Source organism: Phaethon aethereus (genome assembly GCF_964289735.1).
Source record: "Phaethon aethereus genome assembly, chromosome: 5".
Taxonomy (NCBI): Eukaryota; Metazoa; Chordata; class Aves; order Phaethontiformes; family Phaethontidae; genus Phaethon; species Phaethon aethereus.
This window is the reverse complement of record NC_138579.1, coordinates 62,278,860-62,567,217: the sequence shown is the minus strand read 5'-3', so window position 1 is coordinate 62,567,217 and position 288,358 is coordinate 62,278,860. Positions and strand designations below refer to the sequence as shown.

Here is a 288,358-nt window from a genome sequence, read left to right as displayed (position 1 = left end):
TTTGGGAAGTAGGATATTTTGATTGCCATGCCATCTAATTCCTTCTTCTGCATTTCCCAATCCTTTGCTCTGCATGAAAATTTTATACAACCTGTGATGGCTGCTTTGTTGTTGTGAAGAAGGATTGGTAAAACTGTATTTGGATTCCAGTTAGGACACAGTCTTTGTACCTGAGCCCTTTGTCTAAGAGATATTCAGAAGTTGTTAATGTTTTAAGGTTTATAAAATGAGTTTATACATGGTTGATAATTCCATATAACGTGGTAAATGCACAGACCTTGCTTTTAACACAAAAAAAGGTAGAACTTGGTGGTAGCAAATGCATTAATTTTGTATGCTTTGTTTTCTACAATAAAACCAAGCCCCCTCTCTGAGCCACCCAGATCCGTCACATGGACATAAATAAACTTTTCAGTGTTGCATCTTACTTTCTCTCTGGTTAGTAAAATGTGTAGGGAGAAACCTCTTGCTCTTGTGTAACTTGAGAACAATCTCTAAACTCTCATGTTCTCCTCTGATGTAGACCAAAGTAATGTCTTACTGCTATTTACCTGTTGTTAGCTGTTCTCTAATACTCGGGATAGCTCATGCCAGTGTATGCAAAAGTGGTTATATGCCATATAGCCATGCTCTTTTATAATTCTGGAAGCATTCATCAGCCATCTCTCAGGCTATTGTCACTGTTACAAAAGATAAAGTGTTCCTGAGTAAACTCTGGACATGTTAGCTGTGTGTCAGAAGAGTGTCAAATGGCTAAGAGTGAATAAAATGCCTTTCACTGTTCATCTTTGGCCCTGCTTCAGAAATATGTCCACTTGATTGTAGATTTACCTATGTTACTAAAGTCTTGCTGATCTTTTATAACTGCATACTTAGTTTTTGAAGTGTTTGAAACTGTTGTTGCTGTGAAATAAAAACTGTCACCAGCTGTGAAGACTTAGTTATCTTTGTATTTCTGAGTACCGCTTAAGAATGGGATTTGGTTTCCTTTCTATGGTAGATCCTGAATCAGAGGAAGAGAGTGTCTCGACTTGAAGCTGAACTACTTCGAGGTTCTATGATGGCTGATCAAAGGGAGCCAAAACCTGAACTGTTCCTGAGTTTAGTTTGGCAAATGAAATCAAGTAGTTTTCGGAAAAGTTAAAGTTCAGTTACTCTGTTTTAAAGAGAGAAAGCAGACATAGAATCCCATCTCTGAGTGACAGATAAAATTTAACTTCAGAGTTCGCAAATGTTGAATGTTACTGGGTTTTGGCTGAATCCAATAACTCAGGAAGAATATTTATGAACTAATATCTTTGCATTTTTTTTCACATTTGATTTTTCCAATTTCCTAATTTCTTAGACTATCATGGTGATTAAATTATACACTACAATGAGTTTAAATAATGAGTTTAAATTGCAATAATTCACTGTTTGCATGTTTATACGGTAAGTTCTTTCTGAAACAATGTCTGTAATGTATAGTGTAAGGTATCAAGTAATGTAATCCTAATTATGAATGATATATGTCTAGCCATATAGTAATGACATGACCAGATAAAGAAAGAAAAGTTTAGAATTATAGCATGATTATTCATTGATGTACAGAGGCTTCAATAACTCTGGAAATGTACATATTAATAGTTTCCATTGTTCATACATGGACTAAATATTTTGATGCCAGAGGAATGAAATTCTTTTGACTTACTAAGTTGGGGGCAATTTTTGAGAGTTTCAATTATGAACCATATATAATGGTCCAAATTTGACCTGTGATTTCTGTAGAGGAAGGAAGATGTGGAGATCAGTCCTGTATAGCTGAAAATATACTTGGTACTAAAACTTAATGGATCAAGACATTTATAACAGTGTGTTTTCACATCTTTTTTTCATACAAATTTTTACCAAATTATTCCCTTCAGACTGCTATTTTCATGTCCCGTATATTTACATATACTCTTTCTCATATAATGTAAAACTCTGTGGAAAAAAATGATAATTTGTTTTTGAGAGAGAAAAACTGAAAGAAAGAAAAGGATGATAGAAAATATGTTTTTGTCTAAAGTATCAAGTTACAATCAAAGACATCAAAAGATTGTGCTTAGTGTTCCCCTTGGATGGACCTTGTAGTTTACACAGCTGCATGGTTCAACTATATCAATGGAGAAAGCCAAAGTGGGTCTCCATAGAGAAGGAAAATGTCTAGGTGAGATGCTAACTTGCTGCTTATTCCTATTAAAAATATCCATGCAGCTTACAGGTCAAACATCTGTCTTTTCTATAAACATTGGTGAAGGCTTCATCCTGATATTGTTCAACAGTCTTTCAGTTTTGATTAGAAACATCTTGTCAACTCACTTTCGTTTCTGTCCTGTGCTCTGAGAATGTCTCTGTGCTCTCCCTGTTCAGCGTATGCATCCTACCAGTGAAACCAAGGGTCTGACAGATTAAACTTGGTGACTGGTATTTTGTCTTCCCTGGTATTACTGTAAACTATATAATTTTTTTTCACCTGGCTGTTCACTTAGACATTGCCAGTTCTCCGTTTTAGTCATTTACCTTCCACTGACTTTAGGTGATGGAGGTTATAAATAAACTGTTCCTAGAAACACATTCCCAATTGCAAGTGTTTATCTTTTATCTTTATCATAGTTGTTTTGATGTCAGTTCATCTTTCTGCCACAACTTAGTAAGTCACCTTCATGAAGAACCAGTATTAGCTTTTTCTACAGTGCGTGAGCTACAGCAGTGCTGGAATCTGTGAAAGTGATTCTGCTTTTTATTCCTTTCTTCAATGTGGCACAGTGTCCTGACTTGGACTGCTTGTTGTAATGAGTGCTGTTCCTGGGGGAGGGAGGTTTGCTAGACTTTGGCTCTAAATTCTCCACGTCTTTTTATTTCAGGTCACTTTTCTTATAGCATCTTTGATTCTCAGTTGCATTAAAAATGAAACCTCACTCCATATACCTCATTATGGACACATAAATCCCTATTTCTCCTACATAATTGAATATTTTGCCCTCCTAGGACTATCTGTTTATTAATAGGCTGTACAACAAGAGCAGAACAGTACCTCATGGAAATACTGCAGCCAAAGAAAAATAATCAATTACGTTTTCTGTGGTGTGAAAGGCTGTTCATGGCATTCCTTTGAATAGGAAGGGAGGCAAAGTTGATTTACTAAAAAATACGTCACAAGTATGAGAGAATAGAACCAATCATTAAAATTAATTGCATCTATAGATCTGAGATACAGTGGTAGGCAAAGCTTTACAAACAGTTATTTGTCATTGTGCAGAGATACAAACATAAAAGACAAAGAGCAAGCAATAATGGTGAGTGATCTTTGCCTTGAGGCAAAGAAGAGCACCTGCATGTCCATCAACTGTTGACTTCTGGTGGGGTATATAAAATGCCAGGTGCTCAGAAAGAGCCCTGGGAATGGTTTTCTTCTCAGAAATAAAATGCTTCTTTCAGTTCCATAACCTGCAGTGACCATCCAAAAAGTACTGCCTGAAGAAGAGGGAGATGTGCAATTCTGACATGTTAATTAAGTGTTGGGCTAGGGTTAGTTTGAAGTATCTAAACAATAGGTGAAAGAATTGATACATAGGTGTTGGAGAGTAAGGTTAGCATATTAAATGTTAATGCACTTTAGCAAATTCCTGTATTCAAATGGCAAGTGTATTCTGTGGGAAAGGGTTTTTTTAACCACAATTTTATACCGTGGATATGGGGGGGAAATAGGTGCTTTTATTAAAATAGGTCTACAGTAATGGTCCCTTTGGGACAGATATTGTCTGCACATATTTGACAGCATTTTAATGCCTAGAACAGACAGAAAGAGTCTGGAGAAAAGGGGAAACAGTACAGTATGCATCTATCAAACAAAACAGTGTCCGAGGTACTTTCTAATGATAATCACAAATTGAAATGTATAATATGATCATGGAATCATAGAATAGTTTGGGTTGGAAGGGACCTCTAAAGGTCATCTAGTCCAACCCCTCTGCAATGAACAGGGACATCTTCAACTAGATAAGGTGGCTGAGAGCCCTCTCCAACCTGACCTTGAATATTTCCAGGACATCTACCACCTCTCTGGGCAACCTGTGCCAGTGTTTCACCACCCTTGCTGTGAAAAACTTCTTCCTTCTATCTAGTCTGAATCTACCCTCTTTTGTTTTAAAACCACTACCCCTTGTCCTATTGCAACAGGCCCTGCTAAGAAGTTTGTCCCCATTTTTCTTATAGGCCCCCTTTAAGTACTGGAAGGCTTCAATAAGGTGTCCCGGAGCCTTCCCTTCTCCAGGCTGAACAACCCCAACTCTCTCAGCCTGTCCTCACAGGAGAGGTGTTCCAGCCCTTGGATCATTTTTGCAGCCCTCCTCCAGAGTCGCTCCCACAGGTCCATGTCTTTCCTGTGCTGAGGGCTCCAGAGCTGGACGCAGGACTCCAGGTGGAGTCTCAGTACTGAGCGGAGTAGAGGAGCAGAATCCCCTCTCTCGACCTGCTGGCCACGCTGCTTTGGATGCATCCCAAGATACAGTAGGCCTTCTGGGCTGTGAGTGCACATTGCCGGCTCATGTCCAGCCTTTCATCCACCAGTACCCCCAAGTCCTTCTTGGCAGGGCTGCTCTCAATCCCTTCATTCCTCAGCCTGTATCAATACCGTGATATCCTTTGATGATCCATTCTTAGTGTTAGCTTTTGGTTTGAATACTTCTTGTGCACCGCTTTCTACATTTTGAGGAATAAAAAGAAGTTTGATTACTAATGGGTAGAAAATATTATGCTAGAATTAAAGAATGCTTAGTGTTTGGCAGTTGTGCTGGTTTTGGCTGGGATATTCCATGCCATATGATGTCATGCTCAGCATATAAACCAGGGGGAAAGATGTCCAGGTTGGGCTGCTGGGGCTTCGGTTGGTTAGTGGTGAGAAATTGTTCGTTGTTTTGCTTTCATTTACATCACTTGACTTTCTTGGGTTTTATTTCTCTCCCTTTTTGTTAGTCTCCTTTTCATTATAATTTCTTATTATTTTTATTATTATTGTTATATTTCATTTAACTTCAATTATTAAACTGTTCGTATCTCAGAATGTGCTGGTTTTGTCTGGGATAGAGTTAATTTTCTTCATCATAGCTAGTATGGGGCTGTTTTGGATTGGTGCAGAAAAGTGTTGATAATATAGAGATGTTTTTGTTATTGTTGAGCAGTGCTTACACAGAGTCAAGGTGTTTTCTGCTTCTCACCCCACCCTACCAGCGAGTAGGCTGGCAGTGCACAAGAAACTGGGAGGAGACGCAGCTGGGACAGCAGACCCCAGCTGACCAAAGGGATATTCCATATCATGTGACATCATGCTCAGCATAAAAAGCTGGGGGAAAAAGAAGGAAAGGGGGGACATTCAGAGTGATGGCATTTTGTCTTCACAAGTAACTGCTATGTGTGATGGAGCCCTGCTTTCCTGGAGACGGCTGAACACCTGCCTGCTTATGGGAAGCGGTGAACGAATTCCTTGTTTTGCTTTGCTTCTGTGCACGACTTTACCTATAAAACTGTTTTTATCTCAACCCATGAGTTTCCTCACTTTTACCCTTCTGATTCTCTCCCCCATCCCACTGTGGGGGAAGTAAGTTGAGCGGCTGTGTGGTGCTTGGTTGCCAGCTCGGTTAAAACACAACAGCAGTATAAATACTCTGAAATTGTTCTGTTAGAGGTGTCATTGTGTGAACTACAAAAAATAATTAGAGTGGATTTTCATGCCACATATCAATTTAATTCTCTCTTCTTGGACTGTAGCTGGAATTCTAGATAGGTATAACCAGTTGTTTTGAAACAATAATTATTTTGACTATTTTGGAATACTGAAAAACAAGATTTCAAGGGGAAAAAAAGAACTTTTAAATTTATGAGTTGCAAAACTTTTCCAGATCCACTGATGTGTCTTGGATGTTTCTGAAACAAATTCATAATAGAGAGGAATATTTGAGATAATGTATGTTGGAATTTACTAGTCGTATAGCAATGAGATCCAGAGAAGACAGACCAGACCCCTAAGGTGACTTAGGGTAAGTCTGGAAGACAAAACAGTTTTGGCTGCCTTGCTGTGTGATAACTCTGTCCTTATCATAGATGAGTTGCTAAGGAAACCTAAGAAAACTTGCTGATGATCTTTAAATGGTTCAGGCCATTAGAGCTCAGCCGGTAGTCCTGCTGTTTTTTATGTCAAGTGCATTTGGCTGCTTTTTTAAATAGAAAGTGTTTTTAAGGTAGATTTTAAGGTATTTATGGTTGGTGCGTTTTTTAACATGGTAATTTTCCAGGCATGTTACTCACAAATTGATACAAAGATAGATCAGGTTTTTGCTAAACAAAACATGACAGATTCTTTTACCAAGACTTTAAAAGAGCAAAGTCTTTAAAAAAATCACTGAAAGACATTCCTTTATATGACATAGTCATTTAAAAGAAAATGAGATGTTATTACTAATTTTTGTCACATTCTGTGACATTTCTAATTGCAAAAGTTTATGCTAAATATTTACAAGAAAATAGTTACAAACTACCTTAGTTTGTCTTGACTTTCTGTAATATTTTTGTAGGAGATTTAGACAATAACCAAATCCAGCTCTTCTCTGTTTCAGAGAAAATAAAGATTTCTCTTCTAAACAAAGCTAATAGTTGTGAGACATTATTTTCATAGTTGTAGACATCTAATCGTGGGCGAGGCATTGTGTTATGTGTTGTACAGACAGAACAGTCCTTGTTCCTAGAGACAGAGAAACTGAAAGCGAGTGGAAGAGAAATCCATCTAAGTAGAACTGATATCCATGGCCAAGTGGAAGGATTAGAGGAGAGCAGATGAGAATTCTTTCTGTGTGTTATACGGTAGAATAAAAAATGTGGGATAAGAAAGGGGACAGAAGCTGAGTGGAAGTGAAGGAAACAGTCAATACATTTAATCAATTCATGTCTGGAAGAAACATGCAAAATCCTTTGGAGGGTGATAAGTGGAGGGTGCATTTGAAGAGGCTGTTTTGGAAGAGAGCTCATGGCTGTGGGAGTCAATTTAAATTGGGAGAAGTGTAGCCGCTCAGCCAGAGTTACAACAGAAATAGAGGAGAGCAAATGTCTAAAGGGTGAAGCCAGCTGGGCAGCAGGAATCGGGACAAAGATGTTTTGCAGCATAACAGCAAAAACAGCAGATACTGTCAGGGAGAGACATTCAGTGGTTGATAGATAAGATACTGGGGGCAAAAGAATAAAAAGGGAAAAAAAGCAACATGTGAACTATGGAATGACACATAAACTCATCAGAAGAGTGGAGCAGGCAAAAGGTGGCTGAAAGATACAGTGAACAACCTCTGATGAGCAAAAGTCATGGAAAGTGACTTTGAGATGTGTAACAGTGAGAGGGAAGGAGCAGATAGGTCACACTTAAATATTCTTAGGAGCTGGTCAAAGTAGAAACAAGTCATCCAAAGTCAATTCAAAAGAGTGGTACAGTAAGAATAAGGCAAGCCTGATGCTCTGGTGGCATGAAAATGGCTGACATTTGGCAGAGGTGGAGATGCCAAACATTGATGAGTACAGGGTATGATAACCTGGGCTCAGGACTGCTCTGTCCAGGCTCTCCTGGCTTCCTGCTAGCTTGAAGTATGAGATTTACGAGCCACCACAGTCTTCCCATCCCATGGAAACTCCTGTACAGAGTAAGAATGATGGAGAGAGCCAAGTATGTAGCAGCTGACAGCAATATACAGGAAGAAGAAAGAATGAGAGCTACAGAACTTCAAAAAAAAAAAAAAAAAACCATAAAAAGGAGAAAAGGATGAGGAAGAAAGAACTGAAAATTACACCAGCTAATATGTAGAACTGCAGTCTGACCCTCAGGCATCCAGCAAGAGAATAAATTAAATGAGATAATAATGCATATCAATTAATGAACTTCATAATGGGGACTGAATTTATTTTAGAAATTGTTTTTAAAGTAGATGATCTGATCTGACACGTACAGCTTTGTTTATTCAGTTATTTTTAACAGCTATCATCTCAAAAACACAGGTGTGAATTCCTTTTCTAGCTCTTCTTTTTCTTTTTAGTTACAAAGCTGATTGCAAAGGCTTTTGAAAACTTGGCTTCCTCAACAAAGTGTTTCAAGTTCTCTGTAATAATTTTGAATACAAGATTGATTATTTTCCTGCAGTAAGACATTATATTGAATATAATTTAATTCTGATAGCTTACTGTATGGCTTGTTTGTGATTGTTTACATTTAAGCAATTTCTCCTTCTAAAAGTTCATACATAATAAAGTAGTTCTGATTTCTTTGGGCTTCTAAAGGTGGAAGTCAGCCTGATTGCAGGAATTGGGACAAAGATGCTTTGCAACCTAAAAGCAAAAGCAGCAGTTATTGCGGGGAAAAGACATTTGGTGGTTGAATGATTGAATTCAGTTGGGCAAAAGAGCACACATTTTATGGGGTATGAAGCAGAATTTTTAAAGAGTATTAACTTCTACCTTGCCATATGCCAACTTCCTAATTCAATTTGTATATCACATGAGCTATGCTGTTAGTAATCCATTCAGTGGGAAAATCAAGCTACTCTTGTAAAGTCTGGGAAATCTGGTAGTTTTCACCATCAGAAGGATTTTCTGGAAGCACCACTGAGTATTTCCAAATGTTGAAACAAATTCCAAACAAGAAAATCAAATCCAAGTGCTTTTAATTCATTCTCCTAAAGAATTTAAGGCTATATAATGTATACATGTGTATGAGCAGAGATCTTCGTTTCAATTTGGAATGATTAAAAAATCTCAGAGAAGGCTAGTGCATAAATCAGTAAATCACTGAAACATATGCCTAACATAAGCATGCATATTGTCCTTAAGGAGGTGGCATTTGGGGATGTAAGTACATGTTAAAACCTACTCCTGTATCTTTCCTTCTATTTTTTCTCTTTTTCTTTAATGTGAATCTGACACTGGTCTTATCACCCCAGACAAGGTTAGAACTCCACTATATGTAATTATATCCATATTTCTCAGAAGAGGAGGTGAGTGAAAGGGAAATAAAAATACTTTCCCGTGTTAACACAGGATACACATGCACTGCAGTGTGTATTGAATAAAAGCTGGACGAAAGCATCCCCCCAGGAAGATGGCAATGAAAATAATCAACAAATTCTCCCTTTTTGTCTTTTGTTTTTCCTTCAGTTTACCCCATTTTATTCATATGAGAGTCCTGGGGTAGTCCACAGAACTGTAGCAAAATGTTGTTAAAGTCTTAAATTTCCCAGATGGTTTCATTTGCAGTTCTAGTTAAAAATTAAAACAGTTGTTAGCCCAGAATTTTCAACTTAGAAAGCTCATCTAAAAAGGGAAGTGGAAAGTGAAAAGATGGGAACTCAAGTTCAATTACTTTGTAGATTTAGCCCAGAAAGACTCATTCAGTTTAAGAATAGCTTAGTAGCAGTTCCAAATGTATATCTTAATACATGAAGATATGAAAAGGCCAAAGAAAGAGATTCTTTTTCTTACTGAAATGTTGTTTTTATTTTCTAATAAAAAATTTGGGGAATAGGAATAAAAATATATGCGTTGCATCTCCAAACAATTTCATTGAGCTTGCACTTACCAGATGCAAATAACAATACTGTAACAGCTAAAGCAGTTTCTAAGAATCTAAGCAGATCTTAGAAGCTGTTGTGTTTAAACAGGATTCTTTTGATGGGCAGTCTAGTTCTGGAATGAATACTAAGTCTAGATTATTTTTTTTAAGGGGGTGGAGGTTTTTTGTTTGAGATGTTTTCCAGGTTTGTTTGGAATATGTCCACATCATGGTACTTGCCTTTAGTTTAACTTCTTGAATGATACTTCAAGTACAAACTGATTTGAAAAGATATTTATTATTGCTGAATATGTTACTTAGTATTAGAATGTTGTAGCCTTAGTGGTTTAAGGATATCAGGTAAGGTTTTGTGCACAGAGACAACATCTTTTGTTAGACCACTGTTGGAAAGAAGTGGATAAACCTTTCCCTCTATCCAACAAAACATGAACCCGCTTATTCGGCTTGTGTTCTGACTTCCTACAGACTTGGTTTATGAAAATATTAATCTGATATTGCATACAGGGAACAGGTGATTCCTTTTATGGTACAAGATCAGAATGTTCATCTTTGCTCCCCTTTGGTCTGGTTTCATCACAGGGATGAGTAGCCTGGTGGCACTCTATGAGTTTCAGAATTACACCAGCAGTGGCATGCCATGGGGCAGCTCTGGATCAGGAATGTGCAAAAGCATGGGAAGAGGGAGGCAGAGGCTAGCTTAGTGCTTTCTGCATTGTGTTGCACTGTCCGCCAAAGATATATGCTGTCTACTGTCGTCTTCCAGAGCATGTGTTGAAGGAAGTACTGAGGATTCCTCGCTTCTGAAATTTCATCAGACATTTAGGTACTGTTATTTCCATGGCCATGATATGACCTATGTGTGTGAAGCATATACTGAATTTGACTTGCATTCACAATTAATTCAAAATGAATGGCTGCCACACTTTTACCTGAAGCATAATGAGGATTTTTTTCAGAAGTAATTTTAGAATTTATTGTATTTTGTGTAAAGTGCTAAATACTTGATTGCAAGTTGTGTTCAAATGTCTGGAGTGGAAATTTTCTTGTTCAGAAGGTGTTGCTCTGTAGAATAAAAATGTGCAATGAATTCTGCTCATTTACTGGAGAGTTATTATCCACATAAAGGAAGTAAACTTTATCTGCACTCGATGCCATGGGTTCTAGAGGGGTGATGAACTGTGACATGAAGCTCTGAATAACTTTAAGCTTAACAGATGTGAAATTGCATGAAAACACATTTATTTATATATAAAAACATACAAGTCTTTGGATATGAATGAGCTACTTCTGCTACCAAAAGAAATTTCTACAATAAACATTAAAAAAAATAAGGTGGCACTCTCTAGAGACATTTATGAAGACATTGAAAGTGTTACCGTATTCATTGGGCTGGATTGTCTCACTTACTGGTTACCTGATTTACCTGGTAAGGATAATTGCTGCATTTTATGTAGGAAAATCATTGAGGTTCAATAACAGAGTGTCATTTCACTGGCCTTGATAACAACATTATGTAAATACACAGTAATGAGTTCACACCAGGAGAGAGAATTCAGTGAGGTTTTTTTTCCTTGATCATATGCATTGTCTAAATTTGAACTGCAGATTTGTCATTGGCTTGACATGTTTTTGATAAACAAGTATTGGGATTTAATAAGCAAATATGAAGGGTTTAATATCATAGGAGAAACAGCGTAAGAATATCAAAATTATTTTCGTGGACAGTGAAGTCTTTGCAGCTTTAAAGTTTAAAGTCTTACACAAAGAGTGTCTGTAGGTAGAATGATAATGCTTTTTGATGGTCTAACAGTTCCTCTTCCTCAGGGATACCTAGTAAAGGAATCTTTTAAATGTTTTGTATCAACCTTTTTTCATATCCCTTGTCAGTTTTAGATGGTTCTTTTCTGTTTAGTTAAATGAATTTCACTTTTGACATATACACCAAAGTGTAGTTCTACTCCATAAAAATGACACTGTTGGGTCCTATATTTACTTTACTTCAGCAACTAAATGTCAAATATATTTACTGTTGAAAGCATTACTTGATAGATCCCATATCTGTAAACTCAGACTAGATTGTAAGAGCTGTGTGGGTTTTGCTCTTTTTTGTCCCATTTCACTGATGCAGGAAAAGATCTGCAAGAAAAACTATACTGCTGGGCTTGCAGAAGTATAGCTGACCAGAACTCATTGAACAGGTGTTTTCGTGATGCCCAAGAAGGAAAATAAATTAATTTTCTTTCCCTTATCTGGAAGAACTGTAAGTGGGGGTTTGTCATTTAAGCTTAGGCGTGGCTGATGGTCTACAAGGATTGAATCTGTTCTGTAGTTTGTCATAGTCTGTGTTAGGAACCTTGTGAACATGTATTTCTTCAGCTGCAGAACTGTGTCCAGCCTGTCAGGATGTTACTGAGGCCAATTTGCTGTAGACAGAAATCAGCTATATCTCAAACTATGTGCTCTGAAGTATAATGCTACGGTGCATGTCTTCTAACTAGTCTTCCTTCCTGAAAGAAGATCTGGACCCTCTAGATCATCACTGTCCTGTGGACCCTGAAATTTGGGGCATGTAGATTTTAATTGTTGTCAAAGCACAAAAGATGCACGGAAAAGAAAGTGAAGAACAATCAGTGTGTACATGCAAAACCGTCCCTTCACTATCAGTGTCATTCAGAGAAGCCTTTGGGTTTTGGCCATTCCATTTGTGTGACTATTCCCTTCTCTCCTTTGTACCTCCCCAGCCTTGTCTTCGGGCTCTCATCTCTTCTAAAAACACCAGCCTCTCAAACAAGGGGAGGCCCAACTACACGTGTTAGGTGGCCTTCTTGTTTGGCTTCAAATCCACTGGGTATGATTTGCTGCTCGTATCACCAGCCTGCAGTCCAAATTGGGAACATTTGTTCCCAATGGTCCTGAACTGAAACAAATACACTTTCTCTGTGGTGAATCCATTTGGATAGATGGCTGCTAAGATTAGTGATTCTGGATCATTGTCATTCCTTTATCAGCCCAGAATATCCCAGTCTAATAGGGAGATCAAAAGGCAGAAGTTAAATGACAGTAAAAATTAAAACAAATGTTCAGAAAGCAAAATCTGGATGTATATTTAGTCCGCTTTAAAGGAATCTTTTAAAGGAAGTTAAAGCAGCTCAGATTTCTGTTCAGGCTGAATTCTGTGATTTTTACATGTGGTTGCACAAAATATAGCTTAAGTCATGTAGCCACAAATTCGCTGCTGTTGGTGCTTGTGCTGCCTTGGTTAAAGAATGAAACTAGTCACAATAATTAATTAGTCACCTTTGCAGAGATTATATGTTTGAAGAAATATTTCTAAGCATGCTACATCTGCTAATAATTAAAAAGCATGTAGAATGTTTTCCATAACAGTTATTATAATGTGTTATAATAAGAACAGATGTTTTTTAATGAACATACTGTGTTTTAATGTGTTTGAAAAACAAAGCCATGCAACATCTATTTGTACTTGAGTGTTTTTTTAAAAGGTTATGTTCATTGGGATTTTATAGCATACTTCCTACTAACATGGGTAAGTTTTGTTTGGGTGAGATGTACAATTTGGGGTTTCCCAAATTTTATTTCATTTCTTAGCAACAAAGCCATTTTTAAAAAAAAAATCTGCAGTCAAAGTGTTCTTGATCTTTTCTCTTCCTATGTTTTAAAAGTATGTGCCAACGCTGAAGGTATGCGAGGAATGAATCTGAGGGTATTGTTTAGTCTCTGTGTTTAGCTAGTAAGGTGCAACCTTGGGGGAAGGAACAAGATAACCACAAAAGGAATGCAACTAATGAACTTTGAGTGAACTGTCCTAATTAACATATAATTAACATATAATTGGCACAGTAGAAACCCACCCTTGGGTAGGGAAAGTCCCCTACCCGCAGAAGCCCCTTCCTCCCTGAGCATGCGCAGTAAAAAAGGAGGACACTGTGGAGACAAGGCTTGTGGGAACCAACGGGAATTAGAGTGACTGAGCCAACTTTCAAAAAGTACTGATAACCGTTGCTCAAAATGTATAAATATTTTCTGTGTGTTAACAGAGGTGTGCTAGCTTTGTGGACCCACAAACCAGCACCCAACTCTGCACAGATTAGGAATAAAAGCAAATATCTCGACTCTGTGTGTTTTTTGTCTCTGCACACAGGGTGAAAGAACCCATATTTGGGACAACATCAATATACAGGCAACTGCTGTCATGCCAATATCACTCTAAATAGTATATAATTGCAAATAAAATTAAAAGCAACAAGTCATCAAAAACTTAATTTTAGATTGTAACACTTCCCAAAGGGTGTGACATTTTAATGCCCTGGTCTTCATCAGACAGAATTATTTGATGATTTGTAAGATTAAATATTCCTTCAAATTCATCCACTTTGTTACAGATAATCTATCTAGAAAAAGATTAGATAAAAAAATGATGCTGACTTAAAATTTCAACTAAAAAAATCAGGTTGCCAGAGGAGAAGGTCACTGTTTTGAGTAAGGATTCCTGAAATGTAACATGAAAAGAACATTAGTGGTTTTGTTTCCTAGGAGTTGCAAATTTAAAAAAAAAAAAAAAAGCCAAACTCAAGTGTTCCAGCATATCTGAAACCTGGGAAGGTTTATCTGAAAGTATATTTGAAAACAGGAAAACAAAACTGCATGATGAAGTTCTAAAGCAGGATCTTAATCTAAGATGATTTATGTTACCTCTCTGACAACAGCTGTGTCCTGAGGCCCCTGACTGACCCCTGTGACCCTTCCTGAGGGCCTGACGAGCCCTGGGCTCTGCTCTGCCCTTGCTGTGTGCCTCCCGGAGATCATTAGGTACAGCTGGGAGCCTCCTCATCCAGCCTGCCCAGGCTCTGGGGGCTCTTCAGGGTGTCCTGAACATCCTCTGTCCTCCCCTGGACCCTCATGGGCAGCCTGAACCCCCCACCCACCCCCAAGTTTCCCATACCACATACCATTTCCAGTTTAGTGCCTCTGTATCTGCTGGAATATCCCCTGCAACACCTCCTCCTGAGCAAGCCCAGGGCTGTGAAACATGGGAGGACACACCTGGATGGGGGATGCCAGCTGGCACTAATAAGCCTTCATGGCCCTGATGAGCTTAACTTGGGTCCTCCCCACCCCCATGGACCCAGGAGCCCATTTCAGCTCAGCTTGCCATATTGAGTTGAGCTGGTCTTTGCTGTTCCCTAGGGAAATGAGTTTTGGTGTATGGTTAATGAACATGCAGAAATGGTAAGTGCTGGGATTTATTCTGTCTGATAAACTTCCTGATTTTAGTGCTCCTCAAATTAGGCTGGCTGTAGTAGAACTGATCCTGGTGTCTCCAAAATCCTGAGGTTGACAGATGTCTCTCTACAGACTCATGGAAGGGGTGCTGAAAGACAAGTTAAGCTTATCGGAAGCTGAACCTTAAAGAGTTAAAATCAGGCTGCTTAGGTGAAAATGTGTTTTCATCAAACATCCAGGACCATGGGTGTGTATCTGAGTTGTTTTCATTTGTGTTGGTTATTCAAGTAAAAAATTATAAATATGCACTGATCTCTGTGAGATCCCTTGTATAGTTCATAAATTAATATTTTCTATATTTATCCTTGCCTGGAGTGGATGGAAGGGGTGGAAAGCTTGTTTGGTAATTTTTGAAGCTCAGTGTATTTTCTGATCCCATATCCTCTTACCAAATATCCTGTGAGAACAATTTGCTGTATGGCCAGGTAACATAAGCTATTCAAACAGACCATTTGCTATAGAACAGGTTTTGATTGGTAACCTTGCCAGGGCCATACAGAATTTATATTTTCAAGTTCAGAAAGGCAACAAAACTTGTGTTCTATAGTAAAGAATTGCAGTTACATCCACCAAGAAAGTAGCAAGGAATTCTATCGTAGTATCCGTACAGTTATTTTCTTCCTCCTTCTTTGCTTGCGTTTTCTAGTCCTCTCTTTCAAATATGAAATCCTTCGCATACTTGCCAAAATTGTATTAAAAAATGTTGTATGCTAAATCTGATGGCAAATATACTTCAGAGAATAGTCACTAGCAAAGCTGGCACGTAATAGAGATCCTTGTGACCTTACTGCTTTGTGAAAAAAAGCTGTTTCACCTGGCCTAAGAATTGGTACACTGATGTCAGTGGATGAAGTGATTGTTTAATACTTACAGGTGAGACCTGTGGAATTAGCTGGAGGCCTTAGATTATTTCCCCCCAAACACTTAGGCCTAGCATAGGGTAGCAACTCCAAATAAGCTCATCTTTGGGCACATTTTACTGTCTTAGTGAAAAGTTCACATATAAATGGTGCTGGATCATTGTGTATATCTCTCTAAGGATATCTAGAGTGATATAACACCAGCTGCTGTAAAGGAAGACACCTACGGTATTTGGCAGCATATTGTCTAATTTCTGGCTCCGTGCTCTTTGAAAGGAATCCAAAAATCAGCATGTTTTTCGTGCAGCGGGTGGAAAGTGATAGGGGCCTTGAACAGAATGGGGAGGAAATGCGTCTCAATGGCAGGGGAAATACCTAGAGGTAGTCAGTATGAAACAAACTACCAAACACTAAATGCTTTATCTCTGTCTTGGAAATTATTTGATTGTTACATGAGGCTTGTACAAACTACAGAAAAGAAAGCTTATTTTTTGCGTTAGAAACGAATACTATTTGCCACAGAAGTGGAGGGTTCACCAAGGTCATCAAATAGAGGGGAGAGGACTTTTCAGAACAGACCATTCACTTCAAGAGTAGGACTTTAACTGCTTGTCATCAGCACAACTGCTACCCCATTTTTTTTCACCATTCAGTCTTGACTGATTGATGCTAATTGGAGTGAGGAAGGTGCTGCTGCAAACATTCAGAACAAGGCAGCAAAATCCTCATAGCAAAAGGTTTATGTTGGACATTTGAATCTCATACATGAAGATGCTGAGCTCTTCCAACATGGAGATCTGTTCGGAAAAGCCAGCATCTCCCGTGGTTTATGATCCTGGTCTTGACTTTTCTAGGTACTCTTTTCTCCTCTTGTTCATTATGAATTAAGAATTATTATACTGCTAAAAGCATGTAATAACATGTACAAGAAATATTCTGCAATGTGTCCAGTCAAAGTTTCCACAGAATCTTGAGCCTTTGAGATCTTGCAGCTTTGCATCTCAGTCTTCATTAATGTTTTTGCATGTAATTAAAGCAAAGAGGGGCATGCAAATGGAAATGTAGAGCAGGCTTTTACTGTGATTAGTTTCCCCCTGCCTTTATCTATGGAGTCCTTTCTCCCAGACTCAGTGTTGCTCACAGTAAGAGAGAAAAGTGATTTCTCTCCTATATGAGCTGTAAATTTCCTTCCAAATAAAAATTTTCTTAAAGATCCTATATGAATAACATCTCTTCCTTTAACACTTTAGCATCATTAACTGCTTCCTTATTGGCAATGTTTTGACTACATTTTGGGTTTGAACTTGATTCTGTAATGTTCAAGTATTCTGGTATATGTGGACACTTCCCACAATAGTACAGTTTTCCCTGTATTTAGTACTTAGAAATTGTAGAGATTTTTCCTTTAAAACTGAGCTTCCCACGCAGACTGTGATTATGACTACAGGGAACTATTCTTCAGTTTCTATACAGTTTTTGCTGTACATATCTTGTTGGATGGAGCCCTTGATAGAGCAGACTCTACATCAGCATCTTAAATAATCACTGTGTGCATAGTAAGCATTTGACTTTTGGATTCTGTGCTTGCTTTTGGATAGTCCATCCACACAAAGCCTTTTCTCAATCTGCTGTATGTAAGCAATCTGTTTTCTCTCTGGATTATTTGGAATATTTTAAAGTATCCCCTGGAAAACTTGTTTCCCCTCATAGTCAATACACGCAAACATTAAGGCTTTCTCTGTGATTTCTGACTGAGGGGATACATGGACACATGGCTTTGTTCCAAAATGTACGCTTGTTTAAATCAAAACAGGATCAGATTTAGAAGCAAGAGATTGGAAGAATGAGGTTGCCTATAACGGAAGGATGTGAAAGTAATAAAACTTTCATTATCTTTTTTCTTTCATGGCATTCTCTACACCTAATTTACTGTCAAGGTTTCTGAAATATAGAGATTAAACTATATATCTTATGTGAGGGATCATCTGGATTTTATAAAGTTGTCCAGAAATATTTAAATGTTGGTGTAACCGTTACGTGAAGGTTCCCCTGAAAACAGAAAGGGGCAGCAAGCATGTTTCTCTCTAACTCTTGTTCTTAAAACTAAATTAGCTCTAAGCAGAAACCCAACCTTTTTTCAAGTCAGTTAACTGTGATTTATAGCTAAGGTGTAGCTTTTCTAAAGCAACAATATTTATTTGTCACTTGGATTGTAGAAAGGTAAAATTTTTGCTGGATGAAGGCAATATCCTCTGAGTGCTTATTTCCAGGCATGTTTCTGTAGAGACAAGGCAGGCAAGACAGCTTTCTTCCCCTTTGCTACCCTAGGTTTCTTAAAAGTAGCTTTCTTCACGTGATTCATTAGTTTGTTTCTGAAAGTAGTAGGAGTTGTTTCATTCTAACCTTAGTCACTAGGATGTCCAGTGCTGTCTCCTAAATGTACTTCGATTACATGGAATTGTTCTGTTCAGTCCTGGTAGTTTGTTCACCCCCAGGTGGCACAAGGAAGTGCAAATATTTCATGTTTTTTTTGTTTGCTATCTATTAAGACTAATAACATTTGCCTCCTTACAGGAAAGAGAGAAACATGGGACATGTGCAGTAATCATAAACACATTAAAAGATATTTCCACATTAGAACACAGAAAGACTATGCCTCTAGATGCAATGTTGCTTTTTGTACTCTTATCGAATTGTTTATTCAGTGTTAAGAAGGCAAGTCTTGCTGTAATTTTGTAGGTTGTAATGCGAAAATAATTGCCATTAATGTAAAATTTTAATTCCTTCATACTGCAGCTCCTTTCCAGTAAAATTCACTGTATGTGATTTTTGTTATAGTATGACGTTAAGCTACAGTTTACATGCAGGAAAATGATGAAGAGAACAGGCATTATACCACACACAGTTTTAATGCCACAAAATGAATGACATATTTCTCACGGGGGTGAGGAGGGGAGAGGCCAGTTATTTTTTAAAGCACCAAACCCTGATCCCATTAAAACCACTGGGAGTCTTGCCATTGACTTAGTTCATTCCAAGATCTGGATTATGAACATTGGTATAACTATTCAACTATAGAACAATAGCAAAATCATTTTCAGAATTAAAAAAACCTCAGCAAACAAACAAACAATCTCTCATAAACCCTTCAGTAATAGCCTCCCACATTTATTCTATTTCTTAACAATATAAATATTTACCACTTCCCTCCCCGCCCCCCCCAGTGTCAGAGCTGAAAATATACATATTCAAAGGCTACCTTAAAAGATCAATGGTCTTGTAATTAAAGTTGGGTAGAAAACAGAACTACCCATCTCATCCTGCAACCAAAGTGTAGATATCTTTATATAGATAAAATACTGACTCATCTCCTAAATCAAGGAAAAGGTGGTATAAAGATTCTCTATAGTCTATACAGGTGAAGATCAAAGACTCTACCTAACAAAAGGACTTGAGCTTTGGGGGCAGGGGGAAGTAAACAAAAGAGCAGTTCTATAGGTAAAAAAAAAAAAACAAAACACAAATACTTGCTTGTGGTAACAATCATGTTTGCATACATGTTGTTACAGTGAATTACTGTTCCCAATGCAAATGTCTCTTGCAAAAATCACTTAATATCTCATTTCCCCCTCTGCTTTCATGCCTTTATTATTTTTCTCTTACCAATTTGCAGGAGAGCTAGCAGAGCTCTGCTACTTTGGAAGTAGAGGTTGATTGGTATCAGTTGAAAGAACTTCAAAAGCAAATAGTGAATTAATCAGATCTTGTATATCCCCTATACACTTTGGAAAAACAGTTACATTAATAGTTGTAAGAAAGAAAAGAAAAAAAAAAAAATCCATAAAAGTTTTGAAGGTCACTAGGATGTTTCCATTCTTCACTATAATGAAAAACTTAGGAATTCTTTGGGGTTTGTTTTAATGTAAAAATGCCCTGATGGATTTCTTCTAATTCAAGATAGACCTGATGCTGCTTTCTGCATATGTGTGGTATGAATTTATCAAATACAAAATATTTTATGTGAATCAAAATGTTTCAAAAAACATTTGTTTTTTGGTTTGTATAACTCTTAGGCTGGGAAACCTCTTTTGAACATTTCTATGGTTCCCAAGGTTTCTAAGACTTCTAGTTACTTGGGAAATTTAAGTCTTGGAAACTTCTAAACTTGAGCTTCCAGATTTTTTTCTTTTCAATTTTTCTAAGTAATGTTGTTGTTTACTTCAAAGTAAGCTTTCCTTCTTCTGAATTCACACCCCCCCCAACCTTCTGCGTTGTTATACATTTTTTTTTTTTTCCAGAATGTTAATTTTCTGGAGAACAGAAATGATGGCTTTCCAGGCAACATGGATACAGTGTCTCTGGTGTAATGTTATGTGTTCACTAATAATTATAGGCACTTGTAAAAAAATTTTTGATTTGTTGTTTTGGTTTGGGGTTTTTTTGATTGTTTGTTTTTAAATTTCGCCAAGTTTATCAAACTTATCACTTGCAGTTACAGTATTTTGTGTAGTGTTTTAAAGTGAAGAAAATAGCAACTGTTATTGCTATATTACTGCAAAGGCTTTCTCTGTTAAAACTGAAGATTTCATAAACATATGCTGGTTTGTGGGCAGTAAAAACTCGATAGAATCTTTCAATGAAAAGTAAATCTCAGCCCATTAAAAGAATGAGATTCTATTTTATGTAGTTCACCGAGCTTGATGATGAAATTGTTAGGGAAGGAAACAAACATTAATATTGAAACCTGTATTCATTTATTTGGAATAATTCAGCATAATAAAAGGTATATTTGCTGTAGAGTATGTGTAGATGGAATTTTGCTGTAGAATACATGTAAAAATGACTTGATTATAAAGAATTTAATTTTTTTGAAAGTTTGATAAAGATTATTTTCTAGTATTGGATTATGTTTGCAGTTGGCAGGTTGAAAACTGTTTATAGCTTTGTTTACAGGCGCAAGTATGCAGTTATACCACATATATGTGGAATATATGCGTGGAAACCCTTGATATTTATCCATTTTAAACAACACAGTGGTTTTGTTTTACCGTAAAATTCAGAAATGGTGATGAGTACTAAGATGACTACTTATGTCCTATTTGAGTTAAGATTTAATTTAGGGGTGTTTTCTTTATCATTCTGTTGTTGGTTTTTTGTTGTTAATCTTTGCTGATTATTCTTTTTGTACAAATATTAGCTAAATTGGAAACTCCAATTTAAGAGAAATATTTGAGGCACAATATGCATACTGGTTATAAAAATTATTGCAGAGAACTAAGGCAAAAAGAGCAAAATATGCCTGCTTTATCTGAAATCTCATGGCAGGTTAGTCAACAGATCAGTTTTAACATAAAATTACAGTGATCTTGTAAGTTGAATAATTCAGAAACAGATTTGGAAGGTTCTGATGTTGGCTGAAAAAGTGTGACTGTCAGTTAAGTTTAAAAACCTCTATTTAGATGACTAAAAAGAGCAAAACAGCAAAAAAGTTTGTTGTTTTTTATATTATTAAATTATTTTGGTTAAATTATATCATTTTTTCTTCATATGAATAGCTGAATAACTGGGTGGTTTGAGCTCAAATGCGTAAGAAAATTAATGTAAAAGGTAATTGTGATCTCAGAAAAATGAAAGTTGTGTTTTAAATGTGGGGGGTTTTGTGCATATGGGTTTATATTTCCATTCTGGGACAGCTTAGCAGTGCATCTAGCTCATCTACACATCCCACCTGTGATACAGTTAAATAATGTGTCTATTTAGCTACGTGTTCCTCACTTTCTGTTGAATCTTTTGCTTTATTGTTTAGCTGCCACAGCCTTCTGATTGTCAACCTCCTTCGTGCAGATTTTCAATTTTTGAAATGTGATTCAGGGGCTAAATTTGTACTTATTTTTGGACTAATTTTCCTTTCTGCCATGGTTTTATGCATGAATTTCATCAAATTGTTTTTTCATAGTTTCTTTCCTACAACTTCTTTTGATACTATTAAAGGGGTTTTGTGTGTTCTCTTGTGTATGTTACAATCGGTTGTTCTGTGGCTCTTGTTATAGTTCCTTCATTTAACCAGTTCTTCTATAACATTGAAGACCATGTCAGAACAGCCCTTCTTTCTGTGTATCTTTAATCGAGCACCACTTACATAATTTAAAATGCAAAGAAATTGTTTTTAGACTTCATGCATGGATATATTGCATGTTTCTGGTTTATATCATTGCAGTAACCACCACTATATTGAAATAGCCCACCTTCTTTCACTAGTCAATGTGCAATAGCTTTCTCCTGGTCAGGTGGTCAGTAATAACCTGACTTCTACATTTGCGTTCTTACAACTTTGGGGTTTGAAGTCTATAATCTAGAATAGCTTTCTTCCACTAGCAAGCCATAACAGTAGACGTATATTTAAGAGCTGCAATTGGAGGTTTTTTGGTGTCTTTTTCTTTTTTCCTCAGACCCTTAATTATTTGTATTGATGAACTACGTAGTGAAAATCAGAACATTAATGTCTTTTCTCTACGTAAACTCTGCTTTTCATTAAGCTTTATGGAAATTTAATACAACTTATGGACTTTCACATCAAAATTTTAATGTTGATGTTCATCACTTTCATTTTGCATACTGTACTTCAAATATCCAGAAAATATAAAGGCCAGAAATGGATTTCAAAAGGAAACAGAAAAGTCTGGTGGATCTATAAATGTTCACGTGCCATCAGAAACTGCTCTACAGTTAGCAGTATTTATTCTTATTTAGAATGATGACATCAACTTAGTTGGAGACAGTTTTTGGCAAAAAGAAAACCAAGCTATTTAGAAATGTAACAGAATAATCATTTTAAGAGATGGAAAATACCTGTATGTGCATCTCTTGTTAATAGTGGATTCTTTTTTTCCTACTACAGTGTTATAGCAATAGTACACAGCATGTGTTCATAACTTTTGTAAAACTCTTGGAAACCTAGAATTGCAAATAGTTTGTTTCTAAGATTCTTTATTATGTCCTCATTATTACCTGTTATTTTCTCCACTCAAGGTGTAAAACACTGCAGGATGTTCAGAACATTCTTTAGTAAAAGTCTAATACAATTTGTTACCATTGTTTCCCATTTCACTTTAAAAACCAAACAACAACAAACTCCTTACTTAGGTTCCATAGAACTTGCCATACTTCCTTCTATGCAACTGTGGAAGTTCGTTTTACGGACTGTGGTATCTGTGAAATTTTACAGGAGTTCGAGATGTGACTGGGCAAATCCATACAAGGAAAAATGGAAAGAAAATTCTGAGCCAGAATTTGTTTGGAGAATGTAATGCTGGAGTAGTACCAATATATCTGTCCCTTATTGTTCTGCTTTGAGGTACCCACTATTAAATACCGGGATGGGTGGGTCTCTGGCCTCACCCAGTATGGTTCTCTTATATTATTGATTCATCCTACAGCCTTTTCATTGCCATGCATCTAAAGAGGTACTGGTGAACCTGCAGGACTGCCTTGCTGCTCCCGCTGACTTGTTCTCCACATAGGTACATATTTTAATTGCTTATCACTTTCTCAAATACCAGTCATAGAATGGTTTGGATTGGAAGGGACCTTCAAAGATCATCTAGTCTAACGCTTCTGCCATGGGCAGGCACATCTTTCACTAGATCAGGTTGCTCAAACCCCCATCCTTCAGTTCTGTTAGTAAATACAGGCTTCATTCTCTGTTGCAATTTGTTTGTCTCAATGAGAAGGTACTAGATAAAAATTCAAAAGGAAAGAACTGTATTCTTTCTGCTCTGTAATGTTCTTCTGCATCATCTTATTTACCGCTAGCAAATCCCTTGAGTGGAGGCTGTGATTAGTCATAAGTAAATGTCAGCAGACCTTATGAACTCTATTAGTTGATTCAACTTTGAACCATTTCCCAGGTTTTTTTCAAGCCACTGTCATGTTTGGCTGAAAATTAGGAAAATTAGAAGGTCTTTTAAAAGATGCAGGACTGAAAAGACTAAAAGTTTCAAGATTATATTAATCCCACTGAGCTCTGTGCAGTTAAAACCACATTAATGGTGTACATTTGGATGTTAGTATATCGATCATTAAAAAGACATTCATACCGTAGTTTGCAGTGTATGCTATCTTATTGTTTGCTGTATTATTTTGGGGCAGTGCAGGATGTACCCTTTGAGCACACCTGCAGTGTGAACAGGGAGATAAACAAAGTGGCGTGGGACACAGGAAAAGTAATTTAAATCTTTAAACTTGAATTAGTAAGAATGACTTCAGGTTTTTGTGTTGTGTGGTTTTGTTTTTGTTTTTTTTTTTTAGCAGGTGCGGGAAAAAGATGTAGAATCTGAGGGTTTATAGACTGTGTGTCTTTGCAGGTGTGTTGGGGTTTTTTGCTTCTGAGTATTTAGACTTTGTGACTTCGGGGGCTTCCTCTAGGTTTACACCAATATTTGAAGAGAGCACTGAACTACTAGTAGAGCTGGTACATACATAGTGATGAAAGGTGGGGGATTGATCACACATTGTTACAGCAGTAAAGCTTTCACATTAAGAACTGTGCTGTCTTGTTGGAGTGTTATGATAACAAGGATATATATGAGCATTTGCTTTTGTAGAACAGTCTCCAATAGAAACTTTAAAGGAAAGAGCACTGAAATGCTATCAAAACTGGACAATTACCTTTTACAAACATTATCTTTTTCAATTCTTGACCACTAGAATAGAATAATAACCAGAGTCTTCCCCCAGTGCAGTAGGTGCTTGCTTTTGAGCAAAATGCCTTTTTCTGTCCTTTAAAATAGATCTTATTTCTGCGTCTTCCACACAAGCAAATACTGGAAGATGCATTTTTTCCCCTGGAAGACAACCTCTCAAATGGCTCAAGATCATTATTAGGGAAATGTCTTGCTGTCAAATTTTTGCTGGATATTTCACTTCCAGGCACAGACATTACTTTGTGAAGAATATATTTTAAAATCCTGTTATTTTTATTGTTGCTTCATTTTGTTTTTCATAATGGGAAAACTATGCTTTTTCACTTATGCTGGTTGACAGGCTGTTCTTAAAATTCTATAATTCTATAATCTTTCTTTTGCAAATTCCTCTTCCAGGTTGCATAACCCTTTGTTTCCACACCAGACTGTTATGTAGAAACATTCGTCAGAGTTGTTTAACATACTGTCTAGGGTATGTTAAAGTTCCACTTCTTATGGAATATGTGAAGTAAAACAAATGAGGGACACTAGCATTGTTTGTATGATTAAGTTTTAGTGCAAGCTAAAGCTATAAGCTATACTGGTCAACTGCAATTTTTTTTTTTATGACCAAGTGACTATAATTGAGGTTGTTTTTTTATTATCATCACTGACATAATAAGACTGAGTAAAGTTTTGCTCCTTTAAGGCTGATTAAAAAAAAAAAAAATCTCTCTGCTGTCACAGAAAACATGTATTTCTTGGAGTAAATTATCTGGAGGAACACATGGATAAAATGAGAATCAAATCACTCATCAGAACAAAGCAAGAGGCTTATCTTAAGATTTTTTTTGTTTGTTTTCTTTTTTTCCGCTTTCAATCAGAAAGACCTAGACATCTCTTGGGTCTTATTCTTGTCAAGATCCAAGGCCTTTTGTATAGAAAGTTTGAAGTAATGGTCTGAAGCGTTGTATGCTGTTTGTATGACTAGAACATTCAAACTAAATTAACCAATTAAAAATTTGTAAGGAACATGAAACTATCTGGTATACCTTGTATTTCTTCCTGTGTGGCTTGAGGCCAGCAAACTAGTCTTAACATGTAATAAAAGGTAAGACTTGCAGGATTTTTTGCACCAGATCATTCTTGTGATCCATTATGTCTGCAGATCAGAAATGTAGTAACATATCAAAAGAAATAAGGGTGTGCCAAGATTTTTCAAGGTAATTAATAGTTCTTTTTTAACAATGAAAGTCTTCTGCCAGTAGTCAAGCTAAGCAAGTAGCATGGACTCGGATAGTACATGAAGACATACTCAGGTTTGCTAGAATTCATAAAATCCTATAAGTGGACGAAGTAACTGACTGCTACTGCATACCAGTATGGCTTTAATTGTGGTACATCCTTATACACACATTTATATACTTGAACATTTTTGTTAACTTTAGGTAGTGTGAGAAAGATCATCTCTGGTCTTTTGAGTGAAAACCGGGAATTTCTTAGCAACATCGAGAGTAGAAAATGAAAGGCTGTATTTGAAAGTGGGGTGGAATAGGAGTAGGCAGGAAGCAGCTGACCTGCAGTAGATTGGGCCAGTGTTGGCAGCAGTTTAGGGCCTCTGGTTTTACCAGTCATGCAGAAGGTAGCGCCTTCAGCATATTCTTATCCGCTGATGATGCAGTGGCATACTTTCTCCCTGAACCAAATCAGTAGTTTTCTGCAGCATTTTCTCATTCATCTCGACCTGTATGATAAGTTGATGAAACCCAAGGACTGTAGTGGTAGGAGATTGAGGGCTGCAAACCACATGTGTAAATGGAGGAGTAACTCTTCTGTCTTTGCAATTAGGGTATTAGTTTCTTCTATAAGCAAAGTAGCTTGGGGACAGGAAACAACATGGTATCCATTAGGTATTTAAATCTTACATTTCCAGAGGCAGAAAACCAGTACTTGAGTGTCTCTCCCGCTCTCTTATTCCTCAATAGATAGGCTTTAAAAACAAGTTTATGTTGGCTGTGCTGATATAGAAAGACAGCTTGTCTCTTTGTTGCTTATTTGGCCAAGTAGGAAGACACAAGTAATACTTTCCCCAACTGTATGAAAATGTAAGACTATGTCCCTAATCATATACTTCTATATTGATGGAGAGGGCTAGAAAGAAGCAGCACCATCTACTGACTAAAACACATCATTACCAATCCAAATCCGACCTAGAAATTACAATGCAATCTATGTTCTAACCATGTGAATGTAACTTCCAGGCCTCCCTGGTTTATTAGCTAACTAAGTAACTATAATAGCAGCTTTGGTTATGGATTCTTATTATTTAATATATCTTCCTTTTTTCCTTTTTTTTTAATTTACCCTCTTTTGATTTGATACAGATTTAAAGGCTGGTCTTGTCAGCTCCCTGCCAATTCAGTTGATGATGAGGACTTTTAAACAGCTACTTGTTAATGTTATGTGTAGCTTCTGGGTTAGTGACATTTCCTGAGGGATAGGAAGCTGCGGTAGTATTTTACATAAATGAGGTGTTAGGCAGGGTGACAGGTAGAAACCTGAAGTTTCAGATCCTCAAAGGTATTTATGTGCCTAATGAATACGTTAGAAATATGAGTTAGATACCTTTGGGGAATTGCCTTGCTCAGGGGAAGTTCTCTTTGGCTTTAATGGAGGGCTTCAACAACAAGAACAGATTTGGCTAAGTGCTATCCGTTCCAAGACTGTTGTGATTAATCAATAAAGCTGAATTGTGTAATCGTTTGAGAACAGATTGCCTCCCATGGTAAGCTTTGTTCTTTTCTGTGTGCACATACACAAGTTGACTCTTGTTGAAACTTTTTTTAAGGATGCTTCTCTTTAAAGTGTCTTACAGTTGTAGAATTTGGTTCTCTAGCTCATTGCTACAAGATGTTTACTACAAGTCTTACTAAAGTCCTGTCGTGATAATTTGGAATTTTCCACTAATACTGGTAAAAATTTCCAGATCCAGGAAGGTAATAAGACTGATTTCCACCGACCCCCCCTCCCCCCAGGGCAAGACAAACAAACATCTCATCTAGAATACAGGCATAATATGTTTTAATGCAAGAGGTGACTGAAAAACATTTTGGCAAAAATACTTTTTGGTCTTGCTTGCAAATTATTTGGAACTTTTACCATCTATTACAGGTCTTCTGACCGTTTTTTTTTTTTTTTAAGGTCATCTTAGAAGACACAAAACACTGTGTTCTGTTTGGTGCTTAGTTTATAGCCTTTAGAAAGATAAAGGAGTTAATTATTTATGTTGTGGTTTGATGTGGCCCAAGAAGTTTTTCATAAGTCCCCCAAATGAATAATTTTTAGTCATAAACTGTCATTCTGGAAATTTTTTTAATCCAAATTTTTATCTGCCCCTTTAGAAATGTGTCATAACCATTAATTGGTATTTAAAAAAAAAAAAGCTGAAAATGGTGGCTAAACTATTTGAAAGATAGCTTATAAGTGGGAATTTGAAATCATGGGAATATCAGTTTTATTCTTGAATGTTAACATAATTTACTTTTTAAAATATTCCATTTCTAAATACTGTACTGAATTGTAATTCGGCATTCAATATTTTATGGACAGATTTATTGAAATTATTCCCATTGAGTTGCTTAATTATCTGATGTCTTAGCACATTGTACCCATGAAATCAGAGTGGGAGAAATTCCAAGTGCTGGTAACTGATTTCTGTTTGTTACATAACTAAAATATTTTTACATGCAGTGGTTTTCTTTCCCTTTTCTTTAATAGATAATTGTTTATCTCTGCTAAAAAGAAAGTTTGAGCCTCTGGAGACTGTCAGGTTCTGGCACACAGTTCTCTAGCTTGAAAAAAAGACTTTCCTTGGAAGCATTGGATTCCCCAAGCTGTATCATTAGTGGACTTCATGTCTTTCAACAGATTTGAGGCTGATAGAAGTACCCCAACTTTACAATATAGTTAACATCTTGCAAAAAGGATTCTCAAATTTTATTATGTCAAGTCCTAACTGATTAGCCTGGTGAGTCTCTCGAAGTAGTATTTCTATTTATTGGTCCATTCTAAATTTGAAAAAAGAAAAAAATTAAAAATAAAATCTAAAATCCGATGAAGATCAGATTAAATGAAGTCAGGTCAAATAATGGTAGATGTGGCTTTGAGGCTGAAGGAAAAAAAGTGGTAGCAAGTTGATATTTGTGATATGCCTAAATATCTTTGTGCTGTAATAGAAATATGCAAATAATCTCTCAGAAGCGTGTGTGTGCACGCCACTCTCTGGTAGTTGCTTAAATGTTGTTGTTTTCATTCTTCGATTCTCTGTTTCTATCCCAGTTCCTCAGTCCACAATGACAATTTTTCTAAGTCAGTCTTAAGGAAGTATGACATTTATTCCTGTCTTGAACGTCTGAACTGGAGTTTATGGGTTTCCAGTACTCTCTGGAGAAGCTTTAATTATCCCTGAAGAATTCTTAATGATGATGATCATCTCCCCACCCTAGGGCAGGCAGAAAGAACTGTTTTGGTGCATCTTAAACCTCTTAGAAACTGCAGGCACTAGCACTAATTGTTCATAAAATCTCTTCTGTAACACTTGCCTATAAGCACAGATGAAGTCTACCTGCTACATCCTACTCCGCAGATTATTAGTAAGGTTACATTGCATTAGGTGTCCATATTTATTGAGGTCTAGTTGCTAAAACTTTCAGTTTGAGTAATTTTTTTTTCATTAAATTTGTTTTGGAGGGTTGTAGGTTTGTTTTTTAAATGCAATTAGAATTAACATATATCTCTAAAGCTGTAAAATCCTCAGGGAATTAAATTTTCAAGCAATTAGAAATTATTTGTGTTCAATTTTTTGCAAGTTTAAATTTGAACTTGGCTTTTAATCTCAGAAGTCTAAACAAAACACAGCATTTGAATGTTTTTTGTGATCTAGAGCTGTACTTTATCTCAAGAGTAAGCTATTTGCAAACCCAAATACTGGAAGTTGAAATCCAAACATTTTCCTTGTTTTCTTTGCTCCTTATGCTTTCCTCTTAAAGTGCTAAATAGATTCAGACATTTCTCAAGCTGCAGCCTAGGCTTTGCTAAAAGCATTGGGAGATTTAACAAACTTTTCAACAGACCAGCCTCCAGCTTTTAGTATGCAAATAAGCTACTCAGTTCTTGAGTTTTCCTATTTTTATATAACTGTTCAGGAAAAGTTTCTTAATTGCCTCCTGAATAACTTCTCTGACTTTCGCAATTCTTAGTAAGGGCATTTATGTCCTAAACCAAGAGGCAATTTGTGCTGAACACCGAGTCCTAAAATCACTGTAAGAGTTTAGGTTCTTGTTCACTAACCAAAAGAAGAATAGTTAGAAGTAAAATATAATTAAAATAGTATTTGTCCCCTGTTATTTCACATGTACCTTGACAATCAAAATATAAATCATATGATTGATGACATAAAGAAATCTTGAACTCTGAGAGTTTTTTCCAAAAGTGGCATAACATTGAAGTAATCAGTCCAGTTAACTGGAGTTATTCTAACTTATTTAAATACCTGGCACCTTGTATGCTTCATTGAAACATGCATGGGAAACACTGTAGATTTAGGAAGAGTTAATTACTTTTTTCTGTTTAGATTGAGTTAAACCACTTGTTCTGCTACATTCTGTTTGATGTAACTAGTAGACTGTGGAACACAAATTTCCAATAACTGGAAGTGATTGTTCGGTAGAAGATTTACTACCCATAAGAAATTACATTATTCATAACAACATTAATCATTACTAGATATTATGGTAATACTTCCGTGAGTAAAAACTTGTAGAGGTGGGTGAGTCTTCCAATAGCAGACACAGTTCCTCATTTTAAAGTGAAACATGCAATATTGTTGAAAACATGTATTTTAATTTTAAAATCCCGCTATGTTTATTCTTTTCCTGACAGTTGGTCAAGTTCTATGGTTCAGTGTGGCAAAAGATTTATCTGAGCAAAACCTACAGAATTTAGTCTTTTTCCCAGTACTAGTGTGGAAACTCATTTCTCCAGCTTAAGGTATTTGTTTTTTGGCTCTGTGAACTGAGCTCTACTTCCTTAGGCTCAATTAAAGAATCCTCTTCCACCATGTCAAAAATTGTGGACAAGGACAATTCTTGGAATGGAGTCAGACTGGATTTATATCTAAGTATTTCAGACAGGTGCATGACAAGAAAAAAAATTAAAGATAGTGTTTTGGGAATATAACTTAGTGAGACAAATTTGATAAAATGTTGTGTTAGTGTATTTTATAGATGAAAGGACTCGGCATAGGTAAATACATATATATGATGTTGTTAGTTTTATTTCAAATACATGATATCTCAGTTAGTCTACCTGTCTTCTGCTTTTAAAAGTGCTTTTTTTATGTAATACTTGGTTGATATTTGGAGTCCTTGGGTCCACGATCCCAGTTTCTATTTAATGTACCTATGTATAAAGTAGAGACAGTATGTACTATTGGAAATCAATACAGCCTAGCATTACTCAACATTACAGCTTGTATTAATCTATTGATCTGGGTTTTACTTGAACACAGATATCTTACTATACTATTATCCATTTGCATTTTCAACAGTGCTCTGTCTCTGGTTTGCAGGAGTAGTTTCTTTTAAACACTAATCTAATTTCTAAAAATTGCTGTGAAATACTAGATTTGAATAACTGACACAGAACAGACTTTGTCATGACTTTCCCTGTCAACCAAAGCACATAAAATTTGGAATGAACACTGTAGAACTAGGCACAATTCTAAGTGCCACTGTGTCTTTTGCATTAAGACAACTTCAGAGGGAGAGCAAACAATGATAAGGGTTTAAAAAAAAAAAAAAATCTAATTTCACTACTGTCTCTGGAATAACTTTCATCAACTCCAGTAGGAGTAAGAGTGGGCTTTGAAGCCAGAGCAACCTTCGCTAAAGCCTGATCTGTATTCTGAAAACTGAATAACCATTGCTTTTTCTGCATTGCCTACCTGTGATTGAAAGTACAAATGCTAAAATGTTGTGCTGTGAAAGGAGTTAATCTTGTAGGTATTATGGCCTGAACAAAAACTAGGATTATTTAAAAGCCATGGTTAATTTTACAGACTGCAGGGTCAGATGAGCTAAAGAAGTGTTCTTTATTGCATCTCACTCTTTCTGTATTGGCTTCCTTCCATAATGTTATCTACTTAATACGTTTTATGTTCATAATCTGAATGAGCCAAGTAATGATCTCCTCTGCCACCTCACTCTGAGCACTGATATCCTTAAACACCATGCTGCTGCTGCTACCATTTCATTGAAGAGATTTCTGTGCTGGATGAATCAATGCAAAGGGATTCCTAGTTCTCCCTTTCATGATAAACAGAATCAGACCAAAGTAAAAATACTATGGTGATAATCTGGCAATTAATATTTTTGCCTTTGATTTAAATGTTCATGCATATAATTAATACTTGTTCTTGAAGTGGGTTATGATTGTCAAAGTATATTGGTGATCAGGGAAAAATAAATTATGTTGTTCTTATAACATTGTAAAGCTACAAATTCTGACATTGAGAATAAATGCAATTAAGAGTAACAATAAAAGTGCAAAAAGAATTATTACCGTTATAACACCTCATTTATTTAAAATTATAGGCACAATCTTTTGTGGAAATACTTTCTTCTGAGACAAGTATATAATAAAATTATCATAAAGTATTTCTAAACTACTGTATATAAATTAGCTATGTAATATTAACCCATCCTACTGTTAAAAGAACTGGAACACAAAGAAGTCCGTGACTTGTCTGTGCTTAAATGGATATCTTGGAAAAGACTAGTATTGGGTTCTGGATAGAGACTTAAAATGGCTTTATATAGACTAAATATACAGGCAGTATGGGAAGTCACTTGGCAAAATTAATAATTTACATAATATTGAACACCATCAGATTGAAGATTAGATCAAAAATTAATTCTGGTGCCTTGAAATTAAAGCACTGCCTCAAACAAATCTTTAGTTTCTCACAGTAAGCATGAGCTCCAACAGAGTGAGAGAAAATCCCATCACGATAGATGAAAACCTGATTTACCCGAGTAGACCTTTGAGTTGCAGAACTAAAATTTGATTCTCTGCCCAAAAAGAGATCATGGACTTAATTAAGCCTGTTATATCTTATTAGGAGACTCTCTGAAATGAGGTGAATTCTGGAGCTGAAACACAAGTTCTAAATGATGTTTTGATGTTTTATGAAACCTTTTTTTGGGGTGGGGGGGTGGTGTATGAAATTGATGGCAACTTTTCTAAAGTGACTAATTGACTGAGGCACTTGGGAGTCCAAAACTCAATGAAGACCAGGGGAGTTAGCAGTAATACAATCTTGATGCTCTGAACAGTGTTACTTTCAGGATCCTCCAACTTTGCCTGGACACACAATGTTGTAGGAGGATTTCTGAAAAAGTGGAAGGAACACAAAGCAAAATGCACAGATTTGGCATAAGTGTTTTTATATGGAGCACATCCTTATAACCAATATACAAGTATGAATTTTAAAAATAATTTGTATTATTGAGAAAACATCTTGGTGGAGATAATTTTTAACCACATTTGTACTCTTTTGTAAAACCAATGTGTAATAAAGATCCATAGGAATACAGAAATAACACATTGTGCTGTATTAGTCAACTGATGATGCCTGTAATCCCCTCTCCCAGACTGGACTGCTTTAACCATGGTAAGTTCCTGTATATGCACCATCCAGTCAGGAGGCTGTTGCCGCATGCACTTAACAGTGTTAAACAGAAACATATTTTGATGAAACTGAGGTGTTCCTAGTATCTAATAATTGTGCAAAGCTTGGGACATACAGGTTGCTTGAAAGGGAGACAAGTGCCAGCCTCTTTGATTAGGAGCTTTCCTGCATTAACTCCTAGAATTGTACTGTTTTAAGAATTTGTTGTGATATTAAGGTTGTTTATTATTCTGTGTTGTTTCTCATAACTAGATTCTTTAATAATGGAAACTTAAGCATCTGATAGGTGGGTGGCATCGACTGAGGGTTTTGGGATTCTGTGTATTTTTGGCATAAGTTATTTTGTAGATTTAGCACTGGTTTTGTATAGGAGCTTAAAGTGACAGAGCCCATAAATAATGTACAAAGCTGTGCATTACAACAGAAGGATAAAAAATTATGCCTCCAGTTAGTATGCATCATTCAAAGGAAACAATGAGCCGTCTGAAAATGTGCAATCATGAAATTGGAGATTGTCTCACAAAGGCATATGCATTATTTCTACTTATCTATCACTTAATGTACACCTTCCAAAGGATATACTTACATTATTTTCTGATGATAGAGGGTAGACTTTTTTTGAATTAGTAGATAAGACTCCTCTTAATCTCATGATAGTTACTATTTCCTCTTAGACTCAAGATGTTTAGGTCTAGTTCAGCTTTCTCTGGTTGGTCAGGCACTGCTTACTGCTGAAGAACTTGTCAGACCATTTAAGATCTGCCTTGATGCCTTTGTAACTCTCTCTTCCAGGTGCCATGATCATCATAACTCTCTAAGCTTTGACTAATGCCTTGTAATGCTTTTTATACTCTTCAACCATGTCTTACAAGAGTTACTATGTTTGAACAGACTAGTCACTGCTCACTGATTAGATGACAGACTTGGAAGCTCCTGCATTCAGCTAGCTGTGCAATGCTGCGCAATCACAGAATCACAGAATCACTAAGGTTGGAAAGGACCTTCAAGATCATCAAGTCCAACCATTAATCCAGTGCCACCATGTTCCCTAAACCATGTCCTGAAGCACCACATCCACATATTTTTTGAACATTTCCAGAGATGGTCACTCCACCACCTCCCTGGGCAGCCTGTTCCAATGCTTGACGACCCTCTCGGTGAAGAAATTTTTCCTAATATCCAATTTAAACCTCCCCTGGCGCAACTTGAGGCTGTTTCCTCTCGTCCTATCACTGGTTACTTGGGAGAAGAGACCAACACTCTCGTCGCCACAACCCCCTTTCAGGCAGTTGTAGAGAGCAATAAAGTCCCCCCTCAGCCTCCTCTTGTCCAGACTGAACAACCCCAGTTCCCTCAGCCGCTCCTCATAAGACTTGTGCTCCAGACCCCTCACCAGCTTCGTTGCCCTTCTCTGGACACGCTCCAGCACCTCAACATCCTTCTTGTAGCGAGGGGCCCGCAACTGAACACAGAATTCAAGGTGCGGCCTCACCAGTGCCAAGTACAGGGGCACAATCACTTCCCTACTCCTGCTGGCCACACCATTTCTGATACAGGCCAGGACGCTGTTGGCCTTCTTGGCCACCTGGGCACACTGCCGGCTCATGTTCAGCCGGCTGTCAACCAGCACCCCCAGGTCCCTTTCCACCGGGCAGCTCTCCAGCCACTCCTCCCCAAGCCTGTAGCTTTGCATGGGGTTGTTGTGGCCGAAGTGCATGGGACAATTAACCTGCTGTTTTGTTTTTTACCATCGTTACCTGAATATTTAGTTGCGTTTCAGTCTGTCACAAAGACAAGCCGAGAGACCTATTATTTTTGCAAACAAGAAAGGAGATGCCCTTTGGCTGAAGCGATGGACAGCTCTGAGCCCACATTTTAGTTTCCCAGGTTATCTCAGCTAGGCATAAAGCCTTAAAATGCTGAGGAAATCCCTTCTTAGCCTAGCTGCATACAGTACTTTTAGTCCATAGTTTAGTATAAATAGTTTTATTAGTGTCTCTTGCACATACCTTTTGGAACAAAAATGTCTCATCCTTTCCAAAATTCTGTTGACTTACTGTTTCTACAACATTGAATGTGGGTTTTCTTCCACATTCAGTATACATTGAACATTCAGTGTGCACTTCAAGTTCTCTTTGCCATAAGACTAGTTGTTTTAAGAACTAATTTATGTAATGTAGCATTTGCCTACCATTACAATCCGAAATAAAGCGTCATCCACATTTGGCAGAACATGTGTTTTGTGGGAGGGACAATGGCAAAGACTTAAAGAAATCTAAACACCTAAACAAGAAGTAAAACAAAGAAACACAATTCATTAATCAAAAACCACTTGGGGCACCAGTTAGTCTAATTCCCTTCTGCTTTAGACAATTGTGATCCCAGAGGAAGCTTTCCCTAGCAGCATTTCAAGGGAAAGCTACTATTTTCATTGAGGAAGTTCTCTCGAAAAGTATCCTTAATTAGGTCAGAACTGAATGAAATTTCTTTAACACAGACTACCAATGTCTTTTTACATTTTTATTAGCGTCAATCTGTTTATTACAATCAGTTACATAAAAATTAGAGAATGCTGTTAATATATAAGGAGTCATGATTTGGAGACTGGTCTCTTACTCCACCAGCTCTACCGAGTCATAGTTGTTTTCTGCCCTTTAGCTCTCATTTTTTCTGAAAGAAATTATTTCCCTTAGCTTTGGGAACAGTCAGTAGCAGAAGATATCTTTTGTAGCTCAAAGATATGCAATTCTGTAACAGTTGAAACACCAAGAATCTTTTTAAAACTGAAAATGGAAACTTCTACTGGGTTTATTGATTCCTAAGACCTATGTCTGCAGACCACTTGTATATATTATTCGAGTATAATTCTGTGTTTGCAAGTATAGGTGCTTATTATTTTGCAAATAAAAACTTTAAGTCTTCTTCCAGAAAGTGAGGAGTAACAAACATCCTGGAAACTTTAGCCAGAGCAACAGTAAGTCTGCCATTTAAAGGGGGAATGATGTTGTCTTATATCTGCTGTGTAAATGTTTTTGTAGATCATTCCTTAGCTTCCACTTCTCCACAAACCCAGGCTCCTAAATACAGTCTCTTAAAACGTCCCCAAGTACATTTTGCTTTATACAGATTCACTGCCTTTGTGGAGATGAGTTAAACTGATAACAGAGGTGTGTTGCTTTGCTTCCACTGCCAAACAAGCTTCATCGTCAAACAAACAAAAAACTTATGAAAAAGCCTTAAAATCAATCTTTAAGTTACAAGAATGGAATGAGATACCCTATATTCATATGAAGACATTTTGGCCATTATCTTAAGAATCATCTCTAGTTGCTCCACTTCCCACGCCTGGGACATATCTCAGACAGACATCTGGCACTCCTAAAGGGCACTTTTTTCTCCATGCTTTTCAGGTTAATTTATGGTTTTAATCTATCCTTCCTCTGAGGGGTGCAGCAGCTTTGACACCCCAATGACTTAAAAATTATCACACAGTAACTCTGACACAAGTGCTCACTCTTTTCTGAGAGACTTCTATCTCCATACTTCTAATCCTTGGAGCTGGATCTTGTATTCCTTTTGGCTCTTTCTGGAGCGAGCTGGATTTTGTTTACAACAGTGTCTTCCTTTATTTTGCATCTAGCTGACCCAAAAAGACTACCAGAAACACATAGATACTGCAAATGAGTCCTGGAACTAAATATTTAGGGCTATTATGTTTTTCTTTGTTTATTTTAATTGACTTGTCATTGGTTCCTCCTCTGTTCAATCTAAACTTCACTTTATTTGGCTTTGGCAAAGACTTCATAGATCAGTTATAAGTATGTTCCATCAAGCTCTTGATCTCTGTGTTACCAGCTTTCTTCAGAAATCACACGAGACTTTTAACAGTGAATCACATAGTAACGAGCTACTGCTTAGGGAACGTATTTGTCCAACTCCTAAGGTTTTTCTAGGGTATTTTCTGGTGGTTTTGAATTTTTAAATGGTTAATTTGCAACTGCAGTTATACCACCCTTTGTTAATTGCATGTTATGTGTTTGTAAAGTCATACAGCATGTGATCTGTCTTTAGGGGAAAAAAAGAAAACGAAACAAGAACATTCAAACTATTTCTAAGTGTTAAATTTATTGATCTGTTGGTAATTAAACAAACACATATTAGTGACCAGCTACTCTGATGTCCTGCACTTGCTGTAGTAATTGTAGATGTAGTTCCTTACAAAAGGAATGTAAAGTTCTATTGTATGTTTTCACAAAAGCATTAAGACTTTGTGGATGTAGAAGTGCATAATTTAGCATCTATGTCAGATTACACAAAGAAATCTTTGAAAAGTGAGATTAGAAAAAAATGCAACCAGGTCCTTAATTCCTTCAGGACATCCTACAGATGTATTTGCAGCTTTAGGCACTCAAATCTTATCCTGTTACCTTTCATAACCATGGTACTGGTGACAGTCTATGTAAGAATTTGTTTTCCTTTTTTTTTTTTTTTTTTGTTTTTAGGTTGTACCTCCTTAAGTGTCATTTGTAGTTGAGCTTTGAAAAGCTGTAACTCTTTTTAAATGGAATTTTAAAGGCATTTTTGAACCCCTGCTCACTTCTGGCCACAAACTCCAGGTATAGAGATGTGAGTTAGTTACTCTTATTTTACAGTTATTTATTTTTATTGACTGTTCCTCTAGAAATTGAAGTTCTGATTTTCTCTGATTCTGGAAAAATCTACTTGTATTTCTTTTTTCTTCTTTCTTTTTTTTCTCAGTATGTTTTAATGGTTGTAATTCAGCAGCCTATTTTCGAAGTGTTTCCTATGTGCCCTCATACGTTGCATAAATTAACTAAATTGCAAGGACTTGTATGTGATCAAAATTCTTGCAATCAGTACAGCAAAGGAATATTTTAAGAATTTTCCAGTCCAGGCTGTAATTTTATGTCTAATTTTCTTACAGAAAAGCATTTCTAACTGACCCATTTTGTCTCCAGCTGTCCCCCATAATACAAGATACCTAGCTTTACAAAATGCCTCATGAACAATGTCTTTGAAAGATTTTTCTAAATGATCCACAATCATTTTTAAAAAATGTCATCTATCATCAAATATTATTCAAATTTTCCTTGTGCACAATATATTTCTGCTTCAGTAGCATGTCATCTTTTTAAAGACAGCTTTCCTGCTACAGTGGGAGAATATGTAAGGTGCAGGTGGTGTTGTACTTTTAATTAAGGTAGAACAGACCCAATCAAACAAATCACAGGGTCCTTTTATCAGTCGTTTCACTTCCCAGTGAAGAAGCTCAAAGGAAGGTATTGAATTTGCACAGTAGGTATGGTTCTGACCCTTCATCTGAAATTTGAGGAAAGCAGAACTGAGTGTCTGGAAAGCTAAGTCAGAAAGCATTATGACTCCTAAAAGGCTCTCCCATAGGTCATCCTTTTGCAGGATGTAAGTTAGCTTTTGCTTCAGAGATTTTTCCAGATCTGTGTCTTTGTATTTTACTGGGGATTAGTAATGGATAGACTCCATATAGAGTGATGGTTGTCCTTTGAAATGTCCAGGTACTAAAAAAAAAGTTTAAAAATCTTCAAGTAAGAAGGTAGCTTATTTCATTAAAGGATTCTTTTTCTCTCCATTTCAATGAGATCAGTCTATGGCCTTTTTAAAAAAAAAAAAAAAAGTGTCCATAGTTGCAAGTTTAAATCACATTTGATGCCATTACCTTTGCGTACATATTTACAAAAATATCTTGCTATTTCTTTAGATTCAAATTTAAAATAATTTCTGAGGACAAGCTAAAAAATATTTTCTTTTCCAAATGCTGTATAGTTTTCAAAAGCTCTTGCCTCTCTGTCTAGAACTTTTATTCTTAAACCAGACTGTATGTATTTTTTTTCCTTATCAAACAGTAGAAGGCAATAATATCTCACTAAGCTGGTCGGGACTTAGTGACAAACCAGCAGAGGTAATTCTGTCCATGTCATTACATACCTTAATGCTTTTTTAAAAACCTGTTCAAAGTTTTATGGCCTATACAGTGTGTTCTTTCCTATGAAGCTTCATAGGATTGTTCCAGTGATTAAATTGGTCATAAAGAACACATTTGTCAATAGTTGTATTGTGACTAATTTTTCATAAATGGGGTCCACAATGGACCCCAAGTGAGTAGTAACATGCTGTGTTTTGCTAAGTGAAAGAACATAAAGACTTCCTTATTACAAAATACTAAAACTTCACTTTACAGCTTCTAGATTAAAGTCTCAAGTCATTAATACTGTACGTAAGAAGCAGAGGGTAGTTATGAGTTCTTAATGACGGATGTAACAAACTGAAGTGGACATGAAAATAGGAATAGACATGTATTTATGTACCTCTGTACTGTTAAAAAGATAACAAATTAAACTCTGCAGTGTGAAAATTAATTTTTTTTTCCCCACACATTACACTAATAAAATTATTTAACTGCAGATATACTTAATCCCTTTAATAATATCATAGTTTGTTGAACCCTTAAGTTTAAAAAGTCAGTTCAGGATTTTCAAGGCCTTCATTCAAATAATTTTGTCATGTTGTTTTATAAAGTGTACTCTAGTACAAATGTACTTGCCTTGTAAGTTTGGAACAGTTTCCTAACAATTACAAAGACTTTGAAGTACAGCCTCTACAATAACTACAACAGGACTAGAGCCTTATTTCCATTAAGTTTATTCTGACTAAAATTGTAAAATGAGCAAATTAATCAACCTCTGTTACTTCTAGTCTTACTGCAGTCATGCTGAAATTATTCAGGTGGATCTGTTTCATGTGGCAGGGAAGCCTATTCTATACTGAAAATTTTTTTTTATTAGTGCATTGCAATATTTATGTCATACAATTTTTTTAATGAAAAAAGTGGTCTGTTGTCCTGCAGGTCTCTATTAAAGTGAATGATGTATAAATTAATAATTTCTATTTTCCACTGTTGATGTTTTTCAAAAGTCACCCCATAGTATTTTCACACAGAATGGTTTCCTCATAATTACCAAGTAAATTTTTCAAGAAATATATATATTTCTGTGAGTTAGTGTCTGCCCACCTCCAAATCTAGATATTAGCTGGGACGAGTAGTTAGACTATAAAGCAGGTTTCTGCAAGATGGAGACTGGTTTTCAACTAGCTTGGCTAAGTGGCCTATCTGACAGCACCAGATGCCTTTTTTTTTGTTTTTCACAGAACAAAAGGAAAATCCCTAGGGGAATTGCATTATTTTGAAATACTTTATGTTCAGGGTGGGAGTATTCCCCTTGGACAAAGAGAAGGTAATTACTGATGTATCAGTCTTAATTACCTCATTTGAGCATATTCAATTGCAATTATTTATTGTTGTATTTGTTATAAAACTATTGGTCATAGTTTTATAATTCTTCTTTAGGAAAGCTGTGTTAATGTACAATAAAGCCAATGCAGGGTAGAAACTCTGAGCCTCATGTTAAACTCCCAGGCTTGGTATAGAAATATACTATATCAGGAGAGTTAAATGCCTCAAATTTTCAAGTAAGATGACAGGAAGCAAAATAAATACCCTTTGATAAAACGTGAAAATAATCATAGGAGTAGAGAAAATAACCCAGGCTTCCCTGGTCTCAGCTAGCCTTATTGACCCAGGATTTAGAGTTATTTCCTTTCTCACTCACTGAACGTTATTTCCTACACCGTAGGACAACAAGTAGGGTGGTGAGGGAAAGGGTGTAAAGTAGCCATCTGTGAGAGCTAAATACAAGGGCACAGTAATTTTGCCAGCCATCCTAGTGTAAATTGGTCCACTGTTCAGGCCTAAACTCCTCTCTCAGTCAGTGTTTATTCTGTTTCAGTTTGGTTTATTCAGCTATTTTATGACACTCTCCTATAGTGGTTCAAGCCATCTGATTCATCTCCATGTGCTCCTTGCATGTCCAGCTTTCACAATAGTGTGCAGTACTCTGTAAATTTAACTTTTTGGATTCAAAGGGCTTTGGAAGATGTAAATGAAACTTTTGTAAGAACTTCCGTTTTTAGTGTGTTTTATCTACTTGTTGAATATATTAAACTCTTTAATACAAACTTACTAGTTTTGGCCACTGACGTTTAGACAGGGGCAATTTTGATTTTTATTGACCGTGGGCTTCTCCTTTCTCTCTGGTCATCGTATTTCCACCGTTCTTGAAGGCTTTATTGAAAGGACTGAACATGCTCTAAGTGACTAGAAGTCTTCACATTGAAGCTGTTACAATGAGGCCATATGTTTATTTTTATGTTACTGTAAAGTCTGTTACCTCACAAATTCTGTATATGATCTTCTGTGCCTTCTTTTCTTGTGCTATGGAGAGATAAGATAATCTTGACACAAACATTCCTCTATTTCAGAGTCCTTTACTGTGTTGTGGTTTATGCGTACCATTGCTTTTTGTCCCAGTATAAGATTTGATGAACTGTAGATCTTGCGAATCAACATTACATTCTTCAAGAATAAGCATTAATTACTCTTACAATAACATCCAAAATGACAAACTTGCACTTTAGAGATAAGCATAGAATGATTTTCAAGCATAGTAGTGGTGAAAAATAAAACTTACATCAATAGATTTATATCATCCAAGTAAATTGGAGAAATTATATGAAGTAGAATTTAAATTTGTAAGGCTGAATGGAGCATGCGACAGATGGGAAGAATCAACTGGTCAAGTGAAAGATGGGGAATGACTAGCGGGGCTATGGTACTGTTGAAGGAGGATAAGATGGGTACAATAAACAAATATGAACACAAGAAAAAATTTAACTATTTCTGAAGCAGCAGATGCTTTCCTGCATATAAGGATATGAATTGGTCAGGAATAGTTTTGAAAATTGTGATCCTGCTTTGGTATATTTCAAAGACCCTTTCAGGCCTGTTTTCTATGCTTTCCAATGTTTTATTTTAAACACACTTTATGAAGTATCCATCACATGACTGCAACAGGTCAGTAAAACAAACTGACTTATGTTCCTTCTTACCCCATATGCCTTGCTTATTTGTGCTGCAGTGATTTCAAATGACATGTTCATTTTAAACTAAATCTTTTCAAATTTATTATGTTAGTCCATCTGTTCTGAATAAAATTGATGAAAATTTTTGATCAGGAGGAAATATGCTCCAGATCAGATCGACAGGAACTGCAGGCTACTCGAGTTTTAGTTTCTCTCAAAATATTGGAGAATGGTTTTCGGCTTCTGATGTTTGTCTAAGGGATGTAATAGAATTTTTGGAGCTGTTTGGGACTAAAAACATCTATCGCCTTTTTACCTAAAAATTAGAGGGGACTGAACTTAATGACCAATAATTCTCTCTGGTTATATGTCCTCCTGCTGGCACAACTCATCAAGTTTATGGCTTTGCATTATTCATAGTTGGTAGCATTAATTATTTTTTGTCAAAGAAATGAAAACTGACTCCTCAAGTATTCCTGAAGTTCTTGAGTGCATAGCCAATTTAAAAGCTTAATGAATCATGTTTTGAGTTTTCCTGTGGGGACTGGAAATTTTCCAAGGGTATGCTACTGTCTCCAGATACCTTTGTGTTCCTGTGCTTTTTCCAGCTTACGCATTGCAGTCAATCAAGGCTTATTCTCACGTGTTGTGTCTATTTTGGATTTATGAAAATTGCCACAAAACTCCTTTCTAGACAATTAGTCTTTTGAGATCACTATGGCCTATTCTTACTTGCAGCACCTAGAACTATCCTCTCTGGACTTCTTTCTCTGTTTAATCTCATACTTGTATTCTTTATCGTGTGCAGCTTCATTACAGCCACTTTTCAGTTCCTTTCTTATGTGGGGTTTTTTATTATTATTTGTACAATTTTCAACTTTTCGTATGCTCTAAATATATCTTAAAAGACAATAATGATCCCAATTGCATTTGGGAATATTGAGAACACATGTGTGAATGCCTGCTAGCTCAGATCCCAAGAGCAATTGGGTTGAAGAAATATCTCATTTCCAAACTGTATCTGTGCTTGGGTCTAGGTGCAAAGTCCACGATCTTTGTGAAGATCTGTTTAGCCTTGACAAGACTGATGCAATACCTGGGCCCATCACGGGACTCAATTAAAGTGTCTATATGGGAGGCTCTAAAAAGCCCAGCCAAGCAAGGTATCTAGGAAGGCAATAGTGACTGTGGAAATCTAAGCTCCCCGGAAGTCCTCATTCGGACAAGTAGGATTTTCATTGAATCTAGACTGTTACAAATGTGCCTGTATTACTGATTTCATTATGATTACAAGAAATTTCCAGTCTATCAGAGTCATGTTAATGAGTCAAAGACAAAAATTAAAAAGTAGAATATGGCTTAAATTTTATAGTGATATTTTATAGTGCCATCATAGTATTTCTATAATAGCTATTTCTGAGACTGTGTTAACAAAAAAAATTTGGTTTTGAACATAATTCCTGCAGTAGCTACAGTAGCATAGCAGGGTAACTTAGCTATGTGTGTGTATATATATAATTTTTTCTATATATATTTTTAATTTTTTTTTTTTTTAGGAAAACAGGAAGCTTTAGAGTCATTGACAAGTTAATATTTGCATTTCTATTGCATACCAGTACCTCTAACTGATAGTGGTAGAATTACATGACAGTGCCATTAAAAAAAAAAAAAAAAATCCGTTGTAAAGTATTGCCTTCCTGTCACATTAAAATATGGGGGTACATATCTTTCATGGATTCTTACAAATGCTCTATTATATATAGTTATTCTGGACCGAAAGAAATACGTTCATGTTAGGAGGGTGGAAGACAGTTTAGCTCTATGTGTTATGGGGATACAAGCAATATAAGTTGGAAAAAAAAAAAAAAAAAAAAAGAGTTTCTCAATGTTTGTCCCCAAAGAAACAAATCCAAAACTACAAATGCTAGCTACAGTGTCAGGTTTTTGTATTATAATTGATATATATGTATCTATGTATATAATAAAATTTCATCTTTTACATTGTTGTGTTAGCACCATAAGACTAATACGATACTTCATCAGTTCTCTAAGAATTAATGGATATAAATCATTACTGTAATTACCTAAACTCTAGTAACTTCATTTATTCATCTTTTCTGTACCTTGATGTAGCTTGGACTGTGGTGTATGTCAGAAAAGATGATTTAATCAACTAAAAATCACTTTCATTGTAGTTGTCTCGAATTTTGGCGCTTTTCCCTACTGTGGAAACACCACCCATAATCTAAAGGCTTTGGTTGACTTGCAGTCAATATTGCATTACTGAATAATGTAGGTTTAAAAAATAAGCAAACTTTACTAACAGCAGGAAGTTTTTTGTTGTTTACATAGAAAAAAGTATTGATACAAAACCAGTATTTTTGGAGAGTTGTGATCTGCACTTGATTTTCGTATTTGGCAATGCAAAATAATGATGGAAAAAGCATAATGACTTAAGGGGATTGATGAAATATAGTATTACACGATATTTTTCTTTGGACAGGAGAAAGCAGGACACCTGATAGTTCAAGAAATCCATTCCACTTTGCTGCTCCTGCGATTTAATTTAAAAAAATAAATACAGATAAACAGACATATATTTCATAAATGTATTGTATTCTAGGATTTTTGAGGTTGTAATTGGCGTAGTGTATATACTTCAGTGTCCAGAATTTCTCTTCTGATTCATCTAGAAGTATTCCAGAGGATTTTCTGTCAGTTTACGGAACTGAAGTCTGGACGCTGTCAGACTTCATTTTCTGCCCAGGCAGAAAGAGGTGACCTGTGAAACTGATATTAAAGAAAATACTAATTTATTGGCAAATTGCCAGCCATCATTGTGCATGTAGTTACTAATGGATTGCGTCTCAAAGAAAGTGACATTCTCTCCTGGTACACCAGGTCAACCTCTTTGGGGAGATTCTATAAAGGACAAGACACCCAGCTGCCATTTCCAAACACTTCCCAGAAAACAGTCTCTTTGTCTCCAATATTTCTGTTCTTATCATCAAGGTAAACTTGCAAAATACTCTCCAAAGTTGAACCTGGAATCTCAAATGTAGCACAATATGGGACCCCAAAATCCAAGAGCTCAGTAGATACACTGGTATTCCTCTCCCACACTATCTTAATTTTATTCTGTAGGCTATAAAATAGCTCTCTTTTTTCACCTACTTATCACCTTCCTCCTCTCTTTCTGACACCTCCCTCCCTCCCTTTAACATTCTCTTTACTTCATAGGTACCAATTACCTTTCTTTGCAGAGATAGTCTAATGAATGTGTAGCTAAAGAAACTCTGAGAAATTGTTGTGAACATGCATTTAGCTTTGTAAAATAGCTCTTTTTTCAGACCTGCAGAAGGGCTGGTGTGTTTGAAAGCTTGTCCTTTTTTTTTTTTTTCCAGCTATACCAGCTGGTCTGAGAAGATATTTCCTCCTCCCACAAACCCTTTTTTGCATTACCAACTTGCAATTTTGACCTCATATGCTGATGACAATTAAAATAAAGTGACATGTCCACAGAACTTGCAATGAAGTACATTGTTAGCATAGCACCTTTGCCTAATTGATCTTCCATCTGTTTACCAAGCACGAAATATTAACTTTTAACATGTGATTATTTTTTTTCCAAGTGTATGAATATACATATCTGAAAGTTTTTCACATATTTATTTTCTACTTGTTTGCCATCAGATAGTTTAGATTCTTTTCTAAACTGCAGCCACAAAATTTCCTTTGGTATGAAAAAGAAACAGGTCTGTAAATCTTTGAAAGGCTTCCCAAAGCTCCTTTAATATTTGAACTGGAAATCTGAGATTTAAGAAACTTTGTTGGAGAACTATTGGGTTTTGGTTTGGTTTTTTTCTGATATCCCTAACTGCAGAATATCTCTGTAGAGGTTCTGTGGATAGTGACTATGTTGTTGACATAACTGTGAATTGCACAAATACACCAGAAAAGAAAACTTCCTAAAAATCTTTCAGTGCCCAAAACCTGCTTTGAAACCATGTTCTAATACCTGTAGAGCTTTAACCATTGTATACAGTAATAATACATAGGTATTAGCTATTCTTAGGTTATGTTTTTTTAATCTATAGATCTCGGTGCTTTTCAAAGATATTATACTATCCTATCTGATAGGGAACTGAGCTACAGAGAGACATTGTGAGCTCAGATTCAGCCTAACTATTCAGTGGCACGATGAATGCTGAAATGCAAGTCTCTTCTTAGTTCTGCACTCTCACCTTGGCCATGCTCTCTCCTCGGTAGTACGTTGCTGATGTCAGAACACCACACATGTACCACTGCACACACTTTCCTCCCCTCCCTTAAAATTCATTGTGCTTTGAAATATTTAATTTGCATTGGGCTGAAGATACAAGTAGCTGATGTAGATTCTCAGGGACAATGGGTCTGGTAATGGAATTGTCAACAGTCTGTAAACTACAGAAGTGCTGTGGCTGACAGTCTGAGATTCAAATAAACCTGATATATAATGATATATGAAAAAAAGACTTATCAGTCCAACATGTTACAGTAAATACTTTCTTTAAGAGGTAGAAAGGCTGCTGAATTCAACAGGAGAACATGGACAAAATAAATTCATAGTGTGCAGCAGAAGGTTGTAAAAAGCTTGCTTCAGGAGATGACGCTGTTTTGCAGACATCAGTGTGCTTGAATTATAGTCTCAGTTTGCAAATGTGTCAGTGAGTTCACCGATGTTATCTTACCTTATATTTGTTTTCTTCTTTCTTGATTTCATGGTCAGTGCCAGAAATCCCAAGGAATTTTTTGTCTTCCCTCTGTTTGTTTGGGGTTTGTTGTTGGTTTTTGGGGGTTGGTTGTTTGTCTTTTGATGTAAGTCTTGGGTTTGGGTCTTTTGTGTTGATAGGGTGTGTTACTTCACAAGGAACACTTTCCACATTTAAGATTTAATCGCTACTGTAATCTGGGCAGATATTTATGTAATGAAGTCCTACTCTTATAAGAATTGATTGAAGCTTTAATTACTTACTATATCGCTTATAAAATTACTTCTTAAAAAAGAGGCTGGATTGATTGAATAAATATTAGGTGTCTATAGATCTTGGTGAATGGTTTTATAAATTATTGTCCAGATATAAACCAATCTCTTTTTTTTTTTTTTTTTTTTTGACTGCATAAGTTGTCTTTTATGTTCTTCCTGGAAAAACGTCCCTCCTGGGAATAAGTAAAAAAGGAGTTCTGTATGCAAAATTGAATTTATATTAATGTTTGCCCTGAATTTTTATCCTGGACATTCTTGAAAGCTCCTTACAACTTTCAGAATTCAGCTACTGTAAAAACAGGAGTTTTATCACATAGTACATATCTTAGAGGAATAAAAATGCAAGGTGAACAATTCAAAGCAATAGCCAATCTACAGGTATTGAGCAATTCAAGAACTAAGATATGGTAGTAAGATGATGTTGAATAGCAAAGATGCTGAAAAGTATCTAAATAGCAAAGACGCTGAAATGCTGAATTCAGTGTGACTATTGTTCATTAGTATTTTAGCCAGATTTGGTCAAGTTAGAGGCACTGAAGTCAAACCAGCAAACACAAAATCAGTGAGATGATTGAATAAATTACCAAGATGCTGAACTTTGGGTTGGGATTAAGGTTTTAAATTAACACAAACCCTTGCAGGCTTATTTTGTTGTGTGGTTTATTTTGGAAGGAGCATAGAAGATCTTACTTAGGTTGTTTTTGTTGTTGTTGTGTGTGGGTTTTTTGTTTGGTGGTTTGTTTGGGGTTTTTTAGAGCTGGACTTTTCACTCTGTGGCAAAAGGTCTCAGGCAAGGTGACCATGAACATAGTGGTGGTCGGACCACAGCAAGGTAGCAGTGGTGGGCACCTAGGTGAGGTCCAGCAGGAGGGACAAGCACTAGAGGGGAGCACCAGGGAACATGTCCCCTCCTTCCCATCCATGGAAATTGGGAAATTCCTAAAAGTAGGAACTTGTGAGGGAGACAGGTGTAATTGGAGAAGATGTGACCTAGAAATTGTTGGTGCTCCAGGTTTGTGGCAATGAATTTCTCATGCTGGGCTGGGAGAAACTGGTTCTGTTTAATCTGCTCTTGGGAGTTTTCAGAGATTCCCAAGATAGCTCTTGAGTTGTTGTGTGGGATAAAGGGAGAGACTTTTTAAGAACATATTTACTCTCTGGTACTGGAAGGAATCCTGAGTTTAAATATTCCAAGAAATTTGGGTCTTCCCTTAGCAAGCCTCCTCCCCAAAATAGATGAGTTTCTGTCAACATTTGATCTTGAAAGATCCATTCAAGAGCAGCCTTAGTTTAAATCCCATTCTGCCTGTGTTACCCAGGGTACTGGCAAGACTTTTCTAGATCTTTTGCAGCCTCTGTGCTGTTTCAAACAGATATCTTGTTCCATGGTTTTCCATCTTCAGTTTTTGCCCCAGTTAATCCCAAAAGGAACCTTAAAAGAGTTTCTATCTCTCCCTCTGTTTCTCTCAGCACTACAGTGTTTCTCTAATAATACATATGATGCTATCTGCATGTCAGGAGCTAAATATTTCTACGAAATGTATTAGAAATGAAAACCCTGATGGTTAAAAATATGCTGAAGACATGCATGACTAAACAGGAAAATGTAATTGAGCTACTGGGAAGTTTAATACTGGAGGTGCATTGTATTGACTGACAGTAGTATAAACGGTGAACAGGCCTCTGCAAACATTTACTGTCATTACTCTTCATTTCTTAGATTCCTAAGAGAAAGGAAGTTGAGGACAGGGTTACGGAGCCATAAAAAGTCATCTTGAGTGTCCCCCAAGCCCTTTCCTTTGCCCAATAGGACAACAGATACCTCCAGATCTTTTTCTAAATAGGCTTCAAACACAGCAATCTGTATCAGAAAAGCCCTATTCTTACTGTGGATAGCGGGGAAACTTAGTAGCAGCAGGATTATTATTGCATCTAAATCAATACAGGAAGTTATGATCTTTTTTTAAGAAAAATTGCCTGTGGCAGCTGGGGGGGGTCAGAAAGGAGATAGAGATGCAAATTAGACTAATAACTAGAACTATAGTAAGACACAAAGGTCTAAAAATGGGATAGGCATATTTGAAAGTGCAGTCCTCGTATTACCTGCTTACCATCCCAGCCACCAGTGGTTTTATTACAGGTTGTTTTGCAGTGTTATTGCTAGTCATCAGACACACTCTTCCTTTGCCCAAACAGCAGTATCCTCTGTCTTGACAGTGATGAGCAACTAAACATTTAACTCATGAGGAAAAGATCTTTTGTGGGACTTTCCTCAACCTATGTCTCTTATTTTGGTAACAGTATTCAGAGTGCAGTTACTGCAAACTTCCAATGTTAGGTGATAACCTGAACACTGAATAGCTATTGATCTCAATACAATTAATGTCTTCTGAGGAAGAAAAGGCAACCTAGATCTCCATCTCTAGAAAATGCATCCCAATTGATAGAGCACCCTCACTTTCCTTTCTCTCTGGCTGTTCATTTGAGCTTTGGCTCAACTTTAGAAGTCTAACATTTCCATGAGGGACTGAGGGTGCTTCTGGAAGACTTAGAGCTTCATGGTTAGAAGCTTCCTGAGAGGTGAGAGATGAGGATTTGAACACCTGCAAACCAAGCAAGGAATTGAAACCCATGTCTCTCTGATATTCTAAATAAATACTTTAATTGCCAGCTCTGGTGTAAAAGAGTAGGCATCATTCTTGCCAATCATCTTTTGAAACAGAAGTATTCTCCTGTTGTTATAAATGTGTTTGTTTATATAATATATTAAAGCTGGGCTTATGCTTCCAGGTCGTGGGTTTGGGAAGGTGAGTCCTACAGCCCAGTGAAGTTATTAAGTACCTGATGGCCATGACATTTGATGTTTCTTATTGACTAGCTTGTTAGCCTCTGAGGCTCTCTGAACTGACTCTTCTAAAGGGTCTAATAATCTTGTAATCAGTTTAGACATTTACCTGAGACATTAGTTTACTTTGAGGCTGTAACATGTGTTACATAGCCAAGTGTTGCATTGCACATGTCACCTCATAGATAATTCCCAAGACTTCAAATAGCTATTTGAAATCATAGAAGCAGAAGGAAAGAAAAATTTTAAAATGCCACTTATGATATCTTCCAGGCAATGCAGGGATATTCTGCCGTAGTTGATGCAGTCTTCTAAAAAGCCATTTTAAAATGAGCTCCTTATTGGAAAACCAAAAGTAAGAAAGACTGCCGATCTTGTGAAATGGTTTCTTTTGTTAGGAAAGGCCATTTTGTGGAGCAGAGGGGGAGGGTAGAAAGTTTTCTCCAACCATTACAGCTCCATCAAATGCAATATTACCCCAGCAATGATTGTTGTGCCTAATAGTCATGGACAGCAACTTTATTCATCCCAGAAAGTACACAAAGAAAAGCAGCACTGCAGTCTCTAAGATATGAAGCTTTCTCTGTTAAATTTGCCATGGATGGTTGGATTCATCAGTTTGCATGTGTCTGACTGATACATCATGCTGGATGCTTTAGGCAAACACACACTAATTAGTAGAACAAATAGAAAACCCTGAGGATGCCCATGCTTAATGACATTGCCCATATTCTAAACTGTCTCTACGACAAATTACTCATTTCATGGCTGTAGGCAGTGTAAGTTAATTTATCTGTATCAGTTGCTAAGTTGAAGCATTCACTTTTAACAAGATACACCGTATTACACCTTTCTAGGAAACTTTCCAACACTTTAGCTTTAAACAAACAAGAAAACAGAAGTAACAGGCCAGGCCAATACAGGGATAAAAAAGAAAGATGTATAGGATCTATTGTAAATTTAGAGAGTCAATAGATGCTGATGGATTAGTTAACTTTTAATTAGTTTGGTACCATATAAAAAAAACCAAAAATTGTGAAGAGGACTTGAAATTAAACCCTCGGAGGAGTGTTGAGTTAGAACCCGGAAGTCTGGCTCAGAACAAAGGTGGATTGTGCAGAAGCATGTGTGATTCCCATCATGAATCCTTCAGTCAGGTAATTGCTTTTCAGCCAATCTCAGAAAAAGAAATAAGAAGTCAGGTATATGGAGAATGAAGCAAATTCACGGGCATCTTATACTAGCGTGGCTATAGGTGTCTTGTCATTTTCAGTTGTGTATTGGTTTGCTTTTCTTCACTGATATATTTGACTGAAGAACCTGGATAAAGTGAACGTTGTTCTCATAAAATGAATGAGCTGAACATAGCTATCAAACGATACCCAAGAGTCTATGACACTGCTGCTATGACACTTAATTACCTAAATGAATATGGCTCTTTGGAAGCACGTAACTAAATATGCTGCATAACCAAGCCAACTCAGAGCTTCAGTAGCAAAAGCAGACTGAATATTGTTGCCCTAAAAACAATGGGTCAAGTTGCCCTCATACTAGCAGGTTGGATGGGAGAGGAACAATGAGGGGAGAGGATTGAGTAGAGGCAGAAAACCTGTCAGACTACACTGGAAAGTCAGGAAGAAGTTCTGCCTCGTTCAGCAGGATGAGAGGAACAAAATAAGCAACTTGCTCTTTTATCCTCTCATAACCAAACCCTTCTTTCAGCCATGGAATTCTCTATAGTCATCCTGGCCCTCCCAGTAGCCTGGCAGAAGCAATGTAAATGGTACCATGGCCACTTTTGGAGGTGCCTGAGCAGGTGTGTGCCTAAAGCCTTGGATGCTGCCATTCGGTGCAGTTACAGAAGCTTTGACTGCCACCTCTTCAGAAGCATGTGGCTGGACATTGTCAATAACTCCATATTTGTGATAAAAGCTAAACTTTCATGCAACTGTTAACATTAACTTTCTTTACTGAACATAGATTTTGAAGCTGTGCTGGTTACATTCTTCATAAACATAGAACATAAAGACTGAGATATAGACAAGCTTACATCAGCAAAGCTCCTCCGCAAGAAACCTTCCAGAAAGTAAAATGTTCAGGATCCTCAGAGACCTTGATGAAGAAACACATTTATTTGGCACACAACACCAGGTTGTTGCTAAATAACTTCCAAAGGTCAGTTTGGAATGTAGAAATTTACAAATCTGATACCAGCAAATGCTGTAGTAGGTACCAGGAGGTTTCATGCTGCTTGCTATTTCCCATATGTCCTTGGAAGTTGTGCTTAAATGCAGTTGTATTCATCAATCTTCTACAGTCTTGTCCCAGAGAAAGTGGTTAGAAAGGATTTTGTGCCCTTTTGTACATCTGGCATCCTGAAAAGTATTCGTGTCCTGATTGAGGACATTTCTTTCTGACTTTCCCCTCCACTTACAAAGCAGTGGAGGGAGGGAAGGAGAGAAGAGCAGTATTTAGGGATCAAAACATTGGATTTAGGGACCCCAGGGGTCTAGGTTCACTTTCTTCCCACTGCTGTAAACTTCTTTTGTGTATTTAGACAAGTCGTTCGGTGCTATTGTGCCCCAGTGTGTCTTGTATAGAGGCAAAATAACGAGACCTGCTTTCTTCTGTTTTCATCTATTTGAATTTTTCCAAGTGTCAGAGCAGACCTTTTTTTTTTTTATTTGCTTCAGAGGGCTATGCTCGCAGCTAGCTGTCACGTACACCCGCACGTACACTTGCATAGCCTGCAACTCCGATACGCACAGTTGCAGGTTGGTGTAGAAATGGATCTTATATTTCTGGCACATCCACCTCTCCGCATCTCTCTCGTCTGTGGTACCCGAGATGCTTACACCCGATAAGCTGCAGCCGATGTTCCTTGCTTGTCAAGTGTGCAAGCGGTTGTCTTGGTCCATCTGCACTGATTTAGTTGATAATGTTTACCATGTCTGCTGGTTTGGAGAAAGATGGGGGGCGGTGGGGTGTCGGGAAATTCCTTGCGCCTTGTTATCCCTACAGTAACTACAGACTTTGGCAGGAATGTGGGCGATTAACTTCGGGTCTGTGGGCTTAGCCCAAGCGGCAGCAGCTCCCCCCGCCGCTGCGCTGGATGCCTAGGGAGACAGCGGCATCCCCCGTGCTCCGCTCTTTCGCCAAACCCTGTGAATTCAGCTCGGCTAAACAAACATTACAGAGCTGCTAATCACACGCTCTGAAACAAAACAGCACTTCAGCTCGGGATCTGGGCAAGATCAGACTTCCCTCCCTCCTCTCCCCTCCCCTCCCCACCCCTCCCTCTCTGCTCCCTCCCTGCTTTTCCCCTCCCTCTCCCCGGCAGCCGCTGAGCCGGGTCCCTCCGACCCGGCAGCCTCATGCTGGGGGCCGCTGCCGGCTGGGGCTGACCGAGGCCCCCGTGCCTGCCCTGCCCACGCCGCCGTGCCTGCCCCCCCCGGGCCCGGCACCCCTGGCCGCCGGGCTCCCAGGCACCGCCGCCCCTGCGACGATCAAAAGTTGTGCGGGGCGCCGAGGATGGGAGCGCATCTGCAGCCTCTAGCCCTGCGGCTTCTGGCGTTGACTTTCCCCTTGGTGGCGAAGGGTTTTTCTGACGAGACCTTGGAGAAAGCCGCGAAATCCGAGGGATATTGCAGTCGCATCCTGCGAGCCCAAGGCACTCGGAGGGAAGGGTATAATGAATTTAGCCTCAGGGTGGAGGGCGATCCAGAATTTTACAAGCCTGGAAACAGTTACCGGGGTAAGTTGGCCATCCTCTACTTCCCATGCAAACGATAATGGTCAGGACAAGAGCCTCTGAAACTATAACGTGTCTCTGCCTGTCATCTCTGTCTCCCTTTCGGCGCGCGTGTGTGTGTGTGACTGCGTGGGTTAAAGACAGGGTAATATACTCCCACGCATTACTTTATTGGGGATGCTTTCATGACAAGTGAGAGGGAGTTGGATTTCACAGTATCACTTTACTCCCAAACATTAACTCAGTATTAAGAGGAATTTCCTTTCTTTCTTTTATGAATCCTCTCTGCTGGCTCAGCGCTAGCACAAGATCACAAGTTGATGTGGTACAAAACACACGCTCTTCCCCCGTTTACCTACTTTCTATCCCTTTAAATATAACAGTGAATAGGAGAAGCTTTAGCATTCAGCAGGAAGGAGAGGAAACTCGGAGCTAGTTGTTCTTGCCCTGAAATATGAATGCTAATATAATGAGTTAGCATATGGGCAAACAGTGATGCAGCACGCTGCCAACGTCCCACATTTTCCACTTATGTTTATCCCACCCCACCTTTTTTTTCCTGGGGAAATGAACAGATGGCTCAAACGGGAAAGAGGCAGAGACGGTGCTAATGACCACTGTAAATAAGACATAGAGGCATTCATTCTTCGCTGAGTATTTCACATACAGTCCTTGAAATTAACTTCCAAAGCACATTTCAGGGTATTTTTCTACTTAATAAGCAAAGGCAGTTTTTGGTCGTTTTTCCTGCCTCACCATATAATGCCTGTGAAAACAGACCTTCTTGGAGTATACTGTTAACTTTGTGTTTTAAAAGCACTTTGAAAAGAATTTAGGCATTTTTAGGTACCATAACTAATGTATTTTATAGGCATCACTTTGGAAAATAATTTTTGAGAGTTTCTTCTAAGTGTTTCTCCTGACCTTCCTTAGATGCAGTGTAAAGAACAATGTTTTCCCATTGCATGAACATGGGAATCTTGGTATAGAAAGGGAGGAAAAACTGTGCACATAGGATAATCATCATGTTCACTTAAAGGTTGAAAAATACAGCAGTGATTAATCTGTTTTGAGCATCAGCCTGTAACTTTGCATGACTTTTTTATTATTATTATTTTTCTTAATAATAGGTTTATTTTAATGTGCATTTCCTCACACCACGTTTCCCAGAAACTGGTTAACTGTTCCAGACATTAGGCTTAGTATCTTGTGTCTGAAAGATTTCGTGTTGCATGTCAGTTTTAAACATCTACTAAGCAGGATAAAGATAAGTGTCAAGATCTGTGACAGTGACAAATGTGAATGCTCTTAAAAAGTTTTGGAATTTACTTCTGTGAGAGCTTTATTGGATATTTTCAGTCATCCACATGTAAGTTTCTATTCCATGGAAATGTAGGGGAAAGAAACTCCCAGATGAATTAGCAGAACTAATTTTCTGGAGATATTAAGTCTTGGCATTGGGAACTTAATTAATAAGATCACATTAGTATATTGTAGTTTCTTGGAAGTGAGAAAATTACAGCTAGTAGTAAAAAGTTAAAATGTAGACCAAAATACATGCCCAAGTTTTTGGTATTTAAGATGAGTATTCAGGTGACGAGAAGCTTATCTAGATAGTCCTTTAAGGACACTTTCTGAATGGTTGAAAGAACATAAGTAAATGTTACTGTAACATATACATTATCTATGGCTATAGTTAAAACTAACAGCATTACAGAAAGTTTCAAGACCTCATTTCAAAAGAAATTCTGCAGTACTACTGGAACTTTATTACTGTCTTATACTAAGTTTAGAAAAATCTAATGATAAAAAATGCAGGATTATGGCATGTCTGTGGGGTTTTTAGATCTGTAAATTACTAGACGTACAACACTGAAGAGGATTTGCAAAACCTCCATTGTGTTGGAGCCAAATGTGCCTGTTTCCATGGCCCCTGTTTAGTTTAATTCAATCTGGATCCTTGGCACACTCTTAGCGGGCCTCTGGGATAAACTAGTGTTTATGCAAGGTGGATAACACAGGAAAGAACTGTACGTACAAATGCCGTACTCCACCAAACTGACGGTATAGAGGCATCCATTTAAGGTCATGACTCTCTTGATCATCGGTTGATATGACACCCTTGCAGCACTCTTGCAGTGTGGGAATCGGAAGAATCACAGCTGCTATTTCTCTTTGGGGAAAATTTTGATAGCTTTCCTGCAGTTACTCACCTTTAGATCAACCAGGATCTGTTTGCCCTAAGGGGAAATCCTAGGTGGATCTATGTGTCTGGAAGCCTTGGTTTTCCACCTCTCTCGAGCTGTGATAAAGGAAAATGTCCTCTTTGAATGGGTATGCACCTCCTCTGGTCTGCAAACACTGCTAGCAGTAAATAAGGATACTTTGTCCTGTCTCAGACAATTAAAAATGAGGTAGCAGCAGGGCTGAGGACCCATCCTCCTTTCCTACCTAATGTCTAACAAAGGAACAATGGCTATGGGCTTTATGGTGTCCCACAAGGCAGGTGACATAGATGATTTTTAATATCTTATTTGGGACTCGATGCTGTAGCCTGCAAGTAGCCTTCATCTGCCTGGTCTTTCAGGCTGCGATATTGTTGCCTCTTCCCTTGTGGATCAGGCAGCCAAATGCCTATGGTGGGCAGGTCTTCCCGTGATATCATGTCTGTGGGCACACCATCTTAGGATCCAGGTCCTATCTTACCTGATGGCTAATTTAGACCTTTGATTTAGCTGCTTTTGCTTCCACTGAAGGTCAAAGTTCCCATTGCATTCAAAGGGCACAAATGAGCCTTAAGTTTAGATGGTGTTACGGGGTAATGATCCTTGAAAGTACTCAGTCCTAGCTTTATTGATCTGTAGAGTTAGATTAATGATTGCATGAGATTTCCATGAAAAATGGTGTAAGTTTCATCCTATTAAAAAATATAAATGAAATTGTTTTTCCAAAAAACCAGTAGTATGTCTATTTCATGTACTAAAATGCAATGTATGTGGTTTCCTTTATAACATGATGAAATTTTTATTCTGATTAAGAAAACAAAGATTTGACTGGTATTGTCCTCTAGATATACCTGCTGTGTGGATACTCTTTCTGTTTCTAAGGGAATTTCTACTTCCAGGTCTGTTCACCTTCTCAGTTTTCAAGGGCAAACTCAGTTAACGCTACACGCTCTATTGCATTAGTTTGGAGGCTTCTAAGAAATGTTGCATCTTTTTCTTTGCATTTCTTTCTTCCTCGCCCAACATACAAACATTCCTTCCTATACTTTACAAACAAACTCTCATTCTCTAAATATTTTAGTGATTCTCATGTTTCACAAACTGTGGATAAAAGTAGATGTTAAAAGTGTAGTTGTTGGTACTTGTGCAATGTACAACACAGGATGTGCTGTAGCGTAGGATGCGGAAAGTCAGATTTCCTGCCTGAAACCAAAGGAGCAATTGCTTTGATCACCCCAACTTTAGTTGGGGATGCCTGGGAAAGAAGAGTGTTGAAAGTGTGTGCCAAAGTGCAACTTGTAAGGTAACTGGAGATTTGCCAGAGGGGATGGAAACAGACAAAAGTAACTGTTGACTTTACTTTAAAAGGAAGATTATGTATCCTTAAATCTCAGTGCGAGTCTCAAAGTTAACTGATCTTTACAGGAAGTTCATATTATTCAGTGAACTTTAATTAATGTGAACATGGTTTGAGCAATACTCAGCTGTTCTTTAACATGGCAGAGCTTAGCCCAAGAAGAACTCTCAATTCTTATGCAACAAGGAGCTGCTATCTCTTGTGAAAACCAGATGTAGTCTGACAGCTTCCCACCGCTGCCTGTGCAATGCAAGCCTCCTTCTGTGCTGAAACAAACAATCCAGAGCCAGTGACTACAGAACCATCACCATGACAAAGCTATGGATTTAGGAGTGCTTCAAGTAAAGCCTTGCACTGCAATGTTATCTTAGCACACTGGGTAGTACAGAGAATTGGCAGAAACCTGTTCAGCTCCGATGTTTCCGTTTGTTCTGGCCTACCTCAGGGGTGACCAAAGCACACATCCATCTGGGTATCCTTAAGCTGAGGTTGCATGGACACTTAAATCCCACACGAGTCTACCCTGCCCCTGCGGGTCATCACCCTCCCAGCCCTTCAGTTGTATCCAGGCGTCCCCACCACTGGAGCGCTCCTGGGGCTGCACAGTGCAGCCACTCAGGGACTGGACCCAGCTGAACTCTCCAGTTGGGGTTTTCAGTTTTGTTTGACTTTTCAGCTGGATGTGTTCCCTAGTTCAGCTGACAGCACAGCTGTGTGGATGCAGCCGCTGTACAAACAGCGTGGGGTTGGGGAGGGCAGGATCACTCATGTTGGAGGAAGTGTGGATTTATTCTGGGTTAAAATGACTGTGCAACCACAGCATGAGTATTTCTAACCCTAGGCATTCAAAAAGTATGAGTCAGGCTTTGGAATTACCTTCCTCTTTTTTTTGTTTTCTTTTTTTTTTCTTTTTTTTTTTATTTTTGCTGATGGCTTTTGTAGCATTTCAGATATCCTCTATTTCAGAAGTAGGTGTTTCATTTAAAATTTTGAAAGCTGGTTGTACATTTGTGAGGAAAATGATGAAAACTGTTGAGTCAATTCACAACTGGATTCTCTGTTTGCTTGTATAAGTATTTAAGTATTTCTGGCATAACCTTTTACTCACAGTGATTCAGAGTTTTGAGTTACATATATTATATGGAAAAAATTGTTGCATGTAAAAGGCCTTTATGGTAATTAGTTTCTAAGAATCAGTGTTCAAGAAAGCGTAATGCATTCATCCTTGTTGAGTTCAGCAGTGTGGTGTTCTCAATTACTGCAACTGAGAGTCTGGCTGTGGATTTTCATTTAGATACGGTTGCAAAATTGGGCTAATAATACTAATTATTGGGCAGATAATGAATTAATAAATTGGAGCAATACTTAGAAATGTAATCAGAAATTTTAATGTTAGTATGCCACTATTCAGTTCCTGTATATAAAATGTAAAAGTTTCTTTCTTGCTAAAAATTATGAGGTTTAACCTCATGATAAGGTTCCATGGAATGAAAAGTGTGCTGAAAATCTTGAGAGCTGGGGGACTTGCTATTTTGCCCATCACTACTCTAGATTTGTACAGGTCTAAACATGGCACTCTCACTTCAATTTTTAACCTTTTGTGTATCTCTCCAATTCTCCATTTTCCATATATAGTCAGAAAGATTATGTATTTGTACAAACACCATGTTTTTTAGACCCAAATACAGCTGCATAATGCTAGAAATCTTCAAATATCCTATTTTATATTTTTCCACTATTGAATTTCTAGATCAAAGAGCTCTCCATATGTTCTAAATGAACTCTGGGCATATTTTGAAATCCATATCTTTTAAGGGCAATCTGTCATTTTTACTAATGTGTTTCAACCCCTCTTGGCCCATTTGTGTAAGAGGGAGTCTCTTGTGAATACTCCTCTATGAAGCAGCATTGGTAGCTGCAATTTGCTCATGAAAAGTCTGGGTGGTCTTCAGTTCTTATTGTGCTAGTCAGGGTTTATGAGTGTGACAACAGCGTACTACAAGCAACGCTATGTGCGTTATACTTAAAGTAAAAGCTACTTAAAAGTATTAGTAGTCAAGTTTTCTGTCTCCAAAAGTTTTTTTCCCTAAAATTTACCTTTGTTTCAGAAAAGTATTCCTATAAGGTGTTGAAAAGGATTCAGTAATTTCGAAACTCCCTCAAAAGTCCTGCCTTAAACCTCTGCCTCATTACATATTTCTGATAGCATTCAAAGGAGACACGTAACTCAAATGTTGCTGGGTGGTGTTTAGGTACTGGTGATGGCAAATAGAAAAATCATACAAAGGTATCTTGCACCAGCAGAAAATGAGGGATGTAATCTTAATGCTGAGTATGGTAAAAGCAGATTAGTCAGCATTATGTTATTTGTTCTCTGCTGGTGGATCCAATGGTGCCTTTCTTGTCAGGACTGGTGTGTGAAGAAGGATGTTTTGCTGATGTGTAGGATGCTTTGGCAATCAGAGCTGGCAGCGCAATCTTTGGAGGTCAGATTTAGCTGTGAGTTTAACTTTGTGTCCTGTTCTGCCCTGAGGTTAAGGAAGGGGAAGGATAGTTTCAGAGCGACTATCTCCATCAGCTGCAATAGTGTGTTGAGTGAAGCTGAGCTGGAGCAGGAGTGTGGTTATCCTTTACTGTTCAAGAAACTTTCTGTGTACTATAAGCACAGACAAGGATCTAGGCATAAAGCAGGACAAAAGCTAAAGTCAAATATTCAGGAGATGGTCCTTCACATAAAAAAAAAACCCAAACCAAACCACAAACAAAACCCACAAAAAAATCCCCAAAACAAAACACGTGTCCCCACCCCCACCAAAATAACCCTCCTGTATATCTGAGCAGATTAACAATCTGGTTAAAAAAAAAAAAAAAACCAAAAACATGAGTGTGGATAAAAAAATAGCTGCGGTATTTCACATCATGCCAGTGTTTTTCAGTTTATGTGGAAGTTTGGACTGAACATTTTTGTATTCTGGCTGGCTCTGCTCCATGTTGTTAGTGCTCTAGCTTTTGTTAATGCCAATTTAAAACACATACCTTTCAAGTTGAACTATGAGATGATATGCAATTGGCTGATTTCACAATTAATATTATGTTTTCATTATTTCTCTGTTTATTATACCTCAGTGACACTTTCTGCTGCCACTCCTGCTTACTTTCGAGGATTCACATTGATTGCTCTCAAGGAAGGAAAAGAAGGTGACAAAGAAGATGACCATGCAGGAACTTTTCAGGTGGGAGAACTTTCCCTGATCTGTACCTCTAGGAGTCTTCCTTACTGTATGCTTGGCTCAAAGCGATACGTTATTTGGACAGCAGAATGCAACTATGCTTAAGTAAGCATAAATATTTGTGGATGTTGACATGAAAACAACATAACATATTTTATATTCCATACAGCTCCTTCAAGAGGTCAAGGCTTTCACACCTTCAATTCAGCTTGCTTTCCCACATCCTTACAGTTAAACACAAGTATCAATTATTTGAACTAGAGCCTAGCATACCTGAATTTGTTATCCAAAGCGAATATGAAAATTGTTTTATTCACATTTTGCTTTTTGTATTTCTTTGTCTAGATATTTTTGTCCATTCAGATGTAGATTATGCCTCTGAGAAATGTTTGCCACAGCTGTAATGACTGTTTTATCAGTCATAAATTAGATTCTGCTGTTTTATTGATGCTCAGTAGTACTTTACTTAATGAACACATTCAGTGGGATGAAATGTTGTTTATCATTATTAAAAGGATCAGAATCCAGAGCAATGATTCACAAAATAGTATTTCTAGCTATTTCAAGATCACATTGCATGAATGAAATTCTGGAAATTGAGAATACACATCGTATTTATGAAAGTAGGTAGAAATTATGTAGGTTTGTTGTTTGTTGATTCTCAGATGAAATATTGTTTGCTATTTGACTTTCCAAACTTAGCAATATTGTTGAATGATATTGGTTATATGGGTAGTAATATTGATACTAATTTTAGTAATAATTTATGGATAGAAGTTTTCACTTGCCTCAAAGAAGCATTCCTATGTTTTCAAGGGAAATACTCAAAAGTTCTAATTTTGGTGAGCTACAAGGAGATAGAAATAAACTTAATCCTCATGGCTCTTCCTGAAGTGTCTTTTGTTTTCTGTACATATAGCAAATATGATGTGTAAACTCAGTATGTATTTGCCCTGTTTTCCTATTGAGTTCACGTAGAGACGTCTTTCTCTTTTTTGTATGTTTTGTAAGAAAATCTAGGGTGAGAACTTATTCCAACATCAAATAATTCCATTTTTATAAAATTAAACAATTTCCTAATATTATCTGGGAGAAATCTATTTTAATATGGACAGGTTTGGTTTCGGTTTTGTTTGTTTATTTTTAAATAAGCTAGCATTAAATCATCACCTAATATTAAGATGAAGAACCGCCATTTCTACTTCTATTTTAAAAGAAATTTGTCACTGTTTTCCTGGTTAATTTAACTGTACAGTTAATTTTCTTCCTAGTAGCTGGTATAGTGCTGTGTTTTGGATTTAGTACGAGAATAATGCTGGTAACACACTGATGCTTTAGTTGCTGCCAAGTAGTGCTTACACTAGTCAAGAATGTTTCAGCTTCTCATGCCCTGCCAGCGAGAAGCTGGGGGGGGGCCCAGCCAGGACAGCCGACCCAAACTGGGCAAAGGCATATTCCATACCATACGACGTCATGCTCAATATATAAACTGGGAGGACTTGGCTGGGGGAACCGCAGCTGGGAGCTGGTTGGGCATTGGTCAGTGGATGGTGAGCAGTTATATTGTGCATGACTTGTTTTGTATATTCTATTATTATTATATAGTTTTGTATATTCTATTATTATTGTAATTATTCCCTTCATTTTCTTTCCTGTTAAACAGTCTTTATCTTGACCCAGAGGTTTTACTTTTTTTTTCCCCCCCCCCGATTTCTCTCCCCTATCCTGATCCAGGGATCGAGGGAGTAAGCGCGCGGCTGTGTGGTGCTTAGTTGCTGGCTGGGGTTAGACCATGACACCATCGTTTCTGTATTTCAGTTGTCAATATCTCTATAGCTGAGACTAATGGGAAAGGCTTGGCCTGAATTTTGCCTTTATGGCCAGGTGTGTGTCTAACTCGCAACGTAGTGAGAAACGCACTAAGCTTTTTTGAAGTACAGAGGAATTTTGGAGTCAGCGGTGGGATGCAAATGGTAATTCTACATAGATCCAAAAAAAGCTCGGTGTATCTTAGTGGAGGGAAGATTGTTTAATTATCTTTGTTGTATGGATTGTAATCTGAAATCAGTATTCTAATTGGCAGATGACAGTTTCAAATTTTATGCATAACTACACTTGTATTTCTGTGGCAGAAACAGTACTTTTTGTCCTTATCCCGCATTAGCACAATTAACTGAAGTTCATTCAGATAGTGCCTGCCAGTTCTGCCTGTGTTGATACAGATTTAAGATTCTTATTTAAATATCCAATGAATGCATACAGTGATAAATACCAGTGTCTCTTGTATCATGGCTAGGTGCTAGTAACTAGAGGAGAAAAAACATGTAGTTCAAAGGTTTGCACAGTGTTTTTGTTATATCTTTGTGAAGATCCTAATGGTGTCTAAACAGCTGTGCAGAGTAAGAAAAAAACTGTACGATAATGTGCATGTTACTTGCAGTTATGTATTTCATGTGCTCAGATGGAGAATACGTTATTCAATGAATTACCTAGTGGAATGGAACTTGGTGAAAATTCCTTAATGGTGGCAAGGCAAGACACTAAATGCTGCTTCTGGACTACTGGCATAAGCCTCTGCCTCCAGGAGGAGACACATTTACTGTTCAAATAATAGTCAAAGCAAAGCACATGAATGCGCTGCATGAAGCAAAGTGCTTCATTCATATTGGCAAGACTTTGCAGTATAACCAGGATAGAAAGAAATGGAAGCTGAGCAAGTAAGACATATGCTTTCCCCCCATGCCTCAGAGACTGTAAAAGGTATTTTCAAGCCTGTGAGTAACACTTTCAAATCACAAAGTATGCGTTGCAATGTCTTTCATGGGGAACACCTGAATCCACACTCTGTACTTGGGTCAAGATCCCATTGGGGCTGTTGCTTCTGTTTTGCACAGCTATTGAGCATTAAACTGGTCAACGGGTGTAACGCCTCAAAGTACTGTAGAGGGGCATGTGCTAGAGTAGCAAGGTGTTAAATAAGGACTAATGTCTCAGTGACTGACATGGACACGGTACGCTCAGGCTGGAAAAATGTTTTCAGTGGTCACAGTCATGCTGCAGCAGGTTGAGTGCTGCAGCCGGTTGCAAAGGATGAACTTCCAGTAAGTGTGAGTTTGGCCTGCAGGGGCTTTGCTCTGCCTTTTACAATCTCCTCATGGCTCATTTACTCTTGTCTGACCCTGCAAGTCAGCAGGTACGGTCAATCTTCATTAATCATTAAGCTGCAGGGTCTTGACCCTATAAATAGCGCAGCTGTTAAAATTCTTGGTCAGACAGGTATTTCTGTCCTGTACATTTTTTGGTTACCTTTATACTTGCCATGGAGTAGAGACCTTTAGAGAAGTGTAGTTTGGACTCTACTGAATCGGTTTTCATCTGAGAAAATTGAGATTTTTAAATCTGATTTTACTGTCGTTTATTTAATGCAACAAAATGTCTTTTTCTTTGTGCTTGTAGTGCACCCAGGGCACAATTTGGCTTTAAAATAAACGAATCACATTGCCTCCCACAAACACACCAACATATGTAAATAGCTAAATTAAATATGGTTGGGGAATTAAAGATTCCAAATTCAGTCATGGAAGTTTTGGGATATAATAATATGGTCTTACTTATGCCAGTGGTAATTGTATAACTCATGGCCTCAGTGCGGCACTCCGAAAGCTTTGGATATCATGTCCCATTGGCGTCTTTACACAAGCCATTCCCAACTGTTGTCAGGCAGGCTGCTGATCATTCTCTTTTGTAATGTTTAACAACAGTCTGCAAACTGTTTGAAGGCAAATTATACTCGAGGGCAACAATCAAGCACTGATTGACTGTAGAACAGTATCTATACAGGCCATTTTAATTAACATATGTATGCAATATAATAGGTTTAGTCCGGTAAATAATGTAGAACAATAGAAATTGAATGCTGAACCTCATCTCATCTATCTTCCTCATTCTCTGAGGAAGAATAAATAGTCTAAGAAAATTTTTTGTCGATGTTTTCAGAATCTATTCTGAAGAAATGTTCAACAACAACAACAAAATTATCTCTCCAAGTGGCTTGTTCAAAGACTTCAATATATTAAGTTTTATAGAAAATTTAAGGAAAACTTTATAGATGTTTTATTAATGTCTAAACTAAGTCTTCACTAGTAGTGGTTAAATTTCTCTTTTATGAGGTTATCTTCCTAAATTAAGAATTTTCATGATCTCTTACAAGAAAGTTATTCTGAAGTTTCCCTTATTTTCTCTCCAATTCCACATGTTCTCTACCTGTTTCTTATTAAAATTTTAATAATTTCATTGTAGGGTATCATCTTTAAATTTTGCCATTTCTGCAGTCAAGTTGAGAGTGCAGTCTTATTTATATTCCCCAGAATAGTTCACAATACTCAATCAGGGCCCTCAGCATAAAATCATATAGAATTTAGATACAATAATCCTTTGGAGTATCATAATTGCTTCTTTTGTCTTCATACAGAACCCTCTAAGTTTATGCAGCTTGCCTTTGTTGCAGGAGCATCTCAGTATTGTGCAGGAGGTCCATGATAAAGTCCTAAATCCTTTTCTCTATGTGCTGCTGCCTACATTGTGATTCCTCATTTTCTGTCTGTGCATTTCATTCCTTCTAAGTGTAGAGATTTGTATTTGTCTTACTGAATTTTGTCTTGACTGCACCTTCAATTTATCAAGAAAGTTCTGAACTACATTCCTGTCCTTCAAAGTGCTCACCATTCTTCCAAAAACTGGTGCTGTTTGTGGACTTTATAAATACATGCTTGACAATTGAACAGTCAATATAAAATACTGTGTGCAAATATGATCTGCTTTCTTCAAGTACAGTCATAAAGACTCAAAATTAGACAAAGATTCTTATACTTTGGCCATTCTTTTTGTGATAGTTTAGTGTTAAATGCATGCATCATAGTAGTGATCCTGGAGGTGTCCTTTTGACTTTCTTTGCTCTAGAGTGAATCAAGAAATTCTTAGTTTAGCTCACTGAATTTAATGACTTACCAGTGCAAAACCAATGTAAAAACATAAGCAGGCGTGGCAGTAGCAAGAGCAAAAGTTTCATTAAAAATATGGCATTTATAAAAGCTAGGGACGTGGGCTGAAGAAGAAAACATTTAAGGAAACTTGTAGTAGTGAGATAAGTAAGATGAGTGGTCCTTTATTCCAAGTCATCCTTCTCTAGGTTTACCCTGAAACAATAGCCCCAAATATTGCCTTTGTTTTTGGAGGCATGCTGACTGATGACAATTTCTTTTGATACTGTTTAGCTGACTGATGGGCTTACCAAAACTTTTACACTAAAAGGTAGTTTTACCAGCACTTAAAAAAGCAGTTCCTCAGTTGCTGTGTTCCAGCATTTTATAGGAAAACTACGTATTTTTAAGCAGTTGATACATTGCATTTTGAAAGAAACATTATTACAAGGCTTTTAGCCATGTCTCATGATTTATTAGTTCTTTATAAACAAAGTTTATTTAACCCCCCCTGCAATTATTTATTAAGCTTTTTATATGAAAAATTAAGTTATACTTATGTAATCTTGATGCTGCACTCAACTTGTGTGTTGGTTTTTTTAACCTTGTATCCAAATAGAAGCACATCAGGCTTATTCTGAGATGTATGAAATGGTGTAGTTTTGCTTAACAAGTGTTCAGAACTCAAGTATTTTGTTCATGTTTGTATTCTGTACATTTCCTTTCCCAGCATCTTATCACTGAAACCGAGTCTGTCATCTTACAGCTTATATGCATGTGGAAGTAATGCATTTTTACTGCGATTTGATGTGAAATGTTCAATCACCAACGGTTTGCAAATCAGAGGGGGTGAATTTTCAGTTCATAGTGAAACAACATAGTTTATGTTTCTTCGTAAAGCTTCCTCACACTACTGAATGAAAACAATGTTCCTATCTACATAAAATTTCTAATTTTAAAAATTCTTCAGGGTTTTAATGAAGGAGGGCTGAAACATTACAAATAGGAAATATAATTTTCAAATTACATATGAGATGAGGGAGGTGGGGAGAGAAGACTGAACACTAACTATCTACTTGTGGCTTTAAACCTAGTAATTATGTCACCATGACATGTATACCTACTTTACACTTATCAAACGATAAGAATAGAAAGCTGTGTACGTTGGTTTCAGAGAGACACAGATGATGTACCCCCAGAAAGGGGGGGAATGCAGTCACATCCAACCCCCTAAATTAAAATTCTCTTTCTGAAGTACTGATCAGCATTTCTACTATCAGCAGGAGCTAAATCAATGTGAAACAGCTGTATACAGTCATTAAATTCATGATCCAAAACTATAATTACAGGAATATGTTAAATATGAAAGGATCAGAATATGCCAGGTATCTGATTTGGAGACTGAGAAGGTAGAGATGAATCACAGAATCACTAAGGTTGGAAAGGACCTTCAAGATCATCAAGTCCAACCATTAATCCAGCGCCACCGTGTCCCCTAAACCATGTCCTGAAGCGCCACATCCACACGTTTTTTGAACACTTCCAGAGATGGCGACTCCACCACCTCCCTGGGCAGCCTGTTCCAATGCCTGACCACCCTCTCAGTGAAGAAATTTTTCCTAATATCCAATCTAAACCTCCCCTGGCGCAACTTGAAGCCATTTCCTCTTGTCCTATGTCTGAGTCTGTAAAACTTAAGTCTCCTGTCTTTTGCATTTGCAAGAATATTCCTGAATTTTGTTTCTATAAGAATTATTGCATATATTAATCTAGAAAGAAAAAAGAAATAATTTTATTATGGTAAAACGCTCTAGTTCACCTTTCCTGTAGGGCGGAATTGATTGTCCTTGAGGAAAACTTTCATACATTTTTCTAGAACTCTGACTTCCACATCATGATGCTCAGGCATTAAATATGATCTTTTTTTTTTTTTGAAAAAAAGGTACCTCCCACAACCAGTTTTAGTGTTGGTTGGAAAATGTGAACACTTTGAATGAGATTAAGTACAAAAGTCTCCAGTACACTGGAGAAACCTTGGGATGAACCATTTATTGGCAAGTTTTTGGTTAAAAAAATTGTGTCAGGACATAGTTATGTCTTGCTTCAGACACTAAAAGATAATAATTTAAAATAAGAGTGGTGGGCACCAGGAACTTGCAGAAGAGGAAAGAGCTCTGTGATAGTGACGATTTGCTACTGATGAGACTGTAGAAAAAGCAAACTAGATTCTGACCATGTAGGGGTTTTTGCACCCTTCCTTCACATTTATTTTGTTTGTTCTGGTTTGGACTTGTGTTATGAACGAGACAAAAATATTTATATTGTAACATTTCACACTTTTTGCATATACTAAATGTTGGCTTGTTATACCTTGGGAATTCCCACAACTCATTGTATACATAGTTGCCATGTCATTTAGAATGAATTATTGAAACCATAAAATTGTTATGTGTTTGATTATATTAGATCTTTGAAGTACTAGCTATAACAGGTTTATGAAGAGGAAATAAATAGTAAGTTGTACTTGCCTGCAATGTAACTTACTTTACTACTGAACGGAAATGGTTTTCAGTTTCTTAGCCTAGGCTTTTAGTTCTGTTGAAAACTTGCTTATTTCTACTCTCTGAGTTTTCACGTACCTTCCTGGTTTATGGTATAATGGGAAAAGAGCTAGGAGGCTTTCTGCTGAAAGCCCTCTGGCATTTATGTGGCCCAGACTCTTCCACCATGGATGCTGGAAGGATGAGAGTCCGCAGGTACGAGCTAAACCAAGGCAGGGTAAGACCAGATATAAGGAAGAACTTTTTCTCTACAAGGACAGTCAGGTAGTGGCATAGATTGCCCAGAGAAGACTGTGCAGTCTCCACTCTTGGAGGGCTTGAAGACTTTGCCTGGATGCACGTATTTGTATTTCTAGTAATGCATTTTGATGATTGGAGTTATGAACAGATGCCAATATATAAAATACTACTGAGTCTCTAGTATGCACATGGTCTAGTACTTAGACTGTAGTGCGAGACATGTACATTCTTCTACATGGACATCCAGTTTCTGGTCATGTAATTTTTAGTCCTCTTTCTTTGTTGAATCTACTCTTACGTATTCTCTTTCCTTCATATCTATTTTTTTTTTTTCCTGCTGGGGAAATGCTCTTTCTTGAAAATGACTTCAAATGATGATTATGTCACAGTAGAATCTTATATTTTTTGGAAAGGGTTATGCCTAAACCAATATTTTATTTGTTGATGTTTCAAGTTCTGCTTTCAAAAAACAAACACACAAAACACCCTAAAGACCCTAAGGCCAGGAAGCATGCCTTTTGAGATATGTTAGCTAAAACTCCAGACTCCTTTTCAGATCCAAGGTTTGTCAGTCAGGTTATCTCAAGTCTAACTCCCACCCTTCCTTGCAGTGCACGCAGCCCAACTATGCAATGCCAGACTACATCATGATAAGATATCAGAACTGCCTAAATAGATCTCCTGTTAAAAAAAAAATCTACTAGTTTATTCTGTTCCTTCTAGAATAAACCAGAAAGTCTTCTGCAAGACTTTCTGGTTCTAGGAGCATCCTGAAGAGGCCTATTATAGAATTGTTTCCTAGAATTTGGCACCGATACTTAATAAATCATCTCTGCTCTGTGGGAAGAAGTAAAGAGAGGAAACGACACTGGAAGCACTGTCCCTTTCTGCTTTGGAGACTCCAGTCTGTTCTTCAGACACATCAGCATTGTGAGTCCTCTTTTTTGGACATGGGACCATCTGATGCTTTATGAGGGTTGACTGTTCAGGTCTTCCTTCCAGTTTTGAGGCCAGTTTTACATTTGCAATTATGTCATTCTGATCCAAAGTCTGGTTCTGGGAGTGCAGATCCCACCAACTCTCTTCTGTCAATCAGTAGAAGCTGTATGTTCTTTCCCTGGGCGGTGCTTAAGAGGACATACCTATCTCAGTGACTCTAAAGGAATGTATTTCAAATATCCCTTTTCTCCAGCCCAGGTAGTCTACTGAAGTCATTGTTATTCCAGTGTCAATCTTTCTTCAGATGGCAACTCATCTGGACCAGAAACTTTAGGAAAGACATTTAGCTCTCTGGCAACAGCCAGATGTTTTACAGTTACCATAGGGTAACTGTCATGGGTTATAACGCTAGATGCATGTAGGCTCCAGATTAATTGAAACTTCTATTCAGCATTTCTTTCTTCATTCATAACGTTGCTATCAGGCTTTTCTTCCTAGATTTCCCTTTTGGTCTCCTTATTATTTACCAGCTTCATCGAAGGCACTCATCAATTACTCTAGATTCTTTGTGGCTCTACTGAGAAAGATCAACACTCTTATCTATTAGCTCTTATATTTCTTTAATGCTCCAAGAATTACCTCTGATGTAGTTATTTGCAATTCTGCAGCATCAGAAAACCTTCAGTGTGTCAGTTCCAATCAATGGGACCTTAGAGCAAGTGTATGTTTTTTGTATTTCCACTTTAAGGTTACAAAGCTTTTATCAGGTATTCCCTGATTTGGACTTCTTCAGCTATCACTGCCTGTAACCCTAACTACGATAGCTATGGATCTGGACAACCGTGCTACTCCCATAATGACACAAGGCTTTTAAAAGAAAGGATTATTCTGGGGAAACGTGCTTATTCTGGCACTCTGTCTAAATGAACACTGCCAGCTACAATGACTAAACTATAGAAATACAGAAATTATGTCTGTAATTAAAAATCTTTTCTCATAATATTCTTTCTTTTCCCTTCAAGGGATTTGGGGGTGGTGGGCGGGAGGGAAGGGGGAAGGTGTAGGTGAAGGTGATTATAAAAGCTGAGGCTCAACTTGACAGTTTCTCCAGGCTATATGGGCTTTACTACTTTAAGATAATCTTGCTGTAAGCCCTCTGGACTTTTGAGGAAGGTACATATGTGCCAGTAGAAGGTCTCCCAATTAAATTTAAATGGCTGTCTTTTTTTCATTCTTTTCTTTTTTTTATCTCCAGTGTCTTCAGAGAGGTTCTGGTGACTTAGAAATGGAATGGCTCTTTTAAATTTTGAACTTACCTACCTGACTCATTCAGGAATGGAAGTTGTAGGGAAAACCCTTCCTCCGGGCTTCATAGTCAAGTAAGGCAAGTCAGTTCCCATTACAACTCACTGCTGATTAATTGCTGCCAGACTAAATGTACTGCTTGCTGTACTAGTTGTCTTGAGAACTACTCTCTGAGTTCAGAAGGCAATTTTGCATTATGAAAGTGACAATATATTTAGCTTTCACTATTGTAGACTGCATGTGTACCCTTCTTGGACCTAGATGCCATCCACCCTGACAGTCATCCTCCTTTTCAATTGTTCCCTTTCGAAAGATGGTAGGGACCTCAATGTTTGCAAAGGGATACTCTTTCAACTTCCACTGCTGTCCTGAACAGTTGTAATTGATTATTCTCTTTGCTGTGATAGCTCTTTCTCATGACCTAACAACCCAGGATCACTAATCATCTGATCACAGTGTATTTACTCTACATCAGAATGATGCAAGATCTATTTAGGGAAAAGGCCATATCTTTTGATTCTGGTACATTCAACATGTTTGCCTTTTAGTGTTTTATCCTAATATACCTTCACAGATATTTTTAGTCATTTCACATCATGCAGTCATGAATGGAAATCCATAATGATGTCTTCAGAATGACACACAAGGACTCACACAACTGAAAAATATACCTTCTCATCCTAAACACATTAGATGTTTTCCTTCAATGCTAGTCTTTACTCAAGAGACTTTGCAGATGTGTTTCTGATTGGGATGCTTGATTTTCTTTATTTTCCCTGAAAACTGTATGGTAAGGCCAGGATGTGGCTTTAAGAAGTCTTCTTTCCCTACCTGGTTGAGACTATTTGGAGTCCTTGACCAAAGAGCCATATAACATTGCATTTCCTCTCACACCACTCTTGCAGAACTCCAGGAACTTGTCTCATCCAGTATGATGCTGGATCGTTTCAATGTAAAGTGACCTTGTTCATCCCTGGTTTGTGAAGTCTGGGATTATAAGGGTATCACTAATTGAAAGTACTTATACAGAAGGATTTCTTCAGACATAGGGACCAAATCATCAGAAGTCATCAGAATTTCTGCTGATCTGTCACCCCACATCCTGATTCTTTCCAGTTGCTTGCTATCCACCCCAGGCTCTGCTTAATGATCATCTGAATGTTATCTCCTTCCATTAATGTAAAGTCCTGCCAGAGAGGTTCTCAGTGCTCATCTGCTACGTAACTGTAAGCTTTCAAAGGCCTCCTGAGGCACTGGTCCAGTGAGCAGTGCCACCGGTGAGACTTGTATTCAGTCCTGACTGTTCTCATGTGACCTTTCTGTTATCCGCTTGCACTGATCTCAGCCTACCCTCTCCATCTCTGTCTGCGCAGGTTTCCTGACTGCTGTCATCACTGCTAGAAGAGTTGTGTTTTTATGGATGATTTCTCACCTGATAAATTGTTCTTTGACAAAATTGCCCTGGTACTTTTGCAAGACTGTCATCTTAATCAGCAGACAAAGCCAGGAGATCTGGCTTTTACTTTAAGCAGGGGACAAGCTTATCTCTGCTTCCCCCGTTCCCTGACTGGCTCCTTTAGTTCCGAGACCTTCCTTAATGTAAGGAGAATGCTTGCCTTCTATGTAAGCTGAAGCAGCTCCCCTCATTTTTTGGTATCTCTAGCAGGGAGACACCAGGGAATAGCCATAAGGAGATAAGGTCTCACCACTGAGAACACTTCTGAGTCAGGTTATTCCTTAAGCCATGGTATGGATGTTTCCATCCTAGATAGCAACAGAACAGCTACTTACTTATAAGACTGACTTACAGGAGCTTGACGTACTAATCAAGCACTACAAAATCAAGGATATATCTAGAAATAATGCACCACTTGCCAGTATAGGTATGCAGTTTTGTTTTCTGAAATGATTCTTGACTTCTACCTGAAGTGATTGTGCTTGTGGAAGGACCTATTGCTGGGAACCACCCACGATGGAAATCTACCTATCAACAGTCATTGGAAGGGAACAGAAAAGTTACTTGTGAGTAATTGCATTCCTCAAAGGTGGATTTACACTATATCTCCAACCATTCCACCTTCTCCATTTTGTCTTCCTTTTCAGTTGCTGTGGGAGAAACTGAAAATCATATGTTCCACTTTGCTTTTCTCATCACTGTATAAGGGGCAGGATATGAATGTACCCTATAAGTACCGTGAAAGCAGAATTTTCTGGCATTAGGTACTTTTGATTTTCATTGATACAGGCAAGTGAATATATGACGAATACCTATATAGGCAAGATATTTCAAGAAGCCATCATTACTGGTAACCTGTTGAACTTTCTATAAAAATATTATTTTACCAAATAAATTCCCAAGCAATATTTGCTGGACAATATTTTGCATTTTTATGTGTAACTGCTTTTTGTTATTAAAATAACAGCATATGAAAATTAATTTTCATATGAAAATAAATCAAGAATAGTAAAGTAATTCCTGATCCAGTTGCACAAAAGCTGATGTTTGGCTCTTGAGAATGCTTTTCATAGTACTCAGTAATTAGAAAGGGAAATTCCCTGCTGGTATAGAGCTACCATTTTGTTCCCCATTCCCTGCATTGTCACTGTGGGTAGGGTTATTATGTAATCGCTGGCAAGCTCATCCTACCAGACTGCTTACTAATTTGTAGGCTGTAGGTGTAAATTGAAAAGCCTTCATCCTGCTTCTGTTTACTTCACAGATTGAACTGGGCTCCAATTATTCTCGTCTGTGTGAACTGAGGCACTGTTGTTGCTCTTGCCTCTTCTTTTTCCTTGTGGGTGGGCATAGTTCATTTGGACCTGCACTTCTCTTCAAAAGAAACATTTAAAAGAATGTGTTTGTAAGAAGTAGTTTTAGTACTTACTGTTCTATAACTTTAATGATTATATATCTTGATACAGTCAGTGTAGTAGAGGTTCCTTAGGGCATTGCCAGTGTTTGTTCATGATTTGTCAGGCACACATCAGGGTTTTGTTCTCTTGGAACTCATTTGATTTTTTTTTTTTTTTTTTAAATTCCAATTGTATGAGTAAAGCTGACTGTTTGTATGGGAGGCTTAATTATACCTGATGTTCCTCTGTTTAGCCTGTTTGTCACAAACCTATTTTAGCTAACCTATTGCTTTTTAAAGAGGAACAAAACAGAAGGTGAGAGAAGGGGCAAAGCAAACAAATGCTGAAAATGGAGAAATATTTTATACTGCAACGTCTGTTGAGTAATAGGTCACTTTCATAGGAAAATTAACTACTTATTTTATACTGTTAATAGAAGAATGCTTTCTGGGAGTTTCAGGGAGGTATTTTAAATGGTTGCTAAGGCAGCAGTTTGCCTCTTATTGGTGGTCCTTTTGCTCTGGCCTCTTTGTACAAGAAAGTGTGGGAATCCCAGAATTAGGAATAAAGCAAGAACCTGCAGTTAGTAAATTACTCCCCACACTAATCCTACCTGTTAAGAAAATCTGCCCACACACTGTGGTAAATCCCAGTATTATTAAGATAATCATAAATGTTTTCTGTATTTGCTGCATGCATAGGATCAGTATATTTTTTTGGCTATGCAAAGTTTCTTGGCTTCCTTTTAGAGTCTTTCAGTAACCTAGTTTTATTATCCATAAAGGCTATACAAAATGCTTATATGAATTAGAATTGGACTATGATATATTTAGACAGGGAGATTATATAATAGCCTTAGCTTCAAATACAGTGTATTCCAAACAATAATTTGGAACTACTTCTTAGAGGTTGTGTAAGATTGCTATAAATGATGAAAAAGACCGGTATGCTTTCTACTCAAAACTCTTTGTATATTAATCTAATTTCTTCTTTTAGTTCTTCTGATGCCCATCTGATTACATTACTTGCAAAATAGTAGTAAACAAGTAGCTTTGTGGTGCAGAAGTTATGCAACTGCCAGCTTCCACAGAAAGAACATAGTGTACATCACAACTTATTCTTAGGTTTCTAAACCCATTTGCCTCTAACTGTCAAATATAAAAGAGATTTGGTGTTTCTTTTGGGAAATAACAAACCTGATACGACTTATGTGAAAGCTGGTCTTGGAGTATGACCATTTCTGTTCATGTTTTTACATGCATATGCATCATGTACAAAAAAAAAAAAGTTTATGCCTGAGCCAAATAAGCCAGAATGACATAGATATGGGAAGGAACATTGCAAGATTAAAAATATGGTAAACGGATAAGGTCAGAATAAAATGCTGAACTCACTGCTGTTAAGATACTTGAATGTTACTGAAACCTACTGTATGAATTTAGAGAAGTCTTACCTACATTTTTTTCCAATTAAATGTACTGAATCTTGTCCTAATGATTTTCTCTTGTTAGTGCTACCAGATTTGCATTTACATTTATGGATACAGCTTTCAAATGTGCTTTTATATTGCCTTTCTGCTGAAGACTGGAAAGTTTTGGCATAAATTAAATTCCAGAAACATTTTTGTAGAATGTAGATTTATCATATCCAGTTTACAGAAGAGTTAATGGTGAAGCAACTTACTCAAGATTACATATCACACTTTAGCCATGATTAAAGTTCAGTAGTTTTGCTCTTCACACACAATGTTTGCCTTCCAAGTCAGGAATGTTTAAATAGTTGGCTTTCTATTTGTGTGTAAATACTGTCCGTGTTTAAACAACAAACGTTTGTAAAATGTATAACATTCCAGCCATCAGTGTAAAATATAACATGGGGATTTTAAAATATGGAAACACACTGTAATTCTGTCTATATAGGGGTCCATAAGAACAATTCCAGTCATGATAGCTGCTGTGCTGGTGTAGATATCAGAAAGGTACACAAGTCCTTCCTAATACAGGATTAAAATGACAAAATCCCTCCAAATGCTTTCTTACTTGGCACTCTAGGCCAAGTCACTTAAACCAATAAATGGGTTTGGATCCATACTATGTCTTAGAATTAGAAACAGAAGCATTAACATGTATTTTGGATTAGTAAACTGCATGGTGTAATGTCTACTGAGCTCTGTATAATATGCAATTAATTGTGGTGTTTTTTTTTTTTTAAAAAAAGTTAAAATAATCCCAGAAGTAATAAGTTCCTCATCTGTTAAATGTGATTCCTGGCCTTTAATTTTAATACTTCTCTAATTACATGGTTCATATTCTGGAGATATGCTGTCATTTATCAAGTGTTGGTATCTCCTGCAAATTAATTTTAATTTCTATGTGGTTGAATTTCTGACCATCAGAAGTTCTTTTTCCATTTTTTGAGCCAGTTTTTTTTCCATACTACTTTAAGGTTGATTTGCAATTTTATAGCTCATAGGATTGTTTTCTCAAGTACATGTGCAAAATTTGTAAGATTAATCTGCAAAAGATATAAAAGCACAGAAAAATAACTGATCCAGAGTGCTGACTTTGAGCATTACACAGGTTTTAATTGAAATGTATTGAGAATAACATTGAAATTACCAAATGTAAGTCTTTTGAATGAAGTAAGTGAAAACACTGGTGTGACTGGTCTTCCATACCCACTGAGGTAGATTTCCTATATCGCCAAAATTCAGCTTTAGAAGTGAAAGATGGCATGAGACTTCTCATGAGATAGAAATGACCTGCTGGACCATATTTAGTTTCTGCAGTGAAAATCTGTGTTATTTCTAGTTCTCCCATGCTCACGTTCTACAAATGTTTACATAAACAGGTTAGACTATTTGTGTCACTTATGTTGAAATTACATGATTTTGGGTGCATTCTGTTCGCAAATAAAAGCTTTCAGTTATATGCTTCAGATTCTCACATGAGAATCTAGATGAAAAGGGTAGCTGTTTATACGCCTGCATACCAACACATCATCAGTTTAAGAGAAGAGAGTATTGTGTGGACTTATTTGGTGCTGCACTTAATTTTTTCACTATATTTGTTTCTCATGGGATGCCCTCCCAGATATGTATAAAGTTATGTGACTGAAAGAAACTTTGTTCAAGGTTGGAAAAACTACCTGTAGCAGATGTAGTAAACAGAGACAAGGAAGTGCAAAGAAACATTTTGTAACGCATACAAAAAATGAGAAACAGAAAATCATTGACTGTGTACTTCATAAAGGGACCTTGAAAGATCATCTGGTGCAACCCTTCGTGGGAAAGGGAGCCCAGATAATATTACCTAGCACCTTGTCCAACCGCCACATCCCTGGTTGTTCCATTGATTGACTGTTCTCACTGTAAAAACTTTTTTTTTTTTTTTTTTTTTTGTTATATCAAGATGAAACCTCTCCTGGTGCAACCTGGAGCCGTTGCCTCTAGTCTTTTCCATGAGGCTCCTTGTGAAGATGGAGCTGCTGTCCTATTTGTAGCTACTCTTTAAGTAGTGGAATACTGTGATGAGGTCTCCCCTGCACCTTCTCTTCTCCAGGAAGACAAGTGGGGAGACACCGAACTCCTTCAGCCTTTCCTGATAGGGCAGGATCCTCAGCCCTTTGATTATATTTGTGGCCTTCCTTTGGACCCTCTCCAGCCTGTCTGCTTCTTTCTTGAATTGTGGGGACCAGAACTGGATGCGTTATTCCAGGCGTGGCCTGAGGAGCACTTGGTGGTATAATCATGTCTCTGTCTCTGCTAGTAATGCTCCTGCTGATGCAGACCAGGATCTGATTTGCCTTTTTTGCTGCGGTGGCACACGGCTGACTCATGTTCAGCTTGTCCCCCAGGACCCTCAGGTCCCTTTCAGCAGGCCACCTCCCCTGCCACACAGACCTTCACCTATTCTGTGCTCTTTGGTTATGCCATCCCAGGTGCAGGATGCACTTGTCTCTGTTAAACTTCGTACAGTTCTCGCTTTCCCGCTTTTCTAGCCTTTTTTTGTTCAATCTTTGAGCCTGTGTAGGTCTCTCTCTAAGATGGCCCCCCATTCTGATGTCTCCACCTTGCCACCCAGTTTAGTGTTGTCAGCAGACTTGGCGAGGGTGCTTTCAATACCATTTTTTGGATAATTTAGGAAGATATTGAACAGTGTGGGGCTCAGTATCGATACTTGTCCCTGTATATTGCATGCAATGAGACTCATGTAATTTTGTCTGCCGCTAAGAAAAAGTTAAGATCTAGAAATAAAAAGAACTTGTTTGTATGTTGTTTTGCAATTTTAGAACTCTTAATGCAAAAAACTGTAAAAGTTTTTGTTCTTCAGTCTTTTAATTGCTTGTCTTCATTTTCCTGTTAAAAGTCTCCAGGGAAATGTAGAAGGACTTGAGCCTGATGTCTCTCTTTATAGTTGAAAGCTAGAATTGTAAAGTAAATACAGCAGTTGTAAGCCCACGTGCTGCATTCCAACTTCACTTATGGCTAGAATCGCCCATGTGAATTAAGCCCTTTAGTAAGCTTGTAAATAGCATACATCACGCTGCAGTGTGCAAGATGAGCACAAAAGCACCGTGGTTCTCGCGTGTCTGTGCCTATCCAATTCCAGTTCCTGTATGCTGCCATTTAAATTCTCTGTAGACTTACTAGAATAGTCCATTTCCATGGAAGCCTCTGAATCTTTATCTTTCTGAAAAGCGTGAATAAGAGCACGTATAGGTGAAGTTTAGCTGGTTGGCACCTCCGTTTTGTCAATCTTTTCAGATGGCTCTTAGAAGTGCGGTAGAAGGCATCACTCCCTTCAATCCATGGAAAACTGATCGTTTGCCCAAAGAAAAGCGAGCATGCTATGCTTTGTGTGTAACACCTTTGCTGCTGCCTTTTGCCTCGTATCTATTGCTGTCTCTTCATATTTGAATGACCAGGATAATGCGGGAGCTGAATGCAAAGAATCAGGTTTCAAGCTTTCTCAGACTCGTGTGTAATATCAATCTACAGGCAGAGAGAAGGTGTGTATCTTGTGACTATCTGGCTGTCAGTAGCACACGAACAATGTGTTCTGTGTACCGTGAGTGTGTTGAAGATGGTTTTGGTCAGAAGCGGAAAGTGTAGGCAATTTTGCTAGCTTTACAATGAATGTTGCTGTTTTCTTCTGTTGCTACTATATGAAAGGCACACCCAAACAATACAAAGCACTATTTATTTTCCCCAGTTAGGGCTTGTAGTAAAAAAGACTGTGCAGAGGAGTCTTTGAGCAACAACAAAAAAGTGAAACTGTTTGAAATGAGAGAGTTTCCCTGTCAAAATGTGCTCCAGTGCTAACCAGCTAAACAATTAAATAATTTGAAAATTTCCAATAGAAAGGGTATCAGCTGTTTATATGCAGAAAAGACTGAAGTATGCTAGTCTTTTTATTACAATATTTACAATAGATAAATGTTATAAATAAAATATTGAAGCAACAATACTTGAGATGATGAAAAATCAAAACATTTACTTTCAGAATAGATTGGTTTGAATGCATTTACATTTTTTCTAAATGCTTTAAAATGATAATTCACTAAAATGACATATAGGAAAATTTATTTTGACAAAATTATGTATTGAAACTGGAAATTGTGTAAAATAATGTTTTTCCCGCTACTTGTAGTTAATAGCAGTAGGAGTTCTAAAGCCTAAATTTCAGCATAGCAAAAAATACTACCAAGTCAATTAGAAACTTAGTTTATTTTAAAGTGTTCCTTTGAAATAATGGAATGTCTGGTGGGTTTTTTTGGTTTTTTTTTTAATCTATTGTATTTGAAGTGGGTTTGCTAAGAGCATAAAGAAAAGCCTTGGAAATAGAGCCAGTGTAAATAGAGGCTTTGCTCATTTAATTCACATTATAATTTATTCTGTTCTTCACGTTCTTGATTCCGTATACATTTGCCTGTTTTGCAGTGATGGAATATTACTTAAAAGGTGGTTGATGCTAGAGATCTCCAATTTTAATTTTTATTTGCTTATGTGTCAAATCGGTTTGGAAATTAATTTTCTAGTTTCTTAATGAATATTGCAAAAACCTGGTTTCTTTCCCCAAAGAAAATGTACTTACCTCCCTCTTGGTCTACAACTGCATATATTGAACTTCTGTTTGCCCTAATGAACTTTCAAATGAAACAGCTTTATAGTCTTGAAATGCATATTCATTGGAATTAAATCCCTTTGAGATTGAGATAAATTTGTGTTTTTTCTAAATCTGCATGTATGGTTAGATGGCAGTGCAAATTTTAATTGAAAATCCTATTTACAGTCATAAAATTGACACATGTAAAGAAAGATTATATTTCAAAATGAAACATGCCAAACCATCAGGAGATGAAAACTTAACCTAATATATATATATAGGGTTGCTCTGAAATCTGGTTGTATCTTTAGCTTTCCTGTGACAGTGCAGTAAACCGTAGATTTTTATTTGGCATGCAGTTTGGCAGTGTCAAGGCAAAGGATGTAGGCAGGTCTTGTCCCACCTTCTTCCTCAGACTCCTTACTTTTCCAGGTCCTGCTGCACCAGACCAGGACAGAGCTGCCAGCCTTGGCATGACTCTGCCACATGACTGTGGCACAGCATGTAAGTGTCTGGGCTCCTGTCTGGCACCCTTTTGGCAGGATCTGGTTTCACACATGCCCTCCTCACCTTTGTCTTGCTGTGTTTCAGCCTCTGCACTGGGGGAAGCCTCCTTATTGAGGCATACTTCTGATTGGCATGGCAGGTTTCCTGAGCGAGAGCTGCATTCAACGAACCGCTTCTTTACCACTGTACCCTGCTTGGAATTAATATGAAAGCAAGATACCACAATAAATTTTTTTTTTTTTTTTTTTTTTTAAATCTGGCAAAGATTCTCAGTCCTTATAGTGTTAATCTACGTGCAGGTACAATTTGATACAGTTCAGTTTCAGTTTACAGCTAATTTTTATGAGTGCTTACATTTCTTCATAGGTCTGTAAATTGATTATAAGCCTTTCCTAAAATTATTGGTTACTTTATTTTTTTTCACAATCCCTTTCTGCATGTTTATTTCCTTTAAGAAGATTGTGCAACCCTCTAGCAGACATCTTATACCATGATGAAATATATTGCTATATTCAAGAAAATAGAGAACTTTAAAAAAAAAAAAAAACCCAAAAACAAACCCCACAAAAAAACCCCAACCAAGCAAACAAAACCCAAGTCATGAAGCTTTAAATTACCTTTTTTCCCTGAGACTCATGTGATTGTTTTGTTCCTGTAACAAACGTTTTGTGGAAGGCCTTTTTCAGAAAAATTTTCAAAACCATGTTTTAATACAGATGCAGTTTTAATATTTGGTATTGTGAGGTTTTTGTTTGGGCTTCAGTCAGCATTTGAAGAGAGCTTACCAGGCTCTTGAAAACACATCTGAAGTCTGTCCACAAGACTCCCCTTTTAGCCAAACTATGGCTTCACTGTTGACTGACTGTGGTGTGTCTTTCTGAAGCAGAATCTTCTCATACTGGAAGGAAGAAAGCATAACTTTTTGATTTCCTTGAAACTCTCAGCAAAGCAGGTTTAATTTACCAGAAGAGTACTCTAGGTAATGTGAAATTAGGCTTTGTAGAAAACCTTGGGGAGGTAGGCAGGGGAATTGTTCATGAATAGACTGTGATGCCCTCTAAGTAAGGAAAGAATTTGTGAATCTGTGCATTGGTAGGTTGTCAGTATACAAAAGTAAAAGGAGCCATAGCCTGGATTATTATCTCTTGACTCTGCCTAACGTGCAGGCGCAGACTCATACACACACAAAGAACATGGTGACTTTGTAATTGCTCACAACTACTGTCAGTGCTGCCACAAACCTTTCCTGACTTTCTGCAGCTTTCCTATATGAACAGCATTCCTGATCTGACAGTTCATGCAACTTGTTAAACAAAAGATTTGGAGTTCTTTTAAGGAGGTAAATGCCTTCTTACATTTATCTGCATAAAGCCTGTAGTTCTAGATCGCCCGTATTTGTGCTCTAAATATGGTTTTAGCAATGGATTAAGTCTCGCTGAAATAGATTATGTTCTGTACGCAGTCATCTGGAGGCTAAGGGAATTTGTGTGGAATCTGCTTGAACTAGGTTGGGATGTATATTTTGGCACCGAGACATTCATGAGGAACATGAATAGCACATGTGCCAGAGTTGCTGATGCTTCAAAGCTCCAGCACCAAGCAGGGCAATAACACTATTAAAAATATGTATTTTCTGTAATCCTTAAATCCCTCCTTAACTTAAATGAGGAGCTCCAAGTGAGGTGGTTATTCTTGGCAGTATATTCATAATGCTGAGTAGTGTAATATTTTCTAAAATGAAGGATAAATGAAAAGCCTGAACAAACTAAGCAACTGAGAAATGCTGATCCAGTAAAATGTGCAGACTCACATTTTACTATGTATTTCAAGTGACTTTCATCAATTCTGGTGTACCTAATAGCAGAAGAGGCGTTTCATTTGTATTTCACTATCAAATGTTATATTGCATTGTAGAAAAGTGTCACCTCTATAATGATACTATTATTGATTATGTTAATAAGGAAGCCCCATCTATGTTTAAGCCCATCTTGCACTTTGTACTTCACAAAGTCGTAGTTAGAAAACATTCCTTTGGCTGACAACACTCTGACAAATACAAGAATGTGGTGGTCAGAGGCAGTCTTGGGCTTAGTGACCACGAAAGGATAGAATTCTTAATTCTTGGTGAAGTAAGGAGGGGGTCAGCAAAACCACTACTATGGACTTTCGGAAGGCAGACTTCGGCCTGTTCAGGACACTGGTTGAGAGAGTCCCTTGGGAGACAGTCCTGAAAAGGCAAAAGGGTCCAGGAAGGCTGGAGATTCTTCAAGAAGGAAATCTTAAAGGCACAGGAGCAGGCAGTCCCCATGTGCCGGAAGACGACCGGCCTGGCTGAACAGGGACCTTTTGTTGGGACTTGGGGAAAAGAGGAGAGTTTATCATCTTTGGAAGAAGGGACAAGCAACTCAAGAAGAGTACAAGGATGTCGTTAGGTCATGCAGACAGGAAATTAGAAAAGCAAAAGCCCAGCTACAATCTGGCCACAGTTTTAAGGGATAAGAGAAAATGTTTTTACAAATACATCAACAACAAAAAGAGAGCCAAGGAGAACCTCCCTCCTTTATTGGATGCCAGGGTGGGGGGGAGAACATGACACATGGGACGTTGTCACCAAGGATGAGGAAAAGGCTGAGGTGCTTAAAGACTGAGGCAAAGAAGGTATTAATAGCCAGACCAGTTATCCTCGGTGTATTCAGCCCCCTGAGCTGGAAGACAGGGCTGGAGAGCAGCATAAACTCCCCATAAACCAGCAGGAAGCAGTTAAGGACCTGCTATCCCACCTGGAGACTCAGAAGTCTATGAGGCCTGATGGGATCCACCCGAGACTACTGAGGGAGCTGGCAGAGGAGCTTGCCCAACCCCTCTCCATCACTAATCAGCAGTCCTGGTTAACAGGGGAGGTCCCAGACAACTGGAGGTTTGCCAGTGTGACACCCATCTACAAGAAGGGCCGGAAGGACGATCTGGGGAACTACACAGGTCTGTCAGCCTGAACTCTGTACTGGGGAAGATTATGGAGCAGTTCATCTTTAGGGCGCTCACAGGGCATGTGCAGGACAACCAAGGGATCAGGCCCAGCCAACATGGGTTCATGAAAGGCAGGTCCTGCTGGACCAACCTGATTTTCTTCTATGACCAGGTGACCTACCTGGTGGATGAGGGAAAGGCTGTGGATGTTGTCTGCCTGGACTTTAGTAAGGCCTTTCACAACGTCTCCCACAGCATTCTCCTGGAGAAACTGGCGGCTCGTGGCTTAGACAGGTGTACTCTTCACTGGGTAAAGAACTGGCTGGATGGCCGAGCCCAGAGAGTTGTGGTGAATGGACTTAAATCCGGCTGGTGGCCGGTCACAAGCGGTGTTCCCCAGGGCTCGGTTCTGGGGCCAGTCTTGTTCAATATCTTCATCGATGATCTGGATAAAGGGATTGAGTGCTCCCTCAGTAAGTTTGCAGATGACACCAAGTTGGGTGGGAGTGCTGATCTGCTCAAGGACAGGAAGGCTCTGCAGAGGGATCTGGACAGGCTGGATCAATGGGCAGAGGTCAACTGTATGGGGTTCAACAAGGCCAAGTGCAGGGTCCTGCACTTCGGTCACAGCAACCCCATGCAATGCTACAGGCTTGGGGAGGAGTGGCTGGGGAGCTGCCTGGTGAAAAGGGACCTGGGGGTGCTGATTTACAGCTGGCTGAACATGAGCCAGCAGTGTGCCCAGGTGGCCAAGAAGGCCAACAGCATTCTGGCCTGTATCAGCAATAGTGTGGCCAGCAGGAGTAGGGAAATGACTGTGCTCCTGTACTTGGCGCTGGTGAGGCCGCCACCTTCAACACTGTGTTCATTTTTGTGGCCCTCACTACAAGAAGGATGTTGAGGTGCTGGAGTGCGTCCAGAGAAGGGTAACAAAGCTGGTGAGGGGTCTGGAGAACAAGTCTTATGAGGAGAAGCTGAGGGATCTGGGGTTGTTCAGTCTGGAGAAGAGGAGGCTGAGGGGAGACCTTATCGCTCTCTACAGCTACCTGAAAGGGGGTTGTGGTGAGGTGGGTGTTGGTCTCTTCTCCCCAGTAACTAGTGATAGAATGAGAGGAAATGGCCTCATGTTGCGCCAGGGGAGGTTTAGATTGGGTATTAGGAAAAATTTCTTTACTGAGAGTGGTCAAGCATTGGAACAGGCTGCCCAGGGAGGTGGTGGAGTCACCCTCACTGGAAGTGTTCCAAAAATGTGTGGACGTGGCACTTCAGGACATGGTTTACGGGGCATGGTGGTGTTGGGTTGATGGTTGGACTTGATGATCTTGAAGGTCTTTTTCAACCTTAATGATTCTTTGCAAGAGAAAGTTTGAGAGGAGGAAGGCAGGCTGTTGTTATCACTCTGCAGGGAGAACCTGAGACGTAGAAAGGTAGCTTCAGTAGGAGCTATGTTGTTTGACCAGCCAGTATAAAATTTCTTTCTTATCTGGTGTTCTGTGTGTCTCCCTAAATTTAACATTCCTTTTCCTTTGATTGACTGGTCTTGCAACTGTGTTCTTACCTGGGATGTTGTTTCTGAAATAAAAATGGCAGTTCCTGAGTTTAACATAAGACCTGGAACTTGTTTTAGGTGCATATTTATGAATCTCTGGTTTTTGCTGAGACAGAAAGCATGTGAATGAATTCTTTACCATATGGATTTGGAAAAAATGGGAAAAACTTAATTTTTTTATGTATTGTTAGAGTTTGGTTTATGTGCATGTGCCTCTGGATGCATGAGTGTCCTGCTGTGTTGACCAGGGATTAATCTTTTAATCTCTAAAAGGTTTTTATGAATTTTTTGGTGCTGCTTAGATGCAGCACCGTGTATGTGTGTATATATACAACCTTAGTAACATGGCCAAAGTGATCATGCTGGCTTAAACATAAACTCTTGATAGAGCATGCTATAAGAGACTATCGATGAGCCCAAGATCAAGACAACACACAAGGCCAAGTCTGTGGAGGAAGCTTGAAGGTCTGTTTTGTTCCTTTTCAAACAAGGACATTTGTTTGAGCGCGCCACACATAAATGCAGAGGAATTATGTTATTTGTTTTTAATTGAATATTTTTAAAACTTCTAAGTTAGCACTCTTAGAACTGATGTGGACCTCAGTCCTAGACTAGCAAACCAATGCTAGAAGGGATTCTCCACCTTTTGTGGAAATGTTTTGGTCTCTGTCTCATGAAAGAAACACCAGTATATTGAGCCTTTTAACAGAATATATCAGTTTTCAGTATTGTTGGAAAAACTTTTCAACCAGACAGGATTTCCAGTCAGAAGAAGAGGTCCATCACAAGTGACAAAAGCCTTTCAATCTGGATGGAGAGAAGGTTCAAGTGTCTGATTCATTAGAATAAGGATTGCGCCAGGGAGTTTTGCAGCCCTCAAGAGTGCTCCTCCATGCAGTCAACTTCAGGATCGATTTCTCACAGTCTCTTCCTCTTGGATTCCTCTGCTTTGTAAAACTAGTAAAACACTTCACTAGGACAGCAAGGAAGAGACTGGCTTTGCAACTTGGAGGGAAATTCATCAAAAGAAATGGAGCAGAGATTTGAAGACACATCAGTGTTTTCGTTACTTGACTGTCAAGCCAGTTTTTCCCCTTGATTTAGTGAGTATATATACATGAGGTAGAATGGATCAGAAAAGAGACTGTCTGAAGGTTACTCATTTTGAAAAAGCTCACACTGGCAGTGAACTGCTTGATTCAGAATGGTTATATGCATCTTCATCTTCCATATCAGAAGCAGAGTCTTCAATGCTCGTCCCGTAGCATGCTCTCTTAGAATGTCTCTGTTTTTGCAAGATAGATAAATAAGGTTTGGCTTCTAATCCCAGTGTGCAGAAAAATGAAAATATAAACATTTTTTGCAGAGCAAAGTTTTCATTTTTTAGCAATATTAAAATTTCCATTTTAAATCGGTTTTGCTACTGTCTCTTGATATGCTAGAAAAGCATTCTCATGTGTAGAGGATGAAACTGTCAAACTGGAGCTCTGCCAGATTTGTTTTTATTCTGCTTCCTGTGTTCTGTGGGCATCAATGCACCAAGCTGGGAGAACTTTGACAGAATTTGGCTGTTCTTTTTACAAAAGTGAGACAAAGGGGTGGTACACAGGGAGCCACCACAACTTATGTCTTCCCTGGATTTCCCTGACTTGAATTCCTAGCTGAATCTCTATGCCACTTTTGAGTCTAATTTGAGCTATTGGCACATCACAGGGCAGGCTGAAAATCTGGCATCTCATATTTAATCTCTTTCCAAAGAACTCCTGTTTCCAAAGTCTGAGGCCAATTTGAGGTATAACAAGCTGTTAAGGATAATAAGAACTACGTTTTTATAGACTATGTAATATATTGTTTTGAAAAAGGAGTGCAGTGTCTATATTCCCACTTCACAATTGAGAAACAGACTGAAATGATTTGAGAAAGGCTCAGTAATACCAGTCACATCTCACTTCCAGTCAAGTGGAAGTGTCTCCACACTGCCTTTTTTTATATGATTTTCTTTTATGAGGCTGTGAAAACATTTCTTTCTTTGCACAACCTTCCAATGCCTTTTATTTATCTAGAAAATCAGATTAAAATGGGCTCCTAAATATGAGGTAGCTAATAGCATTTTATATAATTAGATAGAATGGCAGTAAATGTATTTATGGTAATATTTTTTTCTCTTTCCAAAGAAATGTGTCTGTTGTTATAAGCTTAAATGAAGGGTCCTAGCTGTAGTGACTGCACAGGAAATATGCAAAATCCTTAAGTTTATACTGCTTTCAAGTGATTGCTGTCCAAAATCTTTGATGGTGAGGTTGATTTTTATACAACACCCCCTTCAGCAACCAACATTTCTCCCAGGCTGAAAGCACTTGAGACAAAAGTTATTTTTTCCCTCTGAAATTTTTATTATCAGATTGAAATAGTTGGGGTGTTTTGCCAAATAAATAATGTTCATACTGAAATAGTTTGACAACAATAACATTGAGTATAAATAATCTCTCTGCAAAAGTATTACACAACCAGCCCTGCGTGTATCTTTGTTGATGTTTATCGTGGTTATAGTCTTATCTGAAATGAGTATGTTAGTTTTGTGATCTTGGATGAGCTGTTTGCATTCTGATCTTCCAGTTACGATGAGAAGAGAAACAACAAATCAATGAAAGCAGGTGAGAAGCCTGAGTGGTTTTGCTCCATTTTATAATTTTTTTAATATTAGATTTAATTCCCTACAGCTGCTATTTTGGGTTCGCCTTGGCTCAAGTGAAGAGAACTGCAGCTGGAGGACTGCTCTGATTAATGCTTACTCTGTTCCTGGGGGACCAGCAAAGGATCACCACAACATAGTCTTGCTCAGTGTCACCATCATCCTCACTGGTTATTATTATCTCTTAGGGCTGCAATAGGACAGTTCTGCTTTCTAACTCTTGGAACAGAGTTTTGAAAGTAATATTTCTTCATCTTCATTTGACTAAGTGTTCATAAAATTTACCCTTTTTTTAGCTGCTTGTTTCATGCTTCCAAATGTAAACTGGTTTTAGACCATAAATGAACTCTGATTTCATTGAAAAGCAAGTTCAGTCAGCCTGAATATAATAAAACACCCCCAACTCACAAGTTATTGTGTTTGAATTGTTCAGTATAGAGTAAATTTACTCTAGATTTAGGTCTAACTTGATTAAATTATACATCAAGGTGAGCCAAAAGTCCTGTTTCTTTGAAACTAAAATTTTTCATCATACCCAGAATCCTAATACATAATTTCAAATGTTGTAAAAGGAGCTGTGTAGACTGAACACAAAGCATGAAGAATAAAGTTAAGCCATTTGTCATGCAAGGCACAGGGTGACTCATTGCTTTTGACTTACAAAACATCATGAGAAGTTCCTTTACACACTTACTTGTGCTGATGTCCCTAATGCTGTGACTAATTTGTATGCTCTGATGCTTATGCTAGGGCACTCTCTTGGGCAAGAGTCAACTGGTGCACTTTGAATCTTTATGTGGCAAGGTGAGAAAAGCAAGTTCAGTCTTCAAAATAATTTGCCATTTCTGCTGAGGATTGTTGGATAGTATTGGCTGCATTAAGAAACTAGAATCTTTGAAGGGATTTCATGAGGTGATAATATTTAAAAAGATTTTGTCCTTTCCCTGTTGGAACTTAGTATTCACAGTCTTTCGAACATGAAATGAGAGGATTTGTCTCAGTCAAAATAACTACCTTTTAAAGAAAGTTACAGATGGAACCCAATGAGATTTATAGCTATGAGAATAATGACAGCTTTCTGTGCCTAATAAAGTTTCTCTGTTAGAGATTATAAAGGTAATATGTTATCTGGGAAAAGGTCAATTATCTGTCAAAAATACTAGTAATATAGCCTCTTAAAGTAACTTTAATCAATTTATGCAACTGTTTTCATAGAAATGTTAATGGTACAGTCAAGGAGAAAAATTCATAGGAAAAAAAGATTAAACTTGGGACCTTAAGTCCTCTTTTAGTGACTACTTAGATGAAAACTGTCTCAATTCACAGCAGTCTGTGTTCAGTTCCGTCCCTTGAGTTTCATGGACAGCTTTTACTTAATTGTCACTTTTCAAATTACAAACATAAGACTTCAGCATATGCCCTATAATTCAACATGTTACAACATTGATTAAGTTAACAGAATGGTTCAAACTCAAAAAGAAAAAACAAACAAAAAACCACAAAAAACTCCCAGTCAATATAACATTTACTAAATGCTGTCAAGTTATTGTTATCCATCTCTGTCAATATACATCTCTTTTCATACATATTGAATCAAGTAAAGAAGAAATTGCTGTTTTGTTAAGCTTTCCATAGAGAGTCTGTCAGGCAGGAAGGGCTGTTTAGTGTAAAAGCTGACAGTGTAGTGCTTTAACACACCTCAGCTTCTCATCACATTGAACTGCTTTCTTCCTCCTTTTGTTTGAATTGCACCTTAGAATAGACCCTGCTGCCTGCCCTACAATAGGTGTAATACAGCTCTTAAGTTTTTGTTTAGATTGAGGAGCAACATGCAGTACAGTATGGCTATAAGATTCTTGATAGCAAAAATTGTTGGGACACTTTAATACATAAGATTCTCATAAAGGATTCTCTCAGTAGCTTGTTTTTCCTTTTGATCATCTAATACAGTCTTTTTTGCAATGAACACACTATTCAAATTGTTTGTTTAAAAGAAGAGAAGGACAGTTGGACAGAATGCAATTACTTTTCCTTAGAACATCTCACACACTAATGTGTGTTGGTTTTTTTCTTTTTCATTTCTTGGAGGATGATTTATAAATCCTTTATTTTTCTTCTCCTTTTGCTAATATATGTTGAAGACTTGGTCTGACTGTCTTGACTTCTTTGTATAACTGGAAGGGTCCTTTCCACCCCTCTTTGTGATTCCAACTACCTTGTGTCTAGGATGAAAAATGAGCAGGTAGATGGACATATGGACGCAGGTATGTGGAGAGGCATATAACTTGTGCTGATATTGCTTTCACAGAATTTACCATCATGTCATCTAATGCATTTCATCTTTACTTGGTAAAGTCTGTGCTCAGGTAATAATTACAGAACTAAATTTCATTTCCAGTTACAACATTGTAGGATATCTATGTAAAGTCTGTGCTAGAAGTTACCAGAACATAGTGATAATCTATGAGTATATTTTAGCAACGCCTTTCTTCAATAGATTTGCTCATTTTTCTCCAGTGCAGTGCTCCAAAGTGTGGTTAGTTATCAGACAACTCCAGTCTTCTGGTGCAGTGCTAAAGATGGCAAATCTTACTGAGAGCCCAGCAGTGCTCGGTGGTGTTATCCAGCTTTCAGTCATAGTCTGCATCAAGGTAGATTACTGACGCTTCATAAAAAGTCCCATTTCCGAATCTTCTGACTCTAAGCACAGACTCTGAAGGAAATACTGTGTCCTTTAGTTAAAGAAATTGGTTATGTGAAGCATACCTTTTGAGGCAGGTTTTTTTAAACTGACTTTTTACATCATGATTTTTCCCTTTCGTATAATAAGCTTTGTTCTAGACTAATTGCTAAAGGCCAAATATTATCATTTACGTAGACCCAGCGTTCTTTTTACAATGGGAAAGTTTCCTCGAGAAGATAGTTTGGAACATTCTGAAAGTCAGACTCCATGTTAACTCTTTCAAGGAGAAAACTGCCCACAAAAACGCTTATCTTGTGAACTTTGTATGTTGGATTTTTTTTGTGTGGGTTGTTTGTTTGTTTGTTTGTTTGTTTTTTAACTTGGTTGTTCCAGTAGAACACAGCTGTTTCAGTGGGTGGAAAGTGATGATGTGTCCACAGAACAAGAAATGGTGCTGAAGATCCTAGCCAATGGTTTAAACTAAGGAAGTGGACACAAGCCAGTAGAGGATTTATGCAACTTCATTTCCTTTCGTACTTGATACTAATTCCTTTCTTTGTGGTGTATAGCATTTTGACTTTTTTTTTTAATACTGATATAAATTTAACAATAGAGAAGACAACTGTCTATTATTGTTTATTTGGTTAATAGTTTATAGCAATCAGACACACGTAGCAAGTTGTATCACTCAACATGAAATATTCCCATTCTAAGAGAAGAAAACCACTCATTCGTCTGTTTAACAACTAACTATCCAGTCCTGCTTTTTAGGAACACCTGAAACTCATCCTTAACCTCATCAATGTTTGGAATATGCAAAGAATGCAAGACTGAGCCTAGAGCTGGTAAATTCTCCCTTTTATTATGCTTATTTCCGTGTTTGTAGATTTACTCAAGTTCAGCCAAATTCTACTTTCTGTGACACTCATTCAAATCCAGGTTAACTCCAATAGCCTTGTTCAGGATTTACACTACTTTACCTGAAGTAATAAATTTGTCCAAGAATATTACAATCATATTGGGGGGAAAAAAAACCCCAACATATTAGAACATTAAGACTTAATGTCATTGCATTTGTGGATTGGAGAGAATTAGTCACATAGAGATCCCCCCTCTGGGATCTCAGATTCTTCAGGCAAGTGTTTATTTTAGTTTTTAGGATTTTTTTTCAAACGTGTAGTTAATTTGCTGGCCTATTCCTGAAAATGTAAGTCTTCCCATTACAGATAACCTGGGGTTTAGAAGCTATAATTTGGCAAATGTTATATTTTAATCTGCATGCCTTTTTCCTGCCAATTCTTTCCTTCATGCCTATGTGGTCTGACTTGATTCCAGAAGAAAAATCAGAATTGTATTATTTTCAGAGATTACTCCCCCCCCCCCATGTAAAGTTGGCCAGTATACTATTGTGTTCTCCCACGTTATGTGCAAGTACAATAATATCATCCACCACCCTAAAATATTGTGTAATTTGGAATCCTGTCGTCTAAGTAGTGAACCCTTTCTCTGTCACCCCTAAGAACTTTTTATAAAGAATCAAACGTCCATGGATATGGAAAAAAACCCATCTTTTCAACAAATATATTTGAGATGGGTTTATATTTATCTGAAGTCCTAGAATCTGGATAATTCTTCTGAGTTTCATAAAATATTTTTTAAATAACTTTTTTTTTAAATGCTCTCAGATAAACTGGCATTTGAGCTTTTCCAACTAGTTTAGGAGTTCTTTACCGTTTTCTGTTGACATTAGGTGTCTTTATTAAGAAAGCTTCTGTCTAATTTTTCTTTGAAAGAACTCTTTTTGGATTACTTTATTCTTATATGATCAGGTTTTCCCAGTGGACGCTTATTGCATAAGTCTTCTCGCTTTGAAGGTTAGTGATGCAGGAAATCATGATGTAGCCTTGAGGTTCAACCACTTCCTGTTTTTCCGGGACTATGTTCTAAAATGCAACCAGAACTTTAAAATTATTTCATTATAGGCATCTGTATTCCTTGAGAAAATTCATAACTTGCTAGGTTGCAGGAATTTGGTAGACTAGAGAAGTGTAAAATATATCTGCGTTTCTGTGTTCATTTGTTGCTATTGGAACAAGGCATGGATGTGCTCCAACCTAATAACTATCTAGAATTCAAAAAAATATTCCTGCTTCTGGTTTTGCAGTAGCTAGAAATTTGGCTTGTAATAACTGCACACAGTTGCCTACAACTCTTAAGTATTAGTTGTTAGATTTGGTTTTGGTGTTCCTTGTGATTCCATTGGTGGGGGAAAAAAGGATTGACTCACCTGGAGACAAGAATTTACTTAATATGCAAAAACATCGCATATAGGTCTACAATGATGACTGCTGGAGGAATGATACTTAGGGATATGGAAGCAGCTAAGTTCTTGTGAACTGAAAATAGCAACTCTATACTTTGAGAACACAGGTTCATTTCAGTTGGGCTTCTCAAGGAACATTCATTGAAGTGTGTCAGAAAAGAGCTAAACTAGATTTGGAAAAACCAACATATGTGAAAAGTTCATTGGTCATTGTTGAATAGCTTTTATCTGGTCAGTTGTAAAGTATTTATACTTACCTGTAATTACTTGATCTTTCTTGATGTGACTTGAACATATTTTTAAAACTTTTATCCAAGGATGTGAGTTATGATACTACAGCATCAGTTTGCATCTGACAAGAGGATATGGTGTGACAAGGGAGGTGTAACTTATACAGTAGATGACAATATTTCTGTTTTTCTAGAAAAGAACTTTCAGATGACCTCCTAAGACCCCTCTCAATGGGAATTATCCTGCTTTTATACAACATACAATAGTATTTTATTTTGTATAAGGTGGTATAAAATCACCCAAGCTTCCACCAAAATTGAGTTTTGATTGAGAATGAATTAGTATGAAATATGGATAAAAGGTCAATTGATATGGTCCTGAATAATTGAGACAACCTTTGAGACATAAGTAAATGGTTTTATTTCTTTATTTTATTGTTGTAGAATTAAGGCAGACAGAATAAATACAGTTGGTGGCCAAAACAGAATTGTAATTAGGAATTTCTTGATGCTCAAGTTAAGTGCATTAAATTGTATCAAGTGAAAGTAGAAACGATGCAGCGCCAGCTTAAGCTTACACTACATCTCATGCTTCCCAATGCTTCATGTTAATTAAAATCTAGCAAAGTAGTAGCTGTACACATTGTGTTTAGTTACACAGATTGTAGAAAGTGTTAAAAAAGTTGAAGAATATTAATGGCTTTAGATTTAAAACTCATTAACCATTACCCTATTGACCAGCTAAACAGAGTTTCTCAGCGCTCCTCTGGGCCAGTGCCCCTTCCTTCTGCTATGGAAAACCAGATGTTTGTTGGCTCAGCTAGAAATGTTTGGGAACGCTAGCAGTATCATTCGGTGAGACAATGTGGATGCCTGCGCACTAAAGCAGATCTTGTCAAGCTATAGATGTTGCCACTTTTTCAAAATATAAAATAGTATTTTTTGTTAAAATACTTGTTTAAATTTATATTTACTGTCAGAAGGTTTTTTTTTTTTTTTAATTATAATCTGGTAAAAGTGTGTGTGTTATTGAACCAGAATTCTGGAAAAGCTCCTTCAGAGTTGAGTCTTGTTATAAATTGATAAATACACCTTCTTTCTCAAAATGGTAAGATTTGTAATTAATTGCCTGAATCTTGACCCAGTGTAGTGTGACTTGCAGCTTCATTGAATGAAAGTGGACCACTGAGTAATTTTGAAGAGAAATCTTGCAATATCACAGCATTGCCTGTTTCCAAATAAAACTTGGCAGCTTCTGATGAATTTTCTTTGAGATCTGATGAACAGAAGGCTTAAAGTACAATCCATGAAGTACATATGTAGTGAGAAAGCTGTTTTGTCAGAGACACCTTTGAGTAAAATCCTTAGAATAACACCAGTTCCAAATCAGTTCTGGTTTTGTGTTGACTTATACCACTTAAACCTTTCTGTTAAATATCAATCAATCAAAAAAGCAAAAATGTGTGCAGATTGGACTAAATAATGGTCTCTGAATTAGAGATGATTATGATTCACATATTACCTCTTTTGACCTGGAGAATCTTTTGATACCTGAATAATACTGTTTAAACTAAAGGGTGGTTTAAAAAACAAACAAAAAATAAACCAACTGAAACCCCTTCTTCTCTAGTGCATTCCATCTGTCCTAACCAGTTGCCATAATACATAAAAAAAAAAATAAAATTGAAATTATGCATCTTTTACTATTTTCAGTTCATTATCATTTATAGGAAGCTACATCAATCAGGATCTACAAAAAAGTTAATTTGCAGCCATGTTTAGAAAGCACTAACTTCTGTTCACCTAGAAATCTTCTGTCTTTATTTTGCAGGCTTTTTGTTTTGTTTCAGTAAGTGATCTGCATGTTATAAATAAATTTACCAAAGTAGTGCTGAGCTAAGCACAGAGTATTATAAATAATCCCCCTGAAGGAAAACATGAACTGACAAAACATGGTGGAGAGACATTGACTATGTATGTCCTTATCTTTACACATCCTTCTCTTTATATTTCCTTAGATCATAGATGAAGAAGAAACACAGTTCATGAGTAATTGTCCTGTTGCTGTTACTGAGAGCACACCTAGAAGAAGGACACGCATTCAAGTGTTTTGGACGGCTCCTCCTACTGGTACAGGTTGTGTAATTCTGAAGTAAGTACTTTAAGGTGTATTAGAGTAAAAATCAGTTAATAATAAATATTAAATAATAAATATTTATTAGATTAAGAACTACTGGCATTCTTAGATGCTTTTTTCTCCCTTGACACACTTGACCAAGGATAGTTCTACTTGCACAGTTAAATGTTAACTACCTAAAGCCCAAGTGTTCAAAAGTTACTCCAAGCCTTTAGTAACAATTCCATTGGTAATCTTAATTGAACTTAATAGGCTCTCAGCCATTTATTTCACCAAAAAATCTAAAAATTCGGAATCTTTAATATCATAATTGCATCCATCTCATTGAGATTCGGATAAAAACCATGATCATAGTTCAGATGAATAATAGGCACGTTCTGTAGAGTCAGGATTTTCTAAATGGACCTTTATCAGTAAAACCAGATCTATTTGTTTAGAGGTGAGTGCTTTCATTTTAGAGCTGGTGATCTTTTACTGATGTTTTCCTATTATTTCTACAGTCTATTTCTTTCTAAAGCATGTGTATTCATGCTTTTTGAGCAATAGGCAAAGGTAACATTATGTAGGTGCACTTTGCTTTAGGGCCACTCATCTGTCTGTAAAAAAACCTTAAGTAGCTTCACACTATGAAGAGTATTAGAGGAAACTGCCAGAGAAACATTGTCTTGTCTCTTAAGATTTTGCTTGTTGTATTTCATAGGACAGCTTAGTCAAATATGCATGGACAACTGGGATTTCTTTGCTTGCTTTGAATCTGTGTCTGGGATAAGCCTTTGTAATTGCTAAAATGTGCTCTGCAGTACCGGGGACGCCTTTAGAGACGCAAAACACCTCTAGGCTTTTAGGGAGATGCTAGCACAAAGGTTATGCTGAAGATAGTTCAGGCCAATTCAGGAAAATGCATTATTAAAATTGCAACTGATTTCTGAACAGGCTGCAAAATTGCCACCTGCAAAACTGGCCCATGGTTGCTTTCCTCTCACGCTCTGCTTCACTCCCTTGGCCTTTTGGTGATTGGCAAGAGAGATAAACACCCTCCTCTTCCACATCTGTGAGGGTGATCTAGCCCCAACCCTGACACTGGCTGTGGAACAGTCTCGAATCTTGGCAGTGTGCTTCCACCTGCTGCCCCTTGGTATCAGTAAAATAATTTTGTTTAAGATCATCTGTTCTAATGTGCAGTGAAGCAGTTTAAGAATATGTTTACAGTCTTTCCTTAAGCTCAGGACAGAGGGGTGTACATTGGACTGCAGTAAAACTGTGAAACCTGCTGCTTGCTGGATGGCCAGACAGTTTGTGTGCTAAATTTATATATGGAATTTTTTGAGAGTTCCCTCAGCAATAGAGAAGATTCTTTCAGTGTTGCTGAGCTGTTTATCAGTAAAGCTCTTCATTTGCCCCTCAGGTCTGCCTCCTTTCTAGTTGCATAACAAATATTGCTTGAAGCACTACTTCAGTAGTGTAATAATAAGGTGATGATGTTTTATGCATCCTTTTAAAGAGACAAGATTTAAACTTTAATCCAATAATGATATGTAATAACAGAGGGTGATGGATTATTTTTTGCTACTGCCCTAAGTAGGATTGCCATTACCAAACAAATATATGAACCAAGACCTGTATTTCTCTCACTGAAACTTAAACATGTTTGGCTGAAGTTGGTTCAGGGGTCTGCCTGGAACTTGTCAGCAAAGGAACGTAGTAAAGTACCACCAAATGCAGGAACCACGATAAATGTTTCTTCTCTCTCTCCTCCTCTGCTCGGTCAAATCATGCTGCATACTCAACACACTCTGATTTTTGCATTGTGAAGTACTCATGAGAGGCTCCAAAATGTAACACAGTCAGAACTGCAATTCTGATGTTATATGCATAACGGTATGAAAGTGTCACTGCCTTAAAGAATGTACAGATTAAACCAGCGGCGCACAACCTTCTCAGACTGCTGGATGTACTTCAGTAGCACCAACAAAACAATGAAGTGCCAATATAGTTAGACTACCTGACTGGCACACATTTCCATAATCTAAGCAGCTAAAAGAACGTCTTAGAAATTGAAGTTCATGGGGAAAAAGGAAAAATTTATGACTACCTATTTAGAGTGCGGCAGGTATCTTAGGTTTGTATGTGCTGGTGAAAGTGTAAGGGAAGTTGTTAGGTACTTTCCAGTAAAAGTTATGTGAAAAATAGAAGCTGGCTCCCAACTCTTGCTTTGTTGGCCTCAGAGAATAGGTAACTGCTCCACTGAGGATACTTCAAAGAAAGAATGAAACAGTCACCATTCTTGGGAGTTGCTGATGCCAGAAATTAACATCATAATGTGGTATTTGTTTGCACCGCGGTGCAGTCCTCCATGGCACCATACATAGCAATCACTGATGTGGTTTTAGCATTAACAACGTGTATGTTTTTTCTTTTATATGTAAAGCTTTGACCGCATCTGAATTAAAGTTTAGTCAGCATTCTTTATAAACCTTCTTTATGGTTGGCTCCCATAGAATAGCATAGAAATTTTCAAAATTATTCTGTCATTTGTGAGAGCTTTAATGGTGTAATAAAAACAAAAGTCTAAAGACAGTTATTATTTTAAATAGTTAAGTCCAAACACGTACTGAAAAATTCTGAAACCTTGAACTTTAGAGGAAACAAATGTCCTCTGTATTATTTTTTTTTTCCTGTGTGTGATGGAGTGCAAGCAGTTTTTTATTATCAATACATATTTGTTTCAATCCTTGCAGACTAACTGATCATTATCTTTTAGAATTTCCAAAACAGTATGGCAACATTTTGGAGCCTGTTCTGAATCATAAGGATATACTTCTTCTTTTTCACTATGTCCTGATCTACTGACTTCAATATATTGAAAAGTTAAAAGTAGCCACAAGTTAAACATAGCTGATCCATAAAAACTTGTTATGTATTTAGTGACAAGTATTGGGGTTTTTTAGATTTATAATGGTATAATTAAGTATAGAGGCTTCTAAGAGGTTTTTCCAGGACTAGTACTGAAGTTTTGGGAACATTGGGTTTTTTGTGGTTTGTGAAGTCTGATATCTTTGATAGAAACACTTGATTGCCCACATTTGGCTAGTAGTCTTCTCAATGCTTTGTAGGCATAGTTCATATGATCAATTTGGTTGTGACAAGCATAGAATGACACAGACAAATGGTAATCTGTAGTTCTCAGGTTCAGCAAAGGATGCTAAATCTTTTGGCATGACCATATATGTGTGTAAGACTACCTTTCTGAGTGGCTACAAAATACAAAGTTTGGGAGAATTAACATATATTAGAATGTAACTTATCTTCACTACTTCACTTTCTTAAACACCCCTTTCTGTGTGAAAACTTAGAATTGGGCGGGGGGGAATAAGGAGAAAAAAAAAAAAAGATAAGATGGATTACCATATGATGTTGCACTGTAATTGCTTGGTTGAGAACAATTCATCCATTCTCTTCACTCCTACTAAATGATAACAGTGAAACAGCCTAAAGGTTTGAATCCTTCCAGACTCTGTATTGAACCTGCTGGTGTACTGAAGGTACTTCCAGGATGCAAACAATAGCTCAGGCTCTATTCGTCCAAGCATTTAAGCCTGTGCGCGCATCTCACTGAAGACACAAGCCAGAAGACTTTGCCTAAATGTCACACACTGCTTGGGAGACCCTCAAGCTTTAAGCCCTGTTTCTGCTTGCCTGATGTATGCTAGGAACACTGTGCAGCTAAATCTGGTCCTATCTCCATAGGAAGGTACACAAGACTCCAGCATACTAGGTCTTAAAATGCTTTCTGCAGATGGATGAAAAGGAGAAACAGCCTATCACTTTGGGGATGGCCCTAGACACTGCAAGATGATTTTAAGCACTTTGATTTTTAGAATGACCTAATGGAAATCGAATGCATTGTCAGCTGTCAGAGAGTGTAGTCAGCCTCGTCACAGAACTCGGTACTTGGGTAGAAAGTTTTGTTATGTGGAACAAAGTTATTATAATAAGATAAATCAACATAATGCACTTGGATCTCACTTAGCGATAAGGATTCACTTGGCTGCCTCAGCATCTGTGCTAGCTTCAGAAGCTACCCAAATATCAGCATGAGCAGGAAAGTGCTTACAACAATAACTTTCTTGCTTCTACAGTTAAAGATATCTATTTGGACCATTCTGAGCTGTCATGTTGTGCACAATCTACTTGTTTTCATGTTCACAATGCAACATTTAGTCTTTCTATCCCTATTTACTTTCCTTTGTTCCTTGTGATTGATTGGACACTAAGGTGCCATATGTCAATATGGGAGGACCAGGTCATTTCCTTCAACTTCTGATAAAAGTTTCTGTTCTAAAGCTTCTTTACTAGATTTCTGGGCTCTTCAGAATGCATTTGGTTTCTAGCATTTTTCGAAACCTACTGTTAAAACTTACTTGAGAGATATTTATAATTATTTTTGCTTTGTACCATTTATATAAAAACTAATTATCATATAAACAATTGAGCAGTGGCAGAGCCCGGTGGTATTTATATCACCATATGGAAGTGGAGAAATGTTCAGGGGTTTGAATCCTGACTTAGTCAATCTATTTTAATATTTTGTGTGAGTCTGAAAATGTTTTTAACTTTTTAAAAAAACTATTTTCTGCATGTAGACTGTCATGTTTGGTTTAGCATGTTCTGCTTTTCAGCAAAAGTAGAACAGCACACGTGCATCTTTTTGGTTTTGTATCTGACAGCTAATATTTGGAGACTGCTTAATTCTGTCAAAAAAAAAAAGCTGGTGGAGATTTATCTAGTTTAACAAGAAAATTCTTAAATATGGATTTCAATTAGTGATTTACAACATTGATTAAAAAAACCCAGACAATAAATATTTATTAAAAGTTTCTTAGCAGTAATGGAGAATGACCTCTTTTTAGGCTCCTTTTAGCCCCAGATTTCTAGATTCTACTGATTAGTTGTGTTCCTCTAGTTAAAGTGTCTCAGCTCAGTGTGGTACCGAACAGGCAGGTAAAGGCCTGACCTGTGTGGTTGATGGAAAATACAGAAGAAAATAGTTTTCTGCAAGTACTTTTAGAATTCTGTAATATAAAACAAGAGTGAAGAAAATGTTGTAAATTGTCTTAGCTTGTCACATATTAAAATTTCATGGTAGGGAGAATATTGTTAATATCTAAATTGATTAAATCCGTCAGCTGGTGTAGATCTCATGAGGAGTCAAGTGTTGCTAGATGGTAATTGTCTTCCCCTCTAGCATTCAGTGATTTTCACTGAGTCTGGGATTAATTGTTAATGTAGTAAATGGTGGCCACATGCAGATAAGTTATATTCAATTTACCATTTAGAAAAGAAACCACACTTTTCTGATTCGCTCATGGAATAATCGAGTTCTTGGGCAACGGATGTGACTTGTGTGGTAAATGTAACAAAACTTGCTGACCAGTTATTTATTTCTGCTATACGTATCATGCTTAAACAACCAACAAATTAAAACCCAGTATCAGTAAATAGTGTTTATTACCATTACTACTTGCAGAAATCCACTGTATTTGTCATAATGTCGCTTCTGTTTGTTTCTGGAAATATTTTTTGAGCCATCTCCAGGAAGATACTTTATAATTTTTGAGGAAAACTGTGAAACTTATTGTTTTACTGCATATGTAATTATCCTCATGATTTTAATTATATTGGGTTTTGTTTGTATGTAGTCAAAAGAGAGTAGAGGTATTTTAAAGAATTGTGTCTTCCACATAAAAATGGTGATATATTTAGTATATGAAGTATGTATTGGCAGAATCTTTTTTGCTAGTTCTGCTATTGTAGCAAAGCTACATATCATACCTATGAGGACAACTTCAATTCTAGTCCATGGATCTATGCCTTGGATATAATACTGTTTCCAACCTCCATGTGGGTTCTGGCAGTCCTCTTGCTCTTGAGCCTTCAAAGCTCTGAGGGTGAATGAACTCCAGCTAGAGCTTTTTCAACATGTACTTTTCGAATTCTTGTAACTTCAAGCATTATGTTCATTCAGGTCACTTGGCATCTCACCCCGAGTGAACACTAAAATGTGATGTTGGAAAGACTAAAAGAAGAACCAAATGCAAAGGAACCAAATATCACAAAATCCTATGAGTTCATAACTACATATACATACTGAAACTGTCTTGATCTGTAGCCAAATCCCTTCTCTACACTCAAAACTCATTATGAGATCCAACCAGGGACTCCTTGGCTCCTTGGGCCACAAACAGAGCACAAGGTATCTGGATAACAAAACCCACAAAACAGAACAGCAGCTCTGTGGTGTATAAATTAATATATGACCAACTCAATAACACTGCATTAGGAAAAGCATTTATGAGAAATGGCAAATTAAAATGGTCCTAATGCAATGCATTTTGGAATTAATCTCTCTTGCTAAAAGTGTTGACATTATGATTCTCTACCACAAAAACAAGTTGCATAAATTTACTCTGACCAGAAAGAAGTTCTGGTTGTCACAGAGTGGGTCTGCTGAAATTATTGCCAGTCATATAAAAGGAACATATGATAGATGATCACAGAGTTGAACTTAAAACACAATAAAGAAAAAATAATGATATATAGTTACAGTTGACAAATTTGTGTGTTAATTTTCAGGCTTGTCCCAAATTCCTCATCAGTATCTATGAGGTGGCAGAGGGAGGAGAAATGGGGCAAGGTTTTAAGTTATTCAAGTTACTAGACTAAGGTGATTAAGCAGTATAAGTAGATTATTTGCTCCTCTGATGCTCTCACCACTGAAATATTTTATTTTCTTTGCTAAGCTGTACTTACCCCAATATGTGCAATTTTTCTTGATTTGTTGGGATGCTTACCTGAGTAATATGTAGCTCAGGTCTTTTTCCATATGCTTAATTGGGTGTTTCTTTAAATGCTTTACATGGGATGTATTCTTTAAATGCATCCTATTTGTTACAAAACATGTGAAATATGATGATTTTACATGCTCTTTTAGGATCCCTGAATAGTCATGGGTTGTATTTCTTAAAAAAGAGATTTGTAGATTTGTACTTACTGAAAAATCACACTCCTTATTTTAAAGATGAGCTACTAGTAGTTGAAAAGCTATGATGAGTTCACTATAAAATTATTATTATTCAAAGTGTAAAAATAAACAACCCCCCCCGCTTGTTTAAATTGGTTATTAAGCTTGTTACACAGTCTTTTCCATTTGTTCTTTCAGTCTTCCTGTGTGATTGTCAAGAATTGTACCTGACTGTTCATTAGAATACTAATACTGAAGCAATTGATCACAGTTATAAAGCATTTACTGAAAGCTTTCAATTATGACTAAATATAATGGCCAAAGAAAAATAGAGAACAATGCCTTCCTTGCATAGCAAGAGCTCTTGGAAACAATTATATGCTGTTTATGGAACAATTGAAGGTAACAGTTCTCACATGATAAATAGCTATATTGATTTTTCCCAGTAGAATTAGTAAGTCTTCCGAATGCAAAGAAATGATCAAAATTCCTGTACTAATAGTTTAAAAAAATATAAATCTGTATCTTCCACTTAACTACCACACGATGACTCAATAGCTTCTGAACTTCATTTTTGATAGAGATAATAGCCTTATAGCTTAATATTTCTCTGTGCATAGCTCAAGTAAAATATTTTATGCAGATGCTTTATGTATTACTACACAATTAAGATAGCAATCTAAGATATCTCTGTACATCCTAACAGTCCTTAGAACAAATACAACTTTTACTATACAGAAAATGTACTAATTTTCCATTTGTGATTCTTTTGACCTGCTTTCATTTTTTCCCCATTCTTCACTTTTAGGAGCTGATGTAACAGAAATGTGCACAGCTTGAAATAGCTAGGGACATAGATTGGAAGTGAGTAGATTTGGGTCCATTCCTATCTTTCAGACTGGGTTATCATACATAGCTCAACTCATTTTTCAATGCCTCTGTTTCTCAAAAGCAACCAGAGGCCATTGACTCTGTATAAAACACTGCAAGACAGAAAAGATTATATGTTAGTATTCCACTGTTCTAATTCCTTAAAAATAATTTAAATGTTTTCTTCATCCAGCTTTTTTTTTTTTTTTTTTTACTTTTTACAAAACAAATGGGACAAAAATTTAAACTTTTAACTGCAACTAACTTACAGCCCTATATTTCAATTTTTAGGCTAACCACCCACAGAGAGTTTACTTGTATTAGGAAGGAAGAATAACTTTATGCATTTCTATACAACTTCTATATTTATAGCAGCTCTAATACTACATTGTAAAAATGCATATTTGCATTTACAGTAGCAGCCTCCTGGATCTACCAACTAAACACATTTACACTTAAAATAAAAATCCATCTCACTTTCACTTTCTCACATATTTAATATTGTCTGTACAACTACCCAAAAGGGGGTTGTGGTGAGGTGGGTGTTGGTCTCTTCTCCCCAGTAACTAGTGATAGGATGAGGGGAAATGGCCTCCAGTTGCACCAGGGGAGTTTTAGATTGGATATTAGGAAAAATTTCTTCACTGAGAGGGTGGTCAGGCATTGGACCAGGCTGCCCAGGGAGGTGGTGGAGTCACCATCTCTGGAAGTGTTCAAAAAATGTGTGGATGTGGCGCTTCAGGACATGGTTTACGGGGCTTGGTGGTGTTGGGTTGATGGTTGGACTTGATTATCTTAAAGGTCTTTTCCAGCCTTAATGATTCTGTGATTCTGTTTCTTTAACTTCACAGTGGGAGCACATGAATTTGGAAAGTGTTGTAAAAGGATTTTCTTGTAGTTTTATGTTCTAAATAAGCTTTTTTACAGCACAATTAATATAGTAATCCTATAAAATCTAGTTAGATTCATTCATATGCTGTTTCGTTTGCAAAAGCGTTGTATTGCAAAGCAGCTTAATGGTTTTGCTGCTGAAAGATGGGTTTATTACTTGAGGAGTGCAAAGCAATAGAAAAACAATGTGGGGAAAAAAAAGAGTAAGGAGAGGATGATGGTCTTTCCTCTAGTAGTAGGGGGAATATAGTTATGGCTTTATTAAGACAGAGAATATTTTTAACTGTTTCATACTGTACCTTGAAAATGCTTATGATAATTTCATATTAAAAAAAATCAACATCTTATTAAATTTTGTGGTAAATGGATGTAACATACAATTGCTCTCATGGTTCCATATGATTATTAATTTGCACAAATACTTGTATTTTTGCAAAACAATCTGTTTTACAAAAAATTAAAAAAAAATTCTTTTGATATACAGTGGGGTAGGAATGCAGGTATTAGAAAAGTACAACATACTTTATGATAAGACACTGATGTCGGTTCTCTTTGATCACCATTGTGTTTTCTCCATTCTTTCTGGGGAGATACTGCAATTAAGATTAATCATTAAGGCTAATAGCTGACACAAACTCAAACGCAGAACTAATCAGAAGTCAATTTTATTCTTGTTTGGTACTCAGCAAAGATATATGGGGTATTCAAATCTTTCATTTTTATTTATCAACAATTATACATGCTGAATTTCTTGGTCCTTCTAGATTCTCAACACTGTTCTAAGGATACTTACTATGTGTTTAAATTGTGCACTTGGAAAAATCGTATGAAGTACCAAGTCAGGTATAGTGCTTTTTGATAATTCTACTTTCTGACCCCAAACTTGAAGATAAATAGGGAAGCCATAGCAAATGATGTTAAAAGGGACTTTGATGAAACAGCCAAGTCTTTTATTGTCTGGCAATAGGATGAACTATGATTGAGTTGCGCCTGTACACCTCTGTTCTTAAAGGTGGAGCCTTGGCAGTTCCCATAAGGAAGTGGTGCCAATACTTACCTGTCATTTGCTACTGTTCTGCTAAAATGATTCCTCTGATGCCGCTTATTCTCAGGTGCTGTAACCCTCTTTTCAACCCATGCCTTCCTTCAGTCTTCTTTTCTCTAGGCTACTCAATCCTGGCTCCTTCAGTCTTTTCCCTCTTCTAGATATCCAGTTGTTCTCATTAGTCTTGTCTGAACTTTCTCCAAATGATATCACTGAGTTGTGGTACCCAAAATTGGGCATTGTAATCCTACAGATACCTTACACAACTCCACATGGTCTTAGAGAAAGTGCTTCCACTGTAGTGTTTGCTGGTTTTCACAAGGGAATAACATTTACGTCTGCTCAATTCCTGATCCACTAGACACTTGCTTCGTCCTGCTATCAAATACTTCTCTCATTGACTTTTTGCCTTCTGTTGTTGTGCAAATAATTACCCTTATCTAAAACTAGGACTTTGTGTTTAATACTATTTAATTACTGATTTTTTCATAATTCCTTAGATGTATGAACTGTTTTGCATTTTAAGCAACTGCAGCTTGATACTGTCTGCAGTCAGTAACTTGTTCTCTATTCTGTCATTCAAGTTATAAATGAAAATATTGATGTATGCATAACTGCACTGAACTTGAAACTCTTCAGTGAGTTCCAGCTGAGTTCTAAACATACGAAAAATCAAATTCATTTGTTTTAAACATATGAACGTTGCTGACTAAAAAATCCTGCCATCTATTTCTGATGTAATTAATATGTAAGCATTTTGAATAAAATTTTGAAAAAATCTGCTAGTTTGATGTATCTGTGTATTTAAAAATCTAAAAAGATGTATGAAAAATTAAGAAAATATTCTTGTCAATAGCATTTTTATTGACAAAATCTGTGTTGGAGAAAGATAAATCCTCAAAGAATTATGACATATTGTTTACATAACCTGGAGAGGAAATGTAAAAAGATTTAAGAGGTTAGGAGGGAAGCTCTCTTGAAGTATCTTGCACTGAAATCTGATTTTTGCTCCCAGTAATTGGGGAAATAAAACAGTAAACTGATTCCTTACTGGCTAAGTCTCTAGCAGAGTTATCATAAATTTCAAGTAGTGGGATGAAAAAAAAAAAGACGACTTCTTAATTTTCTTGTTGTTTGCTGTTTGTAAATGAAAATCACTGTTAATTTAGGAGCCCGACAGCTGTGGAACATTTGCCATTCGGCAGCAGCTGTCAGTAGCACTCCAGTTTATTCTACAAACAGATGCTTAATTTGACTTCAATGCCATTGTCAATTTTTGAGGGGAAACAAACAGAAGAAAGGATTAGAAATAATCATGATAGTCAGAATTTTATTTCCTTTCAAAACATAAAGCAGAGTCGCTATTGGTGACATCAAAAGTGTTTTAATTTTTTATTACTTAATATTTTAAATCAGTTTTTTTATAACCACATGAACTGAAATTAAGCTTTCTCAATGCATGGTAATTCATGTTAAGGAAGTGATTTGTCTTATGTCAGGAACCAAAGGTGTTATTTTAATGTAGTATACTACATTTTTAAAATATGTGTTTTATTTATGAACCAAAATGTCATACCTCTACAGTTTGCAGATAAAGAGGTTTTTTGTCTCTATATTAAAAACAGAGCACCAGTGGGCCCACTGTCATTCAAAGATAATGTTGTTTACTGTAATATAATAATATTCTCATTTCACATCAACAAAAGTGAAGGGTAAATTTGGTCCAGTCATGATGAAATGAGATGATGAAAAAGCTAAGTAACATAATGTGGTTAATTTTTAATTTTAGTAATCAATGATTTTATCCAGTATGTGCCCAGTGACTTGGAGGCTTTAATAAAATGTGCTGTTAGAGTATCGTGGCAAGATCCTCTGTTGCTGAAAATGTCTAAAGACCCAGACAAGACAGTTGAAATCAGCAGCGTATGGTCTCAGTCCTACAACACTTTGGCAATTCTTAAATGTTACAATGTCTAATTTAAATTAATCATAAAGAGGGCACATTTTGTTGGTCATTTGCTCGTTCATAATGCAATCTGTTCATGTATTTCAAGACTATGTGTTTCTACAAGAATGTCTAAGTAAACCTGCAGTTAAATTTAAGAAGCTATACTGGGTGTGCTCTTTTGTATGAAATTTTCTATGTTAGCAAAATTTTTCTAGCATGCTGAGTTCAATATTTGCTGAACTGTCTGCATGCCCACAAAAATCTAGAACAGCTCTGCATGGCACATTTTATGGTTAAAATTTCAAGCACAGCTATATTTCAGCATGAAAGGCAAATGGCTGAATTAACAAAGTGTCAGATTCTGCCATCCTTACTTGCATTGAATAGTACTTAAATTCTCATGTGGATTTTAATATGTTAACTGGAGACTCTCTAAGAGTGATGTATTTTATAAATAAGGGTCTCAGAACCTGAACGGTTTTTATCTTGATTCTTTTTTTCATAAGAAACACTACAAAAGCAATTCTGATTTGCTTCCTTAAAGGAGCAGCTACATGTATTATTGCAATTCTTTAGAAATTATGAAAGGAAAAAAAACACCTAGAAAAGGAATTGTTCTTCATGTAAACTGACTGCTGAATTGATTCTTGTCTTTCTACTTACCTGGTTTGACAATTTTTTCAGGGGATTTGTGAACGGATTGAAATATTAAATTCAAATAATAATAGTGTGGGCTCTTCTTTTCTTTTCCTTGCAGTAATTAGGTACCCGCTTTTTCTATCTTTTCTACTTCATTAGGTATGCATTAAGTATCTTTTCTATCTGAACAGCAGCAGTCTGAATGCTTTTTGAACTGCTTTCCTGAAGAAATGGATTTGTTGCTCAGTTAGTTTATTGCTTCAGCAGAATGTAGTTTAAAGTCTTGCCATGCACCAGAAAGCACACTTGATTTCTTTAATGGCTTCTAGGTTTTCATTTGCTGCAGAAAGGGTAGACCTGCAGACATAGGGGCCTGTGTCTAGAGAAGGAATCGACTCTCTTCATTAGGAGGACAATGAGCTTGACACTCGCTCACTGCAAAGACAGTGTGGGTAGTCTGGTGATACCCTTAATATGTACCAACAACTCATTTAAGTTTTACAGATTACTTATCATAATGTTTCTTTCCATAGATTTCCCTGAAAATGGAATACATGCTTGCTCTGTACATAGAAAAAAAGGCATGCTCTCTCATGCCGCAATTGCCTTGTAATTGTTTGCTGAAGTAAATATATGATGAGATGAGGAACTCGTATACAAAATAGAAAAATGTTCCGTGCTGCAAAGATGATGCCATGTATTGAGGTACCACCATTTCATGAAGGTTCATAAAGAAATTCTCTTGTTCATCAGAGTTATTTTAGATAACAAATACTAATGAACAGGCATTTATCTAATTTCTCTGAGTAAATCATGGACAAAGCATTGTCAATAGAGTGAAGAAATACAAATACCTCTTAATTCTTGCCAGTCTTATAGTAGTAGTCTGTATTTCTGCCACACATAGTTCTACTTGCAAAGTACTAGATATGTTCAGGCAAGTAAATAAAAATAAGCTAAACTCACGGAGAAGAGACAAATTTCACAGATACTCAGATATCTGTTTTCTGCATTGTCTTTATTGGTAAGCAACTTGGCTCAGCAAGAATAAAGTTTTAAGTGCTGTCCTTATAATTTTCTAGTTTTCCAGTGGCCACTCATGCATCAGAACACATTCAGGCTGTGATTCTCTTCTGATTAAGTGAAACTGAAGTTGGTAATTGATTTCAGTAGAAGGTCGGTCAGCTCTCAACAGAGTGTGATCTTGCAATCAACAGCAGCATAAGATTGCAGGGCACATCCAGGTTTTTAAAACAAGCTCGACATCAATGTATCTGATAATTGTATGTTTTTAATTTTCAAAGCATGTATTTTTTTTTCTTTTTGTGTGTAAATGTTTGGTGGGAGCAAATGTCTGCCTGCTATTAAAAACAAAGTTAGATAGGTATACCTTATATTTTTGTCTTGAAGGTAAGGAGATTTGTTCCTTGTTGTTTCAGTTTTGAAATCTAAACCAACTATTGAAAAAGGTTCAGTTGCACTGCTTGGGTGTCAATCTCAAAAACGTAATTGATTCACCTATTTCCCATATGCATATCTGAAGGAGCACCCCTGCTTGTTTCCACAATGCCTGATCCCTTGCTCTATTTCCTCCTGTATCTCTAATTGCACTTTGTGTATCTCAATTATCCACATTAAAACATTTCCCTCTCAGAGTTTCTAATGAAGTTAAGAATCTAATGAAATGCTCTTTTGTTCCAAATAAAACTTGCTAGGGCTAGATGCTGGTTCCTAGTCTGTGTGCTTCTCAAAGCTGCTAATATGAAGGGTAATTTATCATCTTAATCCTTTCCATTACTACTTACTACTGTTCACAATGCTCCTTTAATAGTTCTATTCATGAGCTCTCCTTGTCCTGATGATTGAGGGAGTTACAGGATGTGTAGCTTTTGCTTAATCTCTGATCCTTTAAGCATAGTTGTAATCACTTCCTCCATGAAATGATGACCTTTATCTGGGTCAACAAGACTTCAGGAGCCGCACAGAGGCAAAAGGTTTCTTGATACTGTTGGGTTTTTTCCTTCTCTCCACTGCTATATGTTGTTTTATAGAAAAGGCTTCAAACCACCTTGAGAAGGAATTGGTCACTTCTAATGAGTTTCGTTACCCCAGCCTGTTTTGGGGAGCATTAGCTCCCCACAGTATCTACATAATGTGTATGTAATCACATCACAGTCAACAGAGAGACAACTCACTGCTGCAGCAAAGAGATATGACTAGACTTTGTTCTTGCCCTTCCTATACATATCTCGGACAATGTTTGATCTATTTCCTTACACCTGTTTCTGAATATTTCAACATTGTTTTTTTCTTAACCCTAAGGGTATTTTTCTGATTTTCACGTAGTGTGTTCAGCAATTCTTTCTCTGTTTACTTTCTCAGTCCTTTTGTTTCTGCTGTGCTCTAGTAACAGTCATTACTGTTTACTTCATACATCCGGGGTTGTGTGCTGCTTTAGATGCTGAATCTACATTATCACCCCATTCAGCTTCCTGGTTCTTATTCCTTTCAGCCTTTAGATGCCTAATTCACAACTGATCCCGATGGCAATTCCTGTGCTTATAAATCTCTGCTGCACCAACCGTTATTCAAAAATAGCTTTCTTGCCCAGCCTTTACCTTCTCCTAACCTAGTCAAACATCCACCATTGTGTTCCCTTCACACAATAATCTGAATCGGGTAAAATCACAATCGACTCAGCCTATTGCTGTCTTTAAACTTCAGAATGACTGTAGTCTGTTTGCCGGGCTGACCTGCCTAGAGTGTTTCTTGTATGTTGTCCTATTCAAGTTCAAGGCATGCATGCCCGGCACCATTTCCATTAATATACTTTGAAATTCCACCGGTAAACCAAAGATGATTTGTGCTGTAACTTTGTGCTGAAAACCTTCAAAATCTTCCACAATCCCATGCATAGGTGTTGTTTGTAAATGATTGGACATTGACCTTCTGTTCCCATATTGATTAGGGCACAATAAAAGAGATCAGGTTACTGAAAGTTTCTGAGGCTAATCTGTGATTTGTTAATATTAATGTCCGCAGAGCAACAGAAGTATTGGAAGCTCTGTGCTTCCTGCCAGTGATCCTGGCAGACCATACTTCAAAGGCGACATCTTATTTGCATCATCATAGGGGCAGTACATCTGAATATTTCATTTTTGTATTGTCCAAGCAGCTGCTAAGCATTCCCAAACATAGACTGAAGAGCACAGCTCTGGTATTGCTATGTTGATGTATTCATAGGTTACTGGGACCAGCTTGGTTTTTTGAACTGTTGTAGCAAAATGTCTACCAGTGCTACTGGCGTGGCAGCTAATCAGACACAAGAAGGTTGTACTGAATTTGGCATTTTTAGGACTGAAGCAGGAAGAGGCAAAACCCAGCTGTACCGGTTCCCTGCCAGTGCATTCTCCAAAAATCTAACGTGCCAAAGTTTTGCAACAATATTTGCAACTCTCACTGCAACTAATTTTTGCAGCCAGAACACTTGTATGAACTAGAGACACTAGCCTAATACTGTCCTCAGCCACAAACTTGTTGCGGCAGATGTTGAACAAAGAGTAAGAGGAGAAGCTTGGTGAAAACCTTGCTAATGATGTAGAATAATTTCATGGATTAAGTTGATCATTCTTTAATAACAATGTGTTGCATGAGCAGGGTGGTCTTTCAGCTATTTCTCAAATACAATTTGCATGTGCCTTCTTCCCATATGCTGTCTCTTCAGGATGAGGAAAGTGGAAAAGTTACAGATCTCAACCCCTTTATTGGTCCTTCATTTTCTTTCATTTCTCTGCACTCGTATCTCTCAGCGTAAACAACCAGTATTTCCTAGCGTTAGCTGTCTGAATGTTCAGGAGGCTGCAGTCTCAGCTGCCAGTGAAAGCTCTTAGAAAAGCCCAGATAGGAGAGATTCAGTCATTACATGTATTAATTCTTGAAAGCTGTAAATATGTGTCTCAGCTGCACTAAGGAAATGGCAAGTGTCTTCCTCTGATGGTTCCAGATCCAGTTCCAGTGGATTTGTGGTGTAACTTAACCTCAAGTACTAAGGGTACTGCATCAAAATTAAACTTCCCTAGGCAAATACATCCATAGTCTTGTATCCTTTCTGAAATATTATTGAGTATCTTAGTATCAAATCAAGTTAGCTCAGTTTCAATGGTTGTTAATTTGTTCTGTCATCTGTTGTGGCACTTTAACCTTCAGGTTCCTGTCAACTGAAAGGAAGTAAAGATTTTTCTGTATTTGAAAACATCAAATACTTTATTCCAATTTAGATTTCTGCTACTGAATACACAGTAACCAGTATTTTATGAGTAGGTGGACCTGATTAGGATATTGGTCTTGACATACAATTTTTGTCTGTACAAGCAAATAATTTACTCATTAAAATACAACTTCAGTGTGTTGTTAGTTGCTACCTCTTCCAAAACAAAAGTTGGAGAATGAGAGCTCTGGTATTTTTGGTTTTGTCTACAAATTCTCTTCCTTCCTTCCTGAATCTCCTAATAATATTAAAGAATTAGAACAGTTTTTCTGAAGTTTTGAGGCATTTTTTCAAGCTTAATTAACTGGGCACTCATGCTGATGTTTTACTTCTATTTATTTTGCTTTTTTAATACAACATACAAAAAAATTAGTTTTTTTAAGGCCCCCTACCTGGAGTGGGGGAACGTGGGTCAAGAGGGAAGGGCAATATGTGTAGGATATAGAGACTAAAAGAAGTATTGTGAAAGGGCAAATATGCATCTTACTGTCCACACTTGCTGTGCAATAACATCAAAATCAACAAAGATCAAGTAGTGACAGCATGGAACTTGAGGACTGGTGAAGAGGAGTACATTTGCAAGGGTTTGAAATGTGACCTTTGCCTGTGTGGTTTGTTTTCTGCCACGTCCTGGCATAGCAAGTAAAGCATGCTACAGACTGAAAATGGGGGCATGGTTGCCTCTTTCTTACCTTTCTTCTCTTGAACACCCAGCAGAATTAAGACTTTGATTTCCCTGTTCAAGTGGGTGAGTGTCATACATGTTACATGGACCTTTTAAACAGAAATAAAACAATGCTTGATAAGTTTTATTTTTGTTTTTCATTTTGATTTTAGGATTTGTTAGTTAATACATAAGTGCTTTGCATTGATTCTTATCACAAGCTAGGTGGATGAATATAGCTATCGGGTAATATGTCTTTGGGCTCACTAGCTTGATAAAAACTAAACTCCCACCTTTGATTGTTTCTATCTACTGTACAAAAACAGTACTTAGAATAACAAAATAAATATATTCAACCATCCAGTCCCACCTAATCTTTTCTGGCTTTTCTTTATGGTATAATTTATAATACTTAGTTTTGAAATTCAAGGTGATGGTACAAAAAATGGCAGCTAGCAAAGTACCTGGTGAAGATACAGCCCACGAATAGCAATGGGTTTTAAGCAATGTGAAACTTTCTCAAGAGTCCTAGACAAACTCATTATTTCATCTTTTCCACCTTTGGTGGTTTTTTTGTTGGGTTTGGGGTTTTTTTTGTGTGTGTGTGTGGGGGGGGGGTGTTCAAATAATAAGTGTAGCGTACATGTCAGAAATGATTTTGTCAGTATGAGTTTTTATCCTGAAGATTTTAGATTTAATATTTATGTCTTGTGACCATTCAGGCAAAGAACAGATTTTCTAGGGACAAATACTACATAGCAATATATATAATTGTGTTTTCCCTTAGAGTTTTTTGTTGTATTATATATGATGACGAAATATGTCCTAAAGTCAGTGAGCTCCTGTGTGTGCATGTGATGGTAGAACTGAGTATGATATAAAGAACAACCAAAAGGGTTTTGAAGCTAGAGCAAATTTGTAAGAGGAGTTTAGAGTACTTCACTCTTGCTGTGGGGTTTCTCTCAGTTATTTTTTTCTGGCAGTATGGCTGAAATGTTGAAAAATAAAAGTGGAGGATGTTCTGGCGTATGTGTATGCACTGAATTTTTCAGAAGTGAGCAGCTTTTATTGTTTTTCATCTGACTAATCTGTTAGAGAAAAGGCACTCATCCTGTGCAGGGATGTAAATGTAAATGTTGAATTATGGCAATATTGATAAACTTTGCATTAATATCACTGTGTTTTATCCAACATTAAATATCAAGTCTGGTTGGTTTGTTTCAATGCTAACAACATACTTAAAAACAAATGAATGAACAAAATCAACAAGACAACAACAAAACACCATCTGTGTTAGCTCCTAAGTTAGGCATCAAGAAAGAAATAACTTCATGCAGCTTTTTAATAGTACTGACACTTGTCCACAAAGGCTGATGACAACGTTAGATTCTGGTGTAGATGGAGCTTGTTCTTTGGTGAGACTGAGCACAGTTTCCTAGTTGAAAACTTTTTTGAAGAATGTAGTTGTCAAATACCCTACCAGTGTAAAAATTGCTGGACGTCTAATGGCTAAAGGGTTGTATATGCTTTCAGAGGAATTTTAATTTATTTTTAGTAAGAGCCTCCTAAATCGTAGAAAAAGAGGTAAATGTTGTTAGTAAATTTCTGGGAGTTTGCGCATTTCCTGATATTGTAAGTACTTGACAGAAATGCAGGGTTGTTTTTTTCTAGGATAACGCAGAAAGAAATAAAATGAGAACGTCCTAAATAAAGCATTAGAGTTACAAAATCCACTATCGCCAACAAAATTAGAGAAGATGTAGGTATGTGGTTTTCACCTCACTTTCTAGTGCTAAGGTATATGTTCTTTCTCTCCAAAAGACAACAAAGCCAAAAAAGCAAACAAACTTAACATCATATTAAGTATAATTTTCTCGGTAGCTTTCTGGGGTGGGAAACAACTTATAATAATTTAATTAAATCCGTAAGGCATGGAGTAATTAAAGAAAATAATTTTGATGGCTGGAAGGGCAAGACAAGGTTAACACATGAGTAACATAGAGCAGAAAAAGTTTCTTATCTGCAATCCAGTAGTTTATGATTATTAATCAATACCCGGGTAAAACTTAAGGTTTTCTCACCAGCTCTGGCAAAACCTGCTTTATTAAAATATAACTCTAATATTTTACTTAATGGTTTTGATGTAAGCTTAAAAAATGTCATAGGAACAATTCTTATAGATCCTCTTCCTTACTACTTTTGTCACATCATTACACCCACAGAGGCAATTTAAAATAAGAGTATTTCTGTTGATGTTGGTTTGACAAAAAGAGTAAGGAAGATGGTCTAAAGCTGTTTCTATGGAAGAAAGAAAAACAAAAGAAAAATCAACTCTGTTTCTGGCATGACTTGAAGCATTCCCAAGACTGCCCTGAATTTTTATGGTTCATGACATTTCCTGTTTGGTAATATCCCAGACGCGATTTATGTGACTTTGGCAGAGCTTTTCACAGCAGGATGGTACAATCATTGTGTAACTGTGCTGGAGAGGGACCTTCTTATTCCAGGGAAGTCTTTCAGGACAGGTCTCACTCCCTTCATGCTCAGATGTGTGGTCTGACCAAACTGAGACAGGACAGAGACTCTGACCTGCTTGTATCCAACCTACACGTTCCAAAGTAGTATTGCCGAAACAAATATTACAGAAGCTATTAGATATTCTTTGATTTTGCTGAGAGAACTGTAAAAGAGAAACGGTAAGAAACGTTTTCAGGAGGTGCTGTTTGTTTGTTTGTTAATAAAAACAGGTGCTGCTAGGTGTATATATGCTTGTGATACACAGTTTTGCTCCTTAGTTTGGTGGTGGAAAAGCTTTAACACAAATACAGAAGCATCCCTTTGAAGAAAATGGGAAACAAACAGATTTTTGGACTCGTATTTATTTCCTTTTTCTTTTTTATTCCATGGTATGCTGACAGTCAAAGAGAGAAAGAAGTTAATTGAAGATCCACTTAAATATATTAATATCCCCTTAAAGTTCAGACAGCACTGGAGGCTGGAAATGGCAGAAAGGATTTACGCAGACTAAGCAGCTGCGTACCTTGTGTAAATTCTTAAAAGCTTTCTTATCTCTTTGTAAAAGTTAGCCACTCCATTTTTAAGCTGTTTTTGTAAGCCTGAAAACTGAAGGATAAAATCTTTAGTCCAAGTCAGAACTTTTATACACAAATAAAAATTATGTAAAGAAATAAATAATAAGGGAAAAAAGGTAGTGATAAAAACTAGGCAAAGACACTGATCACATACTTTGGTCTGCCTTCAATCTAGGGACAGATTATTAAACAGAAGAATATTTAAAAATTAATTTAATATTGTTTCTGTCTGAGTAATTGTAAAGTTGTGTGCCTGTTTTCAGTATTTATGCAGCCATCTAATACACCAACCCTGTTCCACTTGCAATCAGTAACAAAACTCCCATTTAGATTATTGCCTCCATATATCATTTCAAACACAGCTGAAGAGACAATGACTCCAAAAGCTGTGAAGCTTTTGTTGTTAGAACATGAACTGTTCCCTTGACATTTCACAGTGACAAGCCAACTGCAGCAAAAAGAATAATGTAAGTATGCTTCAGGCTTCAAACAATCTTTCTACATTTTCTTTCTAAAATAACTGCTTCTGAATTTTAATACTTGTAATATCTTTGTTATCTGCAGATTTGGGAGCTCCTTTATCAAGCAGCTGATTTCTCATTTGTTTGGATTTTCTAAGTGTTCTTTTTTTTTCTGTTTGCATGTTTGTTTTGAGTAAGCTTTGGAAAACTTGTTCTTTAAAATTATATTTAAAGCACAGGATCATAGAATAATTTAGGTTGGAAGGGACACTTAGAAGTCATTTAGTCCACCTGCCTGCTTGAAGTAGGTGTTGTTACATCAGGTAGGTTGAGTAGGTTGCATGTGTCTGATCAAGTTTTGAATATCTCCAGGGGTGGAGATTGCACAAACTGTCTAGGCAGCCTGTTCTGGTTTGACCGCTTTGACCATCCTTGCGGTGAGAAAGGTTTTCCTTGTATCTTCATGGCATTTCTTGTGTCCGCACCTACCTGTTGCCTTGCATCCTACCACCATGCATTTCTGAGAAGCATCTGGCTCTACTTCTTCTGTATCTTACCAATAGGTAGTTGAAGACAGCAAGCAGTAAGATCTGCATTTTATTCTTTAGACTGAGTAAACCCAGTTCTCTGAGCCTCTCGGACATCATGGGCTCGTTTTAGCCATCTTGATTGCCCTTCACTGGACTTTCTTTAGTAATACAATCACGTTCCTTGACCGGGTTGCTATGCTTTTGCTGAAACCACCCAGCAGGCTGGTGGCTGCCTTGGCTGCAAGGGCGTGCTGCTGGCTCCCGGTCAGCTTGTCTACCAGGACCCTCACAGCCTTTTCTGCAAAGCTGCTCTCTGGCTAGCAGGTGCCCTGTACTGCACTGCTGTAACTGCATTACTCCATCCTGCGTGCAAGACTGCCGTTGACTTTTCATGGGGCTTATGCTGGCCCATTTCTCGTGTCTGTCAGGATCTGCCTGTCTACATAGTAGCCTTACCCTCCAGCATGTCAGCTGTTCCCCCAATTTAGAATAATTTGCAAACTTGTTGAGGTTGCCTTTCACCCCCTTATCCAGGACATCATGAAAGGTGCTATTGGCCCTCGTATCAGCCCCAGAAGATGGCTGCCGGTGACTGGCCATTGTATGGGAAATTAAAGCATCTTGACAATATGTGACTTGCAATGATGCATATACATTTCAGCTCAGGTTGCTGTTATGTTTTATTAATCATCATACATGACTGTTTTCCAGTTTTACAACACAGTGTTTGAAGAACCATGACTGACGGTGTATCAAAAATTGTATGTGTTTCACTGAGTCTCTGTGAAAGTATTGGTTCTCAATTGCAACGTAGCATCCAAAAAATCTTTAAAGTTGTTGTTGGTTTTCAATGCGAAGGCTGGAAAAACTAAGGTAGCAGGCCTTATCACAGGCTGGCCATTGGGCTCATATTCTTGCTAGTAGTCATTTTTGCGGTTTTGTTTGTTTTATTTTTTCATCTTTTTTCTTGTTAGACATGCTGAAAAGATTTCTCAGAAATCCTTCATTCTGCTTCTCACATACTTGGTCAGTCTCTTCTGGCACCATTTGAATTGTCCCATGACAGTTCTCATATTAATAAGACAGATTTAACTAATTCTAGGTTTCATTCAATAATTTCTATTATTTGCTACAGGCTCATATTTATCCCTAGTGTAAACACTCCCATATAAAGATGAGGTCTAGGCGTTCCCCTTCACCAAATACTGGCAGATCATTCCTTTGCTTCTTGTTAAAGTCAGTCTTGCTCTTCTCTGTTTCATGCTGTTTTTTCACAGCCTTGGTTGGTTGCCTGTACTGTCCTTTACCACATCTTTCTTTAGAAGATGCCAGCCTTATTAAGGATGAGAGCAAGCTGTAGTTCTGCACCCTTTCCAGTTTGATCTAGATTAAGAGGTTTATAAACACCAGTTATTCTCCTGGGTGCTTTATAATGTGAAATGAAGGATTCCTTCCTATCCTACTTGTATCTTGGCAAAGAAAACACAGTAAAATTGCATCTCGTTTCTGATAATTTTATGGGGTGGGACATTGTCAAAGAAAGGCTTACATGACTACAACAACAATTCTAAACATATACAGTCTTATTTTTCTTCTCACTTCAATTGGTATGACTGAGGAATAACTCTAGAGAGATCAATATAATTATTTGACTGTAAAGTTGAGGTAAGACGAGAATCTGGCCCTTGCTATTTAGTTTTATATATGAGTGATGGTACAAAATGTTGCTAGAAGAATGTGCTCCCTTACTGGTAAACAAAGAATGCCAGCTCCCAAAGCATGTTCTCGGAAAACTCTGTCCAAAGAATGTCTTTGAATTTAACCAAGTTCTGTTTTCTTATAGAAAGAAGATAAAGTTTACATGTGAATTAAATTTTTTGTTAAAAAATGATCAAAGCAGCTAGTTAAGTTTACTTAGGATTGGAAGGGGTCACCTGAGCCATTTGAACGTTTTTCCAGTTGATTATTGTTTTTGACATTTACCATTATGGTGGTTATGATACTAATCTGCAAGAACTTGGGCTTGGTGCTTTGCTGACTTAAAGATCTTTGATGCAAAATTCATTTTATGATCTCTCAGTAACTCTGGATTTCCCTGTATCATTTTCAGATTTAACCTCCCTGCCCCCTATCCCCCCCCAACTTACATTTTGTTTGAACTATAAGCCTTAATAAAATATTCTAGATTTAATTAATTTTAAAGTGACTTGTCTTTTGGAACCTTTGTATTGCTTTTAAAGCCTTTAGCTTATGCTAGCTGTTCTTCTAACTTCTGTTTTACATGATGTTTGCACTGAATTGCTGTCATATATCAGAAGTGTTTACCTCTTCAGAATGCTATGTAATATCCTACAAACAAATGCTTGATTTAATTGTGCTATTTTTCTGAAATCAAATATAATATTTGATTAAACTATTGAATATTCAGTTGACCATCATGCATTTCAAGAACACAGATCCTTATCATATGACTATAATCAGTTCTCTAAAGGTAATAACATTCCAAGTTTCTGTAAAACTTGGTGAAATTCAAATGCAAGTTGAAATAAAAATATCCTATCTGTAGTCCTGTATTGCATATATGTATTGTCAGAAGAAGGGAATATGCCCAGGTCTTAGCTGCACAGTTCTGTCTTTTTGCTACTTTATCATGCATTTTCTTCTTCTTTTAAGGAATATGTATATTTAAAACCTTTTTTTTCTTTATAGAGCCAGTATTGTGCAGAAGCGCATAATTTATTTTCAAGACGAGGGTTCTCTCACAAAAAAAATTTGTGAACAAGGTAAGGTGAAGTAAAACATCTTTCTGACCTCCTTATCATGTTCTACGTATTTCTCTTAACTCATTATATCAAACTAGAATTTTGAGTTAGGATGAAACCTTGAACAGTTTCATCCAGGTTGAAATTTGAGATCTTCCATTCAATTATGTTCTTCCTTATTGTATATACTTATTCTCCCCTATATGTGATTCTTGCGACTTTTTACCTGGTCTTTGTGTGAAACCTGTTTGTCTCCAGGGCACTTAGTTTATTGAATCCTCGGCTATTTCATCCTTTCCTAAACCTAAGTATTGCAGTTGGTTATTGCATCCCACTGGAGAATTTATATGCTTTGACTGTCCTGAAATTTCAAGCTTATTGTGTTTTGAGATCAACAGAGGTTTCATCCATATCGGATAAGAACCAGACACAAACCCATTTTGAATTTGAAGATGAATGAAATAGTGGTGCCTTCTTTTTTAAAATGTAGATTTAAATCATTACATACACTTATAAATGTGATCCAGGTATTTCAGGGTTCTAGTTTAGTCTAGTGTAGCCCAACTTAAAAATAAACAAAAAAAATATGTGTTTAACTCAGATTTATTTACTGGACTATTTGTTATGGCAACTTTGCTCTCATCTGTTGATTTTGAGTTGTAACAGTTTCAATGGGTACTTTGCTGCTTTTTCAGATTCAGCATCAGAGGGTGTGACTGACAAACCAATTTTAGATTGTTGTGCCTGTGGCACTGCCAAATACAGGCTAACTTTTTATGGGAACTGGTCAGAAAAAACACATCCCAAAGATTTTCCACGTGAGTATCATTCTTTTACTATTATTGTACTACATAGGGACTGTGAAGAGGATTGGAGCTTGTTGTATGACACATTATTTATTTATAGCTCAGCAGTGTAAATTGTGACATATATGGAACACTGCTAACGTTCAGTATTGAAAATCCATGGATCTTTCTGTGAATGCTATACATTACAAATAAATTCAAATTGATTTGCCTGACATTTTGAACTGAGGTGTGTATGAGATCACATTTACAAGGTTTCTTTGTGGTGAGAAAGGTTACTTTTTCTTTTTTTTTTTCTTTTTAAATGAGAGCTTAGACTGGCTTATAATGTACAGCTGGGAAATGAGATTTTAAGAAAAAGGATGGGCAGCATGCTAGTATTTTGATTTTCCAACCATGGCAATCTAGCCAGTATGTTTTCCTTCAGTCTTTTGAAAGATTCTGGCTGGTTTTGGTGAGCCCTGAATCTTGCTGCCCAAGGACATTGATTAGATATATAGACCTTAGAATATTATGTTGTCTTTGTCTTTATTGGTTGAATAGACACATAAAATATGTATTCTGAGCTTTGCCTGTCTGGGTTTTTAAAGTTTCTGAACTACAGAATCAGTATTCTTGTTGCAATAACCCAAGTAACTGTAAAAAGCTAAAGTTACAAAAACATGGGCATTATCCATTTGTTCTTTCATTATTGACTCCACAGTCTGTGGCAATAAAGGCTAGGAAATTATTTGAGAACATGAGTCACATTTACTGGTCTTCTAACCTTGTTATGTTGTCTGTGGCTGATGTTTATCATATAGACTTTATATGTGGATTTTTTAAAAAACGTTGTCACAGTGTCAGAATATCATCACATAACTCAGATATGGTTTGTGTGTCAATCATCTCATAGTTTTAACAGTCTAAGCAATGTTGTTTGTGTTGAGTCTCTCATATATTTTAAGTTGAATATAACATTGTTCAAATATTATTTGTCAGCATAATATATGGGAGATAAAATAAGCCAAAACCAATAATTGCAGGAATGCTCTTTTAGGCTATTGGATGATTATATATATGCTGAGTGTGGCAGTTTATATGCATTATTTGTATGGATTCAGTTGGTGGTTAGAAATAGGGCATGAGAATATGAAAACTATTAATTTTCTGTGACTTAATGACATAATACTGGGGATAAATAACCTTTTCTTTTAAATCCAAGTCAGCAAACACATGGAGAGTATGGATGTATGACTGAAAGTAAGCAAGTTGCAATAGTTTGCCACAATAGTGGCCTCTGTAGACTCTTATGTCTCTCCAGTTACAATGTGGTGAATGATATTAATGTTTTACTTAAAAAACTGGAAAAGTGAAGAAATAACCATATCACACGAGCAAGATTAAGCTCAGTAATAACAGTTGATAAGATTTTTACATTGAAATTTCTGAACTTTGAGTTTAATTTTTTCTTCAGTCTCTGATCCATGGAAGAAAAATTGTTTTAAGAATTAGTTTTTGAACCCTTTCTGTAGCGGTGGTAGACCTCTCTCCATTCGCTCTACGGTTGGCACACTCAGAACAAAGTTGTGTGGCAGTGGTTTCATTCTAAGCAATGTTTTATAGAGTAGGTGCATCTGATAACTCCTAAACAAACAATACACTTTGAAATTAAATGGAACAGAGGTATTTTAATTGCACTGGTATAATAAATGTAAAATTATTCCTAATCCATAGAATCCGTGAAAACTAATTCTTAAAAAAATTTTGCTTCCGTGGATCTCAGACTGAAAAAAAATTAAACTGATTTGCAAACTAAGGCTTAAAAACTTGAGCATGCTTTTCAACATGCATGAACTTGCATTCATTTCTGAAAGTTATCACAACTCCTGATAATAGGACTAGTGGAAGCTGACTATTTAATTTGTTGTTAAATCTGGCTCAAGGGGAATTATTAAATTTTCTGTCGCATTTTACCACTTAGAAAAATTTGTATTTATATATGCCCTGTGGCTTAAAAGCATTTATTCTCTCTGGATATCACCCATATACTATAACAGAAATGTATATGCTCTGCATCATGATTTGATATGACACATCTGTGAGATATGTCAGAGGATACGTTCCCATGTTGTGATAAGACCTTGGTCTTTATGCAAAAGTACACATATAAGTGTGTAAATTCAGCAACTACTCATACTAAAATAAGTGAAATAACACCATAGGAAAGCTGTCAGTATTCTGTTCGCTCTCTTGGATAGTGATAGTGGGCTGGTGATGCAAAATAGCTCTGGCCTTGTGCTGCTCAGATTATTTCAGTGTACAGAAGTTTCTTTGATGTTTAGAGGAAAAGGCTTAAGAAACTATATTGAGTTGTTTCTTTGTTCTCATAAAAAATGGGAGGTTGAGGGTGAAGAGTGAAACATTTGCAAACGTCACACAGGTTTTGTAAAAGGTTTAGGGTAGATGTGGTATACTTTGAACAGCTCATTTGGGCAAGTAGCTTTCTCCACAGAGGCAATATCTACAGGAAGAGGTGTTTGGTGGAAGAGGCTGGGCTCTGGTTGCGAAGGCATCAGGTGGTCTTGCTCCATTTAGGATAGGCAGTGTGAGAAGCTTTGGAGAACATGGAACAGTTCATTATTCATTTTACTAAAGACTTAAAGGCACTCTGGGTCCTCTCTGGTGGTCTCATCGCTGGAGCTGAATGACAGTATCTCTCTGTGGTTTGACAAAGTGCCAGTGTATATTTAAGGAACAATTACTACATCTCAGATCAAGACTACATCTTCTGACACTGTAGTCTCTTCAGCTTTACCTGTGGGGAAGGGGAGGTTTAGTTTTGTTTTTTCTCCATTTGGGGCTCAATTACTGATTAGCTTTAGTGGACTCTGAAAACAAGAAGCCTGCTACAATCAGAGCTCAGTAAGTTTGTTTTTTTTGCCCAAGTTTAGCACTAAGGAAACTATGGAGGCTCTGTTTGCTGTGTTGCTAGGCTGTCTCCCTCATCTATCTATTCTGCTTGCTACACTGTTCTAGTTTTTTTCCCTACCATTGGAGTTAATTTTTAATTTCTAATCTATTTTCTATTCTCCTGTGATTAGGTTCCTGCATCACACTTTATCTATTCAATTCTCTGCACTGTCTTTTTCAATTTTATTGTCCCACCTTTCAAATCTTAAATTTGCATTCCTTTTGTTTACTTCATTATTCATTTTTCATCCATTTATTCTAGTTTTCAGCTGTTATTATTGCTGCTCTCTACCTTTTGCATTGCAAAGAAAAATGTTAAATATTGTCTCACTCCATCATTCTGTCTCCCTCATCTCCTACAGTCTGCACTGTTACCAGACAGTACTGTCTGCTTATGTGAGCAGTTAATTTTCTCAGCCTTTTCCTTTAAGCCCATATCTTTGCAGATTGTTATTTGCCACTTAAGTGAATTCATTTTATTTCCAGTACTGTGGGACTTCTGTGAGTCCTTATTTCTGGTCAATTCTCTCTCTTCAATTCCATCAGACTTCCTAAACACTTTCCCTTTAAATTTTTACATTTTGTTTCTTTTTCTCTTTGACAAGAAACAAGACTGGGAATCTTTTTACATAGCTCTACAACACTTACACTATGAGAAACTGGAGCAAGCAAAATCAGTGAATATAGAAGCACCAAAATTCACATCTTCGATACCTTACTAAATTAAAGAGAACCCCTACTAATAGTTGGGATGTGGGGGGAGGAGACATAGTACATGTATAATTTAACTATGCAGAAGCAGAAAACCCAGCCATGTCAGTGCCAATAAGAGCAGTTCTTTACCAGTATTTTAAAAATTTTCTGGATGAAGTGCTGGATACCACTTGACCATAGAAAGCAAATGTTTCACCTTTCTTTCAGCAGGTAGCTGCTGGGGGAAGTTTCTGGCTGTAAGCCCTTTATAGTTCTGTGCCTGATAATATTTGGGCACAAAGTTATAAACAAAAATCTATAACATTTAATGATAGTGTAATCATGCTTATACCCACCTTTCGCTGGTAATCTGCTGTTGCCACTCAAGCACAAATCTAACGACTTGCTGTTAAATCTCTGAGTGACGACCAAAGTCTTCCCTTGCAGGTTTAATCCTCAAAAATACTTTACATGGAAGCCTAAAATTAAAGGATTCTTAAACTTCCTGAAGAAGTGAAGTCTTTAGTGGAGAAAAAAATACACTAAGCCTAACTGTTTGGCGGGGGTGGCTTGATTAGGGGGACTGCTTGATTAGCTGGAATACAATCTTTCTCACCATTTCTGCCTGTGTTGTTATATTCAGTAATTACTGACACTTTATACTCTATTTCTGTAGTTCACTGGCTTGTTCTTATTACTCTAAAGATATGGTGTATTGATGCAGTGAGAACTGACAGCATGCAACGCATGCAAAAGTTTGGTACTGGTGAAGACTGGGCGCTTCAAACCTTTCACTTTAATAAAAATTTAGGAATTTTGCTTTGAGGTTGTCTTGGTGGTAGTGAGTATTGATGTTATGAAAGCCAGTATGTTGACACATTCTTAATTATTTTCTTTCCCCCTCGCCCCACTGAAGGACGCACCAACCATTGGTCTGCGATCATCGGTAGTTCTCACTCGAAGAACTACATCCTTTGGGAGTATGGAGGATATGCTAGTGAAGGTGTCAAACAAGTTGCAGAGTTGGGGTCCCCAGTAAAGATGGAAGAAGAAATTCGACAGCAAGTAGGTGTAATTTAGTCCATACTTTAAAAAATGCATCCTACCTTGACCTGAGAATGATTTGTCATTGACAATGTCTATGAATGTAATTTTGCTGGCTAATTTTCAGTCCAGCAGGTTAGGAGATCTGCCTGTCTTTCTAGACTCATTCTTACTCTGACAAAAGTTTTTGTCCATGAGAGGACAAGTAAGTTGTAGTATTGTAAACTTAGAGAATCTATGTGTCATGCAAGGCATAAATCGTAGGTGTAAAAGTAAAACTCATCTTTCCAGGCTTAATCATGACAACATTTAGAGTTTGTTAAAGGAATACCTTGAAGATGGAAAGTAGCATGCCTTATTCCATTTTGAACCGGTCATTTTTAGTTTATAGTTTATTGTGGTTTGGTGGGGGTTTTTTTTGTTTTGCTTTGTTGTTTTTCTGGTAAGCATCTTACTTGCAGTTTTCTGTGGAATCATCTAAGTTAGAAATACTCTTACAGGAGAGCAAGGTGGGTTTTTTGGGGTTTTTTTTTTTTTGGCTGAGCAGGAAAATTTTACACAACTGCACTAAAAAAATTTGATTAATCAGGATTATGGTTTAAGGGCTAAAGTACCTTTACAGTGTATCACCTTACAGGGTATTGATTCAGCTGAAGAGAAATCAATCTTTCAAATAGTTTATAGATAATTTTCATTTCATTACCAATAAAATATACCAGGACACGGTGATGATTATTATTAGGACATCTAACTATATGAAATATAAGGACTCACTGGAAACTGAGCTCAGTTATAAGACAGAAAGAATGTAAATATAATTACATATAATAGAGCTATACATATAATTTTATATAGATGTAAGTAGGTAGGTAAGTGCATATGTAATATATGCACATGGGAGAGAAGGCAGAAATTGTCCCCAACAGCTTATCACCTTGTACAGACAAGACAGGAGCAGAAGGGAAACAGCATTCAGCAAGAAAAGATAAAGGCAGTAAAGTTGAAGACAGATCTGGTTTACTGGAGTCTGATTACGCTTTCCTGACTTCCCCCCGAATTTACAAAGTGATACAAGTGAAGAGGTGGCCTAGTCCGCGGCAGAATAGTCAGGTGGGATAGCAGGGACACGCTGCAAGGGAGAGCAAAATGGGAGCCAAAAGGCTTGTTTTGGCATTTCATGTGCCAGTTTTGCTATGCCAGCCTTTAGCATGCTGTGAGAGGCACGACTTAATATTTAATTGATATGCAATATTTTTAATGTATTCCTCGGACACTTTCTGCTTCTGCCAAATGTACTGAGAATTACAGATTTCAAAACAGATGGAATTTTATAGAAGTATTTGTGTTTCAATCATAATGAAAAAATTTTAAAAAAATAAAAACAGCTTATAATTTAGTATATTGAAGGGATACGTAAAGAATATGAAAGGGAAAAACATATTGAAAAACATGGAGGGGAGAGATGTGGTAGTTGGGTACATTATTCTCGTTACCCTATAATGAACCTTTGGCGTTCCTGCGAATAGAAAGTAGGCCTTGATCCTAGATAATGTGCCTTTGCATCTTTACTGAGAAGTGGCTGGATTTTATCCTAGCAATAATATATAAAACAGATGGATTAAAATTATGGCAGTGTATTCCATATACCACATGTAATTTATCATTTTTGCTTCTTACTTGGGAAATCAGGATTTTCTCATAGTAGGTCCACACAAAATAATCAGCTTAATTAGTATCTTTGTACTAAAAAAGAGGTAATTTCTTTGCACAGTCTTCACAAATACTTTATAAATAAGGGTTTGGTGCATCCGAATTGTAACTACACAAAGATTAGGTCTGGTCCAGGAGCAGCAGGGGCATGGGCAGAGTATGGGATGAAGTGCAAGTAGAGGTGCAGTTGTGAGAGGTCATACTGAGCATTGGTGGAAGAGGCAGTGAATTTTAAGAGAATATAGAAAAGAATGAAAATCATGACTCTCTCTGCTTTCCAAATTCTGTGTTCTTTGTCATTATGTGCCACGTATTTGCAAAAATAAGATGTATTTCTATGACGGGTTCAAATCAGAGGTGGTTGTGACTTTTAGAGTGCATAAAATAGCTAGCCAGCTATAATTTCAGGGGCTGCTGAATTCGCACGTGAAATAAATGAACATTGTCATTCATTTCAACATCAGGCCTGTCTGATTGCGCCAAACCTGCCATAATTCCCCTGACTCGCCTGGTTCAGTCTAATCCAAGCAATGAACTAGTGTTATAGCTGAATATTACCTAGAACAATGTAGCATATCACCAAAAGCCACAACATTTTATCGAGTTTATTTGACTTCTTGTTTCCTTTTAACATGTGTTTAAGCTGCGCTAATATTTTTGCGAGATACTGAAGTAAGTTCTACAACCAAGACACCGGAGCTAGTAATGCCAGGAGCTAATCTGCTGATATTTCATTCAGGCTTTTCTTTTTTTACTATTGCACTTTCTTCCTTGCAATATCCCTGCCTGCCTGGAAATTTGGTAGCATTGTTTCCTTCCTCGCGCTTCCCAGTTACCTCAGGACCCGTTTCCCCCTTTTCCATTTCTTGTTTTACCTTTATTTCCCCTGTCATCCTCCCAGCCTTCTGCTGTGGGGTGTTGGCAGGATGCAATTCATTAAAATCACTCTCCCAAGCTGCTTTTGAGCTTTCTGAAAATGCAAGAAAGACAGTTTCTGTGCTTAACTCTGGTGCCTGGACCCACACTTCCATGCAGCAGCACAGGGTTGGAGCTGTGGCCCTCGCCTGCAACATCTCCGTGGTGGGTAATGCACATCTTACAAGGCCAGACTTGCATTTGGAAAACTGCTGGGGGTCTACCGTGTTTTGTTGGCAGTTTCTTAGGTGAATACATAGACACATATTTGTGTAACCAGCATCTGTATCATTGACATTACCTAAGGTCTTATACAGAAAAAAAACCAACTATCTAATAATTTTTATGAATTAATACTAAAAATTTACTGTCTATATATAAAAAAAAAGCTTTCTTTAAATGAAGCTTTGTTAAGAAGTCTCGTAACTATTATCTGTCATTAACTAAAGATTCTCAAGCATGAACATTTTTGCTCCCCATTTGACAGACTGCTGAATCATCAGCAGCTTTTCTTCTTGACTGAGCACCTTCGAATGCTCTGATTTGTGTTGTCACTGTAAAGAGGCTGTGTGATATTTTTGCATGGATGGTCCTGGGTATGGTAAACTTGCTTTGTAGTTTGTTTATCTGGGAGAATTTAAAGGAACTTATCAGCCTTTTTGATAAACTTTTCCTGGCAGCCTGGAAGGAAAGCCACAGCACATAAGAGTTTTACTAAAACAATCTGTCAAGTGGTTGATGTGTACAATGGGATAATTCACGCATTATACTTCAGGGGTTATAAATGAACAGACAAAGGATGGGAAAGGAATTATGTGAGCAAAAGAATGTTCACTGACCTCATGTGTCTCTGAAATACATTCACTCTTTCACTTGCTTTTCAGAAAGTCTGACTTGTCTAGAAACTGTTATTTGATAAACTGCCTGGACAGAAATAAATACAGAATTTGAAAAGGGAATTCTGCATCCGTATTGATTGCTCTGTTTAAACAAGCAAGCAAGCAAGCAAGCAAACAAGATGGTTAAAACATGAATCAAAATGAATAAAGTGTAATGCTAAATGTAATATCCCAGGCAGATGAAACAAGATTAAAGCAGAGACATAGTCATTCCTCTTTGATTCAAATGTCTCTCACCTCTAAGAATGAGTTTGGTTTTGCCTAATTATTTTAGGATAAATACTAAGTTGTTTGACCATCAGGGTTTTTTAAACCAGGATAAGGAATATTCTGTACCTTGCCACTGTCGTCAGGAAATGCAGTTTGTACTCTCTGCTTACTCCCTATAGACACATAGATGACATTCTTACAGGTTTAATTTAATGCTCCCTGAAGTGTCAGCAAGTGGAATGACTTTTTCTGTTCTCTTCAGTGGCTTCAGATTAGAGCTGACTATGCCTCTAGACCTTTCAGAAGAGCAAGTTCTGCTTTCCAACAAGATGCTTGTAAATTTTTTGACATGCAATAATTTAAATTATATGTATTAATTGAAGATGAAACCTGCAATATCTGAAACTTTCTACAGAATAAAATATGCAATTTTTATGACCCTATCTAAACATTTATTTTTACAAAATAGTTCTGGTTTGGATTTTTTTTAATATATCCATGTAATAAAAAGAGGAAGAAAAGAGAGTAAAAATTAAAGTATTTTCATTGTTGGATTGATGCTGATTGATTTTTTTTTTTTAATTTTTTTTGAGAAATACAACTTCAGTATTTCAGTTGAATAGTTACCATTATGTTGCCTGTTTTGTAACACAACACTATGCTCTTCCATAGAAAAATGGGGTCATTAGATTTTTCTGACTGAAGCTGGTAAATCACCTGAATTACAAAGAGGAATTTGCGGTATATCGATCACTTTTTGTTATAGTGCTAGGCACATTATTGCCATGTTAAGTGAAACAGGCTCAAAACGTTGCTTTTTGAATTATCTGTTATTGTGTACTTACAGAAGTTAAAATTAGCTAACCAACCAGGGAGGTTCAACTGAGTTGTACTTGTGCTCGACAGAACAGCTAAAAATTCTCCCTGAACATTTAAGAGACCCCGATACCCCTAACAGTGTTTGAGACTAAGGCTACTTTGCACGTGAAAGCTGTGACTGCCGCTGAAACAGTTTAGTCTGTGCTTGTTTAAAGTAGCTAAAACGTTAGTGAAAACCTGACGGCTTGACCTTCATTGCAGGTGGAGATTAAAACAGGATCTTAGATTATTTTGCCACATATTACTATTGATATTTCTGCTGCTATTGTTACTTATGGAAACTAGAAGAAATTGGCCAGCTGGGATGCCCACCTTTGCTTAACCAAACCTTCAGTGAATGGTGCCAAGGTACCCCCAGGGCACCCTTCCCCCTCGATCCCCAGGGAGGGCATTTGAGTTCCCAGCCACCTTTCAGAGGCACCAGCCTCTCTCTTGAAAAGACAGGAACACCTGGGAAATACTAGTGTGGCCATAAAGTCTAATCTAAAAAGTACAGTCACTATTCTTACAAATAGTCCAAAAGCCCTTTAGCTTCCTGTGCAAGCCCATAGAAATTTTCAGTAGATTTGGACTTGGTCTAAGAGTAAAGTAGTAAAACACTGTCCCAGCATGCTTTCCACTTCAGTTACAGCCTGGCCGCAGGTTTTTATTAATGCAGTGTTTAATCTGATTCTGGACAGATCAAGCTGCTTGATTGTAAATTTGTATCTAGACTTTTGTTTGCTCAGTTAGGCTCCTCTGTTGCTCTGTGCATACATCTCTACTGTGAGTTATGGTACTTTTTATGCCTTTTGAAAATGTTAAGTGGTAGATTTTCCATCCTTTCCTTTTGGAAGATATACCTTATATAACAATTTAAAATCTCTGGAGTTTTGGTAATTAGAAGGTTTGAAATGCCTCTTTACTGTGCTGAATTTCATGGAGTATTTCTGCCAAAAAGAATTTGTTGTCTATTTATGTCATGAAGGGAAGCTTTATCTGCTAGTAAATAACGCGTACAACAGGGTTCAGAACACCTCTTCTATGGTGGCTTCCATCTTTTAATAAACTTTTGTTGGAAACTGTAATTAGGATGATTCACAGTTTGTGTTGCTTTCTTTAAAAAAAAAAATCAAAAACTGTTCAGAGCATGATACCAAAGTAGGCCAAAATACAGCATTCATTTTGAAAAGACACGTTTAAAAGATGCCTTTTTTCCTGACAACTGTTAAAATACAAAAAAACCCCACCTTTAAAAAATTAATATTTAATTTTCTTTTATATCTTACCAGTGACTTGTAAGGCAGATACTTAGAGGTCACTTCACTGTAAAACAAAAGCCAGAAGTAGAAAATCAACTTTCTTCTGACATAACAGCAAATAGTGTTTTTATAAATTCTTATCTTTCTGAAGAAAGTGTGGAAGGTCCCAAATTTGAATTTCTTCACTGAGTTTTATTTCTATAGGCTTATATAAACAACATAGTCACTGTATGTCCCCAACAGTAAGTTAGTATTTGGTTTCAATAGTTACTGTAGTCTATAATTGGAACTACATTGCAAAAGTTTTGATTGCTTGTGCAACTGTTAAGCAATCGTATTTTATGTTTTAAAATAGCTAAACATGTGGAATGTTCACTTTGAGATAACAAAAAATACAAAACATTCAGCTATGAAGATTAAAAAAAAGTCAGGTCTTTTTTTTTAGTAAAAGCTTCATTTCAATTTCGGTCAAAAAACCTATTGTTTTTTTGGTGAAAATAGACCCTGCAAATACTGGAAAATATGTATAATTTGTACTATTTCTGAATAGTACAAAGCATGTTCAGGTAGTCTAAAAACCATTGAAGTTAATCACTCTTTTACAAAATTAAGCTCTGATGAATAAATATTAAGTGGCGTGTTATTTCTTAGGCCAAAACATGAAAGATTCAACACACTTTTAATAGTTCATGCTGTCAGTCAATGAAAATGGATAGGAATATTTGTGTTTATTTGAGTACTCTGGAAATATCATTGTGCTATGGATTAGCTCTTAACCAATAAAGCACAGTCCTTATGCCACAGTACTCCAAGTGTGGTTCTTCTCTTTGGAGGATTGTGAGAGCTGGCAGATGTTGAACACGGTTTGTGCAAAATGTCCTTTTTATGCTGGTGGTAATCTCCTTGGTTTAGAACACCAGGCAAAATATGATTTTTAAATTTTATTTAGCCTGGGGTCCTAACTTTAGCAAAATAGTGGCTTGGTTAACAGTGCTTTTTCAGATTTTGTCAAGTTGCTTTTTGCTAGGTTTAGTAACAAGAACAGGAAAATACTGTAAAATTACCGGGAACTCACTCTGTCAGCAGAGCTGTAAATCTTAGTGAAACACTCTGGCTACCATTGCTCATTTGGGTTTGTGGTACATCTTTAATCCACTTGTATCAGTTATGTGCAGAGCTAGGCCAGACGCCTTATTGCCATAGAGAAATGAAAGTCCTTTCTGCTGTTAAAGACCTGTGAAAATCAGACAGACAATTTTTGCATTTGTGATCTGCAAACCGTTAAACCACTGTAGTTTTGTTCTGTGGTGGAAAGGTATTTCCCTTGCAAGAAACAGCCTTTACGATTTAACGTCATGCCGTAGAGAAGACGACAGGTATATGCTGTTGTTTCAAAAATTCTGTCTCAATATACTGGGGTGTATGTCTCATTGCAGGAGATCGCTTCATCTACTTAAAATTCAAAAATGCTTTTGGACATTCTCAGCAGTGAACAGACTCCTGTTAGGACATTGTTTTCATATGAAATAACCTCGTGTTGACTTGTGCCCACTGCATGAAGCTATGCCACGCAAAGGGAGCACTTCTCTCTCCCTGTGTTGAACACCGGCCTGTGCTCTGTGAACGCATCTCCAGCCTGCTCAGAAATGGGGAATTTCCCCCAGCGAAAGTAGCCTCCAGTCCAACATTTCCATTCTAAAAGACAATTTTAAGGAGTGATACTCTGTCAATGTCAGGGACAGGGGTACCGGAGTCAGTGGCTGTTACAAGGTCAGATGGGCTTTCGTCCACCTGCTGCTGGGAGAAGCTGCAGGAGGTTGCTGGCCAAGGCAGTCTTACTTAACCTATCTTCCCTCATTCCTTGTCAGCTGAGCACTGCTGCTTGTTCTGGTAATAGACAAGTAGAGGAGATATCAGGGAAAAAAAATCTTTATAAGTTTTTTTTTTCTGTGCTTTTAACAGCAGTTACTATTTGATAATAAACAAAGGAGCTTGATTTTTAAATGTCGGGTTGCGAAGTCTCATCTTGCTTAATGAATTCCAGAGGCTTCACACCTCTAACTTGTATGGAATTCTTTGAAGTTTTGCACTCTGAATAATTACTCAGTTATTGATATGGAACAATTTGCATAACCAAACAATGAGTTGAAGTTTTATCAGTTAGTTCAACAGTTAGTTTCCCTTTCATTTACCTGCATTTGGCTTGCTGCTTATTTTCTTCCAATTCTTCCTCTATTTCTAATATAAAACAGGAAGAAATACAGCATTTCAGTAAAATCCAATAATTTTTCTGAATAGAAAATCTTCAAGCAAAGTAGAGTTCGTTTTGTAGAAGACAGAACCTTCAAGAAAAAAAAAAATGGGTTTAACTCAAAGGCTAGTCTTTCCTCAGTGAATTTTGCTGCTAAATCTTGCAGAAAAGGGTCCAACAAAAAATCATAGAATCATAGAATACTTTGTGTTGGAAGGGATCTTTTAAGGTCATCTAGCCCACCCCCTCTGCAACGAGCAGGGACATCTTCAACTAGAGCAGGTTGCTCAGAGCCCCGTCCAGCCTGACTTGGAATGTTTCCAGGGATGGGGCATCTGCCACCTCTCTGGGCAACCTGTGCCAGGGTTTCACCGCTCCCATTGGGAAAAATGTCTTCTTTATATCTAGTCTGAATCTGCCCTCTTTTAGTTTAAAACCATTACCCCTTGTTGTATCGCTACAGGCCCTGCTAAAAAGTCTGTCCCCATCTTTCCTGTGAGACCCCTTTAAGTACTGGAAGGCTGCAATAAGATCTCCCCAGAGCCTTCTCTTCTCCAGGCTGAACAACCGCAACTCTCTCAGCCTGTCCTCACAGGAGAGGTGTTCCAGCCCTCTGGTCATTTTTGCGGCCTCCTCTGGACCCGCTCTGGCAGCTCCCTGTCCTTCCTGTGCTGAGGACTCCCGAGCTGGACATAGGACTCCAGGTGGGGTCTCACCAGAGCAGAGTAGAGGGGCAGAATCCCCTCCCTCGACCTGCTGGCCACGCTTCTCTTGATGCAGCCCAGGATAGAGTTGGCCTTTGGGGCTGCAAGCGCACATTGCGGGCTCATGTCCAGCTTTTCATCCACCAACACCCCTAAGTTCTTCCACTTTTTTAATGTCTATAATAGTTGAGGGGTCCATCAAAGCTTATAGGATTTTTCTCTGCCTCTCATAACTGCCTAGATTGCAGTAAAGCAACGCTCGAGGAGGGAAACTGTTGCTTTTCCTTCTGGTAGATTCATTAATTTGGACAGTATGGAATAATTTTAGCTCTCCAGTACACAGACATAAAAGTCACTAGGAAATGTTGTCTGTTCAAGACAATATGATTGGATTGCTAGACGTTATTTGCTGACTTTAAAGTCTTTTAAAATATCTTGCATTTTCATTTCCTGCAGTTAGATTTTATCATTGTTTTGCTGTTACAAAATTATTACCATCTTGTAGCTGATTCATCCAGTGGAAAGATGTGATGAAATAACTTCTAAATTATTTTCTTTCAGTCTACCACTGTAGTATTTTTAAAAGATTAACATTTCCGATGCATCGGTTCTTCTTGTGCTGCTAATACTGAGAGACAAGCTCCATCTGATTGCAGAAGTTCAGCACTGCTAACACCAGATTTTGGTCAGAGAAGTCAGTCTGATCTGGATTTATTACTCGCAAGTGCTCTGTTTTGGAATGGCAGCTCTAAAACCTAAGAAAGCACAACAGGCGCATTTGAGGAGTGACTCTAGGCACTCAGGAACTGTCTTACTGTCTTACAGCAACACAAGCAGAATGTTAACTAACACAAACTGTGGAAGAGCTAACACCAATAATGTCAAATTGTTTGATGGGGATGTAGAGCAGAGGCTTAAGGTTCCTTCTCTGGGAGACATTGCCTAAACTCCTATTGACTTTGGCGAAGTCTCGTTTTTAAGGGTCAGAGTACCACCAAAAATTAAATTAGGGAAGAGTTTACTTTTCTCTGAATACTTTCATCTGCAGTAGCTTAACCTGTGATTAAAATGCAGTGGCTGCATAGCCAGTGGCATTCAGCTGCCTATTAAGGAGGTGCTGCAAACGCTAAAGTAGCGCCTGAACTCTCATTAGCAGCGTTTGTCAGGAACCACGGGATCTTCCTCTGTTTTCTCTCGTGTCGCATTGTAAATATTGTTCAAAGAAACAGCATGATATAACAGCTGAAGTGTCCTACTAGCTCATTTGACTTGCAAATGCTTAATTATTCAGATAAATTTTCAACTTAAACAAAAACTAAGGAAAAACTTCCACAATGTCAAGTTCATCATTCTGGCATTTGCTTTTTAGGGAGTGTTTGTTTGGTTTTTTTTTTGTTTAGGAACCTCAGTTCAGAACTCTGTTGCTGTGATTATATCAAATGCTTATTTCCACCTGAATTCCAGCAGAACACTCAGAACAATACCACGTACAAATATCATATGGATTTCCAAAACCCAATATGTACACAAATATGAATGTTATTTGGCCTGTATAATTTTCTAAGCTCCTCCCAGTTAAATATCTAGATCACAGATACTGATTTGAAAATCTATTTATTGTATTTGATGTGCAATGAATAGGCATATTCAGGTATTATGTTACAGCTCGCCCAAGACATTGAAAAGGGAGGTTATTCATAAGTCTTTATTTCAACTTTTAACTTTGTTTTCTTAGATCCCTTTTCCAGTTTGCATCTGAAAAGTCTCTAACACGTAGTTTACTTCAGTCAAAACCAGAAGCAGGACTAGTTATTTTTAGTCTTTTAGTCTTTAGCTCAGGAAAGAATGACATGCTTGCAGATTGTACATTTCTTTGAAGTCCACCAGGCAAACACTGACATAAAATAAAATATGAATGAATTTAGGAACTGTAATACATGCTGCAACCTGAAAGAGATTCAAGAGTTAATACAGATCTCAAATGAAAATGTTTTTTATTGTCATTAATTTCTGGTTACAGGCTCTCTGGATTCCTTTTTAAAAGATGTTATCGAGTTCTCTGCCAGTCAGCTCCCTCCTTTAAACACAGCTTAAGTCATTAATTGTATTCTTAGTTCAGTCAGTGATATCTTTAAATAAATTTCATTATTTATATCATAGGCTGTATTCTACTATTCCAAGAACATTCTGTGGAAAAAAGCCATACAGATATTACTGGAAAAGAGACCATCAAGAGTAGAGTGAAATATTTGTTACCTGCATTGACATTTACCAATATTTGATGACAATATTGTAGTAAAAAAGCTACAAAACTGCAAATAAATTAATTCTCTTGGTTATTTAAACTATATGACAAGACTTTGTGCTGTAATGCTCATGAAACATCTTGTGTTGATGGCAAATTGAAAATGCATGATTTCTTTTTAGGTATAGGAGTTTGAATCCCACACACTGACCTTCTTGGAAATGTAGCACAGAATCTTTTTCTTTGAATTTTGCAAACAGAAATGCAATTTTTCTGTATCTCATATAAGTTCACTTTAATAATCACACTCTAAAATTCAGGCTTAAAAATTTTCTATGTCATTTGTCAAATAAAAGTGTTTCTTTTGAATTATGTAGTCAAAGAAATACCCACAGTAGACACCTATTCATAAGATATAAAAGCTGTCAGTAAACTATCTGTGAACTGCCACTTTGGATATTTGGATATTTCCCATTCCATGTGTTGGGTTTTTTTACACAAACGATGGGGCAGAATTAGTGCACATGTGCAATTCTGATGTGTTTTTTATCCCTACCTCTCTTTTGCTCTGTCCTTTTCATTTGTGTTCAAAAATGAAGGGGGAAGAGACACTCAGGAAAGAGCAGACAACCTTCATCGCTTTTACTACAGAAGTGTTAAATGTTATAATATCATCTAACAGTATTTATCTAAGAATCTCTATTTGATTTCATTTACATAACTTGCAATGTAGAAGACTTTATGTTTCACTGCATTGATATCTAAGGCGCATTTGCCAGTCTGTTGTCGTCAGCCCTGTGTTCCCACCTGGGCTTTAGACAGCTCTGTCGCAAACAGAGCTCCAGTGCTTTTGCTGCCAGTAGCAGTGGTGTTGCCCCAAAGCTGTGTATGATGTTCAGAATGGTTTTGATCAGACACAAGCAATGCAATGAGTTCAGAAAACCCAAGACCTGAGTTTTTGCAGGCATCCCTTTGAAGTGGGCATTTTTACAAATTACTACTTACATTTTGTATGTGTGCACATGAGTGTCTGTAGGCGAATATACTCAGTTTGTTCTGCATTTTACATCAGTGTTAAGAATGTGAAAGGCAGGTTATTCCTTGATTATTCATATAATATCAACAATATTAATGTTTCTTAATTCAGTCAGAAGCCTGCCTATGTAAAAGTCAGTACATCTTTGCACACTCGGGACTCATCTGCCTGGGGCAACTTTTGGATGTAAGGAATGGTCTGAGTTTTTAACAGACAGTAGTTATGCTGCATTAACTCCCCAGGTGGAAACTGTTGTTCTGGAGATGCGGCTTTCTTGCATTTTAGCCTAGTAATGTTCCAACACACAGAAAGACAGCTAAACACAGGAATAAAACTGCCCAAAAGAACCCTAGCGGAGACTAACAGTCCTCATAGCTGACAGTAGCTCATTGAGGTTTTTGTAGGCAAATTCAAAAGTTACAAGGACATATCTACGAGAATATAGGAATTCCTCTGTCCTGAGAGTTATTGCGTAGAGACATCTTTCCTTGAAATTACTGCATATAGTACTGTTGCTTGTTAGATTCAATCGACAGGCTCCTCATTACTTTAATGGGAGTTGAATCAGCCCTCCACATCTTCGCAGCTGGAGTCCTTAGTTGGCTGTAATCCCAGTGATTTCACTTAGAAAATTCTGTAAACTTTCTTCTTGGAGTTAGTGTGTGGGTTTGGGGCATACAGAACTTTTGGGCTATGTCATTTCATGTCATCTCACAGGACAGAGGTCTAAATCAAAATTATTTAAAAAGAAAAAACCTTCCTATGTAAAATTCAGATCTGCATTTCAGAGTGAAATCCCAGGGGAAACAAGTGCCTGATTTTATATGGGGTGGATAGTGTGTTTGTACTTAAGCAGGGTCAGAGTTTATTTAGATGTCTGCCTTTACTTACCTTGTTCCTTTGACCGAAAATTAGTGTCTATTTTGTTCGTGGAATCGCATTTATACTTTTGCAATACCTTCGGACGAAATGCCACTCAATCTCAGCACTTCTGCAACAAAGTTAAGAAAAGTAGATGGAAAAATTCATTTTAATTGAGCAAAATAAGGAGAAAGCGTACTGTGTTCCATAGATACTCAGTTGTTTAAATGCTTCCCTTTTGAGAAGTTAATTACGTGATTGCTGCATTACTTAAGAACTGAGAAGAATACATCTATAATGAGCAGAATCTGAATAGATTTTTAATGCATCTTTTTTAGCTCTCCCTGTGGCTAGGAGTGCTTATTGAGATCTTCATTTACAATAGATTACTGCTACTTTTTTAAAGTGCTTTCCCACTCTCCATAATTGATGTATTAGTATATCCCCTAAGCATATTTTCTTGTTCATCTTTAGTCCATTAAGATTAAACAGAATGGCCATAAGATCATAAAGAAATAAAATATTCACTTCGCTACTTACTGCAAAAAAGCTGCTATTATCTGTCAAATATAAAGATTAACTTTGCCTTCAGGTACATTTTTAATGGCCTTTTAAATATAGCCCTGAACCACTGTAACACATAGTAATAGATGAAGAACTTTCTTCATAGGGGGAAGTATATCTTAATTAGGTGTCAGCCCCAGAATTTTTTGCTCAGCTCATGCTCTTAGCTGCAAAAGATTTTTATCCATGGTTATCTGAATTCATGACACACTTGCAATGCAGGTTAAAATTAGGGAGACAATTTGTACTTCATTACTTGCTGTAGACTTTTTAATAGGTTTTAATTAAAATGTCAAAGATCATATTCTATATATATATTTCTTGTTCAAACAACAGTGGAGAATATAAGCTTGGAAAGATATGAAATAATCCAATTTTCAGTCTGTGAGCGTAAATTGCATTTGCAAAGAGGTGTTCAAACATGATACAAACCCAAAATTTTATTCTTACAAATTTAGACTTGCAGAATGCTGTGTGTTTCCCTTATTCCTTATAGTCCCTCATTACTTTTCTCTACTGCTCTCTTCTTCTAAGGGAGAAAAAGATAATGTTTCAATTGGTGAAAATCATTTTAAAAGGGCACCAGGGAACACAGAGGTCACTTCTATTTTATGTTTGAGTACTAACACGTGTAAAATACATAAAATATATGCAGCAGGATAACTGCAAAGCTGTTCTTGCCAGCAATGGTCATGTTTACTATCCACCAACTAGATAAACTTCGTTAAAGAGATATGGTATTAATGACTGATTAATTTTATCAGGAAAAATTGCAGTCAGATTTATTTTATTATTTCATTATTAATGCCTTTGAAGTCAGTTTTCACAGACAGCCAGAGAAGTATTAATATTCAGTAGTTTTAATTGTTACTGATAGTGAGGTCTCTCCACCAGTGCTTGCTTTTGGGTCATTTTCCTGGCTGCCCTGGCGTTACCGAAATCAGTTAAGATTTGGCTGTCTTTCAGAATCGTAATGATAAGCTTTGGGATATTCTTGCTTATGTTTATTTTATTAGTTTTGCAAATGATGTTGCTAATTTCTGTAACACTTAAGGGCTGCCAAGGGAAAAGCCCTTTTCTTAAGAACACTGGTGCACTATAATGGCAGCCTATGATTTTATTTACAGGGATTAACAAAATGACATGATATTTCATTCATTTTAAAAGAACTAGTTTTTAGTAAAGAGTTCATGGGAAGATTAAAGAAAATAGTCATTTTGGTTTTAGAGACTGAAATTCTAGTCAGCAGATTGTTGTAAGATACCTTATTTTAATACCAAAGATGTGTTTGGTCAGTGAGATTAAGGCTTTCATTTTTTTAAAATCAGAAATGTAGCCTTTAAAGTAACAATCCGTTGGCATCAAAGCCACCACTTTCTTTCAGTAGTGCTTAGGTTTTGTTAGCTGCAGATACCTTCCCGAGTGCCCTGGATCTCCAGGGCTGGGCCAGCCACCCATACCGGCAGTTCAGCTCAGGTGCTGGTCTGACCTCGGCGCTGCCGTCCTCTCCCAGCCTGGGAGGGTAGATACTCTTTTCTGCTTGACTCGGTGTTTTGACACATCCCTCTGAAGTTTGGTGTGCCTTGTCATTTGGTTGGGAACACAGCCCCCGTGATGCTTATAGGAAATGTTATTTCTTCTTTTTATCAGTTTTCCTTGGGTGAAAACATTCTTACTGACACGTCCCTCACTTCTTATCTAAAGCACATAATTAGCTGATTACCTGTGCTCCACTTAGCAGCGTGATTGGGTATGTGTCGCTCTTGGCAATGTTGTAGAATAATCTTCAGAAGAGGGCAGTTTACTCGAAAGATACTCCTCCAGTGTCACCTTGAGTATCCTGGAAGCACTTCTCGCTCTCTGCTGGATTCATTGAGTGGGTCCCACTCTCAGTGACCGGCTCCTCTTTTTATGGCATCGGCCATCGGACAATTGCGTCTACCTGACCTAGGCCTGTCGCTGCGCCCCTGCCTCCCCTCCGAACCAAAGGCTCTGACGGAGCTGCAGTAAGTACCCTTGATTGCCTCATTGGAGCTCCACTGGAGACATGGGCTGGAATTTAATTAAGAATAAATAGTCAAGATAATTTGCTGCTTTGACCATTATCTGTAAATGTTTTCTGCTGACCTATACGCAGCGCAATAGCAGCGCCATTTCTTATGTTTGTAGTGCAAAACAGAGGAAATTAGTTCCTTGCATGTTCAGTCTTGCCTTTGCTTTTCGTCCCATCTTTCCTTCTAATCTTCCTGTAATTGCAGTGAAAAGCATTTTAGTAAATGCATATCAACTTTTTCTGCAATTGTTTTCTAGGTTTCACTTAAAGAACACTTATGTTTCAACCTCTCCCAGATTGTGTGCCATTATTTGGTCAACTTTTCTGTACTTAATTTTAGGACTTTTCAGAGTTTATAGGGTATGTATTACTTTAAATAGCTGTTCAAATCAATTGAAGGAGTTCAGTTGCAGGATATTTATTCATCCATAATGTTATATGAGAAAATTTTTCATCCTTTTTTTTTTTAATGGAATTTATAATAGCTGGAAAGTCCCTTTGCAGTTTTTATTTCTGCCTTCGTGTCTTTTTAACATCTGTTTCAGGAAGACCAGGCTTTGTTTCAGTTCTAGGATTGTTTTGGCCAGTGTACGCTGAAAAAAATTACTATGAGCATTGTTAAATTTACAAGTAAATTATACACATTCCTAATTACTCCTAATATGTTTTGACTGTCCAGATGTCAGCTAAATCCCCATACCTTTCTTATGTGCTGGTGACTTTAAAGAGAGATTAAAATAACAGTACAAAAAACCCCAACAAATAACAGTTAAATGAATTACTTTTAAAATCTATGTGCCACAGGTCTGTTATCTGTTTGATAAAGCAGGAAAAATTATCTTGCTCTTTACAAGAAATATTAGAGCTTTGTGATCCTGTAAAATTTTATTTTTTGATAGCAGAAGAGATTGGGACTTATCCACCTAATACAGTGCTGCCTTTGTGCTTGAAGCACCCACAGTCAGACTTCAACCTAACAGAAAAATCTGTGGAATAAGGATGATTGAGAGGAGCGACAGCTTTCTTATCTGTATATTTATAGCTGAAGATCTTTTTGTTTTTCCAACCTTCTGTTGCTGGCATGTAATAACGTAAATTCTTGTGGATATAGGAGCTAGATAGTAGGCCTGATTGATACCTGTTGTTTTGCTCCTAGAGGAGCTTATTACTTTTCCATTAGACCTAGTGTAGGCCCAAGTTGTTTTAAAGGATTTAGGAGAAAGAGCTAAAAATACAGAAAAGTAAAAGGAAAAGAATGATGGCCAGTTTGGGATAAGGCAGTAGACTTGCACATGACTGAGTCACCACTGCCCTTGACATTGCTTTTTCCTTGGGCTAGTCACGTATGTCCCCTGAATCTTAGATGCTCCTTTGAAAAAAAAGGTTATTGGTACTCTCTTTTCTCATGGTGTTAGGAGAATAAAATAAAATATATTCATTTAGTACATGCTGGTGAAGCATATAAAAATGCAGGGAGAGAATCTGACTTATAATTTCTTTGATACATTTTGCTTAACTGGTGATATAAGTCCTCGATGTCATCATTAAGACATGAGTTCTTTTCTTACAGTGTTGTCCAGTAATATTTTCTATTCACAGAAGGTTCCTCTAACAGCTTCAGAGCACTTCAAAAATATTTAGTAAAAGAAACTTTCTAATACTCAGACAAGATGGAGAGAGAGTTTTTATCAGTGTAGAGTGTTTAAGTGCCTTGCATATGTTATAAAATCAGTGTCTAAACTGGGAATTAACTTTTTGACCAATTTAGGAACAAATATATTTGTAAAGCTTGTCTTGGTTGCTATGTAGAAATTCTTCATAATCTCCATCAAGTATTTTCACATTGACACCCCTCCATTGTGTGTTATCTCTAGACTGAATTGTGAAGGAGGAAGATTGTGTTCCAGTGTAAAACAAAAGCTAAGTCAAAGGGTCTTTTCTTTGGCCAGTGCTTTTGAATAGTGTTTTTTACTGTACATGACTTTCAGGGTTGCTTCAAACTCAGCATCACCTTATAATCAAAGAGTTTCAAGAGCTATGTTCAAAGATTGATTTCCGCAGGAACTTGATACTTAAGAGTTAATAAGAATATTAACTAGTAAAATAGGATGGGTAATACAGAATATATTTTTTTACCTTTTTTTTAATTAGGTCACAGAAAAGTGGCTTGACAACAGTCTAAGGCAGAAAATTAGCCATTAGGATTCCTTAGATCTGGTAGTGCTTATTGCATCCTGCAATACTGGGCGTTTCAGTCTATCTTTTGATGCCTGTGACAGATAGTCTGTGAATTGACTGTAATGTTAGGCAGAACATGTATATGTTGTGACAGTTAATATTGTACACACTTTTGTAAAGCACTTGTAGAATATTGTAAAGTGCTTTTGATTTTCAAGAAAGGGAATGTTCTTAATACTGCAGCCCCATGCAGGAAGAGGCTGACAGTGGAGGAGAGAGAGCAAGGACTGGATCATTTGAATGTTTCCAAGGTAAAAGGCAGATAATTTGACCATTATTTGAGGAGAAATAGGAGATTCTGTAGGAATTAGTTAGAATCCTTTTAGCAGTTTTGCCCTTCTATGAGCGTGGATGAAAGGAATTTGACCTGCTTTTTATATGATAGCTAAGACTTGATGATACTGCCTTCATTTCTCTCAGTTTGTGAGGCATGAGAAAATAAGATGGGTTCCAAGCAGTGGGATAATTCTATTTTCTTCACAGTGTATGAGAAGCGAAAAGCTGCCATGTGTTGATGAGATCATCACTTTAATAGCAGCCATTTATCTCAGAATGCTCTCTGGAGATAAACACAATGATCACTCTTAAAGTTAAAAGCATAATTCAGGCTGGCTATTCTCTTAATCCTGTTCTTATTGAGGTGGCTTGGTTCAACTGATCTATTTAAATGGTGAAGAATGCAGCAGATTTTTTTCAAGAATACCTTTTATACTTGTTTTAGCTTGATTTAGGATTCAATAGCAAATGCAAAAAAAAAAAAAAAAGTCTTTTAAGCCAAAGGCTGATGAGTCTGGGTGGAAATATAATGAAAAAGAACATTCTTCTTTATGTTGCTCTTGGGAAATACTGGCAAAAAGTTATTTTGCAAATGACAAAAAAAAAAAATATCATAAATTCCCATCAGGAATGACACAGATCACTGCAATCAGTTTTGATGCTAGAAATAGTGCTGCTTTATACATGGAGTAAACTGGTTGCTAAGGAATAGGTAGTTTGAGCCTTTCCACATTAAAGCATAGATTAATACCTGTGGGATTTTCTTATTAGAAGTTGTGTGTAGATGAATTAAAATAAATTTAGAGATAAAAATATAGAAAATGGCAATATCTGCAAACTCAAGAACACAACAGTCTTACAAGAACGTAACCCAACAGTCTGTCTGATTGAAGCACTGGTCATAAATTTTTCTACAGCTATTGTGGTTTTAGTTGCTGATAGTAGGGAAACTCCTGCTTTTGGATCCATACCTTCGGTTTTGTACTTGTGAAGGTGGTTGCTTAATATTCCAGTTTTTGTTTCCCTTTCCAAGCAGATTTTATACTTTCCTAGTGTAGCAGAAAGGGGCCCATCTTGTTTCATTCCCTTCCAAATAAAGCATAGAGCTGTTGTTCTCTTTCTTTTCCCTTTTTTGGGGACTTAGTTTACACAAAGCAAGATCTTAAAATGAGAATCATGGTGTATTGCTGTGAGTTTTGTGGATGTGAGCATTTCGGTGTTGACTCATATGTAACTCAATGTGCTTTCACACAGACCAAAAAAGAGTACACTAGACTTCTCAGTACTAAATTAAAGAGCTTGTCTCTTCAGGTGTATTTATTAAAAACAGAAACAAAACATCTTTAACAGACATTTTCCCATAAAGAAAACACTTTCACGGTCATGTAGGATTATAATTGCTTCTCCAAAATTCAGAGAAAGTTTCTAAAATGTCCATCAAAGCAATCACCTCGTAGCAGTTCAGATCTTATATGCATTTTCACAAATTGTACCTGTAAATTTTGCAAAAAACACAAAGTAATTCTCCGAAAACTTTCAATGAATTGGTCATCGATCTGTGGATTATTTCCATAATTATTTATTCCCCAATATCCTTCTTTTTAATGTATAGCTCTAGAAGTTGGAGCTGTTAAAGTTTTCTCCTCTAAAATAAAAACACTCCTTAAACAAATAAAAAAAAAATCCTTGTACCTAATTGACTACATATCACAGGCATTCCCTTTAAGTTTTCACATTTACTTGACTTGAGTTACTGAGTTTAATAATGGTCAAGAAGCAACTATAGACATGAAAAAAAAAAAGAATAGTTAACATTGAGGAGAAATGTATTGATTTAATTAAATTTCTGTCATATGCCCTAGAACGAAATGTCAAATTAAAGCCAGTTATATTGGTTAGATATTTCAGATCTGACGCAAATGAAGTCTTTATTAATTCCTTGATTCCTAATTGTTTTATTTGCATCACAGCACACCATAGCTCTTTGATATGGTTCTGCTCTTGCTCCCATTGTAATTACTTAGGACTTGGGCACAGGAGAGAGGAATTCAAGCCTGTCTCCTTAACTGCTTAGTTTCTTTTAATATCCATATATTACCTGCAGGATTTATTTGATGACCACTGCTACTGCTGTCATCTGAAGACCCAGCTCACAATCATCTTGAAGGCTAGGCCATGCTCTTATCCCTAGCATATATATGAAGAATTGGGCACAGCTAAAGTGGTTTGTTGAAAGGGCATGTGGGAAGTCTTTGGTGGAACAGATAATTACTCCATTGCTTGCTATCTAAGGTTACCTCAGAACTTGAATGTGCAGAATAAAAGCCAGTAAAAGCCCAGATTCCTTGGCTGGAGGCCTTAGTTCCTGCCCTGTACTATTGTAACTCCATCTGTGTCTTATTTGTCTCGTCTTTTCCTCCTCCTTGACTCTGTTCCAAGGAGCAAATTTTCCTTTGTTTTTTACATCTTGTTGATTTTTTTTTTTTTCTTTTTGACTTGGTGCTTTTTCTTGTTTTTATTTTCCCACCTTCCTTGTACATCCGTGTCAATCATTTTCTCCTCCCTTCTTTTAGCATGTCATTGTTTTCTGGGAAGAAAAAATTTAAAAGAATATAGTTGAATTGAGCTATTCCTGCCCTGTTGGAGTTATAAATATGGTGCTATTTAACTTGAAAAATTAGAAAAGCGTGCATCCTGTAGTATTGTTGTTTCATCTCTTGACTTCAGATCCACAAAGCCAATATTGTTTTGTAACTTCTCTCCAGTACTTTCTGTGGAGATTTGCAGTGCAAAGTGAGCATTTTTGTTAAAAGAAAGAAAAAAAATCTGTGTTTTTTAATGAATTAGAGCAAAATCTAAAAATTCTGCAATTTTATGTACAGAAAAATTCTTAAACTAATTTGTCCTAAGTTATTCAGAGATTTCAGTTTGGTAAAATAGGTTGCTTTTTTGTTTGTGGGGTTTTTTATATAGTTTTGCTGTTACATTGTACATTGTATAGTTATCAAAGGAGCATCTGAAAATGTAGCATCACTACTGTGTGTTGAAGTAATATATACAATTAGTGATTTCAAATAAACAAAAAAACACTTCAAATTAAGAACATAATTATTTTATTTTAAAAATTTGGAATAAAAATTAAAACAGTTGTTATTTTCTTCATAAATTAATTTTTAGCTAAACTGATCTTTTTATTGAGCTGGGACTAGAAAATTTATTTCATACATTGAAATGACCAACAGAAAGAATATGAATGAAAACTGTCATGCCCACCTGTCGTGGTTTAGCCCCAGCCGCAACTAAGCACCATGCAGCCGCTCGCCCACTCCCCCTCCCGCAGTGGGACGGAGGAGAGAATTGGGAGAAAACTCATGGCTTGAGTTAAAAACAGTTTAATAGGACAGCAAGAGAGAAGGAAACAACAATGTTAACAACAATAACAACACTGACAAAGGAATGTACAAGAACGAGTGAGGCCCAATACAGCAATTGCTCACCACCCAGCGATCGATAGCCTGACCCCGAGCAGCGATTCCCGCCCTCCGGCCAACTCCAGTTTATGTGCTGGGCATGATGTTATGTGGTAGGGAATATCTCTTTGGCCAGCCTAGGTCAGCTGTCCCAGCTGTGCTCCCTCCCAGCTTCCCGAGCACCTCCAGCCTCCTTGCTGGCAGGCCAGCACGAGAAGCTGGACTGTCCTTGACTGCTCAGCAGCAGCTCAAAACATCAGCACGTTATCAAGTTTCTCATCCTAAATCCAAAACACAGCCTCACACCAGCTTCTGTGAGGAAAACCAATTCTATCCTGGTTGAAACCAGGACCCCACCCTACATGGCCAACACTGGGAATCCAAACAGTTAATATGAGCTAGAAGAGGGACCAAAACATATTAGCTACTAGAACAAAATCTATATTGAGGAAGACTAACTCCCTCTGACAGATGAGCAAAGACAGTTTAAGGACAAGGCTATTTCTGCTGAAGAAGCATACTACTAGAATCATGTCACATTAATGAAAAACAGAATTATACTGACAAAGAGCATATTTCCCATCTTTGCAGTGGGAACTCATTTTAGGTCTTGATAGGCAGGATTCCCCCAAGCAAATATCCTGAATTACAGAAGATCAGCCTTTGCCAATAGTGTTGATGCTCCCAGATCAAAGCTAATAGATGATCATTTCTCTCTTACCTTGGAAGCCGTTTTTCCCTTCTTTTCCCAAGGCACACATTCTTTCCAAACCACAGTTTGAAACCCAGGAGAAAACAGAGAAGACTCTCATAAACACATGAGAAATTTGGTTAGTCAAATGCTTTTTCTTTTGTTTCAGAAAAGAAACAACTTCTACAGTGCCAGCCACAATTTTAGATTAAGATCTTTGAAAATGTCACTAGATTTTTTTGTTTGAATCTCCTGTGAGAGGGTTTCAGCCCTAATGATCCCTGACAATTTTGAGCCAATAAAATTTAAAAATTTTCTTCCAATGTTTATATAGTTCGGGTTTTGTTTGGGGTTTTTTTAAATTTCTTGGTTTGAAAGAATATTGCTGTGCTTAGCTGCAGTTGTTGCCCAGTGAAGTGCTCTCTACACAGTTTCTCCACCATCACTGTCTTTTTTAGCTGTTGTGTTGACCTTGTAGCTGTGCCACTCTTGCTGCCCATTATCAACCAAGCAGGTGAGGCCAGGCTGAGCCCTGCTTTTCTCAGCATCGGAGGAAAATGTGTGTAGTAGTTATGCAGATATATCTGTGGCTGACTGCTGCCTCACAGCGTGTACAGCTCTGATCACTACAGGGATCTAAGCATATGGAGCTGTAATCACAACGTGTCAGCCTGTTTTCAGACCTGTATCACCTCACATTACAGCCAGAAGAGTGTTTTATTTTTCCATGGAAGAGTTACTAGCGCATATACGCCTCCATACTAGCACTGATTTTGACTGTCAGAACTTTCGGCTTCCTGTGAAATTAGACTTTTGTTTAAATGTTAATAACATTTCAGTGGTTTAATTCCATTGCTACCCACTTTCAAATGCACAATTGTGTCAATAAAGTGGAAATACATTTAATAGGCTTAATGGTGCCTTTAGAGTTAAAGTAGCTTGGCTGCAACCTTATGAGTCATTAAGGTGTTTTCTGACAATGCAGACTAACAACAGCATGACTTTAATACTACTGTGTGAGGAATGACTTAATTTTAAAAGGCTTCGGCAAATTTTCATTCCTTTATCTGTCCCCATTCTGTCTGGCTTCTAGAACCCATCTTACTCCAGATACCTTATTTTCCTCCTTGACAGGGAATTTCTAAAGGTACATAAATCTGTGGACCCAATTGCTGTTGAATATTTTTCCAAATGTGTTTCCCAGGAAACAACCTGAACCATAAAAATACCGTAACTGTGAAGTTAGGGTATTTATATTTTCTATACCTCCAGTCTTTTGTTCAGATTTTACTTTAGCCACCTTCATTTTGAAACAATTATTATTTTGAATGTAAAAATAATGATCAATTAGACTGAGGTTTAATCACCCATTTCTTCTGAGTCAACTCCTGCAATATCTTAAAATAAAGCATGCCTCAATGCAGCAAGAGGTACGTTTTTTATGCTGAAATGGAGTATTTTGTGTTATTAATATCCAGCATAGCTTTTGTTCCGTGGCTAATATAGCTAAACGGGAAAGAGTAATAGGGTATTGGGTTTGTGTGGCAAGGTTTTGGTAGCAGGGGAGCTACAGGGGTGGCTTCTGAGAGAAGCTGCTAGAAGCTTCCCCTGTGTCTGGCAGCGCCAGTGCCGGCCGGCTCCACCACGGACCCGGCTCCGGCCAAGGCCGAGCCCACCAGTGACGGCGGCAGCGCCTCTGGGGGAACAGAGTTAAGAAGTGGGAAAAGGTGCTGCTCAACAGCAATTGTAGCCAAAGAGAGGAGTGAGAATATGTGAGAGAAACACCTCTGCAGACACCAAGGTCAGCAAAGAAGGAGGGGGAGCAGGTGCTCCATGTGCTGGAGCAAAGATTCCCCTGCAGCCCATAGTGAAGACCATGGTGACACAGGCTGTCCCCTTGCAGCCCATGGAGGTCTCTGGTGGAGCAGATCTCCACCTGCAGCCCATGGAGGACCCCACACTGGAGCAGGTGGATGCCCGAAGGAGGCTGTGACCCTGTGGGAAGCCTGCGCTGGAGCAGGCTCCTGGCAGGACCTGAGGCCCCAGGGAGAGGGGAGCCCACAGCAGAGCAGGTTTGCTGGCAGGGCTTGTGACCCTGTGGGGGACCCCGGCTCAAGCAGTTCATGAAGAACTGCAGCCAATGGGAAGGACTCATATTGGAGAAGTACGTGGAGAACTGTCTCCCGTGGGTGCTCCCACATTGGAGCAGGGAAAGAGAGTGAAGAGAAAAGGAGCAGCAGAGACGTGTGATGGACTGACGACAGCCCCTGTTCCCCATCCGCCCTGTGTCACTCAGAGGAAGGAGGTAGAGAATTTGGGAGTAAAGTTAAGCCCAGGAAGAAGGGAAGGATGGAGGGGGAAGGTGCTTTAAGAGTTGGTTTTATTTCTCATCCTCCTACTCTGATTTGATTGGCAATAAATTAAATTAATTTCTCGGAGTTGAGTCTATTTTGCCTGTGACAGTAATGGGTGAGTGATCTCTCCAAGTCCTTACCTCGACCCACGAGCCTTTCATTTTATTTTCTCTCCCCCGCCTAGCTGAGGAGGGGAGTGATAGAGCGGCTTTGGTGGGCACCTGGTGTCCTGCCAGGGTCAACACATCACAAATAGGCAGATCTTACAGAGCTTTGGGTGTATCAGATCATTTATGGATGAGTTTGAAATGTGTGATACTGACTTAAGGCATTTGCACACGTAAGGGCCACACTGGTTTTCCAGATGGACCTACTGGTGTATATCAGCATCTGTGCTGATTTCAGCTTTGAATGGTGGGAAATTAAGTAAATGCAATAATTTGCTACAGACAATTGTAAAACTGACTGAGAGTGATTAACTATCAGGGAATGATATTCGTGTCATGTCATGCTTCTCACTGTATTAACAGATGATAGTAACTGCAGCAAAATTGAAATAATGTCTTAGGTAAACCTTAGTATTTAAAATTTTATGAAAAAGTGGGAAAAGTGGCAATTACAGGAAAAACCTAGCACAGTAAAATAAAACTCTCAGTTATAAGTAGTTCTTCCTGATTTATCAAAATCTATTTAAATCCATTAAGGTAGTAGAAAAAAAAAGTAGCTCTAGGAAATAATATTTTAGACAGGAATTTGCTGCTTGATAGTAGTTGAAATTCATATATTGTAGCTTGAACAGGAGCATTATCAGCAGTATTCAGGGAATGCCTGTTGCCTTATATTTTCAAGAGCTACATCTTGTATTTCAGAAGTAGTTCTTAGGTTTTTTACATTACCATTTTCTTCTGCTATTAGAGCTAGAATTAATGTTATTCTCCTTTTTTCTATTACTGATCCTATAGTTCAGGAAATCACAACATAACCATTAACATTGACTATGAGGTGAAACATGACTGCTCAACATTGGAGTATATCTTATAAAAAATCACTTTTATAAGCATTTTTTACAGACAAGTCTAAAATAATGGTTTTTTGTAAAAAGTAAATGTAGAAGAATGTCTATTTCAGTCAAATAGTTTATAATCAGATGTTTGTTATATCTAACATGATTTTCTAACAGGAGTATAAAACTTGTACCTAGATATTTAGCTGGCAAGTCTTAGGATTCCATGTAAAACAAAAATGTTTGAATACAGGTGAGGTACCTTGTTATATGTGGAAATTGTTGGCCACCTAATGTGCATATATAAATAGTATGCAGTTTCCACACAATTTCCACCACTCACAGAATTTCAGTACACTCTGCTAGTTAGGAATATGACACCTTTATTGTAATTCCTTTCTCATCCTTAATCTTTGTAGGGGTTTGTATCTGTGTTTATCTGATCATGTATAACAGTAATCATGTTAATGGTTTGGAATATAAGTGCTTGGAATAAATAGATTTTTCATTACGGTTGTCAAATGCCTTAACTCTGCTTTCATCATGTAACTAACTTCCAGATCTGTGTATTGCTTTGTATACTTTAAAACAAATAAACATTGTCCCTTAAGTATACAGTTCTAATAGAGTAATATACTTTTAGCCAGGAGAAAAAAAAAAAAAAAAACACATGCATTTTTAAGCTTTAAACATTTGGATTTTAAGAGTCACTTTTTCTGTGATGATTAGTAAATATATTTCCCCGGTCAGGTGCTATGTTACAGAAAGTGCTAAGCATGACTGTGTTTTTGTGAGATAAATGCCATTTATTGTTGTTGGCACTTAGTATTTGCAGAGCTTTGCCGTGCTCTGAACGTAGCAAAACGCTGCAGTCACTGCTGGCTTTTGCTTCTGCAAAATCCTGCCTCTTGGTACTGAATTAGCACCTGACACTGACAACCGTACCAGCAGCTCACCGGTGGTGTTAAATTCTTCTTGATGTGGGATCAAGTGCTAGCTAGGTCACCTTTCCTCATTGTGCAGTTCAGACTGGGAACTCCCCAGTGGAAATTATCTGGGCATTGAAGTAGGGTTTCTGTCGTGCCCTGTCTCTGGAGAGGGACAGAGCTGAAAGAGTGATCGTGAAGGTAGTCCTGCACTTTGATGGCTTTCCCTCTAAGGGAGTCCATGTGTACCATCATAAAACAGAAAAGAAAGGTGAATACTATATGATGCCAGGCACGGGGAACCCAGGTCCCGTCCTGCTGGAATACTGCTTCCCTGTGAGGTCATCTTCTAGAGTGCTCCCTGCTCAGATCAGAGTTGTCCTTCCAATATTAAGAATGTAGGTATGAGATTACAAGATCATTTTGTATACCATTTTACTTCTCTGTATTACGAGGCTAAGATGTTCAAATACCATGATTAAAACCCTCAGTTTCAAGAATGTGGTTTTAAAATCAATTTATAAGAACTGGGAAAATTGAGATTTAGAAGAACTGGAATCATCCTCTTTCTATAACTGGATTACATGTTCATTTTTGAGTAATTAGGGTTATATTTCCACTTATTGTGCTATAGCTACAAGAACTGGAATTGTTTAAAAAAGAAAATTTTAAGTCACCAGACTTCTTGATGTTTTAAGTAAAACCTTGAATATTGTGATAGTTTTATCAAAACTACAAGATTTTCAACAGCATATAACCTTCCATCCGTCCATACTTTACACCCTTCTTTACTCTCTAAACTAGTTTTTTGTGATGATATATCTCAGCTACTAACTTCCCAGCTGTTTAACCCAAGATGAATTCCTGTGTTTATTACAAAGTATTTTAGGGTAAAATATGACTAGAAAGCAACTTGCCTCCTGCTGGCTCCAATATTTTATATATCTTTGGTGCACTGTGGTCCCTTCCTTATATTTGTTGATTTTTATATTCTCTGCAGCATGTATACTACTGTGTTTGCATATATAAATGATAGAAGCTAGGGTGTGTGGACATAAATGAGATCTCAGCTTCTCAAAGGACTTAAAAGCTTGCTTTTCTTTTAGTCACATATATTTATGCTTCTTTATTGTGGATCTTGAACTGCAACATTGTGGTTAAAATATATGAAAAGCAGCATGGATATTCATTTTTAGGTTGGTTTCCTGAGAAACAAGTTTGTGATTGTGCTGTTCATCTGTCACCTACAGATCTGAAAACTACTGAGCAAATCTGAACTAGGGGTAGAAACTGAAAAATGAATATCATTGTGTTAGAACAAGATAATTAGGGAAAATTGTCATGAGGTTAGAGGGGAAAGATGCAGATGAGTATCTTCCCCTGAGAGAAGGGCAAGCAGGCATGACAGGCGCTCCCTTTCAGGCTGTCTGCTTAGTGCAGAGCAACTAAGCAAAGCTCAAACTTGCCTTCTTGCTGCAGTCACATTCAGACACTTACTATGTTAATATTTCCTATCAGAACAATGTAAAAAACTTTCCTGAAGTGCCAATGAAAGGTTTGTGCTTTTTCATCTCCCAGTTCTAGGTGGAGCTTGAGCAATGTGAACATTTTCTGCTCACGTTCTTCTCACATCTTCTGCTCTTGCTTTTCTGTACAAATGAAGGTAGAATCTCATTTTGATCTTTGCTAAAAAACGGGAACGGCACTACCGCCGTCCTTCCTGCACGGCTTCCTTGGCCCCAGGCCGTGAGCACCGTAAGAGTTTGAGTACTGTTGTCAAACTGTGTCTGACTGTAGCTTACACCAAAGTAGCAGGTGCAACATTGCCCTCACAGCGAGTCCTTGGTGGTGTACTCTGTGTTGGAGAGCAGTCAGAGGTCTGTCAGATCAGGATGAATCCCCGTCATGGAATCAGTAGTTTTGCTAACTGTGACTGAGATAAATTATTGCTCATCTCCCATCTCAGACTTATCCAGGTAAGAAAATTTGAATCTCTTACCAGAAAGTCCTTAAAATTGTTGAAGGGCAGACCTGCTTCAGATTATTACTATCTCGCTAAATGAGTATTGTCATGTTTATGGCAGATAGCCTGATAGATTGACATAAGGATTTCTCAACTGCCTCAAAACCAATAAAGCAGATTAGTGAGCATCTGATCTCATTAATTGTCCATGCATCGGTTTGGACAGGAACAAAAGTTTTTCTATTTTCCTTGCACCTTCTGAAGAATTATCTCCAACAATGCAGAATGGCAAAATTATGGACATTAAATGTTAATGTCACAGCTCGGCATTTTAGTGTGTTTCTTGTGCTTCAGGTAAGAGCTTTCAGTTTCTTTAGTCAGCACGTTCAGATCATCTTATAATTCTCAGTTATATCAACATTATTTGTCAAAATTTAAGTTCTTCCAGTGGCTCTACTGTGGCTGTCCTCTAGATGGTTGAGTTTAGGGTCATATTTTCACTTAGTGCAAAAATATGACTCCAGTGAGCCAATGCTGATACAAACCAGCCCAGGATTTTTGTTTCACTGGTTAAATTTAAAATGTTGATGGTAATTAAAATTAGGCCTGTTAATTTCTGTATGTAATATAATCTCATTTTCTCATCTTTCTTAATTTTCCTTTTTTTGTCATTAATGTAGATCCTCAGGTTCACTACTGTCTTCTGTAAGCTAAGTATGCCTAAAGTTATGTTACTCCTGGAATTAGGTCTTGTCTTCTTCATTTATGATCAAACAAACAAAAATCTTGTCCTGCTGTCCTTATTGCCATCATTTGAATTGGGGATTCTTTGAGAATGTGTATAAAATATTTTTTTTGTCCTAGCATTGTCACCTTGTACAGGCTTCAAAACTTTTTTAAAAATAGTCATTTCCTAGTTTAGTCACCCTAGAGTCTATGACACAAACACCAGGCTTCCCAGTGCAGCATTTAACATCCATAATTTCTGTATCAATCCTATTTATTTTCACATTTTGTCCTTTAACAAATATTGTTTTCTTCTTCATTCTTTTGCCTACCCTAATGTTTATAGGAATACTGTCTTGTTCCTGTTTTTATCTATTGTATTTTATATGAATTGTTCCATTTTGTTCCATATCGTACTGAATCTTTAAATCTTTATGAAATAATTGACAAAAGCTCTATTATGTAGTACTCTTCATAATTCTTCTTTTGGCATACCTCCCATGATATATATATACACACACATATGGCAATAATACCACGCTTAATTTTATTTAAGACCATAAATACACACCGTTTACGCACCAGAATAAAGGTGGTTTTTGATGAATGTTTTACTGAAGGTGGGAGTCAGCATGTTTCTCTAGAAGAGAGAGCACAGTCTTCATGTAATAACATTATCAACTACCTTTAAATGTTTCTTTACCTTGCAGCTTCTATGTGTACTTATACTTTTCCAAAACACTTATTTAGTATCAATACTTTTTGTATTCTAGTCTGATATTATTTTTATTTGACTGACCCTAATAGGATTAACCCAGGTGCCTAAAATTACTTGTCTTTCTGTTGTGTGCTGTGGACTGCAAGACTGATGTTCAGTGCATTGAACATACTACACAGTTTTATTCAGGTTTCCTGCAAAACCACCTACGGAAATAGATAGTCGTAGCCTGCCTTTCTTTCAAACATGTCTGAACAGTAGATCTAAAAAGAAAAGGAGAATCTGACAGACTGGAGGTGTGGGAAAGTACATGGGAAAGCACTACTAAGTTAGAAACCTAAGTTTATTTCCTCTACTTTATATTGTTGGCAAATAATTTAATTCCCTGTTCTTTGTTTCCCTTCTGTAAGGTGGTGACCATAGAAATCATGCAGATTAATTAATTGAAGATCTTAATGCAGTCATATATGGTATTATTGCAGCCACATGAGTTCTTATTTTCATGGTAAGAACTAGTCAAACCAGTGTTGAAGTCGCAATGTCACAAATTGGGCGTAGTGGGAATCCTTGTAGAATTTCTTCTTTCTTTTGCAAATGTAGCATGAAAGATTGTCTTTTCTGTCCTGGTTTCTTGCTGCATGTAGTCTCATGTTTCTTCATTTGTCATTAATGAAACTAGTCAATTAAATAATTGTGAAAAGAAAAATCAAAACTCTATTAAGGCTTAACCAAATGATATTTCTAAAAACATCAGTCCATAGAACTCACCAGCTGAATAAAATATAAAGCTTTAATTGCAATGAGCTGGGAGGAAAAAGCTGCTAGTGATTCGGGTTTTGGAATACTTATTATGGGCTGAAGAATCCATTGATCAGAAAAAATACTGTGTGTAAAATATCCTTAACCAAATATTAAGAAAATAATATAATTGTATGCCTCTGATAGATCAGATAAAAGAATTAATATATTTATGTGGAAAAACTTGAAGATGTCAAATATTTGGTGTGGTAATTCATAATAATTTAAAACCATTGGATTAACTAGAATTAATTACATTTTTACAATACAGTGACTTAACTGTACTGTTATTACCAAATAATAAACATGGAATCAATGACATTTTATAGCATCTGTCAGGGGATATTCTAGACAACCTAGAAATTGATCTCTTTATATATTATAAAGAAGGAAATCCTGATAAAATTTTACAAGCATAAGACAAACTCTATGTCTAATACAATGAACAACTGAATTTCTAACAAGAAAACTGCTTAGTTATATATGTGCAATATGTTGTAAAGCTGGTGTTTTATTATGTTAGTATTAGAGAGAAATTATTTTCGGGCTGAAGCAAACATAACTGAGGAACATATTTTCATTGTTCTTCAAATTGAATGGAATATTTTTAAATATCATGAAGAGTTTAATGAAAAGGGAAAAGGAAAATCTGATGAGATTAAGAGAAATGAGGATCTCGCAGTGGTAGATCCAACATTCTAGTCCATTCCATCTTGCTATTCAATTGCAATTTTTAAATTATTAAAAACACATCAAATTTACACACTTAGTATAATACATCAAAGACATGCTCATAAGAAGGACAAAAACTTTTTACTGTTTTATTCAAAGAATAGCTAGTCTTTAAATTTTAATAACAGTACAGTTTTCTATTTTTAAAAATAAAAACCAGCCCAATGACCAATAGGTCTGTTCATAACTAGGTGAAAAGTACACTTTCAGATCATAACAGGGAGAGTTTTAGGAATTGTTCAAAAATGTCTGATTCTTCAACAGCTGCCTTTCAGTGAATGATAGCTCTAATCCTTGAGGTAAAGAAGATTTTTCTTTAGCTTGAGTGGAGGAAGCTTAGTTGAAGAGCTTTATCCCATCAGAGGTGTCTTAACTGAATGGTTATTTTTCTACTGTATCCTATTGTTGTGTATTAGCACCAAGGAAGCTTCTCTGAATTCCCATGAAAAAAAATGGTAGCAGTGGCACAGAGCAGCTCAAATGTGCCTAACAAGTTTTGATGGAACAAAGATATTTTAAACACTGCATAACAATGAAAATATGGTAACCCTGTATGGCTTTTTGGAGGCTTCTGCACTGCCTGCAATCTGATAGCTCATTCTGTGAGAGTCCCACACCTCTTCCCTAGTCTGTTCTTATCTCAGTCAATTCTGCATCCCAAAATCTTAGCAATTAATTTTCATTCCTGGTAATCCTCCTATCTAACTCCTGAGCACACCACCTCTCTTCCTACAGCAGTCCAGCAAGGAGACTGCTAATGTTCCACTCAGGGTTAGGAGGGAGGCAGATGCAGATCAGGCATGAATGCCTAACTACCTTAGAGGGAACATAAGGAAAGAGGACAAATGGGACCAAAATGGTATAAAATAGCAATTGCTTGTGTAGATATAACCCCCTGGTCCCTAGTGTGCACCTACCAGGAGTAGGGGAAAATCAGCAGAGTTGAATAGAAAAGCTAATTCACCATTTACAAAAGGAGAAAGTTGATTCTCAAGGACTTTGAGCAGAGGTATGAGTGCTGGGTCATCCTGCTCACATGTGGTTTGACCTGCCCTGCAGCTTCATGTAACCTAAAGTTACAGTCCACTTTTCTTCACGTAATTTTTCCTGGTGGTTGGTCTCTAAAATCAGCTCTAATAGGGAGCACCCAAATTTCCCTCTCCCTACCCTAAATAAAAAAACCACTTGTGATTTATGTTAGGAGGGGCCTGCTTGTGGCATGCAGCAACTCTCAGGAGGAATGCAGGGGAATGTAGATGAGTGAGTAGGTGTAGTTTCATCCATACCTAGAGAAGTTGAAAACCATGGAGCAGAATGGGTGGATATAGCGTAAAACATGCCACTTTGAGATGCCCTGTAGAGTCGATCGAGGGAACATTGCCTATTGCTGCCTGTGTTCCTCTACTCCTCTTACATAAAAAAAATAAAAGTATAAAGGAAAATCTTATGTTTTATCCTTGTGGGTGGAAAAATTCTTGTGGTTTTATTCTGCCATGGTGGATTTCTGCTCAACACCAAATCTTGAGGGCATAAGTTAACCAGGAATCACAATAAAGAAAGAAAATCTGATGTTTCTGTGTGACAGGTTCTTTGAGGTCTGCTTATTTCAGAAGGCAGTGCTAATTTGAGGTACCCTATGCCAGGTTGCAGATGGCACTGAAGAGATTTCAGCAAGATGAACTGCAAAGCTTTCTCTTCTCAGAGGCCCTTTGGGCTTTCTTCTGTGTGTGGTTTTGTGTGGGGGTCTTCCCACCCAAATCTCTTGCTTGGTAGCTGCAGTTGTAGATGACCAGTTGATGCTTCCCTCGTCAAATGAGCTTTGAAAGTATCTATTTGGTCATTCTTTTTAAATAGGGCAATCTATGCGGAACAGTCCTGTACAACTTTCTATGAGCAAATCATGCAAAACATTCAAACAAAACCGCACAGGTTCACAAGAAAACGAAGTTTCCCAATGACATCTAGTCCACCAGGTATAATCACTGAGTACAAATACCCAGATCTGAAACTCTTAAAAAGTGCCACGTGCTGCTATAGTTCTGTCCAAATCCATTTTTTTACACTACCTTGTGGATTTTACCTCCGTCTGCAGAAGCAAAGTGTTTTACGGTCACAGAGGTTAATGCAGATTTTCTTGATGACCCTTTATGAGTTGTCGCATTTTCTTGTGCTGTTCTCAAGAAGGTAGCACATCTTCATTCCTGTGACAGCCAGCAGTATTACAGAGCAAGTGCCAGCTGAATGGGAATAGAGCTTGTGCTTATCTGGTAATACCCTGGGGGGAATAGAGCATTTGTGAAATTCTTCTTGGCTGTCAGAAGAGTCGAGGCATTTTCCTCCTCTCTTCTCAATTCACTTTTCAATCTCAATAGCTTATTGGAATGACAGGGTATCAAAATGTCTGGAAAGCTAATACCATACATCAAGCACCTGTGTATTGCAGAGGTCTGACAGTGCTAACAGAAGAGATGGATTTTATATAATCTCTGTCTCCTGAAAAGAATAAGAGAAAAATATTATAGACTTGACCTGTGATCTCATAGAAATAGTCTGAGTTTTGTCTGGGTGGCTTGGCAGAATTGGATGCACTGAATACTGTTTCACGCTGTATTTAATAAGCAGAAATGCCCCATGTAGAAGAGCAGTTGTGACCATTCTGTTAAACAAAGAGGAAATCCTTAGAGCATTAGTCCTATTTCTTAGAGCTGGTGTTTATTCCAGTTGCTGATCTTGTTTCAGGGATTTGAGTTTCATTACCACACTAGCTCTGACATGTTGATAAGCTGGGAATCTGAAAGAATCAGGATAACTTCCCTCACCTCCCAGTTTTCACAGAGACTCAGAAGAGTTTCCCTGTTTCCTATTTTCTTTTTTCAACTAAAGAGAATTATCTACTGCTTCTTTAACTCCATCCATAAACTCAAAACCTCCAGTCAACATGACAAAGTGTAATAGATGTGCTGCCTGCCGAATGCTGGGATGCTGCCCAGGAGTCCTCTCTCCCCAGAAGTCCTCTCTCCAGGCAGCTCTCGGAGAGGAAAAGGAGCAGCCTTGCAGCGTGTCCCACTGAGAGTGGGCTACTGGAGAGCTGGTGGCTGCAACAGGGACAGAGAGACACCAGTGTGCTCAGTGGGAACACAAACTTTGGAAAAGACCAGGAGTATAGAAACTAGAAGCAGAGGTGGTGTTGAGAGCTGGAATAGACACTGTTGCCTTTCAGAGGGAGTCATAGGATATTTTTCCTCTCTTGTTGCCCCGCTACATGCATTATTTGGGGGGCAACACAGTGGGAAAAATGGGTCCCAGCAGCCATGGACTCAAAGGAGCTTGCTGTCTCTGCTGACTGCCTCTCCTCCACTACATCTCTGCACTAACCAGTTTCTTCCAGGTGCCTCACCAGTAACAGCAGACTGAATTTTGACCTTGCCCTCCAGGGATAGAGATGAGGGTGCATTTTTAGGAGAACAAAGTTGTTCAAGCAGATCCTTCTTTCACATAACACTACTTCTAACACTGCGGAAAAACCAGCTTGGGGTGAAGTTTGTTTCAATATTGATTCAGTGTAAGGATAGATGGGAATTCAGAACTGCAAGTGGTAAGCACGGATCACACAAATACCAACATCTTAAGAAAAATGAGTGCTGAAAATATCTAAAAGTTCTGTATGTATGTGTAAGTTTGCAGTAGTAATACACTTGTGTCTCAAAGATCCTCATGGTGTTGAACTGAAGCAGAAACATATGTAATGTGGCTGTGAACAAGGAAGTTTAGGGAGCTGTTGAATTATGCATTCTCTGGTTAAATTGCTACTTCGTGCTACAGCTTGGCTTATGAAAGATGCAAATGTGTAGACATCTATGTAAACTTTACTATGGAGGAAGTGTGATGTAATGTGCAGGGCACGTGTTGGAAATGAATATTTGCTCATGCAGTGTAAAAATTAAACTGATGCACAACACTCAGTTTATCAAAGTTGATTTCCTACTTACTGTGAGGAAAGCTTGTTGCTAGCTTGATTGTAGAGCCATGTTTAGGAAATAGAGCCATGAGAGATTTGAGGGAACTTACGCTGTTAGGAGTTTACTATGCAGAGTACCAGTCGTAAAGAGACGGAAAAAGCTATTAGTAAAAAAATATTTCTTGATTACTTCATCACGGAGAATAAAAACATTCTTTTCAAAGGAAGAAGCCTGGGAGAATTTTTCTGTCTGATCTTTTGCCCTCGGGATGTTTTGTGCAGCCTGACTCTATTTCATATCTGCCTGCCGTTCATCAGCTACTCTGGCTGGTACACCACTCAGTTCTGGTAAGCTAGCCTTAGTAGTTATGTTTTTCTCAAAGCTCGACCATTACCAGTCTTGCTGTTGAAATAATATGTGGAAAGGCATGAACAAATTAAGGGTGTAGCAAAGTCAAAAGCAGTGATTTCTCCTCACAATTAAAGCATCATAAATAATCATGTGAGGATTTACTTAGGGTGAAAAACGTTGGCACCTCGTAATAATCTGTTCCTTTGTTTCAGTTGCCACAAACATTCAAGGACTGGCATTAATTAAAGTACTTCTAAATGGGATATTGCTACTGAGTACAGTACAAATAGACTTATTTTTCTGCATTGCTGTTCCATTTATCCTGTATGTGCTTTGCCTTTTACCAGTTAATTTGATATATAGTACTCTTTTACTACATATAAGTCCTTAAATGATTTGCAGAACAGGGTAAACAATTTGTGCGTGGTGTGCACATTGCCTAAAGTATTGTACATAAACTTATTAGGAAGATGGAAATACAATGCCTTTTATAGGAATGTATCAAGTCATAATGTGATTCCTTGAGATCTCAGAATTCACTTTGTAAGGTTATTTACATTTATTGCTTTAAAAAAAGAATGAAGTTTTTTCCAGAAGGTGCCAGACTGATAAATACAGGTTTTCCTTATGTGCCACAAAATTTGCGAGTTGATCTGCCCTGTGCTTGAGCCTCCCCTGAGCTCTCAGTTAAACTAAGGTCTTTCCTAATCCTAAACAAATGCTGCCATTGACTCAGTTTGCTTCATTCCTCTGAAAGAACAATACAAAATGTGGAAGGGAAAGGGAGATAATTTAGATGTCTTCCCTTGTCAGGGCCATATGCTGATTTGTTAATATTTTAAATAGTTGCTCACTTAGCTAGCTATTATTTTCAAGTATATTCCATTCTTGCTGTGCACTTGTAGTTATTCAGTTTTTGTTTTTATCTTTGTGGGGGGCTAGGAGGAGGCTCTGCATGTAGACCCTGGAGCTATTTCAGTAAATGAATTTAACAATGCTGATATAAAATGAGCTTACTGTAACCAGACAGTACTCAGAGCCAGAGAAGAATTTCTGTCGTCCCTAAATAAATAAAGTCTGTTACAACAAACAGACGATCGTAGCTCCCCTGTGGAGGGAGATTTCAGTGTGCTGCAGGATTTTCCTACAGCACAGTAGAAATGTATTTGTGTCTATATGAACCCACACATACGCATATGAGAAGCAAATAGGCTCTCATTTATTTGGAAGTTATGGCTTCCTAATTACAAATGTGGAGACATAGTGATTTACTACTTTCTTACCTCATAGCACACTAAGTTGTATTTATATAATGTTTGGATGGAGAACTAGCTCTTAGCAACAAGTTTGATGGAACAGTTGAACTAGTTTCTACTGTAAAAGAATTAAAAGCATAGTGCTGTACTGATAATCTTTTCCAATATTGGAAATGTTTAAGCAAGCAGGAGAAAATTTGTAATAACATTTTATTTCTTTTTAATTCAGAAGTATCCTCCTTTAACTTATGCTTTTTCTACAGCTATATTTTTAGGGTTAGAGAAAATAGGTTTCGATCTTATAAAACAAAGCATTCTTTAAACTTAAGTAATGTTTCTTAGATGATAAGTCTCTATCCCAACCATCTTTAAGGGGAAAAAGTAACGCAGTGTTTACTAAGAAATTATGTTCATGAACTGAAAGTTGGAGTCTCCTTGTGGACCAGTTTTACTGATTTAAGAAACAGTATCTCATTTCTGAGCAGTATCTCTTGTGTCTGGCAGACTTTCTGATTCACATTTTCAGTGCAACATATTGCAATTGATAGAGGAAATACCACTCTCTAGTGATCAAACTGATAGTGATTTAGTAAAGTTTTGAAAGTATTTTGGAATAAAACAAGAACTTCCTGTGGTAGACAAGAGACTGAGTTAAAGGAGTACTAAATCTTTAAGCCCTATGCAACAAGGTTTAGAGAAATAATGTATGGGTGGTTTTTTTTCCAATGGTTCATGATTATGACTATCATTTTGGATGAAAAATTATTTTTCAGAGATTTGTGGAACACAGTATAGAGAGACACTCCAGAAAAATATTATCAGAAATGAAGTCTGAAATATTATATTTACCTTCAAAAAATTAAACACTCGGTAATAAAACTGGATAAAAAATTAAGCAGGTTGTATAGCAAGCGCCTTTCTTTTATTAGCAAATACGTTTACACCCACCTAGAAACACGTGCACACACTGAATTTTCTAAACTTCTAACTGTGAAAACTTGAACCAAGCCTAAAAAAAATCAACTGAGGTTTATTCATGCTTAGGATCATCACTTAGTGTCATCCTGTGCAAAATGTCAGCAATGGTGGACTTGACTAAGAATTGTATTGATGATATGTGAGAAAATCTGCCTCATTTTCTAAAGTATCTTTGCAGTGTTAACAGCAAGGAGAAGTGATAAAAAGTAGTTTATTGCACAAATGTCTCTCCGAACACACCCAGTAGTAGTGCAAATGACAAATGGACCACTTTTATACATGAAAAAAATTCTTATCATAACTACACATAAAAAAGTTATATTGACTCATGTAGCTCCTAGTGTTTCCTAGTAAAACCTTAAGTTTTTGATCATTCTAGATTCAAGAATAAGTATTCTCTCAACCACTCTTCTCTTTCTTGACATAAAGGCTTCAAAAGAGGAAAATCAACTGCAGTAATCCCCTCCCCACCCTCTGCTTGTTTAAATCTTTCCAGTATTCTTTGAGCCCTACCATATTGATTCACTGTTAGTGACAAAGATTCAAATTAAGGAATGAAGAAAAAACTACTGGAATATCTAATATCTTCACAAAGTTAGGGAAGTTTCCTTTAAAATTTATTAAGATTTGCATAATCTTGCATTATTTTGAATCTGTGTTACACGTCATTTTTCTTAAAATAAGAAATGAGATAATTGGTCCATATACCTACAGACCTAAACTAATTACCTAAATCTGTTTTGATTCCCAAGCCTGAAAATATACTTATGCTGTTTAGTTAAAAATGTTGGGTTTAGCTTTCAATTTGCATAAAAATGTTTTCAGAATTGGCATAGTTTTCTTCTGCTATATATCTTCCTTGTACTCTCTGTTTTATACGCCTACTGAGATCCTGTACTGCAATTACTGCCATATGGGAAAGCAAGTTTAATTTTGCAGTGGAAATCCAGCATTGGGTAATCGAGTTGCCTGTCTAGAAACAGATATGCATTAAGCATAAAAATCGTTCTATTAGATCTATCAAGTGAATCTCAGATAAGTAGCAGAGACTATGATTTATCTGAGATTATCTAAAGAAGTACTAATGTTATCCCCTAAATTCTTTCATGCTAAATATGTCTTTTTGAACCTACCATCCTTTCTGGCTTGGGACCAAGGAATTTAAAAAAAAAAAAAAAAGGAGTGAGGGAATTTGAGTTGGCATTTTAGACCTCCTTGCATCTATCCACTTTCAACTTTTCCCTTCTGAAGCTGGGCAAAAGCAGGTTCAGGTCTGGTGCAAATGGGGAGTGGCTGGTTTTAATCCCAGGTTTTGGTTTAGGTAGGGAATAACGTCTGTGCCGCCCGCACTGGAGGGCTGGTTGCTGGGGGAGCGCAAGCTGCTGTGGCTCCCAGGCTGATCTCGCCAGGTGGATCCAGGCGAGGCTCTGCTGGGAGGTGGGATTTCTTTTCAAAATCAATGTGGCAACTTGTGACAGGTACCGTCTAACAGCCATATGTCTCTTGCCTAATTACAGGCAAAGTTGCCCACGTGCCTAAAATTAGTCAGAGAAATAGACTCTCAACATGGGGATGTTCAGCAGCACAGCAGTAAAATACCAGCCAACCGGAGAGAGCATTCCTTTAATTAACGTTGCATGAAACGCGTGAGCGCCTACAGTACCCGTCAATGAGGCGGGACTATGGAACCTCTCTTTTGCAGAACCAAGGAGCTTGTCCACACAAGTTAATGCCCAGCAGCCCAGTTTGGGTGGAAGTTTCCTCTCCCAGGTGCCTTCATGCTGACTGTGTGTCCTCTTCCCCTGTGCCTGGGGTGGAAGTCGGTTTGCGCATCTGAAAGCAGAGTGAGCATCTCTGGCGACGTGCCAGCCCCTGATACTCACTCAAAAACGTGTGCATCTCTTCTAAGGAGATAAGCTAGTGAGCAAATACTGACAGCTTAAAGTAATTCTTCATAACCAAACGGCTACCCGGTGGTGGCAGTCATTCAGAGAGTCTTTAAAATAATATTTTTTCTTTTGTTTTTTTCTCTTTTTGCACATACAGGTGCAAATAGCATTGTGTTTCTTCCCTTTTTCTGAAATTGTATACATTCAGGCAAGCAGCAGGTCTTACATATGCAAGTATGCTTATGTGGGAATAACTTAAAAGTTTTTTTTTCTTTTTGAAGCGTTTTAATTAATTGACTTAAATATTGACAGCATACAGGAGTTCTAAAGAGGCCTAAAGATCCTCTGCAGACATACGCCTTGCTTTACCACAATCAAAACTGGAGAACCAAGTATCTTTACATAAGAATAGCTCCCAACTGTGGCAACTATTTATGCAGTGAGGTGTTTAATTGAAATTTTCCCTCAAAATCCACAAGCCCAAAATCTCGGTCAAACCAAAAGTGGCCTTACCCTTGGAGAATTTTCAAAGCAGCTGCCTTTTGACCAGATTGGCAGCCTCTATTCAGGCTGATACTCTAAACAACTACAGCAGTGGTGTGGAGCTATCTTGCATAGCAACTAACTATCCTATGCCAGTTTGGTATTAACCTGTGGTTTTAAGCACATTCATGTAAATAGGTGCTTTGGAAAAACAAAACGTATTGTAGACTGCAAGAAGGAAGACATTTCATGTAACTTGAAAAATAAGCTTTAAATGCTCTTAGTGCAGCTCATGTCTGTTTAATGCATTTCTTCACACTATAGAGGGGAAATGTTAAGGGTGAGAGAGGTTTTTTAAGGTTCTTGGGCTTCTGAAGGGCATTCAAAGCTAGATAATGTTTTCTGCATTACTGAAGAACAGAGATTTTTTTTTTCTAAATTTTAATTGGGTGCTTATTCTTTCTGCCTAATTTTAAGCACAGCACTAAGACACCTACATTTGGAGAGATGTTTCTGATGCCTTGTACAATACCATTAGATAACAGGCATCTCTACAGGATTAATTCATATTTTAGAGGGGATAGGACAGCTTGAGGAAATTTACAGTTTTTCTTTCTTTCTTTATAAGAAAGTACAAGACAGATCATAAAAAATGGAGGGCTATGGCTTTTCTGTGAGGAAAACTCTTAAGGTATTAAATTAGCTCATGTCACATGAGAACAAAAATGTTGTAACTTGTTTCTTAGAGGTTTTAATGTTCTTTTTTACTTTTTCTGCATAGTGTAGATATATAGCAGCCCAACAGACAAGCAAACACCTACATAAGCATTTAATAATACAATTGGAATGAATGTTATTACTTAAGAGGGCACATGCCAAAAAAGCCCATCAATTTTTACTTGGTTTTAAAACAATTCTGCAATTTCCAATAGCCAAAGTAAAGGCTTTTACTACCTGAAATTAAAAGAAAATCTAGGATCTGCTACTGTTCTGACAACATTTTTAAAAATAAATTACCTTACTAGCCAGCTCTAAGTTACCTACCAGCTGTTAATTTTCACACAAAAGAAAATCAGTTCTCTTCATTCCTTCCTTCTGTCACCTGTTCATGATTTAAGCTTTTGGATCTATGTTAACACATGCTGCCCCAGTTCTTTTGGAAATCATTAAAAACTATTAAAAATCTGTAAAATATATTGCATTGTAGACATAGGAAGTTGAGTGGGATAGCTGCCAAGCAAAGACAATATATCAGCAACATTGTCACTGAAAGTCAGACAATTTTCTGCCTTTTCTGATTATGATGCTTCCTGTTTCTAAAATATTCTGGTTTTAGTTTTTCTTATTCAAAATTTGTTGTTTTTTTTTTTGTTTTGGGATTTCTGTCTTATGTTTACATACAAAGAGCATTTGAGATTGCAAATTCTATTTTCCCTTTAACTGGAGCACTGATCCTTTTGCTAGATTGGAACCTATGACCGTTTCTGACCAGGAACATAGCCTCAAAGTGTTTTTCAGAACTTTAGCATCCTCAAACAAGCTGTTTTACACCTCTTGGGCTGTGACAGCATTGCCGCTTCTGGGGCTATGTCAATCTGCTCAGCAAGAGAAGGGCAGATAAAGGCTGTGAATGTCACAGAGGCTATTAGGGGTTTGGATTTGGGACGAGGTGCTACAGTTTGGAGCCTCTTCTGCATTGAACTGAAGAGGTGTTCCTGACCTGTTGTGGGGAAGGATTCCTTGATCCACTGCAGAATGCTCAGATGCAGTCTGCTTGATGCACAGGCTGGACTGTCAGCGTTGCGGTCAAAATTGTAAGTTTGAGAGTCGAGCTGAGCTACACCTGTAATGTTGAAGGGCCATTCTCTCACAAACCGAAGTATACTCAACTCTTCTACATTTAGAATTGTAACATATAGGAAATAAAAAACCTTGGTATCAAAGTTACAACATTGCCAGGCACCATACATTTTAAAAATACTTGTATTTGTATAGTACTCAAGTTTTCCCTGTTGCTTATTTTGAAAGTAGATGGATTTTATTCATATTGAAGGCAGCAGGTTAGGTACTGCTCTGTGTGAATAACAAGAGTAAAATGTGGTCTTTAAACTTTTAGAACTCATTTTCCTGCACTATTTTTCCTCTATTACGTTTTAGCTGTAGAGAATTACGCTATAGACTAAAAAGCCCTGTGGGAGACCGAATCATGCATGAACTTTTATAGAACTTTCTGTTTGAACCTGATGGTTTTTTTCACCTCGATCATCAGAATAGCCAATATTTTACCGAAATGTTGGCAGACAGGGAGTAGGAAGGATGCCAACTGATGCTAACTTTTCAACAACAGCAGGAAAAAAAAAAAGAAAAGGAAGAAAGAATAGCTAGAGAGTGTACTGTTTTTTGTGGAGTAATGGCCTTTCTCAAAGCACTCGTTTCTCCTTGAGCTGTGGCTGGTTCCAGTCACTTCTTAATGTGTAAGCACAGCTGGGCTTGAAACTGTTTTAAGCTTTAGGTTCCAACTGTTCCATTTATCTCCAGCTTGACAAGGTAGTATGGTAACCATTATATTAAGCCTCAAAAGGAAAAGTCATGAGATAAATTGTGTCTTTTCCCCCTGTTCTTTATACTTGTTTTTCTGTATCCAATGCAGAGCAGACATTGTACAAAATTTGATGGAGTTAGTAATTCTCAGTATATAAAGATGAAGAAATGATGACAGTTTGTTGTGACAAATCTTTTATGTTAGTGCAGTTTTATCATTTGTCCCTGCAGTTCATAAAAAGCAATAATACAGATACCAAGATAAAGTTAATGACTTGCAATAAGCAGACTAATGCTTCAGCCTGTGCAGCACTATGTTGAGGCTGAGAACTTTACTAGTGATGCTGCTTCTCTCGCCAGACCTATTTTAAGATGATACTCCCTACATGCCTTCCCCCCTTAACAAAACCTCACTACATTTGTTTCCTTTAAATGTCGTGAAGTCTGTTATCTCCCGAGCATGTTCAGGGTTAGATATTTTGAATTAAGATCTCTTCAGATAAACCCAACCTGCTTAAAAGAAGAAAGTCTAAACTGGTGGTTTATGACAAAGATAATTCCTGCCATGTTTATTACAACAACATATCTTTAGAAATGATCCTGAGTCATTAACACAGCATTTCTCAGTTATTGAGTTTCTGGTCTCCAGATAGTTGAAGTTATGATTTTTGGTTTGGGCTTAGTTTTTTCTTAACTGATGTACAATTCTGTGCTATCCCAAGTAAATCTGACCCATTCATATTTACCTCTTGCAGACTAAAGCCTGAATTTGATATGGATATTGGGCTGAGTTTTATGATAAGCTTTTTTTTTTGTTTTACACTGAGTTATGTGTAATGATGTGCGATATAAACAATGCCTGCTTCATCTGCCTGATTCCAAATAAGGTTTAACAAAGTTTGCTTCCTGCTATGTGCAAATTTGCTCAAATGTTCTGCTGTCTGTTGCTCCAGTGGGGATACTTTTAATTTGTTCTTGGCTTATGTTGCTCCTTTTAAAATTAAAAATGTTAAAAGTCCATCAGTCTAAATTTTACAATCTAAATCTAGGAGGCTTCCATCAACATTGTAATTAGAAACTAACCAGGCAGTTACGTAGCGAGCAAGTAGCATCTGTTAAATAAGTATATATATATATATTTTTCTTTTAAAAGGGTAAGGTGTGCTTTATTCCTTATTGGCTTACTCTAGGGGAAATATCTTTAAAGATTTGATCATTTATAGGCAGATTTAGGAAATGTAAGTCTTCTGTAGCAGCTGTGTACTAACAAGGACAATATTATGCAAATCTTACATGCACAAACTTCCAGTTACATGGCAATTTTGAGTGATAAACACAGAATGAGACTGGGCCCACCTATAAAGAACTGACCAATAAAAAGGGGAAAATGCCTGTCTATATTACATAACAGATTCATGGCAGATTTAAGTCTTGTGGGATTAATAGATCCTTTCACAGTATAAGTTACTACATTTACCCACTTTTACATTGAGATCAGTAACTTCTGCTGGACTAAAACATAGTCTCTCTTTGACCAAGTCTAATCTTCTGGAAAGAAGTCCAAGCTTAACCTGGGGACAAGGCGTGAGGAGCCCACTGCATTTCTTGCTACGTTACTTTAGTGATTAATCACTGATAGACTTAAGAAATGTGAGCAGGATTTTCCATGTCTCCTGAAAGAACTACACCTAAAAAGACTGCAATGCTTGACAGTACTAGTAAATCAGACCTGATAGGTCATGAACATGCTGAGTTACTGTTTCAAGACCAGGCATAAATTATACATTAACCTACAGTGTCAGATTTTATTTAAAGCTATTTAGAATTCTCCACTAAATTCCTGCTAATGTTTCAACAGGTTAAATTTGGAAAATTTGTTTGTAACATCTAATTTTTTCATACTCTATCTCAAAGGTTTCCTTCCAAAGTAATTTTGAAAACATATGTTTGAACTTTAATGTTTTCTTTCAATAAGAACTAAGTTTACCTCTGGCAGAAAGGAAGAGAAGGCCAGGAAGACAAGTTTGGTGAAATAATGATATGCAGCTCTTAAAGAGTTTAAGTGAACCCAAATTAAATCTTTACAAAAGAAAAAGAAAAAAGAATGGCAGTCCATGGGAACATTAACTGAGGCAAATTAAATGTGCAACAAATTACGGGGACTAAAAAGGGAATTTTACAAACAAGTAAAGCACATCAATAAAAAAGGTAAATATATGTTTCTGTAAAAGAAATCTCTGAATATTACTAGAGAGATAAACAGTGAGGGAACCAAATTTCTTCATTGGTTTTTGCTACAGGAAAGATAAAGATGGCTCTCTAACATGTATTCTTTGCAAGTATTTTAAGTGAAACCTTAATATATTAAGTATTATGTCCTGGAGAGATTAGACTGATTGATAGGCATAAATTACAATAAGTCATCATGCCTAACTATAGTCATTTATAACTGAGGAAGGTCACGAATGAAGTCACAAGGATGTTAACAAAATGGAACGAAGTGCCACTGAAATCAGTTATCTTTCTGGCAGATAAACACTGAAATGGTCATGTTTATACATAATGTAACTTTTTTTTTCTTTTTTTTGTTAATGTGAGCAGTTAATCTCTTAATGAGTAATATCTGAGAAAGCCCCCAAGTAATGTTGAAAATAAGTAATTGGACTTACACAAATGTATTTTTGTAGTGAAAACCAAGCTCAGATAATTGCAGCATGGGAGCACCACTGTTACGAGAGAAACAAATAGACAGACCGTGGTCAGAGGTGTTCTGTTTGAGGCAAAGTTTCACGATACATACCATATGAAACTCTAAGAGGTAACAGTAAGGAAGAAAGAAAGAAGCAAACACATAAGAAAACACTTGACTTCTATACAGGTCCATAAGAGACTTTCATACAAAGTCAAAAGAGAGGGCTAAGATGTTAAGATACATTCTACTGTTTTGTAGGGTGGATACTGATACTCACAGTATCAGAATGTCACATAAAACAAAACTCAATTAATTTGGCTGCCTGTTCAAAAAATATCTAAGGCAGTTACACATCCACATAGTGTGGTGGAAAAAAAAAAATCAGTAAAGTACAATTTTTATATGTCTCTCAGGATTGAATGAGTGAGTTTGCTTTCTGTACAAACTGTAGGCAACAAGTAAAACATCTTAGTGCTTTGGTCTTAATAAGGTAAAAAAATAAGTCAGCTTTACTATATACAGCTTGATGTGGCTAAAAGGAAAAACAGAACTCTGTCAAATTTTTTTTTAAATTTAACTGTAGCACTGAAGGACAACTTTTTTTTTTTTTTTTTAACAACCTATTTTGGCAGCAATTAGTTTCTTCTAGTCCTTTTTTATCCTTCAGCTACTGTTAGGGTTTCTCGGCCTTAACTGCCTCTTTAATGTCTTTTCTGTGGGGAGTATAAAATAAAGAAGAGTATAAAAATGTTTTTAAAGATTTCCTACTTACTTTTGTCTCAGACTATATGAATAACGGATTAAATTAAAAGGCTTAAAATACAAAATGGATAAGAAGCGATGTTTAGTCAGTGTATTTTGGGTTATGGAATTCATTGTTATGACCCTTTCTAAGTCCAATTCTAAAGAATTGTTTCAAAAGCTGCAGTTAATATTTATTATTATATACATATTTGGCACAACTAAACTGTATAGAACAAAATAAGGGTACTGAGACTTGAACCCCGATTACTTGGGTTTATGAAAAAAATTGTTTCATAGAAACTACCTAATTGTCCTTCCTGGGCCTGTTACATATTTTTGTGAAGGAACAGGATCTCGGCAAAACAGGTCTTCATATATTGGAACCTCTGTTTCAGTGATCTTGGCAGTAATTACTTAGAGACACTGAAAGACTTGATAGTTTCATAAAGTAAGGGACCATTTTGTCATTGACCAGGTGACAAGTCAAATTTGCATTTGTTTTTTTGCGATCAGCGTGAAGCTTCTGTAAAGTAGGCAGTTTTTTTCTTTTTCTGATGCCATGTCTAATACACAAGAGCTGCTTATCTGTGCACACTTACTGTCTTTTTCCTTTTGCTACAATTCCGTTTTCTGGCTTATGTCCATCTTTTCCATAAGACTGACAATTTTCAACTTCATTTTGAATATCTGTATTCAAATGGAGATTTTGTCTTTGTAGCTGGGCCCAAGTAGAAGGCATCTTTGAAGAAATGCTAATAAGAGTGCTGTGATAAGCCACTGCTCCTTAGCCATACCTTCCTTCTCAAGAACATTTCTTTGAAATCTAGACTAAAAAAATAAACCATTTTGCTCTTATCAGCATTTCTTTAATGCACTCAGAATAGCGCACCTATATAAAACCAGAAAAGTTGATGGGTGATAGTGAGCTATTCATTTACTGTGCTGAATGTGGGAGGGTCTGCTTTATTCCAATCCACAAAGTGATTTTGAAAGAAACAGCTATTTATGTGGCTTTTCTTCTTCTTTATGATTTAGCTGATTACCATCCTGCATTTCCTGAAAAGACATACCAGCCCTGGGCACATGATAAACAATGCTGAAACCTGGTTTATCATCTGCAACGTAAGGATGCAGAATACTGCAGCAAAGAAATGACTCCGATAGGAAATGCTACCAGGGTAGCTTGAAATCTTGAAATCTAATGTATAGAAATTTCTTAAAAGAAAAAAAAAAGGATAAAAGAATGCAAAGCCTCTTGTGAAACTTGAGAGGACCTGAAAGATTGCAGATCCTGAAAGATTCTGGTTTTGTAAGACAGAGAGAAAACTTTCTTTGTTGAGAAAACTCTCTTTCACTGAAGAGAAAAACGTCACACACAAGTCTACTCACAAGATACTGTGTGATTTGCTGCATTTATCAAGTTACACAATCACATTCAACAATTGCAAGACAGCTTTAAGGTAAAAGAAAATTCCTAATAACTTTATTATTCTCTCTCAAAAGCAGGTAAAGTCCTTTTAACTGCATTTGGTATCATTTTTCGTATGGATCCATTAGAGTTAAATTAATGTACTTGTAGAGATAGCTCAGTCATCCCAAATTACCCTTCTGTCTGATGTTCGAGCCTTTGATAGCATACTTTGTGTTTGAATTGAATTTTGGAGAGACACTAAGCATGTTAATTAGATTCTCTTTGTGCTCGAAGGGGGAGAAAATGCAGAAGGGATAAATTTTAACATTTCTGTTGAGCACTGTTTGCAGTGCACATATTTCTTTCTTACAATATCACATGCAATTAGAAGTAGACATTTCTAACATTGACATGTTCACTACCTAATCTGAATTTGCTAACGGTATATGTGGCCTTTGGATAACGTGCATCTAGTTCAGAGTAACTTTTTAAAATTAAATTTAAAAAAACATTATCCAGAGTGTCTTATTTAAGGTTAATATGTTACAACAACACTGTTTTATAACACTGAACTGCACAGATACTTGACTGGAACAAAAGTATAGCACACATTAACTAAACAGGGAAAATATTTATGTTAGCTGATCCTTGTTTGCACAACCATAACTTTTTTTTTTTTAAATCTTTTTTTACAAATGAGGCAACAGCATTAGGGGTCTCAGTGATGACAAGAGGAGGCAAAGGGCATTGTCAGCTTTACTCACAGTCACTGGAGCACGCTGGTAGGGCCAAGTGCCAGGAGGCATCATTGCATGTCAGCCTCTGCCAATGCTTACGTTGGCACTCCTGTGATTTAGAGCGGCACTGGGTGCACCTGAGGAGATGACAAAAATTTCCTCTACAAACATGTTCCTGTGGCCAAGAGTAAAGCAGTAAAGACCCTCCTCCATCTCCTTGTTCAAGCTCCTAATTCTGCTGCCAGGAGGGATTCGGATGTGGAGTCTGACCCAGGCATTACCTGGAGCACCCCAGCCCCTTATGCCTTAGGACCAGCTAAGCAGTCAGCCAGAGCAGCCAGCCACAGCCACTTCCCAGATCCAGAGGCCACTCTGTCAGCAGCAGCTGTTTAATGCTCCCCATTTAATCTGACGTGGTGACTCAGGCTGAGGTCTCCAAAGAAAATGGTGGCAGGAAGTTGAGGGATGGCAAAAATGTTAACTGTGCACAGGCATACAGAAAAAGAAACTTGAAAAGGAAAACCTAGCAAAAGAGAGAATAGAGTAATGAAAATAATCAAAATGGTAACTATATCAGCAAATGAAGACACGACACGAGAGAAGAAATGAGGCAGAACAAAACAAATTTTATAATTATTGATCTAAAGAAAATAGAAATACAGCCTATGAAACAAACAAAAGTGGCATTTATTGTCATTCTCATAAAGGCCAACAAGTTTAATTTGCAGTTGTTGGGAAAATTTTAAGGTATTAGAAAAATATAAAAGAAGTGCAGGGAGAAAACAGAGAGCAAGTTACAACCTTTGTAACTTGCCCACACTGGCAGTGTTTGGAAGTAAGGATCTGGGTGAAGGAGGTGGCACAGATGAGCAGGGGCTTCCTGGAGAGCTGTCTTCTTGTAGCAGGCGGCATTGTGAAGGGAGGGAGTCCGGGCATTGACCACCAACTGAAAGATTATGGATCTGCTAGAGAAAAGGGATCTGACAGCTGTGTAAAGGTCTGGCAGTAGGGAGACATAGAAAAATGAAGCCCCAGTTGAGAGAGAATTGAGGTCAAAACAGGAACAGATGTGCACTAAAAATAGAAGGACAAGAAAAAGACAGATGCAAAGGTCCTTGCAAGTAGACAGATACCAGGGAGGAGGGAGAGACATCTTATTAAAGGAGAGATGGAAAAGCAGTGATAACACAAAAGGAAGAAAAAAAATTACAGTGCAAATTAGGAAGCCTCTTCCCTCTCTTTTAATTCAAGTCATTCTTATTTAGCTCTAACTAAATCACCCCTTGAATTCTCAGCCTGTGTTATTACTTGAAAAAGAAATAAACCTTATGTAAAGGGCACGAGGGTAGACATTACTGAATACCTCTGCAAACTCGAGCTAATGACATTAAGGGAATTAATAGAGTTAAAGTACAGTCTACATTTACTTCTAATTAGACAAAAGATAGCAGCCAAATTAGTACATAGAATTTAGATAAGGAGTACAAACAAGTTACAGAAATTGTGAAAATTTATAACTGCTGGGTCTAGTATGATTCCCTGACTTCTCCCTAATGTATCTGCTCCATTCTGCTGTTTGTTCCAAATAATTCAGGAACATGTTCCCATATGGTTTGGGGAACCAGATCCTTTCCTGGTGGTAGGCTAGAGCCTCATCTCAGTCATACCTGCCTCTCAGCCCCCGGCAAGTACCTGGCTGACAGTTTTCGTGTGGCAGTCCTGGAAACAGGAGGTTGTTTCTGGCAGAGAGACAGGGAGTGAGAGTAAAGTTCGATTCCAGTAGCAACAGAAAGAATGAACTATAACCAGCCCCATCAAACTTCTTTAGACTTTCTCTCCCACAAACCCAAAAGTGTGCAGGAGGAAAAGTATCAATTCAGCAACTTATCTGTTCTCTTTTCCCCATTTTCTGCAATATATCTAAAGAAAATATTCCTGAGATGTAGTAACTCTTTAGGCCTGTCTTTGAAAGAGAAAGGACAGTGTGAGAAAAAGAATTGGAGTCAGAAATCTTATTTGCCTGAGAATGGATCCTGGGAGGCTCTCAGAGCCAAACTGGCAAAGTGGATGAAGAACCTTTTGTGTTATGAACTGGAATAATTGTACTCAACAACCTGGTTGTTTAATTTCCAAGTATGCAATAATTAGTCCATATCACAAAATGTTTATCTTGGCATTTCCAATGAATTCCTCGGAAGTAGTCTTGTGATTCCCAAATATCTAATTTTTTTGTTTCACTCAGGTTGGTATTTAAAACAGATCGATTTGAGTTACAACCCCAAGAGCATTCCTTACTGCACTGAGACATAATGGTAACAAACTGACCCTGTGAATAGATTTTGGTTGCTTGTTGAAGCACAACAATTTGAAATGATGCTTTGCATGTGCATAGATAAGCTTTCTGCAATAGCAGGAAGAGCAAATGTTTTTTTCTTTGTCTTAATAAATGATCATAAGGGATTCATCTTTTTTGTTCCCGTTGCTACCGTTACTAGCTTTATGCTTTGCACGATTTTCAAAGAACCAGGTGAAAGTAGTTTGATGTGATTTCTTATGCTCTCTTTCCATTATACTCTCATGTTTACAGAAGACTTTCTCCTGTTCTTCCCTCTAGCAATTTTGTTATTATTCTGCTTTTAAATTCCTTCAAGTGATTTTCAGTAAGCTGTATGTAAAGTCTTTCATCAGGGAGAAAGAGGACAGTTGGCAGATTTTCTACATGTAAAAATAGCATTTTGTTTTTATGGCAGTGCTATAAAAGAATTGGTACATTGGTACCAATTAACAAAACTACATTGGTAATTAACTCACCCAAATGCTTGGTCTACATATATGGTTTTCCTTATTAATTTCTCTAGATTTGTAGAAATCCATTAGCAACCAATCCATAAACAGTCTTATCCATTTCATGGACCTCATCTTAAGCGGGGGGACACATCTGAGGGGGGAAAGGCTGTTTTATGACTTATATCTGTCCTTCTGCCTGAATTTATAAACTTCTTTCCACTTGTCTCTGAGTGCACATGTCATTTCCCCTATTCTTCTTCTTTTAGCAGCTACAGTATTGTTTCTATGGAAAAACATGTGTGAGTGTAATTATAGAGAGCCCCAAAAATGGCTAGTGCAAAAATTTGGGTGGGGTTTTTTCAGCTTTTTTGCTTCGTATAAGACATGACACCTGTCCACTATCAATGCACTGATTATAGAGAGGGAAGGCAGGAGACGACGCTCCAGCTTTGGTACTATGATAGAGGGAGGATAAAGACCATTCTGTACCACAAAAATGCATGATGTGTGCACAGTACAGCCTTGGTGCTTCCCACTTCTCCTTCGTAAGGCAGCTTAATAGATGACAAACAAATATAAGTTGTCTTTTGTAGCAAAGGAGGATGTAATGGAGCTAGTATGGATAGTCAGAGGCAAGAGCCCAGCTTCTCTCCAGCAGGGTGCACGTACAGGAGGGGTAAAAATAGTACCAAGGAAGAGGAAAAATTAAACCTTGACAATTCTCCTCTCCAAGTTTTCAGTAGCAACAGAACAGGTGCCTTTGCTAAGGAGTGGTCCAAAAGGAAATAAAACAGGGGTAAAAGAAACACAAAACCAAGAAACACTGGTAGAGCATTTGTGTGCAGTGGAGGGAGGGGACCAAAAAATGATTCATAGGTGTCAAAAGGATGCTCTTGTGCTTAGGACCATTACAGAGCATTGCAATATGTTGTATGTAGACTAAAAATGTCTGTATTTGCACCTTAATCAAATATGCATAGGTAGCAAGGTAAAACATAACAGCTCTGAGCAGTAGACTGCATTATGGTCTCATTACTAATTCACAGAATTGACTGTTCATTTTCAAATATTCCACTGGGGCCTCCTGACAGAACTTTCCATAACCATATTTGTGGCTTATTAATCTGTGACTTGTTCTTTCTTGACAAACTAGAAAGAACTACTAGAGCCACATGGGTTTTTCCTTGTCACTGTGAATTGAGTGCATGGTCTCAGCACAGTGGCTCTGTAAACAAGCTTTTCTTTGGATAGTCTATATCATCACAGCTCCCATGTCACATCATCAGATCCACATAAGCGCGTAGTCCATACTAGCATTTGCAGGCATTTCTAGGGCGTCTAGCATACATGAAGCTTGAGGGTGCCAATACAAAAGGCACTTTCTCTTTGCTCTTTGTGTCACCTATTAGATGTAAAAATAAGCTAGAGCCATGTAGTCTAAAAGTAGCTTTGGCTCCAAGCATTTCATGAACTGTCCATCCTGCAGTGCTACTAAATTTTCATAGCTGTTACAGACAAGAAAGCTACTGAGAAAAATAGTTAGGAGGAAGAACATTGACCTAGGTCTCTTTCTGCCCCTGTTCCCTCACCTATCCTATCCTAATTAAGCAAACTCTGGAAGATTTGGTGGGCTAAAAAGTCATTTGAAAACTGAGTAAAGAGTTGTTCTTCTTAAGCTTGTAACATCACATTTAGGTATGTTTAGATGATGCATAAAGCCTGAGCAGGAGTCTAGTTTTGAGCTTTAATTTGCTTGTAGTTCATATGGTTGAAATACTAAGGTCTCCAGGCACTTGGGGACCTCCTGATCTAGAGGAACTAATTCTCCCTCCTAACTAATGCTAATTCACCCCATATATAAGCTGGGAGAAGGCACAGGTGAGCTGAGAGCCATTTGAAGGATCTGTGCTCAGGCGCTGGAGGGAGGCATGGGGAGAAGCAGCACACAGCTCCCGGGATCCTGCACCCTGCGAGCCCACGGGGAGCCAAGGGCAGTGACTGCCATTGTGTCCCTGTTCCCCAAGCCGAGCAAAAAGCCACCAGCACAGCACAAGCCTCTTCAGCCTCTGGGAACTACCTTTCAGGCTTCATCCAATCCTGTTTGGGCCACAGAGCTACAAGTGATAGTTTTCTACCCCATGCCTATCCTTAACCGCACAGGCAATGGCAATCTTAAATTTGTTACACAATTTTATTGTAGTTCTGGGTAGGCTAGAGAGGAACTGTGGTCCCAATTCCAGAAATGCAGAGCACTGAATTGCATTTTGTAGCAAGCACCACTGAGCAACTTGCCTCACTGCTGAGTAAATGGAGTAGGGCTCAAGTGACCCTTTCTTGAAGACAGGAGCAAAAGCTACCGATTAGGAAGACATGTCTGCTGAATTGGCTTAACTCCATCCCTTCTCACCCCTCCTAAGATTTTTAGGTCCTAAACTATGTGATATAAATAACCTAATGTTGGGCCAATTTCCGTGCGCAGCCAAAATTGCCTCAGGGAAGGATTGTATCTAGTATCATTTATATTCATTTTAGACAATTGAGCTGTAATGAATATTTTCACTATACCTAGTCAGTGGGGTTCCTTACTTGAAGAGTGCTTGTGCTAAACTATTCCTTAAAGAAGTTGTTTCAGTCTTTGGAGAAAGGTTCACTGCTGCAGGTTTCTGTTTTCTTTGTGTAAGTCTTAATCGCATCTCTTGGTAGTGAATTCATTCTGCATGTATTCTGAAAGCAGCCTTTGGGAAGCCCTATATACTTCATTTGCAGTGTATGTTGTGAGAAAATTTCGATGGATTTCAGTGGAAAATTTCAACGGACTTCGGAAACAGTCTAAAGTGTGAGGAAAGGGCTTTAGAAATAGCATGCCATACTGGGGAACCGAAGCTTCTATGAGAACTGTAAATATAAGGAATATGTCTAAATAAGAAAACTTGTCTTAAAAGATAGTTAAGGTTTGAAGAAGAATCAGACATTTATAGTTCACATGATACATGGCTATAGCAAGCAGTTTTCACAGATATATTGATGGTTTTCAGTCTTTTGAGTTTGCGACACACCCGCTATGCAAGGTTTTAAAAATAAATTTCCTTTAAAATGCAGTCATGTTCTGAAATATAGGCTTGTATTTAGTGTGTTTTCACTGTAAACAAAAGGCCTTTTCTTCCATTTGCTCTACCTGCAGTTTGCATGCAATCTTACATGTCTTTAACACCTGTATTCTCCTGTACTAAATAGGACTATCCCTGACACTAAGCAATCTGATTTTTTTCTAAATTATGGCCCTGACTTAATTGATCTAAACTGCTTGTTGGTTTGGCTGCACTCAGTATCTAACAAGAAATTTGTAAATGTTCCTGTTAATAAGAAACAGATATACACAAGTCTCCTCAGATCACTTTAACTGAAATAACATAAATGATGAGCAAAATGCATTCTTAATTCTTCAATCAGAAAATTGGACTATATGCACCACAGGGAACCAGACCTGCTAAGTGAAGCTAATGTTTACAGTGTAATTTTTGAGAGCAGAGGCATATATAATTGAAATTTTGTTTCAAGGGGACCTGTCATAGTTTTTTTGGCATATGGAATAACATTCACTTAGTGAACAATTTGAAACCACTGTCTCTTTCACCCCATTAAACATCCAGATGTTCTACATGTTTGTGTTCTTATTTGTGAAGTAGAGAAACACCATTGCCATTGCAGAATAAAGTATAGAAATGGAAATGAGGTAGATATTTGCTGCCTGCATGCCAAGTATTTGTGGTGAGATGGCAATGCAAATATCTAAGTTATCATGTAACGAGATTTACTTTGCACAAAATTTTTAGATTTGTCTGTATTAAATTATCATAATGATCTGTTTTCCCATAAAATTTCATTTCCATATAGAGTATACAAGTAACATGTGTAAAGTGTATAGAAGTTACACAAAATACTACAACATATGACCACTAATTAAATGACAAATCTATTAGTAGGGTGATGGATATCTCAGGAGACTAGAATAAAATAGAAAATGCCACTGGTAGGCATAGTTCCAGCTGGAACTTAGCCAAGGCAGCGGTGCTGAGAAATAGTGCATCATCAAATGGGAGATGATGGCTATTTGAGAAACAAGTTTTGCATTCTCAAATCCTAAGTCATCTCCCCAGCTTTACAGCTAATGCTGTGGTAGCATCTCAGAGAAAATGCCAATATTTGTAAAGATGCTGGTGATACACTATTCTCTCCTTTGTAAAAAGCGATTCTGCTACTTAAAAGTTGTTAAGATGGAAAAGCTGGATTGCACAAGAGAAACCCCCAGTTCAGCTGGCCATCCTCTGAGAATTAATTTAGTGGGAAAGCAATGGTGAGAATCAAATTTTAGGATGGAAAGTCCTCATCTTTCACATGCAAAAAAATGATATGATATGATAGTATAGCTGTTGAATGTGTTTTATATTTAGGTCTAGAAATGTCAGTAAATTGGATCTGTGTAGTGAACAGTTTCTGGAGTCAAAATTCTGCCTCTTTTTTTTTTTTTTTCCAAAGCTCAGTAGAGCAAAAGGCTTAGAGCTTTTTGGCACATAGATAACAACAGAAAGTTTGATGCAAGGGAGTTCTGAATACATGGAATAAATACAGCTGAAATAATCTACCAGTGGAGTAGGAGGCTCTAGTTCCACATCTGTTGTTTTTATCTCACCAGAAGCAGCCCTTCATGGCCCAGTTTCTACCATGTCAAATAACTTGACTAAATAATGCAACTTTTGATATTCATTCAGAGGCTGTGACCAGAAAGGAGCAAAACTGTTTTTCAGTTTGATATCTGTCTGCACAGCCCATAGAATTTTACCAAACCTTCAATTTAAGTATACATTTTTGAACTATATATAATTACACCATAAATATTTCAAGTCCCAACAAAACTGCCAGATAAGAGATAAGTAATTCTCATGTTTAATAGCCTTCCTGGTAGAAATTTGCATCTTAATTCAGAGTTGGATTTCTCCCATGATAGCTTTCAGACATTGGTTATTCCTAGGGCTTTATTTGCCAGATTGGATAAGCAACATTTTGGGACTTCTTTCATGTCCGCAAACCCACGATCTGCGCAGTTCAGAAACGTTAAACCAATGACACTTCTGAGGAAGCTGTTCCACTTGTCAGGATGTATGAGGTATTGGAGGAGACCTCCATCGATGTCCTGCTGCAATGCTGCTCCTTTCATTGAACCAGGCAAGAGTCTGAGGGTGACTCCAGAGGCTTTGTGCTTAGGCATCTGCTGGGAAGAGGCATTTCAGTGCTTTCATAAAGACTGGAATCACCTCTGCCAGAAAGATGGTATTTGTTTCTTGGCACAGACCCAAATGATCCCAAACACACTTAGGTAAAGACGAGCACTCCTGCCAATCCTGTCTCTGTTGGTGGTAAGGGCTTATGGTTTCCATTTTCTCCTCAGATATAATTTTTCAAGTACCTTGCTTGTCAAAGAGGTCATGTGTCTTGGTGGGGTGTCAAGGCCGACATCGTGCAGGTGAATGAGTCTGTTTCTGGAGCGTAGCGACTTGTTCATGGCTTGGCAGAAAACCCTGCCAGAGAGGAAAGCAGGTCTTTGCTGCCATTCCCGAGATGCTCCAAGAGGGTTAAGGGAGGAGCCAGGATGTCGCTGGGACTGCAGCTGGCCGCAGTCACGTTGGACACTTGGCTCCTGGAAACAGCTGAGAGCGCGACCCTCTGCTCCCCCTTTATGGTTTCTGGTCAAAACTGTTTAGCACGCTTGTATTTGATCTGAATTTCTTGGAGGATTAGGACAATCAAACTATTATATCCAGTGTTATCAAGTTCAGAAGATGATTTTTAGTTCAAAAAAATAAATAAATGAGTTTTCTGTGGAAAGTTATCTTTCTCAAAGAAAAAGGTCAGTTTGAATCCATGTAGCCCTTGTGTATTTAGGAAGACAAATGCTAATGAGAAAATAATGTTTTCTACTTGGTACTACTGAACAGATGTAGTATAGAAATCTGATTAATGTTTTAGTTTGTATTAGTTGTATAAAACCAAGCATTAAGACAAAAATTAGGACTACTATACTTTGTAGTCCCTGCTAATTAAATCTCTTCAGTTAGAAGTGCCCAGTGCATTCTTGCTGCCTAGTAAATAGGGGTGATATATAATCTATCAGAATTGAGTTTCAAAGCGATATCAACTTAAGGCAATCTAGCAAAGCACTTTACGTGCTTCTTCTCTTTCTTGCCAAGGATTAAATAGGGGAGCAGTATTGATTTAAACTTTGAATGACCTAAGTGAAAGTGCAGAATTTTTAGAAAAAAATATAAACAGGACTTGTGTGTATCTAGAAAACATAAAATCATTTAAGAAATAGTTTTTAGATTTCTCAGATATACTGCTGGACACGTTTAAGATATATTAGAAGTAACACAAAAAGCAAGTTACTCATTTTGCTCACTTCTTCTATGCTAGAATAATCTTTACCAAGTTTCTGCAGTAATGTTTCACTGTAGCATCAGTTATGCCAGAAATTCTAAATTATTGGAACTTGGCTATTTCATGCTCAAGTGATTCCTGGAACAGCAGGGAGATTTTCATAAATACATGATGGGGCAGATGTTGTACTGATATCTGCTCAGTGAAAACGGATTCCCAGTTTGGCTCCCCATCTCTGCCTGTTTTTGATAACCACAGTGAAAGTGAGTGGTAGTGATATGCCATTAAGTCTGGTACTGCCACATGCTGGGGATCTTTATCTCCTGCTACATTTTTTTAATGCTATAAACTCAGAATAAAATCAGGGGCACAGTGTCTGCAACAGTTTGAAAACAGTCTATATTTCTCAGTTACTATCATGTTTCATAAAGAAATATGGCAGTGGTCCATGGCAAATCCTATTAGCAGAATAATGATGTGATACAGTCCGTTTGGTTGTGTTTAAGTACTGATAAATAAACATATATTTTTTATTCCCTCTACTTTCCCACCCCTGCTATGAGGTTCAGTATTCAGAGCTCTCACCCGCCCAGCTTTATATATGATAAGTCCAAACAGGTTTACATAAAGATAAACCAACGTGAATGTGGAAAAGCAACAAAGGTGTAAGCTTATGGGGAAAAACAAGCCTGAAATTAAGAAATCTGTTACATTTTCTGAATAAATATTTCTTTCTAGTAACAGGATTTTTTGACTTTGTTGAATGAGTTTATCCATGTAACTTAGAGCAAGGTCATGTTTGACTTCTGTGCAGCGAAGTCCAGATAGGGAGAAGCGTGCTTGTCCCCTGCTGTATGAAGGCCACCCACGACTTCAGTGTTACATTATTTTGAAGAGGTGATCTCTAGAACAGCGTCCTCCCTGCTCCCCAGAGACATGTCTGAGAAGCAGAGGAGACGGGTAAGTCCTGCCACGCATGTGGTGCCTGCAGCCCTGTACTTAGATCAAGCCATGTGGTTGCGGATCTCTGAATCTTTGAAAGCAGCAGCGGACGTTTGCCTTCCGCCTATGGGAAGCTTTGGGATTTTTGTTCTCCCTTCTTTGCTTCTGTTCAACGAGGAAAAGTGATCCTTAATCAAGTCATGTGAGCGTGGGTGTTCACTTGGATCTTAATCTTATTCTTTTCTCTTCTCTGGAGACCTAGAAACGAAGAACACCTATCTCTTTTTGAGATGCTCTTTCTGCAAGGGCAACAGCTTTTCTTTACTTCTTTCCTTCCATTCCTTCCTTTTCTCTCTTTTGTCCTCTCCCTCTTTTGAAGAGATAGAAGAAGCAAAAGCCCCCTTAGAGAGTTAAAAATACTTGGGGTGATAAAACAGCATTTGTAAGGAAAATTTGGAGCAGATACTTCTTTGTTCTTAACCCTACAATAACAGGAAAAAGAAAAGAACTCATGTTCCAAAATCTTACCATGTCACTGGCTGGGCATCTCTCTCCAAAACTCACACACAGGTTTTCCTGTCGGGCAATATTTTTGGGATTTGAAAGATAGTCACTGCAAAGACCGTGACAAATTGATTTTGGTCTGCTTGTCATCTGTTTGCTTAGAAGCTACTTCCAAAAAGTTTACTTGCTTGTTTAGAAGTTATCTTCCAGCAAAGTAATGAAGGTAATAAAAAAAGGCATACTTCTGGAGAAGATATATTATTTGTGCACTTTCTAAGTAAAATTGGGACAAATGTCAGCTTTATGGATAATTCTTTACAACATATAACCAAAATTTTGGATATTGTTGGCTTAATCAAGGGATGGCATAGAACTTTCTTGTTTAGTATGTAAGTAGTAAGCGGGTCACCTCCTTATCTCCATAGGACAATAAATAGGCATGGCTCCAACCTGAGTAGACTGAGACACACAGTTGCCCTTGGTTATTGTTTTTAGTGTACTAACATGAGCGTGATGTTTTACAGTTCAATCTTGCCATCTTGGTTAAAGGCATTGCCATCGTCAGTAGTCTGCCTGACGGGCTGCTACAGAAGATAGCATGGCATAAAGGCGTATTTGCCCATCCTTCCATTCTTAACGCACAAATAATATTCTTGCTTAAAATGCACGTGAAGATGTGATACCGTTTCAAACTAAGAATCGGGGATCTGAGATGACGGGATGTATTGCAATCTGCTCGCAGGGCCACACTCTTTAAAAGCTGAATAAAAGTTTTAGGCCAAACTTAGATCCAAAGAGGAGTTTGAAATTTAGTAATTTGTGTTCTGGTGATTTAGATTTGCATAGTCCAGAATTATTTCTCTAAAAGTTCTATTGTATGAGAAATGCAGGACTAGCTCGTAAGTTGAAAAGTGCAGCGATACTGCAAAAAATCGTATTTTTGTTGAAATCTGTGGCAACCAGAGAATGTGTCTGGCCTTTTAAATGGACTTAAGCTCCTTGAATCACAGAAATAATGTTTGATGAGACAAGGGCAGAAATAAGGAACACAAGATCAAGAAGGATTATATTTTGTTCTTTCAAAAGGCTAAAATGAAATAATTTAGTTGTTTTAATTTACAAAAAAATGTAAACAATAGTTTGTTCATTTAGATTATGAAATTAAAAGAAAACTCCTGATGAAAATCTTGAAAACATGTTTTCTGAACCTCATAAATACTTTCCTGATGCTAGCAGAAATGGCAGGGAGTTCCAAATGTTACTTTGAACGTATTTTCTAATAGGCCTATTTTCCCTAGTTCATGTAATATTTATTTTTAATTCTTCAATGGTTTTTTTTTTCTTTTGTGTAATTCTTTAAATGATGGATGCACAGATAAGCTGACAAAATTAGTATACCTATCCACATGGGATCTTAATAAAAGAAAAATTGTCTTGCTCTTTTTGCAAACTTTCAAAGTATTTTCCTAAAAGAAAGAAGAGTTTTTAATGCCCTTGGCTGTGAACTTATGACTGTCAGAAAATCTCGTCTTTGTCTTTCCAAATGCATTGGAAAAAGCCAAAACATTAAAAACCACATTATGAGATTTTATCAAGCTTTTGTTATCAGCTTTTATCCACTTTATAAGCTTTGAACTGGTATATTTAATCCTGAATACTGACTAATGTTGGCCTAAGCTTGTTGATTTTCCTCTTATAAATCACACTGTTGTTAAATAGCAAAGCGTGATACTAATAAATCTGAATCTTCACTTTTAAAACAATAAAACATAATACTAGACAGTATTGAGGAATCCAGAAAGAAATGACAGCAATCAGGATTTGTCTTCATTAATAGCATTTATCTTCAGTACTAACTAATGCTATAAAAATAATTCCTGGGAAAACAACAAGTTGTTGCCGAAATGAAGAATTAGGAGGCCGATAAAAAAATATATTTTCTTCAAATCTTTTTGAGCTCATTTTCAGGCAGTCAGGCTGCAAGTACATTCATTTGGTTGGTGAACATTTTACTTTAAAATTCTGAAACTGATGAGCTATTTATTAAAGTCATTCTTTCTAACTGACAGTATAATTATGCAAGGGATTATTGTCTCTTCATTTATTTTTCTGGAGTGATTAGCTTGTGATGCTATAAAACTCATTTATGAGAATTACTTATATTTATAATATTTTAATTAAAAATGGATTGGGAAGCAAATGGGAAAATTTACATACAACATATATGGTTGTGCCAAACATGTTCGACAGCAGTTGTCTTTTTATTAGCTTAGGATAATTAATTGGGGTATTTATGTACTAATATTACCTAATTAACTCAGCAGTGAGGTAATTAATTTAGTTAACAGTTATCCAAGAAAAAAACCAGTGTAGTAGTATAGCCAGCTGCTTTCATTTCACTGTATTCTTCTTGGTTTCAAATAGGTATTGTCATTTAAAAGGACTCTGAAATCAGAAATCAGACAATACATGTATTTTATTGGAGAGGGTAATTTTTGCATTTTACCCATGGAGAAACAAAGTACAGTGTAAATTGCCCAGGGAGAGAGCAGAGCAGTTGGATTGTCTTCACTTTCAAAGATGCTGTTAGATAAAGTACGCCATCCGTGAACAGCAACTGCAGTTATTTCTTTGCTTTTGAATTCAAACCCACATATTTCTTTTAAAACATGCTGTATTGCAACATTACTGAATATCGGATGTGTGTGAGAATCAGGTGTAAATGTTGGACAGCGGGCAGATATATAACTAAAAAGAAAAAAGATGCAAACTCTGTCCTCATTCACGTGTATGCAAAACCTTGAGTGAAAAAGTTTAGTTCAGTCCTTCCAAGAGGTAGTTTCAGGATGAAACATGGAGAATTATGTGCAAGACACCTAACTGCAAAGCATTCTGCCTTGCTCTCCACATACAGAGTAGAGTTCGGTGACATTTTAATGATGTACAAGGGGTTTGGGAACTTCCTCTGTTCATATTTTTGCCCATGTATCGCCTGTGCCATAATGTGTGTGCTAAAGCTGCCCCTGAAAAACCCCCACCCTATTTACTTGCAAAATACGCACGTTTCATCACATTATTTCTACTGAAAAGGTTGAGTTTAGCAATGCTGCGTGAGGGATGGTTCTTGGAGTGTCAGCATCCAGAAGGGCTCGTTGGGTTACCGAACAGCAGAAAAGTCGAGGTGAGAGCGGTGACAGTGACGGACCACAGCCCGTGGGGTCAGAGCGCATCAGGACAGCTACACTGGGTGAGACCAAAGGGCCACCTGTGGCAGTGTCCCCACTGTGCCCTCTCCAGCGATAGGCTTGGCCTGTGTGGTAAGGAACAGTCACAAATAGCCCCCAGTGGCACAGGAGGGCTGGGCATGGCTGTGATTCCTCTTCCTCATACTCTCCCAGCCTCCAAGTATTTTCAGCTCATCGACTTCCCAAGCCACATATCGTTTCTCATTAGTTAGTTATCCCCCATTAATTCCATCTCCATAAATTGTCCTGTCTCCCTTGGAACAATTTATCAGGTCCCATGATGTCCTGTGACACCAGCCACACGTTTAATGTCCTTCAGGTGACACATCACTTCTTTCCGTCAGTTTTGAACGTGAACACCATAAGCTTTGGTCTATGCCCCTTAATTCTTAGAGAAGACGATTTCCATCCACTGGCCGGAGTTAGAGGGCTTAGTACATGATTGCTGCACTGATCTGCTCCCATGAAACTTCATGTCCGTGTTTCCCACAAGCCTTGCAGGAGGGTGGTTTGGAGTGGGATTCTCCCAGTTTACTTGCTTCTTTTTAATGACTAGTAGGTTTTTTTTCTCTTCTAACAGAGAGGTTTTTTTCTCCGCCTAAATTCATATCAAATCGGTTCTGAACAATTCTGTGCTTTAAGCTTTACTCACATTAGTCATGTAAGAAGACACAGTGGGATGTAAATGTGGAGTGATTTGGAAAAGCAGCATACTCAAATGCCTGAAGTGTTTAAAAGAACAAATGGCACTGGACTCTGAAAAGTGGTTTTGTGAAAAGGATACTGGCATCTCTGACCCACAAGGACATCTGGTCAGTTTTTTGGGGGGAAGAAATATCCAGTCAAATGGTTTATTAACTTTAGAGACCAAAAGGTCAGGTCAGAAACCTGCAGACTGCCACTTAGACCTGAGTAGCTCCTCAGAGATCCCTATAGAAGCTTTTAAAGACTATTTTTCGATGTACTTTCTACTTTCCAACATTCAGTTCCTGTACACGTGTGTTTCATTGCTCCTGTTCCTGAAAATTTTGCTTTACCTTTGAGTATATTATAAATCCCATTGATTGAGAGCCTACTTTTTTTGCCAAAAGGCAGCAACACAGGCTGAACCAGTGTCAGCTTTGGTAGCCATTTCTTTGGAAATGTTACTCTCACCTCCATGCTTTTAAGTATTTACATGACTTCTCCCATACCTTTCCTCACAGATTTTTATTTACTCTGCTGAGTGGTACACAGCAGAGACCATCTTGTCCTTTGCAGCTGTTTTAAATATCCTGTAAGCAAACCGTGTGCTGACATTTAACTTTCATACTTCATTATTATAAAAAAAAACATTCTATCATGCTTTTTTATTTGTAGCTAGCCAGTCCCAAATGAGATGTATGTCATAGTAATTCATGCACCGTCGTGTCTCAGTGCCTAATTAAAAAATTGATGACTTAAATTCATCAGTGTTTCTGGCATTCCCTGAAATATCCTCTTACTTTTTGTCATAACTTAACTGAGAAGTTCTGTGGTTGATTTATAAGCCTACTCCTAATCTAAAGGAGTGTAAATGAGAAAAATACATTTCTAATTTATTTACAAAGGGTAGAGGTATTGTTTCAGAATGGCAAGGATAATACTTGGGTTTTCTAACTTGAGCCTTTTGGATCTTGATTTCTTTTGCACACCAGTTTGGAGAGGTAGCTACTATCTGGAGTATGTTCACAATTAAGGTATAAAAGACAGGAATCAAGTAATTCCTTAACATTTCTGTAAAGAGGTTTAATAAATCAAATGTTCTAATCTCTAATTTAAACTCTGTTTTTCCATATCTAGATATTTTTCCATTAAAAAAAAAAAAAACTTTTCTGACTCATTTTTTTGTTTTGATTTGTTTTTCTGTATGTGGAAGCCAGTACTAGTATTTGTCCAGTGGTGGACTATGTGTGTGTATATATATATAAAAACAATATAAATACTAGTATTTGTAATGTGGTGACAAATACTGTAATTTCTCTTCTCCTACTTGTTATTGACCTGATTATACATAAAAATCTGAATTAGTGTTCTTCATGGTTCTTCTTACTTGATTAGCCACAGTTCCCTAAACCATTTCCAGAATTAGTTTTCTAGGATCCTGATCCTTTCATTATATATACTATATGCTTTGTTCCAAAACTTCAAGTATTATATTTATATTAAGTTATTTAATTATTATATTTAAATTTCAAATCCAGAGCATGCTATCTGAGTAGACAAATCTATATTCTTTTGTAGTACTGAGTTTGAGAATATATTGTGTTTATTTATTAATTTTAATATTAGTATGATCAAAGACACTACATATTATTTATAATCTTCTTAAATGCTTATCATTATAGTATTCAAGTATCTATTGTATAAATTTTTTAATGACTTGCCATATTATGTTGTTATTAGGAAAGTACCATTATCCCTGCTTTATTAGCTAGCTAAATATTTAGTGACTGCACATAGCACATGTTTTGTACTGCCACTGAAGTAGAGGTTGTAGGATGTGATCCTTGATAAGAGGTACCTCCAGACATAGGTGGCATGTCAAAACCTTTTTTATTTTCCCATACGTATTTCGGAAGTGTCTTCATCGGTGAGGTCATGGGGTGTTTAGAAAGAATACTATACCTTAAAAATAAATAATCCAGTATCAGAAAGGCTAGAAAATAAGAATTATCTAAAAAATGTTTTAGATATCCACCTACAAAATAATGAATATTTGTAGGCTGTGTAGCCCTTAAATAATGCTTTTCTTCAGTATCCCTGTCTCCAGTGTATACCTAATCACGCCAAAGGCGCATCGTTCTGTATCTGTTTCACAAAAGACAACCTGAGCAGTCTCCTCTCTAACCCTGCTTGACAGCCCCAGGACAAAAGTGCGAGTAGAATGATTTTTTTATTATTTTTTTTTAAATCATGTTGTGGTTGGAGAGGGCTGGGTATGGGTAGTGCAGGGGTTGTATTTTTAAATAGCAGTGGTTGGCACCTCCTTTAAATGCTTCTAGTAGCACTGGCATATGAACACAGTGACTAACAGTGCCTGACAATTTCAGTTTTACTGCAGTTATTGCTTTGACAGGCCTTGACTTTCTGCCAATTCAGTTGGAAAGAGGCTTTATATCCCTCTTGCCCCACTGGCTTTCCAGATTCTCTCTTTTTTTTTCTAAGCACACATTTCTTTCTCTCACAACTCTTGATTTCTCTGGAGTAATGGCCACAGTCACCCCTTTCCCCCCGCCGTGTGGCCACCTGTGCCGTCTCCTCTGTTAAATTATTAAGACACATACACACACTCTGAGAAAAGAGGAGAGAGAGAATTACAACATTAATTGATCTTTTGCCTCATTCATTTTTTAATACAAACGTCTGTCTTTGATTTGAAGGGGAGCTGCAACTGCTTGGTACTTCTAAATATTAAGCATAGAGTCAACCTGTCCATTAACAACCTCTACCCTGACCGCGACCTGCTGATCTGTCCCATGAATGTAGTATTTCTGTAGTATGACAGTCTCTTCAGACCACATATGAGCTCCCAGTGAACAGCTGGAGATGCTGGGTGAAGAACAGTAGAGATTTACCCTTTTACTAATTCCCGGCATAGTGTTGATATAAACCAGGCAAAGCTGTGTGAATTTATATTTGTTGAAAGAAGCATACTTTATTAAGAAAATAAAGGGAAAGTGAAGGACAGAGATCAAGGTTCTCATTAGTTCATCATATCTTCTTGTTTTCAAGTTTAAGCCCATAACTGTCTATAAATACTTATAATTGTTAGTTACTGAGAGGAAATAAGGTTACTGAAGTCAGTCAGGTCCTCAAAGTTCATGGGTCCTGACTCAACATAAGCCAAATGGGCAACTATCAGGAATTGTAACTATTCAAAAGTTGGGCTAAAATGAGCTGTTGATGTCAACTCATTTTTAAATAGTCAAATATGCCCAACGCAAAATTTCATTGTCTCTTCTGTTCTGCTGCAAAGACTACTTTGGCATTGGGGAATTAATTATTCTTTCGCTCTGAATGGTGCTGCCAGGTACAGGCTGATGATATAGTGGGTATTAGAAAAATGATGCCACCTTTTCATGTTTACATCCTTGTTGATGACTTAGAAAAAGTGTCTATGACCATCAGTAGACATGGAGTTCACTACCAAAAGAAAAGTGTAACAGAAGAAAGATCTTTTTTATGGCTTTATTATTGTCTTATAGTTACCTACTGGAAGAACATTTGTGAGAAATGTATGTTCTCTGGAGGTAAATTCATAGCACAGATTTTTTTATTTCTTTTTTGTCCACGTACATCAATACATCATTGTTAAGGAGTAGGTAAAAACTGAACATAGAATAGTAAGACAAAACAAAGGAAGCAACACAAAAAACTCCCACAGATTACACTAATGACTGCACTTCCATAAGTCTCTTTTAAGTCAACAGAATGATTTTTACTTATGTCAGAGGTATAGTCGTCAATATAAATATTTTCTAGAGGAAGCTTTTGAACTGTGAGCAGAGTCCACAACAACTAATCATAGCATGAACGATCAGTTATAAAAACATGTCATTTTCCTTTCACAACCGACTATCTTCTGTAGAGTTCTCGGGTCTCCTGTAATGAAAGAATGGAGAATATCTAAGTACCTTATGTAAGGACACCTTGTAAAGCTTGTACAGAAAATAACTGCGTATTAGGGGAAAAAAGAAGTTCTAGAGTAAAAATATGTATTAACCATTGGTAATCTATAGCCATTATGCTGTGCAATAAACTACCATCTGGCACAAAGAATAATGAATACAAATGATATGTTCATACTTAGGAAGTTTATTAATATCACTCTGGTAAAATGTCTGGAAGTGGCTTCTCATTTGCTATATTTTTAAAAATTACTTTGTAGCAGCAGTGATAAAAGTACATGAAAACAAACTAATAGGAATTTTAACAGGATATTTATAATTTCTGAGAAGAAATCTGCTAGATGTGCTAAGATATTTTGGGCAACATACACAAAACAACTGTCTAGATTTGCTTTTAGGATTTCCTGTCACTGACGGACACCTGCACCATGTCTGTACTCAGTGCCTCACTGTTGTCAGTGGATTTTCATCCACATAGGACATTCTCCAAAGGATGGATGCAGTACTAGAATTTTTTTGGATGGGCTCAAGTGAGATTTAAATAATGTTCCATTATCTGAAGATGCACAATCTGAGCTAGTCCTTAAGCATATGTTGCCTTGTCTGTCTCCACCCTATTAACAGACATTTAAATTTACAAGACATTCTGACAGCAGCCTTTAAACACATCTGGCTACATGAAAACTGCATACAAATTTCACATATATATACATTTTTTCTGGTACTGCAGCTGTGCTCCAGTTTGGAAGTACATTGTTTATGTTTCTCTGTATCAGTACATAATTACACTTAGAGCTCTTTGATTTTGAAATCTAAGATAAAGCCTTTCTGAGATAAATATATTGGATATTCATTCACATCAAACTTTACATTTCAAGCAGATTTTTATGTGGAGTGGTAACAGAAATTTTACTGAAGTAAAATGAAAGATGCCAAATATTTTATTGACCTGGACTCAGGTCAATTCAGTTCTGGTTTCATTTTGATGAGTTTTCTGGACCATTAGATATGTAATTTGTTAGGCATCATTAATACTTATCTACTTATAATTTTTATACAAACAGCAATATATATTAAATTGAAATAAAAAAAATCTTCAGTAACTGCAATAAAATGTCAGCACAAAAACTCGATTATAAAACAAAGACTGTATCTTTCATTGTTAAATTTAGATTAATCGAAACAGCTGTCCTGGGCTACCTACAATTCCTGTCTCATCCATAAAGCCACAAAATGACAAATTGCTATATAGTTTTTTAGTTGGCTAGAAATATTTGATCTTTTAGTTTTGTCAATGTAATTAACATCGGGTAAGAGCCAGCTGATGGTAGATGTTCTTGGACCTTCTGGAATTCATTCCAGTAGAAGAGACACTGTGGATTTGAAGTTTTTCATGTTAAAAATGCATACATTTTTCTGTGCAAACCTCCGTCTGTAATTAGAACAACAGTGAATTCTGGTTAAAGATAATTAAGAAAAGTGTTACACTTGACTGATTTTTCCAGCCAGTTGTTATATTTGGGTATTCTGAAGAACCAGAGGGACAAAGTTCATTGACAAATCTTCAATATATAGAAAATATTCCCAAATTGTAAAACAAGTTAAAATAGATTGTTGTGTGCAAGTTCCTCAATGCATTGCTATTGAGATCAAATGAAGATCTCTTTGTATTGTCACAGAAGTACAAAATGTGGTGTGGGAAAAAGAAATTCAGAAACATTAGAGATCAAAAATACCAGGAGAATTATTTTCAGTCATATATGAGGCAAAACATTATCTTCAATAGAATGGCGATAGATTTTTTTGGATGAAATGTTTCTGTATTAAATGGAGTCCTAGAGAAGGCTGACAGAAACATATTCTAGTTAACATTTGATAATAACTGTAAATAGAATACTTAATATAAGCATAAGACAACAATTCTGTCTATAACCTTTTTTCAGCTGGGTTGATATCCCTTTTTCCATCTTTGACAGGAAAATTAATTGTGTTGCGGAAGTATGAATTTAAAGCCTTTGAGTGTCCTCTGGTTTCTATCGGCACGAGTTTGTATTCAATTTTTGAATACAATTGGATGACATTTGCTAGACTTCTGAGCAATGTTTTCTGTTACTTCTTCCTGTGTCAGTATATAGAAACAGGTCACCTACAGGATGTGAAGTACAAGCACAGAGAGGGCTCTTCAGTGGGACTCATGGGAGAATCAGAGAACTGTTGAGGTTGGAAGGGACCTTGGAGATGATCTAGCCCAACCCCCCGTTTGAATAGGGTCAATCAAAGCAGATTGCTCATGTCCAGTCAGGTTTTAAGAGTCTCCAAAGAGACAGACTCCACAACCTCTCTGGACAAGTGCTGACAGTGTTTGACCACCCTCGTAGGGAACAACAAAAAAATCCCAAACACACACACACACATGCCCCCAACCCCTTTCATATTTTTAAATAGAATTCCCTGTTTGTGCCTATTACCTCTTCTCCTGTCACTGGGCACCACTGAGAAGGGTCTGGCTCCATCTTTGACCCCTTCGAGCTTTCTCTTCTCCAGGCTGCACCTTCCCAGCGCTCTCAGTCTCTCAGCATCTCCAGATGCTCCAGCCCCTTAGTCACCATTGTGAACCACTCAACTGTGTCCGTATCTCTCTTGTACTGGGGAGCCCAGAACTGGACCCACAACCCCAAAAGTGACTCATCAGTGCTGAGGAGAGGGGAAGGATCACCTGCTGGCAGTGCTCTACCAAATGCAGCACTGGAGGCTGTTGACTGTCTTTGCCACAGGGGCATGTTCCTGGGTCATGGTGAACTTGGTGTCCACCAGGACCACCAAAGGCCTTTTCTGCAAAACTTTCCAGCCAGTCAGCTCACACAGCCTGTACTGGCACATGGGGTTGTTTCTCCCCAGGTGCAGGACTTTGTATTTCCCTTTGTTGAACTTCATAAGGTTCCTGTTGGCCCATTTTTCCAGCCTGCCAAGGTCCCTCTGTATGGCAGCACACCCATGTGGTGTACCACCCAGTCCTGCCAACTGTGTGAGAGCAGGAATGTGCCATTCACTCATGTGCCTCTCAGGATTATATTTTCCAAGAATGTGATATCCTTAGAGTACTTGCTTATAAAAACTTTCTACAAGACAGAAAAGGGTTATCCTTACTTTTTAGAAACTAGTTGCAATGGGAGTGATGCATCTAAATACCTTCATAAATACTGCTATAGCTTGAGCAAGGTAATGATATGGCATGGAACAGAATTCTATAGCTCAGTTTCAGAATTAACTCTCAACTACATCTTTCTTTACTAATATGTCATAGTTTTGGACTTGACTGCCCTGTTTTTCATAATGTCTTAGGTTGCTAGTACCTCGGAACTCAAAAGCTGTGAAAAATATTACACACATGAAAGCAGTTATCAGACTAAAAACATATCAGGTGAGAGGCTTCGCTTTCCTTGTAGAAGACTTTTGCAGCGACTTTTTGCTTTGTGGTTTTTTTTTTCCAGTTTTATCTCATACGGTCCAGAGTATCAAAACCAGAATATTCTGTTTTATGGCTCATTCCAAGAAGAGAGTCATTTAACACAAATACTGTTGCAGTTTATAAAGGCAAATACTCCTTAGTTCCCAGAAAGAGAGAGGGTGGTCATATGTGAGCATAGTTTATAGGAGAGCTATTTCAAACTGACTCGGTCCCCTCTGACTTAAGTAACTAGGGAGGGTATTTTCAAAAGCATGCTGTAGAGAAGATAGGTATTTTTCTTTGAATGTGCATTCTAGAGGTACTCAGTATCTGATTTGGGAAGTCCGTTGAAAAGTTCTTCCACCTGCAGATAGCCACGTTGCATACAACAGCACACAGACTGTGGTGTGTCATTATATGAGATAAAAGCGAGCCTTGACCCATCGGCTCCTTGAAAATATTGTGCTCATCTTGTAGCTAGACTATATTCTCTAGGTCAGTAAAATAAAAAAAAAAAAAAAAAAAAGGGACCGTCAAAATCTCCAAAGCCCGAATACCCCACCTATTCAGTGTTTCTGAGGTGAATTAATGGAAGTGTTTGTTACTGACAAAGACCTGAGAGATAAGCAATAACTTCAGGCCAAAAATGTCAAATATGTTCACTTCTTGAAGTTGCTTAAAGGGCTGTGGCATCCCTAGAATGGAAAGAGCCATGTGAGGGCTTATGAGAATATAGCAATACCTAGATTTTAACAAATAACATGGTGCTACCTGCAGAACAGAATAAAGGAAAATCCTCTCGCATCAGTCAGCTTTTGGGCAAAGGCTACTTAATAGCTTTTGGGGGCTTGGACTAGATAGCCTCGGGGTTTGGACTAAATGACCTTTAAAGGTCCCTTCCAACCCAAACTATTCTATGATTCTATGAACTATTCTATGATTCTAAATTTCTGCCACCACTTCAATTTATATGTTTTTCATAAAGTGTTGTCTGTAAGAGGTATCTCACTCCAGTATAGCTACTTATTAATGCACAGCATCTTCCCTCAGTACTTTTATTGTTGAAAAGGAACCGTAGTTCATCGTGGTGTTTTGTAAATGCTGTAGCAAACATTAAGGGACTATAATATAACAATTTAATATAACAGGATGTAACAATACAATAAACACTGTAACAATCATCATTATAGCTACGTGGCTAATGCATTTAAGCCTAGCAATAACTGAATTTTGGGGTCACTAGCAATTCTGAAGAAAAATGTCCAGAAATGAAGAAATTACTAAAATCATCTTAAAAAAACCTTACAAATCTATTTTAGGTTGAATAAAATTCAAATCAACCCCAAAACCTTCCTATTCTTTCAGTGGATTGTTTTAGGGCTTTTTTTGGGTATACAGGTGAAGTGCATTCAATACGAAAATGAGAATAAATGTGGGAAAGGGGACTTTGGGGGATATTTGTACTTTAGCAGCCTCAGATCTGCCAGGGCTCAGGCTGGTGGCCTAAATGCCCCTCCACAGGGGTATGGTCAGATGACTTGTGCAAAGTCACAGAAGCTGCCAATGAATCTGATATATTCCAAGTCAGCATATGGCTGATGGGGTTTTTTTTTCCGCTCCATTGTTTTTTTATTATGTTTGGTTTTCTACTTCTTTTTTAATGGCAAGTTTTATTTTGTTTGTATATATGGCTCATCACTAATGTATTTTAATGTTTACTGTGTCATCTGGGAAAAATAGAGTATTAAAAGCTATGTAAATCTGTTTATAAACATGTTACTGCATACAGCTCTTTGCCAAGAGAAGAGCATCCAAGATGTTTTAATTGACAGTTTGATTCAAGCACATGCATCTCATTTGTGAATATCTCCACCTATGAACAACACTCACATTTACCCATTTACAGTCATATCTTCACCGAATCCGTTTGCAATGTTATAAATTAGTATACACAAAAATGATAGGTACAGCAAGCTTAGCAGTGAAAGCATGTTCATAAGCAAAGTGCACAGCAATAACCGATGTTCATTTTCATGAGCAGCGTACAATCTGAGTCACAGTGCAGAACAAAGAGGAGGTTGTGTTATGTTACTCAGTGAATGACCAGTTGTGAAAAATGGAATTTTCAGTGGATTTACCAAAGGTCAAAGTAAGGGAGGATCGAGGCAGAGCGCTCAATTTTTTTTCCTCAGACTAAAAGAGTTGCAAACTAAGATTTTTGTCTTTCTTCAGAGAGCAGAATGATTTTGAGTCAAATGAAGGAATTAAATATTTAAAGACTGTTAACAAAGCATATCTGTAAACATGCACATATTTGTTAGAATCTATGAATGTAACTCATTTTCTATTCAGCATTCAACCTGATTTTTACTCGAGATAGTTTTGCGCTTAAACATGACAAACCATAGTGCTTGGGCCAACAGGGTAAAAATGCCTTATTCTTTCATAGCAGAGTGATGCATTACAATCTTTTCCAAAAGGAAAACTGTGAAATATGGTTTTCTGTGAGATTTTTACTTGTAGGAAATCTGTGTTCCCAAGTGCAGCACACACATCTTTTTATTTAACTAGTACATACTCTAAGAGCCAGATTTCCAGATAGACTTCCATATGCATGCATATAAGCTGACCATACAAATAATTTTACTCAGATATACATAAAGCCCCTGTTACTGTAAACTTATAATAAGAAAATTAAATATGTGGGTTTAAGTACTGAAAATATCATTGTATACCAGCAGAAGAAAAAAACAATTGAACTTCTTTTGACAAGTAGAGGATACTCAAAAACCTCAGTCAGAAATTTTGTTGGCTCAAGTATGTTGGTGTTACTTGGAGATATACGCGTGAAGTTTTGCTGGGAGGTTTGTTGGCAGGATGCACTCTTCATGCAAGATAGTCCTACGTGCTCCTCAAAAAGCCCATAGAGGATCCAAACCAAGACCACTCTCACATGTTCTTCTTACACCTCTTTCCAACAGTGTCTCTCCACAGGATGGGGTTTAGATGTATGAGATGACAGAACTGGAGCTTACTTTTCAGTCATGCATAATGTAGATAATAATTCTGCCTCCCACATCTCTTTTGCATCCTGTTTAAATGAACAATAGTTTAAAACTATTGCCTACTTTTTTGTCCGTTTTAAGTTAAAATATCTTAATAACAGCTATTGCTCTTTAAAATGTACTTAGAAATTCAGTTTAGGATGCTCATTTGCTTAAGGACAAAACAGAACTACTTTTTCTTCTTCATAAAAGCTCTTTCTTCATGTTAATCTCCTAATCAACAGTAATAGGCTATGTAAATATAGAGGCATGGTAGTGTTTTGAGAAGGGACATTCCTAAGTACTCATACATGATTTTATAAAAAGTATGAAGCACTTTAAGATGCAATTCCAGCACCTCAAATATTTCAGCTCATCCAGTCAAAAAGTCCAACTCATTCTGACATCTGGTGATTGGAATAGTGACTGAACTCAAAGAGTGACCTAGAATAAACATGCAGCCTAAGACAGCTACATAAGCTGTTCATAGCTGTTCGGTAGCACAATTTTTGCTTTTCCAGTGAACTGGAATATTTTTTCTAGTTCTGTTTGGCTGTTTTGTGCTGGGGTTTTTTGTTTGTATGTTTGCTTTCCAAAAGTGAGAAAGTACTGGCTGTCTTCAACTCTCAGAAAATTGGCGAGGATAATGGAAGAGCCTTAAATTCAGGCAAGGCTCCCAGCATTGCAAGAAGCCTACGATTCCCCAGCTTGCTTGTCTGGGCAGCTGCGGCGGCCAGGAGACAGCACACATAGCAGGCAGCTTGGAAACCCCGAGCTGCAGCGTGGAGAATCAGCCTCATTTCAACTCCGTGGTAAGGAGCCAAAAAAACCTAAAAGTCATGGCTTGAGCAAAAAGCTGAGTCCCCTTTAGAAACACATGCAACGTGCTCCTGGATTTGTGACACTTTTAAGTTCCAGTCAGGAGCAAATTAAGTGAGATTCCAGGCTCCCAAGCAGCTTGCTGGATGGGAAACCAAGTATATTTCCAGCAGAAAGCTGCCCAAACTTTGAAGGAATTCATCAAAACAAATATGTATTTCTACAATCTCCTTCTACCTCAGCAAATTAGCATTGAAAAAATGTCATCCAGCTGCAATCGTATTAACCCTTGGTTTACATAGTGTCTCGCACGTTTCAGAACAGGCTTCCTGTTCTGCAATGAATACAACTTAAGAAGGTATGTTAGGGCAACCTATTAAGAGGATAGCATAAAACATATTGCCTTAATGAAAATACCGTCTCTTCTTCCCCCTCCTCTCTTTCTCCTCCTGTTTCTCTCTGTGTTTGTCATCCTGGAATAAGAATTTGTTACTTCCTGACAGCAGCATATGGTTGTGGCTTTAGATGAGATGGCAAGATCTCGTGTTTATCGTGCAAATTACTCCTCTTTGCTGCCAGTCGCAGTTTTGGTGTTTAACAACACAGTAGCTGCTTTGATGGATTAGATAGACCAAAAGTCCTTCTAACCACGTATTGCACTGCGGACCAGTAACTGTAAGGAATGTGTGGGAATAAAGCACATAGAGATGCTTCCTCTGAAAGTGTAGTAGCTTTGGGCACACTGGTCAGCAAGCAATGACCTGAGATGACTCCAAAACCACGGGAGTTTAACCAGACAGACAGGGACTAAGGAAGGATTAATACTGTGAAATGAACCTTACCTGTGTGTGTCTACCCCGCGGTTCAGTGTTTGTAGCATAGTGCAGAAATACTTAAATTAGTTTTAAACTAGCCTAGCTATAGCAACAAAGAGATTTGCACAAATTTATCCTACAGAGAGAAACCATCACCTGTCCCTCTGTGTAAATCCTTTTGGACAATCAACAAGAGCGAGGGAAGGTAATTGGGAAGGAACTCTGTTGCCATACCTACAAAGCTATTAATTCCTTAATAGTTTCATATATACTAACCTTCATTCGTTTCCCCTATACCAAGTATTATTGATTTTTGCTGCTTCAGCAGTGCCTTGAAGACCTGACCAGTGCCTCTAGGCATAGGTGTGTTATATTTTTATAGGCATGTAAGACGGGGATAATCCATGCTCTAGGCAGCTATCAAGGCAAAAAGACAACAGGATGTTAAAAATATATGTGGAGGAAAAGGGAGTAGTAAGATAGGTAAAATTGCATGTGAACCAGCAGACAAGAAAAAGTAATACTGAAACAAGAAGATGAAGTTGCATTACTATTTATCCCATACTATGTCTGAAAATTAATTAATGTTAATCACTGCAGCATTATAGGATAAAACAATGATTTTAGTGTTTATGATGTGAATGTGTTCATTAACAAAATACTTGCTTGTTCCTGCAACAGGCATGCAACAGGTCACTATAGACGCACCAAATACCATCTTGTTAGTGAACCAACGCTGGTGTGCTTTCACGATGTTTTGTGATATTAATTAGCTGAGACAAGGTAGCAGACATAGCATTTTTAACGCTATTGAAAGTATCTAAAACAAAAAGCAAGAAGTCACATTTGATTCTGCATCATAGCACATATTCAAAGCTGAAAGAGCTGCTGACATGACTGCCTGAAACGAAGCACCACAGATGAAGATAGTGTAATTTAGCAGGGTTAATTTCAGCTAAAAACTATTGTTTTGACAACCACTACAGGTCTCATGCTTATACAAGCCTCCCAGGTCAAATCCCTTCTCCTGGAAATCCACGTTTCAATTGTCTTTGATCAGCAATAGGGAGAAATCTGCATCCTGTAAACGTCTGTTCTTACTCTGCCTTAGAGCGCTGGAATATTGATTTTAATCTTTGCTTCTCATTCATTCAATTAGTGTAATTGCATATGAAGGTTTCCTCTTTGTCGTCTTTTTTCTTTTTCTTGTGATGTTCTCACAGCTCAGCCAGTAACACTGGCCTTTACTGGGAGCGCTGGGAAGATATCTGAGCCTGGGCATCATGACATAGATGGGGCAAGACAACCAGTGGGTTGAATCACTGGTGGCATGTTCCCACTAAAACAGGCATTCCCCAGTCTTAGACCATCATCCCAGAAAAATGCTATCGAGATATGAGTCTATTTTTAAGCATCAGTTATCAGTCTTGTGCCGAGTTTGAATATATCTTTAACACTTCTATTTCATGCACAGTTTATCTGTACCTTAGAAACCAGATTAGGATTTGCAAATTTAAAAAGTATATATACAAGCTGTATCTTTATAGCTTATATTAGCACATCATTTTGATATTGACTGAATAGATGTGTTCATTGGATTAATATCTTCTTTTTACTTCTTTAAAAATCATACCTACCCCTCATTGACTAGGTCTTCCAGTTTTCATGCATGCTGTGTCCAAATCTTTGTTTTCCATGTTCCCATGGCAGAAGGATCAATCACTTATTAAAGTTCAGTTTGTAACAAAAACTTACTTCTTTGGAAAAGAAAGGCAAATAATTGAGTTAAGACATTCATGCTACACTTATGTGAGGTACAGTAGAAAAGAGTTCAAGAATTTCCCATTCATTATCATTTAAAAAAACACCATTTATTCATAATCCTATATATACAAACAAAATAATAAAAGTTCTGGCATATGCTATAATTGTGGTGCCATAAACTTGTGTATTTAAGCCAAACAGTATATTGGCTGAATGCATGTAAGAAATTACAGCACTTCAACTGCAAGCTGAAATGTATTATTGAAAAGCTGATTTTATGTTTTATATAAAGCAGAATTATGGCACTAATGCTAACTTTTAAATACTATTAATGACTAGCACTGTATTATTTCAATAAATAGAGGTCTGGTTCTTGTAAAGTAATTTGTCAAGCTATTGGCATGATTATTTTCTTTTTAAGGCAATGTATTATAAGTGTTGTATTCTACATTAGTCTGCACAAGGTTAGCTCTAATTCAAAAGTCAGTTATCCATTCATCAGACAATAAGTAAGAACTTTATGACAAGAACTTTGCCTATAGATACGTGTGTATAATGAATACATGAATAACTCTTACCTGGTCACAGAATCACTAAGGTTGGAAAGGACCTTCAAGATCATCAAGTCCAACCATTAATCCAGCGCCACCATGTCCCCTAAACCATGTCCTGAAGCGCCACATCTACACATTTTTTGAACACTTCCAGAGATGGCAATAATATTTTATTTCTTATTGTAATGGGACCCATACAAAATAGCCTAGAAATGTCAAACATTTTGATATATAAGCTCTTGCTGAATTTTAGTTCTCTCAAATCCTACATACATTGATGAGAATAAGTCCTTTATCGCCATGAGATAAAATATGGAGCACTTCTCAGGCAGATGTTAAAGAAGAAACGCGTGGATAAGAAGATAAGACTGGAAAAAGTGTTAATCTGTTTCATGCTAATTGATCAGTTGACAGTTTTGAGAAGAGATTGTTCTACAGACACCCAGACATGAGCTGCCTGCTGATCTAGATGGAAATCAGGATAATGAATGTGATAGGGAAATTATTTCAGGCATTTTGTTTAACAGTAAGTCCTTAAGTTATAATGTATTCCAGAAGAAATTATGTTTGAAAGATGAATAAGCAATTGATGACTTTCACTTAAGCTATTTTAAGGAAAGCTAACTCCTACTAAAATGGAAAATCCCATCTTCCGGTATTGCAAGCTAATAACAATCTTGGACTTTCTTCAGTCACACCTGGAAAATAACAATAGCTTGTGGCGATTCTAAGAACTAGATTTTCCAAGGACAAATTCCTTGTAAACCATTTCAGTTTCACAGCCTGGAATGAATGCCCACATTTTTGGAAAAACACATTAAATAGCAGGGATTCTACATGTGAGATAGGCCTTTTCCTTCTCAAGAGAGTGCAGATTCATCCAAGAGGCCTTATGTTAAAATACAAACATGCATAAATTTCTAAATGCATATAACAGTGTCCTCCAAGTGATTCCTATTAGATATCTGTCCCAGGATTTTCGAAGTCTTCTGTGAGATCTGGAAGTTAAACTAATAGTTTTCTCTCTCGTTGGTAGAAAATGACAGCACGTCCCACTGCAGCGGGCTCTCCAGTTGTGAGGCTGAAGATTATTATGACTTTTTCCCAATCTCTTTCAGAGACATGGTCAGCAATAACCTTAATACTTCTCTGAATCTTGTTTCCTTTTCCTTCTTTTTCTCTCCAAATGAATCAAGGTGAAATAGTGGTAGAAGCTGTCCAGAAGATCCAGATGTAGCGTGTTAAAAAGCAAAAGAGGATACAACCTTGAAGAATGTCATAGTTCTTTTAACCATGATAATTGCAAATATAACTAAATTTCATGCATCTAGCCAGGTGGTTCTTGCACTTGGAATAGGTGAGTGACTATCATGTGGCATCTGACCGTCTAAAGACCCGAAAGATGCAAACACTCTGAGCTGCTGAACACACCCATTTTATTTTATTAGGCTTAGAGCCCAAAGTGCTCCAGGTACTTTCCAAACACAGAGATGGCTCCTGTCTTTGACTTTGTGTCATTACTAACAAAAAATCTATGATATTTTGTTGGTGGGTTTGTCTCACTTCATAGAACCAGGTATTATGGTGCTCAACATAAATCCATGTGAATGAAATTCTGTATTTGCTGAAATCCCCACAAGGCTCCTTTTTCACCTTCGATGTGTTGTTCTGGCTTAAAAATTTTTGCACGTGGACACAAAAACTTGCTGAATATTTTTCTATTCTATTCTATTTTCTATGTTTTCTCCTAGAATGTTAATGAAATAGAATGTGAAGTAGTGATGTTTAAATTTATTTTCTTAGTGATTCTGCTTCAGATAATTAATTCATAAGTCATTCCAGGCCCTAAAGTTTTTTGTGACACATCAGAGCTAATGTTGTAGTAAAGGTAATGGGATTAAGTGGTGTATAGATTCTGAAATGCTGTGTATTCATGAAGCCTTCTGTGGGCTGCAGAATGATGGAGCTCATAAATATATCTTCCCTTCTTCGCCTAGGTAAGCAAACAGATGAAAAAACGAAACATGCAGAGCTAATGAATACTGTAAGAGCTCCCTGCTCTGATACTAGCAAGAGATCACAGTGGGAACAAATGCTTAGCCTCCTGTTTTTAATAACAGAAGTTAGATTCTATCCTCAGAAATGCTTGTAAAGCTTTCTGTTTCAGTAGATAAATATTTATATCCAAAAGGAAGAGTTTAAACCCAAAATTGAATTGACTACATATTTAGTATTTATCTGTGGCTTTTTTTTTCTACTTTCAGTGTAAGTGTGCCCTTTGAAAGTCGTCAGAAAACATTTAAAACCAGATCATCACTGTTCTGAACATGGCTACAGGGAGAGCAGGAGGGCACCTAGAGTTTGAACATCTCCAGAAAAGTAAGGAGATGACTGTCACAACTCAGTTCTAACTGGAGCTGTGTCTGGTTAATGGGTAAATGGAGGCACTGGTTATTAATGCTCTCTTGGGGTGGTCTTGCAGGGCTTACTACTTTGGCTTCCTCCTGGACCTGCTCCTTCAGAGTTCAGCGGCATAGGAGGACAAGGGTTGCAAACTGCTCCTTGAAAAATGATCTTGACCACTTATTACATATTTTTCAGCATCCTAACACATTTCTAGTAGTGAATAAACAAGGCCGAGATTCAAAGTAATGTTAAGACCCTCACGGCAATTACTTTGTTGTTATTTGCTCATTAGCCTAAAACATCTGCTCCTTCCCTTTCTCCTCTCCTCTCTGTTCTTTTGAAGATGATTGCTGCAAGGAACAGAAAAAGATCTTCAGAAGGATAAAGATAAGTGGAAAAAATAGAAAAAAACCCCACATCTCAATATGAAGTTAGCCTTGCACTGCACTGATGATTTTTTTTTGCTAGAATCAAAAGGAATTGTGGGGCACTGTTAGTATTTTGGCTACTTTTCAATTCCACATACCCTATACAAAAATAATGTTACAAAAATGTACAGTTCCTTGCGCTTCATTCATCAGGATCAATAGTGACCAGCAGTGTAGAAATTGCTCTCAATTACCTGATGTGAAACCAGTGGGCATGTTTATAATTTGTGGTCGTAATGTTTCAGTGTAATGAAAGTGCATCAAATATTTGACAAGATTACATAAACATTTTTCATATCTGATGCTTCATGCATGTGTCAAAGAAACAATATATATCCTGCATTCCCAGGACATTTTTTTGAGAAATATTGGTTAAAATAAACTCAGGAGAGTATGGATAAACTTGTACCTTCCACATTCACTGATGTTTTCTTGCTTAACATTTCCATTGCAAAGAGTACATTTTTGCAATGGATTGTGATGTTTTTGTTTTTACTGATTACAGTCTCTCCCTGGAGAAATACCATCTTGCCTATGCACTAAATTTTGCCCCAGATACAGCATAAATCTGTTCCTGCAGGCAAGAGAAATTACATACACATATCACAGGACAAAGATGAACCTTCTACTAAGATCAAATCCCTAGTCTTTAATTTTGGTGAGCATTGGACTCAGAACTTGTCTCTGCAGCTGAAATAGAAAACCAGTAAAACAGTCTCTCAGGGTTTTGGAAGAGAGACAGAAATAATCTTATCTTTGTACTGTCCCTGCTGGTCTTTTTAGCAAGAATCTCCCAAGAATGCTCAGTTAGAACATACTTCAAGTACATGTCCCCCCATTAATCATCATGCTAAAATGTAAAAGATTTGGGAAGTGCGGCAATATTTTCATCAAGAATTGTATTAGAGGAGATTCTTTTGTTAAGGAATTGTGAATTAACTTGTTTTCCTTGCTCAAGTGCTGAGGCTTCATTTATTTGTGCACTGACTTTAAAGCAACTGTTAAGAAAACAATAGGACCACTCATCTAAAATAAAATAATATAATTAAAAAGTAAATCACTGCTGACACCAAAGTGTATTTAAAAGCAGCTGCAGTCAATAAGATGGTTAGAATTTAGTTCACAAAAATGAAAGGCATGCAGCTACATGGGACCAATTAATGCGGGATGATTTATTGTAGAAGAAATGTGCAGAACAAATCAGAATTGTGGACCTGAAAGCTGAAAAAAGAAACTGTGAATGTTTAAGGCTTTTTGTAAGTTCTTGTGGAGTCATAGGAAGTAGCAATTAAGAGAACAGTCTTTGAGAAAGGCAGATACAATCAGGACTGTATTCCCAGTTAGCAAGAGAGAGACATTGAGAGCAGTTTAGAAGCCTCTGTATCTGGGTAAGGTGCAAAGAACTATATGTAAAACACATGGAAAGAAAAAAAAATCTTAATTACATCAGTAGTCTGATTATATCTTATAAAGTGTCAAATTCTGATCCACTTGGCCATGCCAGGTAGTACCATGTAGTACCTTCTTTCAAAAACAATCATAACTTCTGTATAATTCAGATACTTGAGAATAAACTAACGTTATTAGTGAATAATATCTACACTTACAAATATTCTTGCCTGTTCTACAGAGCAACTCTGACTCAGGAAATGAATAATTGGTAAGATTATTGCCTATCAGCAACTGGAATCTTTTCAGATCTTTGGAATAGTCTTTGTGTGAGAAAGAGGTTTGTTTTCATCTATAAAATGAGCAGAATATTTTGGAGAAATTGAAGCTGGGTGATTAAGAACATTAAACCTTGGCTCAGTAGTGCTGGGTTTTGCTCCCAGCAAATGTTTGTCTGACAGGGGCAAAGTTTACAAGAAGAGATAATGCTCAAAATTTAAGATAATTCTAAAGTTTGAACATTGACTATGTTTAATTAATTAGACAGCTGGGTAGTGGGGAGATAGACCATGTGAGACAGCAGGAACTCTTCATAAGCAGAGAGTACTGGATCTTAGTTCCCAGGCTTTGAAAAGATTTTGTAGGTTTTCCTGACCATCAGAATAAATCTTACTCGAAATTGCATTTCCCTGTTTCCAGACTGTGTGATATTTTCTTTTTTTTTTTCATCTGCATCATTCCTGTGAAATATTATGACTTCTATTTGGGTTTTGGCACAGCAAGTAGCACTGTACGAAGTCCGTTGGTGCACAGAAAACTTAGTTTTGACACTACAATTGTCAAGACTGGATGAAGTGGCAAAAGGTCATTTGCTTTATTACTGGGGTAGACTCGGATGAGGCTGAATTAGTAGTTTGAGAGGGTTTTTTTTTTAAGCATAGATTATAATGCAATGATTCCAGGAGAAGATGAGATATGACAAATGTCCAGCTTTGTAGATTGTATTGGGGGAAGGAATCATTCAATAGTCTCATCTATCTTCCTTAGACAAGTGTCCTCATTTACAAGCCCGTTATAGTCAAGTGCATATTGGAAAGACACACATTTGTTCTTCAAAGCCGACTGCATGCCCGCTGAGGACCTGGTTCATGGCATGCCTTGTAGGTTAGTTTTACATGGGATTTGGTTTTGTGAAAGATGTGGTTTGAGCCACAGATTATCTGTTTGTTAGTAAATTGAAAGTTAATGTAGTTAATGTATTTCACAGACAGCTTGATCAAGCTTGCTGGATTAATTAATTTTTAACCACAAATTCAAATTGACAGCCCAGATTGTGGATGGTGCCATGTTTGTATGTAATTACTTACATTATCAGAAGATGGGTCATCAAGTCATTCGGTATCGTGTTCCATATCATTCCATATCAGTGTTCCTGCCTTTACTTGTGGATTAGCAGGTGTCACTTCTTTAGTTATAGATAAGACCAGTGGTGGTATGATTGTCAGTTCTAATCCTTACAAGGCTTCTTGTTGTATCGTCATAGTGCTGGAAGTCAGCGAACGTACTTGGAAAAAAGCTTTCTGAACTGTAGGTGGTTTATTTGGTTTGCTAACTTTGCTGTAGTTTCTGTGTCGGTACAATAGTGCAAATGTTTTACAGGAGAGCTCTAGAACTTAATTATTGTTTAAAAGTGTTTTTAAATTCCTTGAGGCAAGGTGCCATGAAAATACAAAGTGCTATTAATTGGCTCATCAAACTTTAGAGAATGCCACGGTAATTACATATTTAATAGTCTCTCAGTAGTTACTGTGCTGCAACAACTCGGCAATTCTGTTGTAAGCAAAAATTTCCATCAGTTTCTTTCAGTGTACAGTTGCAGAATCAGGAGAAGACAGGATGGATCCAGCCTGTGAATTTGGTATGCTTTAGCATTAGAAACATGAACACTGAAAACATTCATCTTGATTAGTCAAAGGATGACGAATCTTTAAAGTTACTCCAGTGAACAGAGTCCAAGCACTGGCTTTGTAATGAGATGTGGCATTTACCATGCTTTGCTGCCCTGATTATTAACCACTTTGGAAGTTTGCCCTGCAATAACGGAGCAGTTCTAATCTCTTTAGAGATTAGTAGAAAGAAAACAACCTAATTTTATTTTAAGGGATAGTAAATGATTTTAATAAAGTGGCTTAACACCTGGAATTAGGACTTCAGTGGGGACCAGTCTGGCCTGCTACCCTTGTACAAATGAGAAGGGGATGATGTTTGTGTTCACTGTAAATCCCCCAGCAGGAGTCTGGTATGAGAGTGGTCTCGAGGGATAATAAAAAAAGGGTGAGGAAGAATAAATATCTGTATACAGTATCCCTGATTTAAAAGAATTGAGCACAATTCTAATACAATTCTCATTACGGAGTTACTAGAAAAGAAGGAGTTTATTAGATGCCTAAAGGAATACAAATGAGATGATCAAAACACTAATTTGTGCTTTACTACTGGAATGAGAAGTGTGCTTTTTTTGGCTCTGCACATGCAATGGAATATTCAAAATGCCTGTTTCATGGCATAACAATGCATTGTGTCATTTCATGATAACAGGACTAACAGCTAAACTCTAAAATTTAAACATTACTTCAGCACACAAGCTTTAGAGATAAGCGTATAAATAGGCAAAGTACATAAAATTTTAAAACAGCCACGGGAAATAGCAAGGAATGTATATCACAATAAGCATTTTTAGCAGTACGCTTAAGGTGTGTCCTTAACCAGTTAGTGGGGTTTTTTTAAATTTACAGCTAAAAGTAAATTATTTACATTTATCCTGACCTCACTGCAGTGATTGTTTCTCACTGTTTTCTTATTTTTCAAATTAATATTGTGGCAAGCAAGTACAGTGTGATATGATGAATACCTTCGTTTAGATTGAAAGCCTCTCTGTTATGTTCCTTAATGTAGAACGCTTCTGATCATAACATAACTACATGACGGCTATGCTCAGAAGTTTTATGTCCTAGGGATTTTCCAGGGTACTTTAGAGACGCTCCTTAAGACAAACAAAACACATTTCTTCATGTCTGGCTTGTTACAGAGACAACATCACCCGGTTATCTCTGATTACTATAGGATGACATACAGCATTGTGACTACAGGGTTTAATTCTTATTTCTCTGTTCTGTAATTCTTATTTCTCTGTTCTGTTTTTGCTCTTCTAAGTAAGCAACTAGAAACCAAAACAGTACTTTCTACAGTCGAATTAATAGGTCTTCCCTGGTATGTTAATTACATCAACTGTAGCTGTCGCTCTAATAGCAGCTCCTACTGTTTTTAAAGCTATAAGTCTTATATAATTCCTCTTCTGATATTAATTCTGCTCAATGGCACATGTAAAGTATAGCCATATTAACTCTGATCTAAAGATACCTGAAGTTCTTTAAGTAACAAGCAGTACGGGCACCAGATAGGGAGGTAACCTTCATCCGACCTCCCACACTGTTCTGAGGGAACAGTTAGTGCTAAATAGCCTGCAAAAAAAACCCCAAAACCCAACATAATAGCATTTCCCAGCTGTCTAACTGCTGGAGAGCCAGAGCATACCATCATACCCGAGACGGGAGGCAATGTTACCTAGCTCAAGCCCCTGAAATTTCTAAGTAGTAAGGAAACTTTTCTGGGTCAGTCTCAGTTTCTGGATTTGCCCCTGTGTAACATCTACCTGAAGAAGACCTTTCTAAACGTGTACCAATCCACACTGGGCAACAGGACAGCACAGTTCCTTGTCGGAGGAAAACAAAAGCTATCCACTGCCCTAAAAGCTAATCCTGCCCTCAGGCCGGGTAGTGCAGTTCCCTTCTCCGTCTGTCTGTCTGTCCTGACTTAGGGGAGTGCTGAAGCAAAGATGGGGCAAACTTAAAGTACACGAGCAGAATCAGGGCAATCAGACTGGAGCTGCTATCGGTGGGGGACTAGTAGATGGTCCTTTGAGTCAGACGGTGTAGGCTGAATTGTTTGTCAAGGGAAGGGAGTCGCAAGGAAGGGAGGTGGCAAAGGAGGCAGCCCCAGATGGGAAAAGTGGCAACATCTCCACTCCTTGGAGAAACCTCTGACATTCCTCTTAAAACCCTGCTCTTGTAAGTCCTGTCAGAGATTGAGATGACTTTATCCAAAATCTGAGATAAGTGTGTTTTGGTCATTAAATTCTGAGACAGGTTAATGTCAAAGCATAAACCATGAGACTACACAGTGCCAGAGAAATGGTCCACAAGGGCAGCAACCCGTTTGTCACGGCAACGGCTGAAAGCGTAAGGGGGGAGGAAGAGATATGAAATGGGTTTCTCTAAAAGAATTCTCCTTTCCAGATTACAGAAAATATAATTCGTGACAGGATCCTTAATTCCTTAATTTGTTCAAAGGCTACATTTTTAGTAGGGTTTTTGGTGTGGTGGGTTTTTTTTAAGGAATGGGAAAGGGTTGTAGCTTAGACGCAACATCTTTACTGAAGGGACATTAAGCTGTTGTGATTGCCTTTGTACAGCAGTTAAAGCGCATTTAGAATATTTATATTATACATTCTGAATGAAAAAAAAACTGACATTGATTTGTCAAAATGCTACCAAGGGTCAGGAAACCTCACCTCCTGAGCTAATCTGCTGGTCTTATTTAAAATCAGTTGCCATTATCCGAATAATTATTTCTCCTCTGTTCAAGCTACTACATTTAGCTAATGTCTGAGAGAAGCAACAGCATGAATAATCGTGATACCTGGAGTCTCACTGCCAGCATTTACCAGAAGACAGAATTGTTCTCTGTCCCCATTCTCTGGGCTGTTTCTCAGGGCAGACCCAGCCTTCTCCTGAGGTTTCCTGCTGATATTTAAGCAGTTGACACTCATTCGTAGCGTGCCCAAGAACCTGTCTCGGTGCTTTCGTCCCTGACTGTTCTGAAGCCATTGGAAGGAGACGGAGCAAAAAATGCTGTAGTTACCCAAATATGAATCTGATGATTGCACCTAGTGCTTTAAAACACTTTTATCATTATCACCAGTGAATGCAGCTTTTGTCTTGCTCCTTGATGTTGCCACTCAGTTGCATATGTCTGCTTTATTGTACAGACTGCCTTGGTGTGTTGGATTGGTTTTTGTTGGTGTGTCCTTCCCCCCCCACCCCGCTTCTTTTCTGGTGTGCTCACTGTTTTCCAGATCATTTGTGAGTTTAAAATAACAGTAGCTTTATAGCATTTAGATATAGGTTTAAAGGGTAGTTTAGTCTAAAGGATTGATGAACTTGGGAAAGTGAAGACAGAAGGAGGAACAAAAGGGTATGTGTTGGATAAACTTGTTAAGCAGAGGGTGGGAGTTACACCACTTAAGGTCAGCTTCAAAACCTAGTTTAATCCCCTCCTTTGAAAAAGAGCCATTCTGAAGTGTAGTAAAAAGATCTTCCCTTGTTTTTGCGAAAGTAATTTAGGATCCCAAATTGTTTCTGTAGTCCTAGAGACTGCAAAGCATTCTGTGTAGGATGAAGCAAAATGTGCAGTAGAAAACCAACATGCAATCAAGAAGTAGATTCACAAGGGAGACCCTTTCCCTACAGAATCTGTTCAGCCACAGAAAATGAGAGCTCAAGTACTCAGAGCATGCCTAGGGCTCATTAACACACACGGCTAAGCTTTATACTATGCAAAAATGAATTATTGTTTTATTGGGACACCCTAGATTATGTAACGGCACCTTAATGGAAATAAAATAGAGCATATGATTTTCACTGTTGCCATTAGCAACAGTTCTGTTATTAATTTCAGCCTACATTCCCCTCCTGAAACAACCACTTCATTGAAAGAAAACCCTGTGGGACAGGTAATGCAGAAGGTTGTTAATGCAAAGTGAATCAGTGCTTTTGGGATATATCCTAAGTAACAATGAACGTACTTATTTTTGCATCCCATCCTAGTAATTTTTAACAAAAACAGGAATTATAATTCCTATAATTCCCTTCTAAAAGCTTTTTTTAAACGTGCATTGTCAGCTAGCATCTGTGCAGTCACGATCCTGAAATTGTAACTTTAACACATATTTCTATATTTTCTGCAAAATTAGACAATATTCACATTTTAGGAAAATTTTCAGCCTTATATAACAGAGGGCTTTTTCTTTGTAAAAGTCAGTACAAAATTACTAAGTATCCAGTTTAGGAAAGCTTTCTGGTACAGCACAGCAGTTAAGCTGGGACTGTCTAAAGCACTGGGTTACTTGCTCTCCTGAAGCAGGACCTGTTCAGACAGTAACAATTCAGGATTGGATTTAAATGCTCATCTTTCTTTCCATTTTTCTTCAGCTGCACTCCAACACTATCTACCTCATCCCCAAAATTGTGCTTTTGAAATTGAGTGCATTTTATTAAAAGCCTGGAAATGCCCCAAGACTTTCATATTTGGTGAACTGAAAAACACAGATTTTATATTCTCTGAAATGTCATTACCTATTTTTTGAAGAAAAGAAATAAGACTTCTTAATTAAAGGAATGGCTATTTGTAGGGGAAATATTAAATTTTTATGTACTATGATCAAGTAATGAATTCCATTCAGGAATATTTATGTATCTTATAATATGTGTGGTTTTCTCAACTGCCACAACATCACTATCGTAAACATAGAGAAGACAAAATAAAATGGGCAAACACAGTCCTGGTATAATTCCACTGACAAATATATTTTTGCTGTGGCTTAAAGTAACCCCAAATCTGTGCTACTGGCTTTAAGTATAATCTGCCTAAATCTCCGTCAGTCATAGAATTAAACAGAATTTAGTTGTCATCAAATGGTAGAAATAAGTTTTGTCTTTAATTATGGGCTTTTTTTCCTTCCAAACAAAGTAATTTGTGACTAAAATGTTAACCTTTTCCAAAATGCTTTTTTTTGTGAACTGGAAAAAAACAGCTTCTGCATGTTCTTTCATCAAAAAATCTCTGCATGTTAAAAAGAACTGCATGCCAGCACTGAGGCTTAGGGCAACTTCAGCGACCTCTTTGGCTGCACACACAGGAAAACAGATGTGTTGCATGATGTATTAGCAGCTCACGATAGTAGGATTATAATGACCATGCCAATAGCTATGGGAAACTTCTGACATGCTCCACATAAACAAGAAATCCTCAGAAACTTGGGCAGACTCAAAGCAGGCTGATTGCTTACGGAGTTAATGAAACATGCCCATTCAGAGTGCATTACAGGAGATCACATTCACAGTTACTATAAAGCAAAGGTGCATGTTAAGTATATTTATGTGAAGATAAACTCCAGAGCAAATAAAGCTGTATGTAGCTGCTTTTATCCCAGAAATATTTTATTACCATAGCGCAAACAACTACTTCCTCTTTCTTTTAAAGTTTTTACACATTTCAGTTATATGCCTACATCAAGGTCCTCTTTTTATTCAGATACATCTGTAAAACTGAGGTAGGCAAGATGTCTGCAGATTTTATAAACATCTATAGATGTTTATAAAATGCTATGTTTCAACTAATATCCGTAGAAATCCGTAACGTTTTGAGCATTAATTGGCCGGGTATTTTGTGTTAGTTACTACTTTAAAGACAAAATTCGTCTTTAGTTTTCTCTCAACCTGGAGAGAAAGTGTGCATTTGTATTGGGGTAAAATAATATTTTTTTTTTCTTTTCTTCTGGTCTTGTAATGTATCTTCTGGCACGTCTATTGCTGCAGTTGCATTCTTCGTAAGCGAATATCATGCAATTCAGCTTCTACTGAAAGCTATGCTATTGAATCAGAACAACCCTATGACATCAAAGGTACACCTCACTCAGAATTTAAGTACATGTGCTCATTTCCCTCTTACCTGATAACATCTTTCTAGCATTACGTGGCTATTAGATAAAAAAGAATCATAGTCCAGAGCTCAGAACTCGTCTTTCTCCAACAAGTAACCTAACCATAAGTCCTTGCCCTCTAGCCCCCAAATTGAAGCCTTTTTCCAGGCTGTCGTGGTTTAACACCAGCCGGGACCTAATCCCCACACAGCTGCTCACTCCGTGTCCCGCCGGTGGGATGGGGGAGAGAATCAGAAGAGTAAAGCGAGAAAACTCATGGGTCGAGATAAAGACGGTTTAATAGGGAAAGCAAAAGCTGCGCACAAAAGCAAAGCAAGGAATCCATTCACCACTCCCTGTCGGCAGGCAGGGGTTCGGCCACCTCCAGGGAAGCAGGGCTCCATCGGGTGAAACGGCTACTTGGGAAGACAAACGCCATACTAGCCCCATACAAGCAACTATGAAGAAAATTAACCAGCACACGGGCTGCAGTGGTTTCATCGGTGGACTAGAGAGCAATGTCGTCTAGATGATCTTTCACTTGGCAGTGGGGACAGTTGTAAGTCAGTTGTAAACACAAAGCCTTTGGTAGAAAATTGTACCTATATAAAGGTATGAACACTAATAGAGTATTACAGCAAATGCTATCACCATTCCTAGTTTAGAAGAGAAGCTGTCTGCTTTCAGAAGAGAGCTTCATCTGTCAGTCCCAAGGAAACGTGTCCTTAGAGCAACGAGTGAGGCACCTAAGCCCATAAGAGGAATAACTATAGCATCCTCTTGTCTTTGGTGCCGAGTCTTCAGGCTTCCTTGTAGACTACGTGGCCGCTCAGACCATGCGAGCAGATGTTTGTATCATCTCTTAAATGTTTCCTCCTAACACCACTCTGTAACATGACATCTAACTATGCAGGGTACGTAGCAACAAGGAGCCAAAAATCTGAGGCTTTGAAGACTTCTGTTAGCCTGAAACTATTTTGATGAATTGAAGAAATTTTAGGAAACTGAACTTTAGGACTGACTGCTTTTCGCATCCTAAAGTGATTTCTGTGTGCCTGCATAGGGTAGAACTGGAATAACATCTATTTATACTGATCACAGAAGACTGATTGGCTTTCAAGAGCACCCAACTGTCCCTCCAAAGCACTATATCATTCTCATTTTCAGAGCGTTTTGTTCCCCACAGAAGACGTACTGTGTATTATACCTTTTCATTCCCACCTTATCTCTTTCTCCTTCAATAAGAAATATTTTTTGAGGGAAAGGATGATCATGCAGTACAGATGTTATCTTAAAACTCAGATATGTAGGTTTATTTCCAGAAGACATTTGATTCATCATCTGTGAATTGAGGATGATGTTGCTTTCTAAGAATCTCGTGAAAATAAGTCCACTGTGAATAGAGAGGCATTCAGATGTTATAACAATGAGTGTTGTGGAAGGAATTAAATATTCTCTGTTCGAAAACAATCAAATGAATGCCAAGCAGTGGTGGTGTGAAATGAGTGAAATTAAGCGCTGGCTCAAGACAGGTGTTTTTCATTCCCACAGTTCATTGAGTTTGACTCTGATTTTGATGGCAGATAATACACTGTCATTTTTTTTAGCTGACTGAATCAAATCATTATTATGAAGTGCTAAGTGCTCTGCACAGTAACATTTTCTAATGATATTTGGCACACACAAAATAAATGTAGTAAATTTATAAATTTGTAAATATAGTAATAAAAATTACTCATAAAAATAACTTCAAATATAGAAAAGATACTAATCACGTTGGTTACCAAAAAGCAGCAGGAGAACATGAAACAGTTTACATGGCTTTCCTGATACTACTAATCTCTCTTCTATTCTAAAGGTCCTCAGATGATACTTAAAGCCTTTGCTGAAAGCTTTCGTTATGTTTTAATGCATGTCACCCTTTAAACAAGTTGTTTTAAATCCCCTTGGTTGAGAAAGACTTCAAATCAAATTCTATCTTCAATGCTGCTTTTTTGAGCTATGTCCCACTTTCTGTTCTTTAAGATGAGGAAATGTTTTTCATCTTTTGTAAAGCGCACAGCTGAACGATCTAATTTAGCAGTGGTTTCATGCCACGGGGTTCTATTTGTTGCCATTTAATGACTTTATGCTGCATGCGCCTTCATTTGTACATTGCAGGAACAAATGGATGTAAAGTAAATGATTAATTTTTACCAACTTCAGAATGTCAGTAAGGCTGTCTGCATTTGAATGCAATTATCAACTTTTTAAAATCATGCTATTAAGACTTTTTAGAGGACAGTACTTTCAGAGGGAATGGTTATCAAGCCAACCACCCACCCCCAGCTTGGAGCACAATGTAGAAAGCAGATCTGAGAAAAGGATAATTGATTGCTATTTTTGCATGTTTTAATTTAGGACACAATCCAAAAAACATTTAAGTTTATCTAGAAACTACTTTGGCTCCACTAGGCTTTTTGAGAAAACTTTATGCATGTGGAGAAGGGGTTATCCTATTGCAAGGGGAAACTGAAATCATATAAGTGAACTAATACGCAAAATTGAAGAAGAGGCTTCAGTAGGCTCTACAAAGTTTTGTAAGTGATTATGCATAACTATGCTTTTCAAAACGATTTATCACGAAAACTACTGAGAGTTTATACTAATTTAATTATTAAATTGTGATTTCCTGCCTATAGAAGTAGCAGAAATACGGCGTCAATGGTAGCACGTTCTCACAGCAAATGGAGGCAGAGACACAGCGGTGCAGGCAAGTTGCCGAGGAGCGGGACGCGCTGCTCCCATGGGAAGCCGCCTGCACGCAGCCGCGGCGTGCTGTGGCTGACCGGCGCCGCAGCACGGCGCCGTGCACCTTTGTTTCCCTCATGGGAGAATGGCATAGCTGTACTCTGTTGCCTGATATTGATATGCCTAAAAGAAACAGAGCAAAAATTCAATTGCAAATTCCCAACTATTAATTCTGTGATTTGTACTCAAGGAGGAAACCCCCTTAAATGTGAAAAGGAAAGAGGGCAGCAAGTTTCCTCCTCTGTATCTCTATAACAACTGACAGGTAGTCCCAAATTCACTCTTTAAAACTTCCACATGCACAGAGGCATAACATAGACTTGAAGTTTTCTTCTCTCTTTTTTTTTTTTCCTTTGTTTCCTTTTGTTGTTGGAAGAGGTGTGTACCAGACTTTAGGTAAAGGATTTTCGGCAGCTCCAAGCAGGAGCATTGATGCCCCTCTCTTTAATTTGTTCTGACACTGTAACATTTTGACATTCCATCATTTTGCAAGTCATCTAGTTTTCTTTTTAAAAATCTGTTTCATTCCTTGGGAATCATTGCTTCCCAGCCAAATACATGAATGATGACAAGACAACTTGCAACATACAACCGTGAAACATCCTAATTCATTTTGCCATATTTTGACATGAATTTAAGAGTTTGTTTACTTCAAAAATCAAAGAAAACTTTGGGAATGTGAAGAGGAGAGAAAAATGGGTACAGATGTAATATGGCAAGCCCTACGAAAATCTTAACTAAAATTCCTAAAAATTATGTGGTGTTATATGCCTCCACTGTAAAGTCTGTAATTGGCTTATTCGAGGCAGTTGGGTTATATCAGCTAATTATATATTATTAATTAGTAGGTTTCTTTTCAGGCATTTCATATCCTCTCAGTTTCTACCATCTGCCAATAAATTATAGCTAATGAGATTGGCCAGTAATTCCAACCACTGTGTCTTTTCTACAGATTGCTCCCTATCTATAGATCGTTCACGTGGCAGTACCTTGTGTGGTTGATTGATAGCATCTGTTTGCCTGGGTTGTTTAAGTTTATCACATTCTCTCAAAAACACAGAGGTCAGCTGGAGAGGCTGGAGGTAGAGGAAGGTCATTGCTTTTCTGGAGGAGCTCCCCCAGGCCTGCTCCCTTCAGGAGGCTGGAGGCGTGCGGGCTGGTGGCACCAGGAGTGGCGAGTGGAGCTGGCTTCCCCAGACTGGCACAAAGCCTGTCAGCCAGGCTTCACATGGCAACAGCCTCACAGACCAAAGGAGGCAGCGAGCAGAATTTACTGTATTATTTTCCAGGATTTCATCTTCTTGACTTAAACATTTGTCCAAGCAATGCTCTTTAGTGTACGAAACATCCACTCAGGTATCTATCAGTGCATGTATAAGTAAATATCCGCTGACATTAATAACAGTATAGGTGTTACATTTTAATTTTTTTTTAAATTAGAGCTATTACAAATCTGCATGATAAAGATGACTGCATAATTAGAATATCAGTCTGGAATAACAATTACTTAACTCAAGTTGCAGCTTAATCCTGTGTAATTGTCAAAGAACTCCAGGTACCAAAAATGCCTGTTTTCATTCCAGGCCAAACAGAACACTGGGTTTTGCATCTTTTGATTTTGGTTACTGTTCAGGAAGTGGCCATGAATTCAGCTCTTGCATCTGAATTTTCACCTCCCTTAAAAATTTGGGGATGTCTGAATGCACCGTGTTCTGGTCCTTATTTCCTTCCCTCTGCGCTTACTGCTAAACTGTTAATCATCGTTCAATCCACTCTTGGTGTGCATTTTTAATTTGGATAGCACATGTTAAAATGCTTTCAGACATGAGTGATTTGGATGTTACTGACGTAATTACTGGCTTCTATAGATAAGCAGTGTATTATTTTAATAAACGTAACCATCTATGCTCTTAACAGACTTTCTTTGGGATGTACAATACAGAGTTAACAATTTTGAATGCAAATGCGCTCTCAAGGCAAGTAAATGAAGATATAGAATCTTTGGGTTGGAAGGGACCTTTACAGGTCATCTAGTCCAACCCCCCCGCAGTGAGCTGGGACGTCTTCAGATATGCCTGGCTGGAGATTCTGAGGCTGTTGAAACAAGGAAAATTAAAATTTAAGGCAAATTCCACTGGCAGAGGAAGACAAGTAATGTTTTTTAACTTCATTCATTTAGTCGGTTTCCTTTTAAATCACTTTGAGGGGAAAGGTGTCTCTTCCACTTTTGAAGGCATAGAGGTAAGGAGAAGGTTGCCATAGATGAACTTAGATGTGATGCATCTCTCCTGTATCCCGTGTGTCTCTGCTCGCTTCCACCCGGCCCAGCGGGAAGGCTGGGAGAGGGTTGTGCTGGCAGCTCAGCCTGCTGCCACTCACCCAGGGCCTGTCCCCGTCAGTCTGCCTGCCGGCAGAGCTCTGCTGCGTGCTGTTTCATTGCTCCCTTTCATCATAAAATTCTCTTTATTCCAGCTATATTAGTAGTACGGGAGTTTGATTAAATCTTTTTGTACTTGCATTCATAGAGTCAGACTTTCAGCTATCTTAGCTCAAGACATTTAATGTAGTATAGCCTTTGTCCAAGCATCTGTATTTTTAAAAAAGGTTTTTGAGAAATGGCTTGTCCCTCCACTCCGGTTGAGGGAAAGGTCATGTCACTTATGCATTCCCGAGACTGAAAACCTTGTGTATTACAGAGAGGGCCCATCAGTGCTGTAATTACCTTGTTTTGCTAAAAAGAAAGAGTCGGAAAACATTGAGAGTGGTAGAAACAACCAGTGAATATTGTTTTCTTTAAACAGAGGTTTATATGGGCTAGAGTTTGTCTGGGGTATCAAAACTATTGCTATCAAGCATGAAATGGCACTATTATCCCTAAACTGAAAGGTCATCTCTGTTGGAAGTGCCAGTTACTGGTAATGTATGAGGTGGGTTTCTTAACCTAATTGGGAAATATTTTTAAAAGACAGTAGAAATCATGTGAGTGAGTTGTGAACTTTGTGCTCCTCTAGGTGAATTACTGGGGTGGATTCCTAAGGGAGATGGAGAAAATGCTTCTGAAAAAGCATGATAGATGTCTTCTGGGCATCAGAGCCTTGTTAATGGTCTCCTGCCTTTGTCCTGGGTTTATTGTACCAATATAAAGTTTAAAACTGCTGATGCAGGAATTCCTACAGACTTTAGGAAATAATCTTTCTACAATGCTTTGCCACACTATAGGCTTCCACAGGTGGGTGCTATATTTCTACCCTGTAACGTTTACGTGAGAAAATGGAGAGTAAAGAGAAAGTGCTATCAATGGCTTTACTTAAAGGAGATTGTAGTGCACCCACCATGGACTCTTTACATCCTTACATATGTGAGGATAATAAATAACGTATCATACACGGTCACAGGGTATGTTAGATTGCCTAGCAGCAATCTGGGTTTTGCCTGCCTCTTGGCCCGTGTATCTGTAATGATTTAAGAGCAATGGTTCTGCTTTTGCTTGCTTTAACCTGGTAAATTCCTCTGGCCGCAAGGATTGTCAGAGAGTCACAAAATCAACAGCCCAAGACGTACTTTTTGCCAATGTATTACCACATGTGGACTAAAGGCCAAGATACAGCACAGTTATCTTCTGTCATAGTGTTACCAGAACAAACTCAGTTTGGTCATACTGGTTTGGGGTATTTTCCCAATGCAAAGATTTCCTTATTCATACGTGTCATCACTGTGCACCACTCTGAAAGCTTTCCCTTCAGCTCAAGATGCAAAAATAACATGGTCTCTGAACTCCTGTTGGTGTTTTAAGCTCCCTTCAGTTCCTGCAGAAGAAGAGAAAGAGACTGCCCAAGGTCTGACTGCCTTTGCTTGCCGCTCTTGCCTCTTGCATTCATATAGGCTCCTTGATGAGCCCTGTGCAGTCGAGGACGCGAGGTGCCCAGATAACAAAAAGGATAAAGCATATTTCTCATAGTCAGAATTCGGAGGCACAGTCTGACCCAGTGCCTTTTACTTTTTTGCTCTAAATCATATTACTCTCATTGTAGAACTGTCCCAACCATTTTCTTGTTTTTTCTCTTTTCACAGAGCGATGAGGTTTTAACAGTCATCAAGGCAAAAGCACAGTGGCCTGCCTGGCAACCTCTAAACGTGTAAGTAAGTAGGGAAAAGTATGTCTCAAAAGCCTTGTGTTGAGTGTTGGCTAGTGGACCACTCTAAACTCATTGTCTCATATAATTATTTGTTTTTGTAAAGAAATAATCTAAAAATATTTTGATAGATGAGTTTTTAATCTTTTTTTGTTTTGGGTTTTTTTTTTTTTGCCATAACTGTTTCTCTCTCTCTTTCCTCTTTAGCATCTCCTCATTTTTTACATGCTTTGGTTCACTTACTGTTACGGCAGAATGGTTATCCCATGGAGTTTGTGCCTTCACTGAACAATGATGTTTATTCAATGCTTGCTAAAATATATGTTGTACTATTCTACACGTAATTTTTTTTTAGCATCCCGTGTCATGGCACTGTGACAATGCACTGTGTCAATACAGCAAATCCTCAATCGACCAACAAAAAAACTCTTAAAGGACTAATTCTTTAAAATGTTTATCTGAAACACTCTATGATAGTATCATGATCCTGATGATAGTATACCATGTTTTTTTTCCCATGTTTTTTTTTACCAAGTGAGACACCTAACTAGCTTCCCAGGATCCTCACTTTGGGCTCTCTGGCACACAGCAAAAAAGAAGACAAAACTCTGCTTTCAGGATACTCTTGAATTTACTGGTTGACAGGGGAGGGTCAGGATGGTGCTTCCTACATAACTTATCTGGGCTTGGCCCAAAGTTCATACTCATTATCCAGGTCCAAATGAGTAAGACTTGCAAGAAGTGACTAAAGATGAGAACCCAGTATAAGGAGTCACCCCACTAGCTGAGGGTCAAATCAAGTCCTTGGAAAGCATGGCAGTTATTCTACTGCAAGACTGTAGGGACAAGGTCGTCCTGTTTCCTCTGTAAAAAGTATAAGGGAAGCAGTTAGTGGAACACTGTGTCTGGTTTTGTGGTCTGTATTTCAGAAAGCATGTGAAAATTTGAAGGTTAGTCAGAAGAAAAGCTGCAAAAGAGTTCAGAAAACATCCCCTACTATAAGAGGCTTAGAGACTCTTAAGCAGCTTAGGACTTAAGCTATTCAGTTTATATCCTCTCCCGCGCCCCCCCCCCCCCCCCCAAAAAAAAAAAAGAAAAAAAGGTTATAAGGTGAGCACAGCTTAAATGGTGAAAAGATTTCGAATAGCTGATCCTTCTTTAATCTATAAAAGAAAAAAACCCTATGAAATCCCTTGTAGCATGGAAGCTAAGGAAATTCATGTCAAGGAAATTCTCACTAAAGGTATGGGAAAAGGCTTTAACAGTGTCAATAACTTCCAGAGCAGCTTACCTGAACGTGAGATGGACTTTCTATCACTCGAGTATATTTTAGCCCTGAGACCGAGCTGTAGGCTCTGCACAGGAATTGCGGGTTAGGCTTTTTTTGCCTGGTGTTAGGCAAGTGGTGAGTCAAAGCGGCAGTAATGGCATTCTTTATTTATGGTCTTATTCCCCTGAAATTTTCAGTATTTGGATTTGGTAGTGTTTGCCATGAAGTGGTTGTGGATAGCATTTTTTTTCTTGCTGTTTTCTTCCTACTCACTCCAAATCAGCACTTTGAAATGGAAACTTTTGTCCACTTCTCTGTTCTACTACAGTGAGGTCTCTGACTGAAACAAGCCATTTAGTTTTTCCTTCCAATTTCAGTTACTTTCCTGAAGCAACGTTTCTGTATGGTGTTTCTGTATCAAAGCGAACAATACTACTATTGGAATTGTCGGCTCTGGGTACTTGGAAGGCTCTGGCATTGACAGGAGAGCAGGTTTGTACTTTGTTCATAGGAAGACGGAGAGAAGATCTCCTGCTTCAGAGTCTCAATCCATCATCTTTCAAATACACTGAATATGTTACATAACAAAAATCAAAGCTAATTAAAGTATGTTGCCCCTGGTCATAATAGCTAGTTTAATACAGCACTGACAAACTTCACAAAAACGTTGAGAGTGAACAACTTCAGATACTTTCTAGGCATATTCTTCCACAGACATGCCTGCAAATGCTTCTGCAACACCCTCCAGATGTTCTTCCAGTCAATTCTTACCTTTTCTATATGGTAATTCTCCTCTTTCAGTAACATCAAAAGGAATAAATCTTGGTGTTTGTACTTTCAAATGCTGTGCAAGGGTTCCGCTAAAAATGTTCCTTCACTTTTCAGGGAGTGCTGCATTTTTGACTTTTAAAATAATTTTTTATCATAGTTTGCTGTGACGTCCTTCTGTTTGATTCTATTTTAAAATATGATCTAAGCTTCAAAAGAGGACAAAATTTTCAATAGCCATTAACTTCTGCTGTTAATTTCGCATTTGCTGTTGTGGATGGTCCTTCTTGGAATTCAGATTAGAGTTGTGCAAGTATTGGATAACGGCTCCTCAGGATAAACATTTGGTATATTATTATTATGCATAACACAGCAGTCTTACTAATCAAGAATTTACTAAAAGTCATGAATAACCTTCTTTTGCATAATCTTTAGTTCTATATCTAATATACAATACGGTTTGATAGTGGTGCCAAAGTGATGTTACAATGTGTCATAATAAGCACAGCCGAAAAACCTTCCTGAATGCGTTTTGCAACAATTACAAAACGCGTAATGCTAGTGAGGCAATTTATGGAGGCCTAAATCGTCAAAAGTTGGCAAATTCAGCCTGCTCACACTTCGCAGTTTACCTCCAGATTCCATGTAGTGATTTTTATTGCTAACCCTATCCAAGCTGCAGTGCCAACATAGTCACGGCAATTACACTAAAAATCAGAGGGAGGAGGGGAATAAATACTTCCAAAACTTGCGAGAGGGCTGTTAAGGGTATTAATCTATTTGCAGGCTGTTGTGGAGAACGCGGGATGAGGCACCGTGGGCACCGGGCTGCCGCCCAGCTGAAGGGGGTGGCGGGCACTGTCGTGGAGGGGACGCGTGCGGGCTCGGTGTTTGCTTGTCGCAGGCACCAGCTCATCCCTGTCAGGGGAAACCCGAGAGAAAAGAAACAGGACAGGAGCCTCCGGGACGGGAGCACGCGCCGAGGCTCAGCGCAGCCCTGGGCACCGGCCCTGCCGCCCACGCAGCGTAATCCCCAGCCAGCCGGGACGGGCACCGCGCCCGCCCCTGGGGCTCCCGGTCCCCTCCCGTCTTTCCAAAACAGCGAGGGAGACTCCAGCATCTCCCCTTTTCCTTACAGAGGCTATAGCAAGGCAAGCTGCTGATTCTTGCCCGCACCTTGAGCGGCTGGTGAGCCCTTGCGATTCCACTCTGGTCATCTGTAATAACGTGTGAGAGGATGGTCTTGGCCGGGTACCTCTTACAGATTCATCATGGAGTTAAATTACTTTTCTTCTGCTCTGTCAATGCCGGTCAATGCGGCCGTGACTCCTGAGGCCAGTCGTAGCTCATTAAGTAGTGTTTCAAGCCCTGTATGGACTGAGGACACGAAGTGTGTAAATCTGACGGTGATGCCAAAAGCCTTTGGTTCATGACACCAGAGCTAAGAAGGGAAATATAACTGGGAACTTTTCAAAATACAGAGTTCTCAGTGCAGATCCAGTGGGCACAAAGTGCCTCCCCATGGAGACGTCTTTGGCTTTAGACATGAGTTCCAATGCAAGAAGTTACAGAAGGGACTGAGACAAGTTGCCAGCCCTAAGCAGGGAATGGTACAATGACACTAAGTAATTTTCTCAAATGCTTTCTGTTAATTAGAATTGAGGCTAATACACTTTAACATATTGTCATCTCCCAGTACAACACAACGCTGCGGAAAACCTATATGCCATAGACCTAATGCTTCATTGTCTTTTATCATTCCTCTCCTCAGTTCCTGTGTATGCCTGCTCTTTTTCACTGTTTTTCTTCTTTTCTTCCTATCACTCATCTTCATTATCCTGCATTCAGTTTCTTATCCAAGGCACCAAGATGCAAAAAATTCTCCTGAGCTGCTGCATGCAGGAGACAGTTTTGGGTGGTCTTTGTGACCAGTTTTATGGTTGCCCGACTGAGAGAGGAACAATGGTCAAGTAATAAAACATTTTGCTGTTGCTTACAGTTTGTATTACCAAGTTGTGTGTCTGAAATTCTGACTTTAAAGTACTTGCAGGGAATGCAATCTTCCTTGAGTGTAACGGTATCAGTATACAGCATGCTGTCAAATGGTAGGTTTTTTTAACTTACTTGTATAAACAAGAGCACAGCTCATTGCTCCCTTCCTCTCAGCTGTGTTTCAGGCTGAATCCAATTTTCCTTTCATACTCAGCTGCAAATCATTGGCCTTTGGCAGTATGGAGGATAAAATACAGCAAATACAGATAGTACAACTGGTATCCAAATCTGCATATCTGGCACCTGTAAAATAATCAAGACCTGACAGAAGAATTTGGGGATAAAGAAGGCAAGGCTTTTAAAGATAGTATGCATCAAATTCCACAGGAACTAATACCTTTAAATATCTTGCTTTAAATTCCCTTCCCCTAAACATATGATTTTTTTTTTCTGTATTCGTTATGCCTTTATTTCAAATTCAGACATCTCTCTTGTGACATCCCTCCTTCTTCATTCAACAAGCGCTTTTACCTAGATAAGACCTTCCGAGTATAATCCACCAGAAGAAAATAGCACAAATCCTGATCAATCAGTCCCTCTCTATACTGTGAATTACAGTCAGGTACGAAAATGTGACCCTGTTGGGAGGTGTGGGGGAGAGTCAGTTGTAGGGCACGGAAGGAGCTGTCAATTCCACAGCTTGGCATGAGCTCGATTGACTTCAGTGTGGTGATATCCAAACCACATAGTGTTGTCAGGGCACTTGCTGGTTTTAGAGCTGCCTGTTTTTTCATGGTCACTATGTCCTCACCATCAGGGAAAGGCACTATCATACACGTATCTTTCTTTTACATAACAGCATGTTTGTCGTGTTGGCTGGGGAGTAGGAGAAAGGAGATTCTTCAGGTGGGTCTCTGGTTTTCCAAAATGGCAGGACCTCTAAGCCAAGATATCACATCAGAACAAGGAATGCCATTTCACCATAAAGTTCTCAGGTCTCTTAAAAAAAAAAAAAAGAGTGGAATTGAAAATGGATAGTTGGATAGGCGTCATGCATCAACAGACACCTCTCTGGGTAGTTTCTGACATTTCAAAAATAGGTCCAGTATAAGTATATGGCTCTTTCTTAATATAGGCAAAGGGAGAAGTATTTGAATGCTAATTCAATTTGTCTAATAATTTTTTTGTAGTTCCTGTAAACCAGGAAAGCATTCAGCCCCTTGCAATACTGTGGAATACGGACTTCCATGTACATATAGCCTAACACTGATAAATACAAACACAGATCAAACATAGGATGGAAATTATTCTCTAGTATGTCATGTATTCCATTATTAAACACTCAATACCTTATAAATTATTAAATACTGCTGCAGATAGTGTGTCTTTCCAAGTACCTTAATATGTTCCTTCTGGCTAAAAATACATAAAAAGGCAATATTGATAAAAAAAAAAAGATTTAAAAAAAAAATTGAAAAAGTAACTTTAACTTTCTGTCCTAAAACCTTTCATATTCTAAAAAACTGGCCAAGACCTCACTTCCGTGAATAAATAAGCTGCCTATTTCCCACTCCTTTCCTGCCGTTTCATTCTGCAGCCCTAGCTAGCAGAAAGAACATGTTTGGATAGGGGTGTCCAGCAGTATGATTGTAATTATTACTAAGCACATCATGTGTTTTCTAATTATTAATTTTTTTCAGTTTCTTTAATTATTTTAGGTTTAGTAGGTCAGCCTATAGACAATATATTTCAGTGCACAAATTCAAGGTATTTTACCTAGGAAAATAGCATAATGGTAACTGATTTTGAAATTATCAATGAAATTGATAATTGTGACAGTACCTGACATTAAAAGGTTAGGTTTTTCTGAAATATTCACAAGCATTACTTCTCATATTCTCTCTCATTTATTTTTTCTTTTATGCAAAAGCACCGCTGCTTTCCAACATTTTTACCTCCTCAGCCCATTCTTTGTTCCAACCAATGCACAAATCACAAAGCGATAGGCATTTTTCTTTATTATAATTCTGAATTATTTGAAGTTTGGAAAATGATCCTCTCCTTCCTTATGTCTCTCCTGTTTCCATTTTATCTCTCCTGTTTCCATTTCAGTTCTCTCTCTGCTGTTTGCACAAGTAGTCATGGTCCTGTGGTTTTCCTCTGCTTCTTGACTATCTGCAGAGTTTACTCTTTTTCTCGTCCGTTTAAGCAGCTCGTCCTCATTTATTTGGAGGTTACCTGAAAACACTGCAGTAAGCACTCGAAAGTGAAACTTATCATACAGAGAGGCCTCTTCCTTTATACTTCAGACGGATAGAACTATTTAGTCCAAACGGTTTCTAAGTTAGTATGCTTACCTCATCATCCCCTTCAAATTATCCCATCAACCCCCTTTCATTTCAAGTTTTACATATCCTTGATATCTTCTGTCTGACTACAAAGATATTAGGGCTGTTTTTCCTGGCTTGCAAGGAGAATATCAGAAAATGCAACAGATTACTCCCAAGTATGGTTTTCAGCATCAAGATAGATAAAATGAGTAAATGGGGCAACAAAGTAAACTGTTCCAGAAATCAATCAAAGAGTATTCTATAGAAAGCGGATGGAAATGCAAAAGTGCTGTGATCCAAAATATGTTTGAGTTGATGGATCATACTAGCTGGAGAAAAAAGTGCTGACATACTTTCTTTATTTCTTGAGTGAAAGTTCTTTCAATCGTTGCTTTCTTCCAGAATTCTTCTGCCAAAATTTGAGCAAAAAATGTTTGTTGTATGTTTTGACCCTGCTGTGAATTTGCTGTGCTCAGTGAGTCTTTATTACAGCATTTAGGAATCGAAAGCCAAGCCACAGATGAGTAGGGAATTTCATGCCTTGGGGTTTCAGCATTTTTTTCTTGTTTTACTTCTTTTTTCCTTTTTTTTCCTTTTTTTACTTCACTGTAATCTGCTATTCTTGTGCCTACAGAACTTCTCTTCCTTAAAGTAGCCTCCATATTTAGGTCATTGAATGATTACTTAGATGTTGTTGGATGGAGAACCACTTAAGTCAGAAATGGAACTCTTTACTGTCTTCTGAAATGTAATGAAAGAACTCTCTCCTCAACTTATAATTCATGGATAAAGATTTCAATTTATTGTGTCTGATATTCTACTCTTTGCAGCTCACACCGCCTTAACGTGGTGGTGTCTTACTGATAAATATCCTTGTGTAAAACAGCCCAAGGTTATGTATATAGTTGCGTACTTGAAAGAAGTCTTCGGCAGTGAAAACAGCTTTAATAACAATTTGTGACTACATTAATGTTACCTATGTTATCTAATCAGTTCCATCAGATGGCAGAAAGCTGAAACATAAACGTTATACATATAAACATCATGTGTTGCTGAACCTCTGTCTTGACTGTCTCACATGTTGAAAGTTTTGTGAGCTTCACAGAGAGAGGCTGATTTACAAAAGGACATTGGAAGGCATTTAGGCAACCATTTGCTGTAAACACCTAATTCTCAAACTTTCAGTTCCTGAAGTGTTTACATACTTCAATAGCTATTAGACACATTGCTAAATGCATAAAAATACAACCAACTTTCAGTGTTCCCAAAGCTCGCTACATTTTCACAAGGGTGAGGGGGCCTCTATTAGGTGACAGATCACAACTAAACCATATTAACTTCCAGAACGTAGTTGTTGCCCTGTCTGTTTTATCAGTGAGGGCCTGACCTTCAAGTATAACTTTTAAGTCAGCCACACACCTATATGGTCAGCAAAATAAAGGGTATCCCCTAATACGGAGAAGACTCTGCCGGTACTTGGAAGGTCTAGGTTTAATTCTCTTTCCTCCTGATGTGAGTTGAATGGTAACATCTATCTCTGAACGTGAAATTCAAACCAGCAACCTACACAGCGAGACCCCTTTGCTATCACATACCGTGTTCTTCTCGCTCGAGCCTTGCCATTTTGCATGGAATAATCAGATATTGATTAGCCAGAGGAAGAAAGCAATCACTAGGCTTTGCCCCTCAAGAAAAGGGAGGGGAGGCAGAAGAGTTCTCTGAAGGAGATTAATAGCTAAAATGTTTGGTAAACAGTGAGTTAACCAGCTTTGTAAGATGAGGAAGGGGTATGTGTGGAATAATTACAGACCAGCTGCATGTTCTTATTAATTAGAAACCACTCTGTCTTTATTTTGTGGCACTTATGCAATGACTATAGGTTTTTTAGTTCCCTGGCTGCCTTAGAAGAGAGACTCTGCCTAGACAACAAAAATATTTTGTTCCATTTCCAGGTTTTTAGCCTTTTTTTTTTTTTTTTAACACTATCACATTACTTAAAATAGAATGCAAGAATTAGGTAAATTTTGGAAAAGATAACACTTAGATTTGTCTCTTTTTTTGACTGGTATTTGCTGAATTCAACTTAAGAAACAATGTTTTTGTTCACTAAAAATGCACCTTTAAAGTAAATGATAATTTGCAAATAATTTGCTTAGATCTAGTTGAAATTGATTTTCCATTACTTGTCTAATTTCTCTGTGCTGGCAAAAGGACAACATTACATACATTTGCATTACATTAATAATAAATGGAGTAGTCTTTAAGAATGAAGATTTCAAGTAGACAGTTCCTTTTGTGTTGTCCTATAAAATAAATATGTTATTGGAGGAATCTTTTAAAGATTTTTCAGAAAATCTTTCAGAAGTAATCTTTGTTAGGATTTATGTCATTTATTTTTGTATCTACCTATCTGGAGAATTTGAGAAATTAATTTACTTATCCATCTGTGTGAATTACCTATTTCTTTCTAAACTGCGTATGTGGATAAAATGTACGTGCACACATGCCACAACTAAAGCTGGCATTTTTCCTTTAATAAGAGTTATATTAAAAAAAATGTATAGGCTATATTCAAAATCAGTATCTTCTTGTACCGTCTATATTTGGAGCAATTTGGTTTGGAGAGCTTAACGTGGAGGCTGTCGGAGGAAAAAGAGAGAGCTACACGGAGTAGTTTCATGGCCTCCATCAGTGATCTTACTCGAGAAAGAAAAAAAAGATTTACATTTTCTCTCGGTTTACTTGTTGCCTCGGTCTTTGCTAAAACATAGCTACTGTCAATGATTTGCTTATTCCCTTGTATCGTGTTTTAATTTTGACATGGTTCACTGCAGTTAATTAATATAAATATTACGGTTAAAATAATTAAGCGGCTTATGCCAGCTACCTTCTTTAAGGCATCTGAGAAAAGGGTCGATCACACCACGTGTGAGGGCAGCACGGGCGGCTATGCCGCAGCTGCCTTTAGCTGCGCCCGTGAGAACAAGAAGAGCGGGGACGGTGCCGTCAAGCAGCCTTCGGACCAGGTTAGCCCCCAGCCTGTGTTCAGTCCCCGGCACGGACTCACACCAACACCTTTGCTGCCAAGTCTTGCATCAGCTGCTGCTTGAACACACCAAAATAAAACCACCTCAACCACCTGTAACTATAACTACACCTTAAATGGCCTTCCTAGACCAATGCTTTCACCTTCTGTAGGGACAGAAGGTACATGACTCGTTGAGAGCTGAGAGTAATGTTTAACGGTTTAGGAAATGCGCAGAACCAAAATACGGGCCATTTAGTGGTGTCGTTACAAAATTAGCCCAGTTGATTGCACAGCCATTATCCCGGCGATGCTCCGTGCGGGCAAGAGGACGTGCTGCACGTCTCGTTAACTTGCTGTCACCGCCTGGCTCAGCATGGACGCACCGGTGCACCAAAGCCCTGACAGAAACCCCCTCTCACTCTTTTCCTCAGGAGCCAGATGTTTTGCGGTGCCTAACTCAGAATCCCAATGGCAGTGCCAAACAGTCAGTGCCAGTGTTCTCTCCTAAATCTACATTAATCAGCATGGAGAGGCAAAGATTCAAATCAATGCATCTTTCAGCTTTGATAAGAGAGAGGCTTTACATAAAAATAATGACATGCCCAGAGCCCTAGAGACTAAGGACCTGACGGTGTCTGTAAGTTAACTCTGTGAATAAGTCTTTCTGGAGCATCTTATAAAAGCTTGACGGAATTATTCACAAGTACTACACCAAACTCCTCATAGCATACAAACAAAAATTCATTGAAAAGCACTTACTTATTTTCTTTAATCAACTTGAATAGAGATGATGGGGTTTTGAATTTTGCAGTTGTTCCAGCTCCTATTCATTCACTTAAAATATTTCACATGAAATGAAACTTTACCCTTTTTTTTTTTTTTTTAATATTTTATAGTCACAAAAGTTTTGGTTTGTGTGATGTCTAGGTGAGTAAATTCCAAGATTAATTAATTGCTCACTTTCAGTTATGTGGCTCTTTTCCTATCCCATTAAGAATGCGGAAATGATTTCCTGTCCTGCCAGGTAATGCACTGTCCATAAATAGCTGATATTGGTATCAGAATGCAATTTAGAAAAATATACATCAGAAATAAGTAAATTATTCAGCTGCTTAATTAAGCAAGTCCTCAGACTGCCCATCTGAGAATTAAAAGGAGACATGGTTGAACACGCACACTTGTATTTGGGTTTAACTGGCATTCTGAATGGCAAAATACAGACTGAACTGCAATTAACCAGCTGTAATGAGCACAGTTTAAATTTTATTTGTTGTTTTCTCCAAAGTGATAAGAAAAGCTCATATCATAGTCCTTTAATCATCTATCCACTGTATATCATTAACATTTGATTATACAAATCGCTTATAAACACTGTTCCACCTAATGATTTGAAAAAATAAACCATGCATGTATAATTTCACCTAGTGTGGCTAAGAGTCAGCAGAGGGTTATATAGAAATAAGGGTTTATTCTTTATGGCTACTTCTTCTATTCCTTTTAATGCTCATTTTTCTTGCATACTTGTTAGGCGTTTTCTCCTAATTGGTGGAATGCTGCATTTATCTTTCACTTCCTCTGTGCTTTTAAGAAAGTAAGGTTCAGAAATTTTCTTCCTTTACAAGTTTATATATTCTTCCACAGCTGCATTTAACCCATTGAACACCTTATGACCTGCGTGAGGTTGCGTTACCTTTAAGTTTCTTTTAATGGAGGAAAGTGAGTGGAGTTAACTCTCTTGTTATGAAGTGAACTATAAAGCCAGGCAGCTGTTAAATATTTGCTGAGGAAAGGGTGAAGACATATGAAGGGCTGGGACATGACTTTAATTAAAAGAAAATAATGTAGGTCACCTGGGCAACTGTTTGTTCTACTGTGCGTGTAACCTGGTGACTTCAGAGCGTTTGTGATTCCAGGGAACTGCGGTGGCTCTGCATTTGGGGGACTAGGGTGTGAAAGTGCACACAGGGGAGCTCGCAGTCCCGTTCTAAAAAAACATGCTATTTTGGACACCAATAACGTTTTGATGTTACAATAGATTTTTGAAAGGTATTTTCTTTCCTTTAATACGGTAGCAGAACTGTGAATAGTATGGCCCTTGCAGAATATATTACGTACTGGATCATTATATAGAATGCGTTATGAAATTACCAGCAGTACTACTGCAGAAGCAGCAAAATGGTACTATAAGGCTCCATGGAGACACAATCTTTACTCACAAAGTTCAATATTCCTTCAATTTTAGACTATTTTCTTCCAAAAAATCGATTAATTTCCATACTACAGATAAATTCTTCTGTCAGTGTGGGTGCTAATGCCATTAATGTTAGCTGATTTACTCCAAAGCTAAGGTGCAAATAATTTCATCGGTGGGTAACTATTCATTTAGCATATGGGACAATTTCGTACAGTTGACTTTGCTCATGTGAGTAGTTATGTAAATATGATTTGTGAGAATACAGTCTCTCTCCATACAGTAACGTGGATAGCACAAACAGTTCAAAAAGAATAACTGTTTAAAAATGCAACTTAAATAACTATCATGCTACAATAGTGTCAAATTGTTGCCTGAAGCAAACCTTAATGACCATTTGAGTGATTCCTGGGGGAAAAATAACTTATGGTGTTACTGCAGATAATAGCTTACAATATGAACAGATCTTTGACCACAGTAGTGTTGACCGTTACTTGGCTAACACACGGCTGGGAAGTTGGCCATAAAAACCAAACCAGTCATTGCCATTATAACAGCAACTTTACTGTACCCATAGTACACTGAATTAATAGTAGCATGATTTTCAATCAGTAACAGCTGCATCCAGGAAAAGAAAACTTCCAGCAAAGAAATAATTAAATTTGTACAAGCCTGTCTCATTGATAACAAGTCATCATGAACAACTGAAAATAAAAGGATATAAAATTGCTAGTAGCTAAAGCATGAAAGATTGAATCAAGGAATAGGCTGATGAACTGGGTTACAAATTTATTCTCAGTGACTTGCCATTGTAATGAAGTGGGATGAGTGAAATGTGGTTATATTTGACGTCTCACTGGATCTATGTTATCCTAAAAGAAAATATATGAGTTTTTTGCTGAAGAATTATGATGTGCTTTTCTCTTGACAGATTTAAATTTTGAGATGCTTGAAAGTATTTTTTAAATCCCTAAGTGGCTCTCTCCAAGTACAGATACGCTTTTATAAGAATAAAAGTTGTAATGTTGTATTGTATGGCCCATATTTTGCCTTAAATAGGCACTCTGGGAATATTTGAAAAAGATTTTGTGTGAGGTATGTCTTGTCTAAACTTAACACCCTACTTTAATTCTATGGTGAAAGCATTACAATCTCTATAGCGTATGTATTTATAGCCATGAACAGTCTTCATAATGAATAGCTACCTGAGCTATCTACATCTGTAAGAAATACACTGCAACAGGAGCAGATCTGTAGAGTGAAACAGTGCTGAGGAAATGACAAATTTGGGGGGTGGGAGATTGCTTTGGGTGGCTGCCACGCTGGTGGCATGGAGCGCGGCTGCCTGCCGGCTGCAGGAGCGCAGGGGAAAAGCTCCAGGCTAGATTGAGCGGAAAGGAATCGGGTCTGCACTCCGAGATTGCTCCGGGATATGAATCAAAGCACAATGGGAAATGCACCTCAGAAGCACACCCCTGATTTTGAGTAAAACACCCATATACTTGCCGCTCTGTGCTCACATGGGATGCTGTGCGATGTCATTAAACACATTACAATTCAGTGCTGGCACAGAATAGCAGAAAGGGATTTCAGGATTTGCCTGAACAGAGGGAAATAGCATGCTCAATCGTTTTCTTGTTTGAGTCAATTTGGCCAATGGATTAATTTTTTAACAAGTGCAAACGTGGGGAATGTTATGTATCAATCGTAGTTCTCCTTGTAGGATACTGAGTACAAGAGCTTGTTTTCTATTGGTTTAATTTCACTGCACGTTAAGTAATCAGGTTGAAATTTTCATGCCAAGTTAAAGGAAAATATGACATTTTACTTGCATTTACACTGGTTTAGTTACCTTGAAAATGTTATAATGGCTTTAACTATGGAGGTCTTGTATTGCCATGTTTTGGAAAAATGACTTGCTAATGAGTTGAAAAACTCATCTACACCTGACCAAGTTTAATGAATGTATAGAGAGCTCAGTATTCCTATGATCACTTGTTAACATCTGGTAGCTCGTTATTTCTTCAGAAGCTGACCTTATTTGAGATACCATAGAAAGCATAAACAGATGAGCAAAAATTTTGCAAAAGCCATAGTGGAAGCCATGAAATGCAGTGAAAACAAAACGAGAATGCGGAGTTCAGACTGATGCGGGAAACATTTTTGGATTGAAGCCTTTTGGAATGCAGAACAATTTGCAATAGCTAAAAGTGAGATATTTTGGTGAAACTGCAGGAACAAGTGGAGGAAAGCAGCACGCACGAATTGGCATTTGCACACCGTATCATGCCCGACAGCATTACTCTTGCAAGAAGTAATCAGGACCTGAGCTTATATAATATATAGACAGATGTAGATGTGAAACACTCATTAATTAGTGATTCCACAATAAGTGATATTTTTCTTACAAGTAAGAACGATCTTGAAGTCCTAAAACTAATAAATGGTCAAATCCAACTATTTTCTTAGAAATATAACAAAGGCAAAAAGAACTCGGTTCTCAGAGGAAAAATACATTATCTGTAGAAGAAATGCAAGCGCATCAGTTAAAGTAAATATCTTGTTCAGATTTATGCACTTGATTTTTTAGATGAGACATTGTGTCTTAGTTCTGTACAGAAAAAGTGCTTTCCTGCAGAGTATTTGTTATGCAGTAATGATGAAAATGCTTTGTCTTTAAAAATCTCAGGCTTCATGGTCAACTGCTCACAAGGGAGCAGGAGTGTAATTTTAATAATTAATATTTCTGGGTTTAGACTTGAAAAAAAAATCCAGCTGTAAGCTGCGGTAGTAACAATAAAAGACTTGCAGAACTTTCTAGGCATTGTATGGTACTCTGCTTTTTTAAGTAAGTGTAATCTTTTACTAGCATGGACGTACTATTTGAGCCTCATAGATAAAAGTCATATTAACTTACTTACTTAAGTAGTTTGATGATGTGCATCCCAGGAATAGAGTGTGATGATAGCCTGCAAAGATTTCTGTTGCTTTCCCCCACCCCCAAATCTAGTGTTCTATAAAGTACATACTTTTATTCCTGCCTGGCAACATTTTATTGCAATAGTGCCACTACAGCATGTGTTTTTATTTCTGAAAAATCTCTGGCTTTTTTCCCCCCCACAAATCCTTATCTCTCTTGTTATCTCCCACTGTCTATCCTAAAATGGGGTAAAAGACGATATCCCTCAATCCAGATGTAAATGAAGTTTCCTTCCACAAAATGACAGTTTAGTACTAAGAAACATTTTCAAAGTTTGGAGATTTTTGTGTACAAAATGAGAGGAATGAGAAGCCAGAGAGAGTTGCTTGTTTCTATGGCAACACAATGGTGTGTCTAGCTCAGCTATTTTCTCCTTTTATGATTTTATAGATAGCTGGGATTAAGCCAGCGAAGTTTAATATTGTCAAAAATAGAAGAATACTAACCCCCAGCCTAATCAGAAATCGTAATGCATAAATGAGAATCTGATACACCAAAAAAATACGTAGGGAAAAAGTCAGTTTGTTGTGACTTCTGATAAGATGAAGGCAAATACGTAAATCTCTCTGGAGCTGTGAAACTATTCTGAGTGCTCCAGCTGTGCGTTTGGCTGATAGTTAAATTCCTATATGTCAAGTCAGAAAACTTCCAGTGGTATATCCTTCCTTCCTGCAGGATATCTTTCCTCCAAATTGTTGATGGCTTAAGGACCATCTTCCCAAACCCACGGGGTGATCCCCTCTTGTATGCCTTGAAGTACTTTGGAAGCTTCCTAGAAGGGTCAGTAAACTCCTGACAGCTGTACGCGGGAGTAATTTGTGTTGAATGAGCAGTTTATGCATCAGCAGAGCTAACCAAACGACTTTTGTTAAAAGGCTTTGTCTTCAGAATGAAAGCTTCCCCATAAGAATTGGATCTAAAGGGTAAATTTATGGTTTCACATTGAAAACAGAAAATCTTCCTAGTGTTTTTAGATTTCTTTAACATAAATTCTGAAGTTTATCCAAAAAGCAGAAATACTTGTTTCACCAAAACCAAAAGAACTGCTTGAAGTAAATCTCAGACAAGTCACATTTTAAAAATCCATATAAAATAATTGGCATTTTAACCAGTTTTTATAATTAATCTAAATTTGACATTGGGTGTGATTGAGCTCAAAATGCAGGTAGATGTTTGGATAATTAATATAAGATAAAAGCTTTAATAATGTGAATTTCCATTTTATTAATATTTTAGGAACTTAAGAAGAATGAGTAAACTCGACACCATATGCTGCCTTCACAACTTGGTTATTCTATTTCAATGGCTCTACAGAGCTCCATTTAAATGAGAAAAAAACATAGTCTCTTATTTTTCACAGAAAACAGGACTAAATAATGCTGAGTTGTACACTAGCAGCACAAGGCTGCAAATTTCTACCTCTCTTGGCATGAAGTCGCATGTTACTGTAAACTAACATATTTACCTGAGTCTTTGGCTGTATAGTTATATACATGTTTAAAGTGTTGATGAAAAAAACCCACTCACAAAACTATATAATTCTTATAAAAAGAATTACTGTCTGAAGTGTTATGTGTATTATTGAGACGTAGGGAAACTTCATTGTTTGACAGATGGTCTGACACCCACATTAAGAAATTCATAATTCAATCTCAAAAAAGGAAGAACATATGTGTTTGTTGGAAAAGGAAAAAAAAATGTATCGATCATTTTTTTGTCAGAGCTAGCACATATGGCAGTTCCATTTTCTATCACTTACCATTTACTCTTTCTATTTAAAATTCGAATGTCACTAGGCAAGGAAAAAAGTTGGGTATTAAAACATAGAAAAGATTTAACTAAGAAAAATCACTGCAAGAACTTTATACTAATTGTTGGAAATTAATGGCCATCCAATTAAATTAAACTTACTCATCCCATTCTATCCTTGCTTTTGTTTTCTTTACATGTTCCTCCCATTGGTAGTTACTGTTTTATGATTGTTTCACCAACCATCTGTTGTCTTTCCTTGAGCCAAAATAATTTCCCTTTCTAATTTCATGAGTAATCATGTATGCATTATTTTCATGCAATTATAAGTCTACATACTAAACCTGACTCCTCATTCTTGTGTAAGTACTCACCGAGTAGCTGGAACAACTTTCCATTTACATTTCTAGCGAACAGATATCTGTATGCAAAATTTCAGACTTCCAATTGTTATCTCTTTGCGTGGTTATCAATGTAATGATAATTAAACATTTACTCTAATTCATGTCTCCAGACACCAGAGGGCATCTGTAGGTTAGAAGGATATAGATGCTGAATGAAATGGAACGTGTATTGTATTAATAATGGTGGTGAGATGTTGGACATCTTCAGAGATTGCACTGGGACTGGAGAAATGTAAAATGCAATTCCGACACCTGAAAAATAAATGGTCTTGAAATGCATGACAATACTGTTTTAAAATCTTTGACAAGAATTTGAAGGAGTATCTACATTTTGTAGATATTCCAATAAGTAGCCTCATTGTAATTTTTGTGAAAAGGAGTTATTTGCTGTAATCTGGCACTCAGAATAAATTAAATTGATAGCAAACCAGAGTTCATGCTAAAACAGTCTCATAAATAGGTCGATGCTGTTTATCTGATATTGTAATGGGAGAGGAAAGGATCGGAAATCTGGCTGTGATGGTTCTTATGGTGGGTAAAAGAACTGATCTCTCACCTCTGTTTCTCAGGAGCAAGAGTACATGGTCAGGGCGTTGTAGATTAGTCAGGTGAAATGGAGATACAAAGCAACAGTGCTCTTACAATGTCCTGTGGGGTCTCCTTTGTAAATACAGCTGTAATTACTCGGGGCAGACAATTTGTAGCCCCAAAGCTCTGAGGAAGTGTCGGAGAGAGAAGTTTCCTGAATTTGTACAGGTAGAGTCCTTTAGCTTTGTGGTCAGCCTGTCCTGGATAAAACGCAGTAATGCCATATATTGCACAAGGATTCCTGAAACATGCTCTGATTGTAAATGCACAGTAAGTGATCTAAAAAGTGACATGAAGTTATTCCAAACAGGAGCAAACGGTGACAGCACCATGTGGGATAACCACACCCAACCGGTTTGTGACCACCTGCAAATAACAAACACAACAATCAGCAGTTTTCAGAAATTGCAATCCTAACTTCAGATATCTGGGAATTTTTTGCAGTGAGGAAAAAAGCCTGTTCACATTTCTTAATCATATCATTAAGGGATACCCATTCTGAAGGTATTAAATCAAATAGCTGGTATATTAATGAATAATATATCATTATTATCTGAAGTAGCATTTCAGGTACGTTTAGATGACAATATCAAAATGTCTGAAAGATGTGCTGCACAAGGTGCCTTCCTTTTGTAATGCTCTTAAAAAAATACTCAGATTAATGATGTTTTAAAACAACATTTGTTCTGATTAGTGGCTTTCATGTCAATGGTGATGATGTAATCCCTTAGTTGTATATGCAATTATATATCCATTTCTTTTAGCGGATTATAGGCAACATTCTCATTTTAAGAGCTAACATACAGCAAAGTAAGAGGTTGTTATACAGACTTTTGTGTAGTGCAAAAGGTAAACGTATAAGAATTTGTTGTGGCTTGCTTTATTCTTTCATTATGAAATAAAATACCCAAACTCCTACTGTCACTTCCTCTGATTTGGTGCTCAGAGACAATAACAGCTTGGCATGAAAGTGCTTTTCAACCTTTTTATATGGATGTCAGTCAAATTTTATTGTCTCGGTTTTCATTTTATTGTAGTTTTCTTTTCTCTGGCTCTTTTGGGACATGCACATGTTTAAATTATTCATTAGGTTAAATGCTTACCTGCCCTGCCTTTAAGCAGAACTTACTTAAGAAGGATTCTCTCCCTCCTTCTGTGCAATTCTGAAATTCTGGTTTTGTGTTCAGGTGTTGATGTTATTTGTATCAACAGCAAAAAGTTCTAAAGATGAATAAATAGATTGTTCATTCTGGAAAGCGTATATGTGACGTAGTGTAAGCTTCTAAAAAAGAAGGGCGTCACTTTTGCTGACTAGAGGTATAATAGGCAATTCATTTACTATTTCTCTAAAATATGCAGTTTTCATGATCTATGTAATCATCTAAATTCTCAGCTTAAAAAAATAGTGTTTTCACATCATCAGCACCACCTAGAACTGACGCTAAACCAGCGGCAATGTGGCCCACAGCGCTCTCAACCACTACTCCCTCCGACGGTCGTCAGACTTGGACTGGCTTCTCTTGTGTTTACACTTTTTTCTTCCTGTCTGAAAAGGCTGCTACATTGTCCTTAGCACAACCGAGAGCAGATCCTGGCATACTCAAATGAATCTAGTATCCAGACTCTAACAATAGGCTAAGGACAATTATACCTTAACGCAGCTCTGTGAAGAAACCCAGAGAGGTTTAAGCTATTTCAAACTACCATAACATCCATGTAGTTATTAAATCCATGGAATCAATCAGAATTTTTTTTCCAAGCATAAAATATATAAGACTACCTGAATTAGAGTTTTATTTCAAACAGCTATCATAACAATTAGTATTTTAACACTCTCCAGTTCTCTCTAATAAGCCCACTTAATCTCAGCATTTTTCTTCACCCACAGCTGAAGTCAAAACTTGGATGACTGTGAAGCACCGTACAACTTCAATTTTTCTGAAGATGTTTTAGGCTTTTGGCATTTCCTCCACTGCCGCATAACAAACATCTAATACATTGGTTTAATATATTTGAAAAAATTATTTGCATTTGTGCTGCCATAGCTAGAATCATTTCCAGTAGACAACCTGGTTTGTTTAACAGCTAGCAAGAGATTCTCTGCACTACACTGCACTTTGCCATGGAAATACAGATGCTCTTCATGTTCAAATCTGACCTTATATAACAGGCTTTTGTGTTGCTGCAAAATTCTTTATGCATGGGTGAGGCAAACAGCTTTCTTATACAAATATGATACACATAGCATCCAGTAGTAAAATTCACATTGTTTCCAACGGTACAAGCTCAACCTTGTAAGTTATCTTATTTGTTGAGCTAGTTAGTTAGTATCATAGAGACAAGGAGCACATGCTTGGGCTGCCTTGTTCTACTTCTTTTACTTGTATACTAATCAAATATTAAATCAAAAGTAACCTCAAAGTTTTATTCAGCAAACTATTATTTTTACTGGTTCTGTCCAGTAACTCTCCACAAGCATCTTCCCTATGTGTACTATGTACCTTTTACAGGGATAGCGATAGAACACAGCAGTATTGATTCAACACTCAAAAATGTGTCTTGTAGCAAGTTGAGTTTTCTGCTGGCTTGTCAAAGGCTTGCTTAACCCCCCACCCCCAACAGTGATAGCAACTAGATTGTCACTTAGGGAAAAAACCCTTGCAAAGCAAAATCATATTTGCGCTCTTTTATAACCTTAAACAGACGGACAAACAGGGGGAAAAAGAGCATTTCCTTATGCTGCTCAGTATATGGCGTCCCTATAGCTGGAGATCCAAATCATGCCGACACAAAGAAAATAGAATAACAACAAAGAAAATGGAAAACATTAGGATGCAGGACACTATCTAGTACTTTGCTTCACTCTGTACTGTGTGACAGGAATTGTCAGCAGGCTGCTCAGGCTCGCGGTGGAAAAGTACTGCCGGCTTCAAAAGCAGCATTCCCCAGCCCTGCGGGGCTCCCAAGGTTGTCACCTAGAACTTACCTGATGTTTAGGATTCCCTTTGCAACTCTTATTCACCACTGTTTTTATGCATGTACAAGTGTAGGGGAAGGAAAAGGGACATATTTGGCTCTTACAGCAAATTCACAGCAGTTACAAATTGTAGGCTTTTCCTGTGAACGTTACCAAACATGCTCCACCTGTCACAGAAGAAAACTTCCTTAAAATTTAAAAGCCTTCAAATGTCAATATATATTTGCATTGAAAGCAGAGATAAAGATGATCTACACTCCTATTTTGTCAGGTGGGTGGACAATACAGAAGTGAAAAAGGTCAGTTTTACCGTGCATTTGTGTACATTTTTACACTAGTTTCCTTCAGGGAGATCCATAGGCCAATCTTGGGACATTTGAGCAAGACGTGTTGTTGAGGTATGCGTAGAAGGATTTAGGTTCCTGCCAGCTTCATAAATTCGTCATTCATGTGGATTCTGGAAACATTTGAGTTTTGTCATTTTATTAAAAATAACAACAAACAAACAAAATCCAACAAAGATCTCTGTTGTAGAAGACCAATCAGTGCCTATCTCTACACCTAGGTAGTAGTCATCAACTGTGCCTTAGAGCAGCCCGTTTCTCTTCCTTAATTACAGCGACTCAGGAAGGACTGTGAATATTGGGTAACATTATGCAACTGTGGTTCAAATTTGTATGAGTACAGCTTACGAGTATCCACGCAGAAATTAATAAAGTAGCAAATACAAGAAATACATTTTATGATAATACATATTTTAAATAAGTCATTTGTAAACCCTGCATATAAAAAATTTTAAAGTGCCCAACCTAGCACATTATGCTGCACTGCAGATAAAGCAGTGCGTTGTGTACATTGTCCGCACAAGAATGGAGGAAGGAAGAGGAGAAAACCTGCCTCCATTCATCCTCTATTAATCTTTATATTTCTGTGTTAAACAGTTGTGGGATAAAATACAGTAAAATGGCCATGAAACTAGCTATCTGTCTTTAAGAAGGAGCAGAAGGTAGGTAATTTTTGTGAAGCGATTTGAAATTGGAAAATTATGGGAGGCTCCAGTTTGCTGATATAATTTAACACGTGCAAAGGCTTGTAGGCAAAGCGTACCTCCTACTGAAGTGTTCCTTTACACAGTTTCAATATTGATACAGATATAATTTAAATACACAATTAATTTTGATTCATATTAATAACATGATTATTATTTACTTTCCTAACAAAGCATCCAAAGCCTTAATTGTACGTGTCTATCACAAGAATAGCAGGTGACAAAAGATTTCCATTAGATTGTGTCAAAAGTAGTCAAGTGATTTCCAACCCCCGCCTTTAAATGGTGTGATTGTGTCTGCCTGTCTCGTCTTTCCTGCGAGCACGTGTGCACAGAGCATTGAATGTAATATCAGGCAATACGTACCAGCGGACTTGGTATCAGCTCGGCTGCCAGACGCAGTAGTGAGCGGCTCCACACTGCCCTTGCGTTCCTCCTGGAAGAGCTGACCCATGTCTCTATTCTGCAATGTCCGTATTTATTAGACGTATTCTTAATCTAAAGAGCAGGTATACAAACACACCTCGCTGTTATCTTTACTGTGTACTGTTTAGACTTCTGCTGTGTACTGGTTTAAATATAAAATTTCAATAGGGAATTCTTAGAAACCCTTATAATGCAGTAAATCCTTTAGTTAATTGAAGTAACTTAGCAGGCTTTTTAAGACTAATCACTGCTATGTACTTGACAAATATATCAAGATACTGTATTCACAGAGCGAAGTTGATACCGTCGTTCATTATTTTATTACTTTACATTAGACAAATTGTTCCACTGAAATCAGAATTCTATGCGTCATGACAAAAAAAGGCATTTGCATCTCTTTCTGGGAAAGGCAGGATTAATGTCATCAAATGCTTAGAAACTCTTCTACTCAGTCTTTAATTCAATGTAAGATAATTTAGACAGTAAGAAAAAACTTCAAAAGACTCTGGAAACAGAAGTGGCCGGAACGTTTTACCCATTAACAAATGGTGACTTCTGCAGTTTGCCTCTTCAAGGGGAACTAGCTACTCTAACTTAGACATCTTACATTTGAAACTGCACGATAGCCACTCAAAATCATTGTCTTTGGGTTGTTCTGTTTTTCCCTAACGTGCTGAGGATGCTATGAGCCAGAAAAAATACACAAATGAAATGCCACATTTTTACAGGCACGCAAGCATTTAGTAGGAAGAATAAACTCCTTATGACTAGGGAAGAGGAGTGTATGTGCATTATATATATACAGCTACCTAACACAAAAAGGGAAGATGAATAACACTGTAAAAATACCTTACATTAAAAATAAACATGGTCTTTAGATACTCATAAAGCAGTGTGTTTTGGCATAAAATTGAGCAAACAACCCAGAAAAAACAACTTGACTCTGTATTGATCCAACTCCTGTAACTGAAGAAAACTTGGGTTGATGTCAGACCAGTATTTGGTAGAGCAGAATTGCCAAAATCGTATTTTAAATAACTCCACATTTCTTTTTACTGATGAGACAGATGCCACGAAGAGGTCTGGGTTTTCATCTGTGAACAGAAACCTCCAGCTCAGGCCTGATTTTATTTTCCATTTGCATAGGAATGTGACAGTTGCTCGTCAGCATCGCAGAGCGCTGCATGATTCAGCACGATTTCTTCCTAAGGGAACGGCTGACGAAGGCCAGATGAATAGAGATGTTTTCAAATACACTGGCAGAAACCTGCAAAAGTCTTGGCTGAACTCTCCAGGGGTGGCAGTGGCCATTAATCTTTCACTTATATGAGCACTAAAACTCTATTAATGAGTGCTTTTTCGCACACATGCACACAGTAGCACTTTGGCATTAGAATTTGTGTTATCTCTGGGGCGGGGTGGGGGGTGAAAGGTATCCCAGCAATCAAAACCTCAGGGTAATTCTCTGCTGCTTTACTATAAATTTTTGCAAGTGGCGTGACAGATTTTGTTGTTACTATTATTACACAACTAAGACATAAGCTTGCTGCTGCAGCTCTTTATTGCTACATCTCTCACCCGTTAAACTGTAAAACCTTCTTGAAGGATGTCAAAGCTGTTTCTCAGATGGTAGATGGAGACTGAAACTAGGGAGTGCTGAGCAGGAGTCCTCTCCCTGTCCTGCTTCTCCACCCCCACGTACCAGATACAGAGTGTCATGCCGGTGTTCAGCATTTCCCAGTCTGAAGCACCAGTTTCATTGCCCTCTAACAGCAAATCTGAATTCAGTTGTTAATAGTCTTCCTATGGCCAATTTGCAGGAGAGCTGCTCCCTCTGCTGAGTTTTCTGTCGATCGTCACCGGCACCTGATGTCCTTCCTCACCATGCTCGGCCCCAGCCCGGACTGGAACGTGGGTCTCTCTGCCGAAGACCTCTGTACCAAGGACTGCGGCTGGGTTCAGAAAGTCGTTCAGGATTTAATACCCTGGGATGCTGGCACAGACAGTGGCGTTACCTATGAGGTATGTGGACTATTTGTAATATACTCAAAGCATAAAGTTTCTGTGAAGAATGAAAGCTATTTGATCCATGGTTAATGCCATATATGCCTTCGTACCGCTCTAGTCAAAATTTTGCTTGTAATGAATTGAAACTCATTTAGACAGATGCTAGCTGCAGTTACTGTCGGCCTGAATTCCCTGAGCGTTATTATTAATGGGATAATATTTCAGTCACCTGGAATATTATTATATTCACCTATTAAAAAAAAGGAGGATTTTGCTCAAAACTAGGCATTAAGGTGTCCAAGCCCTTCGATACAGATCTGTGTTCATCAGCAGCCACATCAACTTGAGTTTTCTACTGTTTCAATCCAATGCCAACCATTCTGCTTGGCACAGAAAACTTGCAGGGATTGAAACTCTGGACTTCTCATCACTACAGGACTCTAAAATCATCCATTTTCTCTGTCTCCATCACTCTCTCAATCTAGGAAGACATTCACACCATCCTCAGGTAAAGTCCTCGGTTTGACCAAGTGAGTTATGTCACACAGAATCACAGAATATGTCAAATTACTAAACGGGTTAGGTGTCCACGGGTGACAACTGTATCTATACTATGTGTCTGTACAGTCAGCATAGACAGCTGTAGTTAGGCAAGATTAGTCACATCCTCTAATACCACACATAATTCCACATACCACATGCATTTTCAGATGACAGAAGATGGTGGTTGTTTTCATTCAGACCTGGTCTCTTTAGAACCTAGGGAATTTATCCAGTTATAATGCAGCTTTGGAGGCATACTAAATTACTTTTTTTTTTGTTAACGTAGTTATCTGACCTCACAACAAGGCATACAGCTTATTGTGAGCCCAGCTTCAGGGTTGAATCCCAAAGGGTTAGAGAGGTGCTTCCTGACAAAAAAACCCACAAAACCAACATCTTATCATTAAGTATGAACGTACTGAGTCGATCTTATATTGGAATTTCCCCATTTAGCATTTTGGAAAAGTTTTCGTTTCTGCAGATTAATTATACTATTAATAATAATTATTAGTTTCTTTTTTAACATTATTTTTTCTTTTTCATTGCAGTCTCCTAACAAACCTACAGTGCCTCAAGAGAAGATCAGGCCACTTACAAGTTTAGATCATCCTCAAAGTCCATTTTATGATCCAGAAGGAGGATCTATCAAGCTGGTAGCTAGAGTTGTCATTGAAAGAATTGCACGCAAGGTATTTTTATATATATATATCTATATATATAAAAAATATTCTCAAGCAAGTAAAAAAAACCACTTCGTAAACCAAAAAAACCCAATCCTTCCTGTCCCCTCCTCCAAATCTACACTCCTTAACCTATCCACAACAAAGATAATGACAGAAAAGAACTAAAACTGTTTTTTAAATTTAAACCTATATTAAGGCATTATTTATCATACTTCTGGTAATTTCTGCATCTGCTTAATTGGGGATTTTTTTTTAAAGTATGCGTAGGAATTAGAAGAGAAAAAAGTGCCGCAGATGCAATAGTGCCTCACAGTGTACTGTTTTAACGCCTCTCGCTGCGTACAGGTATGAGTTTCCTATATCCAATCTCCACAATAATGTCTTTGCAGGGAGAGCAATGCAATATCGTACCTGATAACATAGATGACATTGTGGCAGACCTAGCACCAGAGGAAAAAGAAGAAGGTACTTTTTAAATTAGTTTGTGCTGTACTAATTTTTATTTTGTTCCATTGTCTACTGTCATTTCTAGATAAAGTACAAAACTGACTTAGGAGCAAAAGTCCCACTCAGTGCCAAACAGTGATTTAGGTTTTTGTCTTTTCTGGCATCTACTATTAGCCTTCCCTTATACTGCAAAGAAATTGCATGCATACCTCGGAGATATCAATAACAATAAAAGCAATAAGAGAAGCTTTTTGGGGTTCAAATAAAAAGATATTTTTTTTTAGTGAAAGTTGGTAATTAATCTTTTTTTTTTTAACTTTGGGTTAAAAATGGAGAAGATAGGTTGTAGGAAGAAAGAATGTATCTATTAGCCTCTAAAGTAATCACAAGCCAAGTAGAGAGAAGCAGACCGAGGACAATCTATTTTTAATGTTCACTGCCTGTTCTTACTTTTTAGATGATACCCCCGAGACCTGCATATATTCAAACTGGTCCCCATGGTCAGCCTGCAGCTCTTCTACCTGTGAAAAGGGCAAGAGGATGAGGCAGAGAATGCTTAAAGCTCAGCTGGACCTCAGTGTGCCCTGTCCAGATACCCAAGATTTTCAGCCATGCATGGGTCCAGGCTGCAGCGATGAAGGTAATCACGAAGAAAGGGTGGTGGAGAAGAGCACTTTGTAGTGTTTATTTCTCCTTTAAAGTTCTTAAAGCTATTGGTTGCTGTATGAGTTGGGTTATGGCAAAGAGAGGAATAATTGCTGAAGAATGTAAGTTGACTCTGTTTCTGGTCAATTCTGCAGTTCAGCTGAGTTGGTGCCTGAAGTATGGAGAAGTATAAAGGAAAGGAGAAAAGTAAGCAGCAGAGGAGAGAGTAGAATGTGAGAGGCAGCATAAAAGTGATACTGCACACAAATAGGTAGCTAAAGATATATCAGCAAGGATGTTAATAGTAGCCATTGAAATGGTTCTCTGTATTTTAGATGGTTCCACTTGCATGATGTCTGACTGGATTACATGGTCCCCCTGTAGTGTTTCCTGTGGGATGGGAACACGATCTAGAGAGAGATATGTGAAACAATTCCCTGAAGATGGCTCTATGTGCAAAGTGCCTACTGAAGAGACCGAGAAATGTATTGTAAACGAGGAATGTTGTAAGTATTTAATTCGCTTTGTAAAATCCAGACAATAGCAGGAGAAATGCCCAAAGCATTTTTTTATATGAGCTCTACCAGTGAAATGCTTTCCTCTGCCCATTTTGAATAGCCCCTAGCAGCTGCCTTGTCACCGAATGGGGAGAGTGGGATGAATGCAGTGCTAGCTGCGGCACAGGGATGAAGAGACGACACAGAATGATCAAGATGACTCCTGCTGATGGATCCATGTGCAAGGCAGAAACTACAGAGGCGGAGAAATGCATGATGCCCGAATGCCGTAAGTGTCCATGAGTTTATCTCCTCTGCTAGAGAGGCATCATTTCTGACACGTTGCTCCATCACACAAAGAATGTAGCGAAACCAGAAGCAATGTTGCTTTTTCTTCTCCTCCTTAAAATTAAATCCCTTCTGGAATGTGCATTAAGTACATTACACCAACAGAATGAGAGTATCAGTAAAAAATATTCAGTGGTATGCTATTACCGTGTCACATATTATCACATATTACCATATGCATATCACGTACAGTGACGCGCATATTAGCAAGCCATACCTAAGCAACACTAATTTATGGAGTATTAGGTATATGTAATCATAAGGCTAGAATAAAACAGTGCCCTCTCCTTCTAGACCATGAACAGTTCAGAAATGGAGATGGTCCTTTTGTGCAGCCAGTATCACCCTTACTGTGACTATTAATTTTAATTTCTTATGAAATGTTCAGATTTTCATCAAAGACAGAAAAAAATAAGTTTAAAAAGTTTTTTTGGTAGATAGAATGCAGATGTATCACATTTTAGACTATATAAATTTGACTTCCAGTTCTGCCCACTGCAACAATCCAGGGTTTTTTACAGGAATTATGATTGAAACATACCTTCTTAATCTATTTATTCCACCGAAGTATTGGGACTCTGCAGATATGAATAAGATACTGAAAAAGATAGCAAAGAAAATGTGTTAAAACCAAGCCAACCTTTCAATTTAATATAGTGTGTTCTGAGCTTCTTTAGCAACATCAGTCAGCTTGTAATTCATTTTGTCCAAAGTGACAACAAATTATAATTGGTTGACGACAGATAAAACATAGTACGTTTTCCACCTGTATTATTTTCAAAGCGTATACCTTATAATTTATGTATAACAAGAATTCATTACCTTTTTATTTTCATATTAGATACCATCCCCTGCCTACTCTCTCCCTGGTCTGAATGGAGTGACTGCAGTGTAACATGTGGGAAGGGAATGCGAACCCGGCAAAGGATGCTGAAATCTGCTGCTGAGCTTGGAGACTGCAATGAGGAGCTGGAACAAGCAGAAAAGTGCATGCTGCCCGAATGTCGTAAGTGTGGGAAGCTCTCTGGAAAGGGGCAGCTAATTATGAGTGTCACAGTCCATGGGTCAAAATTTTATCACCATTTTTCAGCATCACTTCTTAGATAGGAGTGATATCAACTGCAGATTTTTTTTTTTTTTTTTTTAAATCTGTTGCAGTAGTAGTAGTATTATTATCATGCACTTTCAGCTGTTGAGAGCTGGAATATGACCATGTCTAAACTTCAGCTTGCCTTACTAAACCCAACGCTGATGACAAACATTGCTTTAGATACACAGTTTCTGCATATTTAACACACAACCTCAGGCAACAGTTTGTGCACTTCCCAATAGTAAGTCAGAATTACAAACCCCATTTTTTACTCAAATGCAGAATGTGAGGAAGGAAGGGAAGGAGGGAAGAAAGGAAAAGGAAGGAAGGGAGGGAAGAGAGGATTAAAATCACCTGTGTGATTCTTTTAGCTCACAGAAATAGCGCAAAAGAGGCTCATTCCATCTTTGATACATCTCTGAACTGTATCATAACCTTTTTACTGATCTACACCTCTTTGCAACCTGGAATATCATATGAGCCAGCGGACGGTGTGGAGACAGCTGCGTTGATTTTTTACCTTACTCCACTAAAATCCGCCCCTTTTTGGGTGGTGCAAACTTCTAGTTGCTTTGCAGTCTTTGTGAAGCGTGATAGCCTAAGGTGCTGATGAATGAATAAGATATGATTGCTTTTAGTGTCCTGTTGCCAGCTGGTTTAGGAGGCTTTATAATGAATTACATTATTTTTCACAGAAAGCATTGGTTAAAAAGGCTTTTGCACTGTAATTTCATATTTCAGCTTTTCTTAAATAATGTGAAATATCATCTTGATTATTATTCACTGGGGCTGTAAGCTTTAAGCAGTGCTGAAAGATTAAGACACGATGGTATTAGTGAATCTTGCTTATTGCATAACACTACCAGTAAAGCAAGGTTTAGATCTCAGAGGTATCAGATTCTTTGTAGATATAACTCAAATTTTAACACCTTTTCATTATAAAACAGACATATAGGTGGGAAAATTGAAGGCGGCACAGGAGAACTATTCATACGTTCTTTGCAATTTTAGTGTAATTTTTCTTGAAAAAGAAATTGAGGAAAGTGTCAAATAATAGTTCTGCTAGAAATGGACTCTGAAATTTTTGACGTGTAGCCTCACAACATTTGCTGGGAAGACTGGAGGCTTAAGTTGTGTTCATGTATTTAGGGTGTAAAAAGGTCATTAGGCACATCTGTGTGTTTCTTCTTGACGTTATGTTTAGATTTCATGGCTTTCCTGTAATATTTCTCATTCTTTGCAGCCATTGACTGTGAATTAACAGAGTGGTCCCAGTGGTCCGAATGCAATACCTCATGTGGAAAGGGCCATATGATCAGGACAAGAATGATTAAAATAGAACCACAGTTTGGAGGAACAGCATGCCCAGAAACTGTCCAACGTACCAAATGTCGAGTAAGGAAGTGCCTGAGAGGCCCAGGTATGGAAAAAAGGCGCTGGAAAGAGGCCCGGGAAAAAAGGAGAAGCGAACAAGCAAAAAAAAATTTAGATAGTGAGCAATATCCAGGTGAGTGTGAAACCATTTTTTAGCACGTTCATGTCTGTTTTTCTTTTCTGCATAACAGGAGTTTGTGAGCAGCTCCGCTTCAAGCTGGGAGAACATTTTCAGCATTTCAGTCTAGGGAAAGTTTTAGCAATGAAGTAAAGCATGGCCACTTTCGGTGTTTGCCTGTCACTAAAACCGTGTGACCTAAGTTTAGGGCACAATGGAGAAAGGCTCACATCTGTCCATGTCCCATCACTGCAAATATTTTAGCTTCTTCACTACGAAGTGTGGAATGTGAAAAAAATCTAGAACTTAGACCTGGCAAAAGCCTGATGCAATTTCTGCAGACCTGGGTGATAACCTTTGCATCCAGTTACTTTTGAACTTTGAAAGTACTTGTTCCTGGATCCCATGCTGAATTTCAAAACTGAATTGATCCACCTCAATAATCTGGTTCAGTCTCAGACTAGTCCGAGAGATCTGGTTGGACTCCTTTTTCAATAAGGGACAGTATTATCAAGCACTGATACCTCAAATCAATAAAACATAACACCTTGTGGTATAGTTTACATTATCCACATGTGAATCACTGCTAAGTTGTGGTTCTTGTTTGTCTGACATTTAACAGTTTCTTAATTTTATCTGTACTTTATAATGTAAATTTCTTGTTTAATACATTTTGTCAGTGTTTGACAAATGCACTTTGATTATACTTAACTGGTGTTTCTTAATTCCTACTGTCATAAACTAGGCAATATGCTGTCTTAGATTCAAAAGATGTAAGTACGCATGCATAGTGGTACACATATTGAGATACATAGGTTAGACCAAAATACCAAGATCTTAATCAAATGACTTATTCTTTCAGTTTGTAGGCTGAAACCATGGACTGCTTGGACAGAATGTTCTACACTCTGTGGAGGTGGAATTCAGGAACGCTACATGATGGTAAAGAAGAGGTCCAAAAGTACTCAGTTTACTAGTTGCAAAGACAAAAAGGAGCTAAGAGCATGTAATGTTCATCCTTGTTAACAAAATACAAGGCTTCCACATGATGCACTCTGAGCTAAATGGAAAGTCAACCTTGGTTTGGTTTTTAAAACAAAAAAAAAAAAATAATATAAAGTGTATATTAGTTTTCATTTTTGCAGTGTGGTTTGCTTTTTAGTCTTGCTGGTGCAAGAAATATATTTTATAAATATTTCCTCACAGATTTATGCTGAGAGTAAATCTTTGGTACTCCAGCCAGCCCTTAATGCATAAAAATAGTAAGTCATTATGAGTCATTTAACTAAAATACAGACATATCTGTGGTCATGGAATAGCCATATAGAAATACTACTTGTAAAGACATGGGATGCATGCATATTAACATAACTAAGTTAAAGTGACATGTTCCATATGTGGGAGGATTTCTCTCTCGATTTGATTTTGAAAATCCAAAGCAGTGCCTACGTGATTACACAACTATGCCAAGGAGTAATTTCAGTAATGCTGGTTCAATAATACTAAAGGTGCATGTTTATCTTTTTACACTATTGGATTAAGCTGATAGTTACAATTATTATCCTATATACTTTTCTTCACATGGATGCTATGGTCCATGAGAAATGGTCTTTGTTTCTTCAAAACTTAAAAGGAAATAATTTGTGCAGCACAATAGTGATGTCTGCCCGCTACATTGTCACGGTCAAAACAGCACACAAGGAAAACATGTGAATGTTGTCATATATTTAGGTGCCATATTCTTATATTGCCTCACAAAATGGACACAGAACTAATAGAAATTGGTCCAAGCAGAGTCTCGCAACAGCTGTGTCTCAGAAAGGCTTCCACATGAGAGATGCTAAAAAATTCGGTTCAGTTTCATGAGGATGTTAATCGCAGGCGAAGAGGTTTACAATATAATAAAAACAGTAGAGAAAAGCTGAGCCAGGTTTTCTCATGCATCCCTTACAACAAACGAAGAGAAGGGAGCCTCTGAAATGAAACAATGACAGACTCTTAAAGTATTAATTACAGACTGACACGAGAAATATATCTACAGCACTGTCACTTATGTTTTTTTACTCAGAGTATCGGAGGATCTAAAAATTACTAAATTTGTGAGAATTACTCATTTGTAGGTACGCTAGCCAGGATAAATGTCTTCCCTGACCACTTCAGTAATCGACAACCTGCCTGAGATTAGAAAATAAATAGCTCCTCGCCATTCTAATTGCTATTTTACACCATCTCCTGCAGAGTTTAGCTCTCATCCCTATGCATAATATACTGCAGGACCAGCAAGACCTTGGGCTTCACGTGCTATTGGAATATAACACTATCCTGTAAGTTTATCGATATAACATTAAAGATGGGAGGTGAAGGTAACGGGTCATCTTTTGGTCTAGGAAAGACAGTATATACCTATGTCTCTACATAAGTAATAACAATGCACTGAAAATAAAGACTGTTCATACTGACTCTTAAAACAAGCTTGAGAGAAATGAATGGAGAAAAATTTAATCTCTTTAAACCAGCCTTAAGTAATTCACTCACTTCCTTTACACTTGGTCACAATCCTGAGAACCTGACACCTGGGTTTTACGTGTCCGCATTTGATGTGAACCACAACCCACTGAGGCTGCTCCTCTTCACCATCACTACCCTGGGAATCCTCTCATTACCCCCCGTACCCAAACAGGCTCGCTGGGCTGGCTGCCTTACACTGCAGGGCTTTTCATCATCATTTCTCCACTGAACACTGCAAGGGCTGCTCAGGACTTCCACAGCTGTCGCATCCCACCCCCTCAAGGTATTGTCCTGCTTTTTTTAGATCTGGAAGGAAGGGAGAGCCAGGGAAATAATGGAATCAACCACAGTGTTAAGCCTCTCCTGCCGCTGCTAAATGAAGTGGGTGCAAGCCCATAGCAAACCAAACCAGGAAAAAAAAGAATACAACAAGGTTCAATGCTAAAACCAAACATTTTACATTTTGCACAGCTTAGCTCATTTAATAATATTAATTCAGATAGTTTGCCTCCTCATACCTATTGAAAAATTCTGCAGTTTATGGCTCTATAGCACTGTCATTACAGTGTAGCAGCAAGACTGTCCCTAAGTAATGTATTTATGCCCTTACCTTGCACATTACCCTTTTATGACCAAAAAAACCCCCCAACAAAAACCAGTGGAATGATACAGATTCTGGAGGAGTGACCAGCTAAGCATATTTCAGGTGAAGAAACAGATGGCTGCAGAGAAGAGCTCCAGTGATTAAGGCCAGACGCTAGGCAGGGCAGAGCTGCGTACGCAGTCCAGACCCACACACCGCCTTCCTTTGTGAGCTGCTCCTGCGCAGCCCGACCGAGGCTACCCCAGTGAGGCTAATCATTCAGAAAAAAATCATCTTTGACTATGAAATGTGTGACAGAGTTGTTTTTCTAGGCTTGGATCTGTGAGAGCTTGGGGCAGAGGGAGCAGCAGAAGAAAGTTTCTCACAAATGGAAAAAAACCGCTATGAGTTTATGGGGTATAATTTATCTCATCAACTCTTACCACTTGTTCAAGCTAATCTTGCAAAACCATGCTTGTTTCTGCAAATAGTCAATTAAAGCCAATGTTGTATTTTCATTTTCACGTTTGTTCCAGTTCATCAAGCTGTTTTGTCTTTTAATTACTCCCTTTGCCAAAGGCTACATAGTCCAAATACACCTCTAGCTACGTAGGAAATATACGCCACCTTTCTGAACGTTCTCACAAAATTGTCCGTTAAAACAATCTGGCATTCCTTTCACTGTGGTTCTTACTAATTTGATTCTCCATATACTTTTTTTCTCTTAGGAGGCTGTTCAGTGTGATTTCTAGTCATTTGTCTTAGGCTCATTAAAGTTTAAGTGTTGGAAATTTGTTTTTGCCCACCTCGTTAATAAATGCAATGACAATGTAGATTGCACTGGGTCAGAAATATATGATCATTCCTGCTTAGGTTCAGCTTTTCACACTGTTTTTCTGTTGAAACATTTTACAAATCACTGTCTGTCTTCTAACTTGATACAAAAGAAATATTTAAGCTTGTTACATTTTGTAAAAAAAAGAACACAAACAAAAACAAATGAAGAAAAAGAGGTTGATTTTCTATTCAGAAAAAAAAGCTCTGATATACGATATGTAGAAGTATTGCATTGTTACTGTAAACTTTCTAGTAGTGTAATAGCCACTGAGTATCAGTCAATAAAAATGAGACCTGTTCTCTCTCTCATCTCCTGAGTAATACTGCTGAACTCAAAGCACAGATGTCACTCCAGTTTTGTAGACCTCAACTATCAGATCTTAGCATTGTGTGTATGGTGGATTTTTTCTAACATACAAGCTGTAGAAGCTTTACCCATAATAAAAAAGAAAAGTTAGGGGCTTATCAAATGTACAGTAGGACTCTGTGTGTGCAGCATACCATTTAAAGAGAATTTTGTTTGATTGCATTTTTAGATTTCCTTCGATGTTTTTGTTTGCTGTGGAATTATGAAAAAGCTACCATGAATATTTCTTACCAAAGTCTTGTGTAGATGTTTTGTAGCTGTCTAGCTAACACATTATTATTATTATTTTGGAATAAAGACATCTTTACTATGAATTTTACACTTGTATGAGCTTCTGTTCAACCGATACGATTATGTACACGCAACCCCCACACACTTACCAATATAAGGAATCAAGGCACGCTCTTATTTATGTTCTAATCCTGTTCAAGATAAGAGGATAGCTGGAGTGGGCTGCATTTTACTAGAGCCATTCATTCTTTCCAGTTGGAAGTTATTTCCATCAAGGTTTTTGACAAATATATTGTTGTTTTTTAGAAATCACAGGGTAACTTAGGAGCATTAGTCAAATTACCCTGTATTACTCTCACACAAGCTTTGTTGCTGCTGTTGGTTTTTAATAAAAGAGAAACTATTTAAAAGAATACATTTTAAAGCCCGGTGATACATGAATGGAAAAATTGTGAAAAATGAGCTTTAAAGAAGTCTGAGATTTTGTGAAACTTCCAACCGACTTCTAGAAGACTATTTAGGCACTGCTGCTAGTGGGAGTCCATTAAAACTCCCTTGGCGTTCAGCTGGCTGCTCGCAGCAGAAAAACACTCGGTGCTTCCACGCGGCCGTTTGGTTTGCCAGCGTTGAACAACGGCAGCGCGAGGCACCCCAGCAGCGCTGCTCGCCCGCAGAGAGCTGCCCGCCGACCGAGCGTCTTCGCTCCAGTGGCGCGGGGCGGCTGGGCAAGGGACAGGGCTCGACCCCCAGGGCCCTCCTCCGGAGACTCTGCCGTAGCATCATTCAGTTTGCAGAAGCACAGAAGCAGATTGACTCACCTTTCTGTGATCCCTGCTTCGGTTTGTTGGCGAAGAGTGGAGTTTCAGCAAAACTTGCTAATCCTTTTGTCTTGAAGTACGACCGACAGCCCTGAGCCTGCCTGGCTCGAGCAGCGTAGCCACTGCAGTGCCGCAGTAACAGCAGGCTGGCTTAGCAGGACACGTCAGCGGGGCACCGTCCCATCATGTGTGACCAAGGGACAGACACAGGCTTTTCTGAAGGACAATTTACAGCATCCAAGCGAACCAACTAACTCACTCCTCCTCCATCAAGAACGTGAACCTAAGTGAATTTATGCAGCAATTTAATGCTCTGGCATACCGAACGGCAGGACATCTGGAACAGCAGTCGTGATCTTATGGGCCCATAAAGCTGTATCAGACCAGCTTTTCCTCGGAACGGGTCACAGCACGTCGGGCAGCACAGCGAACACATGGCCTCTTTAAATGCTATCCAAGCGACTGCTGGGGACCTGCTTGACAGCACGCCTGCCCTAACTTAGAGTGCTCTTCTTTGCATGGCCAACACACCTAAACCACAACCAGCACAGCAGAAAAATGATGGGTAGAGCAGGTCCTCATCCATGATTTGTAGTGTGAATAAATCAATTCTCCTTCTAGAAGTATCTGCCGTTCTCAGGGCCACAGGTACTGAGTTTCTGGGGTGTGAAAAAACTAGCAAACTCCTGAAACTATGCATAGCTCGGCTAAAATCTGAAGCCTATCATTGCAGGCTATTTTGACAACTATCATTTCCATTTCCGATACGGTTATTAATGCCACCACATATTGTCACATGGCTACACTCTTAACTGCAAAGCAAACTAGGGAGAGTGTGTGTGTGCATGTGTATACATAAAAACATATATATATGATATACAGTGCATACATACAAAATTTTTAAATTTTTTTTTATATTAGGAAGCAACATACTAACTACTGGGGGGGGGGGAACTTTACCTCTTGCTACCAAGTTTCAGGCATTTAGTGTTCTTTGCTCTACATGCAAACCTATTTAAGATCTTTATTGCAACACTTTCAACTTTGGGACTCAGTCACTTGACGCAGTATTGTGCAAAACAAGGCAATTACAGGTCACCTGAGTGATACTGAGTCCTGTCTCCTCAGGTTTCCAAAAGACAGAACAGTTTCTGCCATAACCGATGGGCACATTAACTGCTCAGTAGGCAACGACATTTTTCACATGTGGTCTAGGTAGTTTAATGCATCTAAAACACTACTGCTTGGAGCTCTGCATTCTTCTCATCCTCTTCATAAAAGTCCTAGGGAACATCATTTACCCCACCATCAGAAATAAACTGGCAAGCACTGGAGACAGGAAAGTCCTTCCTTTCTGCTCACTTATCACATCTGCACAAGTGGAGAAAACAAAGCCTCTCATAACTCCCAACTTACTTCCTTTTCATTAGCAAATGGCAGGGTATTTTGAAACAGGGCTTTTAAAATGCACGTTTGATACAAGTTTCAAAGAAAGATCGAAGGCTGTTTCCAGACACAGTAAGCATTTCTCGCTGCCCCTCTCACCGCACTGTTTGAACCGGTTGTGGCATTGCAAGCACAGGCCTAAGAGCAGCCCAGACAGCCTCTTAGGGACTCTGTGGTAGCATTTGGAAAACTTCCTGATGTCTTTGAAAGGCCAAAAAACCCTGCATGTCCCCTCCATCGTGCCATCTACCGCCATAGTGCACTTCATGGGCTCAGCCTCAAGGACGTCTCAACTACCACAGTCATGACAGCACCAACTCAACAGCCTCGCCGTGAAGCTTGGACATGCCAAGAGACAACACTCTACAGGGAAAGGCCAAGGGCACGGTACAACACCTGCATTTAGGGTGTATCAGAAGTTCTGGATTTAGGCCCGACAAGTGGGACTGTGAATCCCCAGAAGTGGTGAACAATCGCACTCTTTCTGCTTGCCCATTCACACTGGAAGCAGCTTAGGGCCTTAAACACTCACCCGCCCAAAGACCAAATGCAGAAAAGACTCCAAAGGAGCATGGTGTGTACCAACCACCTTTACCTGAACAGCCTTTTTTTGGAAAAAAGAGAGTGCACATGCATATAAAGAAAAAGAGGGCAAACTGGGCATGTGACTAAATCACAGAATCTTTCCAAGCAATGCTCTCTCTTCCACCCAAAGAGCTGGATGATGCTGAAAAAAGCCATCCCCTCCCCGTGCCTGTGGTGGCTGGGGCTAGCACAGAGAAGGTGGTGTGACTGAGTCTATACAGAAAGCATCAGTACCTCAACCACAGTTTCTCTGCCAATACTACCTGTAAAACTAGACTGGACAGGACTAGCACTAGGATTAGCAGAATAAAAAAGTCCCAGAGCTGACTTTCTTGCTCTGGGCAGGTGGTGAATGTTGCTCTTGACTATCTAGCTTTGGGGAGGTGGTGAGCACCACCTGGGGAGGCCCAGTGGCTCACCCCTGCATCTGAACAGCTTAGCGCCTGGGCCAGCAGAATGAGGGGTCCCAAAAGCATGCTTCCCCCAGCCCCTTGGGAGGTAGAATGAGGACAATATATAAAAGTAGCCAGTGGTGCATCCACAAAGCCTCCTTAGGTAACACCCCAGACAGGACTAATGAGATTCCCACTAGAATTTGTACCTTTGTTGTATCAATATAAGCACTGAGCCAAGGGAGTTGGGCCAGCAGCTGAAGAAAATGCAGATAACAGGTCCCACACTTCACCCATAAACTTTGAGGTATTACATATTATTTTCCCACAATATTCTATCAACATAAGTCAGAAGTTTAAAACAACAAAAAAGGCGGCTCTTACTTACAGAAGCCGTAAGCCCACTTAGGCAGTCAGGGAACCAAACCAATGTCTACAAAAGAAAAGAACAGATCTAGATTATAATTTTAAAACGTGAAAGTGGGCTATATAATTAGTTCAAAATGCATAAAGTGTTACAAATGAGAGAATACAATTTTTATACGACTTACAGTAAAAAAAAAATATATGGAGAACAAGATGTACAAGTACAGGAACACTACTTCCAAGTGCAAACAAGAAGCTATAACATTTAGAAAGGTTAAAGCATTTATACCCTATCCCAGAAGTCTCCATCAAGGGAAAAGATGAGTATTTGTCATACTGTCTACTTGCAAGCATATAGTTCTGTTTACGTCTCTTTAACGTTTCAACTTCTACTTTATACCTACTGAAGTATCTGGAATGAGCATAAATATCTGTAAATGCATCATTCCTGAAAGACACAGCAGTGCAGGGAAAGGAATATTGGTATCAGCGTACGTGCATATACAGGCTTGAAATGTCTTTACTGGAACCCTCCCTACTAGGGAAGTAAAATCACAGCCCACGAGATGGCACTGGAGGCCAACACAGAGAGCTGAGTGGTTTTAAAAAAAAAAAAAGCTAAACCCCCAACAAATCGATAGAGTCCATATGCACGGTATCACAGCTTGCAAGGATCTGCGCAGGGTGTAAGTCAGCATTTTTCGCTCTCTATCTGCCACCTCATGACTGCTGACACAGAGAGCCTTACCACTGCAGACATGCCAGGTACCTCGCAGGGAGGCAGGAATCTTGTCCCAAGCTTCTTTAGCTGCAGAAATGCTAGTGAATGCATATTGAATGGGAAAGGGGTGAGAGGAAGGTAGTGAAATGAGCCAACAATTTCTTTTCTGCCCATGAAGCCACAACTCCCTGTGGACTGCTCTTCCAGGGAGCCATCTGTACCTTCCCCTAGAGAAAAAGCGTTTGTATGGGCAGCTTGGTTATTTCTGTCCCGCTGCAGTGATCTTTTTGTTTTCTGTTTATAATCAAAAAGAAAAATTACAGAAAAAGAAAGCAGAGCTGATCGTTCAGAACACACCTCTAATTAAAAACAGAGGGTGTTTATTTTTATGTTCCATTAATTCCAGGAAAACTAATTTCAATTAATTCTTTGAGTTCCTTCAATTAATTGCTTGAAGCTGTTTCCAAAAGAAAGAAACGTGCAGGAACAAACCCCATAACCTCTGCATCCAGACCAGGCTGGAGACCCCGTCCCAGATTCCTCCGTGTCTGCAGGCAGCAGCATGGCAGCAGGTATCGGGCATGGCGGCTCTGCGCTTCCCAAGCCCCCCAAGCTCCAGCGAGCGCTCGGGCACTGAGCTGGGCGAGGGAGCAGGGTGATGAAGAGGAGCAAGCGGAGCCTCCCGTAAATCAGCAGAGCGCTCTTGGCTTGACGGAGCTCCGAAGCCAGACCTGCCGCCACGTGCTATCAGGCTCACCGCGCACATCCAGGCCCGCCAAGCACCAACGGACAGCAGAGACAACAGCGAGCGGGTCAGGCGGTGCCCGTAAAAGACAACGGGCTGCTGCGACCCGACGGGGCTCTAGGAAGTCGAGTCGGTTCTGAACACAGCTCCAACTCAGAGCAGACTCCTTGGGCTCTCTAAAACAAAAAAAATCCCTATCTTTTGAGAGCGAGATTTCTCTTTTAAGACAGGCAGCACTTTGGAGCAAAATCATTTTGGCGTAGGTCCAAAAAAGAACTTTAACTGTTAAAATCATCAGCATTGCAATACGTAAGCTTTAGGTTCACGGCCCACAGAACATACCTGCAACCACAATTTAGGCATCTGACATCTCTCACTGAATGTCTTGGAAAAATCAGGCCCTTCAGAATTGATCCCATAAATAACAGCAGGGAACCAATTGCTCAACCCCCAATTTTCAAATTTCTCCTTTTGGTCTATTGTCTTCCCTGAGCTACTCCTGCTGGTATGAAGTGATTATGATAAAGTAACTGGATACCTAGCGATATGACTACAGAAAAGCTAGAATAAAGCACAATCTCAGCAGCGCAAACTTTGCTTATGAAACAACAAAATCTGTTCCCTCTTCCCTCCCTTCATATCCCAAAAGATGAGAATGTTACAAAAGCAAGAACTAGGTTGCTATGACTACTATAAATTAACATCAACATCTTCCCCTTAACACTTTCCTCCTTAAAAATCCAGTTTTTAATCATACAACGTATTTTGAGTCTTAATCAAAAAATGTCCATATCATGTTTCTGATTTAACATATGCTAAAATTTTTCAGATATTTCAATAATTCATTTAAGAGAACATGTACTGCTTTGCCCACGGTTAATTTTTACAACCTACCATGCACTGTAGCAGGGACTTATGATTTGGCAGGGAGGACATCCTCTTATTGTTAGCGAGGACATTCATCTTTCTGTCTTCACAACGAACCACATGGGGTAAACTAGACAGCTTTATAACGAACCTCAGGGTACGCCTACAGGCTCTAATTGCCCCGATGAACCTCTGCTGGGGCCCCCGCATGTATCCTCCCCCACAAGTACCCGAGGTAGCCCTCGCCCTGGGTCCTTGCCGGAGATGCGCTGTGACCGCTCTCGCACCGCGCTGGTCTTGGAGCTGCCTTGTGGCGACAAGCTTGTCCGGCCACGTGGACTCGTGGCTGACCCTTGCCGCTGTCACCGGACCCGCTCTGCCCTTTCGCCTGGGCAGCCCTGCTGTAACCCAGCCCACGTTATGCCCCCAGCACACGACGACTATAAAGCAGCACAACCGTGCAACGGAAGCCGCACAGCTGCGGGCGGGCTGGGGCGATACGCAGCAGGCAGGTCCACACAGAAACGCAACGCAGCGCGCAGCTATTGCCTCGCGGCGCGTCCCACGGGGTCACTTCAAACTACAGTGCTTTGATGCCCAGCTCTCCCCATGCTTTCTGGGAGGACAGACAAGAGACAAAAGTTGGGCTGCAGAGACCGAAATTACTTTGCGGGACCAGCTCTCTACTCTTCCGTGCTTCATTTGTAAAGAAGGATTGATAACAATCTCTCCTCCCACATATTTGCCTATTTAGATTGGGGAGTGGGGTGGATCAGGCGTTGTTCTATAGTATGTTGTTTAGTGTAATGAGTCTGTACACCTTTCTTGTTCTCTATGTATTTCTTCCGTGTAGTAATAATAATGTCTGAAAATCTGATCTCTGCAAAAACAGCTCTTCCCTGTAGAAAAGACGACTGACAATGTGAATCGATCATACTTGCTTCCCAAAATAGGGTTAAGGTTGAGCATGTTTTGAATCCTATTAGTAAATTACATTACACAAGCCAACATCTCTATTTGCTACAGTGAAATTACAAATTAACCCCCTTTAAAAGTAGGTCAGCTCACATCACCTAAAAGATCAGTACACTGTGATCAATCTTAATATCGTTATCAAGTAATCTGTAGAAAACTGGTCGGCAGACAACGCACTTTGACTCCATGCCCAGGGCTTCTGCTTTGTGATTAATGATTGTGCTATTCCCCATTTGTCCCCTGATAAGTTACACCTGTCCACCCCTTAAGAAGACTTCATCTGAAATTCATGGAAGCATTAAAAATCACCAAAAGAAAAAGAAGAACAAAAGAGGAAAAATGTTCTCGGTATTTAAGGGAAAAGTTGCTGGAAGTTCACATTTCAGACTCACTCTTTGACATTCACCTACTTTCAGAGTGCTGCTGATTTAATGCTTTCTGGATGTATACAATACTTCTTTACACATACAACTCTGAATCTATGCTTAGCATTAAAGGAGATTTTTCCCATTATATTATTTGCCAACCCACCAAAAAGAGCAAAAACTGTTGTCTACAGGTCAGACTAAACTTGGCTGCAGTCCTCCAAGTACCAGCTGGTAAACCTGTGTAACGTATCGATAGCTGATATTTGGGTGATGCCATTTACTAAACTATATATTTTTGTCCCATAATATTTTCTCAGAAGGTTATTAACTGAATCATTGTTGATTTACTGCCGTACGTGAGCCATTCCCTTTGGCTGCTCCCAGTGTTCCTCTAGACTCAGGAGGCCAGCAGAAGGCTCTCAGCTGCTCAAGATCTATGTCTGCCCTTCAAATGGGATTTATACATGGCATGGACTTTATTTTGGATTAAATGCAACTGTGAATATCATTAATAATTAGCATAATTATAAGACAGTTCCCTCAGGTTGTTGTTTTTTACCACAAAATGTTGGGTAGCTAAAAAGACTTAATGGCCTAAAAAAACTGCTTGTTTTTGCCTAACTACCGGTCTGCACCACCAGTCATGCTGGTGTAACTATTTGTGGGATGGAACCGCGCTCAGGGTACCACTCTGGCTTAAAACGAAAGCAAACACCAAGGGGCTGCATGCTGCTGGACTGGGACAGAGACAACCTGGGGGGGTACAAATAGCCTTAAACTGAGCTGTCGCAGGACACTTTGTTATGGCTTCAACAGACACGCGGTAGAGAGCACCCAAGATGCAGAAGAAGAGTTATGTGAATGCCAAGTATAGCTTACATACTAACACATACCCATAGCTGTTTGCTTCACCTACTCGCATCCGTAACAACAATAGCATTTGAATAATGCAAGGACAGGAACAGGGAGGATTTTGATCTCATATTTAAATTCTGAGGCATCAGAATATTATGCACAGCTGCATTTTGCTTCGTTTGTTTTTCCTGACAGAGAATATTTCCATATTTCCTGTTTATTTTTTCCAAACAGCTTACTGGCAAAAGATGGTGCCATGTACTGGCAGTTTATAACTGAGGCTATGCAGCGAGCATAAAGGGCTACACCTACCCCGCCCTCAAAAAAACCCTTTTGAAATAAAGAACTCAACTGTTCAGAACTGGCAAAATATTTCCTCCAAACTCTTACCAAGAAAAATAATGGGTGGGTGTTTTCAAGGTAATTTTGGTGTTTTCTCAAGCAAAACTTGAGAATAGGCTCAGAACCTAGTTCAGCACATTTCCTGCATGAATCTATGGAAGTCAAACCACCCAGTGACTTCAGCAAGATTCCAGCGTGTCAAAGAGGAAATAATTTTGAAAAGCATTTCTTGGAGCATTTTCGCTCCTTTAGAAACTCCTCAAGTACCCTCTTGCATTCTTTATTTTTAATATTTAAAGAAATATTAATCAATATCTCTGGGAGCCCTATAAAACTGAGTGCATCTCTGGCTGCAATAAAGTCAGCAGAAAGAGTATAAAAACATAACATTCACGTGGCTGATACTTAACTCTTCAACAAATTCCTAATTCTTTATATCTCCAAGTCACACATTTCCTGCAGCCAAGAGATGACTAAAATGATTTAACGGAATTTCACAACTTTGCAGATAATAACTGAGAACAGCAGGCAGAATTGCAGCAAAAAAAGCAAACATCTTTCCTCTCCTCCTTAACAGGACTCTATTTCAGTGGTTTGCTTCACAAAATAAACAACCTTCCCGGTACAAAAAGCAGTATGAATCCTGTGATTTTAAATTAAGGTATATGAGGATTGTCTGTTGTTGGTTTTTGTTTGTTTTTTTTAAGTCCACATCATAAACCACAATTTTTATGAAAAACAAGTGCCCCGTGTAAAGTTCTCCTTGCAGCCTTGAATGGACCTTGAAATGTATGTGCTAGAAAAGGTGGTATATAGGTACCTTCCTCTGCCAAAAGGCTGAGCCTGCAAACGCTGTTCACAGACATTTGATGGTAAAACCTACAGAAATACAGTCCCCATCTCCTCCCCTGACTGTAAGAGGTTCTTCTCATCGGAACTGACGAGGTTCCCTCATAGAAGGGTGGGAAAGACATTGCACATCGTACTGGCATAATCAAAAAGGCAGCATATCCAAGAAGGGAAAAACACAGTCGAGGAGGCTCGGCTTCCCGTCCTGCTCTCCCTAGGACCGAGGAAAAGGGCTGGGACTTCATATAGCCAGATGGAGAAGAAGTTTCCATGGAGCAGCTCAGCAAATGCTCTGTTGCCTGAGAGCGAGACTTCCTCAGCTCAGCCCTCTCTATATGCCTTCCAGCCATGTGCTGAGCCCAGGTTTTGAACCATCTGTGCTAGATCTCCACAGCAATAATCTAATGTTTTCGCTGGCCATAAAGTTGGAAAGAAACAATAGAAGAGATAAAACGTAACAAAAGCCAAAGAACTGACAAAACAAATTAAACGGCTGCAGAAAATAGAGTAAGTGTATTAAAAATATAATCATTAACATCCTCCATGTGCCAGTAATTTGACAGGCAAAACCACGGATGACTCAGATATTTTCAAAAGTTTTTAAAACCCGAGCTGTTATTCACAAATCCATCTTGATTTTATTTTTCTGGAGATCATTATTTTTGTTATGTTGGGTACGCACTTCATACAGTTTTATCTCACACACAAACAGAAAAACAAAAGTGCCAGACCTTACTGATCTTACAGAGACCTCACAGTTTTAAAGGCAACAGTATGATTGCCTGTTAGTTGCTTCTATACCATGAGTAGTTTTATTGGCTATAAGAAAGAAATGGGGGTGGTGGCAGAATCGGGTCCCATTCAAGGGACCTATGTTAATATGCATTTGGAAACCCCTTCAACAAACAGTGGCTAGAGGACATGCAAGCCAGTAATATTCCATGCAAATACAAGAGGGGTTAGTCTTATCCCAAAAGGTCATTATTATTATTTTTGTATGTATTGTTAATGCTACTTGTCTTTGCTACACCCATTTTTTTATGCAACAGCCTTATGATGCTTAGCACTAGCTCTGTGTTTCTAAAGTAGGCAGGTTCACAGGAAAACCTTCAGATCAGTAAGCATTATGCTTTTATTCATAAGTATTTGTTGAATGTCAGTGCGTGTCTATTTCTTTGGGGTTGTTTTTTTTTCTTCAGAGAGAAGGTAGGCCAGGAGAGCATATTTCTCTTCTCTTACGTTGTTTTTTTCCCCCCACAGGACATATTATTGTCAAAGTTGCACACTTGATTTTTTTTTTTTGTTTGTTTGATAGTTTAAAGGTTCCTTTAAACATCCCAATGAGTTAAAGAAAGTTTTGGCTTCTGTTTACTCATGGCATAACTCCACATAGTGGAAAAACAGGAAGGATCAATCTGTTCTACGGCATTCTTGAAAAAGTTCTGTTGTATTTATTAATTTTTTAATAAGTTGTAAATCCAAGCTATGCTTACGCAAAAAACCAACCATTTAACCAAGTTATAAAAGGAGGAATCATATAAAGTCTCATGAATCCTGATACAGGCTCTAATTCCCAGGTGGATCAAGTACAGCTTTTTTGCCTGCGATTTCAGAAATCCTATTTGCATGTGGATCACTCCAAGGCAACAGAAATGCTGTTTTCTTCTTCTCTGGTTAAACTGTTTATCTTTGCCTCACTTCCCAGACCCACAAAGTGCAGGGCAAAAACTACACCTTCTTCATTAAAATTAAAAGAGAAATCTCCGCAACAATATTCTGCTTTTCCCTCAGAATAAAACCAGAAAAAGGTTGCTAGTTCACGTTAGCTGGTACTGAGACTTATCTAACTGATGCACCCCATCCATTTCTGTCTTTTACCAGCTCTGTTCAGTCTATATCTTGGTCCTGCATACGTTACAAACATGTTCAATTGTGAGGAAACATGAATAATTTCATGGCAAAATACTACAAAAATCGATCATTCCAAAGAAAACGTGAGGTGGAAAGAAGAAACTCATCCATCATAGGAAGCACTGGAGAGGTGAGAGTCTGTGGCAGGAACACGGAGACGTTCTGCTTTTAGGCGACGGAACCACAGCAAAACAGCAGCGTTTCAGGCACGCCGCCCGCTCCTTGGGTCCGACCTGCCACGTCTAACATCAGCCCACACCTACGTTAGGCAAAATTTTTAAGCTGTCCTAGAGCGATGTCGTGCAATAATCAAACCACAGTAAATACGGCGCTTGCCATCATCAATGGCACGATAGTATCTATACTATTAGTATCTATATATGTTCGCTTACACTCCCATATGTTCCGTTCAGCCTGTTACTAAACTAATCAAAATGGCAGCTCCTACTAATTTAACAACCCGCGTCCCTCACCACACAGGCAGGTTGGCGCGCGCTGCCGCAGCTACACGGGCCGCGCTCGGCTGCGGGCACGCCCCCGCTGCCCCCCCGCAGCGCGGATCCGCGCTCTGTCGCCGCCAGGCGACACCTCGCCTTTATCGCCAACGCGCGGCGCGGGCAGCGCTCGCCTGATGCGCTGGCTTGCCAGGCTTGGTGCAAAAATAATGGCAGAAATTTCACGTTTGCTAAATCCAAAAAGTAGATTTTGTAGCTTTCAAAAAACACCGGAGTACTCCGTCATGTTTTCCCAGCTGTTCAAAGGAAGTTACGTTTTCTGACACTGAAATGGCTCTTACAGTGTTACGGAAAAGCATGCTTGAAAGAGGATTTTTGTATTTTCAGGCGCACATTAATTCTCACATTCTACGTATTTCCCTTGTTTCCAGCGCAATTTGATTTTGGTGATTCATACAACAGTGGCTTCAGCTTAACCCTTTTGAGTGTATCCGTCATTCTCGTCGGGATCATAAGCAATAAAACTCAAAAACTAAATAACATACTTGACTGAAAAATTCATCTGTTATGTACATATTTTTCCACTCAAATAGCTTCACCTAATAACTTATGAAAGCCTTTAGTTCATGAAAATGAGGAGATTAAACATGATGCCTTTCAATATACTTGTTCCCTTCCATCTCAGTATTAGCTAAAGCCATTCATTTTATCTAAAGGGATCTCTCTAATGCTTCATCTGCTAAACAATTTCATTAAATTCTCCATCCCTCATAGAAATAAGGTGCAATTTCGAGCGGCCAGGGATTCTAGCTGCCTTTATCACTACTGAGATGCAGTAATCCATATTTATTCAGTCTAACATCAATCAGATGATCGATCTATATGTTAAAAGACCTCCCAGGATGTGACTAGCTGCAGATGAGGTTGAACTCATGAAAAACAAAACGGCCTTCTCTTACCATTGCCGTTTGTCACAACATTTGTGTACCAGAGAAATGCCGACCAATACAATAATTACAGTTGCATACACGGAAAATAATTTCAAAACAACAGGTCCATATCACCACTGAATTTCAAGCCCCAGAAAACGCTTTGCAGACTGTAACAGACGTTGGTTTCAGAAGACTGAAAGAGAGATGAAGCAGCTTTCATCACACCACACAAATCAGGGAATATTTCTCTTGCCAAACTGAGAAAGCAGAGGTGGAAATCTCTCTCTGCTGTGGTATGAACATCCATAATTCTGGCACCACCTACATTTTCAGAGGTTGACTAGCTTTGAAAATGTATGCTGTAATGTTGCGTAAGGAGGATTCAGGAGGTGCTAACTGATGGTTTTGAAGACAGACAGTGTTAAATATTATGCCTTCTGTAGAAAACATGGGAGGCAGAAATAACTCTCTCTGCTCTCTACCGTTTTAAAACCATGATAGGCCGTGCATTCATCAGAAGTAAAATTTTACTTGAGAGTGAAGATACTGCATTCTTCAACTCATAAACCAGTAGGAAATAATCTGCTCTGGAAAAAGTATTTGTTGGAAATCCAACCATCCCTTTTTCATAAAATAGGTTCAGCATACATACATATTTGCCCTATGAGTACCACAGGCAAGATTATCTATAACAGAGGTATTTTTAGAATCAAGAAAGACAGTTCACACTCTATGGCCCTTGTAGCACATAGTCACTCATCCAGCCCTTTTATCCAGCTTATTCTTGCGGTGCTTCGCGTGCATGATCTTGGGAGGCAGACGGGGGCTGAAGAGCAAGCTCCAGCTTCCTGCAAAGGAGGTTATCTGACAAGGAGACCTGATGCATGCAGAGCAGCTATTGATCAGAGGAGGAAAAAAAAGGATTATGCCCCCTAGTTATAAGCCTCCACGGGGTCTAGGGCTGTTAAAATATTCTCATATCATTGCCTCAGGGCCTGGGGCTTTTTTTTTTTTTTTTCCTTTTTTTTTTTCTTTCTTTCTTTCTGTAAATCAAACATATGATTTTGTTTCAGCTACCAGTATGATGTACGCAGAAAGTTTTCATGATGCCCACACAAGTCTTTTCATACTGTAGATTTAAATGCAGTAACAGTATTCACATCAATTATTACATGAATAACTATTCATACATGTTATTACATCATGAGGATGCTAAACACTTTTTAGGATCTAGCAAACAAAGTTTCAGTCAACTGAAGTTTTATAAAGAATGTAAATACCACCTTCAGAGAAAGTTGTGATTTTATTCTAACGTGTGCTCTTGGCAGTAGGATTTAACCAACTTCAGCATCAGTCAGACTGTCTTCAAGCAAAACATCCACATCTTCAGCTGCACGCTGGCTGAAGCAACCCTTCCCCATCTACCTATAGACAAAAAGCTCATTGATTTGAAATGCAATGCGGTTACATAACCAAGCATTAATGGCCACTGGAAAGCTTTTGAAAGGGCTAAAAATATATTATATTAAACAGAGATTAGCAGTGGAAGCTTCTGTACTTTTCTTGAGTAGCTGAGTAGAGCTGACAAAAAGTAGGATTTTTTTTTCCCTGAAACAATAGAGTAAGGAAGTCTTTAGAAAAGCTAGTTAGCTGCAGATACAAAGACTGAAAACATATTTATAATAGCTGGATTCAAGGAAATAAGAACAGCAAGAAAAGTGCTATTCATTTGCACACACACTTGTTTTTTTGACACCGTTAACCTGATGAGAAAAAGCTACTCTCAAAAAATAGTGTTCACCATGGCTCCGGGGCTGATTCTACGATGCCGGCTGGAGGTCAGCATTACGCATGGCACCCTAGCACCCAGAGCTCCAGCCAAAAAGCATTCCCACTACAACTTAGTGGAATCAAAGCATTTCTTTTTATGTAACATGTAATATATCATATAATTTTCTACCTGAAACAATTCTGAAATATTATTTGACATAACTCTCCTGTATTTATTATCTGTCTAGGATCACTTTCTCTTTCCTCATACACGTTATCTTGTATAATGACTTTAGGAATCAATTTCTGACCTCAATATGGGTATATTATTACTCTGTGTAGAACAGAGACATTGTTTGAGAATAAAAAGGATAGGCTAATACAGTAGTTGTACAAGATCTTTCATATCTGTGCCTTTCAATCAGAAAAAAAAAGTTTTTGTCTTTAAGTGCTCTTCAGCTGCTGACAAAGATGTGAACAGGACATTTATTGCCCTCAGGTCCCATATTCTGTGAAGTGAAGTGTATCAGAGATAGTACACGGTAAGTGCATACCTGTGACACGAGGGAGAACCTACAATGCACATGGTGTCTCACTCACCAGTATTTTCTCTCTTGTTGCTCAAAGTACAAAGCTTTCAGAGCCGCATTCATCCCACCCAGCCCCAGGCACCGAAAGTTACCTACCTTAGAAGCCATAGGCTGTATGAACAGTCCACCAGAAAAGACAGGACCCTCCAGGGTGCAATTCAGACCTTCCTATTCATCGCACAGGGCTCTGTAAAAGGCATCTAAGCTAGCTATTCTCCATTGAGTATGTGAAGTTAGCTGCGATAAATCCAGGCCTCGGTCTTGAGACAACAGGAGAGGAACAGACTCGCATCACACCAGTTAATTCCTGTCCTGAAATCCCCAGCTGTAGCTGAAGCTGCACGGGAAAGAAGTGATCAGCCAAAGGTCACAGAGCCACTGGAGATGCCCTTTTGCACGAGCCTGTTTGCCTGCCTGCATCCCTCTGCCCAGCTCACCACTGAGTCTCCTCTTCTGCTCTTAAATTTAACCTGTTCTTTCCTTTAACCGTTTTCTAATTTATTCTATTACCCATCCTTTTCTGTTCCCCCTGGTTTCTGTGTCTAACTGGATTCAGCTGAAGGGTAAAAGCACCCCAAAAAGATCAGGATCTTACACTGTAAATCACGACAACCTTTGTGTTCTTCTGTCTTCCAGGTTGTCTGGTGTATTTTCCTGTGCCAGATTTAGTTACATGTACAATAACTATTGTTCCATATGCTTAATGTAATGCAGTAATAGAACTCCTGCCTCCTATATTACTCCTGTCTCCTATGTTACTCCTGTCTCCTACATTAATGTCCCTTCCACTCATTCGATCTTTCTGCTTTGCTTCCCACTCTGCATTCCTTCTACGTAGGAGGATGAAACTGGTTTGGGTTTTTTTTCACCATAGGAAATACAAATTCCACATGCATAAATGTTACCTGCCATGTTTTGACAGATATTTAAGACAGCAGAATTTAGCTCAGTCAAAATTTCATTGTAATTCAAACTGTTGTATGTGAAAGAATACCATGTAAATGGAAGCCTTCGGTGCAGGAGGATTCCCGTATTTTAAGCACTAAATATTTTCTGAAGGGGAAAAAGCTTTCCTCTTCATGATCAGGACTCAACAGTAATTGTTGAGCCTACACCAACGAAGCACGGCACCACTGAAACACTTAATTATGCCTTCTGAGCACTGCTCAAACACCAATATTTACCTCTGAGCCTGCAACGAAATTGCATGTTTCTGATCTGGCAGAAAGAGTTTTCCAGAGTCAATATCCGTATTGCTGTGGGGAAACACATCTAATCTCTACCTAGTCTCTATATAATTTTTATTATTATTATTATTTATAAGACATGACAGTCTTATAAAAAAAAATATTATTAAATAAAAGCAGCTCCACCTGCATGCAGCGTTACTGAGAGCTGATTTCAGACAGCAGCGATTCATAAATCAGCCTCCTTAAAACGAAGGGCCGAACACAAACGGCCTCCCGCTACACTAAGCAGACCAAGGTCTGGGGAGCCTGGGAGAAGCACCCTTTCAACATCTTCCCTAGGTTAAACGCACGCCTGTGGGCTTAGCACCAAGTTGTTCCTTCTCTCTGGTTCATATTCGTCATTTTTACTGAATAGAATGTCATCCCAAACAAGCTCAGGAGGTTTGCTGCTCTACGCACTGCACACACACATAGCTGGGAGGCAGTTACACCCCTCTGAAAGCTAACTAGACCGACAAGCTAGGAAAAGAATTGGAGGGGAGAGTGGCACAATGCAATACAGTCGCAGAAATGTATGAATGTGAAGTATGCTAGTAGCTTTAAATGGACTTAACTTTTAAGACAAAACAATAATTAATGTTTCTGTAGCTTCAGTAATGTTAAAAAGTATATAATGATTTTTCATTAAAGAAAAATTTGATCGTGAACAAACGCACTGACCTAAAATATTTCATGACGGACATCAAGGTAACAAAGTATCTACAGAAGTATTTATGATACTTTAAAGCCAGACTTGTCAAAATTTTAAACATTTTCTAGTAATCGTTCTGAAAAACGCTTAAGCAGTTGCATCAATTCCAGTGAGATCAGGTTCATCATCAGAAGTACACACTTACATGGAGATGGCTTTGGCAACCACGCATGCCCTGGACAAAGAAAATAATGCCATTTAAGCTATGGTGGGGGTTTTTGTTTGTGGGTTGGTTGGTTGGGTTTTTTGTTTGCTTTGATGAGGTGACTGATCTCTGAGGACTCTGATTGCTCTGTGAACAAAGCTCACACCCCAGCTAATGAAGATAAAAGATGAAGCACACTTTTCCACTTTCCTGATGGGGGACCTGAGAGACAGAAATATTATGGTTGTAACCTCAGAAAAATTTAGTTCCTGTGCAGTGACCTATAAAGTGCCCATTGTTATCAGAACAGTCTGGTGAATGATTTTGTGCATATGCATCTGTCTTCATAGGGGTGGGACCTCCATATCATGTTATCAAGCATTCATGCAGTGTGTACAATGGAAAAAGTGCTCCCATTCAGTAATGTTCTCAAAAAAGCACTTTTTTTTTTTACTAAAAACATGCTTTCACCTCATATCTGCCTCCTAGCCCTAATTCTGTGACTAATCCTGATGTCGATATTAGTAATATATTTTTTTCTCTGATTACATGTTTTATATTTCAATAACATTGTAATCATATTTAAAAAAAGATGGATAGAAAATTAAGGCCAGCCTGCTTGGAACGTAAAGGAAGATAAGCATTCCTTACAGCCATTTTCTATAAGGGGAATTATTAATTTGGCAATACAATTGCTCAGTGGCAATGTCATTAATTGTGAGGTGATTATAATAAAACAAATACTCTCACCACAGTTGTGGAGAGTGACAATAAAACAGTCCTACTGTGAAAAAATAGAACTATAATGTTTGTACTTTCCTCACATTTCTGTTGTAAAGTCAGTGTATAGACTAAATTTTGGTAGCAATTTCTTTTATATCTGTATCATATGCACCCGTCTTCTCTTTTTATTACTGTTAAAACTGTGTTATAAAAAGGGCAGAGAAGAAATAAAGTTGACAAATTTCATGCAAATATAAATTATAGATTGAAAGATATCTTATCCTCTTTAAAATTATAGCTTCCAAATCAAACTAGTGGTGGTCTATGATCGCTTTGCCTTATAAAAATATGCAGCGGACATACATCTGCTTAATTATCAGAGTTTCCAAAAACATGCACAAACTTAATTTAAAGACCAGTAAAACTTCAGCAGCATTATTCTCCATATTTTGAGATACGTGAGGGATTTTTTTCAGGTGTAGAGTATCAGAGCATAATCCTCCTACCGTGAAGGCATTCTTTTGATAAGTGCGCGCACACGCGCGCACACTGTATAACGTAACAGGCTGAACGCGCGTGACTGCAATACCTAGAGCCTCCCACTCCTTCTGTGCAAGTATCTTTTCCCACTTTTTAGGTGTTAGCCTATTTGTTTTGGAGACTGTTCTTTCCTTCTCAGATGTGACAAAAAGGTAGAAGACCGCCCAGCTTCAATGCATCTTCCAACTATACCAGACGGCATAATAAAATAAAATACCCAGCCCTACATCCTCCCTCTTCCTGGATCCTTATACAATAGCTGCAATGGAAACGCCCTCAGTTCAGCTATTCTGCAGTTTCTTCTCTACAGATATACTGAAGGAATGGGAAATACACTTTTAAATTCTAGTTTAAGTACCAAGTGCAGCAAGGTTTTTTGGGGATGACTGCTTACAGAACATTAAGACACCCCATTAAAGCTAGAAATCAAAGAAATCTGACACCAACAACTGTTTTCCACACATATACCAGGGATTTAAAAAATACCCAAACCCAAGAAGCTGAAAGAGCAGGTGGTCTGAGCAAAAGGCAATGACCAGGCATGGAAGATAACAGAGAAAGACGACAGAGCTTGCCAGGCATGAGCATTGTTTCATGGTTCCCTCCTTAGCACCTCAGCCACATTAAAATGTTATAGGGACTCTAAGCAGTTGTCTGCTGGACACTAAAAATTCAATTTTTTAGCAGCAGATCATTATTTAAATTCACTGTGTCATTCCACTGCCATATGCCAGGCAACAGAGGTCACAGTGTAATAAAAAAAAAAGGGGGAGCTTCCCATGGAAATTTAAAATGTTGCATCGTTAGTCTATGAGAACATCATATCATCTAGCAGATGTCAAAAATACTATATTTAAAATTACCTATATTGTTATAAAAGTTATAACCTTAGTCTAACTAAGATTTGGAGCAAAACTAAGTATAAAAAGCAAATAGATTTATGACCTTTTAAGACCACTATTGTCTGCTTCTTTTCTTAAGGTATAGGGAAATACTTACCCTATTTTACAAATGTCAAAACTTCAAATACTTCATGACCAAAAAGTAGAACTCCTGAATTCTTGACTCTTAATTAAGCACATGTCTACTGGGGAAAAAGGAGGAAAAGGGAGTCCCTCTGGCAAAACGACAATACTACTGTAAAGTAGCAGGCATCTTTTCTGGGTTGATTACTTCTCTTTATGAATAAATATAGCATATATGGTCTTACAATTGAAGCTCAACCGAAATGAAACTTCTGTATGAATAAAAAGGATTTGGATCATTCCTCCAGACTTTTGACAAATGAACCAGTTTCCACAGGCTGAAACGAGTGGAGGGAAACATATATGCTGAACAATCACTGAGGAAATGGAAGCTAAACTCAGATCACGTCAAACAATATTCTGAAAGGTTTCAGCAAAGGTCATACAGGATTTCAAACACAGAAAGTAAACAGGACAGGAACTGGCATTATTGCTGGCATTTCCAGTGTGTATGAATTTGAGTGCCTAAATACTGAGAAATGCCTGCATAATTTCGCTATTTAAATCCATTGATGGAAGGTGCATTGACATTTTAGGTCAATTTGCTTTTAGTTTAGAAATAAGTTTTCTTCAAATTCTGCTATAAGAACTGTGAAAAAAAAAATCTTCAGGAAGAACAGATGATTTGTGATTTTGCCTTCTGTTCAGGCAGGGTTTTATTTTCATACTCCATCGAGGAAAAAGAGAAGATAATGGTTAGAGCACACAGCAGTGACACAGTGCCTAGTTTTGTTTGTGTTTGTTTTTTTTTTTTTTACCTTGAACAGGCATAGTTCCAGTATACCTCCAATATTCTTTCTTCCCATTCAAGGTTTGTGAGGACTTAAGTAGGACACCCGAGTATAAAAGAATCCTTGGAATAAGAGCTCCAAAACCCAAACGAAGTCTCTCCATTATTTGTAAAGGTGATAGCTCACAATACATGAAAAAAAGCTAAACTAAAATCTCCTTGATAAGGAAAAAAGGCAATATTCTACTCACTTATTAAAAAAAACAATCAAAAACTATTACTCATACAACATGAGGCAAATTTCGTAAAGCTTGGAGTTCACCTCTGTCAGTAATGCAGAGCTTATGCTCTTTCCAGCACATAGTTTAAAAAGGCCATTTATATTATTTTCTTTGATCTATGTAGATTGCCAGTCTTATCATCAAAGCCTATTGAAAATTTTGCTGATGAGATAATTGTAAAATTGATAGATTCAACATGAAACTTGATTAAGAACAGCCCACTTGATTTCAAGAATGGAGACACAATAAACAATCAATTGTCTTGCCGGAATTTGAGCAATTTTGGGGGGAATATTTTGTATAAACAGAATATCAGCTGAACCCAGGAACTTTTGCTAGGTTCACGCAGTGAAGTTTCCTTTTAATGAACCCATGAGGGACTGGACTGGGGGAAAATCACCAAAGAGATAGGGCATCTGGAAAAATACCATTTGCAGCCTTTTTGTTACCACCCAGGCCACCCTGCCAAAGCACAGAACAGATGGTGCATTTTTGTTTCTGAAAGGGAAAAAAGAAAAAAAAAAAAATCTAAAAATTGAAGTAATTTCCAATGCTTTCAGTTTTAATTTGTCATATTATCTTGGCTCAAAGTAGGTAATAAGTCAGGGTCCCAAAGTTCTTTTTCACTTAAGATCCCTCTTCTGAAGGGTTCTTTCCTTCTGATTAAAGAACTGAATCTTTAAATTGCCCTGGTTACAAACTGCCAAACAACTTGCAGAGCCTATCCAAAGCGTTTTCAAGAACTCCATTAGCAGCGCATACAGCACAAATACAAACCCGACAGCAGACTGAGAGATGTGACAAGTGCACCGGGGCAGGGAGACTGCCAGTACAACAGGCGATCTGGCTGAGACCGTGCCTGTTTATCCTGCCGATGGCAACACCTTCAGCTACGAGAGCGTTTGTTGACATGGAGCCAGAGTTCACTTTTCACTTTAAAATCATATGACCTTTTCTTTTAGGAGGTGAACTCATCCTCATGCCATTGCTCGTGTGCGTTGTGCCAGTTGTAGTTTGCGAGATGCACGTCTGAAGCCGATTCCAGCAAAGACAATAAATCCATCTTTCTTCAAACAGCTTTTTTGAAGAAATTAAGACAGGCTATTTCTGCTGGCTGAAGTCTCTTGTCCTAATGCACTGCATAAGCTTTTCCCTTCAACTGGCTCTTTAACAGCAGGAGTCTTAATGCAAGTGGGAATCATATTGTGAACAAACAGTCCGACTGCTGCAAGCCTACTTTATATGTTTATATCAAAAAATACAAATTGGCATATATAATAGTAACCAACTGCCTGGAAGAAATCCTGCAGTTACCCACTTTACAATTTACTTAAGACAAACATTTATTTCCAGTCACAACCACCACAGTAATTTTTTGACAAAGGCACCTGTGGAACTGCTTAAGTCTGTGGGAGGAAAGGTCGTTCTGCTGGGTACCAGTGAAAATAAATGTGTTTACAGAGGGGACTCTGGTGCACAAGGTGTATTTTACTGCTATGTAAATTATGGAGTCTCAGTAGCTGGGGTTTAACTATTATAATGTTTTCAATGTTCGCCACTGTAACACCTGAAAATACCCACATTTATTAAGAAAAGAACTAAAATATTTTTCAGTCCCTGAAACAAATAAAATTAAAATCTGATTCCAAGCAAAGTTTACTTTGAACAAGGAGGAGAACAGACTCCACAAAGCCCCTCAAAGGTTCTGCTTCTGCCAGTCTGATTTATACGAAAGGCCCTCAGACACGTCAGCCAGTCACACACATCAGAGCGGAAGCAAAAGAGTCTAAGAAGATACTAGCGCGTATGCTTCCAGACTCACGGCAGAAAAACCACAGCATAGTCAGGACGTCGTATATGCACAGGCATACACACACACATCCTTGCATATCTAGTTTTTGATCAACTCGGCTTAGATCATTTAAGCTACACATATAAAATTAAGCAGAAAATAAGTAAAATTAAAAACCTAAAAAGAACCCACTCAATCTTATTTCATTTTTGAAATATGACAGTCTTACTAATAAATATATTTCTAACGGGACATCTGGAATAAATATTACTAACTTCAGCTCTATATAAACAGATTTATAGACTCCATTTTTTACAGTTAATTTCAGTGTAGAGCTATAAGGGAAAATTAGTAGTAACCATGATTCATTATACAGAAGCGAAGACGAAAAAGGGATTACAGTTTACTGTCGCATTTGCAATCATACAAGCACAAACACATTAGAATAACTATACTCCATTAGATCCTAAATCCATTTACCCCTGTCTTCTGCCCCCAGCAATGGCCAGCAGTGGGTAAGCAGGAATGGGAATAATGTTCAGGCAAGCAGGCTGTGCTACTTTCTCCAGCATACTCTGCCAGCCTTGCCTATGCAATCAGGAAAACGATCATGAAATAACTGGGTTTCCTCCACACTGACAAGTGGCATCTTGAGTTTTAAGATGCTGCAGAATATTATCCCCAGGCTATAGCACTCCATGCTTTTTGCATTTCACACTAAATTCCCATACATTTAGAGCAGGAACCCAAAGAGATGTAAAACAGAATCCAAACAGCATCTAAACCAGAATCTAATTCTTGGATGAGGGTCAACATCTACTTACAGGCTATGCCTCAGCTAAAGATGCAAAGGCACTTAAAATACCAAGCTGATCAGCATATCAGGCTAGGCTTGTATCAGTCTCAGTGCTGACCTACATGAAGTTTAGTATGTTAACAGGGGCCATTGATACCACAGTAAAGCCGAAATCCCCCTGCAACCAAAACAACATCAGTTTAACTAAACCAGAAAAAAATCCCGCCTCCCCCAGTTGCTGAATTCCGTTTGGTTTCTTTTTAGTTTAAGACACTGCAGTTGAAGTTTATACATCATATCACATCACTTCATCTAAGGGAACTGAGAGGAAGAGTGACCATTAGGAAGCGTGTGCATCTACTCATGCATCTAGAAAATGCTGAATATCGGTGCCCAGAAGCTGTACACTGGCAAGATGGGCACAAGCAGAGTGGCTAAATTTTTTTCTTTTTTTTCTCTCCTGTGCAATAACCCCATGAAAGCTGTCCAACAAATTCCTGAATACACACTAGCAGGCTAAAGGATGGAACATCAAAAAAATCTGCGTAGACCAGCAGCTTCTAAACATGCCTGGTCAGCAACAACAGTCAGCGGAATGGTCCAGCTGCAAACGGCCCTGAACAGAACAGAGACCTTTGCACAGCCTGGGAGAGGATTTACACGTATCTGCCTGCTGAAGGAACCAAGTCTACCCAGGGCTGCTGCCGACAATTCTCAGCAGTCAAAGTAGCTGTTAGATCTTGAATTAGTTTGAAGTCAAGCTCATTAAATTTGGAAATGAGCTACAAAGATGTTTTCAGAAAGAATGAGTGAGTTAGTAAATTTTTAATTACTTATCAAGGAGGGGTTTTCAGAAGAGGTCTTCTTCGCAACTATGCAAAGCAATAAATAACACGTTTACAGCTGTTTTCATTTTCGTGACAAACACCCAGAATTTGAAGAGAGTACAGAGATGAAAAAAGGCTTACTTCAACCAATATTTATGTAATGTTCTGTCTAGCAGCACAGAGATAGAAAAAAGCACAAACATAGCATTCTGTTCTTAAAGGAGATAATCCGTGTATTTACACTCAAGCAAAAGTGATGAGACCTTCTGTTCAAGTCATTTTAAAACTTCCTTCCACTCCAATCATACAAAGATCCATTTTGATCAAAATCTGGCAATTGTACAGCAAGTTCAACTGCTGGAAGAGTCTGCAGGTTATTACTTGTAGCTTTCCCCATTCATTCTCACATTAAATATGGCTGCATCGATCCAATGAAAGAAAATCAATAGCGACAAAGTGATTTACTGGAATTATCATTCCCGCCAGTATATTTCATGGTACTGAGTGCATTAGATTCTGGCTTGCTTTGGGTCTGGAATTTACCCGGGGTGGCTGCTGGCACCCTGCAGCGGCTGCTGCGCTGTCAAAGCCCGACGTATCGCTGCCTGACGAGGCCGTAGGAGCAGCGGCAATAGACGGGGCAGAAGCCCACACCACCGCCAGTGAATTTCGGGAGATGACTTCCTTCCCACACCAGCTTTCAGCAATCCCTCCTCTTGTGCCATGAGTAATCCAAAAATCCTTCAGCCGGTGTCTAGCACCAATTTTAACATGTGCAGAAGTTTGGGGGTTTTTTTATTTGCTGTTTTTTTAAGCAAATATCTGTCAAAATATTGCACTATAAGCAAAGTACTGCCTTATGCCTCACCTCACCATGGGGAAGTGTTCCCTCATTCCACCCGGCTCTGTGATCAGGAGACCTTAATACACGCTGAAACATAAATAAGGCACATCACACAAACACTTTATCTCCAAAACTTGGGTCTGGCTTTATCAAGGGTTGCCCCTACACTATAAACCGCTCACTGCATTTTAATCTGACTAGAGAACATCCTTGGACTCAGTGAACTCTTTACAGAGGCATAATCATAGCACCGGATGGCTCTTGAGCTCCACCGCACCTAGAATACCATGACCTGCTAGCACCAGAGTACTCTGTGCAAGGCAAAATAAATCATGACCACCATGGAATAGGACTGGGAGGTTGTTTTCAACAGGTGACAGGGGATTTTTATTTACAGAATAACAAAAAATGGAGGTTTTGAGACTTGGAGAAAGCATGTTAAAATTAGAACCTTTTGCATCAGAATAATTCTTTTGTCTAAAGTTAGATTAGTTTCAGTAACAAATTAGCAGGTTAAAAAAGACTTCCAGTAAACCTAGGTAAGATATGACATGACACTCCAGGATAGACACAGAAGTAATCTGTAAGGAAGGGAGAAGGGAATACTATACATTACTGCATGTTATTATATTACACATATAATATTATACATTATTATACTGCAACACAGCTGAGCTCCCTGACCACACCTAACTCTGGAGTTTAACCATGACTTTCACTGGACAGATTTTATCCTTCCCTCACCTTCTCTCTTTTGAATACACAAACAATTAGCATTCTTCTTCCACAGGAGGAAGTCTGGATATATGTGCTAGTACTCAGCAAAGAGATTGCAGAATATATCAGCACATAAAATGTTGTATGACACATTTGTGAAACACCCCTATATATTTTGAAATGCATTTCAATGACAGGCTGGCTTAGCAAGGCCAAAAACAGTTTAGTTGATTATTTTCAGTATATATTCCCCCAGTACTCGAAAGATTTCAAATTCTGAAAACATATTTACTGACAATTAGATCCTTTTGATAAGAAGATCTAAGACTTCGAATTTGGAATATTCTCTATGTTACTAAAATTAAAAATGCTGAGAATTAAAAGTTCCAATTAATTCAATACCCAGTTTAAGTTTTCACATTTTCAATTTTTCAACCCTGAACCAGAAATGTGACAAAATCAGTTTAAAGAAAATAAGAAATAGTTAACTAGCAGAACTTCAGCTTTAGACACAGTTCCAAATATCACAACGATCTGAAACAGTGCCGTGGTTTGGTAAATGTGATCTACTGATAAACTTCATAAGAGAGAAGTTGCCTGTCTGGGAAAAAAAAAAATCATGGAGTGATTCATTAAAAAAAAAATGTATTGATAAGTACTTTAAAATAGATTCCAATGTAAAAACTAAGTACTGACCTTTAATCACCTCTGTCTACTAGAAATTCTGAAGAAGCTATTAGAAATCAAGTACTTTTTAAGGGTGAGCTCTGCTACAAAGAAAAGTCATCAGGAGCAATAATTTTTTATTTACTCTAGTTAAGTGTCAACACGGTATTTTTATTATAAAGCCTCCAACTTGGAGACTTCAACATTTCATTCTAAAGGCTTACCAGGAGTTTGAAGCTGAACCTAAACTTCTCAAAGACCAGGATCAGCTTGTAAAGCTTTTTAAAGCATCATGCAGCATTAGAGCTGCATGATTTAGCTGAGTAAGTGAAGGTCCCAGTACAAACTCACATTAGCTTCTGCATAATCCTGGAATCAACAGCCTCCAATAACCAACTCCCCGTTTGAATTTCAAATTCTCCAGGTATCTAAACTTGTGGTCTCCCCAGACCCCCCCACTGCTTTCTCCTCTTCTGGGGAAACCAGACAGTCCTATGACCATTTCTTGGGATGCTCATAAACAGGCATCAGGAGACCACTGAGGCACAGGACCTCCTCAGTCCAGACACACACAGGGGTGTCCTTAGCAAAACACTACAGGATGTATTTTCCCTCTTGCGGTCTTTTGAATTTGCCTTGCCATAGCAAGGTATGTAGGTCCACACACACAGCACATGCTTTACAATCACTGCACTCCAGTGATACAGAGCACTTCGGATATCATAGCATTTGTGCAGAATATGTTTATTAAGTTTTGGCTTGGAAGCCTTACTACAGGGAAAAGCAAAGTCACTCCAGGATATGGTTGGTTTGATAAATAATAGAAGGAGATTTCATAATACAGAACCCTATTATCCCTTCAGTATAAAATGCAAGGGAGGAGGGAAAGCTAATAGCAAAGCAGAATAAATTTCTCCTAATGGAGAGACAGGCAGATTCTTCCCTCAAGGGGAGAGGGATTAGGGTTTGGATGAAATGAGGCAGGACTAACAGCTATTAGTTACTCCATGTTTATCTGTTGCTTGAAAACTCAGCACAGCCTGCCCTCACTCCTTACTCTGCAAGACGGTGGAAGTAACAGGCAGGAGGGGTAGCACGGGGACCGCGCAGTCGGACAAGCTCCCAGACACCAGAAAGTCTCTAACCAGGCTGCTTGACAATCCCCTGGCCATCCCTGTGCTGCTAACGAGTGATGGCGTAGTGGAAAACTTCTCATGATTTCATCTTAAAAACAAATCAATAAATAAAACTACGTTACTCTTTTCGAGGACTGAAAATCCCTCCAAGATTTTGCTGTTTTCATAACACCATGCTTGCCAGGCAAAGACTTGTAGAAAATACAGGAATTTCTGACGTGAGCTAAACACATTTAAGATTTTTAAAAATCCTACAATTCATTCCAGCCTGTACTTCTGTTTTCATAACCCCTCTGGTTAAGCTGCCGTGTATTTTGTCAGTTCTAGCTCTCCAACCATACATCGCTGCCACCAACTTCATTTCTGACCGAGGAGGTGGGAATGTGATGCAATCATGCAGTATATTTGAACAATGCAGTGTTATCTGGGTACCCCTCTGCCATCATTTAGAATTCTGTGTTGCTTTCCAGATGACTCAAAGGAATTAAAGCTCACCAGGACATAGTTTCTTTCCCTGGCAAAACCAGAAAGAGAAGTTCAATCTGCATTTACTGAAAATCCAAAAAGTATTAGACTACACGATCGTACTCAGACAGCTGTAAATATGGATGTCTAACTCCATATAGCTTAATTTTCTTTCCCCAAAAATCAAGAGCAATTTTTGCATGGACACTGTATATAAGTATGTTGAAACCGAGCCTCATCTCAGCTGAAGCAGACATCATCTCCTTTTGATGCAATACAATACAATACAATACAATCAACAGCTCTGGGAAACAAAACTTTCGCATCAGGGCTTACAGAGCACAAACAAAAAAGTGACCCGGCGGGCAGATAATCAGTTTGAGCAGAACTTACTGTACTCATGTTATCAAGATGGGGAACAGCAGCAGAAAGTAGTTGGAGGTGAAATTTCATTTTAGTATTGCTCGGGCTGTGACCGAAGAGATCGCATTGCACTGGGAATTACTACCCTTAGAAGGCTGCTGCTGAATGCCGCCGACACTTCTCGTCTCAGCACGTAAGGGAAGGTTAACTTTGCACATGAACTGAGCAGGTATTTTCAGGTTCAGTTATACAGCTTTTCCTGTCACTAAAGGCAAACGAAGTCCTTGAACTGTTGCTGCTCTTACAAAATCCCCCAGGAGTATCTACCAGCAAATCAAAGGACCTAGAGGATTAACCGCGCTGGAAACAGTCTGCGTACTGTCATTTGGAACGCTCAAACCGCCACCTCCTGCCATCACCTCTGTGGCAGCGGCTGCTCATGCTGCTGCCACCACTGTGCCCGTGTCCATCACCGTCCTCTCCTGCCATGACATGGTGTCAGCGGTAACAGCAGCAGTGGAAAACCCAGCGGCGCTGCAAAGAAAAGGGGCGAGCGGAGCAGCAGCGGGGAAGGCGTCAGGAGCGCGTGGGGCAGCGGCAGGTCGCGGGAGCGGGGCAGTCCGGTGAGCTGCAGCTGGGAAGGGCTCCTCGACCCACATCAGCCAAAAACCAGGAGGTGTGGAGTAATTACAGTCTTATGATTTTAAAGAAACACTGCTTTGCGGTTCTTTGGCCGGAGTCAAAATGTGGAAAAATGTTAGCCTAGACCAAAAAATATTCCTGTTTCTCAAAAAAAAGCACTTTTCCATCTGAAATGTAGTATTTGACTCCAAAATTACATTTAATTTAATTAATCTCTCTTTTCACATTTAAAACTTAATTTAGTGAGTTTAAAACCAAAGCACATCTCAAAAGCAAACAGTTTTACATATTTGACCCACATCTGTGAATCATTTTGGTTCAATAAAAATGGCTTTTGGTTAATTACTTAGGCATCCTTCGGGTAATTAACTATTTGTCCGAAGTAACTCCTCTGGATCTAACCATGGTCCCAGGAGATGTCTGCTTCTGTGCTATGAAAAGCTCTAAAGTACTATCCTCTACCTATCCCAGTAGCATCTCACCATAAAATACAAAATTTTCCACTAAATTTTTAGGACTGTCTAGTAGTCAATTTTTTTTTAACACTACTGTATGATGACATGAAGCATCTGTTGTTGCATTAGTCATAAAAGAGCTCAGACATTTGTAATACATCAAATGTTACTAATCTAGTCTGGCATCAGAGAACTGAGGTCTAAAGTGCTTACTCAGAGGAACAAACGTCTGTAATTAACTGTATTGTGTTAAAAGGTCTGAGAGTAGCTGTTTTATCTCTATGACCTGTCCAGTGCCTGCCTTGAAAGTGCTCCCCTGTAAAGAGACTTCAACAGCATTTTCTTTTTTTCAGCAGTTAGTATGGAAAGAGGTTTTTATCCCATAGTAACTACTATCTGGAGACTTTTCTTGGAATACATTTAATTAAAAAAGAAAAAAAAAGCCTTAAGAGAAATAACCCCATTATATTTAAAAAAAAATTAATTTGGGCATAATCCTGCTGATACTTTATGGGTATTCCCTGTTACTCTTTGCTTAATACAGAAATTGGGCTTCTATTGCATTCAGGAGGTATCACGGGCCAGCAGGCATTATTCTGAGCGAGGACTGACAAACCACAAATTGCCATTTCACCATTACAGCATCCTCGCTCCCCATGCTCCATATTCTCTATTGCTATCACCAAAGTAATGAAGAATCTGAGATGAAAGGTGGTAAAAAATTCAGTATCATAGCTATGAATTCTTCTGTTCCAGCTGCTTGCTCCTCTCTTTAAATTACAATCCTCTGCGTAGCCACAATATTATAACTGATTGCATCGGAAGTGATTAAGATGTTATGCAAAAATGACGGATTATCAAACTGAGGGAATCCTGGCTGGAGTACAGAGATGAACAGATGAGTAAATCTGATCTTGTATGTAAAATAAAGTAGTAAAATACATGTTCAACAAAATAAACTACCAGCTGTGACACAAATTGGTATTCCTCCCTTAACTTTCCTGGAGCTATGCTGATTTAGATCAGGTGAGGACCTGCTCCAAGGTTTAGTTTTGTCTTGTATCATCAGTAATTTATTTGCAAATTATTAATTGTGTTTAGATATTCTTTTCCACATCATTACAACGGTCTCTTCACAACACAGCCTCCTCCCTGCTGCCTTCAATTTCAGCCTTGTGCTATAGCGACTCTCAAATAAGACTGTCCTTACTGAAAAATTAAACACTTCTAAAACAAAAGTTATTTAGAGCTCTACCAGTTAATCACCAAGGATCTGACATATTTGCTTTAAATAACTGCTCTTCCTCTTCCAAACAGTTTTGTCATTTATCACGTTTACCAAGCAACACATTTTCCAAATTCTTAGACTCCAGCTGCAGCTCTTTTCTGTGTCTACTGTTTAATGCTTCTATACAGTGGGGCGAAGTGTGGTTTTTTCACAGGCAACGCTCTGAACAGCAAACAAGAGCTTTTCAGCTCTTTCATATGGCTAGCAGTCTTCAGTTTGCTAGCAAAAGATGACTGCACATCTCATTTACCACAAGTGTTGAGCCTATGTCTTTGTGCTTTCCTCCCCAGGTCAACCGGAGAAACAGCAAGCCAGGGAAAGCCAGAGGAAACGAGCAACTGCGTGTATTCATGTTGTCTTCTTCAGTGCAACTGCTAACTAGCATCACTCAAGTTTATGAATTTAATTCTCCACAGTCCACCAAACATGAAGGCTTCCACTCTAAAGTTTTAGACAAATTTCTTATAGCAAAGTCCAAAATCTCAATATTAAGTCAATACCCTCCGGAAATGCCCATTCTTTACGTCAGAACAAAGATGTTCAAACAATGCAACCCCTGAAAAAGAAAACCACTAGGTGAAAGAAAATTACCTAAGTCAAAATCTGTAGCAGTTAACACAATCCTTTTTGCCAACAGTAAGTGACAGTAGGCAGGTATTTCTTATATACTTACAGCGTCGTGACTAGTAACGTTACTTAAACACAGACATCAACTGGGTCATCAAGTCCAATTCTCTGCTATTTCAGGCAATCCTGTTGTATAAACCAACTCATACAGCCTCCTGGTATGCATTTTCCCCCACTAATAACCCCTACATAATCTTTTGCTTTATATAATGCTTAAGACTGTCAAAGAGTATCAAAAGTATGACAGTTGGTGTTTTAATTAGTTGCCTGCCTATATTTGTGATGCTGCCATACATGTGTAGCACCACATCACACAGGTATAGATAGGGCAAGGTAATAAACCAAAAGGATTTACTTTAATCTTTTGAGACCAGTATCACCCTGTTTAACTCACATGTTCAATATCGTAATTTGCCAAGTAGCTACTTGCATACACGACCTTCTCAGGAGACCATATTGCTACAAGTTAGCTTAATTTATTGCTAAATGTTAGCTTAATTGCACATGCTAATGAGACACACGGCTACCTTGCCAGTTACATAATTGCCATAAATGACATGAAACAAACAATTTTGGTCACCTACCAGCTAGAATTATTCCATGTAGACTTTTGAAAACATGCTTCCTATCCTACATATCTTAAGACCAAACTGATGCTACAATCATACAGGTGAAAAACTCCCCTCCTCCCCCGTACGCATCTCCACGCAAAAGGTACGTAACTGGATGAGAAGGCATACAAAAGAGCGTCACTATGGTTATACTGGGCTCAATTTCAACAGATTCAGTGAAAAAAGTATGAGACTCGGCTTGGATTGTTTTTCCCCTGCTTTGCACTATACTTCCATACGCTGAGCCGTACTGCTTCTGAAAGCATCCTCGCAGCTCTTCAGTGAGATTTAAAGACCTTCCAGTGACGCAATCCTTATCGCGCGCTAGATGTTATTGAAGTCTCTCATGCATACTTGGGCCTAGCCTGAGCAATGCTAAATGCGTCTGTAAAGTGTTACTACGCTGATATTATTCACGTTACAACTGTACCAAGAGACACCTCCCACCCCGAGACCAAAGGCACTCTGAGCTGGACACTGTATATGCTGATGGCAGGAATTCGTGCCCAGCCCTAGGAGCGTACCGTACTAATTAACCATGCAGAAGAAACAGAAGAGAAAAATGAAGTTACAAAGACTCACCTAAACTCACCCAAAGCCAAGCCAGGATCAGAAATCGCATCTTTCGAATCATGGGCCAGTACCCTTTACAAAACCTGGTCCTTCAGCCTGCACATGCATTGGGCAAAGAGACACAACACAGACACTGTAAAGCTACCTGAAATCACATCTTGGATTTCTCCAGTGCCTGAGGACTCTCAGAGCCATAGTCTTTGCGCTGCATTTGCCACTTTCAACCCTCACTGGTGACAGGTTCTCCAGATGGGGAAAAAAAAATTAAGGTATATACTCATCTCATAGTGCCCTGTGAACAGAAGTACGGAGCCTGCCAAATTCTCCCTTGCTTCCACTTGCTGGCAGTCTTGCTTCAGACACAAAATGGAAAGTGGGGAAAACTGAAGGTCTGCTCTTGCTTTCTTTTTTAAAAAATTAGCACCTGAGGAATTTAAACCACTTCCAGTGGGGTAAAACCATTCACTCAATTGTATCATGTGACATTTTATCCATGTTTCTGTTTCTAAGGGCAACAAAATCCCATGATGGAAAAAAAATGAATGGGTACCTCATTCCTGTCCATTCCACTGGACACAGGAATTGACGGGAACAAATGCAAAGAAAATTGCCTACATAACATCAGAGAAGGCTGAATCCCACAACAAACTAGCATTAAATCTGCTTCCTCGCTACCTAAACCCCAGAACCTCCCAGACAGAAATAATGAAAAGCATTTAAAGGCGTGCTGAATTACAGCCTATTTAGTAGCCCACTGTGCAAGGGACCACCGCACAGATAAATATGATGAACCCTACCCTGAAAATACTTTTTTCCTCTTTTCAGAATGGATTAAGGTAAATGAGGCTATTTTAACTCATCCAGAGCTAAAGTGACCTGCCTCAACAGTTCCTTCAGAAGTACCTTCTTTTTCTCTATTACTTTCACCTCTAGCAGAGCTCCCCTCACATTCATACATGTTTGCAGAGGAAATTAGGCATGTTGCTGCGGTTCGCAAATGACACAAATCTAAAACAATTCTATCACCCCAGTTTCAACCCACACTTTGAGAAATTGCTCGTTTCTCCACCACTGAGCACACCGCTCATATCATGTGCGGCACGTACATTTCCGTGTTACCGCCTCAGACTCAGAGTATTTACGTTGTTTTTATTTCCCATTTTAAATTGTCTTCAAACCCCTACTCATTCATTTCTCAGCATCTGAATAGGCAAATACACCACAGTTCATCTGGATCATCACTTAAGCCTTCGATTCACCAGCTAGCTCCTCTTGCTGATTCACAGGCTTAAACCTCAATAACCAC

At 38.0% G+C, this 288,358-nt stretch overlaps 1 protein-coding gene across 1 annotated transcript; it reads left to right on the top strand.

The window, feature by feature from the left end:
- Nucleotides 1–53,588: 53,588 nt before the first annotated feature.
- On the top strand, nucleotides 53,589–251,378 carry SPON1 (spondin 1; the record flags this gene model as incomplete). The annotated part of the gene is made up of 16 exons (XM_082000657.1): nucleotides 53,589–53,811; nucleotides 60,517–60,623; nucleotides 94,574–94,707; nucleotides 118,830–118,903; nucleotides 119,578–119,700; nucleotides 124,250–124,398; nucleotides 220,788–220,852; nucleotides 244,421–244,622; nucleotides 245,699–245,839; nucleotides 246,223–246,298; nucleotides 246,738–246,920; nucleotides 247,261–247,431; nucleotides 247,544–247,711; nucleotides 248,612–248,776; nucleotides 250,104–250,367; nucleotides 251,215–251,378. 16 exons carry the CDS (start codon nucleotides 53,589–53,591, stop codon nucleotides 251,376–251,378), a joined length of 2,409 nt encoding a protein of 802 aa, XP_081856783.1.
- Nucleotides 251,379–288,358: the final 36,980 nt, after the last annotated feature.